Source organism: Tinamus guttatus, unplaced genomic scaffold, assembly GCF_059628265.1.
Source record: "Tinamus guttatus ecotype Peru unplaced genomic scaffold, ASM5962826v1 Tinamus_guttatus_pri_ptg000052l, whole genome shotgun sequence".
NCBI classification, from domain to species: domain Eukaryota; kingdom Metazoa; phylum Chordata; class Aves; order Tinamiformes; family Tinamidae; genus Tinamus; species Tinamus guttatus.
The window spans coordinates 10,571,418-10,859,775 of NW_028288586.1; the positions used below are offsets into that span (position 1 = coordinate 10,571,418).

The window sequence follows — 288,358 nt, forward strand, 5'->3', positions numbered from 1 at the left end:
TTTGTGGGATAAGATTCCAGAGGGAAAAGCATCCTAATAAAATAAACACTATTTAATCTTCTCATCCTCACAGAAGACATCTTGGTAAATGAGTGTAAAACAACAAGATGATACACCAACTAACTTCTCCAGATATGCTGTGCATGTTCCTGTCAAGGTAATTATCCATCCTTTAAGAGAGACTAAAATTCCAAAATATGGAAAAATAAATTGATTGATTTTTGATTTCATAAGTTATAGCTTAGGTATGATACAGCAATTACCTTTTAAATAATTGTTGGAGATCTAAATTTGAGCAGGCAACCCACAGTCCAAGAATTGCCTCTACAACCCAAACCATTTTTTTCCTTTAATAAGCAGGGTATCTCCAGCCTCCAGGAGATCGCATAGGAGGTTGTTAAGGTTGTTTTTTGCTGCTGCCTTCCATGCTGCCTTAAAAGCTCTTATGTTGACTTACACTAGTCCGAACACTTGCCTACAAATGGGAATATAGGTCAGCTACATGCTTCAATTTTAAGTTCTAAACTGTTGTAATTTGAAAATCTATCTTTCACAACGACAGTGAGAGTAAACAGGAATTCTAACTATCCACAGGAGTATCTGTAAGTGGCCCAGCTGGGCCTTTATGAACTTAATACAAAGAATCAATTTTTCTTTTAGGTTGTTTCAAAGAAAAATGATACCAAGAAGTGGTCACTAATTACAAATTATTCCATGGGGTTGTCAGGTTACTTCCTCTTCCATGGATACAGAATCTTTTCTGTCCAGGATAGCAAACAGAGATGGTAGGACTTTTGTTAAAGCACAGAATTATGCAGTTAGTTTGATTTCACAGAAGAATTCTCCATAGCAGAGCAAAATCCCACATGTTTGACAGTATTGCTCAAGGAAGAAGACAGCAATATGTGTAAACATATGACTTACCTGGAAACAGGTGTCTTCAGCATACGTGCAGTCACAAGCATCCAAGTCATGAATCAATTTAGTGCTTTTGCATTTCTTGTGGAGCCTAGAAAATGTAAAGAAGCTGACAACAACTGTCAGAATCTGGAGCAAGTTTATTAATGCTCCCTCAAAACTCCACACAAAGTCTCTGCTATAACTGCGCTCACCATTTGCACCACTGTTGGAGACAATATAGAAAGCAGGAGGATGAAACAAACACTAATAATGATTTGTGACTTTTTGGCTGAAAAAACTTTGGCTCATAAGCCTAAGCATCTTAATGATGGCTGTCACAAAACTGTCAGATTTGATCTGGAGAGATTTACAATAATGAATAATGATTATTGCTTTCACACATCTAGGAGTCAATAGATAAGACGTAATCCTGATGCATAATCTAATTTTAGTTACCATAGTTTAATTACCTTGGTTAAACTAATGAAAGTCTTGGTTGCTCTAGAAGAGGCTTATTATGGGCATATGGAAATATTCTTGCATAAATGCTAAGTTTCTTCACGTAATGACTGCAGCATATTCAAAAGAAGAGAAATATACAAATGGCAGCATTAAATACTTCTTCAGCATATAAACTTCATTGCAATTTTCCTAGCTTTATTTTGTTCCTAAAGTCAGGGCAGACTGCATTTCATAAGAGATAGCTTTGTGTTGGCCACTTATATAATCAGGAGCAAAATCCTCATTAAATAATTTATTTTCTAAATTTCAAAAGTGATTCCTTCTTCAGTTAGCCATCAAAGTCCAATCCAGGGGATCAGTGACTAACATGCTCCACACTGAGGTCTGCAGGATGAACACAGAACCATTAATATCTACATTGCTTTGCAAGTTAATCCAATCTTTAAAAATGCCAATTCCTGTTTGTATTTTGGTGATGATGTTTCCTGCCCTAGCATATAAAAACTCTTTACAAGAGCTGGGAAGTAGTAGAATTAAATAGGGATACTGATCTTGTTAAACATAGACTGGACGTCAGAGGATATATCTTCTCAAATCCTATTTGGATATAACAAGATTGATCTATGTATCTTTTGCATCTCCTTGGCTTTGTAATCACATCTTTATCTCATATGTTACAGAAGTTTTTTCTTGCATTCTTTTTGTTTCTTACAAGAAGCAATGTAAGTTAATGTTTGAATGCACAGAAAACTCATTTTAAATTATAATCAAAATAAAGATTCTTTTGCTGAAAAATTTGTGCGTGCATTTATTCTTGAATATGGGAATGGTACAATTGCACATTTGTAGTTTTACAAAGAAGCAGTCCAGAATGTTTCTTCACATTAAATCGGGCACAACTACGCCACAATCTAGGACTGACTGGTCCTTCAAAAAGCACCGTAATATAAGTAAAAGTATTAAAAGCAGTAATTACAATAGAATGTGGTATATTAAAGAATTTTCCCAGTTCAGTTATATAGATGAAATAAAGCATTTTGTTTTATACCATAAGTGTGAGAAACACAAAATGTGAGAAGACATAATTTCTCATTGAACTCCATTTTTCCCCCTTGCCCAGGACGAGTTATGATTATGGTTGGTGTTAGAGTTCTTATGCTTATGAGCAACCCCAACCAGTAAAACCAAAACATTTAGTCCAGGTCTATTGCTGTAAGTGTATCCGATATATTTATGCCAAGAATTAGAGACCAAATAATCGGGGTATGGCCTTACTGATGCATCTTAGAAGTCTATGGAAGCTGGATCATGAGTGACATCTCCTAGTACTCGACTCCCATCTCCTTTTTTTGCATTTGTTGTTGTGGTCTTTGAAGCCATTCTCAGGTAGACATCACACATTGGTGACATAACAGGACTCTGCTGCCTAAAAATATTTCTAAGCACAAATCTCAGTATAGAAGTGTCTGTCACATCCCTAAACCACAAGAAAAACATGCCAAAAACTCTCCAAGCTCCAAGAGGCTTCAATGAAAAAAGCTTACGTGAGAATGAGCTGCTGAGGCACTAAGTGGGGGACATCAGTAATAGCAGAGTGACTTGGCATATTCTCATTTAATTCCCAAAGGCCCTGGCTCTAGGACAAACCCTGAAGCATCAATGTGAGGTCGAGTCCAAATCTATTCCAGTTTCCTCATCCAAGTATTTGATCTCCAAGGGCTCCTTTCGGACCACGTCTGTCTTTAGGAAGCTGCCAGGGGTGCTCTTCATCACGTGGTAACCTCTGCTCATGGAATTCAGCTAACAAGGCCCGACACAGCTGCAGTGACAGGTGGGCCCATCCTGGCACTTTCTGGGATTCTGAGAGTGAAGAGCAAAGGGGCATAGGCACAAACTGTCTGGAAAAGTCAACACTAGAGGAGCCGTATTTTTTTTTTATTACTGAGACAATTTTTTTTCCATTTCCAGAGAATATGCAGTGTCACCATACATACAGGTTCCTGCTCTATCATTTAAAATGAATGCGCCTAAACTTCACTTCATGACTGAGTCATGTAAGTCTATAAACCCGATCATACCAACCCTTCACCATCAAGGAGATGTGAAACACGGGCATACACATCCTGGTGTAACCTGTCTTACACCATTTCAACTAGAGTGAAATTCAGTTGCACGTTTTACTGAATAGTAACCAATGTACAGCTCTAAATGAGCTTAAATCCTTATATAGAGGTGAAGTGTACAGGTTTAAATCTTGTGTGCACAGTTCTTTTGTTTTTCTGAGGCTGATTTAACAGTGATATATATCTCAGTTTTATCTGGTGAGCTATCACAGTAGGTTAACTTAAAAACAAGAGAAGGCTTGTTTATACCTGTTTGAATAACGTTAACGTTGTGCAAGTTCACATGGACAAGGCTTATGTGTCCATAAAGCATACTGCATGTGAGTTAGTTATGTTGAATGAAAGATAAATTATAGTTAAACCTGTGCGGATAAAATGAGGATCACTGAGAGTATTCTGAAGTAGTTTTAATTAATTTTCTAAATATGTTTACTGTGCAATTCCTACAAGATTGATATTCCTATAGCCTCCCTTAGTGAAGCAAGCCTACTTCAAGCTGTGATAAGTACTCCTCGATATTTAAGTATGTAGCAAATCTTACAGCTTTAACTGTATGCACCAATTCATTTTTTCTTCTTACACTATATAGCAACCCAAAACTTACCACTAAGGTTAAACATGAGATGAGGAATTTAGAATTTTGATTGAAAAGGTTATAGAAAGGTTTAAAAATCTAAATTCAGGCATGTTTGACATTAAAAATTTTAAGAAATAATTGACAAATTTTTAAAACCTTATGAAAGAAGCACATTTTAAGAAAATTAGATTTAAGGAATTAAGAATTTAAAGGGAATAATAAAACTGATTGCAGATGATTGAAGGCAGTTACTTTTGCATAAGGTACTTGTAATTTCTTTAAAAATGTAACTTTAGTGCTGGACAACAGATTTGGATTCCAAGCACACCCTTTATTACATAGCAAATATCACAAGAAGACATAACTTTCAACCAGGATCAAACCCTAATTGTGGTAATTAAGAGCTACAGATAACTGGATTTTGTTCACATTGGTGACTGATATGGTTTTCAAAAAAATATACCTGAAATTAATCAGCCTCATTAGGAATGTGTTTCAACAAAACAGTTTAAAATAATCTGTAGAAAAATGAAAGATTTCCAACCTGAAAAAATATGCATATTATCATAATTTCATCCCCTAAATGGCAATGTGTTTTAAATGTTTCTGTTAAAACACTAAAAAAAGATCAATACAAAAGTTTACAAAAGTTTAATGATGTAGTCTCAAGCTTGCACACACAGGAAGCATGCTACCCATAAAATTAGGGGAAATAGATTAGCAATCTAGAGACCAGATGGTTGTATTTACTTGCTGACATAACACTGCCAAATGTTCCTAAGGTTCTTTTTCAAATTTTTCTTTCACGTTACATTATCAGCATAGGAACTGAGCCTGCAAACATATATGTACGCAGTTCAATAAAATCACGAATTCGAGTAGTCCTATTGACTTTACTGCAAGAGACTTAATTCACAGAACCAGGCTGTCACCTTAGGGTATGTCTACAGGGTTGTAAATACTCTCTGCCTGCCCTGAATTGTGCAGAGTAAATCTGGAAAAACTAAGAATAATAAAAATAATGTGTGTGCGATTTTCTGCTGGTTTTGGTACTTTGCAAGAGAGATGGCCATCTATGGAGCAAATGCTAAAAGACATTCCATGTCCATAAATACATTGCCTGTTTCTGGGTAAAACTTTAATTTGGCATAGCCTAAAGTAAACTGAAATCTTAAAATGATTTGCCAATTGAAAACCAATGAGAAAAAAAAATAAGTTAGTAACACACTATTTTAACCAGAAAATTATTACTGCCAACATAAGTTTATGTTTTATAATTTTAATGAGATTCTCTTATAAATTACTTAATTTCACTGATTTTTGAAAAATGAATTTGCTTCCACGTACTTGTCCAGAGACATTATTCTCTGATGAGAAAAGAAATGTCTGCCTTCTCCTCCCTGTAATTACTAGTTCTCACTGGGGCTAGTTTAGAGCTCCTTTTTCCAACACATTTTTTTCCATCTTTCTTGCCATCACCATTCTCCTCAATTGCTTGCATGTTCCCAAGCATCCCATTTTTTCGGGTTTCTTTTCATTACGTTTTTACATAATTCACAATGTCACCTGCCTCCAGGCACTCTATTTCCTCCCCTATTTTTTTGCACCATCTGTGCGTGTGTGTATATATATAACAGAGGCTCTTAATTTCCTGAAAGTGGTTTCATGCTGGGGTGACCCCGTTCTTGCCCTGCAATTAACCAGTTTGCTTTCCAGGGCTACAGTTTGTTGATCACACTTCCCCAAAGCCACAAGGGAGTTGCTTTAATGTCACAGCTACAGTGATAACCCACGATGTGCTCTCCTTGAATACATATGACACTCTCAGCTCCTTATACAGATACAAAACCAGTGTCCCAGTCTTGCAAAACCAGGAGTCCTACCAAGCACTTGAATTTAAGGCAAGTCTTTCAAGTAATAATTGGTTTGAACATCTCAAATATCCAGGTATCTTTACTTGCAGCTAACTGTCCCAAACAGATGAGATACGTTCCTACCTTCAAAAACAAAACCAGAAAAATTACACAGTTTTTCAAGTAAGTGTCCAAGCATTACCAAAACGAAGTGAACAGCAGCAAAAAGAAACTATGTTTAGGCAGGATTCTTTCAATCTATTGCCAAAAAGATATATAACACATGAAACTGTATTGGTTTACAGATTACTTTGGCATCCCCTGGACAAAAGAAAAGGCTATAACAGATAATCTGGAAGGGTCAAGAGAAAGTCTTTTGATAAAGAGATGAGGTTTAAAAAAAAGCTAAGTACTTAAAAATGGCTCTTTATGTAGAAATAAAATCTCTCAGCCTGCAAACAAACACTACCTCCTTTAATATAGGTACGTAAGACAAAACTCAGAGTCTATGAAATACTATGCCATTCTCATTCATCTTTAAGAAAAATGAACTCAAAAGAGACAACTAGCAAGAGAGGCAGCAGATGAATCCTTGCCTTCTGGCAGAACAGCAGAAGCGTTACTTTTCTGAAGATGGGCTGCATGGGTTCTCAGGGGTAAACACTGGAGAAGCAGCTAGATCACAGTGCTGAATCAAAAACAAATAGATATAAATTAAGCAGAAATAAACTCAGAAATCTTCTAAACTCCAACTTACCATTTGTAGAGCAGCTCTCCTCAGTTCTGGGGACAAAACACTGGACTCTAAGATGCAATTCCATATATTTGCTAAGGGGATTATGTGATGTGGTTGCTTGTAGTAGCAGGCAGGGAACCAGGAGCCTTCTTGCATTCCTGTGTCTATACAACTGTGGAATTATAATCCTCACTGCAATCGAGGAGTGGGGCTACCCACTCTGCTGTGCAAGTTGCCATTGCTATTGCACATTGATTGGATTTAATTACTACAAGATTGAAATAGATGAGTAAATGTTAGTTCCTGGGGAGTCAAGGTAGAGTTTCTTTTTAGATAAATGTCAGGAATCAGTACAGCATGGATAAGTCAGTCTGCCTGAGTCTATAACATCTACATCTGCAATGTGCCAAATGCCAAAAAGAAGAAACCACACAGCACATATTCCCTCCCTCCCCCAGACATGTGTGAGGCTGTCCCTAGAGGCATGCAGATCACCTAGAGGACTTTAGAGACAATCCTGGCTTCAAAACCGTTCTGCAGGCACAGAGGTAACGAGGTCTCATGATTCTCTTTCAGATGCAACTAATTCAACCTGTGTAGAAAAATACTAGAAATATTGGACTTCCACTTTTGCTAAATGTCAACAATATAAATTGAAATTACCTTTGCAAAAATCAGGCCTGATTGCCTTTTTTTTTTTTAAGTGCCAATCACCTTAGTAAAGGTGCAAAGGAAGAATTCTTGCATTTATTCTTAAGCAACCATCATTTCTAACAGCTCCATTTGCATCATGTGGTTATCATGATTTAAACGCTGTAGGAAGGGGCCACATTTACATACAATATTCATTCTTAATGTCACTGTGTCATTCTTAATCTTCATATGTAAAGGATCTTCTAAGGAATATTTTCACATATTATTAATTTGCTTGGTGAAGATAATCTTTATCTTATTGACTAGGTATAATTGCAAGTAAATTGGTCAGGCCTAGGTTTTAAATCACTACCACTAATTTAGATAACAATATGTTAGAGTATAAGGAAAATACAAACAGCTTCAAAGAGTCAAGAGAAGACATTGTTTAACAGAGAGAATGGAAAATCACCTGAGTTCCTACTGCTATTATTAAGTTCTTTACTTCTATATCTGAATCTAATCTTGGGTACTCAATCTTGCAAATACGAGAAATGTTTTTCAAAGAGCAAGCATTAAGAAATAGTGCATATGAAATTCTGCTGATGAATTTCTGAATTTCTGCTAAAGGCGATTTCAATGCCATATTTCATTATGGAATCAAACACTTGCTACTACTTCATCTTAACCACTTCAACATAATCCTTTGTGTCTTCAGCTCCCTCTTGTGGTATATGGTGATCCGCTTTATTGGCCACTCCTTAAAACATCTACTTGCCCACCAAAGTGGTTCTAGCAGCAAATACCAATCACTAGAGTTGAAAGTTCTTCCTAAATTCTTTCTTATATATTTCTATTTAAGTTCTTTGTATATATTTTGGACATGAGGACAGGAAATCTGCAATTAAGATTTTGAAACTTTGTTATCTCTCCCCATATTTTGCAGTGTCCCAAAACATACTGTCTGCCCAGCAATAATAAATACGGTTCTTCTTTTTATTTCATTTGATAGATATATATATATGTATATACACACATTACAATATTTTTCTTTTGTGATAGAGAATAAATGAGAGTTTTCCTTGCTGGTTGTTCATTAATTCAACAGATTCCAGTTAATAATGAAAAAATTATACATTTAATATCAAAAGCAACTTCAAGTATCTTCTATACATTTTAGTATTCAGTATATAGTAAGGTTGGTTCAGAGTTTTCTATTATTATCAAAAGTGTTTTTTTTTTCTTTTTTTTTTTTTTTACTATCATATCTTAAGAGTAATATTCCTATCAGGCATGGAGTTTAAACTGATATATCTCATGGTCCCAAGTAGCTCTTCACAAGAACCGAAGGTCACTTGTACAGTCACTGCATATGTTTCAAAACAGGGTTTACTCTTCTGTAAAGTCAAGATGCATGTTTAGAAATACACTACTCTGTCCTCCTACAGCAGGTCAGGATGCAGTCCTTGATGGGAAGCAACATAAAACACTGCTGTTAGTAAAACACTACCTGGCCTAGGCATAAATAGTACTGAAAAAGTTCCCAGAGCTACTCGTCCCTTAACCCTTCTGTATAAAAATACATCAACTTCGGCAATTATTGCACTCGTTTTCTCATACTGAATAGCTCTCATCTGCATTATCTCTTCTCTTTGCTTAACTAGGATTACACTAAGATTTGAATTGCCATGGAAAACCTGGGAATGGGGCAATAGACACACATAAGGTGTGCAATAAAGGGATGTCTATAATATCAGTTATAATCTCAGAGGCATTCACAAAGGAAACTAAACATTAGATTTGGAGATCATTTTCTCCAGTAGATTCATCATTCTCTCCTGTAGCTGTAAGCTTTGAACCTGAATGATGTTTTGCTGATCCAGAATCCTGCGCACTTCTCTACAGGTTTCTTCCATAGCTCTACTTAACTTCTTCTGTTCTTCCAACATGGCCTCCATTAGTTTTAATTTCTTCTTTTGGAAGCTGCAGCTTTGCATTTTTCTCTTCTTAACTGGTCTTTCTTCAGCTCTGAAAGATAAATATTTGTTATCTGTTAAACTCACATTAAAAAAAAAGTTAGAACTAAAACTCAATCTATAACTAAAGCTTGTTTAAAAAAAAAGAGTAAAAACGTTCCATCTCAATAAATTCCATCCAATAAATTCCATCTCAGCCTCATGTCAAAACTTAAATATTGTATAGAGTTCTTGACAAAAAAAAATAAAAAAAACTAACTTTTAACAAGAATTTTGCCTGCAGGGAGTGAGGCATAGTCTTTTCTTTTTATTTTGCCATTTCTTCCACAGCAAGTTTAAAAGCTGACTGGAAGAGACCTTTAGCTTATCTAGCTATTACATTTACTCCCGTTGTTATATTTTAAAGCATCCCCCAGTGAGGCTGATCCCAGTATGACATACTAGATATTTAGAGGTGGCATTTTAAGAGCTTGTTTTTTCATTGAATGCATTTACCAGAAATACAGTCTATCAGCCTCTCCTTTTCAGAGAAGCTGGCGAGTGCCCTCAAGGTGTGTAGCTCACACGGCTGCCCTAGCTTGGGGTGACAGTGCAAGAGCTCAGGCTTTTTACAGCTGCAGAATCCATTGACACGTCTGCTCCCTGCTTAGCGACACAAAGCATGCAAGGCAGGACACAAGATTTGTAACTCAACCTGTAATTTAAGGAAGAAGTAGCTTGCATGCTACTTCTTGCTTGCCTGTATACTAGGAGTATTGCTTCTATATGCTTGCTTACTAGAAGTGTGCTGGGCTGTGAAGGAGGGGGAACATCAGGTAACAAGCAGACATGCATGTGAACTACACACGTAAAAACGCCTTCGGTTACAGAGAGGCAATTTGCTTTTCAGTCCATGTCACTCTTTACCCATTCATTACTTTAGTGACTCCAAAATGGAGACCCCAAGATCAGGAGTATCCAGTGAGGGGCTGCAAAGCACCTTGAGGCAAACAGTGACCTCAGGCACGTTCTGCCAAACACAGGACCCTCTCTGGAAGAAATGCAGCAATGAGGTAACGCAGCTGCGAGCAGTGTGTCCTGTCAACACCCTGCAGGTGCCAGGGCATCCTTAACCGAGGTCATCAGCATCACCTGAAGAGCTGAGGAGAGTGTTTTTACTAATGTGAAGGGGAGGAATGCCACTCAGCTGTGGTAGACTTATAATTTCATGTACCTTGTCCTACAGGGTTGGCCTCAGCTGCTTTGTGCAACAGTGACGGTGGCATTCCAGTCTCTCAGCAAGAGAAAAAAAGTCAACCTAAGCTCCTGAAGCACTTAATGCTGCAAATATAGTGAAAAGATACAGTCCTTTCGACATTCAAGTGTGCAATAACCTAAAAAAGGGTGAGGTCTATAAAAAGAAACATGTGGATCAAATGAAATGCTCTTAAAATCTTGAAGGAAAAAAAATAAAAGCTTAGAATAGTCACTTGAACAAGATGACCAAACATGACAATCACATTTGATTTGGGGCATCAAAGATATGTGTCAATACATAAATAAATGCTGCTCTTTGCATATACTGTAGCCCAAACAATCCTTCAGCTGGTCACTGGGATTATCGTGGTTGCACATCCTGCAAAAAACCAGGATCTGTTTATTCCAAGGTTCCTGTCGCTGCACTCACACTGGTAGAAGCATGTACGCTTCTGTAGGAAGGACCTGGAATTTACAATCCTCTTTTCAGGCAAGACAGCTCTTGAAGGAGACCTCTTGAGAACAGGTTTACAAAGGAAGGAAAGTAGAATCTAAAGAACTTAACTGACAAGTAAAGAGCCCTCAGGGACATGGAATGATGCTAATGTCCAGTGATTCCTGAAGGAGTCACTTGAATCATGAAGTGTCTCCTAAGATACAGAGCCATTTCCCTCAAGAAATCTGAGGTCTCCTAGGCAGGGCCAGACAGCACTCTCCAGTGCCAGCATCTCTTGACAGCAGAGAGGTTGGAGGGAAGCAAGCACATAAGATTCAGCATTGAGCATCCCAACAGTATAAATACCCTGAAACAGTTTCATTCAGGACTACTTGCAGTTTGGAAGCCTCTAGGAACCAGCATGAATGATCAGTGAATGACAGAGAATGAGCAGTGTCTGCTGTAGCAAACACCCATCAGTTCCTGTTGCTGATTTTCTACATTGTGTTTCTGTGCAGCCAACACATGGGTAATGCTGAGGGGTGCAACAGATCCTGAGAGAATATCCGCACCTTCTGGGAAGGAAGCATTTCCACTCTATGAAAGGTCCAGTCCTGAGGGTAGCTTTTGAGGCCTGGAGATTAGAGAAGTCTGGAAAATGCAGGACCTCTAAGACAATCTACTGGTACTCTTGGGAGTTCACAGCAAATTGTCTCCAAGAGAACCGGCACGGATGTTTTCCTGAGCGCACAAGCATGGAAGAGCTTTGCTTTGGCACCAAGTTCCAAGCAGAATCTTGGAAAGCTAGTCCTAACAAAGGTCCAAACCAGTGAAGAAAAACATAGGATGAAAATGTTCCCCCTCACCTAGCAGGGGGGTGAACAGAACTGATGGTGTGTGCTGGAACCAGGCAGAACACAGCAAACCCACCAGATGCCACGAGGCAAACTGCCTTCAGGCTCAGATGCACGTGAGAGAGATCAGTTTCATTCACTGTTCAGTTAAAAAGTTCCTCAGTCGATTACCGACAACTCACCAGGGACGTGTGTGAACAACTAATGAAGCAGGAGTTAAGGATAACAATAAATAAATATTAGAGATGACACAAATATCTTAAGAGTGTGAGGAATGAGAACAAGAGCAACCTGGATATTTTGGTAAACTAGTTCATCCCAATACAGCCAAACACATTCAGGATTTAATGAGACTCTTCCTTGAAGCGTAGAGAAGAGCCAGAAAAATGGCTCGGAGGACGGGCAAAGCACCTTGCTGTGATAACAAGTCTGCACAACGAGTTACACATTACATAATGTGCACAACCTAAAGCTCAGATTTCTTTGTAGCTGCTGGATTTTGAATAGCCATAGATTAATATTAAAAAGATTAAAGGCCTTGCCAAACTGTTACCTCCTGTATTAGCATTCACACCAAATTTTAATGCACTTCAAGTTCTATTACACAATTCATATCTTGGTTAATTCATATTACCAATTCTTGCTGTTTCTGTGTATATAATCCTTCCGGTACCAAATAACTCAACCTACCTTTTCAAAAACAAAGAATACTGAAACATGATGTGATCATGGTTTACAATTACATCATGACAAAAAGCACAAAATATTGAAAGAACCTCCAATACAGTGAAAACTTAGTTACTTCCATTTATCTCAGCATATTAAAATTAGAAATAAAACACTGGTTTAAGCAAGAGATCAGTCACTAGAACAGATTTCCATAGGGATCTGTAGGGATTCTCTGTAATCTGAGTACATCAGAGCTACTGAATATCTAGTGGAAAATTTCCAACGAACAAATCACAGGAACAAAGAAGTGGAGGACAAGAGACATGGGGTTTGTGAGTGTAGCAGTCCACTACTAAAGGCAGCCACAACACAGGAATAAATTTTCTATACTTCACGTGAAAGTAATTGGATTCAATACATGGATTGTGTTTGAATATATATATGAAGTCTGTATAAAGTTCTGCTACTACTTTGACGATAATAAATAAGATTATAAATTAGTCTACGGTGTGGAAAAAAAGGCTTTAAATTAGATAAAATGTCATGTATATAGTTGCTAGAAATTTGGGGTTAATTTTTTTTTTTAAGCTACAGTCCAAGACTCCACCACATTGCATTACATTACTGACAATAATTCTATTACTGTGACATTTTTTATGGCTATTGCAATACAATGCAAGCTTTGTTGAAGCCCAAGAGCAGTGCTAGGACAAAACTGAACTAATAGCAGATGCCCCATTAAAGGGAAACAAGGATTCCAAATGTTTTTCCCATCTGGAAATTGCAATAAAAATTATTTGATCCTATGGAAATCATATTATCATTAACTAGAAAAATGTAAGCTTTTTTTCCAAGAAGCTCCTAAACTCAAAGTAAAATGCAAGGAAAATTAGTTTCAACTATTTTTAGCTTGATAGTATGTATGTATTGATTGAAGCATAAATCTTGACATCTTCCTCTATCATGAAAATAAACATTAAATCCAGTCATTTATGTTGTAACTTATCTATGTAGCCTCATAGGACATTCCAGGATGCTATGGAAAACACAATGCTTACACTCAAAAGCCCAAGTGCTTTGAAGGGTTGAGGGACAATACGAAGATTTTCAGAAGTTTAAATAAGACTCTAAATATATATGATATAATTTATATACATGTTATTTATATATTAAATATATGTATTCATTATGCATGTGTATATACACACATACATGCACACAAACACAGTTTGAGTTCTTTTCTATCTATTGTTGCCATAACATCATGATATTTACTATGGAGAACAAAACATTGTGTACACTTGACCAATCTGTGTATAATCTTTTTCATTAAGAAAAGGGTTATACAGTTGTAAAATGCACTATACTTCACAGAGATATATGTGCATGTTTTCCAAAATATTTGTTTTATCTATAGCTATAAAAGACAAAAATTGAGGCAGAAATTGGCCACCTGAATTGTTTTTCTCGATTCAAAATCCCAGTATTGTAATTAGGCATTTTTTTTAGCCTATCGGACTATCCAAGCAGTTTCTAGAGACAAGGCACTTAAAAAAATAAGATGTATCTACATTTGGTTTGCCAATTCTTTTCTTGCTGATTCGTTATTACCAAGTGTTTTTGATAGACAGTGCAACACACTAATTGTTTAAGCTGAAAATTGCTCCTTAACTCATGATTCCATTAGTGACCTCTAAAAGAAGCATATTTCCTGTCTTATCATGACAGCTCTAAGTGATTTCAACCCCTCATATCATCACTAGCAAGTGATATTTCAAGTGGTGGCTATAAGACGACCTCTTTTTTTTTCTCAACACAAATACACACCTGCACTTGAACTGATGAATACGACCGTATCTTGCAGTTAAATGAGATGCATGAGATTGAATTGCACAAAATTATAACCCCAGCAAACAACAACATGGTCAGATCACAGTGGCATTAGTAGTTGGGGAGCAGTGAAATACAGAGGCCCTGGTGGGCAGGCAGCCCCAAACCTGGTTTCACAGCCCTCCTCGCCGGACACCGGCATCGCTGCCACCTGGGCTCGTTTCCAAACAGGCTGAGCCAAGCTCAGATACTTTTCCAATACATTTTAGCCTCCAATTTCCAGACTTTTCACTACGGGGAGAATTCACAGAGTGGTTTAAGCCCACTTCACCTGCAAACAAGTGAGGCCAATGGCTACACACTTGTGCTTGATCAGCCTGGCTTGCGTGATGGTTTGTGCACACCCTGTGATGGACCCTGCTGTGGAGACCTCTCTCCTCCCCTCCTGTTCACCAAACCCAGCATCGGCCTGGACCTCTCCCCAAGCTGAGGTAACTTACTTTTTAAAATTACATTATTTATGTTAACATAGTGAATCTATGTGGTCTAGTGAATAAATATACCTCGTGTCTACAGCAAAGTGACCTTTAAGTTAGATATTAAATAATGTTAGCAGAAATGAAATTATGATTTGAGAAAAAAATCCTTGCATAAGAAATGTGACTGTGGAGCTTGCAGATTCTAAATCAAGATAGATGATGTATTAGGAATATCACTACTTAATTTGAACTAGGATTAAAAAAATGTTGCTTGTGAACAAAGAGGCTGCTACAGTTCTACAGTTATTCACAAAAATATATACTAAGGTACCAAGAATATGCAAAATATGCTATTCAAGCACCATTTCTTTGAATCACTGGATTTTTTTTACTCATCCAAAGTAGGCCTGGAAATAAATAATCCAAATTGGTTCTTCTTCTAGCTGAACAGCTTCTCAGTTGCATGACTGACAAACAATTTTATTGTTATAGTAAAAGGCTCATAGACCCATGACAAGGATCTATCTCCAGGATCAACTTTTTTTTTTCCCCCTGACAGAAAACTGTAATCAAGTCTTATTTTCACAGCACTCCGGATGAAAAATGAGACCAGTAAAGTCTAAATTTTGCATCAACTGTATAACCCTGCCTTTTACTAAAATAGTGCTTCCCAGAGAATTCTGATCTTATCAAAAAAGGAAGCACAAATTTGTATTTTCAAAGTTGCATTTGATTTGAAAAAGTGACATTCTCAATTATATTTAAAATGATTGTAATGTTCTTTCAAACTGCTTGAGTACCATAGCTCCAGTGTTCTCAGAAATATTTCGTTTCTATCTTTTTCACCATTTTAATAGCTGAAGTCAGTGAAATTTCATACTCATAAAATTCAATAGCACTAACAAAATCAAGACTAGATCAAGACTAAAGTACATCTAAGCAGTATGTTATATCTCTCATTGCACTGTGACACTAACTAGAGCATGGCCATGTCCATACTCCTATTACAAATATTCTTCCTCACGTGATCAGTGACATCCATGCTGAATTTTGGCAATAATACACGACTTTTTGCCCAGTCTTCCTACTCCCTTCCAGTCTCTCATGAAGGAAGGAAAGAAGTGACCTAGTTTAGTAAAATGGCTAAGACTGGACAATTTATCTCATTGATGATTTACAGAAATGCTACAATAGTCATCAGAGATAAACGTTCTAGGATCTTTAGGATCTTCCTTTTATATAGCACAGCTGGCTCATTCTGTGAAATATAAGAAAGGAAAAAGAATTAGATGGTACCTCAGCTTGTAAGAAAGTAAGCTGGATGAGCTCTCTGAGTGTTCATCTTCAAAGCACTCTTCCCTTCCTTCATATGTAAACTGGTTATATGGCAAGTACAGAGGTGTAGACTTAGCTGATGGAGACTGCGAGGCCTCCGTCTGTGATGTGGAAGGACCTGGCTGCTGATTTTCATGCATTTTCACATCGCTGTGGTCTGTCACTTTGGATAAGATCCTATCAATGGTTTTGTAGTAAGGCCAGTCAGGTGCAACCGTTTCACTGTCAGTCATACATTTTAATTTCCTGTAAGAAAAGGCACACGACATTAATGCTTGTTTTCCTCTAAGAGTCATTATAGTACTTACAGTATTCTCTCAAAACATTTGCTTTCATTGCAATTAGAAGTCAAAATGAAAATTGTTAATGGGACTAATAATTAGATTTTTTTTCTTTAAATCTCCATGCATATTTCCCCAGATGAGATTCAATACAAATAAAGGACACTACAGCTTCAAGTGGGAAGGGAAAAAACAACTACATTAATCATACAGTATATTTTCTTCCCCTTGGACCCTGCCATACTAACCAACCTGACAGTGCTCTAAAACAAGCAGAGCAGGGAGCACATTGCTGCCTTTATCAAACTGAGCAGTTATGGTAAGTCATTTCCTTCCACGTGTCGAAGAACAAATATTTATTTCCATTAAGAATACAAGTGTCTATAATTAGAATTAATATCCTTTTCCTACTATATCCTGAAAGCTCTGCATTGCTCTGGTGATCATCCTCGTGACAGCCATAAGATGTAGATTTCCATATACCTGTTGTGGAGCACAGATCGATGTAGGAAGAGGCATGAATTTCATTCAGTTATTAAAGAAAAGGCAAAAGCAGTTAATAATGCATTATAAACAGCATGTATTAAAACATCATACTGAAAAGAAGCGCATTATCCTTGGGGATAATCCCAAGGACATTACCTTGTCCTGTATGTGCATTTTATTACTTAGGTCTAATAGCATAAAGCTCACTCCAGTCCACTTGACACGCACTGTTGTTTGATTTGTTTTTACTGAGAAATAAAAAACTGAGGCCTATGTTAAGTTATGCATTTCAAAGCCTATGGGTATGGCATATGCATATGGGTAAGTTATGCATCTCAAAGAGACGTGACTGCTGAGACAGTCCCCAACTTTCTCTTCATTTGCCTTTCTCAGTTGGGCTCTTGGTACTCTACATCAAAGTGCAGTAAGGGAACAGAAGAGGAAAGGCCAGACCAATGGCAAATGCTTCATTTTTATAAGCTAGCCATTCAAATCAACAGCTGAACCAAATCCTGATTCTCCTAGCTAGGAAGAGGTTTCTATTCACAGAAAGAAAAAGGGTAAGAGCTATTCTTGGGCACCTGGCCCATCTCTTTTTCTTGAAGTATTTCACACACTTCCTCCTCAGAATCCATCCTGCCCACACCGGCTCTGCAAAGGATAGAATCAAATAACATGTAAACACGCTAAAAATGGATCCAAACTTAAAAGTGAGAACTTGAAGTTCTTCCTTTAAACAGCTCTCAGCCTAGAGGAAGAGAAAAACCATCGCTGAGGAGAGAAAGGAAAAATAGATTTGCTTAGACTTTAAAGCAGTTTAAGGATTCTTCTTTTCCTTTTTGCTTGTATTTGCAAGGTCTGATGAGCTTTTCCAGCTATTTGGAAATGCACATCGTCGTCCTGCATAGCAAAGCCTCCACAACCATCTGTATTTTTAAGCCCTCTATGCATTCCAAATTTTAATTTCATACATGTTTCACAACCTGCTGCTGCAATTTCATAGCCAGAAAATATGTAGTGCAACCTACATATGAATACATATCCATCAAGCACAGATACAAAACAGCTAAATACAAGCTTGACAGCAACTATCATTTAATATTGATTATTTTTACTTTGTTTAAGCCGTTTGCATTAAAAGCCTATCAATTATACCACCATAAACGCCTAACCAAGTCCACATTTCACATTGTTTTGTTCATCTTCCAGCACCCAATCTATCTTTCTTTTACAATGTTATTTTACAGTATTATCATCCTCGGCTGCTGATGACCATTCAGTCATTCCCATGGGGAACACAGCTGTACCAGTGTAAAGACCAGCAGCTACCAACTTCCCCAGATGTTTTTTGAGCCTTGGGAGCCACAGGACACTGTGCCACAGGGCAGGCTGCCTTCTGGGCTGTCAAGCAGGGCATTTAGGTCTTCATTAGCAGAGCTGCTACTCGGCTCAGCCAGTGCCCAGTCTGGGCACTGGACCACCTCAGGTGCAGGACTTTGGATTTTTCCATGTCAAATTTCCTGCCAGCTCATTCCTCCCACCTGCCTAGGCCCCTCTAGATGGCAGTCCTGCCCTCGTGTGCACAGCCTGCACCCTCACGCTGGGAGTCATCCGTAAAACACTGAGCAAGCCCTCCGTGTCTCGTGCTCCTCTGCTTGGAACGAGCCCCTAGGTCGAGTCCAAGCCACCAGCCACTACCCTTTGATCCTGGGATCCAGCCAGTTTTTCACCCCTCTAGCAGGCTATCCATCTGGAAAGTACTACCCCAAACTGCAGAAATGGATGCTCTGTGGAAAATAGCAAAGTACTTTCTACAGTCAAGCTAGATGACACCCCCTGCTCTCCCCTCATCATACACCTCGTCATTTAATCACAGAAGGCAATCAGGTTGGTCAGATACGTATGACTTACTCTTGGTAAATCCCTTCTGGCTATTCCCAGTCACCACCAGGATTACTCACTCTACAACCCTGCCAGGAACTAAAGGGAAGCTGAAGAACCTGTAGTTCCCTGGGGGGTCATTCCTGCCCCTTTGAAGATGGGTGCACCTTTCTTCAGTCTTCAGGGCCCTGCCTCAATCCTTGTGACTTCTCAAAGCTGATCTCTGCCTCTGTCCTTCCACCACTGGTAGTTTCTCTGTTCCTCTAACCCTGTTCCAGGAGCAAAAGCCTGGGGGAGCTGGTCAGTGAAGACCCACACAGAGGCAGCACTGAGTATCCTGAGCCTTATTATTTGCAGCAGAAGTCACTAAATCACCCACCTCATTCAGCAGGCACACATTCAGCACACATTCTCCACATTTATTCTTTTACTGCTAATACAACACCTGAAATACAGCAGTAAGCAACTGCTACTAAAAGAATATGTGGTCTAGGCCCCAAACCAAGGCAGCTCCAAGTATCATGCCTTGCTTTGAGTCACAGATGCTAACGACCATTCCAAACACATTAGCTTTCAGGTGTTAATTTTGCACTGGAACAGCACTCTCCCTTTAGCACGGTATATTAGACCAGTCTGAGCTAAGTGTTGATATCCTGAGCAAATTTGTCAAGAGCAGGATTCTTGTCTGAAGAGGTTAGCACTTTGTGTTCTGGGTTTGAGCTCAGACGTGCACCTGGGCCGCCACTCACGACAAAGCTGTGACGCCCACACAGCTCTAGGGCTGCAGCTACGTAAAGCCAGACATCTCCCTGACCTAAAGGCATCGTATGGGCACCAGTTCTTCCAGCCCTAGGGTGAGAAAAGTGGCCACTGTCACGAGGTGTGCAGGTAAAGTTTGTTAGCTTAGAGGCAGGGCCAGCAGCAACTATCTGCCTGTATCGAGTTGGCTCCTCTGTAAAGAGAAAAGTGTGAAATCACACAGAATCACACAGAAATGGATGGAGAGCAGAAAATAAGGAGACAAGGAGTTGTCAGTACTTTGGAAAAGCAGCAGGAACACCGTCGGTGGAGGGAAGCAGAGGAAATGCACTGGAACAGTGGTGGTGTTTTGTTCCCAGAAGGACAAAACAAACAAACAAAATCAAATAGCTAACCTGGCCACATTGATATCAAGTCTCTGGATTCACAAATTTTACAGTGTTTTCTTCTGAAAATGACAGAGGATTTCAGAAAACCTAGCAGGACAGCTGAGATTTCTTGCCTGTAAACATAAGCCCAGCAGAACCAAACAGAAGTCAGAGACAAGATGAATTAACTCACTTAACTCAGTCCTCATAAATCACAGCAGGTCTTTGGTTACATCCAAAATGCAAAGGTTTTCATAAAGAAAAGGTAAAGCAAAATGAGACATTCGTACAGAAACAGGACAATAGCAAGGTTGGGACACAATAGTTATGAGAGAGGAAGATGAGTTTAACATTCAATATTGGTCAATGCTGAGTGAATGAGTCAGGGAGAGAAGTAAGTAGGAAACAGGTATAGGAAAGAAAAGCTCAGAATCTGCAAAATAAATTCATGATGATTTTATTCGGCATAGCAGTTCTGTTGCTGTATCATGAGACTCCGTTAAACTCTGCCTGGAGAAGAGGCAAATACCCAGGGATCAAAGTTGAGTTTCCAGTGGACATACATCTCAAGTATGAAAAACTGTCACCTGCTTAATCTGAAATGTGGTTGTCCATTTCACTGTGGACACGTGAATGAATAAATGGGCTCTGAGGTCCTCCTGAACTTACTACTGAGTGGACTGAGACACCAGTTCAGCAATTTGTGCTGCCATTGAGCTTTTTTCAAACTATATCTCTGTGCTTATTAATCTGCCTTCTAAATTTAAAACATTAAAATATTATGTTCTAGAGAGATTTTTAAAATCATGATTTAGCCAGTAAAAACATGCAATATATAATTTGCCTTTCCTCTCATTGCTCAACACACGATTGCTTTATTATTATTATTATTACTACTGTATTTGGTATTACTACTTGCCTTAAGGAATGGATACAGGATTCATCTCCTGGGGTTTGTGAGAAAAGCTTTCAAAATAAATAATATATAACAAGTGTTCACGAACCAATCCATGGTGAGGGAAAGAAAGATGTATGAAAGTACAGTACTTAAGTTGTGCATCTGCTATAAATTATTGAAATTGAAGAGAAAGCTGGTAAAATATTCAAATTTAACTTTCTGCTGTAATTTGGCTGCACTTATCTTTGATCATTTGCTGTAGCAAAGGTCAAATATTCCAGTTGCTTAATGTCACAGAACATAGCAATGAATTACACAGGCAACAGTGTTTAATTGCCATCATGTACACATGAAAATAAAAAATTAGACTAATCTTTTATTCAAATCATGAGACTGATTCAAATTTACCAATCATTAACATTAATTGACTGCAATTCAAACCAAAAAGCAACAGCTGCATCCTGCTGCCGAGGCTTTGGGGAGGGCGATGCTTTTGAATATAATAAATTTGCATTTACACAGTTCTTAGTTTTAAACATCAGAAGAAATCAGTCAAAACTGCAGACCACTGTGCAACCTCTGCAAACCCTGTATAATTTTTTTACAAGCCAGTGCCTATTATGTCAGTGGAAATAGAACAACAAGAGATCCACGGCGCCCTCAGACACGCAGATCAGTGTATTAGCAGTGACAGGAAAGTGGTTGCTTTTAGAAGGAGCAATTCCAGGGCTCTGTGCCGAATGCCCCACGTAGCCCACGCGGAGGGAAGGGTCCAGCACGTGCTCTAAGTGATGCTGAACCACAGGAGGGGGCCGCTCAGCGCAGCCAGACTCTGGATGCTGATTTTGATGCCTTCCTCCTCCAAGGAACATAAATAGGGAGTTCATGTAGCTCCCTGCACACGTGTCTTTAAAGCTGGATATTAAATCCTGGCGGGCTGATCTATCCACAGCAGCAATATCAGATTCCTCTGCCATTCCTGAAAGGACAATTTTACCCCAGTGCACCTGCAATTTTTCCTGCCACCTATGGCCCTGTGCGGAGTTTTCCACCCAGTCAAGATAACTATTTTCCACAGTGGATGAAATGGCCCTTCAACGTCCTGCAACCTCACTAAGAGTTATTTTAGTATATATTTTGCCTGAAATAGTCTGCTCCAAATGCACTTGGCCTAGCTATAGTAATGCAGGGGACCTCAGAAAGGGCTACCAGAGCAGCCCGGTGTTCCCCGGTCTCTCTTCAAGAAATGTTTTGATGGGCTGTTCTAAAATAGTTCTCCCTTTTTTGCCAGCCAGTAATAACCTCAAAACCCATTGTCTTTTATAACTATGTCTAATTTGAAGACAAATAATCCTGGCATTTTATTTAATAAATACGTGATCCTTAGTTAAAAAAAAAAAAAAAAAAAAAAAAGCACAATCTACTACTCTCTTGGTCTCAGGATGTTCAGTGGCAATAAGTTGCACATGCTGATGATGCAGTGATCCAAATTTATAGGACTTTGGTTTTACAGTTCTCATCTTGCAATTTCAGTAAATAACTTCCTGAATCACGGCAAGAGAAGCACCTGATTTATAACCTCAAAATCAGTTTTTATGCAGCCCTACACTCATTTCTATTTATCTGCCTTCATCCCAAGCAAGTCACAAACTTTTCTATTTTCTCTTAACAAGGAAAGCTTTCCCCCCTCATCCTAACCATGTTTTCTCAACATCTTCTTTCTCTTGTCACCTCTTTGAAATATAGGGCAAGTCAGAAATAAACACAGGAATCCAAGGAGGAGATAAATGAGGATGACATAAAATAGGTTTATATAATGACATTTTAACATCTGAATAATACAATCATCCTAAAATTACTTTTGAGACAGAAAGAAGCTCACATGGACTAAACTTTGATCTGGCAGCACAGAATTCCAGGCACAAATTAAAAGGTAGCCAAGAGCCAAGGCACGTGCTCGGTCTGCCAGCCCTTGCTGGGCTCTGTGCTGCAATGAGCAGGAGCGTATTTGTATTAACTGCAGCAACTGCAGAAGTACTGGATGAGAAATGCTCCTCCCTCCCTCTGTATAATGCTCCTCTTCTCCTTTTGATTTCTTCTGCACAATGACTAATGGCTTTCATTGTGCAACGTAAGCAAAACACTATTTATAAGATTAGATTTTAAAATGCTATGCAATCCGCAGATTGGAAAGCACCATTATAAATGCATTCACTGTTAAAAACTAGTTTTGTATTTTGGATCTTTTAAAGTTTCAGATCGTTAGTGTCTGTTTCAGGAGATGTCCCAAGATACAGTTTGCCAGTGATAACACTTTCAACAGCAAACTCGGTTAACAGGACGAGCGGAAGTGTTTAAATACTACTTTTTGTTTTATAATATACAAAATGTGTATGGGCACAAAGGTAGGTACGTGCAGCAGTTTGTAGAAAGGATATTTTTACTTTTCTGTATGAAATCAAGGCCTGTTAACATACAGGATTATTACCTGGGCCCAGAGTCTAACCAGATGCCCCTACCAATCCTGCAAGCGGGGCCTCCTTCTTGCACGTCACCTTCAGTGAGTCACCAGCACTACAAAATAGCGCCCAAAACCTGCCCGCCGCAGGATGCCCTTTCCCCAAAACCCGCCCGCCGCAGGACGCCCTTTCCCAGTGCATGGCAGAGCGCAGTGACGACGCACTGAAACGCACCGCAGTGACGAGGCACCTTCTCCAGGCGTCCTCCAGGCACCGAAAAGGGGATTTTTTAGGTGCCTTAAGGCAAAGCGTGGAATTAAGAGCATTTTAAGTGTCACCGTGGTGCTTGCCATCCTCACATCCTAACAAAAACTGCAGACTCTAAGTCAGCGCTTGTGCTTGTGCCCATGCTTTCTACACCACCTCCAAGCCGGCAGCAGCGCCTTTGCATGGGAACAAACAGTAAGAAAGCTGCATTTCCCCACATTTTCGAGCCCACAGAGCAAAGCACCAGCATGACTGTGCAGGGCAGTTTCCTACCTCTCCTAAATTGGCCTCCTCATCAGTGAGCTGCAGTGCCCTTGCAAGATAGGGCAGCAGGACAACGTGCATCAGAGGCCACCTGAGAAGTTCACAGAAGCATCGTGGGAAGAAAAGCAGGAATAAAAAAAGGGCAACGTTTCCGCACACACACGCAGAGCGTGTACGCGAATGATTTTATTTCTTCCCTTCCCCCGATGCAACTTTAAAGCAAAAACACTAATGGGAAAAACGGAGACAGCCAGACTGATGATAAAATTGAAAATTTCAAACAAAGGCTGACTGAAATAACCTACTGCTCTTGGCAATTACGTGACTTAAAACACTGCGCAGCGCCATTCCACACCTGTAAAACCTCGGAGGAAGGAGCCGCGTTTCTCCGTGGGAGGCCAGGGAGGCCGCAGAGTGGAGGCCAGGCCTCAGCGCCGGAGAATCGCGGGCTGAGCCCAAAATACGGGCACGAAATACGCCCTGACTTCCAGCTTTCTCGCCTGCAGTCTTCGTAAGGAAAACTGCACGGATTATGCAGGGTCAGCGTAACATTTTGAAGACATCAGGCTTTGAGGCAAAATATCAAGCTCAATAGTACGGAGAATGATCTTAAAGATTATGCTTGGGGATCCTGCAAACGTAGCAGGAGGACACTCTAAGTTGAGGGGTTTACAGGATTTCCCCTAGTCTCCTGTTTGAAGAGCAGAGGCTGCACTGAGCCCAGTGAGGTGCCTCGCAGGAAAGCCAGCAGTTTTAACATGGTTGCCTGCTGTAATAACCTTTTTTATTATTAATACGAGCTTTGAGGAGCGATTAAATAAAAGAGTCACATATTTGATTTTCTGGCATTACAAGCACATAGCTGCAATCACCGCGCAGGATTTGTGGTGTGAGGCAGTTTGTGTCTCACGGAGATAAGAATTGGAAAAAAAGGGGGGGGGGGGCGGAAAGGAGATATGCAAATATTCCTGTGCATCCCCCCTCGCAAGGACACACGCACAAACGCCTCCCGTTTTCCACAGGCAGCTTCCCCCGCTGCCCGACACCGCCTGCGCCGGGGGCGGCCTCCCAGGCACCTCCGGCCTCCCCCGGCGCGGAGGCAGCACCGGGGGCGCCCGGGCCCGGCTCCCCGGCGGGGGCTGCCGCGAGCGGAGCAGCGAGTGTCACCCCGCAGCGAGCCCGGCCCCGCGCACTGTAACCCTGCACGCTCAGAAAGCACCCCCCCCCCCGCCAAAAAATTCTTTTTTTCGAGGCACGGCATTCCCAAATACATTATTTTGCATTTTTTAACTTTTCCTCCCAAGCCCCATTCTCACTGGCCACTTGGAACTGCAGTAGTTTCTCCTGCAAGGAGCTGCTGCCAAGCTAACACAATCAGTCCCCTCAGCAGAAAGGAGGGAGGAAAAAAACAGAAAAGAAGCGAAAAAATAACCCAAAATAATCAGTTTTTACCACTAAATACATTCCCACCCCTCTATCTCATAGCACGGCAAGTTAATTACAAAGAAGCAAAGTTGTCCCAGAGTTTGAAATCAAAGGGGGTGGGGGGTAAAATTAACAATGACGTAACAGCACTGGCAAGAGAGAATTTTAAAAGCGATACGAACAATCTTTAATCTTTTATCTACAGATTTCCTTCTATAGAAGGCGACTTCTTTCCCAAAGGCAAATAGCACTGCGGTGCCCCCGCTAAAATCTCTTAAAAGAATAAAGGAAAAAAAAAAGAAATAACTGGAGCTTACCTGTACTGGAATGTCATATTTGTAATTTTTATCTTTATTTCCTCTCCGTGGCGAATTTCTCCCGTCATTTCAAAGAGTTTGTTAGCCATTTTCTCATAAACTTTGGCATTCCTTTTAGTTTGTTTCAGTTCATCAAAAAATTCTTCCCAAACCAGCATTAAACCTCTCATTTCTGCATCAGTCCAGTTTCTGGCCCTTCTGTGTTTCTCAGTCTGAGAAGAAACAATGTAACTGGGAATTTCTGCTGCAGCCATTGCTGACTGACCTAAAAGGGTTTTAAAAGAGGACACTTAATATAGATTGAGTTTTTAGTTTAGGTTTTTGTAGTGCAAGACATGCATATGTGGATAAAGAATTTGAATGACAAGAGAACATATGAAACCTTTTTGCAACAGCTTGAAGCTTGAGTGCACAAAATGGGGCCTACATCTGACAGGCAGGAATTTAGTTAAAAGCTTTTAAACAGAGAAACGTCATTTTGATGTCACGTTTCCATAGCAACAGAGCAACTGCATAAGCTACAACAACAAAAACCTTTTAACTGAAAGCCAAAGAATCAGGACAAAGTTGACAGGCCATCAATATTAAAGCTTTTAAACACTTTAGGTTTAACAAAAAAAAGATCTATGCAGCCTTTGAGAAGCTACTTTTAAGTTTCTACTTCTTTTTAGCTCTCCCTTACCTTTTAGGCAGACAATCTGCTGGCGGGGGGTCATGGTCGCCTGAACGAGCTTTTAAGTTGCGCCTTGACAGACTCTCTAGGAGGTTGCAAGGGCTGAGGCCGTGTACACACACAAAAAAAAAAATAAAGCCAAAAAAAAAAAAAGCTTTTTTTGCACCGATATTCTGCAAAAAGCTCCAGCCAGCTTTATGAAAACTCTATCTCTCTAACCTAATAAATGTTTAAGCAGGCAGGCTCATTAAAAAGGTGCCTGCATCTGTTTTTAAGACCATGCACAAAACAGTATTTAAGTGTTTAAATATATATAGAAATGCATATGCAGTTTTAATGTAAAGCCACTTTTTCCTTTTCCCTCCCTGAGATGTTTTGCTGCTGATAAGCACATACTGCAGTCCTGTCAGGATGAATTTGCCTTTGTAGGTATGTATTACTGTATGTGTATTTTCCATTCCCAGTAATTTAGATGCTATTTATGCAGCCCGTGTTCTGCCTTAGGACTGCAGCAGAAGCATTTCACCTGCTTTATGGGGAACCTAAAAGGATTATTCAACGAGTTAAAAAAGGCTGCGAGACGCTTAGAACTGCGAATAAATTGCTTTGCTGTAAAACAAGCATTTGGAGCTGCTTTCTCCACAGGGCTACATCCTGCCCGCAGTCGGAGCGGAGGGGCAGCGCCCGTTCATCCCGTTGGACCGTGCGGCACAACGTGGGCCAGCACGCGCGGCGGCGCCGGGAGCCGGGACCGGACACGCGCCGGCCGCGCGGCGAGACGCTCCTGCCCTGCGTTCCACGGGCAGCCCTGTTACGTAAATATTAATAAATAAAGAAGGCACGGACCTTTATTTGTTATTATCTTTTCTGTTTCAGCATATAACAGCAATAAGGACCTCACTGCAGGGCATTTCCTGAAGATTAATGACAGGCAGGGGTTAATGGCCTGAGGCTCACCCAGTCAGTCGTTAATCCCCAGGAAATGTTCTGTGCCTCAATCCTTAATGCTTAAGTATCCTATAAATTGTAAGTCTTCTCATAACCACATCCTTGATCTTAACAATAGTTTAAAAATGCACAGCTTGGTTTGCATCCTGGAGATGGCAAAGGGAGCACATAATGTTCCTAAAAGGTAGGCTAATAAAATTTGCAGTCTCCTTGCCTTCTTCCCATTTTATTTCTTCTATTGTTTATTACAAATGGCACAAAAATGCACCATAGAATAAGGGGGGGAGGGAGGGAGGCAGGGAGGAATCAGATCTACTGTATATAAGAGCTCCCAGTGGTCTAACCCTGAACATGTCTCTGTTAGAAATATACCTGCTGAGTCACTGGCATCCTTAGGAAAAAAAAAAAAAAGAAAGAAAGAAAAAAACAAAAAGGCTTCCAAACATCTACTTTTAACTACTAATATAACAGCCTAGCAACTATTACCTTTAAAAATGTGTAAATAGCAGCATATGTTGTCATGATGATCTCGCATGGCTTGTCTCTTGGGTGGCCAGCTGGGAGACATCACATGACCAGGGGACAGATGGTGGTCAGAAGAGGATCAGCTGGTGACAGGTTCATTTTATTAATTTATTGTTTTGTTTTGTTTCGAAATACCCATCACTTAACCTTGGGTTCCACACATCTAAATCAATAAAAACCTACCAAATTCCATGGACTCCCTTTGCAGCCAGCGACAGGGGGTCAGCAGGGCAGATTTAAGGAAGAAACACAGTGGTTTAGGAAAAATGACCACCAGCCTCTTGCTGCCATTCCAGTGCCTGATTTGGGACTAAACCAAACACATCTTATTCCAAAGCCTAGCCTGCTTTTCAGACTTGATTCATCCATTACAGCATTGCTTTTCCCCCTCCAGACATTAATCCACCTGAAAACATTGATTAACACTGCTGAAACACATACAACCTATACCTCTGTTACACAGGTAGCAAAAAACAAAAAACAAAGCTAGGTATGATCTCTGCTCTAAAGAATTGCATTGCTGTTTCCAACCTAGCAGCCAGCGCAGGTAAGGACAGGGTGGCCAGCAGCAACGTGGGTCTTTTCCCCCTTTTTTTCTCTTTTTCCCCCTTTTGGCCCACACGTGCCTCACAGACACGCGGCCGCTTCCTCCGCCCCACACACCTCGGCTGCTGCGCTGTGTGTGTTTCCTGTTAGAGTAGCTGACACCCATACAGGGCAGAGTGCTGTTTAACATCTGTTACAAAAATAAATAAAAAGAAAGCCGTGGTTTCAACTATTACCTCGCTTCTTCCCTTCCCCTCAGCAGCAGAAGGGAATGGAAGTCTCCAGGACTCAAGTTTTATCCCCTCCTCTGAGGAACACGTTGATATTGGTTATGGAGTTGCCTCACGGCTCCCTCAGCCCTCCTGGCCCCCTGCGTTGCCTGGCACAGGATCTCGGAGGCCTCCTTCGGAAGAGACGTTAAGGATGTTCCCTTGGATGTGCTCTAGGTTATGCAGGGGGGTTGGATTGGATGATCTCTAGAGATCCTTCCAACCTCAACCATTCTGTGATTCTGTGATGTCTCCTCAGCTCAGTGGCCCGCTCACAGTCACTGTTTGCCCGAGGACAGGCTGGTCACGGACCCGCCAGAGCAACCGGTGCGGAGCCCTGCCAGACCCTCGGCACCGAGGCACTCACACCAGCACCCGCGGCGCTCCCCTGCGCCGCCGCCTCTCGCCATGGGCTCCTCTGGCATCAGGCTGCTTCACACAGAGGGGCAGAACAACTGGAGAAGCTGGTGTTCTGCACAGAGAGGAGGCTGCTTCGCTTGGAAACCGTGGCCTTGGCTCGCTGAAGGCCCCAGGAGAGCTGCCGAGACGTCTTTGCAAAGACACCTTCCCTCTGCAGCAGCGAGCTCCTCTTCTCCGCTCCCCAGTTTAACTGGGCTCTCCAGTCCCTTCCTCTGACCCGCGCTGCAGTGGCAAGTCTGGAAGATATTCCCATGCTCATAAAACTCCAGGGATCTGAGGGTTTCACTCACGCGTCTCCTCTCAATGCCGCGCTGTGCCTGCAAGCGCGGGTGGCGCGAAGGCAACGATCCTCCAGAAGGCTCCTCTGTGCATCCTCCTTCCAGCCAGCTTAACCTTCGTGTGGCCGACATGCACCAGCTGGAAGAGCAGCTGCTCCACCTTTCCTGGACATCTCTACAGATAACACAGCCAGGCCCAGCCCTGAGCTGCGTGAGGGTTTCCCGTGAGCAGAGGTGGATCTAATGCAGTCAGCCTGTAAATGACACTAAGGAGTTTGGAAAACTCAATCATAACGTGTGTGTTGGCTGCACTTCATGTGATTGGCGATCATCGACTGCACATACAGTCTCTGGCTTTGCAAGTGTGGGCTAAAGCTACATTAAACTTCCTTCCACCAACTTTGAAGATTTGTCCCTTGCTTTTGCCTAGAGACAACAGTTATGGTTACTGGGGTTCAACCCCAGTCACTAAAGTGTGTCATTTAAAGTAAGTCATTAAAGTGTGACTACATATGAGCATGTCGGACCCTGTTGTTAGGGACCGGGAGAGAAAAAGTCAGGCAGTGCCTTCTCCACTAATTAGAATTTATGGCATTAAGCCCCAAGAAGTTTCTGCACCTACTTCTAAACATACTTCCATGCTTGAAGTCCAAACAGCTACCCATAGAGGGGCAATGGCTTACAGGTCGCTGTTCATTCAGATTTCAAATACCAAAGTACACTCATTTTGGTTCGTATATGCCCTCCAACAAGACGCTAGGGTCTGATGGCAGTTGGCAGCAAAGACCATTTGAGACACAGAGACTCTGGGCAGTGACCTTGGCAGGAGGAGGTCCCAGCTAGAGATACAGCATCTGCAGCCCTCAAAGACAGAGGTGCAGCTCTCTAAAATATGCTGCCTAAGGCTACTTTGGTCCTATAACATCTCAATTACAAGTCAAAAGAAAGTTGTTTGGGCCCCTATGCCTTGGGCACATTGCTGAAAGGGGGGTATCCAAGGCACAGGCTGAAATCCGCCAACCTGCCCCACCAGGAATGACACACACCCGTGGATAGTGCTGAAAGAGGCAGCCAGTGCTGAGCACATGTTCATCCTCTCTTTTATATCTTTGGCACACACACACATTGATAACTCGGTTCAAAAGACTGCAAGGATGTGTTAAGAACGAAGGCATCTGGGTTTAGCACAGCAGTGGGATGCTATGTTTTAGGCTGGTCTGTTTTAAGCTGCCGTCTTATGTCATTGGTCTGGCTCCTTTCCCGCATTTTACTGTCCCCTAGGCTAAGACGCCCTATTTCTAACCAATTATTAAAGATGCTTTCAGTGTCTCTAATTGCTTCACAATGCAACTTGCAAAGAGTAATAAAAGTAATGAGAGGAGAAATACATTTCCATGGATGCTGAAAAACGTGGCCAGAGGAAGCAGGCAAGGACAGGTGACCAAGGAGAAGAAACCTCCTTCTCACCTCCATTAAAGAGCTAGTTCCCAGCAGGGGAAGGACACAATGCTGCTCACACAGGGAGCAAAGAGACCAACCATGCTGAAAGGTAACAGGGATAACAGCTCCCTCAGGCCGAGTAGGTGTCTCGTAGTGTACAAAAAAATAGAAATCCTTTTGTCAGAAGGTCTACAGTCTAACCTGGACATAGTACAAGGTAAGTGAAACACTGGGACCAGGACAGACCAGGAGGGTCAAGTGACAGCAATATAATTGCTGAGCAAAGTCCATCACACGGCTGAAGAGCTTTGATGTACCCCTAAAATAAACGTTTCACACCTGCAAAGACATCTGACAACAGGAATGGGGACTCTAGAGAAAGCAGGTGCTGAGCAGAGAAAGATAACTCTGCTTTGCAGAGAGCATTTTGATATTTCCACACTTAGAACAAGAGAACAAGAAAAGAACATTTCCCCATGGATTTGCTGCTTCGGGGCTGGCGGGTTTCCCTGCTTGCTGGGCCAGGGCAGCCAAGGAAGTGCACGTGAGCCAGGAGGAACTGCACAAGTTTCCCTGTTCTGGGTTTGCTGGGCAGCGTCCTGCTGGAATTTTGCTGCAATCAAAGCACTTTCCCAAAACATTTTGATCTTGCTGAACTGGCAGATTCTGACCAAAAATATCTCCATTGCCTTTTTTAGTAGTAACCATGGAAGCCGGCTTCACACGGAGCCAGCCTGCGAGAGAAGGATGGAGAGCGGCGGCGAGAGGAGCGGGGAGAACTCGAAGCAGGGCAGCTGGCGGCCACACAGTTTCACCATGGGACCATGCAGGGCACAGGAGGCATCACTGCAAACCCAGCACACAAGTGAAACGACCTAGGCCCTTAGAAGGGGAAATTTCTGGACCAGATAGGGAACCCAGGGAATTCACTGTTTGGAGAAACCAGTGAAGTATAGACTTGTAGTTGATGATAATTAGATTAAAAATTACAGTGCTAACTCTTCTGAAGTTTAGCAGACACATTTATGCTTTAGACCATAACTCATCAGATTAGTGGGAATAAAAATCCATTATATCCAGGCTGTATACCACGAATACCCCCTTCCAAAACATCTGGCACTTACAATATATAGTGACAGACATTGGACCAGATGGACTTTCAGTCACACATGTTCCTAAGCTTTCATTGCTACAGGGAAAGACAGGCGTTATTCTTAAAAATTTAGATAAACAGCAGAGAGAGCATCAATCGTGTGTGTGTCTTGCTCCCTGTTCAATTTATAGTGAGGGAAGCATTTCTGAGCTTTGCCAGCTCTTAGGAAATCATTCACAAGACTGTAGCATATGGAGCCAGCACATAGGACAGAGCATCAACTAAGCAGGCAACAAGATTGCAGTGAAAATCAGACAGCTTCCAACTAAAAGATTCCTCATTCTCACACGAAAGATCCATTTTGAAAGAAAAGATCCCACCTAGTTCAGGGGTTAGTCTGTAAGTCTTCCTGCCCTTGTTTAGTTTTTAGCGTGTTTTCACGTGCCACATGCTGGAAAAGGGACCTAACTCCTTAAAAAACTGCTCCTAAAACACCATGCAAATATTTCTCTTTCAGAAGTAAATTCATTTGAGAATCTGCTCTAAACAGTTTGGTTTAGATTCAGATCATGATCTAAACCAGTCTGAATTTGAGATATTTAAAAAACCAAATCCCCGTTGCCCCAAAGCCTGTCCTTGGTGGCAGGCTGAGCGACACTGCTCCATGTCCCGAAAGGCCCATCAGGGCAGCAGCTTTGCCAAGGGTCTGCTCCATTCGCTCTCCCCTCTGCAGCCGCAATCGCTCGCTCACAGGAGGGCAGAAGGTAGCGACGCCAAATCCTCCAAGGGGGTTATCAGCCCCCTAGGGAGAAGTCACCCCCCAGATTCACACAAGTGATGCGAGGCCAAGGGCAGGGAGAGGGAACTTGTGCGAGGCCTGTGAGGTTCTGCACTGCCTTGGCAGCGAGAACTAGGGCTGCGCTGCGTAAACGGGCCCTTGCGCTTCCTTCGGCGAGGAGGGCGGATCGGGCCCCCTTCCAGCAACCACCGGCCTCGGCGCAAGGGCAGCGCGAGGCGCCGGCGGCTCCCTGCCAGGAGCCGGCCCCTCCGCCGCGAGGCCGCTACTAGCTTGGCAGCCGCGAAACCCACCCCGCAGCTGCGTGCGCCCGCGCGGCGCCTCCCGCCGCGCCGCCAAGGGCCGCCCGGGAAGCGGGGCGCGCGCCGCAGGGCTGCCGGCCTGCTCAGGGCACTGCCATCCCGGCCTGCTCAGGGCACTGCCATCCCGGCTCCCGTGGATAGCGGTGGGATGAGGCCCTGCTGCGCAGCCACAACTCCCTGGATATAGCAAAAATTAAATAAAAATGTTAACAACAAAGTTGTCTGCCGAGCGGAGAAGCTGCTCCCGCTTCAGTTCTTCAGTGGAGAGACCCCAAGTTGCACTCAATGGCAGCCTTCCCCCCCTCACAAAACTATGTTTCACCCTACAAAGGGAAGCTCTCAAGATTACAAACCATCTCTGGTAAAATATTTAGGGCACAGGAGACTCTTGTATTAGTTCATAAAAGATTCAAGAGCCAAAACGTAAATGGTGTTGTGGGTATTTCTGCAGGACAGCTTCAGGAATGGAAACTCGAGGAGAGTGTTTCAGCTTGTAAAGTTCAGACAACGCTAATAAAAGCCTGTCGGGGACAGCAACTGCCAAAGAGATAAGTAAAACCAAATTCACCACCGCAATAGCCAGCCAGCTTATCAGGTGCAGTGGCCACTAATGGTAACTGAGACCGTGCAAGAGGACCTGCCATCTCCAGAAAAGCTCACAAGGGGAACAGGGAGAGCTTTTGCGGGTGCAAGCCAAAGACACCAGTTAGCTTTATCCTTGCGACTCTACTTCCAAAGCCATCTCAAGGCAGAGAAGTTTATTGCAGTGTCCACGTTGCAGCGCCGCACCTTTCAGCCAGGCGGTTTGCCAGGCCAGGTGAGCCGTGCTGTTAGGAGAAGACACTCAAATCCATCACTTTCCCTGGGAGATTCCTCTTCATTCTCCACATGCACAAAGTCCTGTCCCAAGGAGCCAAGGGGGAGCCAGGAGGACCCGCCAGCCTGTGTCCCGCCTGGGGCAGCCACATTGCTTCTCACCGCCAGCCTGTGCTCCCCCTTTGCTCCGGCCTTTCTCCAGCTGCTTTCTCTCTGGGACACTCTGCTGTTTATCACAAGCAGCTACAGCCCGATCCAGCTCCAGGCATCGGGGCCCAGTTTTAACTCCAGCTCCTCCAACCTGGGCATCAGGTCGTGTAGTTTCGGCTGTGGCTGAGCAGAGGCGCGTGTGCTCCCGGCTGCAGGGCAGCGCAGCCAGCGAGCCCGACGCCTGCACTGCAAAGAACCCGGGGCGCAGTTACACACGGGAGGCTCCTGACCAGGCAGCTGAGGAAATCCCTCCGGCTCCTTCCATAAATCCTCCTGAGCTAACGCACAGCCACTGCTGCAGGGAAACACTCCTACATTCGGCAGCAGCCGTCAAACCCCACCAGGGATCTCTACGCTCTCCCTGCTGTCCTTCATTCAGCATAGCATCTGGTCTTGTAAACTATAGATCTGAAAAAGTATAAGTCTGAGCGCATGCACATACACACTGTGCACACACCCAGCTCACTTGTCAAACTGGGTGGAAATACCAAACACAGAATACGCTGTCAATGCTGCAAGTTGGGTGTTCGGGTACGGAGACAAACAAAACTGACACCACCAAAAGCAAGGACAGAAGACTTGCTATCCTTCCTGTGCTGAAAAGATCAAAGTGGAGCACAAGCAGTATTTTAAATTATAGATTAAGGGGATCAGCACTCCCTGAGCCTAGGGAGTGCTCACACAACTCATCGTGGCTGCAAAGCCGGGGAGGCAGCCGCCCAGCAGGCAGGCACGGCTGGTGCCTGGGATGTCCAGGCCACTCAGGGAGGCGGGAAGAGGACGTCTGAACTCAGCGTTGGACAGACCGGTCTGGAGCAGTCAGATGGACAGACACCACTGCTATGGATTCAATTAATATATGTGAGCAGAGGTGGAGCGAGGAACAGGCACAGCTAAAAAGTCATCGGTCAAGTTAACTTATTCTGAACAGTAACAAACCTGCAGACCCCGTGTGCAGCAGCACAGAGGCTCCCCGTTTCCAGCTGAACCCCAGGAAGCTGGGCAGGCTTGGCATAACGAAGAACCTGAACCCAGAGGATTTAAGGGGGGGACCTAAAATATGTGGGACCTGAGAACACCGGGGTAAGAGGCACCAAGACCGCAGATGCGAGTACTGACGAGCTGTGCAAGGGGGGTCTGTGGCAGCTGTGAACGGCACTAGGGAACATTTTGTTTCGTTTCATGCCTGCAAATTCAGCTGACAGATTTCTGTATAGGCACAAGAAGTTCTTTTGGATCCCCATGGTCATAAGCAAATCTTTAGCTGCTCAGAAGGTTGTCGGGTGTTTCTGATTATATAAAATTACTTTTGTGACTGTAGGACCAGGGATTTTTTTTAAACAAAATAACATGGAGCTGCCATCCGACTGCAGAGGCAGAAGACTAAACAGTTTATAAACATAAAACCCCAGAACAAATCCAAGCCAGTTCACATCACAGTATCTCATTCTCTGAGTTACAAAAGTGGCCAGTGTGTTGCATGTGCAGTGCGCAGCGAGCGCAGCAGCGGGGCTCGCCGGGGACACGCTCTCCTGCCATCACCCCGGGCCCCTCTCCCCACACCACCCCCCTCACCTTTCTGTAAAAGGATCTTGTAAGAACTACTTGGCCCAGCTTCAACTTTTATTTTGGAAAGGATTTAGAAAATACTCCACAGCCCGATCCACAAAACTTCTCAGATAAGGGCAGAGTGAGGAGACTAACTGCTTCTTGTCAGGGTCTTGCTAGCAACATAAAGGAAAATATTCTTTTTTTAATATACTCCAACTTTAACCTAACTGCCACGATTTACATGCTTGAACTTACTATTTGCACTGGCTTTTTCCCTATACTTTCTTTATTGCCCCGTGGGAACACTTCAGTGAATGAAGCCACTCAAAGCAGCAGAAAACAGGCAGCTGAGGCAGCAGAAAGTGTGTTCTGAAATACTGCGTCCTAGCCTTGTGATTTGCTCCATTGGCCACAGCTTTCCCTGCACGCAAGGTGCTTCACAGTAACTGGCCAGGCAGATTATATTAAACCTCGTGCACACTTTTTTCAAATGATTTCTCATCAAACCTCAGCAGGAGTTAATTGAAGATTAAACTAATACCTTGAAGCCCCTGCAAGAGCATTTTATTGCTTTTTGTGAACACCTTAGCATTCACAAGCGCAGGTCTGGCAGGAGCACCAGACGTGCACTACAGTGGATGGGCAGCTGGATACACATCTTTGAAACAGGGGCTTGGGGCGCCCCAATAAATAGGACAAGAGAGATGCTTGCCCAGGTCTTCCAGCTGCAAAGCTGGTTTTGGCAAAACCACCAAAGAAAACATTTTCCCAAATAGCCTCCTGCTTTTCTGAACACAAACAGCGAGTCTGGCAAGAGTGGTTCCACGTTACGTGCAATGTTCGTGCCAAGCTCCCTTATCTCTGCCGCCTGAGATGGACAGCGTAGCACTGTCCATCCACACGAGTGCCACCCTCGTCCCTGGGACGACCCTCAACAAACAAATTCTCTGGAGACCAATGTGCCATTCCCTACCCGGCCTCCGAGCCGCCTAGGGCCTCTCTGTGTATTGTCCAAAAGCTATCAGATAATTCCAGCTGACATCCAGACTTCCACCAGCCTCCGGGTAGGAGCTGTGATGTCGGGTCATGGCAGACCCCCATGACTGAAAAATTAACTTTTCTTTCTTTTTCTTTTTTGTTTCTTTGGCAAAGTTTTGCAGGGCTAAGAAGTCATTTACGCAGAGATGAAAGACAAAAGAAAAGTCCAGAGAGGCTTTGAAACAACAGAAAATATTCCCTTGATGCGTCAGAACCAGATGGTTTATCCATTAATAAAATGGCAGGGATTCCTGGGCCTGAAAGCAGAGAGAGTTGCATACATCCTTACTGATGTTTGGTTTGAAAGAAATAATACACATTTTCAGCTTTCTTCAGAACAGTCTTCTGCTATCAGGCTTAAGGAAAACAAGAATCCGGGCCATGGTGACTACTATGAGTATTTGGGGAGTATTTCAATATCTAATTGCTGTATTTTAGAAATATTATTGTATTCTATTCTACTCTGCCCCCCTATATTGTTTTATCTTACAAATGAGAACTCCTTCAGGCAGATATCACATGTAAATTCCTGTCTAAGCATTTAAAATATTATGGGTGCTAGGAGTTATCAGCCTTAAGATTTTTTGAATCACTTTCAATTTTAAGGTGATTTCCAGAAGTGATGTTTCCCACTACTTTTGACATGCTTCAGTATGGGAAAGCAAGATTGGCTTTGTCTTAGAAAATTATTAACATGATGTAATATTTACATTGCACTGCACCCAGAAACGTTCATCAAGATCAACTTTCTATTTTGTTCCCAAACACTGTAGTCTTTATGAAACTGCAGTAACATGGTACATAAATCCTGTAAATAAGGTTTTCATACACATTTGATTAGTGTTAATCATCAGAGAGCCAACATTTGTACCACTATTTTTAATATATATAAATACACACACACATACAGGGTTTTACATATATATACACACACACACACACACACAGGGTTTTACATGGCTGATTTCTAATAAGAACTATTCCACCAGAAGTCCTAGAGGAGGAGGAGAAGGGAATAGGTGAAGGAGAAAGAAGCTATAACCTTACAGAAGAGTCCAGGGAAAGCACTCAACACACAAACCACCCATCAGGGATGGAAAGAGCACCCTGTCTCCAGACATTCAGAAATACATGGCATACCCCTAGACATGGCTAACGTGAAAAGCAGGCCTGGATGCCACCATACATGTTGTTACTGATTCTTATTTAAACCTACAGCACACGCAGAAAATCACCATGCCCTCCTCTAAAGAACGTTCTTGTTAGAAAATCCTCTATGTACATACTTGGGGAGACTGAGACTGTGAGTCCCAGTCGCAAACTGGGTCATAAAAAGGCATGTCCATCAAGAGACAAAATTATGTTTGAAACTCAGGGCAATTTTTAAAATAACAGCTCTCCTAAACTACCAGCTCACATCTCTGGTATCAACCAGGCACCAGGAGCAAAAACACCGAAAGAAAGCAAATGAGTTCAAGGAGAAAATATCAACTAGTTAAACCCTATAAAAACGCAAATCATAAACCACTGGTCAAGAGCAGACGTTTTAATATGGACTTCTCCATCCACAAGGAACAAACCTGTTTAGTGGCTCCTCACAGGAATGGGAACAGGGGTGACTCTACCTCCTTGAGCGGAGCAGAAGGCACCGCAGCGACGTCTCTGCACGCTGATAGTGCTGCACTGGAGCTCCCTTCCCTGCTCTCTCCCACTGCTCTTCAAAGGTGGAGCAGAACTGAGAGAACTCGGCGCACAGAAACACATGCAGCTGCACATCTTAACTTTAAGGCCTCTGCGTTGTGGGGGAAAAGCAAAACAAAACAAAAAAAACCTTTGGTACCTGCTGTCCTAGGAACAGAAGATCCTCCATGAGCCTTGAAGTCAACGCAGGAATCTTCACAGCAGATCACTGGCCCCGAGCAGAATTTCGTATCTGGGAGAGAGAGAATTTGGCAGAACCTTGCAGTGTGTGGGGAGGGGAGAGGGGAAAAAATTCCCCAGCAATCGAGGAGGAAGGTCAGCAGTGCTTAGTGAGTTTATCTTTTAAAGGTCTAAATGAGAGTTTAGTTTGCCAAGTAGCTTAGTCTCCCAAACAGGGTGGACAAACATATTCCCCAGGCTATGCAGTCCTACCATAAATGACTTGAGTTGGCCCATAAACCTTAAATACTAATCTTAAATACTTAAAACCTAAATCTCCTTCGTCCAGCCGCTATTCACCTTACACCAAAAGAGTATGTCAGACACCCTCATCGAAACATCTTACTAGTGCAAAGGTATCTCTTTAAAAAGGATGCCAGCCTTGCCTGCTCCTTGAATTACCGAATACCCACTAACAGACATAAATTTTGCCCAACTGTTCTCTCATCTGCCAAACTCTTCCAGGGCTCAAAACAATGTTGTTTTCTGGAGGATCATAGATCTTTCTAAATTGTGGTGGGTCCTGAAGGTACTGTAATCTCTTATTTTATGCAGAGATAGTACAATTTTCAGAAGCTTCCAAGTGACTGGGAACCTGAAGTCAATTTTCAAAAGAGAACTGGTCATTTAGGGCTTCAGACACCCTTACACACCCTTCAGTCGCTTCTCCAAGTGAAACACGCTCTTAATTCACTTAGGGCTAGGGCCTCAAAACTAGAGAGGTACCTAGAGAGCATCATAACTGGAAATGATTTCTGAGCCTGAGAACTAAATGATCTGTGACTTCTCCCCTCCTCCAAGAAACCAATTGCGTGCCTAAAAGTCCGCTCATTTTTTCACCAAAAGAAGGTATTTAGGTACCTCAAGTTTTGCTTCCTCTGTGCGGAGATGCTACCACCATTTTGACCGAGCTGAACCTCTTAGTACATAGTCACTTGGGATTAGGAAGAGGCAAACCCAAGCTCATGCTCCCTGAAACAGCCCTGGCACAACAGCAGCTGCGCCGACTTTCATTTAAAGATATGGCTGGAGGAAGAGGTGCGGTTGGGGTGGCATGAAAATAACACCTGCTGCGAGGGCAAGGTGGTTGGGACCTCTCCCTGCACGGAGAGGGCTGCCGGGCTAGGACTCTGCCTCCAGGGCTGCGTTTGATTTTTATCCAATGATTTTTTTTTTAAATGTGAATTGTGGAGTAAGCAGCACTGGGAATGAAGCCAGCTACCTGCTGCTGCCTCCGGTCAAGGGAGTTCCCTGCCGTAGGCCGCAGTCAGGCTCCCACTTGCTCCTGCGCTCGGGCTCTGCGAATCCTCTCTGCAGGGTGGCATGACTTCAAGAGGCAGCGCCAAGCGGTTGCCTACAGCCTGGGAAGGGACAGGGAAATTTGAATATCCCCTAGGAGGAGGAGGACTTCAGCCCAAGTTTGACCACTTCTGAGGAAAGCTTTACGACCACTAAGGCATTTGCATGCAAACCGCCGCGCCGATCATTTGTATCTCAAACAGGGCGGGCAAGGCTGCGAGCCGAGGCCTCGGCAACGGGGCAGGTTTGGCTCCCTCAGCCGGGCCTGCAGCCGGCGGAGCGTGGGAGCGCTTGCAGGGTGCAGGTGCCGCCGTCCAGAGAGGGGAAGGAGTTCATTACCGATGGGGGTAGTTAGACAAAAAGTGAAAGTGCTGATTCAGCTGTCCATGGCCTGCGGTGGGTAACCCGTGGCCTGGAAGCTGCTCTCAGCCCTGCCAGCGTCTCTGGCAGGGCCAAGGCCTGGCGCTTGTGGCGCCGGAGCAAGGCAGAGCTGGCAGCCTTGAGGAGACCAGGCTGCGTCTTGGCCAAAGGGTGGGAGAGCTGCAATGCAGGACGCGAGAAGAAGGCTGGGGCTTTGCAGGGCATGTCAGGCGCTAAGACCATGAGATTCAGCCAGATGGCTGGGCTGGTCACCTCCTCACAACATGCTGAATTCGCCTCCAGCTTTCTTCTCACACAAAGCTTGTGGGGCAGATTCTTGCTGGCAGAGCCAACGTTGCATGGCAGAGTCTTGACACCAACAGCTCCCATCTCTTATTCTAGAGTTAACATGTCAGACTAAAACCTCTATCACCACCAGAGCGCTTTTACCTTGAGTTAACTTTTGTTTAAACAGAGATTAAAATAGTGCAGGCTCCTTGATAGTGAATCAGATCATAAAATCCTCTGTAGTCCAACTAGCTACAGAAAGTTCCTAAAGTTTTACAAACTATTGTGTCTGTAATCTAATTATGTCTTTAATTCCTGCAGTCACTTCAACTAAGGGGGCTTCTGACAAATTTTTGAACTAGCTATTCGCCTATTTGTTTTTAATCACAAATCAATGCAATGAAGTAGGCAGTTGCTACATTTAGTTACTATATATCAATATACTTGTGATTAAAGAACACGTGTATGCATGTGTTTTGAAATACTGCAAGCCTGACTTTCTTCAGTTTTATTATTTTTTCTACGCCTTCAAATCAATATATGAAAGAAATGGAGTTAAGCAGCACTGTTTGGAAGCTGAAAAGAAAGTCATTTGAGAGAAGAAGCACATTTTAATCCTGCTGAAAGATTTTAACTACAAAATAGAAGGTATTCAGCAGAAAAGTGATGTTTTTGACAGAATAGGAGATATTTTACTGAAAGTTAGGATGGATGAGCAGGCTGAATAAAATGGAAATATTTGCAATCCATTTGAGACATTTGTCAAGATACTTTTATAGTGTAGAGGTGTGTAAAAGCTGCAGAATTTTATTTCAGGCCCATTTGGAAACAAAAGTTTGCTGCAAGATTGCAAATTAGATTTCAGATTAGTCTCCGTCACATACAGCCATTAGTTTCATCTAAAAACATTAAAAGATAAAATTCTGCAACAGTCTGTGCTAAAAGTGATTTTTAGAAAGGATTTCCCACTCACTTCAACAAAGGGATAATTTAAAATCCCTCCCAAAGTTTAGACAACCTCATAACCGGACTCTCAAAATTCCGAAGACACCTGCTGGTGGAATTTGATATAATCTATCTAGAGCATTAAAAAGTACCCTTTGGGACTTCTGTTAAAAGAAGTAGAGGCTTTAATTCCTTCTTTAATTCCTGCTATCAAAACATTTGCCTCATACCAGTTTTGCAACACCTGCAAGGAATGACCCAGAGGCTCTGTAAGCATTACCCTTCTACTCGTGGCACATGCAACAGTATATTCCCTACATTCCCTCCAGCAGACAGCACAGAGGTGTCGGTACTGCTCAGGTGGGGAGAAGATCCATGTAATTTCCAAAGTCTGTACACCATGGAAAAAGAGAAAATGAGGTATTAATTGTGTGGGGGTGTTTTTTTTTTTTTCCCCCTCTAAAACATTTTAGAATCCAGCTCAGTTTTCCATGAGCACGGCACTGCTGAACACAGGGAAAAGACAGGATGGATGAGTGGATGGAAAGCTACTTATGGAGATGCAAGCAAAGCTGATGAAGTTTCATTAATTCACATTAGAGACACCAGATAATTCTGATAGAAATTAGAAAAAAATCTCAAATATATGATAAATATGTAACCATATGAAAAGACTATAAGACACAGTGTCAGCAGTAGTAAGATGACCCAAGAGGTCCTTCCCGATCCTAAGTGCAAATTCTCTTGACACGGAAACCCTTCTGAATCTTTTTCGCAGTTTTTTTCTGCACTATTTCTTCCGTTTACTGCACCTTACAACACTTGGGCACATTATGGATTTACACATATGTATTTTCTTTTTCTGTGAAGTTTCTAACATCTTATTTGTCTTCTTGATGACTACTAAGGGCTGAATGGGTATTTTCCAAAAACTACTCACAGACACCAAGATACTTTTCCTGAGGGTTACAGCCAATTTAGAGCCCATCACCACAGATGCAGAAGCAAGGCTTGTTTCCCCTTACACATCCCTTTGCAGTCATCCAGGTTGAGTGAGAAAATGCTAAGAATATGCAGTTGTTTTTAATGACTGAGTATCCACATCGACAGTTGTAATTTTGACTACTAAGATAATTTTCCAGAAGTAAAATTTGTCTTCTGTCCATTTTTCTAAAACATTAGTAGATGATTTAACAACAGAACTGCCAACAGAGACTTTTGTGGTCAGGTAATTCTCCTTCGCTAGGAAAGCTCATGATTCAATTCCTACCCTCTGTGGGGTTTTTTGTTTGTTTGCTTTTTAATATTTAACCAATTAGAACTTTAATCTGCACAAAACTATAAGAAGGTTTTCCCACTTATTCTTTGAGGGCTTAGATCTCTGTTGGGCATTGGCAAAGGACTGGACAAAACCAACAATACCAGATCAACAGAAATACCTTTTCCTACCAGCTCCTGTGCTTCCAAGCATACAGCTTTGAGGCAGATTTCTTCTCCAAAATTTATTTTGATGACTACACAGTGTATTGTAAGTACCTTAGTAATTCTATTTTTCAGTTTAGTTTCCAAAAATTAATCTAAATAAAATCTAATGTGCCGGAGGAAGGTTAGATTTACCAGTATAACTTCCTAGGTGAGTCTGCCTTTATTTAAAAAAAAAAATCACTTTCCACAACAGTTATTTAATTCATATCAAACAAAACAATTAAACAACACTGCACTTGGGACTCTTGGGAGGCTACCACATATTTTTATCAATGGTACTATGCTTTCTTATCAATTTGTCTTGAATCTGCTTTGCTGACACTTGAGTTTAAAACAGTTCTTCAGACACTCACACATCAAAATGCTCCAGGAAAGAAAACTCCCTGAGATCCATTAAATGAACACCAAAGCAAAGATTTATTTAGCCTTTCTGAGAGAGTCTCATGTTCCTGAAATGCTCTTGTTACACTGCAATCGCTTATCAACTCTCCTGATTGACAGGCTTCCTACTCTTTCCGTATTTGAAGGGGTTTTATTATGGTTTCTGCAAGTTTAGAAAGTTGTTCCTCAAAATTGATTTTACCTGCCTGTTCAGCTTTCCTTATTTAACTTGCCTGAATGTGTGCTCTCTGCTATTTTCTCTGTTCAAACATGACCTCTGCTTTCCGAAAGACATCTTTTCACTCCCAACATCTCTCTGCTCTTCGTTTTAAAAATACCAGCTTTTCAGAGGGCTCTACCCAAGCCTTATAGCAGACAGACCCATGCCTTCCTGAGCTTCCCTTACCATCTTTGGTAAAAATACCCTCTTTGCACTCGTTTTGTTCCTTGCAGCTGCCTTACTCATTTAGCTGTTCCTTTTAATCTTCTTTTAGCCCCAAAATTATAACAAGCCTTCTGATGTTTATGCAATGAATTCCTTAAAGTTAAATTTTATTGATTGGATTTTTTTGTATCCCCCAGGATAGGAATTTTCCGTTTCTCCTGGTCACCACACATTGCTCATGGTTAAATAAGTGCTTCTTTTTTTTTTTCCTATTGCAATATTCCGTTTCCTTCTCATGATCACGCTGCTTTCCCTCATCCTTCACATCAAGTTCTTTCTTTCTCATTCTTTTCTGTGTCTACCTTTACTTTTGTTTCTGTTCCTGTTTCTGATCCAGGCACGGCCATTTCTTCCCTTGTGCTTTGCTGAATACGCTCTTGACAACAAGAGTCTCAAACAAATACAGTTCTACCTTCCAAAGAAGATTTCTCCATTTGCCAAGACAAATAGGAGCCCTGTATTTCTCAAATACATTCCTCCAATTATCTCAGTCAGCATTCCAATAGGGAGAATTTTATAGGCAGTTTTAGGACTGTGTTTCAGTCATCACTATGCAATAATACTAATTAGGAACTCATTTGTCATCCCCAGTGTGGCACCTCAGCTCCACATCTCTAATAAAGAAAGAACAAGGTTGGGGGGATATAGTTCTTTCCTGCAAGACTACAGAAGTTCCCTCAATGTACAGTTTCTTGACACCTCCAGTGTAGTTTACTGAGATAAATTTCTATAATGTGCTTTGTAAAAACAAGTAAGGAGAATCACTGACACAGATGACTGATTTTTATTGAGGAGAACTTTCAATCCAGCTGTGCTGCTCCACTATCTCGTGCATTTATTAGGATCTCATTTCCTTCTGGAGCCCTCAAGGGAGATTTCACAATCAGCACACCTGGTATGTGCAGTGTAAATAATTAAGGGGATACCCTCTCTAACAAGCTATGCAGAAAGGCTGTTCTACTGGAAGAAATGGCCTGGATCAGAGAGTTGTCTTTATCTTACAAGAAGAAAGGATTAGGATTGAGATCCTCTGAAGTTTCATCTTCAAACAACTCAAGAACATCAACTGAACTAGATGGAGTCAAGACTCTTCCTGATCTATAGAGGAAGCTACTCAATGAATATGTCTATGAGTTAAATCAGCATTATTCTTTCTACACTGTCAGGATAGATGGTACTTTATCACCAATCTTCTATTCTAGAATATAACTTATGACTTGCTTTAACAAGAAATCATGACTCCAATTTAACTTACAGTCACATTAAGAGAAATAATTTCTACAAAAAGCTTGGAAATATGCCAGTAGTTTACAAACTTCTCTGAATGGCAGAAATTCTTGAGGCAAAGACAACAGACACCGAGAGAAGCTCCCCATACATGTTTTTATTTATTTTAACAATTTTCAAGGGCAGGGTAGCTGTCATAACCCAAGCTCAGGTTGTTTTTGTGGGTTCTTTCACAGACACTAAGTGCACTAAAGTCTTCCGAGCTTGGGCTTCCAAGACGTATAGCATAGCATATACTGTATACCAAGTGGATAAAATGCCTCGCAGGACATGTAAGTTTATGCCTGATGACTCTTAGTAATATTTTGGTAATACTTGCACAGTTTTGATCTGAAAGGTTTCTTATGGGGTTTTGGGGGGCTTTTTAACTGTCCTCCAGTTGCTGGGCAAGGATTGCCTATCTGCTAGCTCTCATTCAGGTGTTTTGCATCTGGCTCTGTCTTAGCATCAGAAAACTTTATTCTGCAGTCTTCTTTCTATGACCATTGATTAATTCCCTGCCATAATCTGCATCTAAAACTAAACAGCAAACACCTTACTTGCCACCTTTTTTTTTTTTTTTTTCCAAAACCAAGCTCAATTTTTACATTAAAAGTTCCAAATAAGTTACGTGATGCAAGTACATGTTGCTTGCGGATAAAACCTCTTAATAGTTCGTAACTGAATTAATTTCTAATGCCCAGATTTGCTCACCACTGATTTTTCTGTTTCCCAAGTATATACATACTCGGATGTATGCAATCAAACCAAAAAAAAAAAAAATCTTCTCCTGAGGGGATCAGTTCCAAATCCTGATTCTTTTCAGCCAAAAAAACTGACAAATAATTTACGGCCAGAAGATTAAATCTTAAATGAACAAAACAGATAAATGTGCAAAACATTATGTAAGCATAGTTCCACGGTTCCAACTCGCCCAGTTAACTTAGGTCCATCTAAGCACTTACACGTTAAGGTAATTGCATTTAAAAGATCTGGACACAATCAAGCAATTTCTATTGCTGTTCACATAAGCATGATATATTTAAATCCCTTTTTCACTGCAGAATGCTCCTGCCTGGGTCTTCTGGAATGAGAGCCTTCAGTTCTAGTATGATGAAATAATTCCTGATTTGTCACAACTCTCAGTTAGTTTTCCAAAGAGGAGGATGACCCATCTTTATCTTCAAAGTGTTAATCTGTAGTGTTAATATCATGACCTCACCCCTCACTTCAGAAAAAGAAAAGCAAGAGTCAAGATGGAGAGATCTGAGCATCCCTAGATCAAGACTGGCCATTGGTTTCAGTGCAGCTGTTTCCTTTGCCTACCCAGAGCACTGGAGCACATGGAGTCCGATGACGGAACCGGAGTCCCAGAGCCCAAGCAAAAAGTGGATTTCCAATAGATGTGGCAACAGGAGGCCTCTGGGCACCTCTAGAGAAGCCCATCAGAAAGCCTTCATGAGTAGCAGCATCTTTTCCCTCTCTGAGAAGCAAATGCCCCGCTTGAAAGCCTGCACAGAGCAGATCTAGGTCTGTGGGACCGGCTCACAACAGCTCAAGGTATCTGTTAGAGGCGTACGACTTACCGCTCTGCTCCTGCATGCTGCCTTTTGGTCTAGCGGGCGCGTGTGTAACTGCAGCCGCTCCGCAGGGTTTTCCCACCGCGTTACTCAGCCTCTGCTGCGGGGTCCCGGCTGCCGGGCTCGGCTCGGCGCACGCACGCGTGCCTGCCGCCAGGAAGCCCGCCCAGGCCCTGGGCGCGAGGGGGTTAATCCGGCTCGCCGGCATACGTTAAACCACGCTAAGAGCATTCCACCCAAATACCGCGCGCACGCCGGCGGCGGACGGCTAACCCCGCGCGTGCCCTGCCCCGGCAGCGCGAGCGGCCACGAGGAGACGCGCCGCCGGCCAGCCAGACCCCGGCACCAAAGTTGTACGTATATATATGTATGTGCGGACACACAGTAACGGTCGCAAAGCGGTGCAGCCGGGGAAGTTGTGCTTTGCGTTAAGTAGCCTGGCTCCAGAGTCTCACCACCTGTTTAAAAGGCAAAATATTTCCTCCTCTGGCTGCAAGGCTGGAGCTCTGTCCCCCACTCCTCGCAGGAGAGCTGGGAGCCTCCAGGCATGAGGAGCTCGGGTGCTGCTCTGCACCACGCTGGTGCCCACCGTGAAACCCGACCGTAAAAGCGGTCGGCTCCGCAATTAGCAGCCACACAGTCTGGGATAGGAAGGAGGGAGGGAGCTCTAACTAGGAGCTAATTAGGAGGGCAAACACTGGAGCTCGTTAGCGGCAATGCTAATGAGAATTAGTCTTGAGTGGCAGCAGACTAGCTATTCAGAGCTAATTAGAAACCCCAGCTGACACTACGTGGCTCTTAAGAGCTTTCAAAACAAACAACTTGGGGAGAAAAGTGTCCTGAAGCAAAGGCTGCAGCGGCGCAGGGCGTCGGGCAGCGCGCGGGCACCGCGAGCGGCGGGCAGTGGCAGGAAGCGGCGCGCGGGGGCGGCCGGAGGGCACGTGCCCACGGCGGCGGCGCGGAGGCTGGCGGGAGACGCGCGAGGCCCGGGCAGGGCGGCGCGAGGCCTGCGCGCGCATGGAGCGCCTGGCGGGGCCTTACCTGGGCTGAGCTGCATGGCCGGCCGCAGCGCGGAGCGGAGCCGGGCGGACCACAGGCCGTGTGTTTAAATGTTTCCTCCGTGCCTGATTGGAAGCGCGAGAGCCAGTCAGGGCCAGCGCAGAGAAGCCGGACGCCTGAGGAGCTCATTGTTCCAGGGAAGGACCGGGGACGGGACCCGCCGGTGGGGGCTGCGGCGGCGCCTTGGGACACATGAAAATGCTCGAGCGTCACAGGGCCAAGGAGCCTGGAGAGGCGAGGGGATTTTCATCTCCTCTTGATATAAAACTCGCAGCAACTTAAGCAAAAGCCGCTTTTAACTGTGCTCGTCAAAGCCAGTGCACAGGCAGGTAGAGCTCCTGGAAGGGACCTGGCTTTCGGGGCCGAGCCCTGGAGGAGACCCGTGCCGGCCGCGGCCTCCGGTTTCAGTGCAAGCGTGTAGAGGAGCCACCACAAGCAGGTTCACCCCAGTGTAGTTATGAGGATTTAAACTTTTAACTTTAGCAGAACAACAGCTTCTCACACAATTTCTGTGCCTGCATGGGAGAAGCGTGGACCAACAGGGAAGATGAGAGCAGAGACAGGGATCGTGGCAGCTACAACCGGTAAATGCGCTGGCCCCTCAAGGCAGAGCGCCGTGCGCAGGTACGCGGCACTCGGGGAGACCACTTGATCTTGCTGAGGCTTTGGGAAGTACCGCTTTCCCCTGGTGTTTTGGAAGCCGGATTGCGGTTATTCTGGTTTAACAGGACTTGCAAACGCTGCCTGAAGCCAGAGGCCGAATTCCCCAGACACCAAGGCCATGCAGGTTTCCCTGCTCTGAGATGTCCCAACCTCCGGCAGTGTGCCATGGCGGCCTGGGACACGGCACAGGGCTGGAAAGGGCGCTTCTCTGCTCACACATATCCAGACAGGGGGGACTCGCTTGGAGCTGGTGCCCGTGGTGCCAGCGGTGCCCTGGCACCAGCTGAGGGCTCCCAGCTCCAGTAGCTCCTCCAGCACGGTTGCCAGTGTGAGTGAGGTGCCCGACAGCTCAGAGCAGCCTAAATGAAAGAAGAGACAGAGACTGAGGAAGGAAGAGACTGTCCCAGGGCACTGAGTCCATGTGGGGTACTCATTTGGGGCACAGGATCGTGTGTGCGAGCACTGAACGGTAGTGACAGAAGCTGAGCTGTCTATGACAAGCAGGTACCTGCACATGCTGTGAGGATTTTGCTCACCAAACCAAGCGAAAGCTTGGGAAAGATTTTTGCAATTTGCAAAATTTGCAAAATCTGGAGCTAAAACAGAAAAGGATCTTCTGGTGGGGCACAGCGGGGCAGAAAGGGGAAGGCGGCGCCAGCCCCGCTCCCACACTTGAAGGCCAGTTTAGCTAGGACGGAGCCTTCCTCATGGTGAGCAGCCGGAGTGGCTTTGTCTGCTCGAGCACGTGAACGCTTAGCTCTTTTTGCACCAGCGGTCTGGCTTTACTGCTGTCAGAGGACAGTGCCAGCACCCACATCTCAAACTCTCATTTCTCATCAAAAATGTTGGACCAAAGCTTTTCTTTTCCACACTTGTCTGTCTTTTCAGGCTGGTCACAGAAGCCTTGGCCCCCTCCATGCCATCCAAAACTGTTGGTGAAACGACAGGCTCCCCGTTCTTCCCAGCCACCCCAATCCCAGCACGCGTTTTGCTTCTCTGTCCCTTCAGGAGGGTCTAATACAATGTCTTAACATCCTAATAATAGAAATAGTGTCTTTTCCAATTCATACACGTTTAGTTTGCTTGTTCCCTCCACAAAGACAAGTTTACGGCTCTAACCTCTGTGTTTAAACCATTTACCTTCTCCCAGCTTGGATTTGCTTCCAGCGTTTGCAGCAGCTTGCACACCACATCCAGCTCCTCCGGCTCCCTGAGAGGTGTCTTCGCCCCCTGCCCGGCCGCTCCACACTCCTACGTGGGAGACAGCAGAACCACTGGCACATTTTACCCCTCTTCCCACCTCCAGGCTGTGGCCAAACGCACACGGCAGCTCCCATCCTCCTGCAGTGGAGCAGCCTGCCCCACTCTCCACCTTTTCTGTTTGTTCCATGCTCGGAGCACTGGAGGGTGCACAGGCACCAGGGAAGGTCCTTTGCAGCACCCGGGATCTCCATTTCCCTCTGCTACTCGTGTGCCTCTGTATTTCTAAGATAGCCAGCTATCTCAGGCCTAAAGGAACTGGGGAATCCCCAATTCCCTATTCTGCAAGCTACTTGGATTTGGTTGAACATCTGTTATCCATGGTTTAATCCAGGTAGGTTTCTGCCCGTGCTTGTGCTAAGAATGTGTACGTTACTCCTGCATTTTCCGTACAGCCCAACATCTCGGGGCACTCGCTTCCCCACCACCTCCTGCGCGACGCTCGCCTTCCCCTGCAGCCCCCAGCTGCACCGTCACCCCGGTCCCTCTGGGCTCGCTCTCCCCTCCCTGCCATGCTGAGGGGGCTCTGCGGCCTCCCGTGCCTGTCGCTGCCCATTTCTGTTTGCTCGAGTACCGCTGCCTTCCCCTCGGCTTTGCGTGTGCACATAGGGGCACGTCCCAAGCTGCTCCTGCAGAACCAGCTGATGCACTTTCTTGGCTGTGCATACCCCCTTTCCAAAAGCTTTGTGTGTGTCAGGCTTTGGGAGATGGATGGGAGCATCTCTATGTTATACTTTATGCCTGTGCCCAACCAAAGTAGCAGAGAGCTGCGTTAGTTCAGGTCAAAGCAGGTCTAAAGCAGCTGCCGCCCACATCAGGTCATTTTAGCATGGATTTAACGCTCCTGCAGAGGTAGCCTTTGCAACTTTCGCTGAGGCTCACATTTGCCTGGGTTTCTATCTACGTAAACACAGGCCAAACCCCTGGGCAAGTACCACACCAGCTAGGGAGCCAGCAAGTTCATGTTCCCTTCTGCATTTTCACTCGAGCTCTTTTCATTCCTAACTCCCAGTGAATCCATCTTTCAGGAACTGCACACATCCACCATCTTCACAGTTGGGCCATGAGCTGACCTCTTATTTTCCCTACTTCTTGTACGGTGCTTGTCAATACTTTTCCCATCAAACATTGTCAAAAGAGTCTTTTCCTTTCTCTTCCTTTTTCTAAAGTAGGGTTTTACTTTAGCTTTAGAAGTCTATTCCCAGTCTCGCCCTACCGTGCAAATCCTGGTAAAGAACATGCCTTGCTCATTACCCTTAAGAACGTGTCTAACTCTCACTCTCCTTTCCATTTGTCTGCAGCAGATCTGTAGCTTTCCTCCTGTGCAGCAAATCAAGTCCAGTTTCTCCACTGTCTGCTCTTCATATGGATCCAGCCCAGGCAGGGAATTGAAGAGGCCCCACTGTCCTCTCTGTTTGAAGATTATTCTTAATTTCAGATTACATTTGCCTGCCATAGGATGCAAGCATAAACAGGCATCTGGTGCAGAGAGCTTATTCCTAAAGAGACTGAATAAAACTAAGTCAGTTTATTCCTATGACCGAACGTGCCTCAACCATGCCCTGAAATGAGAGCTCTCACTTCCCACTATGCGTATAACCCCGTTGCAGCAATCCCTGTCAGAATATTATCGTAGCAGTTGCTTTCTCCTGCAAGGCATCACGTACAAGTGAAGGATGCACTCGGGGAGCCAGAACGAAAGGCCCTGTGTGCTTTTAATAACGAAAACCCCGTTTCACAGATAGGCCTAGAGCAAACAGCAGATCACAGCCCCCTGATGACAGCTCAGGCATTGCTGCTTCAGCCCCTTAAGACTGAGGGTGCCTTTTTCCTTCTATTCTACATATAAATCTAAATTTAAAATAAATAAAAAGAAACCAGAGAGAGTGCTGTAATTATTTGGAAAGCTTTCGTGTCCCAGCTGAAAGGCATCTTGAAACACTGAAAAAAGAAAACATCAAGGAAGACACTAGGATGGTTCCTCGCTATTCATCCCTGGCCGCAGAACAGAGCACAGCTCTGGTGCCGGGGAGCTGCTGTGCGAGGTGAGAGCGAGGTCCCTGTGAAGGGGACAGTTACTCAGACAGTCACTGAGAGGCTGAACGCTGCAAGGGGACAGGCAGGAGTGCCCAGAGCTGCCTGGAAAAGCCACCAAAGCCGGCATGGCGCGACGGTGCCGCCTCGGAGCTGGCTGGGAGCTCGGGACTCTAGCTGCCAGCAGCCTGTCTTCAGACCCTTGCTGGGCATGAATAAAAGCTGGTTTTGAAAGGTAAATAAGAACCAAAGTGCCCTTCCAGCCCCAGGCTGCACCTGGAGGAAGGGGGATCCCGCCGGAAAGTTGTTCTGCTAGTGCTGAAATGAGTGTTGTTCGAGGCTCCTCATAGTCGCGCTTCTATTTGCTTCGGATGATATATCCTGCTTTGCATTTCAGTTGGTCTCCTGAGTCTTTCTACAGACCTAACAGCAAATACATGAGGAAAAAAAAAGAAAAAGAAAAAGGAAATGATTATGTATTTGTCTCACATTGCATTGCCCAAGACAAAAGCAAAGGCTTCATGGGGCTACTACAGCCGTGAAAACCTTAAGACAAACAACAGAATTTTCAGCGTAGGCACAAATATAGACATAGCCATAAAACTTCCACATGTAGCCCTTCATGTGCATAGGAAAAAAGCCCTGTGCCACAACATACTCCTGGGAAATCATTCTTTAAATTCCTCGTTGGTAACAGCATAGCCTCACGTCGCTCTTTGTCCACAGTAAAGTGCTGGCACATCCGGAGGTGCAAACTCACATTTCCTCCTAGACACAAGCGTGTCCCCAGAGTTCAGCATTTATATCTGCTTCTCAAAGGAAAGCTAAATCAGCAAAAAGCCACTTGACATCTACAGAGAAATCTTTTTAGTGGGCACAGCTACACATTGATTAGCTGCGTGATTTTCCCAACTTCTTGCTGACAAAGCAGGACTGGCCAAACTTGAGCCCTGCTCCGTGTTTTTGAGTGATGTATATGGACAGTCCTGGGGCACCCTTGACATCACCAGTATGGCTGCTCGCTTCTCTGATCAGGATACTCTTGCTAGAGAGGAGAAATAAAAGCAAAATACTAAGGAAATGGGATTATTTCTCTTCTGAAATTAAAGAAGGGCCTTCACATTCGCTTTCGGCCAGAGGCGCGCGGGAGGCGGGTGTCTGGGGCCAGAGCAGCCTGTCCAAGCCCAGGGCCCGTCCCTGGCGGGCTGCCCGTGGCCGCCTCAGGTGCATCAGCAGCACACGGGGCAGTTTCCTGAAGCCACCTCTCACCTTCAGCTCGGGGACCTCCCAGGACAGATGTGCTGCTTGTCTGTTTGGTAGCCCTTAGTGCTGCTGTTCTGGGAAGTTGTCTGCTCCTCTTCTGAAGCTGCCTGAGCTCTTCGCATCCAGCCGTCCTCGACGCAGGCGTGGATCTCCTGGACCTGGACGCAGGCGTGGATCTCCTGGACCTGAGCAGCTTGAAGGAAGGGCAAAGAGATACTGCCACGTGGAGAAAACATCTCACAGGGCTTTAGGCAGCCCTCATCAGGCTACATTTACAAAGGGCTGAGATATAAATGCTCAAGAATTGGAGCTTTATTGGGCCGGATCATACCACAGAAGAAGAAACCATCCCTTTTCTAAAAGGATCGCATGAACCGTACTTTGGACAGGAGCCATTTTCCTCCTACCCTGGCAGCAGAGCTGCTAAGCACCCGCAGCCATTTCAATCTCAAATACTTATTTTTTACAACTGATACCCAGCCAAGTTTGTTTTTTTAAGCATTGATATCAAGGTTGGTGTACCAGGCCAGAAACAGCAAGTCTCTGATAAATTTTAATATTTTTACAAGTTCAACTTTGGTATACCACAATTTTATAACTTTAAAATTACGTCTTTTCAGAGAAAGAGCTTTTTGAAACAGAATAATGCAGAAAAATAGTAAAAATAGTACCTCTGAGAATTGGAAAAAAAAATCAGATTGTCACTAGGGATGCAACTTTACCTAGAAAAAGCAGAAAAAGTTTACCTTTATGACTGGCTGGAAAACAAGCAAAAGCCCTCATACTTGCTCTACTTAGATGAAAGGCAGCAGTGTAGAAGAAAGATAGTTCTGCCTCACCCTAGAGTAGTAATTTAGAGGGAAACTGGCAGTTCAAAGGACAAATAAAGTATTTATTCTTTTTACAACCCAGTATAAAGCAACATTCAAGTTAAATGTCTCAAGTTATATGGGTAAAAAAGACTACCTGGAAGCTGTTTCAAGCTCTGCAACCGTCCTTCATTTGCCATCACGTCTTGTTAATTTAAAAATCCGTTTCCCTCGCAGCCCTCGCAAGCGAAACGCAGCAGCCGGGGGCCAACTGCAAAAACTCCTTCGAGCCTGTGACAAGAGGCAGGAACCTCTCTGGGCTCAGTGTGGTGAATGGACACGGGATGAATGAACCTCCCGGTTTTCCAGGCATCTGACTTTTTCCTCATCTAATTGCCTTTTAGTCAAAAATTGCTTGGGGGGCAGTGGGGATTTTATTATTTTTTTAATATACATTGATACTTTTCTCTACACATCCACAACTAGGGCAACAGCAGACCTTGCCATTGCCTCCTGTACCACAGCTTTTAGCCCAAAAAGTATAAGAAAATGTGCATACAGAAAGCTTTTATCATGACCCCTTTCTAAAGCATTGCTAAAATATCTACTCTTGATCATTTTCTCATTTAAAGGGATGCCCATGATTCTTGGCAGGCTTTGAAACTGCTAAAATATTTGGGGGTAGATTCTTCTCTAACATCACTCACCTTCCAAAATTTTTATACCTACGTCAGATTTTATAGTCAATAAAGCGTGATGGACTGTCTGCAAAATAATCAAACTTGTTCTTGGTTTCTGAGATTATTCTCGTGTAATCAACCTCCACAGGACAACAGAATTCATCATCATTAATTTAGGCCTGGCCTTTTTGCTTCATCTAGAATTAATGCAGGCAGACTGAGAACAAAAGCAGCATGCACAAAGGGGAGCCAGGCCTTGCTAAGAAGTTAATAATTAATAACCACTTTGATGACATTTAACCCATCAGCAGAAATGCAAAATAACCTTAAGCACTGCAAATCTCACTGCAGCAAATCGAGTTCCTCCTATTTTCACTGGCACCTACGGCCTGGCAGCCACAGCTCCCCTTCCCAGGCGCAGCGCGAGCGCGCGGCGTCATTGCTCACCGCATTCCAGCTTCACGGCTAGTTCCAGAATGAATTCCAAAGACACGGTCTGCGCTCTGGATTCCTACGTCATCTAAGAAACCTGGGTTGACGCTACTGTGGCACCTGGGACAATTCCACTCAAACCGTTCACGCGTTCGTCTTCCTCCCGCGAGGGGAGGCTCCGGGTGAGCGGGGAGCTGGAGCAGCGGCTCCTCGGCACGACGCCGGCCCCGGCCGATCCAGCGCCTGGGCCCAGGTAGCGCCTCCCGCCCCGCAGGTCCCTTGGCCTTGGCTGCTGCCCCCCGGCAGCTTTCCCAGCCGCCACGTCGTCTTTCTCACGTTTCTTAACTCTCCGGATGGCGCTGGAATGGAAACAGGTAATTTCCAGGAGCCCACACGTAAGCAACGCCGTGGTGTATAAAGATGCTCCTTTAGTGAGGGTAGGCAGAACCCAAAACCAGCGAGGAGACAAAAACACAGATGGAAATGTCACCTCGGAAACCCTTTCATACGGTTACTGATGAAGGGTAAACGTATGAATAATCCTTTAAGATTACTACATTAAAACTTAAAAAAGTTTATATTGTTTTAACTCTCTTCTAAAGCTTCTTCGTCAGAGCCCACATTTCATTCATAAACTCCAAGTGGTTTGGATGAGTTGATCATTTTTTTTTCTATTCTTTAAGCCATGCACCAGTCTGTTGGTGACATAAAATTTTTGTTTCAAGCATTAGCCCAAGTAAAATACTTAATCTAGGGGTCACAATGCAGAGAAAATGAATAGCGGGGGAAAGGAGGAACAAACCTGAGCCATATTGTAAGAATCAGATGCTTTAAAAGTTCTTAAAAATACCCCCCAGTGTGAGCTTTCATTTGAAACAAAAGAATTAGTTTGAAGCAGTTACCAAGGCAGAGAAAATATTTGAGTACGAACAAAGCATAATTAAAAGAATATCTGCCCAAACTTGCCTGAAATAAACGTTAAAAGATGAGCTGTGTTATTTTCATAGATGGTAACTGGAATGCCAAAGATGGTATTTGAAATGTCAACATTAACAAGATGCATCAAGAACAGAAGGATTGTCGGGGCGCTTTGTGCGCGCTGCCCCCCGGATCCCGAGGCAGATCCACGCTCCATCCTAGAGCGACGCAGCGGGAACCCAGCCCTGGGCCCCCTCCCGGGGAAGGAAGGGCCCATGCATGGAATGGGGGTTCTCACTTAGAGGCCTTGTTCCAGGCTAGGGAAACGCTGAGCCGAAGCAGATTTATGGTGCGTACAATTCGAGCTGAGCTACATCTGCGAAAACACCCCACGTAAATGGTCCAACCTCACCTGGTTCCCAGCCCTGCCAGCTGGCACCGCGGCACGGCCTGAGCCAGCCCTCGGGGCGGCGCTTGCTGGAGGCCAAACGCTGCGGCCTGGCTGCAGGAACCGGCTTGGAAACGGGGAAGCAAAACCACCAGGCTGCACGGGATCGAAATCTGCCCGCGACATTCGCGATTTGAGAGATATGAAAACAGCACCTGGGGTGAGGATTACTCTAGCACACTTGGATGTAAATGCCATGGGAAAGAACAGAAACAAACCTGAGCCAGGATTAAGGCTGCGATGGAAAAACAGGAGGTTTGGCTAAAAAAAACATACTGTTTTATACCTATCTGTATATCATCTAAACTTTTTCCCCACATTTCTACTTCCAACATTTCAACAAATGTAGAAGTTACTCTGCAAACAGTCACTGAAAAATTGTGGTAAGATACTACGAGAAATCAAAGCTTTTTGACTTTTAACTAGAGGAAGTTGAGCCAATTTGAAAACGAGGTCTGCAACACTCTAATAGCTGCACCAGTCAAAACAAAGAAACAAACCAATGCTTATGAAGGACAGGAAGAGTTACAATAAGTGAAATAATCCCCATCTTTTCAAAATGGTAAAGCTTCATTTCCTAGTATCTGGTAATTCATCTTTATGGCTAATCTTTCCAAAGATTTCTCCTCCGAATGACAAGAAAGACCTCCAGAAACAGCAACAAAAAAGGGAAGACTTCATTTTTCACAGCGGTCTACGGCTTCTGAGATGAAGTTTTCCAATTCTGCTCGATCCCATGGCTGAGCTACAAGGTGGCGGAGCAGCCGATCGGTTACTACCGGTGCTGAGGAGGGAACAGACCTCGCGCGCCGAGCTCCCTCAGAGCTTCGCGCACGCTCTGCAGCAAACAGCCGAGCTCCGTTAATCACAACAAGGTGCCGGGGAAGGGACAAGCCCTGGGGGGATCCCTTCCGCCGCGGGACCTCCCGGCTCTTTCCGCTGAGGGGCAGATCCAGCAGGCGGCCGCGAGGCCGAGCGGGGCTGCCCAAACCTCCTCTCCTCCTGCTGAAACTATCCGCCCCAGGGGCGGCTGCAGCCAGGAGCGTCCACATTCCCAAATACAGATGGGCACCTGTATCCCGCGTTTCCGGATCCCGGCTGCAGCCCGAGGGGCTGGCGTCTGGGCAAGCGTGGCTGCCAGATGCAGGTACAGGCTTCGCGGTGAGGCTGCCCTGCTCGGCACAGCAGGCCTGCGAGCGCGCGGCGCGACTGCGGCTGCAGAGCGCAGACAACCCCGCGCGCTTTCAGAACGCTCCGTCACAGGGACTGCTGCTGAGAAGCAAAGACGTTGGGAAAGGCTTTAACAGCAATGCGTCGAGGCCTTCTTTAAATAACGAGAGGAGAACCACTTACAGCAATAGTAATATTTTATTTTCTCTTTAGTGTGCAGTATTTTCAGCATTTTAACTTAAACATACATCTGAAGTTACACGCTCTCCTGCCACGCGCAGTACAGCCGCTCCAGGCGTCGGGGCTCCAAGCTGCTGCTTGTCACTGCCCTCGCGCTCCGGAGGCGGCAGCCCCGGAGCCGCCTGCCCGCCCGGGCAGCTCCGGCCCCTGCTTGGGGACACCCCTGGGCCCCTGCTTGGGGACACCCCCGGACGGGGACAAAGCCGCGCGCTCCGCAGCGCCCGCCCCGGCTGCCCCGCAGCGCCCGCGCCCAGCGCACCGCACGCAGCCGCGACGCTCCCTGCTGCCGCTCGGGGGCTCCCGAGCTTGTCGGCGGACGCTTGAGGGTCCCACGCACTAAAAACTTCACCTGAAATCTCAATGTTGGATAAACCGGCATACTGGGCTTCCCTGTAATTTCACTACGTTTCTTGCTTTGCTTTAGATTTTAAAGAAGGAAACTACCTAAAAACTACCCAAGTGCTTTGCTCTTTAATAACTTCCAGCAATTGTATTCTCATAACTGAAGCCCAAGAGCAAAGCACTTACTGTTGTCACGGAGCAGATTCCGTCCTTCGGTGCAAGGCTGGGCCTGCGTGTGGAAAAGCCTCTTGAATGCGACGGAGCTGCTGAAACCGCTCCCGCTCCCACACCAGCCCTCTCGGCCTCGGGGGAAGGTCCTGAATGACCAAATTTAACAGGCTGCTTATTGCTATAGTTATTGCTCAAGACATCCTAGTACTTCTTTTATTCAGGATGTGTAAAAGCTTCCTGACAGCTCCGCAAAGCCGCAGGACAAAATGCGTCTGCTGCTCTTGGAGAACTGTCTTTGCAGCAGTTTGGACACAGCCTCCTTATCAGCTATATAGAATTAACCCCCATTTAAAATAGAGAAGGGCAAGACAGAAGGCTCTTAAGGCAAATCTACTAAATATCAGAAAAAAAATCACCTTTAACCCCAAAGGTTGCACATGTTTCGCCTGCTCTGTTTGATCTAAACTGGTTGTTATTGGGAGCTTTAGGAAGGATACACTTGAGAGAAGATCCAAACAAAGTTACATTCAGTTTCAACTGGCAAGGAGCACAAACAGTAAGTACAATACGTTGAACCTCCTTCATAAGAACCGTTTTGGAGCACATTGCAGGATGTGCTGACACGGAAGGGCTCGGGGGCCCGAGCACTATTTATTAATGGGGGTAGTATAAAATGTCCCTAAAGCAGGGCCGCGTTACAGAGCGAGTAAAGTTCTTTAGCAACTAAATTGTAAATGAATTTTTAAACATCGATCTGCCCTTTCGCTTATGCCTCTTCCCAAGTTTGCTGCACATTAATGCCTGCCTTTATCCCATAAGGTTGTGAAGAACCCAGTTTCACTGCAGAGAAATTAAAGAAAGGATCTTTTTTGGTCAGCCAAGACACCAAATGCAAAGCACCTGTACCCTGCTCTCAATGAAACACTGAGCCCCTTGATTTTCAAATATTGGTAATGATCTATTTTGCTTTAAGTCCAACATGGGAGTTTTGCAATGGCCACTTTAATGGCCAGTTTTGCTGGTCTGCTTTGCAGTTGCCCTCCCCTACACACACCTGCAGTGGCTCGTGTCGCTGGGTGCAGGCAGGAGTGACGCTGAGCAAAGGTGAGTAAAGCGAGCGCAAGGAGCAGATGGAAAAGCCATGTTAGATTGTTAGATTTTAAGCATTACTTGTGTGTGTTTCCACACTAGGAAGACCCTCGACTTACGCTCCCTTCTGGTCACTGCGAGTTTCCAAAGGAGGAGCTGGATGTCTTATGTCTTAGATGCCTTGGAAGCACGGCCTGGGAAGCTGACTAGGAGAGAGCTCCAAGAAAAGTTAAAGCACATGGAGCTGCCAGGTGGTCTGCGTGAGGCCAGACCTCGTCATCCGGGGCAATGACAAGGAGCAGCTCGTGCAAATACCTGCTTCAATCCCGGCCACGGGCACTCGAGGAGAGGGAGTTTGTCCCACGAGCCGCTGTTCAGCTGCCCGTGCCGACTGCCTCGTTCAGCGCACGCTCCTCCCGCGGCCTGGAAGGATTCCTGGCACGTACCGAATGGCTTTGTCTGGAAAGTTTCCTAAGGAAAGGGGCTAGTTCCCGTTAGCTCGAGGCAAACTCATCAACTATCCCGTGTTAATCATGAGGAGCTTAAAATTATGAAGAATTCAACAGTTTACAACAAAACATGTACTATTATATGGTGAGAACATGACTAATCTGATACTTAAAAAATATATTAAAATCTATCTTAAATTTTGGAAAATAGCTTACAAAAATATCTTCACTTAAACTATATATCATACAAAAACTGACTGGTGAGGGGGTTTACAGTAGAAAACAACTATTTGTGGGTACAAAAGGAAAAGTGACCTATACTATCCTTAAAGAAAGCAGAGGACATTTTCTCCCCTGCCTTGGAACTAGTCTCCTATCAGAACTAATTTCCAATATAATTCCAAACTTTAAAACAGTATCTATTTTATTAAACTCTCTTCTAAACTCCTGCTAAATTTCTTCTAAACTCCTGCTACATTTCTTCTAAACTCCTGCTACATTTCTTCTAAACTCCTGCTAAATTTCTTCTAAAAATCACCACAGTGCAGTGGCCCAAGAGAGAAGAGCAACCCAGCTAAACAGCAGAAATAACTGCTCGTAATAGTAAGATCTGTAGAGAGCTAAATACAGCCTTGTCTACAGTTGTTTCTACTGCCCATATTATCAGTTTTATCACCTATCATAAGAGGATGTGACACCAATGGACAATTCCTTTTTAATCAATTTATGGGCAGAAGCAACAATTTTTGGTCTAGATTGGAATTAGTTTAAATACATGGGTTTAATAAATACAAATATACACATTTGTATACATTAAATGTCACATGTGTATAATTTCAACATATACATTATATACAGAAATACATACAGTACATGCTCCTCCTGACAACACTATCTCATTTTTCCAAGTGTCACCAAAAGGTGTGTGGTAAGAAAACGAGGAGGGTTTAGAGACAGGACGTGACCGAGACCCTAGGTATCATTTCCCTGTAATTACAGAATGGGCAGAGACAACCCCAGACGAGCGCCCCGCTGGATTCCCCTCCGCAGCGCCCGGGATCGCGAGGGTTCCCTGGTGGGGAGCGAAGCCAGTTCTGGCCCTACGCAGTGCTCTGCGACCCATGCTGGGTCGCCCCTAAAGCGCACGGAGCCGCTGATAAAAGGGGTCGTGTGAATCCAACGCCTTGGCCATCCCAGCGAAGACCTTGGCAGCCTCCCATCCTCCCCTGCCAGCAACGCCTGCTCCAAGGGAGAGAGGGAGAACCCACGCGACTCCCTGGTCTTAGTGTGACAGGAAGGGTCAGGCAGGCGCTGGCTGCTGGGGAGCTCGCACCAACTGGGCTCTTACAGAGCAGCTCCTGAAGCACAGAGGGCTGATCCAGAGTAACAAGGCCTCTCCTGGACCACTACATCTCCAAATCATGGCATTCAAAAGAAGCTACACAAGGATGCCTCCTTAATACGGTCTCTCAGCACAAATTAATCAATATATTCCAGTTTTAAAGCACTTTAAGAAAAAGTGAGATGCAAAACAAAAGTGTAATCTGTACAGTAAGATGGATTTTCAAAAGGAGTATGAATTTGCGCACAAGGAAACATATGGTGACAATACAGATGTCGACATTCGGTTGCGTGGCTCCTGTTCATCTGGGATTACAAGCACGGCTCATGCACCACACATCTTACAATTTTACATACTGTACATGATATAGAAATATTTAAGTTAAAATTTCTTTTACTGATATACTGTACTCAAATTTTAAATCCTGAGAAGAACAAAGAAAAAAGTGTGGTTTACGTATGTGCACTACATCTCCGAGACCACCAACACATACACCACAGGGTATCAGACAGTCCAGAGAGGAATCACATGCTGGAAGTGCAACCCACGAAAGCCATTTTCTCTTTTCCTTGTTTGGGAGAGACATTAGGAAACAATTTCTATCCCGTACTACACAACAATATATACAGGTACGTAAAACAATGTGATTTTCTAATGACTGCAACTTGCAACAGGAGTGTTTGTGTCCGTTCCTTACCAGCTGCAAAACAGTGACTGGAGCTGAACTGGGAAGAGGAGTAGCATCAGTTACCTGGCATGGAGCACTTGCTCGTGTTTTACTTAGCAAATCGGTCTCCGTTTAGTCCCAAACATCCCTTAGAAGACCGACGCGTTCCTGGTCACCCACAGTTGTCTGAAGTCAGCAACAAGGGCAAAGTTACCCTCGACTTCTGAGGAGAATTTCAGCGAGGCAGAGCACTCCTCCATGCAGTCTTCAAGCAGAACCTGGCAGCTCCAAACCTACCCAGTGCAACCCACGGGCTTTCTTGATCCTGTATTACAACAGCCGCAGAGTCACTCCGCTCTGCACGGGGCCGTTCAGCAGGCTGTGACCTTGTGGACGTTTTGCAGGCAAGTCAGCAGGCGGTGATAGGGGCTTCCTGGAGAGGCCACCACTTCAAACACCGACTGGAAGGCCCTCCGGTCCAACTCTTCATCTATCTGATTGCGGTAGAAGTCTATGGCCACCAAACAGAAGATGTTAACATCCACCTGCTCCGATTTCCCCATTCTGCTGATAACGTGTGGAAGACTGAGATGCAAGTTAAGGTTATAACAGGGTGGCAACAGCACGTTGGGGTTAGTCATCTTTTTATAATGGCTGAGTATTGTTCTCAATAAAATTGTGTATTTTTCAGTTCATTAACAACATTAAAGTGCAAACTATCCTCAAATTAGCAATTACGCTGCCACTAATGAAATCCTATTTCTTCATCAACCGTATGCAATTTTTTATTCCCAGAGACTCATTTTAACCTGGCAGTATTTTTCTTAATTGATCTACTGGAGGAAATAGCAGCATCAACAAAACAGATTGCACCGCTTACGGCCAAAAAGAATTTCTGAAATGAAGAGTCATTAGGAAATTTATAGCCTAATGAGATATGTTTTTTTTTTTTGTCTGTTATGAAATATAAGGCTATTTTATCATGTTTTTGTGTTTGCTTTAAATAAAGCTAGTTCTGGTACTACTATGGCTTTCAGCCGTTCCAGCCTATTTGGCCAATGGCATTTTACTGCCAAAGCTCACTATTACTGCAGTTTACCTCCACGAAAATACTTCCAAAAGACAGTTTTTGCTTCTATGTAGAGGATAATATTTTTATTTATTTTTATTTTTTTAAATTATCTTGCAGAAGGAACATGGCTCAATGTCTTTATACAAAGACATTGCAAAAATGCCTGGTGAAGATCTCAATACAACTTCTAAAATATTAATGTTCTTATGAAAATATATATTTAAATTTGTTTATATTCAACCAAATAAAGCATACTACGTCATGAATGTAAAGTTTTTCCCTAGTTCTACAAGGATTTAGCTTCTTCTAAGCCTTAAAATAGTTTTAATATTGGTTACAGATCTGTAAACAAATACAGATTAGTATCAACTGGTATCTCCTGCTAGGAGTTTCAAAACGGTTCCTAAAGATGAAGCTCACAAAGGAGAGTTAAACCATTTTGCAGAGTGACAAGGATTAGACGGTAGCAGTGGCTAACTGAAATCTCATCATCTGTTTAGAACTTCTCTTTTTGTCAAACCTGAAGCACCACTAGCCTAAAAGTGGTATTTGCATCCCTTGCACATGCTTTTTTGCATACCCTCCACATGCTTTTCATGTTCCAGTTGGGTACTTTTCCCTCCAGAGCTATCGATGTGCTTCCCAGAAAGGGCATGTGTTCCATCTCGTTAGGATACATTGCTGAAATCCACTGGCTGGTGGAAGCACTGACGAAAAAGCAGGACAGACTCCACATGGCCATGGCCACAGGTGTTCTCTGGGTGAAGTTAGACAGGGACAGCATCACCCAGTCACGGACCATTGAGGACTGCCCAGTGGTATGTAGGGTCTGGAACACCTGCAAGAGTTGGAGCAGAAGGTTTTACATCGCAGACGGACACTGCAAAGAGTTTAGTTGCGATGCGTGAGTCCAGGACATAGATGCTGAAGAGTTGGGTACTCTGAAGCCCAAAGGAGTCTGCAGGAGCTTGAGCCCACAGTTCATTAGCCCAAATAACCTGGTCTAGCTCCTTGAGATCTGAAGAGTCTGAGCACTGAATTCCCAATCTTAATTTTCCCATTACCTGGGTGAGACCAGCAGTCCATTTCCCTGGGAAGACACAGCTCTCAGCAAATCAGTCACTGCCAAATGATTTGCTAGATCTATCAAAACTGTTATTTCACCTTCAGATTCCAGTACTGAAGAGCTGCAAACTATGGACAAGTCCCCTGTAACATGTAAGGATAAAACATATAAGCACTACCTTATAAACCACTGTTGCCATGAACTGTGGGTATGGCTGCTGATTAGACAGGAATTCGCCAATAACTTTATTCATCACATCTTGTGGGGGGAAAAAGTCATCAAGGAATTGTGGAAGGATCCGAGCAACTACTCTAGCTTCAAAAGGAAATCCTTTCCTGATCCTAAGGAGAAAAAAAAATAAAGAACATGATGATGTGGTTCAGTGATGAACACTCAAATGTTTCGTTCTTCTATTTAGCTGTCATCAGGAAGAACATTTTAAATTTTTTTTTAGTCTGCAGACAAAGTCTTCAACATTGAGCAATCCAAGTCTTCACTAATCTTAATATAACCAAAAGTTCTACCAAAAGTTCTACCAAAAGTTCTACCAAAAGTTCTACCAAAAGTTCTACCAAAAGTTCTACCAAAAGTTCTACCAAAAGTTCTACCAAAAGTTCTACCAAAAGTTCTACCAAAAGTTCTACCAAAAGTTCTACCAAAAGTTCTACCAAAAGTTCTACCAAAAGTTCTACCAAAAGTTCTACCAAAAGTTCTACCAAAAGTTCTACCAAAAGTTCTACCAAAAGTTCTACCAAAAGTTCTACCAAAAGTTACTTCAACTTAAAAGTTTATTTAAGCAACACTGATTGGAAGCCCTTTCTAATAGAGGTTGCATTTGTTGATGCATCAAGATCAAGCCAGTGTATTGTCATTTCACCCACAGGAGTTATTTTCTGCTGTTAGCATTCACATTTGCTTGCTAACTTTTTAAGAATGGTATTTTCAATAGCACCAGGCACGGCTCTAGCCCTGTTCTCACACAGTGCATTAAGTATGACCTTCACCCAGTTTTATGGCAAAACCACTGAACACTTAAAAATGTAAACCAATATGCCACAAACTACTATGAAAAAGTCGAACATGCTATGCTCATTTAACACAGCTTGAGATTGCCAGATGAAAACAGGAGTTTTGAAATATTTCCATTAAATGAGTTCCAGGTGAATAGAGAAATTTTACTGTGCCCTTCCAGTGCAATTACTTAACAGCCTTGGGAAGAGCAACACTTGGGTGGGGGAAGGAGAAAAAGGTTTATAAACTCCTAAGGGTGTCTTGAAAGATGATTTCCTGTAAACTCAATTTATATCCTTGACTATATCCTTGAGAAGACATCCTGAAAAGCACTTAAGAGTTTGACAAAAGTGAGCTGGAAATACACTTAGAAACTATTATGGTCTTTGCAACACACAGTATCAGTTAGGAGAAGTCTGTTTCCCATTTACATTCCTGTATGTTTTTGCTGGGTTCAGCAATTCCACCAGTGTTACTGTGTATACTACAAGTATCAATTTTAAGCAAAGGTAAGCAGAGAAACAGCATCAATTAAATATCAGAACTGTCAAATAGAGCTGTGATCACACAGTGCCAAAGGGAATTGTCTTTTCTCCTCCTCCTAACATAGGTTTTATTATCTTACCTATCAAAAAGGACAGATACTCGCTCCATAGCTACAATCACAGATTCGCTGTCAGGAGCAGCAGGATTTGCATCTGTGGTGCGACTGGGGCTGATTTTTTCTTTTCCTAAAAAAAAAAAATGCTGCAAGTTTACTGTGAATGCCAACATAAGAGGTTTTTAGCCTTGGTAACAAAAACAACTGAAGAAATTTGGCATTGATAGAAAGCCAGAGGGTTTTTTGAAACAAAATAATCTGTCAGATGATACGAGGCAAAAAAACAGCAAATACCTGTGTACATGCAAGTCAGCATTAACCCAAGTGCTGCCATGGCTCTGTGAGGACTCTGCACATTTACTCTGTCAACGCTCAGTTTAACTAGGGATTCACTATCCAGCCTGGAAAGCTGCTCCGAGAGGAGGAGTCGTTCTAGGCCTCTCAGGACACAATGATAAATATTGGATGGTGTTGCCTCATCACTTCCAGATACCATGACTCCACACATCTGAAATAAAGAAACAAAGCCGACTGCTTGGTCTTGGGATGTATTTAGGTCATATTCTAGCAGCATACCACTGCACCTTACATATATACATATACATATATACACACACATATATATGTGTGCATATATATATATATATATATATATAAACTACAAAGACTGTTGCTTTAAGAAAATCTGACAAAACTAAAATAAAACTAGATACCAGTGTGAAAGGTATCTACGCAGGCTGCCCCTGTGACGAGGGGAATGGCAACATACCTGTATGATGCCTGCAGAGAATTCAGGCCCTACATCAAGCGGGTAGTTCTCTATCAAATAGAAGGCAGTCGCACACATTACTAGGATGTGCTGTTGGTTATGGACATTCACACAGCTGCAGATAAGCAAGAACACCAGTGGTTACATTCATCAAAGCAGTATATGTCACGAATAGAGGCAATACAGTCCTTAAAACATCATTTTTTATCCATGTGAAACTTACACACAAACTAACATCAGTTTTTAAATTACAAAAACTAACACAAAGTGATTTACACAAGCTTACCATATGCCATAAAAGAGCACTGCTTATGGTAATCCAGTGCAATATTCACAAGAAATTTTTGGCAATATAATCACAGTCTTTCATTACCTGAATTGTTTAGGACAAATACGTTTCACTGCTGATCCTGCAGTTCTTACTCAAGCAAAACTTGAATAAGAAAAGAGCAAGCCCTTTAAGTGAAAAATAAGGTAGGGCTTAGGGAACACAATTCAGCAAAGGAACAAAAGACAAAGCTATCAAAGCTTCTTGTTTTAAGATTTCAGTGTAAATGCCAAAAACTTAAGTTGCTTGTTTGATGTAAGAGCCTGCTGTAAAAATGTCCTACAGTAGCAAGCCACAAAGAGCTTTTTTGTTTGCACATAAGCAGGCAAGAGTTCTAGGCAGAAGCAGAAACATTTACAGGGCAAGAAAAGCTACCTCTACACTTTCAACACGGCAACCCGAGATGTCTTGATAAAGTTTCTGTTTGATTTTAAATCAGGTCAAGATAAGACAGACTATTTCCACACGCGTATTCTTTTGCTTAACATAAAAGAAAAATTTCCCACATGAAGAGGACACGGAGAGGGGCAGTCTTACTGTGCTACGCCTCTCAAATTGGAGAGCAGGTACTCGGTGATAACTGGAATGAGCTGCTTTGCTGTTTCATCCAGCAGGTCACACTCGAGAACGTAGAGAATCCCATGCAGGGCTCCGATGCGGCTCGGCATGTGGGTGCTGCGCAAGGTCGACTCCAGCAGCCGACTCACCGGCTCAGCCACCGCTTTGTCCTAGCGCAAACACAAGCAACAGTTGGAAGCCAGTACTAGCTCAGTCTGCCATTCTGCTGCTTCTGACATCTGGAAATACTTGGAACAAAATAAGGAGCAGTAAATTGAGCCTGAACCATGAATCTGGCTCAAAACAGTAGTGTGAATCAGCACGAGGTTAATATAATCAGATATTGAAGACTGGAGGAGACTTGCAGATTAACTGGCAAACTGATGCCACGCGATGTTTGAATTACTTTGTTTTGCCTTTAAAAATAACTATTTGTAACTAACAGAACAAAATAAGCAATAATTCAGTAAGCCACAGGCTACAGTAGCACCCTTCACATCCAGCCCCCAGCCAGTCCATCCTCCTGGCTCGCCAGCTACAAGGGATGCCTCTACATGAGGCCGACTGCTGGCTGCCTGCAGACTGCCCAGGAGAGCAGTGCCACCCCTCAGCTCACAGCCCAGAGACCCGTCTGTCTGTCCTGCAAGGCCACTGGCACTCAGACCTGGACATCTCGCTCACAGGCTCAGTCTTCAGGTATAAAGCTGGTATCAAACACTTCATTTCCCATTATCTAAGTACAATAATCTATTTGGCTACACAAAAACTTTCTAACCTGTGTTAAAATTTAAAACTGAAGCAAAATCTCAAAATATGCATCTAAAAAATACAGATACCTGCAAGAAAATAAGCATTTAAGAATTATTTGCTTTATTGTATTTGTATATTCATTAAGTATATATTACAGCCCAGATTTACAGTGTGCACTCTTTAGTTGTTCTTTTTAAATACATTTTCAATATAACAGCGCAGGACAAGAAACAGCTTTTGCTGGAATAAAGCCTTTATTCCCCCACTAACCTATTTATCCAGGTATTTGCTTCCAAGAAAGTGTTACTAGCTCAAGTGGAAAATTCTCCTTATCTCTAGGTCTGCTTTGATATTTTTGCTATCACTTTCACAGTTACTCCTACAATAACTAATGAAAGTCCAACTCTAAAAGCTTTCAAAATCTTTTTATTATTATTATCTATAGAGTTTTATGCTAGTTTCATACAGAGTTTCTAGAAATGTCGGCTTATTCTAAAGTACTTGTAACATTTTAAAAATAATCCCATTTTGAAATGGCCCTCAGAAAATAACAATTACTGTCTTTAATTCTAACAGCCATGCAGATCAGCTAAGATATTTTCCTAGAGCAGAATCATTCTTACCAAGAAGTCGGATTTTTGTGGCGGAAGGAATGGACTACTTGGACTAAATGCTCACAAATTTGCAACAAATTTCCCTGAAATTTGCAACAAATTTCCCTGAAATTTCTTACCATTCCAAGAACAGCAGCAGCCTTACAAGTGGCTGGTACCAAATACTGTATAAGGATCTCATCTTCTGATGGGTGAACCTTCCGCAGCTCTGTCAGTGTTGTGTACATCATCTCAAACTGATTCCTTTCTGTAAATAAGTCTGACACTGCCAGAAGCTGCACATAAACACAAATTGAACACAGAACATACCATTAGCAAGCAGCACAGTTTTTTTTTAAAAAAAAGAAAAAAAGAATAGCAACTCTCCCCTTCCATGTAAATGTCAACAAAATATTCCTCAATCATGTAAAAAATAATAGTTATTAACCTGTTCAGAATTAACTCCCCCCCGCCCCCAACCACCTCCAAACAGAGCTCTTCAAACCCCCTACAGGGTTCTTTTTTAAAGTTTACAAAACCAAGCCCATTGTAGCATGGCATTCTGGAAACCAAAAGAAGGTCACCATTTACTATGTACTAAAACATCCAAAAATATACAATACACACAATCCGAGAAGGATAGTTTCATTTAAACCTTTACAATAGTGAACAGTGGTTATCAGTACACGTTCTAAACAATTTCTCTTCAGTATTTCTTGTATGTTTCAATAGCCACACAAGTCGATTAAGACAGTGCTTCTTGCATAGTTATTCTCTTCATTTGTTTCATGAACAGATAGGATGGTCTGAAATCTATTTTCACTAAGCAGTCAAGAACTAGTATTACGGAAAAATAATGTATTTGCAGCTTAGCAGCAGAATACAATCCAGCTGCTTAAATAATTCAAAAGATTATAAGGTCCTAGTTGCACAAGCTGTATTTCTATACAGCCCACATAACAGCACTGCCAATAAAATCAAATTTTGCTATATATTGCAAAATATTTTTTTTTTTTTACAAACCCTGGGTAGCTCTAACTGTTCAGTAACATATACTCAATGCTGACTGAAAACTTTTTTTTTTTTTTTTTTTTTTTTACTTACTGATCGCACCACTTCGCTAATCAAAATGACTGGTGTTCTCTTGCTGGGGTTTGATGGCAATATCCACTGACTATATAGCTCCAGCAAGAACTGAGAACAGGAATGTATATCTACACCAGCTCGGTGTTTCCTGCAAAACACAACGAACAAGTGTTAAGATGTATATTCTTATGTCCTGCTAACATAATCAATTTGAAATTGCCCACCCCTCCAATTTATAAAGCCTGTTTTGATTGCTTTATTTAGCTCAGAAGGAAGAGATAGAAGTTTATTGACCAGAGAAAGGACAGAGAAGAAAAAAAAATAAGGCACCTGGTGTTAATAGGAGAGGTTGGTGGTGAAGGAGGAGCAGGCATGTCATTCTCATCTTCTTCATCCTCACCCCACTCTTCTTCTCTCAATGGAGTGATATTATTTCCTAACCATATGGAGTGTATAGAGACCTTGTAACACAGGAAAAGAGAAACAAAAACAGCAAAGCAGCCCATCATTTAACAGTCAGAATAGAAAAAATCTAAGCCATCCAACGCAATTTTCATTTAAATGACATAAGCAATGAACACACAACCTCGAATAACTTTTACATGAACTATACATCACTTAAACTTTTAGCACTTTGTTCATTCTCTGTAGATGAAGGTACTTTAGATTGCATGGCACAGCAAACACAGCAGTACCACACAGCTTGCTGGAGCTACACAGGTGATAGCAACAGTAGCTGCTGGCTGAACCTTCAGCATGCTCTAACTACCTCACATCACCCAAAAGTCAACACGTCAGACCCAAAAATGTAAATATTTACATTTCACATTAAGAAAGAGGCTCAGTAAATTTGAAAAAGCTCAACAGAAAATGCATTTATAAATGTTTTTTAAACTAGAACCCAGTACACCTAATTGCAATTCAACCTTTTCTCTGAAAATGAAAAAGAAAAAAGGAACGAGATTTTAGGTCCCAGATTTCAGGCTAAGTAAGAAATTATCTATAAAGAAAGCTTTTTACGGCTTTTTAAGAGTTTATAATTTCTAATTTATAGACCTTCAGAACAATTGTTCATCTTCAGAAAATTTTCTTCATCAGTAAGACTTAACTGATAAACCTTCATTTTTGTCTTGGTATGTTTACACACCTTCACCTGTTTCTAAACGTGGCGATATTTATTTGTGAAGATCAATTACTTTTCTCCTCACTTGAAAAGACTTTTTATTGTTAACTTTTCTTTTGGCTTGTTCTGTAACAAACACAGGCAATACAAATCTGCACGCTACACCGTGCAGGAAAACTTCCATGTGTTGATCTACAGTATCCAACACCACAGTGCACCAGGAAACGTCCTCTGCAGCATTTTCACTCTACATACACACACACCATTCACTGGGCTTTTATGCTTGGTACAGATAATGGTAAACTGCAGCATTTTTTTTCATTATGAACTTTTATCAAGGCTCAAACTGAGGATAAATTTCAATTTGGGTGAACTCTTGTACAAATTCAACCTGGAAGCTCACTACTTTGTAATTATTATTCTTCAGACAGCTGTGGAAGGCTAAACAAAAGGTGGGACAGGAAGAGAAAGAAAAAAAAAGTATAAATAGAACTCAATTTCTATTTACAAGAATTCTTTCCTAAGTATGATCCATTCGAAAAATATAACTCATGTGAAAATCACACAGATAAGCCATTTATATTCAGATCAACAAATTCAGAATATTCTACATATATTTTTTAGTGTTGTATGCTATGTATTGCAGGGTCAGGATTGTAAATTACTTTTCAGCTGAAAATACCAAAAGGAAAGTGACACTTCCCATGTTTTCAACTTTTTCTGCTAGTTATTAGTTAGTTCCTCACATAGCTCAGGAAGTCTTTCTTAAACAGAAGAACTCAGCTCTAGACAGTATGCTTTCTCTTGCTAAGCAATACACACCACATGCAGAATTATTCAAGGAAAAAGCTAAGGAGTTCAGTATCTCACTGTGTATTTTTTTACTAATACATACTACTGTACTAGTGAAATACATTTGAAGTGTATATATGTAAGTTTATATAAAGAATAATTTTCAAGGAGTTAAATACATAGATAAAAATTGCACTCAGAAGTATTTTTTAACCACTAAATGCATATTTTCAACTAGTACAATTCAGTTAAACTTACGTTCCTAGCCTGGACTTAATATTAAAATAAACAAAAAACCCTCACATATCCTATAGCATGTTCAATGATTTCTCCTAAGGACTACTGCAAGAACACTATAGCAAATTAAAATCCCACAGATGAAGTGGAATAAATCACTGCAAGTGTTCTTTATTTCCCAGAGCCGAGAAGTACAGCTCAGCAGCTGAATCATGGAGTAGATCTTGCCCACAAAAGCAAAAACCCTGGGAGAGGCAGAAGGCTGGCTGAAAAGAATCAACCAATTATCAGCTACCCTGTACGTCAGTTAGAGCCTTTAGTTCAAAACTGATGTTAAGCAAAGCTGTTTAAATGGGATTTTCACAAATTAGGAGAAAGGGTAACAAAAAGCAAGCTAGGAGTAAACAAACCTGTCCCAGTTTATAATCCATATCTCCGATTTCTCGTTCAGTATTGATCTGCAGTAAGAGTTTATCGTGGCTGATAAGAGCACCTGTAGAGAAACAGAAGCATGCATGTCTAAATAGATCTGAAAATCTTTGCATTTCCTGCAGAGCAGGTTTCAAAAAAAACCTTCTAAAATATCTTTTCTACTTCCACATTCAGAAGAAATTCCCTCCCTGCCCGCCCATACAAAGGCATTTACCTGTAGTAGCAGGAGAAAGTGACGGAACAGGGTCCCAAGCTTGATATAAGTGATGAGTAGCAATATTATCTCTCTTTGATACCATTGCTTGGATTTCTTGTTCAACAATTCCCCTGATAACACTTAGCTTCCTCCCAAACCTGAAAGCCCAGGAGAAATCAATGTCAGCAAAGTTTTTTTTAAATCCTTTCATGCAAGTCTGACTAGCTCATTCCACAATGTTACATGATGCTTATTTTCACTTTCAGAGGTGCTAAAATTGAGAAGTGCTTAAACAGATGCACTCTAAACGCTGCTAGATTTTAGTTCATTTTTCAGGTATCTTTTAACTCACCAGGTTCCTAATGCTGAGTCCACACGATGTCTATGCAAACAGATTAATCTACACACCCCCATACTTTAGAAAATTCAGGCTATATACATTTTTGCTATCACCAGTTTAAGTTAACTTATTTTAATTATTAACCACGACTATAACATTTATGCATTTTAACATAAATGGAAAAATACCTTGTGTCCAACGCTTTTAAAGCTTTGTTGCGAGGCTGCTGTTCCAAACAGCTCACTGCTGGATTGCCTGCAACCGGTATCGTCATCGCGCTCAGCACCAAGGAAGTTATGGCTTGTACTGCAAGAACATTAATTTGGGTCCTCTCTGTATCTTCCTGTAAAATGAACTTACTGTAATTTGAATTGGAAAAAAAAAGAGAAGTCTAAAAGCCCTGAATATTAGCATTTATTTCCTTCCATTAAATTTTCATTGACAACCCTGACAACTAGACTTCTTCCTACCTAAAAATCTAGCTGACATGTAAGCAGAGTACAGAGAGCATTACTTGCTCTGGCACCTGCAAATGCTTCCACCTCATCAGCCATTCTGATCATTCTGGACGTACTCTCTATCCTATTAGCATTAAAATCTCAAGGTGCCTGTTATAATTTAAGAGTTTTCAAAGCGTACATTTGCCTTGTTCTCATCTAGCTTATCATTACCCAAGCCAAATTATCAAATGAGACCAAACTGGAGTTGGAAACTGCAGAGAAGAATTGGTGTTAACTATTTTTAATCATTGCTCTTTTAGGAACGAATCTCAAACTCATTATGAGTTACTGAAGTACTTCTCTGGATATCGTTCTCCAGAAAATATTTAAGTATTTAAACTCATTTAACACCACCTCAAAAGTATGATAAATAAGACTCTGCTACACTACTGTGTTACATTCAATTTATTATTCATACTTAGTGCATTGCCAGTTTTTCCCCATAAAAGTATTCAAAACTACATACTGTATGCTTGGTACCTCGCCACTGCAGATGAAGGCAGCTACACTTACTGAAAAATCTCTTAAAATAGACTTCTTACATGGTGCAATGCCAGCCTCATCCTCCCTGCTACTGGCAGTGTATTTTGCTTGCTTACTCTGAACTGTTTAGCAATAGCAGTTTGAGTTAACTGCGTTTTCCAAACTAAAAAGTCAAGGCAACATGCAAAAGCCTGCAGATTCCAAGTATCAGGGTGCTTCTCAGAAGCTTTTGATTTGGTTTTATTGACTGCTTCCTTCTTCAAGGTATCAGACCAAACAAGAATGAATTGTTTGGGGCATACGTCATTAACTCATTTCATCTGGTCCTTTTGAGACAGCTTAAAACGGTAACAAGTTCTATTTTTTTCATAACTTGATATTTCTAGCAATTCTTTAAATGTTTGCAATCTTGAATATATTAATCTTCCTTGAGAGTAAAGGAGCACTATTGCCTCTCTCCTAAAATCCAAGAGCTTTCTACAGAGTAAACGACAAACTACCCAAGACTAGGCAGCCTTCGGTCTGACGCAGAAGGGCTATCACATACTCAGAAACAATTCAGAAATCCTGCAAGCTGCACACCAAGCCATAAAGTCAGTCTAGCAAAGAGTAAATGCTGATGCCAGGGAGATGGATGATAACATACTCCTTGCTGGAGTCTATGTACCTGATCCCTAGGAAGCAGGGGGCACAAGCCCAGAATCCATTGCTTGTAGGCACCTACCCTCTGGATTCTTTAAAATGTTTTAGCAACAGCTCTGCACCAACCAGACCAGATCCATTCACAATTTACAGATGACACCACTGAGTGTCTGGATCTCCGTGGAAAGTATGCAGGAACCATGATGCAGAGCTAATCACAACTGAAGAGCGAAAGTCTCTTTCGCAACAGCGATCAAAGCTCATCCTCGAATTCTCTTTTGGTACAGATATGTTTCTTTGGCTCTGCTCTCCACATTCTGCTGAACTTCGAGCACTTAACTGAGACATGGGATCTAGAAGCCCAGTTATCCAGTACACAGTCCAAAATTTGATGCAAGAGATATGGGTGTGCACCTCCAAGTTGATTCAATCCTAGCCAAGCAGCTTATCAAAACCACAAAGCTGCCACCGATGTTTGACCTCAGATAGCAGTTAATTGCATGGGTCAGCACACACTGGCTATGGTTAACTAGTATATTTCTTAAAAGCATATCTGTCTTTGTGGGTTTTGTCTCAAAGCTTTCTTATGTGTTAAGTGGAGGATATAAAGCTGAAAAAAAAAAAAACTTTGCTAAAATTTCTCCTGACTATTCACATACTTGCAAAAGCTTTAAACCAGAATGTGGACATTTCTAAACTCACAGGCGTATCAGGACAAGGAAGTATAAATGGAAATAATTTCTCATATCACAAATATCTGTTTGCCAGGTTTATTAGACCTAAGAAAATTGTTTCTGTGAAATAAAATGAAAGACGGTGTCATCTCCGTGGATGACTTTACCTCTTGTTGGTTCTCTTCTTGGTCCATTACAATAGGCTGAGTTACAAGCACACCAAGCAAAGTAGCCCAAGTCTCTTCAAACTGGGTCCGGCTAATCCAACCTAAGGAACATTCAAAGCAGCTGGTTATTTATATCTTACTACAAACCTAAGTGTGCAACAGTAAGAAAAGGCTTCCATAGATTTAATTTCATGCTGCTTCCTATTCAATTTGGCATTTTTATAATCAGTACAGATTAAGTTTATACTATTCTATTTTGGAAATTGTTGACCCTGAAGAACATTATTTTTAAATGGTCCTGTATTCCAGTTATTTCTTACATACATTTAAATATTTTGATGGTACAACTTTAAGCAATGCAATCTGTCTAGTTTTAACAGTATAGAAAATTTGGCAGTTTTCACAAGTGAGGTTTGAGGAGAATCCCAAAGCGATCCAAGAAATCTTCATTCCTTGTGTTATCTTAGAAGCAAAAGGATTGAGTTGCATAGAAATTTGCTATTAAATTCAAGCTATTAAATTCAAGCACTTTTCAAAGATGGATGAATGCAAAATGTGAACACTCTACAAGAGTTCACTATCCAAGGCTTTACAGTGGTCAAATACAAAACACTGCCACAAACCACAAGTCAATCAAAAACTAACCTGTACAGCTATAGGAAAAAAAAGTGGACTTCAAGCATGTGGAAAATTTGATACATTATCCTTGATAATCTCATCTGCCAAAGAAACTTGAACTCTTAAGCCTCCCTACTCCCTCTTGCAGCAAACCTGGACACACAGCAGAGGCTTTAAAGTTGCAGCATCTCAGTTCAAGAATGCTTGTGGTACTGACTTCCAGTTACAGAATATATATTAATTAAAAAAAAAAAAAAAAGGGAAGTGGAGAGGAAGGAGAGCGCAAAATACAGTTAGACATGCTGCCAGTTTGTATGTGCCAGAAAAGAGAGGACCATTCTGTAAAGTGTATTAAAAAGACTTCTCCAAGGTAGAACAGGTTTTTGTTTATATTTTTTTTCCTGTCTTGAGCAAAACCTAACAGCTATTGCAGCACAATTACTAATCTGCTTGGAAATCTCTATTCCACCATAAGCAACAGATGTTGATAAATGGTAGCGTATACAGCTTTTCTGGTAACTTTACATTACAGGCAAACATCTAAATAAAGCCAAACATTAGTTTTTAATTCTGTACATACCAAGTGTATTAATACGATAGATGAACTCTTTGAAGATTTCTTTTTCTTGAAGAAACTCTACTGGGATTTCAGGAAAAACTGTACCAAAGTCACCTGCAGGCTTTGGTGACCAGCCTAATTTCCAGACCTGAAGGAACATTCATAATATTAACATGACAGCTATAAAAATATAGGCACCCTACAAAAGCAATGAGACATCAATAGCAAAAGCTACTTTTCAAATACACAAAACCTAGAAAAAGACTAAATACCTAACACAGCTAATGAAAATTTTGCACTGCTATCTTTTTTTTTTTTTTTGAATAACTTATTCCGCATATTTCTCACCATCAGTCCTACTGTCCAAATTTGGACATGAACATGAAAAATATCCTTGCTGTATAATTCAGTTCAAAATTTAAATATACTTAAATTTTGCCAGGTCATTGCTATACAGAGAAGTGCAGTAATGATGCAGATATGCATTTCAGTTATTTGCAATCTTATACAATTTGGGAGACAGTTAAGGCTGTCATCTTACTACTATAAAAGCTAAGATGCAGCATGACTTCTTTTTTTCTTGAGGTTGTTTAACAACAACAAAAACATTGTTCAACAGTTGTTGCATCCTGCAAACAAAAGCAGAGCATACCAAAGGAGGTACTCTCGTGTAGCTGTTCACAAGAGGCAGCCTTGCCAGACTGATGATGATGTTCTTGAGGACAGGAGTCAGAAATGCTGGAATGTTGTTGTTTCTTCTGTGCCCCAGTGCCAGGACGGTCTGCAAACATTCTACCATTTCAGCTATCATTTCACAAGCTGCAGCAATGTGCTTTGTTCCTTTGGCGGAAGAAGAACAAAATCAGTGTTATGGATCTAAAACACACAAATTAAACAGATACAGGAGAAAAACACTAAAAGTGATAAAGCACCTTTCTACTGAAAAATACGTAAGATTGCTGATAAAAATGTATTCTCCAGCAGTTCAGCTAGTGGAAGAGTACTCCTATCACTCTCCCTGCAATTGCTTGCTTTTTTTTTTTTTTTTTTTTTTAGTGCTGGGAATTACCAAAATCCAAGATCTTCTGGCAGACCTGCTCACATTACACTTTCCTAATCCTAATCCCAGCAAAAACAAGCCACATTGTATACAGAACTTCTGCTGAACATCTTAAAATGACCAAACTCATCCCTTTTCTTAGAAGGCATTCTCCTAACTGGCTCCACACTAGATCTGCTAAGCGGATCGTTTCTTAGGCGGATGTGGTATCCACCAGAACAGCTGGAAACAGTGCTTGCCCACTCTCTCGGAGCACACTTGACCTTTACCCCACACAATACCCATGAAGGCAGTAAGACAGATAATGAAGATTACATTCTTCAGAAAAAGTGTTCAGCAGATTGTACCTCTCCACATGAAACTTAAGAATGCCAAAACACTAACACAAATATTCTCTGAACAATACAAACAGTAGTTACTCAGAGAAAGCTCAGACTATAAACAGCTGACAGGAACTCAGTAATACATGAAAAATGCTCTTATGTTCATCTTCTAAAAAAAAATGCTATACATGTTAAAAATAAGCCAACCTATATTTAAAAAGCATTTTTCAAACATGAATATAGTCTCAAGCACACTCTCATTGATATGAAAAAGTAGCAATTGAAAGGAAACCTAGAAAAACCTTCCTCAGTGGATACATGAGCCAAGCTTGGAATTTACTGCTTACTCTGTGCGTTTGAATCAACTTCACCCTCACTTAGGCCTTTTGAAGTATTCTTCTTTCTTTCTGGACTAAGAAGTTGATTTCCAGGTTCAACTGCAACTGAATTAGAAATACATTTTTTTAAAATGCAGCCATTGCATATCTCATAATCAACTTTTCACCTCACAGGCAAATAAATAAATATTAAATTAAATACTTAAATATTTTTATTTCCAAAGTATCTGGCAGCTTCAAAAGTAAAACAGTAAAAATAAAGTTGTCAAATAATTAAAAAAAGACTCACAGGAAAGTTTGCAGACACTTAGCATTTGGTCAGTGATGGCTGACCAACTGTGAAGAAAGCTTTCTCAGAGCTGTTCAAATTAGACTTACCTGCTTCTATTATAAATCTAATGCAATTAATTAAGGAGCAAGCATATGTCACATTAACTGCAGAAGCCAGCAAATTCCAGAGATTAGTCTGCTGCAATGTCAGACAGCAACAATCCAGAGCAGCCTGAAGATCCAAACTTAGTGGAATCCGGTCATTTTTCAAATACCATGATATTGCCTATGCAAAAAAAAATCTCATTAATATCAAATTATCCCAATAGATAACTAAATAGCTTTTTTAATATTCTGCAATATCTAGTTGTTACTAGCAAGTTGTATAAAATATATTCTGTTCTCTCAGAAAAGATATGCATGAAAATTATGAGCATTATAGAGGAGAAACAAAACAGAAAGAACAACCCTCTTCCCCTGCAACCCTCCATACCTCAACACTTTTTCTCTTAATTTTCTCCCAAGTCAGTGCAGGATCATTCTTTCAAATTCCAAAGATCCATTCCATTATTCAGTCACCATCTCACCTGATTTTCTAGCATATACCTTAGAAAATAACCACTGAATAAACCTCTCCAGTAAGACAATAGAGGTGCCCCGCTCAAAAAACACAGCAAAACAAACAAAACAAACACCCTACATGGTGGTCAAAGTTGCTTCTTCTCCCAAAACTTTCTCATACTTTCATAGTGCTGTAATTTCTTACCTCTACTGACATAACCACAAATTTCAGGATGTCACGCTCTTTGTCTGGAGGAACGTGGAGAGCAGCTGGTAGTTTTGAGAGTAACAACAAGTACTGAGCCAGGGCACGACAAAGCGTCATCACAGACTGATATATCACCTCATCTCCTACAAAACAAGACTAGGTGAAAACTAACAGTTTGCATTTCCCCCCACCTCAATAAATCTGAAAAAAAAAAAAAAAAAAAAAAAAGAAAAATTATTGCTTAGGCAGTTTTACACAGGTATCTTTTTTTTTTTTCTTTTTAAACAGGAAGTTCATGTATTGGCAAGCCATCTGTCAAATACATTAGCAGAGAATAAACTTTCCATTACCAAAGATATCATTCAGCTTTTTCCAGTAGGCCGACGGCTCAGGTAGCAACAGGGGCTGGAAAACCTGGTGGATGGCAGGAAGGTTTTGTACGATGGCAGACACACGATCCAGAGTGACCCTCCGGGCTGTTTCAAACAAGCTGCTCTTCTGATCTCTTGAGATTTCAGTCATGCCAAGGCTTAAACAAGGAGCTAACAAGCTTAGGTTGAATTCCTGAAATCAAACAGGTAAATGAAAAGTAAAGAAATGCCTTTTAAAGAGAGCCTAAGCATGGAAGAAATATATTAATTTGCCAGAATAATTTAAGTTTAAAAGTTAGTATTGACCTCTGCTCTTCTGTGGTGTTACAATATCATAATTGTTAGTGTAACTGTGTTTATTCTATATTTAAATTCCAAACACCAAGAGATTAGGGGGTGGGGGAAAGGACACTCCCAATGTGCTCCTTCCAAATTTTGAGAGCAATAGGAATAAAGCTTAAGCATGACTTGTGCATACAAGAAATATTCAAGTATGAAGTTGCTAAACAGAAGTCTGTATTAAAATGGCTAGAGTGTTTTTTCCAAAGGTTTCATCATAAACAAAGTGCAAATTTCTCAATTTGGATATAGAGACACCCTTTGCTTACAAAGCACTTCCAGAAGAACTGCATCACTGGTATGCAAAGCATAAACTAGTGTCTTCTACTTAATGCATCTCCCTTTTTCCTTTCCTCAACCTCGCTCTTGGAAGTTTGAACAGGAAAGTTGCAATTTAGTCAGAAAGTTACTATTGCTTTGGCATTCCAAAGAGTTTCCCTAGTAAAACAGAATTTAAAATTCTAAGGAAATAAAGAAAAAAGTAAAAAAGTAAAGGTATAATTTAGTTTTGCAACTCTACATTTGAATATTAAACTTGTTTTCACAGCTCTAACAGCGTTAAAAACATGTATTTCTGCAGGCCAGCATAAGTAGCATTGCAGAAAAACTGAACAAAACACATTGCAAGAAAACTAACAACTAGCTGTAAGTTGCCCTTTACATCAAATCTATAAAGTGTTGCCTGCTATGAGCGTACCACAAGCAAATCTAGCACAAGGTTATTGAAAAATTATGGAAATACACGGACTTGTAAAATACCATGAAGAGAAATGATAAAATTGTGTATGACTATAAAACTGTGGATTGTTGTGAATGGAAGAAACAGAAAATAATCTACAATTTCTTTCTATGTATCTAATCTGTAGAACTAGAAAGCTAAGACTAGCAGCATGGCTGGACAGAAAAATGAATGATATCCACATTAGTTGTCTAAATGGAAGGAAAGTCAAGTAACACATCAGTATTGCACAAATTTACTGTTTACCTTTATGATTAATCTATTACTGCTACTACTAAGGACGTTGGAAATAATTATCACAATATTTTATGCTCCATGTTTCATCTGTCAAAGAAGTTACCTTGTTGGTCATAAAGGAGTTCAGCTCAGGCTCAGGAATCCTGTTCACCAGCTCTGCACCTTCTAGCAGTGCTGAGTCAGACTTGACATAACACTGTGATCTCACCAGTGACACATACCAGTCCTTTATTAAAAGGAAAAAATAAGTTTATTATATATTTATTTTCAGATAAAAATATATTTCACCGGGGAGAGGGAAGAGCATGGCCCACTGACATTCAATCATGGTGTTCAGCAAAAAAAGCTAGGCCACATTAATGCCATATCTTTTAATGAAAACCACAACAGATACTAAATATTTGTTCAGTTACTGGAGACAGGCCTACAGGAATTAGCCAATATGGCAGGAGAACTTGAAGCAGAATCTTCTGCTTCTTTCCAGCAGAAAATTTGACTAAGAATATAAAGAGCCTCAGTTGCCCCTTTTTTGTGTTTTCCTTGTCGCAAACAGACATCATGAATTAACTGATATCTAAATAGAATAATTTTGAAATTGAATGCAACTGTTCAGCAATTGTGGTAGAAGTAAAATTAACTACTACTTTTATACAAGATTTAGAGTTACAGAAATAGGAGCTTCTTGGCTAATTGGAAGACAGAAGCTCATGGGTAAACGGCTTCTGTGGCCAGTGTTTGCTCCTGCTATTCAAGTAGCTCGCAGTATTTAAGTAGCTCACAGTTTCATCAGTGACTCCTCAGCTGTTTTATCAGTCTCCTCCAAACCAGCAGGCAATCAAAGAACATTTTTGCCATGTTTGCGGAAACGGTTGCCATGCCAGTTATACAGAGGCACACATATATACAGATTAAAAAACAAACAAACCACACGAGCACACACAAAACTTATTCTGTCACTGTAGAGCATAAGGGAATGAAAAGGAGAAGTGATTTACGACATGGGATGAACCAGACAAAAAGGAATAGGTAAACCCCAGGACCCTTCCTCTCAGCCTTCCACCCCTCTTTTGAGATAGATGCATCTAACTACATGAAACACAAAAGTTATTAAGAGGACATGTCTTCTCTGAAGGTAATTTAAAGTCAAGAAGTGGGAACCAAGCGTTTTCACCAACTGTTGGTTTTCACCAACAAACCAACAGTTTTCAACAGACGAATAAAAGGAGCATTCCCAGCAACACATCAAGAATACAAACAAAAGCACCTATCTGCCTCTACAGGGCATTTTATAAATGTTTTCATTAACATTACAGAAAAAAAAAGGATGAGATAGTTTTCATGTCACCACCAAAACATGAATGCACAAGCCAGTTACTGATCTTTAGTCTAACAGTCAGTCAACACACATGAAATTATTCACAGATTTATATTTGAGATTCGCTGATAAGTCTGAGAACATTAACTGTAAATAAGCTGTACTCAAATATTTTGGAACAAACAAGAGCTTATTTTGAGCCAAGACATTTTTAATTAATCTTATTAAACATAACCCTACTTTGTCGAGAATTACGTTCTCCAGAGGTGGTTGGTTTTCCCCATCCAGTGGATGTGAGGTAACCAGGGGTGAAGGACTAGTTGTCTCTGGCGCTACCATAAGACGAAATCTGTCCAAGAGCGAGTAAAGTCTTTGGTGCCTGAAAAAGAAAATATAGTGAAGAGTTAACTTGCTCAGTTGGGAAAATCATTTATAAATAGGAAGACACCTAGTGAGCTAATTACAGTTCTGTGGAGAAAAAAAAAAAAAAAAAAAGGGGGAAGGGGGTCACCATGTTCTTTGTTGGATATGCTGGATGTTTTATGATATAAAAATCCAAATTTAGCACCTACTAGCAGTCAAAACAAATAAGCACCAAGATTAAAATAATAAAATACTTAAAGCTTATACACCCCACAACGCATAAAATAAAAGCTGTTCTACTTGTTTTGTTTTCACCACACAGTAAATCTTTTTAACAAGAAGCATCAAATTTAGTATGAAGATAATTTGATTGAAGATGAACATGTTCTAGTACTTGTCAAAACAATTTATCTCTTTTTTTTTAAAAAAGAGAAAGTTTAAAGTGGAATCTATATTTGAGATTAAGAATTTCAATTTGTGGGTTAAAGTCAATCCAAATCAGGGCTTTGATTCTCTGATTCTACTATTGTAATCAACAACTTGTAGCATAAAGTAGTACTAGGTAACTGATATTGCAGTAAAGACTTTGTGTATTTTATTTTACAGTTCAAATAACAACCAAACATGTCAGCAAAATAGAACTACCACGATTTATCTTGCTTAGTATGACATTTTAACATCTATTTGTATTACTTACCTTGTTGCCAATCCGCTGTTCTGAAGGTATTCCTGAATTCTATCTAGTTCTTCAACTGGTAACTGAGTAATGCTGTTCTATAGGAAAAAGCAACAAGAATTTTACAGGACTAGAATAAGATACCCATATGCATTTGGAACAGATTAGGGAAAAACACATGCAGATGAAATGAAATGCAGTAAGACATGTATTTATACACACCGACACTTTGAGATAAATATGCCCACACACACAGATAAGGATCTTTTAACCAATGCAATCATTTTAAGCATCACTGATAACCAGATGTACTGCAAATTAAATCACTATTTACACTTGATTATGTTGCTAGTACTAACCAGTTTGCTTTGCAAATAAATACATTTACCCTTACCTGTAAATTTGCAGCCAAAAGCATCTCTACCCGACGACACGCCAGTGTGTCTACCATACGAGCCAGCACACGGAACGGAGTAGACAGAAGTTTATCAACATATAGTGTTAGGACAGCCCCAGACTGGCTGAGATGTATCCCCTCTAAGCACTGTAAAGTCTTCTTAAGAATTGTGGGCTGAACATTAAAACAGAACAAAAAAAAGTCACATTGTGTGTTTAGCGTGGAAGATGAGTCAAATAACAAAGGTGCTGGAACAGTAAAAAAGCAATCCATTTCAGTAGAAACTTCTCAGAACTAAAGGGACATGTATTTAGAAAGAACTATCATGGACAACTGCATGACCAATTCAATTATTTATACACGAATAGGTCTGAGTTAATTGGTTAATTAAGTAACTAGCACCAACTTGATTAGTATTTAATTTTGAAAGCAGAAAGCACAAAAATGAAGATAGAGAGTAAACAAAGTAGAGAGCAAATCTCACAGGAAAAAAAGCTAGTTTCAAGTAAATTGCAAAAAGCTTTGAAAACTAAGCAGCTCAACTTTTGTTGGAAAAAGGTAGGAATATCAACAGAGTCAAGACAGTAGAAAAATAAGAAATCTAAATCCGCAGTGGATTTTTGTACAGGAAACAGCCTAAAACAGCAATGCCTATCCAGAATTAAGAGGGGATGCAAGGAAAGACTTTTTTTTTTTTTTTTTCTAACATTAATGACAGTACCAATAACTTAGATCGCCCGAACGGTAAAACAGTCTGACTCATAGATCCAGTCTTGTTTTGCAGCAGTCTGTGAAAATCATCAATCTATTCTTACTGAATTTTCTGGAAATTACCAACAGAATTACCGATTTCACAGAATGACTAAATCTTTCTTTCAAAACTGTCTTGCTTAGATAATTCTACCTGTTCTCAGACATGCACACTACAGCCCAAATTCAGCACACCTAACTTTACAGCATTTTATTAAGATGCTTAGGATACCAGCACAGCTGTCCCAGGCTTCTACACGGACAACTGCAAGACAAGACTGCACTGCCAGGCTCCGTGGACATGGTAGCACCTCCCTCCATTGCCTCCACATGTTTCCAGTAGGTCAAAGGAAGAGATTCTCCCTCTCTGCTCAGCCCTGCTGAGACCATGTCTGGGGGATTGCGCCCAGTTCTGGGCTCCCCACATGGAGCTACAGAGAGGGCTACTAACATGACTAGGGAACAGGAGCATCTCCCCTACGAGGAAAGGCTAAGAGAACTGGGAGACTCTTTGGTCTGAAGAGAAGACTGAGGGGAGATCTTATCAATGCATTAAAACAAACAAACCCAAATATAATATATATATAACTATATATATATAAGTATATATAATATAAAAATATATATAATAAAAACCCCACATACGTATGGAAAGGTGTAAAGAAGATGAGGCCCAAACTCTTTTCAGTATTGCCCAGTGAAAGGGTGAGGGACAATGGGTATAAATTGAAATACATGTAGTTCTTTCAACATGAGGAAAAACTTCCTGACTGTGAGGGTGACAGCCCTGGAACAAGTTGCCCAGAGTGCCTGTGGAGTCTCCTTCTCCAGAGGTGTTCAAAACCCACCTGGACACAAGCCTGTGCTATGTGCTCTAGCTGATCTTACTTGAGCAGGGAGGTTGGACTAGCTGATCTCCAGAGGTCCCTTACAACCTCAACCATTCTATGATTCTTAAAAATATTTGTAAAAATCATCAAAAAATAGACTTACTGCTGCTAGATTCTCACACCGTGATTGAATGGCCTGGATAAAGAGACCACTGGCTGCTGAATTCCTGTGGACAGCACTGATGAAGTCTTGTACTGGAGGCTCATGCGACAGATTAATCAAGTCTTGAACGTGGTTCACAATAAGCCAGGTCAAGTGTTCTGAATCATGCAGGTTTTGACACTAAAAGGGGAGGAAAATGAATATTTGATTCACTTAACACCTGTATGCAATAAAGCTTATCCAGTAAACATCAAGTCTCTCATAATATAATTCTTATAACCACCTTAAAATAGTTGAGTGAAGTGTCTATATTTTTAATATCATCATTATTTACGTGACGGTTTTTTCCAACTGTTTTTGATCTTGTTAAAAATTAAGAGGGTTATGATGAATTTTCAGCCATGTTTTTCAGTACCATTACACTGAACGTTGAGGGTTAGAAAAAAGTGAAATCAGAATGTTAATTCGAACACGCTGCTTTTAAATGAAATGCTGTTAGAAATAAAGATACACATTCAAAGTATTCTTGTAGAGTGTAATTTTCATTAGGCTTCTGTTTAAATTACTTGTAGTAATACCACATGCTTTAAATACACAATAAATAATTTCTGGAGACCAAATCCGAAAAATGATCTGTCAGTAATTATTTCTAAATTTACAGAGACTCTATGTCAACAAGTAGTGCGACATAATATAGGATCTGCAGAGCTAACCAGGTGATGCTGAGAAGTTAACATTCACTTGTGTAGAAGTTTTAGGAGGTTTTCCTTTGCACTTGCTCTAACCTGAACCTGGTGACTGGATGCCCACTAGTCATTGCAGGGCTTTTTAAACACACCTCTTTGTTTAGCTGAATATGAAAGGTATACATTCTACTTGTCCCCTAACTGCCCTGCAATGCAAACCAAACCTTATGGGAAGATTCACTTCAGAAGTATTTTCCCAATGCAAAATAAAATGCTAGTACTAATGCATTGAGAGGCTGAAGCCACAAAAAGGTGCCCTTGATATCAAAATAGAAGTGCAATGGTAAAGTAAAATCTTTCTTCTGAAAGCAGAAAACAAAAATATAAACACACAAACAAAAACTTTTTAAACCTCCAAGACACTGATGCTGAGAAGTGTAAAGCTTCTTAGCATGTTCCTAAGGCCTCACAAGTAAGGGACGTGATGCCCAGTCTATTATCTACCAAATATCCTTTGCAATCATAAGAACCCTAACTTCAGGATAGAAAAAATGCCAGATGGAAAACTGAATAATTTTAGAGGTCATACTTGAGTTTACAGAAGCTACTTAAAATAACAATGCTCACATTTCACTGGTGAACTTGACATAATTCACCCCACATATATCATCAATAAAAGACTGTCAGCCTGATAAAATGCCATAATAATATGGTTATACGATTCATAAATCAAACACTTACAACATAATCACAAAAGAGAATGAGTGCGCCTCTTCTCACTATCTCTCGATTGCACATGCCACGTTTAGACTCCAGATCTGATTCATCACTGTCTCCAGATATTTGAGGGCTAAGCAATTTAGTAGTAGAAAGACTGTGTCTCCTGCAAGAAGCATATTATATTTTATTACTACAGCTACTAAAATACTAATTATTAATTGCTTGGAATATTCTATCCATGCCCTTGGATAGTATCTATTTTCCTAGAAAAACATTATAAACATTATTTCTGCTTTGAAACACCCTCCCTGTTTTGTCATTCGCTCTTCTAAAATTTCCTTTTTTGTTCAGCATTTATTAATTCCTTGGACAGTTATTAAGAGAGAAACATGGGTCACATGTCTCTGCACACAATTTCTATGTCTTCTCCTCAAGACACCAAACCAGCTTTTGAAAATTTCAATCTGGTATCAGTTGGCGCTAATGAATCAGTTTGGTACTAATACTGTTTTGATGGCATCTTATAATAGACCTACTCAGAACGCAGTTACATATCCATAGATTACTGACCAGATTGTATTTTTATAAACACAGTGTCTATCATCTGCACTATCTGGCTGTCAGATAGAAGATGAAATTAAAACTCTTCATTGGAGCATGACATCTGGCATGCTGAATATTTTGTTACAGTTACTTCCATAATCACAGTCAGAACAAGTAGACAGATGGAAGCTTCCCTGGTTTAAAAGTAGGGGGACACCTGACACTATTTTTCAGGAATGACTGAGTATAAAACACATTTCCACAGTTTGAAAGACAGGCTGACCTTGAACACAATACGTATATGCCCGTATATATAAACTAAATGTGAAATAGCTACCAACTTAGAACCCAAATATTCAGCAGCTGAGAAGTTTAGCAGATCAGAAGCTAGATTTTGTAGGAGACAATTATGAGACATTCTACTTCTACTAGGTAGCGAACACAAATCTTACTTTGGAGTTTGGTGCACTTCTGACCACCAGTTGTAGTTGGTGTAATTGACAAGAAGCAGGATTTGACACCAGAGGAGAACTAAAGAAGGATGTGTGGGAATCATGGACTGCACAAGATCACTCAAACTTTCAAGGGTATAAAAACTACCATCAGATCCATCTCCTGTAAAAAGCCTGGTGGCTGCAGCTGTGATTCTTCTAAACATCCCTGAAAAGAATAAGAGCATATTAGAGTATCTATGCTCTAGCTGAAAAGTTTTAAAATTATGCAGGGTATCCTGGAAATACAAAAACTGACTTAAAAGCCAGTACCATTCCTGGAAGAGATTTTTTTTGTTGTTGTTGTTAAAAGGTAGGGAAATCATGCAGTTTGCCAAAGGGCAGTATAAGAACCAGTAAAGGCCAGCTGCCAAACTCAGTGTGCAATGCCTTAGATCAAACTAGAACCATAATGAAGCCTATCTTCTGAGCCTTTCCTCTGTCATCCATCAAAACATTTACCTACCAAATTTAAAATTTCTAACTATGAGACCATTTCTAGATAGAGCTGAACAGAAGAATCCTACTTGACATCACAGCCTTGCTATATTAAATATTCTACATTCCAAAGACGGCTTACAAATCTCATACTTCACATGAAGGTTCCCCAAACACATTTAATTCAAACTAACCTGATACTCTTCAAACAAACTCTGCATCAAATACAAAAAAGTAAATATTTTTAAGTGAAGAAAAATCCGTCCTGCATGCTAAACACATGTACAGAAGCTGAGTTTTGCTTCCTGATTTCGTTTCTGTGTTTATAGGCCAAAACAAAGGCAGAGAAACAAGAAAAGCAGAGAAATTTATACTGAAGGCAGAGGACCTTTGGAGCTCCCAAAAGAAGAGATCAGAGGAAAAGAAAAGAGGAAACTAAAAGCTAATCAGAATAACAGGATCTGCATCGTTGCTCTGCTTTGCACTGCCAGTTGCACAGAACGAAGCTGTAAGCTCCCCCACCTCGTGGAGTGGTTCAAATTCCCTCCAGGACTGCGACGCAAAGATTTGAGAAGAGGAAAATGCAAAGATTTGAGAAGAGGAAAATTGTGCAACGAGAGCACCATCTAGGGACTTTCCAGAATCATGAAAGCTGCTACACGCTACTCTTCCAAAATACCTTACGTACGCCTTTCATTTCTACTAATTTTAATGCATCACGCTGGAAATTGAGAGGAGTAATTAATGCTCGTATTCTGAACGAAACGTAATGAGCAAGACAACAAGACATGCAAGCAGAAGAGAGATTAGGAATGGCAGAAACCACAGAAGTGTGTGTTCCCAGACACAAGTGACATTAAACTGTAGTTATAGTCAGTAGGATATAATTTAAGAAGGAAAAAATACGAAAATAATTATTGCACAACACACAAGTATTACAAAACAAGTCACTTAGTATAAGCCTAAAAGAAAATATAAGGCATGAAAATACAGCTTAGGTGTCTAAACAACTTTCATTTAACTCTATAATAATGTAATCCTATTATCACTAGTACTTAGAGCACATTTGCAGTCCTAAATTATATTTGCTTCTAGCAAACACAAGTAACCTAGTGCTTGGCATGAATACTTTACCCAAGCAATTCTCAACAATTCTTCCATTAATTCAAGAACTGTCTCAGAACTGAAGTTTGCATGCTGCATCACAGGGCATTTTTTCAATTACTACCTGATTTGAAGATATGTATTAAGCACATAAGCAGCGTGCCCAGCTCCTGACAGTAGAAAGTGTGTTGCTGTTCATTCATGTCCACTTTCAGTTGTTTGGTGACAATATCTTCCAGCAGAATGCCAACCAGCTGTAGCAAGAACCTTGAAAAAACAGGCACAAAATCAACAGAAATACTATCACTGCAACACAGTTCAGAACAGCATGAGTTTTGTCTGTGCAACTCAGTAGATTAGGAAAAAAAAAAAAAAAAAAAAAAAGGCAAAATATGAAGTCATTGCCCATTCATCCTAAATAAGATTAAAACCCAAAAGGCACCACCAAAAAAAGCACAACATACAAGATTGATCTAAAATAAGTATGATGATATTGTTATGGACAGATGATCACAAGCAATTGAAAAAATTACACATTGGAACTATGGTTACTGTCTCTTTATAGTGATTTGCAATGAGCTGAGAACACACCCTGACAGCTACCACAGCTCAGCTAAGAGGAGCAACTTAGCAAGCCGCAATGATGCTTCAAGCAGCAAAATTATCTACCCACACTCATGCTACTACATAGATTCCAGACCAACCCTCCAACTGGGAGCAGGACACAGTGTGGGACATCAAAGAAACACCCAAAAAGGGGTTTTTGAGATGAACGGTTCTCACTCCCAGACATAATCATTCTTCAGGTCTCTCCTGCTGGACACAAGGTCTTGTTAAAAGCCTTCAATACTCTCTTCCCTCTACCCTTACAGCAAGCTGAACAATAAAACAAGCTTTCTACCTGAAGTTTTTATCTAAAACTTAATATTTAAAAGGGAAAAAACATTCTTATGTCTATTTCACACTAAAAATGAAGATGCCAACACAATGCCACTGTGCCTCTCCTGGCTTTTTTTTGCCCATGTCTTCCATTCTTGAAAGGCTCTAGGATGGGAAGTTGACTAGAGAGCTCTTTAAAAACAGGAAATAAAGAGCAGGACTAATTTAGGAGATTTGACCCTATTTGTCACCAAGACTCCAATACAGAACATAAAGTTCTGCAAAGAGCTTTCAGGCTCCACAGTGGGAGCATGGAAAGGCTTAACCAGTTAAAACTTTCAGCACCTAACAGCAATAAGGATTTATCCATTTTCCATTCTTTAAATCCTTTATCCATTTTAAGAGTAGGATTTAACTATTCTTTAACTCAAGTAAAATCTTCACTTGACCTGAGAAGAGATATCAGTACAGTCTAAAATCCCCAGTAAAGGGGCTGCTCATCTCCTCCTTTTATTGTCCACTTTACTCCCTGCACACATAGACCCCTCCCTTATGAGGTTAATTCCATCCTTTACTCTTATCAGATAACATTTCTATGCACACATACATATTGCATAGAGTATTTGCAACATCTAAGAAAACTCAGTATTTCCCAGAAGCTGTTCAAAAGACAACATACCTAGAAAATGTTTCTTCAGGCAGGTATTTCACCTGCTTAGCCTCAGTACGATCCTCTGGTGCAGATACATTATTTTCTCCACGCCTCAGTCTATTAATTGCTTGACAGGAAATCAAATATGGGGAGAAGGAAAGCTCCTGAATACGGGACAGAACTATGTCTTCTGTTGATTGTGAAATCAGAACTCTAAGGATAGCTAAAATTCCAGAAATCCATAACTGGACAGTGCTCACTGATGCCTAACAGAAACACAAAAATGCAAAATATCACTAAGAGTGCAAAAAGAAGCTTCACAGATACCATAAAAACTTAAAAGTCTCAGGTTCCAAAGTTGGACTTGGTATAAGGAGAATCATTTAATTATTAACTTACATTGAAAAAATGTAGCACTATGATCCTCCTACACCCCTGATCCCCCAACACAAAAGTAGTAATCCATAAGAAGAATTCTCCTGCTTAAAGTGCTCTCAATTGGCAATTCTTACTATTTCTAGTGATTTCTTTCCAAAGATCTGCTCCAGGTGCTCTAGCAGCACATTGAAAATAAAATACTCACTAGAAGCCCTTCAGCTGCCCCCACAAGCTCCCATTACTTGCCATTGTTTTAGGAGTAACAAACATGCTCCGTAACAGCATGTCCACTGGGCGAAGGGATGAAGGAGCCAAAATTTCAAACAAAGTGTTCAGTACTCCCAACGCATCATGAGAATCTATTTGCATCTGTTGAAAGGCAAAAACAGAAAATTTCTAACTACAACTACAAATAACTGCAACATGACCATTTCATGTTTTAGACTTCTCTATGACAACCTGTGCATAACAAAACTGTCCTTTATAACTTACAACTTAGAGAAACCTAATTCCATGAAAATCAAAGTTTCATTGCAAGTCTTCCTAAACATGATGCGGGTCCACAGATAAAAACTGTATGAAATTCAATACATGTACTATATATTTTATTAGGTGAAATGGACCATATTTAGAGAATGACTGATCTTACCCAGCATCTTCACAGGGAACAACGCTGACACAACAACAACTAAACGCATCTTGGTTATGAATAACCTTAAGCAGAAAACTAGGACAAAATGTCTTCCTTAAAAGAACAATGAGCAGGTACAATGGTACTGCCCTGCAACCATTGAGGTAAAAATTTCACTAAAGGAAGCAGTTGATCAGTTGGCAATTAAGTGTTTTATAATATAGATAATGAAAAAAAGCAAAGAACTGTGTATAAATATCTGATTTTGGCAGGAGTGAAGCAGAAGAACAAATGCACAACCAGGTTCTTCTCAGTGGTGCCCAGTGAAAAAATGGGAGGAAACGGACATAAACTGAAACACAGGAAATTCCATGTATAAACATTTAAAAAGAAAAAAAAAAAAAAGACACTAGAAGAGGGTGCCCAGGGAGGTAAAGTGTCCGTCAGATGAAGGGTCCGTCCTTGGAGATGGTCGAAACTCAGCGGGACAGTCCTGGGCACCTTGCTCTACTGGATTCCCATCTCTGAGCAGAGGGACTGGACTTGGATTATCTCTACAGGTCCCCTCTAAGATGTACAAATCTAGGAGTTACACTTTTAGATTATGCTTTTTCTCCTCATTAGAGAGGAATGGAACTAAACCCACTGCAGTTACAAATAAATCATTTTGACATTCTGTAAATATGGAAGAACTTTTCTATCATTTACTAGGTGCTCTAAGGAAGACAGAATTGTGTACATCAGTGCATAAGCACAGAACAGATTTTATCAGGAAGTAGCCTAGGAAGCTGACACACACTTTATACATTTCAAACATAACTTTCGTCACTTCAAAAACTTTGCTTACCCTACAGTAAATTTTTCTTCCAAATACATTGACACATTCAAGTAAGTTCTTGCAAGTTTTAGTTTTTCGTCTTTATAAAAAAAAAATACCAAAGCTGTAATACATACAATATAATGATTATTTAAAATGTTGAAGATTTAATATATATCTACATATATGTATAATACCTGTTGTTTTGCAAGCATTGGAAGAATAATGTCAGCTATTTGCCGGGACAATCTTTTCCATTTGTCTTCATTTTCCTTATGGCACTGTTGCAATACTAAGATGAACATTTCTAGCACCTAAAGTCCAAAAGAACCCAAGTAAACAACCCCATAGAATCAGGAAACATGTAAGCAATACTTTATTGGGAAAAATATTTTATTAGCTCTATTGTTGCTTCATTCCTCTCCCACAAAACAAGATACAAGATGTCTTAAATTCATTGCCTTAAACTACCAGCATTCACATGCTTTTCCTAGCAATTCAGGAAAAAAGAAAGCATCAACTTTTTTTTTTCCTTTAACTGCACACACTGTATGCACCCAAAAAATAAAAAAACTACATGAGAGTAAAATAATATTCTTAAAATCCTATTCTTAACTTAAAAGATTCTTAGTTATGACAGTATTTTCTTTAAGGAATTTTCCACTTACTCTTATAAGCTAGAAAAAAATGCCTTCATGTTGTTTTTTTAGACTGCAAGACTTTGTGCAAAGACTAGTTAAACAATTGGAAAATGGGTAGTAAACGGTGCCAAACTACCTATGCAACAGAAGAGGGGCCATCATACACACACCTTCTTCATTTGAAGTACAGATTAAGTTTAAGTGCTGGCCCTTTGGCCAGATTAATGTGATGCAGCGCATTTGCCTGGGATGTGTCACCTTCCATGAGAGCAGGTAACTAAACCCCCTGCAGCAAGGATCACGTCCCTAGAAAAAAGTACTGTGGCCTTGAGGGTTACCCAGCCACTGCCCAGAGCTTGTAAACTACATCCAGTGGCATTTCCTATGCATTAGAGCACGGAATGGGAGTTACAAAGTCAGTGGTGTGGGAAGGCAGGCACCAAATGGGTGGTTTTCAGTAGGCTGCAGGTGCCACATGAGGATGTGTTAGCAACTGCAGCACCTTATGTAACACTGAGAATTAGCCACTGCTTTGCACCAAGTGTCTGCTGTGTCATTTCATTTAGTTATATAAGTCATTTTAGGATTATAAAACTACAAATTCAATAGAAATATGTGGAGACATATAATTATCCTAATTTTAACATGTATTTCAGCAAATTATTTTGACTTGTCTTTGACAAGATGCACTGCCTTCCTCTCCCCCACCATTCTCAGAAAAAATATGGCTTGCACTAACATATGCTGGAATTGCATTTTTACAAGATGAAAGGAGAAGAACAGTAAGTTGTTCAATGCCTGATAAGGCAGCAAGATACCTTAATACCTTAAGTTATGTCACTTTTCAAAATTATTTTGCTGCTTTTCTACACAACGAGAAAAGTCATTCTTATACTCCTATATAAGGCATCAGAATCCTTCCAGACCCAAAGGTCCACAGCACAGCGTACTGTGCACTGTACAAATATCAGTCTCCTTATCATATCTATTAACCTACTGTTTATGCAATCTGTATTAAAACCACCATCTTCATCCCACCTGGAGCTTTCCAGTGCTTGTAGCTATGGCTAGGCAATGGCCTATGTTACATGTACCATAGGGATGCTGCTAACTGTAACATCCAAAAAATGTGTAACGTGACTTAAAACAGCAATTCGTACATAGGCCAAAGGTTACATAGAACTGCCCTACCTTTGCTTCCAAAAACATCTATGCTTACCCTCCATACCAGGAAAAGTCCAAGCACAGAGCTCAGCTACTCAAGCTTTGTTTATTAGCACTGATTGAAGTCTATTTTAGTAGTCAAAGCAACAGTACCTTTCAGAAAGCGTAAACTGAGACACTTGTTTGTCCCCTCTCTTACCTGGTGGTATTGAATAAGTCTCAGCAGCATCGACACTACCACCTCCTTCTGCGTTTCCAACTCCTTCCCAGCATCAGCTTTATTTGTTCCTCTCAACACAAAAAGATCATGAACGATGGGCTGCAGAGCTGGTATTGCTAAAATAAAGAGTTTTTGTTTTATTTAAGTATGAGACAAAACATTCTTGAGCAATTTCATCTTGTTCTAACAGTTCAGCTAACAAAGAAAATGATTCTTAAGTTTAGTTGCACTACCAATGCCTGAAGTATACTTACTTTCATAACTACATCTTTACCTTTTTACTTTTAGTGAAACAAAATTTACATTAAGAACACGTTTGCCATTATCACAGAGATAAAAATAGATACTTTTCTAATATGTTTCTTAACAGAACCACTGAAAAGTACATGAAAGAAGCTTCTTCTAGAAAGATGCAAAAGTCCTGAACAAATTGAATCACTAATTTCTTGTATTAAAGGAGAAAACACAAACACACGCGCACACACTAGTGCTTTCTGGGATGATTAGTACAACCCCAGTTTTCTATAGCTTAGCACACTTTTAATTATTGCTCAATTATTGCCAGGTTCCTCACTACAGAGATTCTTTTTTCTTACCATGTGTAACAGCTTTCCTCCCACTGGCCATGATGCCATCACACAGCTGAATGATCTTAGGAATTCCAATTATCTGTTTTGAATGATATCGCTCATAAGACAGCAATACCAGGAAAAAGAAGATATTGGGAATAATAGCTTCAGACTCCCTGAAAACAAAACAAACAAACAAGCAAAAAATCAAGTTTGAACTGCATAGGTCTGTTCAACGAAAAAATATTTGTTTACACTAAGAATTTTAGAAAAATGTTTTCTTCTGACTTTATTACTTTTTTCTTCTCCAAAGATTTTTTTGTTTTATTTGGACCACTGTTCACTACCACTAGAAATATATTATTTAATAACACGACACACAATATAGTATTTCAGTAGAAACATTAAATGTTTTGGGATAAGATGCATGTAAACCCACTGTTCAAAGGATCTTTCTTCCAGTTTCATACCTGAACTGTCCAACTTCAATGTATTCAAATTGTTTTAACACAAATCCAATAAACACCTAGAGAGAAAGTAAAGTGTTAAAGAGGTGTACACAACAGAAACACCACATTAATTTCCATTTAAAAGTATCCTGACACATGGAGTTATAAAAGCGCATGTTTAGAATGGCACTGAAAAGCATATTCACTTATATCTCAATCTAGACTATTATAAAATGTCCTCTCTCTCTCTCTCTATTTATAATAACTTGAGAAACATATTGATTGGGCAGGTTAGTACACTCTGCATGGATTCATGTAAAATTTTAGCTAAAAGCACAGCCTATGCATTTTTAAATGTGATTGTTCCTTATTTGTTTAAATATTTTGTGCTATTTGATGCACATTTAAGAAACCAAAAATTGTTACTCAAGAAACCTAGCCCTGAACCAAGATAAAAGCCATGCACTTGATATTCTCTACAACAATTTACAGGATCTTGTGGTTTGCAACTCATACTATCAAATACTGTACTGAATAAAACACTTATATTTTGGGTTATGTTAAAAATTGGCTGTTTATATAGACATATAGACAACTACAAAGATCACTGCACTTGTCACCAGATTCCACATCACTATTAAAATCATTTAATACTCCTCTATTATGATGGTTCATATTAGTCATACTCAAGTAGTATTTCTATTTGCAAACAAATCTGTAATTTCTACTCGATGATACTGATAGTACTATCCAGACTGACTTTAGGAATAAAATGATATAACTAGCAATCCTTAAAGGGTTGTTGCAGAGCTTATAAATCAATTTATATACAACAATAAAAAGGAGAAATGGAAGTTCTTAAGAGCAGGGTGACAGAGCTTCCTCTGCCTTTAAGTCTTTGTTTTCACTTGCAATATAACGTATAGATAGTGGCAAGCATTTTTTTCATTTTTTTTTGTATCTGACAAGTTTGCAAAAATGATGAATTACCAACCTGATCTGAATCCAGAAGACAGTAGTTAACTCGTAGCTGAACCAGTTGAGCAAGTAAGTCTAGAACTTGTCTTTGCAGCTGTACTGATGTTGTAGTAGTGTATTGTTTTAATGCTTTTATGACAAGGGGTTCAAACAAACGAATGTGATGGTGAATAGCATTCTGTAATAGAGAGATTTTTAAAGTAGTCTAATATCTGAGCAGTTCTCCAGTTCAAAAGCAAACTACTTTTAAAAAGGAGGAAGTGTTTTTAATCTTGTGTATGACTTTCTTCAGTAGTAACAGATGCAAATACCTTATCAGCACGATGTTTTGTTACACTAGTAACACCAGTTTTTATCTGCGCAGAAACTTTTTGCAGCACATCAAACCACCTATCAAGAAAAAGGAAAAAAGAAAAAAACGCGTAAAAGGAGGGATAGGCAGACTCATCTTAAAAGCATATTAAAAGTGCATTGTTTACCAACTCTTCTTCATCAATTACTTTGATAATTTTTGTAGAAGAAAACTAAAAACTACAAATATATTTACTTACTGCACACTGAGAGCAACAGAAACAACCTACCATAACCTTTGGTCAGATCAGGTAGGTCTGTGGACAACAAATATTTAACAGGGAATGAATTTCTGGTGTTTTTGGTTAATCATTTTCTGCCTTTCCTTAAGGCTTTTGACTGCTTGCTATAATTAGCACATTAGTAAAAGAATGTTAAATAGAGGCATTTAAAACTACTACACTTTTTTAAAATGGGATATCCATTTTAATAATTTATCTTTGTTTGAGGAGACACATCAGTGATACAGTAACACAGTGCCTCAGTCAGGATTTCATGACCACAAAAAATGACAAAAAGTACAGAAAAAATAATTGACAATGCAACAATTTCAAGTTTCAAAGCCCTCCCCATGACAGTTGTATTTATGAAAAATAACAACTGAAAAAGACACTTCAAGTCAACATTACATCATATGGGAAGAAAGAGTTACCCTGAAGCATCATGGTCTTGCTCAGCCTGAACCATGTTCCTCAGACTAGCATCAGCAAGTGCCTGTGTAAAATGTGTATATGGTGCCATGAAGCAGTAATGATAGAGGCCAGGTCTCAAATTAGATGAACCTAAGCGCTGAGCTTTGCCTTGGGATTTGCTGGGGTTTGAGGACAAGCCATCGTACTGAGAAGCCAAGTTTGTCCCAAACAACGTCTTCAATAGCTAGACGAAAAATGGAAAGAAAAACAACTGTTTAGAAATATAGACATAAGATTTGAAGAAACATAAGAATTGGCTCCTCATCCCCCACAAAAGACTCGCAAGCGAGGCCATCACAAACTGACAACTACAAACTGGATCAATGTCATGAGAAATAAGACAGCTTAGGGAAGCTAGACGAATTAAAGAAACAAACCACAGCTCATCCCCCAAAAATATGGTCTCAAGAATGACCATTTAACAACTCAAGATGGTCTAATAATGCAAATCTTACACCTGCTCCTCCACCCCAAAATTAGGCTTTGGTGACTTGAAACCAAAGGTTTGACTAGAAATTTGCAAGTCCATCAATGAGGCAGCTCTTTGTTTTCTAGATCTTTTCATCTATTTAACTAGCTACAGGAAACTTGAGAAAGTAGGAAACAAACATTTTCTTAGCATTAAAGCAGCTCCTTGTATTGCAAGCAAGTCAAGAAGAAAAAAGATTATTCAGGTAGTATCAAGTTTCAGAACAAGTCATGAAACTTAGAGAAAAAAACATGCTCTGTTTGCTCCACCTGATGTACCCTAAAGTGTCTTTACCACTGCCCTTCCCTAAAAATGAAAGGCCATTTTCAATGGAGAAGCACAGGGCGTCAGGCTAAACTTCCAACACACAAATATATTAGCTGCTTACCTGCTGCACACAAACTGTTGCCATGGTCGGTTCCCTGTTAAAACACGATTTTAGGTATCCCAAAATTTCTTCTACACACTTCAAAAAAAAAAAAAAAAAACCTCATTTAAGTGCCTTTGTTAGAAACATTACTATAAAAATAGACAACAGCACAGGTTTTGATTACAAATGCTATGATTTTTTTTTCTGCTATAATAAAGACCACAAATATCAGGTAAATTAATACTATTCAAAACAAAAAGAAATACAGTAATTTTATACCTTTCCAATGTCTTGAAGAGTTGCAAATTCCAAAATTTGAGAGAGAACATCTAAAGCAGATCGTAAGAAACATCCAAACTTTTCATTACTGTTCTGGAGATCCAAAGTAACCTTGTCATAAAAGTAAAACAATTTCTTACTTAACAGTTCCCGAAAAGGGAGAGGAAAAAAAAAAGACAAAAGCAAGAAGTGGGTATAGGCACTAAATAATCTGCTGCCTATAATTTCAGGCTAGTTCAGTCAATACCAGTGATATCCTCACCCTAACCCCTCCATTACTGGTGAAAACTTTGGACTTTGACTAGTTAAAAAAAAAAGGGAGCAATAAAAACATGCCACACTCATACAAGTCAGAATATCACATCCCTGTGGAGTACATCTTCTATTACTGGACCTAATGAGGAAAAAGCTCACCCATCCTGGAATAAACTGCGGAGACAACAGACACTGTGACCCATTTGGCATGGCCAGGACGGCGAAGGATCAGTTAGTGTTTGTAATAGCAGCAAAACAAGCTATAGGATGACAGTGTCTATGAGATTGTGGTTGTGTTTTTAAGCAAATACTTGTTTGTCTGTGGAAACAGTATGAGATCCTCAACCCACAAGAAGCCTTGGAGCTTCCTGGAGCTTGAGCTTCACTCAGAGGTTGTTCTTGGGCTGCAGCTGGAATCCATTTTATTTGGCATTTTATTTTCAGTAAAGCAACACATGATGTCAGTGTCTCAGCAGAGGAGTGTTTAAAGAAACATGAAACAAGTGTCTGACATTTTATTTCACCCAAACTATATTATGTGGTACCTTATAATTAGCATGGGTAGCTTTTAAGACATCATATAACTTCAGATACGATGGAAGATGATAAAAGCTTCCTACTGATGATGATTTACTTGTTGGAGCAGGTCCTGCAGCATCAGTTTGCCTAGCAGCTTAAAAAGCAAGTATTTTAAATAGATTAGCACAATATACTTTATTTAAGACACTCATGAATCATAGAATCATAGAATCATAGAATGCTTAGGGTTGGAAGGGACCTCTAGAGATCATCTAGTCCAACCCCCCTGCATACGCAGGGACACCTAAAGCACGTGGCACAGGACTGCATCCAAGCGGGTTTTGAAGATCTCCAGAGAAGGAGACTCCACAACCTCTCTGGTTGTATTTCTCTCTGAAATACAACTATGTATTATGAAAGCATTCAATTTGCCATATCTGAACTATTAGACAAAATATCACAACTAGGATAAGCTTTCAGATCCTTAAATACATATAAAAATGAAAAAAACGGAAAGTCTGTGCAACTAGAAAATGAGTAAGTATTCCAAGAAACTAACTTCCCATGAGTGAAGAAAAGTTAAAACAGAGGGTTTATTACTGACATGCAAACACAATTTCCAAAGCATAAACACCATGTATTTCCTTCACTGATTAGTACGACTTTAAGATTCAAAATCTTATTTTCCAAGAACAGTGCAGGCTACTCCTGTCAAAAGCTCCAAAGCAACTCTAACTTCTCAGTAAAACAGATGCAAACACTGTTTTTTATTTTTAGTGAATGGCTGAGCGGATTCAGAAAACCACTGATGAGAAAGACCCTGACGTACGCTGCTTCTAAGCAGTACGTAAAAAAAAGAAAAGAGCACACACAGCTGGCTTTCCTGCAATGCAAAATTGGTTATAATTTGAGTTTGGTTGACAATAAGCCACTCACACTTCTGAATCAATATTAGAATTCCAGAAAACAAGTTACTCAGACAATTATATCCTCTCTTCATACTGTAAGCATACTCCTTTTACCCCTCCCAGCTCTTATGCCCGTGTAAATAAATATGCCTACCTGGACTAGTTTCAGCACCCTTTTTCGGGCTCATTGGTACAGAAGCCTGTTCTACAGATTCCCTCTCTTTCCCTTTCCTCCGAATTGGACTAAGAGAAGGTGGATTTGTGAGAGAAGGTAACGCTGCCTAGAATTGAAAGAAGCATCAGTAAGTTTTACCCACAAGTATCTCTTCTTCCTCCGCATAAGCACAAGTATGTATATGTTTTGTTTAAAATCACCTTTATTTGACTGTCAGTTAAATCAAGTTATCTCAGCTTTTTGAATAGGACATCAATGCCCCAAGAATTTTAATACAGTCCCTACTTTTCTTCTGAATTTTGGAATAAGCCAGGCAGAGGGCATCAGAACTCAATGACTAACATTTGATTCTAGATAACAGAAATGTAAAAAAAAAAAAAAAAAAAAAAAAATTTATACATCTTGAAAATAAAAAACAAACAAAAACACTAAGCCTAGTAACATTACATTACAGTCATTAAATAAATCTCAAAATTTAGCTACACCCCAAAAAGTACCTCATAGAAGCTATTTCAGAAGTGAAAGTATTTTGCAGAACATTCAAAAGGCAGAATAATTATCTTTAGTCCAAAAAAGTGCTGCTACTGCACTGCAGCCAGCCAGCCAGCTGAATCAAAGTCAGCAAGAGTTTCGCAGAGGACTGAATTCATGTTCCAAGTGAAATTACCAGGAATAAAAGGTTCAAAATTTAAGATAACATTCCAATTTTTGCAGAACAAAACAAAAGCTTGTCTGGGTGCAAAAACACCACACTGAACATCTTTTCATGTTGCTTTTCTACATGTAGCAAAGTCAAAGTATAGCAGATAGTTGCCTGTATAAATTACAGAATGCATAGCTCTGTACTACAACTACACTTATGTGACATTATTTTATTATTTAAATGCTAACCTTTACTGCTGGGCCAGGAGCAACATCATCCATTACATGTGCACAAATATTAATGACCTTCAGCAGATGAGAAAACAGCTGTTCCACTAAAGTAACGAGAGTTCGGTCTGCCAGGGCTGGCCAGGGCTCCTCCTGCTTCACAACACCTTGGTTAGCATCTTCCTCAACACTCCAGGGATTCTTTAAGCACTTGGGAGCACTTGCTGCAATCGGAATCAAATTACGTGAAAAATAAAAAGAATTGAAACTTGCATTGTAGACAGATGTACATTCATCATCTCTATACAAACAGGTAATCGAGTAGAAAAAGAGAAAAGAAATCCTATAGCTTTTTCTTTTTCTTTTTTTTTTTTTTTTTTTTTTTTAAGACAGAGATACATGCAAAACATTAAACAAAAAAAAATCCTAGTTTAATTTAAAAATGTTAATTTTTGTACTGAAGGAGTGACACTCTGAGGCAGAATTTCATGAGGAATAACATACGACATTGTTTCCAAGTTTAAATTTTACTGTGACTGTACTTAAATGAGTGTGCCCATCTTTCCTTCCCATCTCACAATCAAATCGTTTACCAAAAGGGATAGAATCACAGAACAAAATAGAGACAGCACATGCTCTAAATCTTGAAAATGAAGTATAAAAACTATACTGGTTAAATTTGGAGGCTACACTAATGAAATTGTTATCCTCTATCATCCTAGATTCCTAATTGTGGGAGTGAAATTTAGCCAATTATTTCCCATTGTACTTGTTTAGTTGGTAATTCTTCCACAGGGCTAACAGTCATTATATTTCAGAGTCTCTTCATCATTAAGGAACTATATCCCTATTTTCAGAACATTTTCCACTGCTGAGATGCTCTGAAATTGTATCTGGTTCCTTAAAAGGACAGCAACTCCTGCAAGCTGGTCTTATCTGCAGTGTTTATTAAAACGCACACCCTCCAATCACTAATAATGAAGCTAAAGGAAAGAGCAAAGTAGCAGAGATCCCTAGGGAATTCCCAGTAATTTTTATAGAATTATTCTAAACCTAAAAATGAATTAGGCTGTTGCAATGCACTCGCTAGCTAGCAACCTCATGCCTTTGAGAAGATTATGTTGTAGTTTCTAAAAAACAATCACAAAAATTTAAGTTCTAGTACAATCCAAGTACAAAAGGCAACTAATGACTTTCAACTTACAGAAGAGCATAAAGTGAAACTGGAAGAGATGACTATCTCAGTTACAGTACTGGCTCCTGAAGATAACAAAATTCAACCTATGCATCTAGCTAGCAGCTGTGAGTGACCTGTCTAGCTCATCATAGCTTTCTTCTTTCCAGAAGGTACAACTTTCTTCTTCCTTTATTTCTTTTATTTAACCTTGGAAGTATTTTGTTGGGTACAATCAGAATGGGGTAAGATAGAGGCATTCTGATACCACCTTTCTGTTCCCCCACTACCTGCAAGCAAGTTTCCAGTCAAGATCAGTGCATCCTGATGCGCAGAAAGGTCCAGCGGGAACCATGCTGATGAAAGTAGGGAGAGCACCATGCCAGCCATTCCAGTGGAACAGCCCTTCTGAGCTTCATCTGAAGGGCTCGTCTGGGAAACACTGAAAGTTTAATTGCAGAATGTTATGAAATAATTTTAAGTAAGGTTAAAGGTTCAGACAAATAACATTTAAGCAAACTACTAATCTTGAATAAAAAATAACACTATAAATACTATAAAATATTCAATACTATAAAAATATTCAAAATATATTTGCTAACTGATCTAGTCCTAAGCAAACTGCAATTAAGATACTTGCAAATACACAAGGTACAAATAAGTCAAGCAGTAGCACTACAATGCAACAAGATACAAAAAGGTAATTAATCAATTGCAATCAAATCTTTCAGATTTGATTGGACAAACTCTATTAAGGTCCTAGGTTGCTGCTTCACACCATTTCCTTTACAATAATTTTAAAGGATGACACCCTGGCCTTATACCCTTCTGTATGAAGTTTTAAAATATCAGTTAAGATAAGCAGTACAGCAAACACCTAAAGCAGAATTTCTGATACCCAAGTGTCCTCCGTTTTTATAAACGTGAACCCTAGAAGTTGAATATTGGATGAAGGAACGTACCCACAGTTCCATCCCACGCTCCAAGTGCAGATGGGAAATGCTGTGGAGAGAAGACACAAGGCTTCACAGCAGCCAAACTGAAAAGGGAGAACAAAGTCAGGATCACTTAGTTTCACCAGTGGAAGAATTAGTGTGTTCATGTGCGCGCACACACACACAGGGAAATAAACCCTACCGCACTACACCTCAGCACTACACTTTAAATACAGCCCATAGCATAGAAATAAACAGAATCATGATACAAAGCTACAGACAAACATAGCCAGAAAATAATTTTATCTGAAGGGGGAAAAAATATACATAGTTGCTATAACGGTTGACTAAGAAAACTGACCGTAAGCGCCCTGGTAGTGGATGTTGTCAATGCATGGGAAATTTCTGCAACAACCCTTGAGAGATTGTTTTCCATAGTGACATCTGTTGAACTTTGCACCATACTATAACCTCTGTATGTTCTGTAAAAAAACATTTATACTACTCACACATGTTCTTAAAAAACAAAACAATACTTTAATCAGAAGTGAGTATGGCTTAATTTACCATTACATATTTTAGAGAGAACTTGTTACAAAACATAAAAAAGTAGATTCTAAATACCACATAAATATATTTTAATAATTTTGCTTCTCCACTACAGAAAACAAAACAAAAAAAAACACCATTTACTTAACTAATTTATTCAGAAATCCCCACAATTTAGCATTATTTTTTGCTTCCACTTAAGCCCATCTCACTTTTTTGCATGTTCAAAATTGATTACTAAGAGCTATTTTGCATTTGAAAGAACATATTCCCCATAAAGATCTGTTGTGACCATACTGCTGTATATAAATATGACATTATCAAGATCCTGGAAAAAGTGTATATAATTAAAAGTTTACATGACAAACTGACAGAAGGAAAGAGCTGACATAAACATACAAGTCAGTCTGTCTAAAAGACTGATATCTAAATTGGAAAGTTTAACAAACTGTATCTGACAATGAAAAGACAGCACTGAGGTCACACTATTAATATCAGATTTAATTCTGGTACTACAGAAGAGACCTCTGCAGATACAGTCATTAAATAAGGACGTGAAGACTCAGAAATCCTGATAAATACACCTGAAGAACCATAAAGCACACATGATTAGCTTGCAAAGTTGCACTAGTCCAATTTAATGGGTAAACTGGATGGCATAGGATCAAGAGAAGATGTAAGCAATTACCAAAGAAAAATAATTACCTATGACCAACATGTGAGCACATCACTACTGTGTCACATACCAGTTTATGCTTCACTACATCTGCAAGGGCAAGCAAATGCCTTTGGAGGACCCGAGCTGAGATTTGGGTCCACAATACTTTTAAAACTTAGACAAACCACATATTATACCTTGTGATAGTGCTCACTGCAAAGTGAGATGGAGGCTGGGTCTCGTGCATTAGTAGTTTCAGGTAGACACTGCTTTGATCTCTTGCTACTGCCACGACTGGATCAGCCTGTCCTTGATCACAGCTATAAAACAGCTTTGGAACAAGCCTTAACGACAATTGTCAAGAGGGAAAGCATTATTCAGAAGGGATTTTAAATACAGCTCACAGCTACGCATGCCAGCTACATGCATGAAACTGTTAGTAAAACTCACACTGGTCGAACATTATGCAGAACTCACCTTCACATGACTACTCTTTATAATAAACTAAAACGTTCGAACTTGTACAAAAGAATAGTTGTAGGCATGTTAGATCAAAAATATACATATGTCACAATGATCTAAATATATACGATACACACTGTGATACTACAAAAACATGCTACTACCTCTGCAGCATTTCTCTCTCCATCCTCCCCACTACCTCTACAGGAATCTTCCCCACTGACACCCATGTCAACTGAAAACTAGCTTCTACTAAAAATGGTACTTTGACTGATTTTGTCATACTGAAAAATTTAAACGCACAATAAAATTAATTCTGCCTGAAAAAAAAACATTTTCACCTTAAGCAAAACCAAAAAGCTACTGAACACATTTATTTTTAAGCTCAGTGACAGTGGATCCAATTAATGCTCATTTTGGCTGATTCAAGGGGCTTCTGCAAAATTGAAAACTAAATTTTCTTGGAAAGGCAAGTCTCTTCTCTAATTAGAGCACATATTCAATACACCAAATCAGTATGAAGATACAGAAAACTGACCAGTAACCATTCAGTTTAGCAAAGTAACTGCAATTCCAAACCATGTCCCTGAACAAGAGCAATTAATGCTAAACATGACACAGCAGTTATGACTTCTTTACCGAGTTTTATTGTCCTTTATTTGTTATTAGGAACAGCAAGCAATTAATAGTCTGAAGAACTAGGAAGGAGACTCCTCTGCCAATAAGACATTCCACGAATTCAATATTAGGTGCTCCCAACTTACTTATTTAAATCTAAAAGCAAAGTCCTTAAATTCAAGTAAATTAAACTACCAACCAATTATCAGTTTAATGTTTTTATATGGATATTAATTGAAACTCCAATGGGTTACAGCAAAGCCATTCTTTTCAGCAGGATTAGTTACTTTACTATAATTAATGTGAAACACATACTATTTGTAATCATGAGGACATCACAGTGATCAAGCGTGAGTACAACTCGGTAAAACTGCTGAATTTTAAGCTGTTCAACTACTGTCAGGATAAAACTGAACAAATCACCAGACTTGAGGCAGCTGCAATTGAACACGACCCTCAGAATGCAATATGGTTGATTACAATTTTAATGCTATAAAAATAAAGCATGATTGTCTGATATTTAAGAACAACCCATATTCTAGATATCAAAAAGCTAATGCACCTCCTATCCCTCATTTAAATAAAACAAAATACATTAAGTATTTGTTTTTAGTTTTAGATACACAATAACATGCAAATCTCTTTCTAAACTCCTTTGTTTTAATACATACCTCATTAATGAGGCTGCAGCTACATGTCGCACTCTCGGATCTTCATCTCCAAGTAGATGGATTACAACATCATTGAGCACTCTCTCCTGAAGTTTTAGAAGCTAGGAAATAAATTAGCACCACAAAGTTCACTAAACAATTCTTCGTAATTCTGACCACATTGTTAAAAAATTGTTAATAAGTGAGATTTTTTTCTGTCCTACTAGTCAGTAAGGTGATGTTTGCTTCCACATTGATGAATAGACCCATTTTGATATTTTATAAATCTTTTCACATTTCTGGGAAAGGCATCACACCATCCTGCCCCTCCCAGTTCTCTTATGCCAACCATACTTGTAACATAAATCAGTGTTTACAGAATTTAAACATTAAGTGCTGAAACTGCATTTCCACCTTAACCTAGATCCACCAAAAAAGACTAATTATTAATTTACTTACACCAGTATAATGATGAACTCCTCTGTGCAAGCTGTCTGTTTTTCCTTCCAAAAAATTGACTAGTCTATTACAAAAAAGAAGAATTTGAATAATCAGCATGATAAGGGTAAGTAGTAAACACAACTTTGGCTATCATTATAAGACAAGCTATGTGCTAAATATAATCTGGCTAATCTACCAGAACAATTATGTTTAACTAAAAAACATTATTTATACGTGAGGATTTTATTTTCCTCATGCAAGATAAATCAGATACTTTTGAAAAGAAGTTAACACATTCCAAAAGTCACTCCTCAGAGTAATTTGGTCTGAATAATGCAGGAAGACTTTTTCTTTCTGCTTGGAAGAAACTGTAGAGAATGAGGGACACAGCAAAAAACAAGTGGCATTGTATTTTTTCAGTATAAATCATTATTACATGAAACCTGAATTAGGTTTGAAATGTTATGATCTGATTACAGATTTTTAAAAAGCTAAGATAAAACAAACGATCAAACTAAATACAGCATTATTAGAACTGAGCTTGGTAGTGCAGTGAGTGTTAGTTTCCTACCATCCACATCAGGAATCCAAGCTTCTAAATAAGAAGCAGCAGTCCAAATTAATTTTATAAAACCCATTAATTTTTTTAGTAACTTTTCCATTATGCTCCCAGCCACCTATACACATTTGCTTTCATTGTAGTTACAATAAAACTAGAAAAATACGCACACTTACCGAAAATCTACCTCTGCAAGTGTTTCCAGCAGTTCTGTTCTTACTAGCCAGTACGAGCTATTTCTCAGTGTGAGGAGGTCAACAACTAACTGTAAACCAAGTTCACTGTAACTGCTACTACATAAGCTCATGATGCAATGCTAAAAAGGAAAACAAAAAAAAAACACACATGCTCAGTTATACTATAGAACCAAAATGTGTAAGCTACCATAAAAAGCTGTTTTTATTTAAAACACACAAAATGTTGCTGCTTAGAAGCTAGGACAAAGTACTAGAGTTAGGTTCCTTTCCAGGTTAGGTTTATGTAATAAACCTAAAAACTGGGTTTATGTTATAGCTCGTAAGTGTACATTTATGACAAGAAATAGAATGTTTGGAATACTGTAACCAACAATCATTTTCTAATTGTTTCTTTATTTGTCTGCCTGGATTCATGCTTTCTACAATAAAGTTCTTGGACAAGAAGTCATTTTTTGCTCCACATTGATACATTTGAATATAACAGCATCCTATTCCATGACTAATACCCCTATGACGTGTGGCTGTGCAAGACAGTTACTGCTTTTGCTTACCCTCACAGCTGTACAAGCCAGTTTGCATGTAACAGAGGATTCATCTTTCAGTGTCTTCTGTAGCAGAGGTATGCAGTCCACTGGAGAGAAGAGATTTCCTTAAAAAAAGAACAAAATGAAATAAAGTAAAAATTTCGGCTAAATTTTTTTTTAAAAAGGCCTTAAAATAATTTGTTACCTGTTAAGCTTCTAACACTTGTAAGCCATTTTTCGACATCAAAACGGGACTTAATTAGAATAGAGTTGACAATTGTTCCACAGAGAATGGCAGTAGCTCCTCTAATCTGGGGATCTCCATGGTCAATGTAGTTCAGAATATCTGATACATATTGCTCTTCTGAAAAAAACAAGTTACAACTACTTTATTTCAAAAATACTAATCTAGGATTTAACTGCTAATCTCCTTACACTCTAATTCTAGGGAGCTAAGAAGTCCAAAAATCAATCGATGATCAATACTGCAGACAGGTGGTTAACTTACAGGGTGAGACTACGGGAACAACTGAGCTCATTATGTTCAGCATTTCAAGCAGGATGGTGTTTTAGGGAAGAACCTTACCTAGCTCAAACTAAGAACTGCTGAGAGTTCACATGACTTGTATAACATGGACATAATCTGTCTATCTAACCAGCTCTAGCAGTTTACCTTCCCCAAGTCTACAACTATTTTGTTACTTCTGGACCCAGCAGGGCTTTTTATTTTATGTGGTAGTATATACTCGATCTTCAAGATGAGTCTTTCTGCATAGTTACGTATATTACTGTGACAAACTATTGTATTACTGCAATAACTGCAGTAATACAACTGCACTGTTCAGTTGTATTTCTAACTGCACTTTTTTCTAAATAGTTTTAGAATCACTGGGGAATTTCACAGAATCATTGAGGTTGCAAGAGACTCTAGAGATAATCTAGTCCATGTCCTTACTCAAAGTTCAGCTAGAACCGTTGCTAAAGTCTATGTCTGATCTGGTTTTGAGCCTCTCCAAGGAGGAACGTAGCCTCCCTGGGCACTCTCTTCAAGTGCTTGACTACCCTCGCACTATAATGGGGGAAAGAAAAGGTTTTATTTTTATTTAAATGGAATTCCCCGTATTTCAGTTTGTTCCTATTGCCTCTCATCCCTTTGCCACTGAGTTTGCCTCCATCTTTTTTTTCTCTCCCCCATCAGTTATTTAAACAGGTTTCAAGTTGTTTGTTGGGGGAAGAGTGGTTTAGCCCAAGAGATACAGATCACTTTCTTCCTCATTCTTCCAAAACAGTTTTTAAGTAAGGAGTTAGGGCAAGGGCTACAAATAAGCCTAAACCTCAACCTTGCAAAGCCACACTCCTAGACCTTGTGGGACACATTCTCCAAGGACACTTTCTTTAATCTGCCTTTCACAGATCCCTGGCGTGTAATCTACAGCTCACTGACATCATCGAGAGCAAGTGACATACACATGTAAGCCGAATATACTATATACTATAAAATATGTAAGTTTATATATACTTAAGTTTTTAACCTCAAATGCAAAATGCTCTAGGGATGCTGGAACAATCGAAGCGGTTTTGGTCAACCTTCAGTTTAGCCACTATCCATATTCAAAGCTGTTCAATATTTCAAAATCCTCTAGGTTATAATGTATTATTCATAACAATGAACCTAACTGCCTAAAATGCATTTATAAGGTGATCTTCATTAAGTCAGAAGAAATCATTTTTAACAAAAACAAACCACTTTTGTACACTAGTCGTGCTAAAAAACTTTCTTCTCTGAAGCTGATAAAGAGCTTGAGCGCCTGATAAAACAAAACAAAAACCACCGCACACAAGCGAACTCTCACCGACTTGAAAATCCAAGAACATTAAATAAGGTGGTATAAACAGCAAACATACCATACTCTCCTCCCATGGCTTCAAGAGGTGTCTTATACAATTTGCTGAAGAAAGACTCAGGGTGAAGGGCAACAGCTGCTCCAACACAACTTACTGCCAGGGCTTTTACACTGACTCTCACATCCCTGTCAGGAACTAAAGCTTGGGAGGGGAAAAAAAAAAATAAAGCAAATTTAATAATTCCACATGCTGAAATTAGTGTAGCCTTCGAAGGCAAAGCAAGCAAGCCCCACTATTAGAGGCAGTAATTATAGGCAACATTCCTGAAAAAAAAAAAAAAAAAATCTCCTTCAAGTTAAAATATTGCCTGTCCCAAAGTTCTGCATTAGCACTGCATATTAACAATTAACCATTTAGGAATGAAAAAAAAAGGAAAAAGAATAAAAAGATAATTAAAAAAGGAAAAACCACATCAGGCCATACACATACAGACACTATAAAATGTTGGAAGCTAAAATGGCTGAATTTGGAGTTCCAGCTATGTCTTTGGAAATCTTCCATTCTCTGCTTTATTACTGCTAAATCATTTAATTTTTAAGGTCAATCAGTAAAAGAGTATTTCCTCTATCTGTGATATATTCAAAAAATTAGCTCTGAATTAAAACACCAATTGAGTGCTAGAACTAACTAGCCAAATAAAAATATTTTAATTATCACAAGGTTTGGCATTCTAAATATAATAAATTGGTAAAGAACATTAGAATTGGTAAAGAATATAGAGAACTGCATTCTTCTATATCTTTCAAAGAGTTTCTGTAGAGCAGATTGCATCTCAGAACAGGTTTCTTCAGCTTTTAATCACTAGTGGTTGTTATAAAAGAAGCAAACAGAATTCTTCAGTAAAATGAGTTCAAAAACTTGTCAGAATAAACTGATGACATTTACAACATCGCATGTTGAGACACAATTAATCAAAGAGCCTTGAACAGACACTTACCTCCTTTCTCCCCGGTGAGCAGAAAAGAGGCTGACAGAAGCCTAACGCAATGCACTAAGGGCGCAGCGTTTCCATCAGTGTAGTGACCTATGTCTCCCTTTACTCTGGACGGCTATTGCAGGGAAATTACAAGTTTACACAGATAAAAATTGCTCTTCAATTTAAATGACATTAACAACAAAATTTAGAGTACTGCACAAAGCAAAAACTATGAAGTTTAAATTATCAAATGTGTTAAATAGCTATTCAAAAAGAAGGTCCTAAAATTTAATCATATTGAAAAGTTCATCTCCAGTGTCACAGTTTAATTTTAATCAAAACTTCAATAGTTCCAGTGCATTTTCTGAATTACCCAGATTTACTGCTTGTTTGAAGCAGTTTGATAATTTTTGTCACGGAGCAGTGACCTTCAGAAGTGTTGTACCAGAGGCAATTAATCCTTCAGTTGTTTCCAAAAAAGCCTCACAACCTTATGCACTTTTGGACTTTGATTTCCACAGTAGGCCAACTTGATTTAACTTCTGCCTGCTCAAACCCTATTTTCCCTTTCCCCTTGCTAACACACTGTCCAATGTCAAGCTAAAAAACAGAGGAGAATGGATATCTCTGCAGAAAAGGAGACTCAGTAAGATAACAATCTCTGAGGAGTTTTGCCCTCACACATAGCTAGCTTCCAGGACAAAAATACTTCAGATAACAAACTAAAATCTCAATATACCCTGCTAAGGCACAAACATAAGAAATTTGTGTTCTTCATGGCAGTTTTGATGCCTTCAGTTTCACAAATTAAGCATGCATTGTGTTTTGCTTTTGCTGATGGTACACTTGCGTATTTACCTCATTTCAAAAAAAAAAAAAACAAAAAAAAAAACCTGCAAATCGGATTACTAACCTTGGTTGCTTTGTCCTATAATTAAGCATGCTACATGCATACACTTCCTAAGACTATCAACAATTTATTTTTTTCTCCATACTTAGCTGCTTTAACAGAGATTGTTGTGGCCATGACTCACCTTAGTCTCATGATCACCAGGCTCTACTGCATCTTCTTTTGATGTAAATTTATCTACGCTGCTATCAGAAGGCTGCCTACTATGGCTCATGGTTTTCAACAGGTGAGGCTGTTGAAGACCTTTCAAAAAAAAAGTATTTTCATGAAATACCATTTTAGAGGGAAATTAAAAGCAGTTTAACTAAGCTTCATTATAAAAACATGAAAATTGAATTAACACTGATCTAAAAAATTGACTTATTAGAAGAGTTATTTATGCCCACTGAGTTGTCAGGCCTCAGGGCAGGAAGTTTCATAGCACCTGTACCTGCTGTCTTTTCAAGGTGATATCAATTCTGTTTTTTTTTTTTTAAAAAAAAAAAAAAAAAACGCTATTTATTTAACATACCAACTGAAGAATTTCTGAAAGGCTCTGATGAATCGTCTTGGAGAATATTCGCAGGCTCTTCTTCCTCATCCTGCAGCTGCCCAATCTGCATTCCAGAATACTGGCTTTCAGTACCCTCCAAAACCTAAACAGTGCAAGGACAAAACTTAAAATAATTTAGCTTAGCACACACTATTAAATCTCAAACATGCAGTGTTAGTAACCCAGAAACAACTCCAAAGCAGACAGAGTATGGTGCATATTAGCATACAGCTGCATGCAGGCCCCAAAGCAGTTTTTCCTCCCTGTCCAGCATTTGAGTTCTTAGGGCCCATGGTTGCATCAGAGTCTCCCACTTGATTTATGAACCCGGATGCTAAGATTAAGAAGGTAAAATACCTGGAGCATTCACTTCTCTTCAAATTCCACTGTTCCCTTACTCTAAAGACAGTTGCCCCTCATCTCATCAGATTTTAGACATGATGATGACTAACTAAGCAGCTACAAACCACAGCCAGCAGCTTTACTGTCATAACTTGGAATTGGTCCAAGTTACTGTTATGTATTGGTACAAATAGTATGCGAACTGCCCGACATGTAACACTTTTGACAAGAATTTTCAAGAAATGCAACTTGATGGCAAATACCAGCTCCTTTTGGACTCTGCATTGCTTGCATTTTAGTTAGAGCTACAGCACCTACTGTCATCCCTTTAGTTCTTAAATCCTCACGCTTACAAGAGTTTGATTGTTGTAATTTCAGCAATAGTAAAGGACATATAACTCTTCCAGAGTCAAGCAGGCTTCTGTCAAAAATTTGACAATATTTGAAAAGAGAATTGAAGAATAGGTTCTAAATTTTAGTTCTCCTTTGCATTTTCCACTCTTTCACCAATTATACTTTCAATGTTGTTATTACAACCTCACTAGATATTTGCCTAGAAAAGATTAATTTCTTAAAATAGCTATAAGCATATGTTAGATACATTTGTTAGACATTGGTTAGATACAGAACTGCTACATTAGTAAATCATGCAGAATTTGGTCAGTATAGGAGAAATTCATAAGCTGGAACAGGAAGAACAAAAGCAAGTTGTGTTATCGAGTGAGAAAGCACAGGCAGGAAACAACGTGAAATGTTAGGTTTCAGAAGTACTCTTCTACCATTCCAAATTGATTCTTCACCCTTTAACACTTCCATTAGCCCTTCTGTACGTAAAAAAGGAAAAAAGCAATATATCTGTTAAAAAAAAAAAAAAAAAAGTAGAATGTGCTATTAATGGGATATCTATGTAAAGCCTTTGATACTGACATTCTTCCAGAAAGTGACGAAACTCTGGGCATTTGCCTTCAAATGACCTACCCATCAAACAGACTGATTACAGTCCTTTTCTTTTTAATGACTGCTGAAGTGAAAGTGTTAAAAGGAGGTCAAGCTCTCCAGTAAAGGTGTGAGCTGCTGACCTTTCCATTGTTATTAGCTGAGGATGGAAAAGTAGAAGACGAGTAAGTAGATGAATCCAAGTCTGGACCCTCCATGGAAGAGCTCTGAGATATGTCGGGCCCCTCAGTAGAAGAGGATCCCCCCTCTGCCCGTTGCACACTTACAATTTCAGAACTGTCCGAAGGGGTTACAGCAGAGTCTGGACCTTCTGTGGTAGTCTGAGAGCTATCACTAATTGGTGAGGAAGCCTGTGTACCGTCATTCAAGTCCATAGTGGCATCCGACTGCACAGCACTGATTTGGCTGGAGCTTCGGCTAAGCACATCATCTTCCCCCTCAGTAGCTGTACTGGTCAAATCACAGCTCGACAGGTCTACAGAGTCTGATTGCAATGTGTGTTGTGAACGAGGCTGCTCAGTAATGATATCGTGTCCAGTAGGATCAGCACCTGAACTCACTACTGACCCAGTTGTTGATACACCCGATGAAGAAGCCAGTTCACTGCTTATCTCACCCTTCATAGAAGCTGCAAAACAAAAACTCTTATGAGCCGAAAAATTATTTAAACTTGTGTTTAAAGGTATCTGCAAAAAGAAATTAAAAAAACACTCTACCCCATATTAAGTTACTGTAGACAAAGTCTGTAACTACACAGCTAAACTACAGGTAGATAAATAATTTTGGGTTTTGTTACATGCTTCTCAGGGTCCAGCTATTCCAAAGTCATTGTGCAATTTCATTTTACATTTTATATAGCATTAAAAGAGTGAATTTATAACAAAGTAATGCAAGTTGATTTCACTACTGAAAGGTAAAACAGTTACCTGCAAAGGATGCAGAACTGACATCTGATCGAGTTTCAGAATCATCCTCCAAACCTTCTTCTTCACCGAGAAGAATTTTACCTGAAAAGCAACATAACAAAAATATTCAGTTTTCCAACACTACAGCCAACTTTAAATGTTGAATATTTGACATCAATTAGACATGAAAACTATTTCTAAAAAGTTTATCTGAATTATTTTTCAAAGCTATGACAGGCAACAGAAGGAGGAGGGAAAGGAATGAAGACAGACCTTCATACAGGTCAGAATAGAAATGGACTGCAATGACAGAGACACGTAGTTAATTAACATTATTGTAACAATCGGGGAAACTACTTATTTATTACAGTTGATTTTATGGACTATGTTTAAGATGCTGTTAATTTCTTCAAGTATGTCCTGCTACAAAGGGCTAGATGGCTGGCACCTGGATGACTGTCCAAGGGACTGAAAGGAACAATAAGCACCATAAATTATTGAATAACCTATTCCTCCTTAAATCTAAAAAAGGTCCCTGTCAAAGGCTACTGGCACTTTGGGGCCTGGCAGTCCAATGAAAGCAGAATAGAAAATGCTTATAGGAAGAGTAGCACAGACTAGAAGCAAAAGACAAGATGAGCAGGAAAAGATGATGAATTGTGGACAACAGTCATTAAGATTCATGGACCACTAAGCCAAAAATAGCTTTGCACAGACTTTTGCTCCAGGAAAAAAATATTAAGCACCACTGATAAGCTAACACAACCACCTCAGAATTTGCTTACTCACAGTTAAATAACTATTTTAAATAGAAGCAACGGAGAGAGGAAGATATCTGCAAATGTACACTGTCTGGCAGCAAAACAAGAATGCAATTGCACTAAAAAGGCTGTACTTGGAAGAGGATACAGACCAAGCAACCAAGCACAGAGGGAGCAACCGAGCCCATCGTTCTGAATCTCACATGCTGAGACAGAGAGATTCATATCTACTAGTTAGAGATGTGCTTTCTTTACACTTTAAAACAAGCTGTATTGGTGGTCCAAGATCTACCATGCAAGATATCAATGTTTTAACAGCTCTAGGTGAATGTTTTCTTATCTCCAGGTTTCTAAGCTACAAGTGCAGGAAAGCATTAATAGACCTTGGTATTCACTTTATCACAATTGCTTTTATATGTAGAAAAACAATACTGTAGATTTGTCTTCCTCCAGGAAAGCATGTATTTTATGCTATTCAAACCTGTAGGTAAGGCAGAAAAGTAACCAAGACATTTCAATGCACCTTCTATGTAAAATAAATGTATTGCAGAACTACATATGCCCACAAAAGAAAGAGTAAACTCCTGCTACGAGTTCCCAACCAAGAGCAAAAAAGACAGTATTTTCTTTTATATTCTTAGATACATTTCACTGAAATAAGCCAGGATATTCTTCTGTTTTCCACAGCTGACCACCTTTAAAAGTAAGAAATAGGAAGCATGCTGAAGAACACTTCAGTAACTATACTATACTAGACTTTAATTGTTCACATAATCATATAAAACATGTCACAAAATAGTTTTCCTTTATTTTTAAAAGATTTCACAGTTAAGATGCAGACACAGGCTTTCATTCAGAAAATGAATTTTCAGTCTTTTATTGTAAAGAATTTTCTGAAGCTAGAACATAAGTAAACCAACATAGGTCACTCCTCAAAATTTAAGTCTGTTTGAAGCAGAATGACAGAAAAGTTGAAATTGTTACATTTTGTCCCACCTTTGAATATTATACCAATAAATTCCTCTTTTCGGAGCACCCTTTCCTTCACTCTATTGTTTCTAAATTAGAAGTGACCACTGCAGCATTAAGCACCGTTTCATTCAACACAACCACCATTCCACAGTGAGGATAACTTTTAAGAGCAAAAAAAAGCAGAAGACTGCTTGCATACACAAAAGATACATAGGAATACATATATATATATTTTTTTAAAAAAAGCATAAGTTAGGTTCTGCATAATAAGTGTGTATAATCTTAGCCTCGTCCAACCTTTTTTGAAAAAAATTCTTTAGCAGTGCTGCATTTTTCTGCCTACTGACTTATACTGACTGCATTACATTCATGCTTTCCCCTGCAGTGGCAAGATTTCAGTTACCTAAACCAAGTAATTCATCTATTACACTGCAGTATCTTGAGCAATTCCTCTAGTGTTTTTTTTTTTCTTTAAGTGAAGTTTAAATCTGTAACTAGATGTTATTCTTTTTTCCAGTCTGTGCATGAAAGTACATTTCACAGTAAAATCTATTTTTTAAAATTTTTACTTATGAATTACCAACTGAAGAAATTAATATATATATTAAGACACAAAATGAGCAGTGTTAGTCATCAAGGACAGGAAAGTAACAAGACATCATATCAAAGCATGCGAACATACACATGCACTAGTGAAAGAAGAGGAAAAAGAAACAGACCTAAAAGAACCATGGAGGTTAACTATTTTGAGAGTTACATTCAAGAATAAATATAGCCAAGAGGAAGAAAACCCTGTTCAGAGACTTTTAGATGTGCTTAGAAATGAAAATTTGACCAGGGAATATTGACGAATATTCGTCAGCATAGCTTTGCCAGTAAACTATATATATATAAAAAAAAAAAATGCTTTGAATAGTTTCAGTGCATCCTGGTTGCAACATCAGAAATTGAGAGAATTCTTTTAAGATTTATACTGATCAAGTTCAGCTGATAACAAGGCATTTGTGAATGAAGACCAGAGTTCAGCAAGACAATGAAGTGTGTGGGGGAAGTCAGAAAAGAATGCAATTAAAAATTTGGATTTGAAAATAATCACCTTTATGCTTTCTCGCAAGAACAGGGCTGCATGAAGACCCCCCTCCAGCTGCAAATCACAGAAAGTAAAACATCAGGGCAAGGACAGAGCTGCTGAAATCATGAAGGAATTCTAATAGCCACAAATGTGATTAAAAAAAAGAAAACCATAAAGTCAGGAATAAATAGAAAACTTGTTCCTTTTGAAGTTCACATTCTTTTGGATCAGAATTCTCAACAGGCTGCTGTGAATTGACTATTATTCCTCGCAGCTCATGTAAAATTAAAACAAAAAAGAAAAAAGAAAGTTTCACTGCTATGATTGCTTCTGGCTAATGAATTACCTTCCAAAAGCAGCAATATTAGAATGATCCATTAGTGCATTACAGCAGTTCTTACAGCAATCCAATCAGAGGTTGATTCTTATGAAACAGTTAAATAGCAGTTAAGAGACAATATTTTAAGAGCATGCACTTCACAGACAAGAACATTACTGAAAACCAATTTTAAAAGTTATGGATAAACTTAGCAGTTGTGTTTTAATTTCATGCTGGCTTTGCTTTTCGGCAAGGAGCTCTTGGCTAACAAGTTCTCATTAGATCAGCCTTCTATAAATTGATAGTTGCCAAATTTCTGGTAAGAAGAGCATGAATTTTGTGGAAAAAAAAAAAAAAAAAGTGGTCAGTCAACACTGTATAATGGAAAAATCCACCAGTACAAAACACAAACAGCAAGAAATACACTGGGATTTGCCATTACACAATATATGTGTATCCAGTTAAAGCAAAGAAAAAAGTCTTTTACTATACCTGGAAAAATTTTCATTCATGACTTTACACATTTCGTTTTATTCCTCATACTTTTAGCTAGCATTAAGAAACAGAGGCTGTGTCGTACATTCATGTTCATTTTTACTAAGGTGATGAAAACCACAGCTTACCTATGAGTTCCACTATGCTTCCACTGCGGCTCCTGAGGGCAGATTCATCTGTGGCCACGCTGACCTGCGCGACGCCCCCGCGGGCCGTCAGCGCGTGCAGGAGGTCGGGCGGCGGCGTTCGAAAGAGCTGCTGCAGCAGTTCTAAAGCTCCAGTCACTACGTTGTGGTCCTGATGCTGAGTGTAATGCAGAGTCAATTCGTAAACCTGAAACGCCAACCAAGTGCCAGTTTAAGTGCCTCTCAAGATAGAAGATGCTATATATACTCCCGTATACCACACTACATTTTAACAGTGCATTACATGACAGACGCATGCTTTGTCTGCATCATCCTTTCCCAAGAGAAAAATGTAATTTAACTGAAGTCAATTAACTGCTTTTTTGGTAAAAGTTTCTTTATTATTCTTTTTATTTATTTTTGTAAAAGGAGAATAGGATCAAAAAATGTGATAATGTTTACACAATTCTTTAGCTCCTTTGGGAGCACCTAATGCGTATCACTTTCATGGTATTTCTGATTATTAAAATATATCAAGCATTCTGATCACTGGGAAAAAGGTTGATTAACAGTGAAGAGGGATTTGGGAAAAGAATTCAGTATATCCAGAATACCATATGCAAGGATGTATATTTTTTTTCTCAAATAGTTCTCTTCAGCTTAGCATTACTGTTCTTTTACCTGTATAAGCTGTTCCGGGGAAGGTGAAATCTCCGTTTCCTTCCTTGTTACACCAAAGCTGCCTTTCAGGCTGGTGTCCTTCACTTGTTGTTGCAATAAAGGTATGAGATATCTTAATGTAAGCAACACACCAAGAATTAAGAGAGTAGGATGATCGTCCTCTACAGGAACCAACAAGCCTGGAGGTTGAGGAAACAAGCCAAACCACTTATCAATAATGGCCAATTTCAACACAAGTATGAGATGTAGTTCACATAACTGCTTCTTTAAAAATAAAAAAAAAATAAAAATAAAAATAAAAAACAACACCTAGCTGTAACTAGAGGATACTTTCTGAATGCAGATATCCTTTAAATTATGTTATTTAATACACACAACAAGGATCTAAATAATGTGAGAGAATGGTCAAAGCCCCCTGGCTTCTCCTCTATTCCCTACCACTCTTTGCCCAATAAAAATACAAGATATTTACCTTTTACAATCCCTGCTACTCCCCAAAAGATCTGGACTTTCTTGCTCCTGATTCTCCCCCTCCATTCTCCACTTGGCAAGTTAACAGAGGCTACAAATACTTTCCCCTCCTGCTCCCACCCACCGCTTCCATCCTAGTGTCATCAGAATGACATAGATGCTATTCTCTCTTTCCTGAAATATTGGAAACCTTGTCAATATATCTACTTGCTAATCACAAGGAATAAAACCCCAAATATATTAAGAATTATAAGTTACATAACAAATCAACAACATTCTAACTGAAAAGCAGAATCAATTCATGAAGTTCCTGGTAGTGCAACTGTTCAAGGGCAGGACCACAGCCAGGACATGAAAATATTACCTTTGAAACAGTACACAGGAAAATGAGTGAGCAGAAGCACACCATTTTCAAGTCACAGAGTGAAGACATGACAGCTATATTTTTTATCCACTCTGAAAAGAAACAAGCTCAGGAGATCATGCTTTAGGCATCTACCTATCTGTTCTCCTTACCCATAATTTACTAATACAGTCTATATATGAAAGAATTTCTTATCAGTGCCACAGCTGAGGCAAAAGTTTCCACGGAAATTAGCACAAGTGTCTTGTCATCAGTTCTACAACTACCCAAAGCTGCCTCCTTAGTGCTGGCTATTTCTTTAAAACACTATGAATCAATATTTCAGTACAGAGATACAAACATCTTTACCACCTTATCTCATTTAACACACAAAAGAGAAAGTAGTAGCAATATTTAACCTAGAGCCAGCACCTTTGCCTTACCCGAGAACCTCTCACATATGAAAGGTCTTAGATGAACAGATTATATTACTTAAGTAAATTCAGAGTTTTCCCCTGAATCTTACCTAAAAGTACATTCAATAACCAGGCATAAAAATACTGGGTTCTTCGTGAATGCTGACAGATGCTTACTGCTGATCCTGCTGCAGTTCGACGGATAGTTGGAGAGCTGGATTTCAGATTAGCTATGAAAGCCTTCAACAAGACCTGAAAACAAAAACATTTTATTTTTTAGAAGAAAAGCATAGAGAATTAAGTGTTCTTTTCACCCATTCAAAACACGAAGCAATGTACATAAAGCGATGGCAACTTTTGTCTTAATTCAAACATACAGCTACAACACAGATTTCCTATACATCTGACTGATGGCACTGATAGTTTGCTGTGCTTTGATTCAAAGCAGGGAGCCTTCATAGGTTAAAGATACCTTAATCTCATTGTCATTTGCAAAGTTGCCAAACGCTGCCATGATTTTTGGTATCGCTGCAGCTAGTGTCTCCTGTACTGATTCTTCAGGCCTCTTACTTATTCGTGTTAGACAGGGCAACAGGTTCACCAGGTAGGGCCTAAAGTATAATAAAGGAGAAACAAATAATTTGAAATCAAAACAATTTTATTCATCCAAACCACATAAGTCGTTATTAACTCATGCTCATATTCTGCACTATTATTACGGAATTCTGTATATTCTGAAGTATTACTACAGCTTATAATATGTATATACAATATGTATATGTATATACAATAGCTATATATAGGTAATAAAAGATACTTTCTGCAAACTGTAGTCAGAAGAATATTAAATAGAAAAAAATTAAAGAGAAAAATATACATTTAGAAAATTACAAGTCATTGTCTTCACAGGCTCTTTTTGGACTTCTCCCTGTCCACCTCAAGTCAAGTACAGTAGGACTAAAATTCTGTTACAGAAAACTAATCCAATAAAACTATTTCAGAGAGGACAGTGAGATGTGAGTAATTATGCAAAGTTTGAAAACAATAACATTTTGTTAATATCTAGACTGTGTTAAATGTATCTGAGAAAGTTCATTCTCAGGGTAAGTTTACCTGCACTTTTGTGGACGAACTAGATGGGCAAGCTCAGCAAATCTCCAGAGTGCAGCGCGTAGGCTTCGGGAAGCACCATTCTAGACAAAGTATGGAACATTTACGTTTCAGAAAGCAAACAGTTTTTACTCTCTTAAAAAAAAAAACTGCTTATTTTTGCTATTTTTTTCTTTAATTAAACACAGAAGCTTAAGATGCCTGCAAGTTCTAAATTTCCTTTTGTCAAAAGGAAGCCGTCAGCTCCACAGCTGCCTTCATTTTTCTAGTTGCTATCAAAAATTCCCCAAGTGACCCAAAATGGGTTTCAAAGAATGCCCAGCTAGAAAAGGAAATGACCCTTCCTTTACCCTGCTGAAAGAAGCACCCAGCAAGAAAGAGTGATGACAGAGGAGCCTAAGACAAATCACAGGAACATTTACACAGATGTAAACACAGTTAACAGCTCCCAAAAGCACCAAAGGACAATATTTATACTAATGCTACATTTCAATATACTAAAACACTTACTGTTTACCATATTCAAAAGGATGTGAAACATAGCAAAACTCACCTTTTTAATCTCTTTATACAGTTCTAATTGTAACCTAGGAAGATTTGAATCCATCAAAGCCTGCAACAAAACGTGTTGAGAATATACCATATCAGAGCAGAGGCACTCATACAATGTTACACATACAGCAAAACAGCATTAAAAAATATGGAACTATATAACCTTCCTTTATATATGACATATAGGGAGGAAAGTGTTAGATACAGGACAAGGTGAATACTAAAAAGGGACACCTTTATCTTCTGCTTAAAGAAAAGAAATGAAAAAGCAGACAACTCCACAAACTCTACTGGATACTTTCAGGTAATACTGAGTACAGCACCCATTCAGTCTGCCTAGGAACAGCCATATGAGACCAGACCACAGGTATAGCAGCTTAAAATGCTTTCAGGCAATGGCAGGGGGTTCAAACTTACATTAAATCATAATACTACTATTCACAAGCAATAAATGAGAGTTATTCTCTACAATACACCCACAGCTTCCAAATACTTACAAAATATTTTCTAAACGTACCACTAACCTTTTCCTCTTTTTTCCTACATAGCACATGCTATTATCACAGAATAACAGAATGCAGAATCACAGAATGCCTAAGGTTGGAAGGGACCTCTCGAGATCATCTAGTCCAATCCCCTGCTCCAGCAGGGACACCTAGAGCACATGGCACAGGGTGGTGCCCAGGCAGGTTTGGAAGATCTCCAGAGAAGAGGACTCCACAACCTCTCTGGGCAGCCTGTACCAGGGCCCTGTCACCCTCACAGGAAAGAGGTTCTTCCTCATATGGAGGTGGAACTGCCTGTGTTTCAACTTATACCCGTTAACCCTCATCCTGTCACCAGCCACCATGGAAAAGAGCCTGGCCCCATCCTCCCTACAGTTACCCCTCAGGCACTTGAACATGTTAATCAAATCTCCTCTCAGCCTTCTCTTCTCCAGACTAAACAGGCTCAGCTAGCGTAGTCTTTCCTCATATGATAGATGCTCCAATCCCCTAATCATCTTTGTGGCTCTCCACTGGACCCTCTCTAGAAATTCAATGTCCTCCTTGTACTGGCGAGCCCAGAACTAATGCATACATTAGAACACTATCTAAAAAAGATTTCTACCACTCCCCCAGATGGAATGAGATCTTCATGCAATGGCCAAGTGCACACACTATGGGATTTATGGAGTAACATAACACTGTTTTTAATTTCAACCCTTACAACTTGCCTACAACCATCTAGTTTCTGCCTTTTGAACATAAACAGTTCACATATTTATAAAATTACCTATGCTGACATAATGGTCTTTATGCAGAGGCCCAAACTGCTTAAGCAGAGTCACTGCAGTAACCTGGGATGATTCCCCTATCCTAAATCTGTAGCCCCAAGAATTTCACTTCTTCCTTACCATTTTACCAGGCAGTTTAATAAAAAAATATTACCTTGGCCAGAAAAATCTCACCTCAGTTACAACCTTTCACTATTGTACATACCACAACTATTAATTGTGGGTTCCAAGACTATGCAAGATATGGATCAATCTCACTTACCTTATGAAAACTAGATTTACATGTAAAATTCAATAGTGCTGTAGATAAGGATATCAAGCACCAGCAAAAGAGCACCAGTTGCAACTTGGCTTCAAAGTTGGGTAGCCCTTACATTACACACAATCTTAGCAATTCTTTTTATAAATGTAAACCTTTAGCAACTAAAAATCCATCCTAACCAGAAAAAAAAAAATGGGAGTATAGTCAACTCTAAATTATTACATTTAGTGAAACTAAATTACCGAGACTAACTCTACTAGCACACTCGCCACACACGCAGTACTAAAAGTGTTTACATCAGCTGCAGAAACAATTTAACATTACATCTCATCTACAAATATCTGATGACACTCATTTTGATTTTCTTTTTTTTTTAACATAAAGGTATTACCAGTGCTATTGAACCTTGAGCCCGTTATGCTAGCTACAAAATTCTGACAAGTAACAGCAACCATATTTAAAGATAACATACAGTGGTTTAGCTAAATGTATTTGTTGCTTCAGTCTATAGCCTTGATCACACAAAAGTGTTAGTGCCTTAATTCCACTAACCATAGTTTCCAGACAAATACACAGTTAACAAGTTAAACTTATTTCTATATTCTTGTATGTAAAAAGAAAAAATAAAAACCATCTTTCAGCAACAAAATTAGCCTAACACATCTGATAAAGCTATTTCTCCCTCTAAAGTCACGGAAGTATTAAAAAAAAAAAAAAAAGAGTGCTGACCCATATGCAAGTTTAAGGGCCTGATTCCTCCATTCCATTTATAACAAGCATGTTATTTGCATGATCAAAAATAAATCTATACATCTTTTTGTTTCAGCATTTATACACCAGGATATATTCCAGTGAAAGTCCAAGTTGGTTCTATGTAGTATAAAACATGGAATACAAATCATGATCAGCTTAGATTACACTCAGCAACTAATCTATCAATGTGGTTGGAATATCACAACCACAATTTCACAGCTGTGACCAAAGAGCGACTGAAAAAGGCTGTCATTTAAAATCCTCTTAACTAATACAAAACAAACTACTACATCAAGATCTGAATAAATAAATAAATAGTTGTTCAAGTTCCCCAGCTTACCTAGAAACATGCCAGAAAGGAGCAACAATTATTGAATAGATTAGTAGACTAAATTTGTGGCTCTATACAATTAAACATTTATGTAACTAAAGTGGTTAAATTGAGATTAAGCCTACAGAGGAGTTTCGTGGGAAAAAAAAAGAAAATTGAAGTTAGCATTCTTTAAGTCTGTTTCACAGCACCATAAAAAACAAATTAATAGTTATACAACAGTGCACACATTTCAGATCACTGAACTCCTATAAATGGAAAAAAAATATATCAGAATGAACCAGGTAGGGTAGTAGAGCAAAACAAGAAAGGCAAAAAAATGGCACTTGCTTATTCCCTCCCATTATAAGGTAACACTACACAAGCAGCCATACTTCTCCATGAACTTAATAAATAACTGTGGGAAAAAAAAATAGATTAGAACATCTTAATACAGAACAGAAGCTAAAATATCTAATTAAATGAGATGCCTCCTCTGCACATAAAAATCTTTCCTTAAAAGACATACAGAATTCCCTAAACAAGCTTACTTGGCCTCTCAAACATATTAAGAGAAATTTATCAAGAATGAGAAAAGCAATGAAAAGAACTTCAGTTTGACTTTGACATTGCATCCAGAAGAGGTCAGACCTTAAAATACAATACATAAAATTCTTACTTTAATAACTTTATTAAGGCATTCATCAGCAACCATCCGGACATCGGATTCTGCGTCCTCGCTGCAGAGGAGGAAGAGTTCCATAGCAATCCCCAACAGTTTCTGAAATTCTGGAGAATTTCTAAAGAAAGAAGCATTAGAATATCAGAGAATATACTGCAAAAAGTAAACATCTATGCTATTTCATGGAAAGGAGGGTTCATAATCTGACCACACATATTCAGTACAAAATTATTAAAGACAAGAAAAGGCTAGTGGATAAGGTGCTGGTGTTGGAGTAGGGAGTCTAGATGATTTGCTCTCCCCAAGCAAACAAACTTACAAGATATTCGACCACTCTATTCATTGAGGAACAGGACAAAGCCTACTCTGCCAACACTTAAAACAATGACCTCTTGGACTTTGGGTTGGGAAAAAAAAAAAACAAAAAACAAACAAAAACAAACAAAAAAAAACCTCACCACATTACACACTTTTAAATTTGAATTTTCAACAGAAGCTTGCCAATTTAAAACCAGCAACTAAACTATCAGGAAGCTTCTAAATGGATAATTCTCCAAAAATAGCTATTCATACTAACACAATGAATTACAGACAAACATCACCTTACCTTAAAGACTGAGCAACTATGTTTTCACATATTGTCAGGCAGTGATTCACTCTATCTTTCTTGGTAGTTGAAAGTTCTTTCTTTCTAAAAGAAGACAACAGAATTATCTAAGATTTCAAAAATGAGTAGCAACTATTTAAATACACTTGCCAGAGTAGTGTCTAACAATTATACAGGAAAAAAAGAGATGCATTCTTTCAGCTATCATATAAACTGTTTTTCAACTACCCTTAGACTCAGGAACTCCTATACTAGAACTGTGGGGAACACAGGCACTAGAGCAGACAAGCACTGCAAAGGGAAGGGTATAAATTTGAAAAAAAAAAAATGAACCATTTGACAAGAAATGTCATATTAATCCCATATCTGGGAAAATATTTGGGAAATAAAACTAAAGAATGAAGAGGACAGGGAAGGGGAGAAAAAAATCAGACAGAGGCTACAATAAAAACATTAATAAAACGGTAGGTGACAGGAGGCAATGGGAACACGGAAGAGTCAAAAACAGCACTTTTAAAAGACCTTCCTCACTTGTGCTATCACCTTAGCCTTTTTTTGGATTGAAGAGATATCAACCATTCTGTATCTGCACTGAAAATGATACTGAAGTAATTCTATCATGCATTATATTCTTCCAAATGCTTTTGTACTAAAAGAACAAAAAGCAAAATTCTAGCACAGTCTATGCATGTCAAGAGCAAGTCCCTAAGGAAACACCTGTATAGTCCAGGCAAGGCCAAGCTCAGTCAACTTTCAACAAACAGGTAAAAGGGAAGACAATTCACAAGGTCAAAGAATGGTTACAAAGACAATCTTAAGCATTTTATTGTTCCAAGAGGATTTAATAGGCCAAGCAGGTATCTACTTCCTTCACTAGGATCAGAACCTTGAACTCTTATCTCCAGGGGTGGAGAGAATGAGAAAGCGAGAAAAATGGGTAGTGAAGCAGCTGGTGGGGAAAAGAAAGGAGTGCACGATGGCTCTCCTTCAAGCACAAACATACGTTGGATTGATAGACTGATTTAGGCTTTGGTTCCAATCCTAGCCTAAATCAGTAGAAGAAAGGGCAATTTTCCCCAGACTAACTGTGCAAAAGGCACTACTGTTGATCAACAGCCCCATCAACCACAAAGCCCTTTCCTCAAAGGCGCAGCAGTGTGGAACACTCCTCAGAAGAGCCCCTTTGTGGTCAGTAACAGAGCTTCTGCACTCAGGGTTACAGAGACACTGCTACTTTCATGTTGTTAAGCAACCCTCCACAAAGCTGCAATGGGGCGACAGCAATCAAAGTTCTAGGAAAGCAGTTTCTGAACTCGATGGTCATGGCCAAATACACAGCTACAAACCTTGCAGAAAGATCTGAACCATGATTTGGACTCATGAGCCCAACTGAGGTGGGGACACAGCCATGGAGATTTGGGAATAGCTCGTCAGCCTGATCCACTATCACCAAGGACACATGAGAAGCTGCAGTTTCGGAACCCCTCAGCTAAAGGACGAGTAACCCAGATCACTGCCATTCCAACGATAAATGGCCTACAAGGCAAGTACCCCGTAGCCCCTTAAGTTAAGGCATTTCCATGCACACAAACAGGGGAAAAAAAAAAAAACACGAGATTTAAAAAATAATAGAGAACATTGTGATAATAGTGAGGTGCATGACTCCCCTATTTCCTCAACTTGAGGTGATCCTTTCTTAAAAGCCACTAAAAGTTTTATGGTTAAGAATGCATTTTTAAATAAACTGGGTATAGAGGGAAAAAAATCAGTTTCAGATTTATAAAAGTCAAACAAACCACATGTTCATGGCCTGAGGAAAACTGAAATATAGCACAAGATGCTAGTGCTGAAATACACAGATCAAAGAGAATTCAATTTATAATGGTCTCAAATGATGGCTGAGCTTTTTCAAGATGCATTCTCACCTTGCAAAACTTTTAATCATTCACTTAATCATAGTATAAACTCCTCTAAACCTTCATACCCAGAGGAAGTTTCCTCCCTTCTCCATTCCCTAAAAATGATTGTAGCTATGGTAGTTGTGAACATAAGTTTTATTTCATTGCACTCTGTCACCTACTCTTAAATTTATTGACACAGCAGCACTTGAAAGAAAGAGAAATGGTTTTAAATAATTAACCAGTAATAACACTGGAGCTGAACTCCACAGCCCTAAGTACCTCTTTGTTATGATACAAACACAGCAGAGAAGAGAGAATCTTCCTTTTTGTTCTCAAGCGAAAATTAAATCATGTGCATTTTTAACATATAGAGTTATTCTGTCTTAAAGATCTAAAGTAGTAGGGAAGCTGGAAAACGAACAAGGCAGCCTTGGGCAGTAACATTAATACAGTTAACAGAACACTGCGGTGCAGGAGGAATTAATGAATAAGAATTCTAACAGTTTCAACATAATGCTCTAATAATACTAAAGTTTCTGAAATGAGTTATTCTTTTTAAGTACCCTCAAGATCTTTCTTCCACCAGATGGAAAGAAAGGGGTTTAAAAGAGTTCGTTATAGACATTTCAGATTTTCTCCAGAAATTCTCTCATCTCACTTCAGAAATATCTTCCCTTTTAAATGTTTAAATAATAGTCTGGAATAAAAATATTTTTTCCATTACTTGTTAGAGACCATTTTATGTACACCAGCTTCAGTGTTCCTCCTTAAAGATGATCTCTTTTTTGGCTCATGTTCTTCTCTCTCCTCTGCCTTCACACACAAAACACAGAAGGAAAAAATAATGAAAAATTTTGGGGGGGCTGATCTATAACAAAAATTCTAACTATAATTGAAAATCATCTTCCATCTTCAAAAAAACCTGGAAAAATCTGGATAAATTTAAATGTCTATTTCCTTAACTAGAAAGGCATTTAAGCACCATTAAACTAGAGTTTAACAATCAATAAACAAAAAGGTGTTGAAAACAGAAAATGATAAAGTCATACCCAACAATTAGCAACTGGCAAAATATGAGTAACCAATCCAGTAATACACAATACCAGCCACCGTAGTAGAGATAAACTTCTTACGAAGATTTCTGCAAATGAACAACACATCTATCACTGAATTTATGGCTGAAACGAGTAACTCAAGCTTTCTGTTCCAGGCTATGCTTTTTGTTTTTAATGCAAAAAATAAGAAAGAATGCAGATAGTGCTCAGGTTACCATTTAAACTGAAAGAATAGAAGCTAAGGGTGAAAACTAAGCAGTCACTATCAATCAAGGGGAAGCACAGAAAACACAGAACTGAACTGGCAGTTCTGAGACCTTCATCTGCCATTTCCTAAGTGAGCTTCCAAGAAAATAGCTTTTGAAGGAAAGAGAGAAAGGGCTGAAGAAACAAACCCCCTAACAGGACAATATTTTGTGCATCTCGAGAGAGAACTCATGACTAAAAAGAAGAAAAAAAGCCCTATTCGGAATCTTCCTCTGGCTTCTACAGACACTCTAGGCAATAAGATTAACAAGCAATGCAAGAAAACCAGCAAGCCCAGAGGATTCTGCACCCCAAGTCCTGGAATAGTGGGTTAATAAGAGTTCCCACTCACTGGTGTTGATTTCTACTAAGCCTCGGAATTAAGAAAGTGTAAAAAAGACTGCAAAAAAATTAAGAATGCTGACACAGCATTAGCAGTCAAGTTAAATAGCTTTACATCAGAGAAAACTCAAAGAAGGTCCTGTAAGTGAAGAACAAAAACTTAAGTTCATCAAGAAATAAATGAAAAATAACAAAGCCCCAATATAAGCAACACTAAAAAAGCAAGGATTAGCAGGCTGAACAGCAGTCATCCAAACAGACTAGAAGCCCATACCCTAGAAACAGTATATCCAAAACCTGTCTAGGAATTGCCATTGGCAAGAAACTCACTGGGAATTACCCATGTTCACCCAGTCCTCGCCTAGGCAGCAGAAAACTAATGATAACAACATAAACAGCATCAACACCACCAATCTCTGAGCATGGCTGCAGTCAACCAAAATGCCCTAGAAAAACTGCTTGAGTACAGAAAATACCTATATTGAAGTTCTTTTGTTCTTGCAGAATCTCTTGCTGCAAAGCTAATGGTTAGAACCACGTCAAAAAATGTCAAATGGAAAACAGAACACAGTTCAGAGCAATTACAGTAACAAACTGTGAGATCGATTTAACAAGAGAAAAGATGAATTCTTTACCTTTGGAACAATCGAATTGAAGCTGGATACTCTTCCAGAAGAAACATGAGCCAATCATTCTGCTCCACTCACTGACAAGTTGTAAAAATGAACACGCTGTAGAAAATACCACGTGGTCTAACAGCTCATCTACTCTTCAGTTTCACTGATAAAACTCTGAATTTTTACATCAAACATATCAAAATGTGAGTCAGTGGGAGCTTTATGTCCCACCACCCTCCAAAAAAAAAAAAAAGAAAAAAAAAAAGAAAAGAAAAAGAAAGGTCTGAAAAAAAGTAAAAAATATCTATAGGAGAAAGTAAAGTGCCTTGGCTGGTGTAATGAGCGCTCAACCTGTTTTCATAGAGATGAACAAGAGAAACTAGAGAGGAGGCCATAAATTATCTTGTGTCTGTAACACATAGAAGGGTACCATACATACTTTTGCATATTAAAACCTCTCAAAATAGAAAAAGCTCTTCCCTCCCTGGCAAAAGCTTAAAAGCTTGAATTCAGTTAATATTGTAATAAAGCTGGAATGTTCATTTTGTATGAATAAAGTCATTTATAAGAAGTAAAAGAATAAGGAAAATAAAACTTCAACACATTGTGCAAATAACTATGTCTTACTGTGTTCCAGTTTCTCTGATTGATCTTAAAACACTTTAACAGCTGCAAACGGCCCTCAGAAGGACTCATTCACTAACCAGATGCAGAGTGCACCGTTTTTAACAGAATTACCTTTTAAAGGCAGCTTTGCCTATTCTAATAAGAAGATTTTGTTCAGTTTGCTTGATTGTTTTAATCTTATAGGATTAATATTGCAATGACAGAGTTTAAAGTAGTTTAGTTTAAAGTAAGAGAGTAGAGATCTGTCTTAACTTTTGTGATAGTAATAAAATATAGTTGCTGCAAAAGAGGACTTACATTCCAAGCATTTCTTTTTCACATGGACATTCACTGCAACACTATTTAACAATGGACTGTCCTCAAGTTTGCAAGTTATGTTTGCCCTGAAAGTTATTTCCATCCTCTTGCTGTCTTTTTAATTGCAGCTTAAACACTTGAAAATGTGAGATTCCCCGTGGTCCCTCAGCATCTTTTCAACTACAATACATTTTACCATTTAAACTTCAAAAAACAACAAAAAAATCCATCCACTTACTTGCACCACATAGTAACTCTGGCTAACAAAATCTCCAATAATGAGATTACTCTACAGCTGAGGGAATGACAGCCTGTCACTCATCTAATTTAAGCAACACGACAACTCTGATCTAACAAATAGTGTTAAACAGATATTAAATGAAACAATTAAGAGAACAAAATATCGGCACTGTTCCTGTGTCCTTCACCAGTGCATTTATTTGAGTACATCCTCAAACAACCCTTTTACAACAGACGGTGCACAAAAAATAGGACGTTACCATAAAGGACAAGAAAAGATTTAAGTGCAGCTTGTAAACAAACACAGTTAAGAGGAAAATGCAAGGAAAGTCTGTCAGAGTTTTACCTTTCAGGTCTATTATCAAAAAGACACAGAAGCACAAGAGGATGTCGCTGGGTATTTAAGTAAAAGTTTGGGAAATTTCTTCAGCAAAGATTGCCACAAGATCCTGTGTGGGGTTTTGGAGCTAGTGCTGTTACTGACCGTGTGCAGCCTAGCCCCAGGAGGCAGGCAACGCTATCAGCTTTCTGAAAACACACAGCCTATTTTTAAACACGAAGCAAAGTCAACAAGAACAAGTCTCGCTTTTTAATAGCTTGGGCATAGCAGGCCCTCAAAGCGGAAGCATCACATCCCTCCGCAAGCATCACAAATCATTAACAAGGCCTCGCTTTTTTAAGAACATGATTGTACCAATGACTTTCTGGATAGACTTTTTTTGTCGTATAAGAGAGATTAGAAACAGATATGCACTCAGCCGCACAAAGCACTAGCACAAAAGCACATAACAGAGCAGAAAGACCCTTCAAAACATGAAAACATCTAAAATGAACAGGCTCAAGGAGGAGAGATGCGCCAACTTCTTCAATCACTATACTCTGAAAGCACGAAAATGCATCGTGATTGTTTGGGACAACGCTCTCCGAAGAGAATGAACCATGATAATTTAGCTGGCAAACACATCAGTGCGTGCTGTGGGAGCAGGTGGCCAAGAGCCTAGCTCTACAGCTGTCAAAACACTTGGAAACTGCCAGTTTCCAAGTTACCTGCTCCTCAGCCCTTCTGCTTCTCCTGTTTCATCAATATCTAGAGCAAAGGCAATAATGGCATTCGCATACTTATCTAGTAAAAATCTCAGTGCCTTTTCACTGGGCAATAGAAGTTATTTTTAGAAGAAGCTAATGCAATGGGCAGCAATCTGGTACTGCACAGCTCCTTGCCTTTGTCCTCCAACAAAGCATTAGGATGAGCAGCCCAAACATCACAAGGGTGCAAAAAGCTGTCTCTTCAGTACATTTGTCCCTAATGTTTTAAGAAAGGAAAAGGTATAGGAAACTTTAAATTCTTTTTGGATCTCAGCACAGGATAAGACTTAAAGTTTGCCAGAAATGGTCATCCACATCAACTATTTTCAAATGTATCAGATGTTAGATTCCAAGTCATGCTGTTTTTTTTAGACATGTTTTCAGCAATACGTTAGCTGGAAAAATAGTATTTTGCTTTCGAGAAAGGGGCCTATGAAAGCGACAGGGCACTGCTGCAGTTCCTGTCCACTGTCCCTACCGCTGTGCAAACACGTTTACTCGACAAGTTATCCCTGCTCTAAACTTTGTAAACGAGAACCCGGCCGTGCCGCAGCCCCCGCCGGGCGCAGCGGAGCACCGAAGCGGCTCTCCCGGGCAGGGAAACCTGTAGCGGCTGCCGCTCGGTCCGCGGCGGCCCCCCAAGTCAAGGGGCCGGTGAGGACGCTTCTCTCGCAGGGGGAATAGGATCACGGGGAGCCGCCCATGCCCGGCGCCGCTCACTCACGGTCTCTGCAGCGGCTCCTCGGGGATGGTGGCTGGGCCTTGCTGCTGCTGGAAGGAGCGCAGCGACTCGAAGGCCTTCATGAGCTTCTCCATAGTGGCCATGTCCGCGCCGGCAGCCCCGCGCGCTTCCCCGCCCTCTCGCAGCGCCCTGCTCCGCCTCTCCTCCCCTCCGCGCGGGCCCGGGGTGTCCGGGCGCGCCCGGGGCAGCCGCGGCGCCGCTCAACGCCGCAATGAATGAGGGCGGCGCCGCAGGGCGCCGCCAGCGTCGCCCAGCCACCCCGCCGCCATCTTGCGCGCGTCCCGTCACCCCCCGCGCCGCCGGGCTCCAACGGCGGGCACGGCGCCGCGCATGCGCAGCCTCTCCCGCGCCCTCGCCCCGCCCACAGTCACGTGCGCACAAGGGACAAAAGCGCTGACCAATCAAAGAGTACCCCGCCCCCTCTCCACGGGGCCCCGCGGCCTTGACCAATGGCGCTCACGCGCCCCCGCCCCCCGGGCGCAGCGCCGCGGCCCCGCCCCCGTAGCGCAGGCGGCCCCGCCCTGGCGGGAGGCGGCGGGGGAGGAGCGCGCGGAGCGGCGCGGAGCGGCGCGGAGCGGCCGGCCCTGCCTCCGCGGGGGGCGGGGAGGAGGCCCGGACACGCCCGCGGTGACGGCGGCCGGGCCCGCGCTGGGGCTGCGGGAACGGCCCTGCAAAGGAAAATAACATCACGAATTGAAAAATGTCCCCCAAAGCCCTGTCCACTGCTGTGGCAGGGCAGGGGTTGAGCTTGCCCCTCTGCACAAATTGCCTGCCCCCACACAACTCGCACTCTAGCCTTGATGTAAATGCTGGGAAAGCCATAAACTGCCCAAGAATGAGCGTTGTTGCCAAATAGTCCATAAAGGAGCTCCCTGGCAGTTTTATTAATATGTTAATAAGATAAGCACCATTTAAAATGTCCAAGGCAATTGTGTCTCTATAGTGCTGAAAGCACTCTGAATTACAGCAAAGCTCCTGTTGCATTATAAAAGTGTGACAAAATATGCATACTCATTCAAACTGAGAACTTTTAAGGCAGAAATAATCAGGAATCATCTCACACTCTACCTTACGATGCAGCTTGCAGTCCTCCAGACTCTAGGGATGATTATTATTTTTTTTATTCAGCAAATGGTACATGAAAAAAGAACTTAAAAGAGACCAGAAGGTTGCATTCAGCAGGCAGTAATTTCATGTACCACTGCACACTTTGAAATAAGTTTAAGCATGTTGAAAAGAGCCTAAGTGCTTACAAAGACTAAACAAGCTGCCTCTCAAGTTGGGCTTTGCACAACTGTTTTGAAGCTTCAGATAAAAATCTGCACCAGGCCCCTACGGGCTGCTGACTCACCAGCCAAAACGCTAAGGTGACGCACACCCCTAGAGCGGCTCCGTGCTTGCTTTCCCAGGCTGTCTTGGCACTATCAGCCCCCTGAGCTGGGATAACTGGAAAAAAAGCAGCCACATATATCTTCCATTGGGGCTGTTTGGAAACTGTGATATTAATAGGTTTCTCCCAATTCAGATTTCCTGACAGGCAAAGACATGGACTATGTCACATTGAAGCTGTTCAAATAGCAGCCCCACAAAATAGGAACCAGAGAAACTACTAGAGCCTACAGAAATAAAGGCATCTAAGACAAGCAGACAGGCAGGGGAGAGCGGAAAAGGCGGACGGAGGAAAATAGTCACACTCTCAATGGAGTAACAACCCATACATAAACATTATATATAATTTAGTGAACAACAATAAATTTGTATCCACCTGCAGAAGGAAAGGCAGAAGAAACATGATTTAACTCTATCTAAAAGGAAGGCCCTTTAGATCGTGACCCATGATTTAAGTCATGAATGTGGAAAGGTTTCGCCAAGCATAAGCTTGTGGAACACTTTTAACAGGCTACTTCTCCAGTGTGTTCAAGAACAAGTTAAACAAGCATGTCAGGAATACTCCTGGCCCTATCACAGTACGAATGCCTCTTCTGAAGTCACTCTTGACTCTGCATTTCTCCATTTCGGTGGTTCCACATGCACAAGAAGGTACTGAGCATCACTATGCGAAATAGCCAGGAAATAGATAACCCTGAGACTACTGGCACAGTAGTATATTACAAGGTTACATTATTAAAGTCACTTAAATATATGCTCTTTTGTATAGTAAGAGTGCTTAGCCCTTCCATTTCTCAATTAACAAAAATCTAGAAAAAGTATTGCATAAAAAGAAAAGTTTTAAAAATGTAGATACACTAAGAGCATTCAAAGAAAAATCCCACCAACATGAAGCTATAAAATCTCAGTGACACCTGGGTGACTTCCTTTGATTACAGACACCTTTGCATCTATAAGACCAATCAAAAGCAGAGCTACAGCTACTACTGAGTAGCTTTGCATTTACATTTGTAGTGTTAGCACAATAAATGTATTAACAAAAAGTAGACAATCACCATCGTTCTCTTTTCACAGCAAAATGTATGCAGAAACTAGAAATTAAACCGATAATTCAGGTAACTGAGCAAATATGACAGAGCTGGATGTGACAGCCTTACACTGGCAAAGAACTTCAGACAGAAAATACACATCTTCTATTTCAAAAAATTGTACATTAAAAAAAATCCATTACCTATTCTCAGTTGCCATGAGAGACATGGTGACTAAATCATGTTAGACAATAATACATGTGATTTAGACATGCGGCAGTGTTTTGCTTTTATTTCAGGAATAACAAGTGCTAGCACATCTGGGAAAACAGCTCATACAAGAACAATTCAGTGGTTTGGAAATACTGGAAGCAACACATCACATTTAGCCGTCAAAATGGTTATACTTGGAAAGAATTCTGGTGCTCTCAACACATTTAGAAGGTGTGAGAAATTACCTATATGTCATGTGCAAAACAAGTAACTAACACCATATGGACAATTACAGAATTTAAAAAAAATACATACAGCAGAAAAGACGTCATTAACATCAAACACTGATGGTTAAAAAAATATATTAAAAATAACACAAAAATACCCACCCCCCTCCCAAAACACAAAAAGAAGCACATAAATTTAGCTTTAAGATGTTCTCCATTATCTCCTTCAAACTTTTACATTAATTCCAATGTGTTACTACTTGGAAGTACTTTCTGGACACAAACACTAAAACTGAGGTGATAAATCCAATGTTAAGTTATTATAATACTAAATAGCAAACCATAGTGAAATAGTACTACTTCTATTGACTTATTTTCAATAACTTCAATATTTTGGATTTTATAAATGATGATAAGAAACACCTTCCATTTATATTGTTTAAAAATAATTGAATTGCATTCTAAAAATGAATTTTGCCTTCAGATCTATAGTTTTAAGATCAATTTTAAAAAGACAATGTTATAATTATAACTTAGGTTTAACAATAGCCGTCTCCTTGTTATCGAGATACCACAGACTTTCCTATTTCTATTGTGCAGTAATTATTTAATTGCTCATTTTTCAACCCTGAGGCATGAAAATTTAATTCTGTTGGTCACAACATTAAAAAGTAAATAAGGTACTGTTGTGCTGCTTCACAGTTTCTGAATTTTGAGCTAATACATAGATTCATGAGGTATGCACAAGCAAATGCTAAGATTTACACACAAAAATACTTGGAAATATAAGTCACAGACAATAATAATGGATCTCATACAAGTAACTCCACAGAATTTCTAATTTTCTTCCTATCTTGTACCAAGAGAAAAAAGCAGTCGGGCTGTTCGATTGCCACATTATTATTAAACTGTTGTAACACTGGGGTCATGAATCTGAATTCATGGAGGTATAATGAAGTAACACTTCATGATAAAAGTTTGTCTTTTGTCTTTTTTTTTTCTTTTTTGCATTAAAAGGCAATTTTTCATGAACATAAAAGGCTATGCAATCAAGTAAACCTAACTGCTGCCTTCTCTGTCTTCTTTGTCCCAGTTATGTATCCTCCAAAAATAAAGGGCAAAGTCCTTTTTACATTTATCACACAACAGTATTTTGCTTTCAAGTGCTCTCCCCTCTCCTTCCTAATTTCAAAATTCATCTCCAAGCTGCTACTACCCTATTAAAGGTATTTAACCAGTATCATGTGCCCTAGATTAAACAGCATAACATTTTAATCTCTGTGTACCATATAAAGAGAGTTATGTTGATTCTTCCAGCTTCTTGCCTTTTCTAAATCACTAAGGAATTTATATTAGATACCTTATAGTCATTATTCTGTGGTTGTATTTCTTTTCTTACCAACAGTACTGTTTATACACCTGCACTGGTTGCAACAGATTTAATGCATTTATTTCTTATCTGTGCAATAAAATTAGTAAATTGTACAAGGAGTTAAGTCATACTCATCAGACGGAGATAAACGGGACAAATTTATAGGGGAAAAATGCCAACTTAAACCTCCTGAAAACAAACGAACAAAAAAAAAATGCAGAATTTCGATCCTAATCCTGTAAACATGTAGTAGAAAAAAAAAAAAAAAAAAAAAAAAAACAGAACATCAGTAACAACCTGGGGACTGAACCTAAATAAAGCTCCATCAAAAAGCAAAAACAACCTGGGGACTGAACCTAAATAAAGCTCCATCAAAAAGCAAACCAACTTTCTTGCATGGTCCAAGTTTGTTGGCAAAATAAGTAGAGATAAAAATAATTTAAAGAACAACCTCTTACAAGCAACTGCTCCTTTCTCTTCATCTAATCCATTTTCTTCACAGGGCCCTGGAGAAACAGTGTTAAATTGCAGCACCGCAAAATGAAGGTAGGGTGGAGGGAGGGTGAATTTTACCTTTTTCTCATTCAAATCCCTCCTACCTCCAATGTAGGAAGAATATTTTGAAAAACATGATAAACATTATTTAATGTCCTTTATTTGTCAATAATTCATTCATGTACTTTCTTCATAAAAATACTCAGCTTGTGTCCATGGTATTCTTGTCCAAATTTCAAGTTGCTCTGAGCAGGAATTAAATCCAGGAACTCTGAATTCCTGTGTCTAGTGCTATCATCTTTGTCTCAACACAGAAAACCTAGAAGTCTTACAAAAATACAGCACTGAAAAACATGATTGCTTTTCCAAGAAAGTATTTTAAAACACTTCTGCTCCTTTTCTATGCCTCCTTGCATCATTTTAGAGTTCTTCTATTACTGTGGTACAAAATAAAGATGGTCAGGTCAGGCCACGCCCCCTCATGTCAACATCCTTCCTCCAGGTATTTTCCAATTTTATCTCCCATCACTTGACTGCTGCATCAGACTTTTCATAATCTAGTAATGTATTGAAATTTACACTTTCTTATTTCTCCCTTTGTATTTTCTATAATAGCCACTGTCCTGTCTTCTGTACTACCTTCAACCTTGAGAAAAATATGAGAAATCAGTCTCGTTCCTCTTTGCTGTGGTACAGTAGCCAAAAGGAACAATTTCAGAGCAAAATCAACTCGGGCCCCGAGCATTCCGTAGAGTTCCGTTTTTTTCAACCTCCTTCCCACCCCCAGTTCCAGTCCAATTTAAAACACTAGAAACACAATATTGTGAAATTAAACCTGACAATAAGGCTCAACTATCTTATGAGATTCCCCAAAGTAGGGTAGGTTTCTCCCGAGGGCTGTGTGGATCACAAGCAGGAAGCTACTGAGGTAGAGGGATATTCAGTTGTCCCATGCATATAATACATATGTGGTCTGGTTGGTGCCCTGAAGATTTGGAAAAAAAAAAAAATGCCCATAGGAGAATCTTCAGAATGTAGAACAAAATCTAAAACAAAAGGCATGTCTCCAAGAACATCTCACTATATTTTTGAAGTCCCTAGTTCAAAATTTTAAAACAGAAGAGGCTCTTAACAGCTACAGCTATTTATAACATCAAATGAAAGGTGTTTCCTAAATTTACTCTCATACACAGATTAGTTTTACCGGAAGTTTTACAAAATAACAAAGAAAGTATTTGACGTACTTTGAGTCCAGAAGTCTGGAAATCTGACAAGTTTCTGAGGAACTGGAAACAGTCTTTTACCAATTATTATCAAGTAATTGTAACTAAAACCATCAATATCAGCTCCACATCTGCATTAAGCAATCATTAAAAGCAGGTTAATGTTTAATTTTTTAGAAGTTATAAAGAAAGACTATTTACTAAATTAGTTTGAAACCTAGCTCTATATTGTCCTTCCCTCAGTGGCCATGATCACTGTCAACCCTGTAACAGAAGCTATTACAGCATTATAAGGAGAGGCAGGTAGTAAATAGTAAGATGAGACGATGCTTCTTAATTTTAAAAGTATAAAACTGTTACCTGTAACAGCATGAAGTTGTAAACAATTTTGTTTGCAGAAAAAAAATAAAGGGAAGTACTCACAGATAAAATAAACCTTTTTAGTAAAAGCAGCAAAATATTCAAAATATAGTTCCTTATAAAACTGGCATGACTATTGGCATGGTCCATTCCCAGAAACTGTATGGAGATGTGTGGATGGATAGGTGAGAGAAGAATGAAGCAATATAACCTGTTGCAAAATCAAGCTAAATGTCCAGAATCCTATATATTAGTAGATACAGATGTAAGACAGATAAAAACAATAAAGAACATTTTACAATAACAGGTCACAGTGCATTTAATTCCTTTTCCCTCCCCCGCTCCCTGCTTACTAATATGAGAGATAGTAGATACTTCTACTATTATCTGGCACCACAGCAGTACTGTTATGAAATTCATCAGTCCGGCAATTCTGCTGTTAAGAACACTGCAAATAAAGATCCTAACAAACAAGAAACAGTTCTTGTGAAGAGACTTACCAGGAACATATAAAGTCAGGTGATACAGATGCCACAGTTTTCTCTGTGCTTTAAAATCCTTTTAAGAATATCTAGTTTCATTTAACTAGGAAAAAGGCAGTAAAAAAAAAAAATAGAACACAAGATACAAATGCGTACAGAAACACACATTCACTCAAATGGCACTCATTGCTTTTTGTACAGTTAAGCTTTAGTGAAAATATACATCTTAAAACAAATGAAGTACAAATGTACAAAAATCCTTAAACTCAGATAAAAAATATATATAATACACTTTGCTACAGAGATATAAAACATTCAAAGTTCGCTCATCCTTTCTGATGAAGTAAAATGTTTTAAAGTCTGGAGGACTCCTGGTCATCATCACTGCAATCAGATTTAAAACAGACCTGCAAGAGAAGACAAAGTGACAATTTAGCTGCAGAACTGGCACTTTCATTGGTCTAGGTGTTTTGTGGGACAGGGAGGTGTTTGGGGTTTTGGCTCCTTTCCAGTACTTTTTGATCCATGCCAACTAAATGCTTTAGGAATATCAAAGGAAACCACAACTCAAACCTCAACTCCCTAAAACTCTGTTTAACCTTAGGTTCTTACTAGGTTCTAATGACTTCATAGGGCAATTAACTGCAATCTTAATATTTCAAAAGCAACTGAGGGCTCTTCAGCCATATTAAACTTTTAAAAGACATTTTCTGAATAAAAAAACGCTGCATCTCAGAACAGTATTGGACCAAACTCTGATGATACAGCATGACGGGACTACAATAAGACAGTTTTAACCGTAGCTGTGCACGTTATTAGTACCTATTCCATTTCTGTAAATGGGAAAAAGTGAAATCAGAAAGGCAAACTAAAAATGGCAGTATTGTTATTCATTCCATTAGCAACATAACATTTTTCATGGAGGGACTACCAGCTGATAACAAAAATTACCATCATGCAATTTTAATACATGGCTCTGCTTGGCTACTTAAGGATATACTCCTAGCAATTTTAAATAATTACATTTCTACTTCTAAAGAAAAGTAATTTATTTACTGGAATATAATTATGCATCTCAAGATAATTCCACTAAGTGCAGGCATATAGAGCAAGAACAACTGTGTATGACATCTCAGCTGGAACAAAAAAGAAGAACCCTAATGAACAGCATATTTCTCATTGTCTCTAAGTATGCTGTCTCTCATGCCTTTTAGATAGCTTTTTTTTTTTTCCCTCCTCCTCTTTTTTTTTTTTTTGCATTCAGTTCTTAGACCTCTAAATGTTTATCAAGAAATACAAGCTATGCACGTATGAGAAGGCTGTGCATTAACAAAAAAACCCTATGTCTTTCCCTCCAGATAACAACTAGGTGATAGAAAAGCAAGACAGAATGCTGAGTAAGGAAAAAGTGACTATGGGAATGTACAGGTGGGCTACAGACTCCTGCAAATGTAGGAACTGGCAGTTTCTGAAAAGGCAAAGGCAGAATAAAGCAGATGCCATTCGTTTCAGTAATCAGAAAACAACTTTCCTCCCCATGATAATTTTTTTAAATGTTAAAATTGGTGTTAAACTTTTATGGGTAATTTTCTTGGAAGAGAAGTATCCTTACCTCCCCACTGAAAAGTCTGTGAAAGAAGCCTCTCTTGGGTTTAGGAGACCTCTCTCTGTCTGGTGACACAGTACCATCAGTTTCATATGCATTGATATCTTCAAAGCATCCTGTTTCAATCATCTGTGAAAAGATACAAAATACAAATGAAGGAAAACACAAGCCCCTCAGATACGTTCCATTTATCATCCATTCACTCCGTCTGGGTACTCCTAACAACTTACAAATATATATGTTACATCTTTATGCTTCTCAAACTATACCCCTCACAGACCTACACTGAGGAAGGCTGAAAGTTTGTACTAAACCTTCTCATGCACATCCAAAAAAATGAAGAGCACTATCATGAAAACAAGCACTAAGATGGCCCTTCGCTTTAGTAAGGCATTTCTACAGCTCATGGTGCAATAAGCAGAAGCTTTTTAGAACCAGAATTGAATTTAGTATGTGCCCTGATAAATATTAGATTCTCCTCTCATATTCTGTTGATTTCAGAACGATCTCATATAATAAATATGAATATGGTTATTTATAAACTGGACTGAACTTTATTAATAAACATGACATTGAGCAAGAAGAATGATTATCTATGCAGAATCCTAGATTGCTCATTCATTATTCACATGAAAAAGTCTTAAGACAGAGTTTGATTTAACCGATGTTGAAGAGAATAGTCTGGTAATCTTAGAAAAGGTGAATCTTCAGTTCTGTACTACATACCATGCAGATATTCTGTTAGTACCCCAGGATTAAACACTAAAGCAGCAGCTAGCTATTGGCTTTTGCATTTATCCACCTCCTATGAACAACAATACTCAGTATCATGACACAAGGAAAATACGGTCATACGGCATACAGAATGCATCTGTATGAGGCTGCCACATTCCATTTTGTGCATTTTCAGGGTAGTCCTATTTTTTAGCTAGCTGTTAATAGTTTTGTTCCCTTCCTTGGCTTTTTTTTTTTTTTTTTTTTTTCTTTTTCTCCTCTCAAGTTCCTTGGCATAGACATCTAAAGCAGAAACTTCTTCAGGTGTCTTTCTGAGAAAGAGAACACTGTAATTATATCCCTCATTAACTCTTATTGTTGTGCAAAAAAATGAATAACGTTTGAAATACACAATACCTCATTTTGCCAAGGGATTGAGACACAACCCGTAACAAATTTGGAGTAGAAGTCATCATCTGTAGTATCCAGGTTCACTCCTTTTACTGTTGAGAACTGTTCTATGTCCAGCACATCTTTACAATACACCGCACGTGGCTGCAGTACAATACAAGATGGCTTCATTAAGTCCCCACCCTGCAAACCCACAGATGAGCATTCATCCAGATGGGCAAGATTTCTGCAATTTTATATTTCACATTGCTTGCTGATCACTAAATTAAACGATTGTACAGAGCATTAATGCAAAAGCTTAAAGTACCTTGTGGTAAGGCACCTGAGAAATTAAAAGCATCCTGCAGATGTAGAAAAAGCATAAAGTTTACTCTCCAGACATCTTAGTGGATGTCCAATTTCATTTGTCCTTCGTCATCCTTCTTTCAACTCCACAGCGACGTGTTCAAGGCTAATTTTCATCAGCATCTGAGCTGGGGAAGTAGAGTTCTAAAGGCTAAGAAAACACCTAAAATGCCCTATAAAGCAATATCACTACTGCGAACTGTTTTTCTTGGGCTTTCTCAGACAAAAGGGCACAAATCACCTAGCCTTCATGGGCTTACATGGCATTCTGCTGCCAGTTAGCTATCTTCTAAGGTTTCTCTGGAGTTCCTGAGATTACTAATACAACATTCTTACAGTTCACGCCATTGTAGATACTAATCAAATCTGTCTCACCTACTTACATCTGGCAAGAACGGAGGTTCTAACATGTTAGCTTCCAGCCTCTTGAAGTTAATGTTCTTGAAAATAGGATGTTGTTTTACAATAGCAGCTCCACCTTCAGTGCAACCCAGCCTATCCCCTGGATTTTTGGCAAGTAACTGCAAAGATGAGAATAAAAAGGCTATGATACCATCCCACAGTCCAAAAAGATAAATCTATATACAGACTCTTTCAATATAAAAAAGTTTATGTTGTTACTTGGCCTTTTGTAAGATTAATTTTATCATGCTATCAAAATGAACTGAAAATCCAAACTATAACAGTCTGGGAGCATAAGGATTTTCAGTATCCACACAAACAAAAACCTGGTATGAGTCAGGGGAGAAATATCCCCCCTGAGCAGCAGACCATTACTTATACAGGAATTAAAGATTATATCCAAAGATATGTGAGAACATTTTAAATGCCAGACTGAACAGATTTTGCAGTATATTAAACTTTGTTTTCGTGAAATACAGATTTATGTTTATTTTGATGGGCTTAAATAATCTACATATTTTTCATAAAATAATAATAAAAAATATACCCTTTTGGTAGAGGTGTGTTACCTATAACAAGCTGCTGTCTTGTACAGTCTTTAAGACAAGAGAACTATTAGACTACTCTGCCCTGTCTCTTTATGCAGTATCAAAGTTGAGTTCTATTGTGTTATGATCCTGTGTGGTACAAATCATTATTGCATGTAAAACACGGCATTTTTCACATGAGAAAATATACAGCCTTTCTTCAACTTGAAAAAAGGTCTAGATTCCCCAAGTTTGTTAACATAACTGAACAATTAATGGCTTCTCACAAATTCCCATCTGAAATAGGGAAACATTTAAGAACTCTTACTCTACATCGCCCCAGCTTTTTCAACAGAAGATGTTAAAATAAAACAGTTCAGCTCTTAGAAAGGACTAGAAATTTAATTTTCAAACCTCTACGGCTCTTCACCCACCATCCTGCAGATGGATTTTGCCTCCTCTGAGAACTTGTCTGAATATGTTTCCTGGTCTTCCTTTACTCTCCGGTCAATTTCATCCCGTTTGACCCTTTCCTTATGCTTCCTGAATGGAGACTGTCCTTCAATCATTTCATAAATCAAGCACCCAAGACCCCACCAATCAGGGCTGAAGGTATACTTCTCATTTTTGAGCACTTCTGGAGCTAAAAACAAACAAACAAAAATCCCATGATGATTTATTTTCAATTGATTAATGTTGAAAAATTCCCACATACTCTTTTGGCACTGTGCAAAGATTTTGTATCCTGTGGAAGTGCTAATTTCTACAGTGCCATGTACTATAGTAGTACAGCAGAAGCAATGAAGTTCTTCAGGGTTCAAGATCCATATTGCTTACAAACTGAGAATGGAACTTTTCCAAAGTATCAAGAAAAATCCAAGCGTCAGCATCATACGAAATATGCTGCTTATCTGTGACACCAAGTTTCCCTGAATTCCAACAGAAATTAAGTGCTTTCTTAAATTTCTAACTAAAGTGAACTTTTCCAAAGTTAATTTAGAGTTTAAACAGAATGTTGTCAAATCACAGCTATCAGCACATAGCACAACTTTTCTTCACACGGAAGGTCTAACAACTAATCCAGATCCAACAGAGTTCTTTGCAGAAGCCATTCACACATTCATAGCAGTTTGCTGGTGAAACCCAAATAAAGATATTTTACATACCCATGTAACCAACAGTCCCGACCCGCCCTCGGACCGTTTCTCCTTCTGGAATCTGCACAGCTAATCCAAGATCTGAAATTCTGATATGTCCTATTTATGTTAAAACAAATTATAGATAGTCAGAAAATAATAAAACATCATCACTTTTTAAATAATTTCTCTAGCATGCCTCATCAAAAATAACCCAATGCATTAAAACTTTCAGACACTACAGAAGACTAAATTAACTTAACTAGAAAGGAGAGATTTAACAGTACTTCCCCCATGTTTTTTGTTTGTTTTAAAGAAGGAAGGGAAGATAAGCACAGATCTATCAACTGATTTTCTGAAGGTCACAGAAAGATTCACTCTCAAACATTCTATTCCTAGCTATGCCATAGGCTGTGATTCTAGGTCGAATAGGAATTACGACTGCTCATTTCAAGTTCTGTATTTAAGCACCAGGTAGTTGTGGTTTTTTTTTTTCATTCTGTATTCCTCTAAACCCAAACATTCAGCTTTCTGAGATCCTAAAAGAACATCAGCAGTTATTCCATGTATTCCTCACAGGAGGAAACTGGAGTCTGTTCCAAGTCTCTTTTTTGCAGAACCTCTAATAATGATGAATGCAAGTTAGAACTGTTATCCCCAAGCCTCTCAAAAAGAACCTATTTAGATTTATTTATTTGTGAGCTATCAGTTCCATATTAGGATTTTTGCTTCTCATGAACCACTGAGGTAGATAACCTCAACTTTTATTTCACTTTCTAAGTGGTAACTTCCCAGCTTGACTACTTCTCCTATTACACACACGTTTTCAGTAGCTCCTGTAATGCAGGAGCAGTCTGGTAGAAGACTCAGTGTGAACTTGTGTGTGAATTGGTTCAGTGTGAACATTAATGGTGACACAGGAAGAACCCATGAAGAGCAATGACAACAGGCGCTATAGCTTCCCACCAACACTTATATTGCCATACACAGATACAGCTTATTGCTCAACAGACTCAAAAGAATTTAAAGCAGTAATTTAATCTTATATGAGTCTAATGCAAAAATACGTAAACCTACTACTGGATTTTAAAACTGAAAACCTACCAATCAGCTCTAGCAACAAGACTCAGGGGAAAAATGCATACTTCTCATAATGAGTATGAGGACAGGGATACCGGTGTTGACAGAATCCTCATGAGTCACAGAATAGTTTAGGCTGGGAGGGACCTCAGGAGGGCTCAGTCAAACCTCCTGATCAAGCAGGGTCAGCTATGAGATCAACCCAAAGTGCTTAGGAGTTGGTTTTTTGTTTTTTTGTTTTTTTTTTCTCTCTCTCCTCCTTTTAGGTCTAGAAAGCATTGAAGGATGGAGACTGCACAGCTATGGTGGTGGGTAGCCTGTTCCACTGCTGGACTGTTCTTAGCACATACTGCCTCTTTATTTCAGAAGGCTTTGCAAGATGCTGCCGGGTAACAGTATATTGATTCCTACTTCATAGGAATTGCAGAACCATAGGGCTGGGAAGCAGGGAGAGATAAGATAAAGCTACGTGCCACTCTGTATGCTGTTTGGAAATAACTAAATACTCGAGTGCCAAATGCATTAAATGCATTTGGATGCTCTTCTATTCTCTGACATCTGATGAACCCCTCTCAAGTGCAGGATCTGAGCTCCTGAAGTGATTTTCCAATTAGCCCCCTCTGCTCTCTGGAACAAGATCAGAATGTCCCTGGCAGGAAGAAGGCATTCTAGTGCAATTGTGTAAGCCTACATTTCTTCCTCAAAAAAAGCCCTCAACATTTTTTGAGACATTATTGGGAAAATAAAGATTGCATTTAATATCTAGCAAGTTACATAGAAGTTTTAGTCATGTTAAATCAGGGGCGCAGTAGAAGGGGGAAGGAAGGAGCCTTTTTAAAGAAGGAAATCAACCCCCTCAGTACCTCTTTTTCCGTCTTTCATCTTTCCTGTTCCCTCCTCTCCCCCTTCCCTCAAAAATGTTTTCTACTACTCTCTTTGAGAAGAAGCAAGAGATTTTCCCCTTTCCTAATTCAAATACACTAAAATGTTAGTATTTGCAATAAAATAAAAGTTTACCTACCACAGTCATCAAGGAGTATATTTTCAGGTTTCAAGTCTCTACAAATAAAACAGAACCAAAAAAGCCCATTATCCCAAGGCCAAATTACCAGCCATCATCCATCTTCCATCAATAAGAGGTGCAGCATTTGTAAAATCGAGAATCAATCTACAGTTGATCCATGAAACTCTCCAAATGTAATTTTCCCAACTCTCTATCCTCTTTCCATTATATTTAGGATGGCAATTCGTATTCCACAGATAATAAACCTCCTCTACACAACGTAGAAATTTGATGGGAAGAACAGCCAGCTTATGCCCACACGTGTCCTACACGCGCAGAGAGAGGACGTGAAAGTCCACGCCAGTCAGCACTTGCTGCGGTTTAATGATGACCTCCTGCATGCTGAGGTATCATTTATTTAAACCTAGCCCTCGCCTTGAACATTCACCTTCTAATGGTTATTAAGCCATTGTTTCCGGTTAGAATTATTTGCAGTCAACTTTTGGTTAAGAACATCTAGAATTTTCCTGCTTTCGGTCTTGGGTGGAATATTCTTTTTTTATTAAAAACTAGCAAGACTCAGGAAACAGTCAAAATTCAATACTGCAGTGCTGAATTTTGTAAATTAAAAATATTTGAGATTATTTTTAAGAAAAAATGAAACAAAAAAAGAACAAATATGTTAGGACAGGATCAGAATTCCTCTCACTACGGTAATTTGGGTACCCACTGAAGCTGACCAAGAAGTTCTTCAGAAGTCACTTCTAGGATTTACCCTCAGACTTTATTCAGAACATACAATGAATAATTTTTTTTATATGTTTTAGGAAACTGTGACATGCATTACAGTGTATGGGCTGCGATTACAATCTCTAAGATTTTTCTACCATTTATAACGAGGTCAGACAAACCATACTTTTCTCATCTCTCTGCCTTATTTACATTATATTTCCTAAGCAATGCATATTTCATATGTAGAAGACTTCTACATATAATAATATACATTTTAAAAAGCAGTATTTGAGCATATTTACATTTAAAAATAATTCATATAAAAGCATAAAACACTAAGTAGCAGAAGCAGCAGTTTTAGGAAGAATGACTCTAGGGTTTACACATTAACAATGGGAAGGAAATATATACATATTTTCAATACATACCATTATTACCAATACATACAGATTTTTTGTTCACAAACATATGCATGTGTATGTTTGCCTCCCCACAACTGATAATTGATAAATCCATATATTGTACTATGAGTAAGCATGTGGAAGTTTTATTTCTTCATGAGATTAACTGTACAAAGAAGTCAACAAAATGCTTTCTTCCAAATACTTTTAGAGGCTAAAAAGTATGCATATTATTATTTGCTTAAGTTTAGATGTAAGATTACAATATCATGAAAGACAAGAGAAATTAAAATCAAAAAAGCGTCCAAGAGAAAGTTAAGAAAATTTAACTCAATTTACTGAAAGCTTAGGCAGAAATTTATATACTCAGGTTAAATCAAGTAAAAAATAAAAATTAAAAAAATTAAAAAAAATAAAGGCAGACTGCCAACTCCAACATAACTGACTGAAACCTAGCATGACACTTTATAGCAATAACTGCTCCTTAACGGAAGCTAAATTCCATTCTGGTAAGATTTTAGGCAATCAACAATCTGTCATAATCTGTCTGTTAAAGACATTGTAGCCAAAATTCCAGCTGTTGAATGTAATGAGTTTTGAGGCCTAGTGGTTCGCAAGATGTCAGCTTTGGGAACAGGCAAGAGTCTGGCTCTAGCTGAACTTTCGGATGGTGATTTGGCCTTCTCCCCACCTGCCACCAAGCCGTGGCCAGAGGCAGAATTCCTTCTGGGACACATGCACTCCAGCCCTGGGCTCTGCAAGTCGGCAACAGGTAACAAACTACAGCTACTAACCTAGTCCTAGCCAGGGTGATTTGGTTTTCCTTCTTGAAGGAGAAAACAGGAAGGGATTACAGAGGGCACAAAACTAAGAGCTTATTAAAATAAATAGATTTAAATATATACATTAAAATAAGTAATTTAAATATATATATACTTTATTTAAAATTAATATAAAATAAACGCACTGTGTGTTTCATTCATTTTTTCCGTATAGCTTACACCAGCTATTCTACACAGAAAGCTTCTGGATAAAAAGTTCTGCAATAAGCAACAGCTTTTGGATTAACCAAAAGTATTACTGCGGTTTACACATTTATTGGAGACTACCTCTTCAAATAGCTTAACTGAAAAATGTCATCTTCCTTCAGAAGTCAAGCCTCTGAATTCCAGTAGAAAAGCTTTGGCATTAAGAGACGTTTTCTGAAGCCAGGCATCTGTTCCCTGCTCTGTCCCTCCCATCCAAATCCTGCTTTTGCTCTACGGGTGAGCAGACTCAGGATGCAATAGATGGATGGACAGCTCCACCATTCTCCGCTCCTGGCTGCCTGTGCATGCAGCTGCCAGTGGCATGTGGCAAAACTACGGATCGTTTCACAGGGTGCTCTGGCCACGTGAACCAGCTCTTTGCCCACAGCGGCAGCACGGGGCTCTCGGCCCAGCTCCGTGCCCGACCCTGCACAGCCACCTTGCCTCAAGTCCCATGCTCAAAATGACCGCCACGCTCCTATGGCCTCCTCGAAATAGCAGGAACACTGACACTTGGAACGCATGATAAAAGCTGGAGTTAAAGGTGAGGAAAACTAGGCCTAGCTTTTCCTCTTTGAGCGACTTGTTTCCATGTCCTAAATATATCCATTAACACGACTGACTCGCACTGCCCTTCCAGAACCTCTAGCTCCCGCTACCCTCTGCACTGAGGGCTTCTGCTGCAGGAGACCCCAGAGCCCCTTCCTCCACTGCCCTTAGAATATGCTTATGCTTTGAATACATACATGGATAGTCACAAAACATGTTTCATTAGGGAAATTTATAATGGCTTCCTATACGCAAAGTCATTTGAGTAGAGAGAATTCAAACAATTCTTGAGCAATGGCAACAAGAACCAGTTTCAATTTCAGAAATTCTGTGAGTCTGCAAGAACTAAGTGTGTTCAAGCTGACAGCAACAGGAGACAAACATTCTGTGAAGAAGAAAAATACAAAAGGAATGAAAAATAAATCTTACTTACTGTAGTTAGGGAAAACAAAACAACAACAACAACAAAAAAAACACACAAAAACAAAACTCTCCAGTAGCAGGAAAGGTACTTCAGATTTCTCCCCCTCAGACAACCACCAGCATTAATGACCTCAGATTACCATAACTATGTTAGTATGCATAAAAGGATTATGGCCAATTTCCCAAGTTTTCTGGCTCACATATGCACTCCATTGCTCGCTAGGTACACCTGCATTAAATGCATTAAGGTACTTAAAATAGAATTTGGACCGTGTAACATATAACTTATTAATGATATTCCAAAGACTCCTATAACGACTCGCTTAGGCTTCCTGATAGTAGAACTCTACAGTTTGACAAGTACATTACGAAAGGTGTTATACAGAAAACATGCGTATGGAAAAAACAAATCTCACAGAAAAACAGTCTCACCAAAGCAAGAGACAGTAGAAGATTGCTTTGCAAAGAGTTGCTTATTCTATATTAAAAAGAGAGCAAGGTCAAAAGTGAGGACGAAATTATCCAAACATATTCTAGTTTTATTCCTCAAGTATAGATGACCTGCCACTATGATTACAAGTCTCATTTTTCAATTTTTCATCTATTTACATATTAAGCCGTCCTAGTAAGTCTTCTTTGGTACTATTTAAATATTGATGTAATTCCTTCGGGTATTACAATTAAATTCAAGCCTTTCCTCCCTAAGCACACAAATTATTTGATTATTAGTATATGTAACTGTCTCTCTCACTCCTTCATTTCATTATGAACAGAAACTATAATTTCCATTTATTTCATTAAGATGCCATTTATTCAGAGTTACCTGTGAAACTACTTATTGTTTTGCTTGCTCCTAACACTACTTGTTTAAGATCACCCAGAAGCTGGAGACCTATTAAAAAAATCCTAATAGAGAAGACCACGTAAATTAGACAATACAAAGTGACACCCCAGAAGATACCAACACTACTCCAGACTGTGGAATTCTGGATAGAAACTGCTAGGATTCAATACATATGTTTGAATGTCTTGTAGGATGCAAGCTGTGTTTAAACACAAAGGCTATTTACTGCAATCACTTTTGCTTTCACTTGGGCCAAAGTGAAACAACTTACAATATAAGTAATATAAGAATTAGAATAGGTGGCGTCAGAAAAGGAAGGTATTAGAAAAGAGGACGAGTCCATGTGATTATTAATAGGATGATTTTTTTTAGATAAGCTAGAGATGTCTAGTCCATGTCCGTGACTTTCTGCGAGATTAATGTGTGTATCTGTGCCTTTTCCCCTCACCAATATAGAGGGCTAAGCCTCATTAAAGTTATGCAAAATGTTATTTGACATCTACTTTAACTATAATTGATGAGTAGTACTTTGTACCATAAATACAGAGAGACAGCATTCCTGATCTACCACTAAGTTTGTTTTATCATTTTAATATTTAATATTGTAAATAGTGTATGACCAAAAATAATATATAACAACAATAGAGAGCAATAAGGATTACCAGAAAGATTTTACTCTCCTAAGAGTAACAAGCAATGCAGCAAGGGATGTCCATAGCCTTCTGTGAACTTCTTCAGACAGAAAGGAGTGGAATCCTATGTGTTCATTTGTTTGCTAATTAGTTTGCTTTGTAAATCATATTTTTCTATTGCTTCTCAAACAAACTTTGAATCATCTCAATAACATTTTAAAATAAAGGAAGTATCTACACCTAAATTAACTCTAAGATAAGTAAAAGCAGTGTTTCCAAAAGAGATGTCAGGAAGAGGAATACTGAAAGGCTTTGTGCATTTTAAAACCAAGTCTATCAGATAACTCTATTTATATTAAATAGAAGATAATTCACACTTAATAGGTTGAAAAGACATGGAAATTTTAAAGCATGTTACAGCAGATAGTACCCACCTGTAAACAATTCTTTCCCTTTGCAAATCCTCCAGACCACAGCACAACTCCGCAGCATAGAAAATAGCCCTTTCTTCATCAAATCCGGGATTCCCCATGTTATATATGTGAAACTTCAGATCTCCTCCATTCATTATGGTTAATACTAAACACAGGGCATCTTTTGTCTCATAGGTGTAGGACAAACTAACCTAAAAAGGGGCAGGGGGAAAGATAGCCACTTTTCACTCACACACCAAATAAAATGCAACACTCAAACCACAGTACAATTCACAGTTCCTTATCCAGTACAACAATATATTAACTTTCTTATAAAGCCAGTGAAGAATCACTGCTGTGCACTGAGACTTTGCTTTGAATTACTTGCCTTCCAAAGGAGAATTGTGAGCTCAAAGCAAAATATTTTTACTACAGTAGATTAAAATACAAAATTTAACATGTTGACTAAATTATAAAATCATTTTTAATTTAAGAAGTTATATTGTTGAATATATACTAGAATCTTAAAAATTACCTGAACAGTCTAACTTGTACTGAAAGCAATGGGATTTAAACACACACTTAACTTCCATTTCTTAAGTAAGAACCAAACCACCATGATTTTTTCTTATGACTTAGCAGATGTATTTAAATGCAGCATAAGAACATAGAGGCCATAACTCATTAATAATGCCAAGCTTTTCCTTCAGAAGTATAAATGCCATAACAAATAAACAAACAGTTACTTTCAGCAAGGTTTCCCATTTAGTGATTCAAACCAGTTGGGTTTTATATTGATTCGTCCAGCTATTAATGAATTCAGTTGTGCCACATGTGAAAAATAATCTATGCGCTTCCAGACCAGTTTTACTGCAGATCTTAGATCTAGATCTTCTGTTGCATTGATAGAAGACTGAACAGCTAAGGAAAAGACTTATGTACACCACTGTGAAGTTATAGTGAATTAAAGGTTGCTGAATTATTATAGTACTTATGTAAGTTAAAAGAATATTACTAAGAACTGAACTTCCACTTATGAGTATCTCATATCTCTCAACAGCTAGTAATTTCTGGAAAGAAATTCAAGCCTCATGAAAAAAGAGCAGTAGCATACTTGTATAAAAATATTATTTATGTCTGCTTAATATATTAATGCATGTGGACAACAGGTATTTCATTCTTCTTTTTAGCCGGCAACATTCTGAAGCTTTTGTACTTTTTTTTTTTTTAAATACATAAAGTTTAAACAATTTTAGTTTTTAAACTAGCCTCTAATAACCTCCCAACCATATACTTTAGGTTTTCTGTTACCATTCAGAAAAATTTTAAAAATTCATTTACAATTGACTTTTAATCGACAACAATCCAGTGCAGGAGATAAACGTTTCTCCAGATAATGTCTACATGGTATACATACTCTTTGATCTTTCTAAGCTATTACATTTGCTGCTTAGCAATTAGAGTTATTAACAGAGTATAAAATATGTGATAGTATCAGACAAAACTGTTAAGACTAAAATTTTAAGTCTGTTGGATTTCTGTTAAAAGATATGGTAATTGTTTCATACCCAATATACCTCTTTCAAGCCTAGTTCACAGCAAAGCAGTGTAACTAACCTAAATTGAAACAGTAGTCACTTTTCATGTTTATCTTGACATGCATAAGCACTACAGCAATGAATGATATCAAAATACCTAAAGAGATAAAAGACTTAATATTAGAAAAAGTCAAAGAAACTCAGGATAGTAACTTCTAATGGCAATTATATTGCAGACCTCCCATGAAGTCAGTCCTTTAGAAGTTCATTTATGAATTCTTTCAAAGATGAAGTTCGAAATCAGTGTTTACTGTAAGAAAGTAAGTACATTGAAGTGGAGTAGGAAGTAAGAGGAGAAAACAGAGTAAGGGACTAGAAGAAGAGATAAAGAAAAATCTGAAGAAGAGGAAGAAAAAAAAAAACAGGATAGAATGAGATATATAGAATACCCTCTTTACTAAGCTTAAGCAAACATACTCATTCATAGGCTGGGGTAGAATTCAAGTTATTATTCGAGTCTGAGTAGTGTAGAATAATCTATCCACCTTTAAACAGATGAAAAGATTCAGCGGTATCTGCATCCTGAAATAGAATCTAACAATTTGGTTAAAAGAAAGAAATAAAAACTGTCGGGCTAGAACCAATTCAACAGAGGACGTAAAAACCCTCTGCTAAGAGCTGTTTGAATTCGCATACAGGATATACTATTCTTTACTTTCATCATTTCTCCTAGCAGTCACATACTCTTTTAATCCAACCACAAAATGTCTTTTGCCCATGAGCTCCTGGAAGAAACTGAAATGAAGCAAACGATGGGGAACGAACTTCACCAAACAAGATCAGGAGGAGATACTTACTACAAACCTACTATTCACTTTTTCTAGAATTCTTTTTTCATTTAAAGCCATTGATTCTCCTTTCCTCTTCTTTATTCTCTTTTTTTCTAGCTTTTTACAAGCATACATTTTTCCTGTTGCCCGCACTTGACAGGCACACACCTAGAAAAGGAAAGGCGTGTCAGAGGCTTTTTTTTTTTTTAAAAAAAAAAAAAAAAGAAGATAAAATCTTATTTTCCTTTTTTTTTTTCCCTTCTTCAAACTCTTAAATGCTCTCAGAAAAAAATGAGTCTAGAAGAACCAATACACAGCATTCAACCCAAAACAACTTAAGAGGGCCACAAAAGCTAAAATAGAAAAAACGATTACACAGGAGGAAACCCATTTTTGCTAGGGTTGAATGGTTTTAGTAAAACTGTGTACCTTGCACTGGTGAAATATCTGCAGTGTGTATGTCTAAACAAACAAGGCAGAGGACAAACATCCACATTATAATGAAGTTGGATAATGATAACAATGTTTTAACCTCTATACAGCTTCAGTACAGGCATGCAATTAAAATAGTTTGTTTAAATAAACAGTGAACCATAAGCACAATGAAATAAATCAAAGATTTTCATATCAAGTTCGTGAATATTCTACATATTAAGTAAAAATAAAAATACATTCTCATAGGCAAATAACAAATCTCAGCAGAATGCTATGTAATTGTTGTTGTGTTCAGTCTAAGTTTCTCCATCTTTCTTCAATACTTCCAGTATTGAGACTAGCATATAAGGAGAAAATGGTTTGAACTGATGACATTTTTCCAGTTGATATGGCAAAAAAGTAGATCTTTAACAGAACCAAAGGATAAAAATCGTCTTTTTTCTTGTATTAACATATAATGATTGTCTCATACAAAGATGGCTCAGTACTCACCTCTCCAAATCCACCTTTTCCTAGCACTCGGTAATGCCTAAATGTGTGTTTGGTTACCGGTTGCCTGATTAACCAAAAGAAAAAAAACAAAAACAAACAAACAAACAAACAAACACAGTTACTGTAACAGGAATTACAGAAGTCTGTAATTCCCTCCCACCCCAAACTGCATCTTGATCTTTACTTTCCTGTTCTGAACAGCATATGGCATCTGAACAAATATTGCATTGACCATTACAACAAATTGAAAGAGGTCAAATAAAAGGCAGAACAAATGGAAACACTCGTTCCCTCATGTGATCATTAAAAAAACAAAGAAAAGAAAACACCCAAACACACACACCAATTAGGTCCCAGGTTGTTTAAAGATTAGAGCAGTAAGGCTCTAAATGATGTAGTGTAGGGATGCTCAGGTTACCACTTCTAGTTGCTTCCCTCAGCTGTGCTATGCTGACACTTAGGCTGCTTTTTAATCAGATACTGCTTACAATGCAGTGTTTGAAAGGTAAACAATTTCTGATTTTGCTTGGCTTAAAAAAAAAAAGAAAGAATGTGGTAGTGCACAAGAGCAGTTCAGAGCTGATTGACCAAACTGGTCAGGTACTGATGTACCTGACAGAGATTCCCAGCCATTCTATGCACATGACTGCAGAATTATGTTTCCTTAAAGAGCGTTCAGTGTTAATGGACATGAATGGAACTTTTACTAGGTTAATTTAGTAAAGAAGTTGATTTGAGTTACATCCTTTGTTCTCTTCCTGTTTTTTTCTCCCAATTCAGTCAAGCAAAGGCACTGCGTAATAGGAATTTACCATAAAACTAACATTCAAACACCTTTATGTTGTATGATACCAAGAAATACTGAAGAAATATCTTGTTATCAACTTCAGACTTCTGAAAAAGTTTGGACATTGGTTCCATGTTGGTTTAGAAGCCCCCAAACAGATGCTGATATAAAGCTCTTGCTGACTTTCAATTATGGGAATCTTTGTCTCAGCCACCCTGAAAAACTGATTAGTTTCCCAATCACATAATGGGTTACGAAACCCATTAACCTGCTCCCTGCTCACTAATTAGACCATGTTTGAAACCAAATGCTGATGGAAATTCCAAAAGGCCTGATATCCCACTACATACTTGACAGCGAAACATATGGGTATTATAATAAATGTGCATTTAAAATAAAAACAAAAACCCGCACAAATTTACTACCTAAAGGACTCCTGGACAGTAATGGTTACTGTAACAGGAATTCAGCCAGAATTCCTTCAGCCAGAGTATTAGCTCTAGCTATTCTGTCAATATCATCCTTTACACCATGTCTTTAAGATCAGAAAGTGTCATTCATTGGGGCACTACAGCGCTTATAGCACAACAAGCACAGTTGTCCACAAAACAAAATATAAACCTTATAAATGAACTTACTTTTCCAGCCATTTCCACTGTAAAAAACGGGAAAAATACACACTTTCTTGGTAAGCTTCAAAAGGTCTTCTGCTTAGGTATTCATGGACAACTCTAGGGATATGAAAATAAAAATCATATACAGACATTCTGATAAAGTAGATGCTATCAGCATTTTTAAATCAAACATCAGCAAAGCAGTAGGCAGAACATTATAACTCTGCTACCCAGTGGTTTCAACTTAGGTATCTCAAGGTGATAGGCTGTCACATAGAGGTATTCCTGTAAAAACACCTGTGAATGACAAGCTACTCCGACTTATTATAGTGACTAGAGGATTGACACACACATATATATATAAGTGTGTATATATATATATAGTATGGATAATATATATATAATGAGAATATAAATATATTTTCTCATTAACTGTCTTCAAACCCATCTAGCAGAATCATCTGAGAGTACTTCCTGGTCCTGGCACATTCAAATCTGAGTGCCATGTATCTTTATCATTCCCCGTAAGCTGAACAGGGAGGTGAAAAAGAAATTGAGAAAACATCATCACTCAAAAGGTATTCAGACATTTACTGGACAGAGGGAAGGGAATGATCTACAAGACAGAATACCCATTTAAGATAACTTTTATTTGACACTTTCACGTGTTCCTTTTGATCTTCTAGTCTCAGGTTGTTGTACTTTGTGTTGCCTGGGAGATGACCCAAGCAGTGAGAAGACAAGCTGCAAACCTACAGATGAACATGATCGAGCATGCCTTGAAGAACCAGTCATATCAGGAACATAAAAGCTCTAGAAAGACTTGGAACACTAGTAAACATGCACAGTCCCTCCAAGAAAGCCTTCCCTGCTGCAGCTGTGTGAAATATCACTACACGACTTCAGAGCAAAATCAAGTTGTGCTACTTTGTTAACTCTTTCAAACAATTCTTTAATCAAACAATCCTTTAATCATCCATCCTAACAATATAACTGTTGGGCTGTGTGCCACCCAGTTTCAAGAGACAAGGTTTATAACATTTCTATTTTCAGGCTTCCATTTATAACTTCATATTTTCATATTCATATTCATTTATAACTTCATTTTTCACTTTCATATTTTCCAAGCACCATCATCAGGAAAGAGCATTCACCACCCAAAGGTAAAGAGAAATACTATTTTAAATTATCTGATAACAGATAAACCATTTTTGGACAATAGTATGATTATGCAATAGTATTATTTTATTCTTTAACGATTACACATCTTAGCATAAAAAAAAAAAAAAACCCACCACACACACCTCTGCAGAAGTCAGGCATTTAAACTTCAAGGGAATCTAATCTTTCCTAGTTTCTTAGCTATCAAGTCAAAGACCAAACACTGTTGCTTGCAATAACATACTTTCATTTGTCTCAGACTCACATGAAGCTCTCCAGCAGTATTTTAGTATCATTCATTGTTAACATACCTGGTACAGTCCATAAAAAGATCTTTACATGGGTTCTTCTCCAGTCTTGCTTTACATTCATTTACTGTTTCCTGAGGTATTTCTGGCAAGTGCGCTGCAGACTTTTTATAATGAAGAGGAAAAAAGGAAAAAAAAAAAAAAAAAAAAAGAATTTTGCTGAGTCTTTTAAAGTAAAATAAAATCTGCTAATATGGGAAAAGAAAAAGATTTATCTAAGTAAAGGAGAACACTAGAAAAGACAGATTTAGGCAAAACTTATGTTTGCTCCCCATTACAAAGAACTGCATTGAAAATTATTGCATTTCATCTACAGTATTTTAGGGAATAAATTTGGCAACAACTAGACTCTTCTGCCTTCAATAGGCCTGCCACCACAAACACAAGTATCTCTTTGGCTTGGCAGAAAGGGAAGGAAGTGTGTGCGTGTGCAGGGGCGGGGGAACGCATTTGGGAAAACTGTTTCCAACCAGTTCAAAGAAATCTGCTCTTCACCAAAACTGCATTTTACCTTTGGGAGTCCCAAAGAAAGTATCAGCGGAGATGTAATCAACTTAGAGCATATCTCCTTTTATGGCATCTGGAAGGTATTCATTTGAAGTAAAGCTTTATGAATTTGACAAGAGTAAGAGAAACTGAGGATACTGATGCATAGAGAGTGTGTAATCCTACACACACGCGAACTGCTATCAGATGCCAAAGAACAGATTCTTAAAAATCAATCAGGGTGATCTAATATATGCCAAAAGAGCAGATATTATTGACCTCCATGGAAAAGGCAGAAAAACAACACGATCCAGAACAAAACACCAGTTCATTTTGTGAACGCCTGTAGCAATGTTAAATTTACAGCTAAGTCATCAAGGCCACATAGGAGTAAACAAAAAACCCCAGTCTGACTTTCAGGAATTCCTCATTCTTAGGTACAGAGACTGCAAAACACTGAGTTCCTTTGTTATTGAGCTTCTTTAGATGCAAAATGATAGCTTTTTACTTTCGACCAGTACTTTTAATTTAAAAAAGTGAATAAGTTGTCATACTATTAATTTGCAAATCAGAGAGCAAGCAATGTTTCTGCCAAAGCTGTCAGTTTCAAAATTTTAGAAGGCAGGAAATGTTTCCAGAAAGTCAAAAATAGAACTAAAGCTTTGAAAGTCCATTTACTAAAGGTGATGCAACCACTTATTCTTTAGGTCTCTTCTTATCTGACATTTACACCAAATTTGACAAAATATCTTACAATATATTTACCCCATTAGTGAAGTAGGTTTCTAAAACTTTCAGGCCACAGTCTATACGCTTTTCATCTGAAGATACCTCATATTCTGCCTAGGGGGATGAAGTTGAAAAATAAGTGTCATTTAGTAGTTTATACAGTGTTATTTGGCATTTTAACACATTCTTTAATGTGATGATAGGCATATTTTAACAACAAATACCAAGATACTCCTAAGAGAAAAAGAACTAAATGTTGTCATTGTCTTAAATCTATAAAAATTTTTAGGCTACAAAATGAAAAGCAGTCTAAAAAAAAAAGGCACATGGAATTTAACTTTCAGCAAATGCATTGATCCTAGCAATTTGAATAGTTTCAGTTGTAGAAGCTACATCTTAGAGATTAAAGTAGACATAAAAATTACAGTGGAATATTTATGTAGCTTTGTAGGGCAGAATGATACAGATTGTTTTTTTCTTTACTGTCACCTTGGTACATGTGGCATAAAACCATGAAGATTATTGTATTCTCATTCTTTAATTATTACTATTTCCTACAAGGCCATGTTGATTGAAAATTGATATCTCAATTTTCCTACTTCATTCTTTGAGGAAAACAAAACTGATTAATTACAACGTTTTGTGAAGTTTTTGACGTAGTGATTTATGACAATTATACAACACAGAAACTACTGTGAAATAAAGTATATTGGGAAGCTTGACAGAGCTCCAGAGGTAAATACTTGGAAAAAAAAACAAAACAAACAAAAAAAACAACAGGCAAATTGAATTAAAAAACTCCAAGGACTGGTTACCCATAACAATTTTAAGGAACACTCCAGATGCAGATTTCAGAAGTCTTGACTTTTACAGGAAAACATAGAATCTGGGGGAAGGATGAACTAGAAAAGACCAATCTCAAACAGCAATCTTTATTAGTTTCTTAAGCTGGGCCAAGTCAACCAAAACTTTCATTTTGTATCTCAAAACGTACATGCATGCATCTAGGAACAGAGAATATAGGGCAGACCTCCAGAATAGAGGACTATTTGATATAAAACAACATTTTGGCATCTTGGGACCAAAAAAAAAAAAAAAAAAAAAAAGTAAGAACCTCAATAGAAGCTCCACTTGACTGTTCTAATCAGTAGAAGTTATATAAAGAAAACTACACAACTAAAAACACTCCAAGAACAGGAAACACAGAATTCCAGAGTTTCATTTCTATGACTTACCAGCTAACATACACTCTCTCACTACTAACTCATCTACACCAACTTCTGGTGAAATATTATGGTATCAACCACTTCAAAGCAACACTGAAATCCATCAGTAATTGAAAGCAATCAGTCCAATAGTGAGGAATTCATCAGCACCTTGTGTGCAATCTCAGCAGGCCAGAACACAGATCGACCTCAGCAATGCCATTATCTGTAAGTGTTTTGACTACGCCAAAGCAGTCACTAACTTAAGTTTGGCATTCTGTTTTAAGCAGATATTGCAATTTAAAATGAAGTTTAAGTGTCGTTTTTGTCAACTAATTTCTATTACTCATGAAATTTAAGAAAGAAGTTTGAGTTGCCACCCATTCTCTTTCATTCTTGAGTAACCTTCTCCCCATCTACTGAAATGAGTCAGTAGATAGTTGGACTAAATTAACTCTTCCCTTTAAATTTCTGACCCTTGTATTCAAGTATTTCATAACTCTTTTTCTGTAAGCCACAAGCTGACTATGCAGACTGCAAGGCCACATCTCCTCAAGAATTAAAGCTTATGAGACTTTGTACTCAAATTATGAAGACAGTGTAGCATTATACTGCCCTGTACGCGTCAGTTTGCCCTTCTGAAATAATCGTGCTGGTTCAACAGGTGAACCAGAACACTTTAAATTAAGACAAGTTCTTATGACTCCATATAGGAATTTTATGTCAGAAAGTTTATTCACAGAAACATTAAGCCTAAAATTAATTTTAAAAAATCTGACCAATAATCAAAAATAAGGAAACCCACAACCTTCCCCTTTATATGAATATCATGAATGGTCCCTCACAAACAAACAAAAAATAAAACACAACAGGCTTGCTGATGAGGAAGAGAAAAGCAGATCATCTGAGACGCATGCTAGGTATTATAACTCACTTCCTTCATCATGAGAGCATGCAAGCCTGCAGATCAGGAGAGACTCAGATTAGAGAATATGTTAGCTCTTAAGAGACTGCTTTTTTTTTTTTTTTCATGATTTCCAAGTATACTTTTTAATCACAATTTCTCAAAAGCAGGATTTAAAAAGTAAATTGTGAAATTGCCCCGAGATCAACTATCACAACTATGAAAAAATTTGTTGCAAACCACATAACAATGTAGGTTGTGTATTTCAAAACAATTAAAAATATGCAGTTAGTGTAAAACAACTGTTTTATTCTTAAATTCTTAATGCTTAACTAGAGACAATTCCATCGGAAAAAGGACATCTGCAGAGCAGAGACACATGCCTTACAGTTATGCCTAAGATTTTCTCCCTTTGTGCTAAGAGTCCATCTTCCTTATTTAAACTTTTAAGGATTGAACATGCATGCAAGAGTTGTGACCATGAAGGGTACATCCAGATTTGTCAGTGGTCTCTTCACTGTGTGCTGCTTAAACACTTGGGTGTATATTCAACCCGAGATATTTAGCTTATCTATTTGGATTTTCATTAAGTCCATTTTGTGCCTCCAACTGACCTCTGGAATTTCATGGTAGAAACAGCTCTTGAGAGTCAAAAAAAAAAAAAAAAAAAAAAAAAAAAAAAACCCAAGCCTAACTGCACAAAGATTCATTGACAACAGCAGCTCACTGCTGCTAAAATTCTTTTTCATTCTATGCAGTGATGAATCTCTGAAGATGAGACATGTATTTCAACAAAGTGCTGTTCTTGATTCTAAAGATTGGAAAAAAAAAAAAAAAACCCAAACACAAGGCAACAACACACCAACAGCAGGCAACACTGATGTTTATTTCACACAGAACAATTCCTTTTTACCTGATCAAATGTCTCTGTTTATCCTCTTGCAGAGGGAAGGTGAGGGGGAAGGACAGAGCAATAAATCAGTATTGTATCCTGCACCTTTCAGGGCCATTTTGCATTCTGAGGCTTTACATAAGCATGTAAACAGACATACTATCCTACTTGCATTCTCTGATCATTTGTTTCTTGCTCATAAATAATAATGAGAGTGGGTGGGACAGGGAAAAATGTTCTTTTGGCAGCAATCTCAGCCTAAAACTATATACTCTTTGATGAGTTGTGAAAGAAAAGGATGGAGGAAAAAGCTCCAAGCTACCATTCTGTTAAGTAAGGAAAAATTTCACCCATCTGCCATATCCGCCCTCTTCCTCTCACTGCCTCTCCCTTCCCGGTAAAGTTTTGCCTTTGGATTTTTACGAAACATAGCTGTGCGCATGCTTCCCCCTCCTATGCAATTTAAAAAAGAAATGAGTGAGATACCAAGATGTAAACATATGAAGACAAACACTTCCTTTTCCCTTGTCCTCTGGAATCTGGTTTCTCTCCTTTCCCCAGGAGGTTCTTTAAATTTTCCATCTCCATTGTGTTTTTTTTAATTAGCACATTCTGTCTAGCCTAGGGCTTCCTTGCAAGTTGCAACATTTTCAAGTCTGTGTTCACATCATAACTAACACTCACTGCACATACATCTTATTAGGCTCAAAGTCAAACACAGCCTGGTCTTTCCAAAATTCATTTTCATTCCCATCAGGACCATTTCTGTAGTTTTGACCACACCAAGATGGCAGAGATTTTATAGTAAACACTAAACATATTCCTTTAATTAACAGAGTCAGAGTTTGTTGACACTCATGAAAATGTTACAGCTTTATAGCTGGCGAAGAGTCAATTTCACTGTATTTTCATCTACGAATGTATTTTATAAAATGATTTTTTTTCTAACTTCCTAGAAAACTATTGCCTCCTGATATTCACACTTCCCAATTTCTCACTGCTTACCACTGCATCCAGGAATTCAATGCACCTTTTCAAGTCTGGTCTGGAATCACAGAACTGCCTGAAGAGAAGTCTTCCTATAGGCTGTTTGTCACAAAGTTGGTTATAATCTTTTTCTGAGTAAGAGATCAGAAGAAATAAATATTTTTATTATTTATTTTTAATTATTTTTATTACTTATATTACTCCCATTTGAGAAAGGGTCAGAAAACATCAGGCAGAACATCAAGACTTCATGTTAACATATTTAATAATGACATAAACAATGGATGCAGTGATCACAAAGAACGACAAAGGACTTTCAACCACAGTCGCCTCTTATATCTTATCACATTTATTATAAAAATAAAAAGTTTTCTAAATATTTAAGTTCCAGGTGGTGAGGGGAGAAAGGCAGCAAGAAAGAGAGGAAGTCAGATCAAGGAGGCTATGAAATAGCAGTCTCAAAGCAAACAAGATTGGTTTGGAAAGAAGGATTATAAGATAAGAAGACATTAAAATTATTAAAAGTAGTAAAGAAAGAAAGTGAAATATATTTCTCTTTCACTCAAGTTAAGACATGATTTCTTTTTCTAATTCATGGCTTTGTGAATTTTTCTTTTAGGATTAATTTAACACCAAAGAAGCTGCAATGCAACTTTTATCTTTTCATAAATTCTGTATTACATTAAAGGTTTAACAGTTTTTTTGATAATTAGCACTGAGAAGCAAGATAAAATAATTTTGGCTGACACCACCAAACTTTTCCCCACATGGACTATTTATAGCATACCTACCTATCGATTGCCTGATATCTTCGCAATAACTAATAGGTGGCAACTTCAGCATCTCTTTCCATTTTTTACTACGTCCACTCCGCTTTCCTAGAAGAAAAATAAGTGCAATGTAATTTAATATACCGTGTCAGAATATATCCTGAACTGTGTAAAATTAGGTCACTTCTGCACAGATCTGCGTAGATTCTGGCTGATCCTGGCCACAAAGAAATGTAGCTACAAGTATATCCCAACCAGTAACAAACAGTGACAAAGAAAAACTCTCATATGAAACACTTGAAGAAAAATATGCCAAAAGCCTTTTGCAAAACAAATATTTTGGACTTCTGCTGTGCACACAAATATCTAGTTATTCTGCAAATTATGTACAAAACTACTACCAATAATATGAGAAACCAAAAGAGTCATATCTCAACAATGGTCAAGTACAGAAGACACTGAAGCTGAAAAACACACAGAACAAAGCTTTGAAGGCATTTTTGGGTAATCAAGAGTTTTGCTTGTTTGTTTTTTAAAGACAGAGGTAATAACAATAGATCACCACTGATGAATGAGTGGGCAGTACACAAATATATATCATTTATTCTAGACCACAGGAGGCATACATAAAATCAAACAAAATTTAACTGATTCAGAATCCAGATATTTTCATTGTTTGAGATTTCACAGCAGTAGTATTAAACTTATTAAAAGAAACTACTACAGTATTATCCCCATTGGTTCCCTCAAAAAATATTTGTGCTCCATTTTCTATGTTAAAATTACGATTTTATTACATTTACTTAGACCTGAAGAAGCCAATTCTCTTAGCACAGAACCTGTACACTTATCAGAAAAGAAGGACAGATACGGCACTGCATTTTTATATTATTATTTTAAACTGCAAAACATTTTAGCAGAAAGGTAATTTGGTGCCATAAAATATTTTAAAAGACGATTTTACTACATGATATAGCCAGATGTGTTTCCACCTGACGGAACAGTAGCAGAGCACACAGAGACTTCTAAGTGCAGCCCAGCACTACCTACTGTTAACCACAATGGGGGAGAAAGGAAGGGAGTTACCCTAAGTAACCTGAATAGAAACTAAGCAGCAACCTTTATTCTCATCTCTTTCAGAATTAAATCATTAAGGGAAAATGAACTAACAGGTTCAGAATTCTAAAACATGTATATTTTCTCTTCACTCAGACATACAGCCCCTTAAGGAGCAGCACCACTGCAGTCAGAGCACTTCCAGCTGCGTGTACCTTAGAAAAGAGCATGTAAATTTTCATATGAGCTAACAGGAACATTGATGTCTTACTGTGCTGCTGCAAAAAACACTCAGCTCAGCTATGACTAGAAAAGTAAACAAGTACAGAATATAAAAACCTTAACACTTTGGTTTTCAGATTATTTGAACTATCATCTGCTCTCTGAAAATGCACTTCACCTTTGTTTCCTAGTGTTACTTGATAAGTCATTTGCCTTCCAAAGTGTTTTAGATTACAGACACTTTAATTTACTTCCTCCCTTACTTAGTCTCAAAATTTATCATGAGGTCTCAATACTTCCACATAATTAAAACCAACTCCTCCCATTTTAACAAAATGCTGTGATTCTTCCAACAGAATTGACAGCAATTGACAACACTTTCCATACATAACCCGGCAGCATTTTAAGTGAAAAAAGACAAGATATAGATTTATGACTAGAACAAGATATATGACTAAGAAAAACACTGGAAAGAAGCCTCCACTTTTATTTTGGTCCCTAAACTGTGCAACTAAAAAATCATGCCAAGCTGTAAGGGGCACAGAAGGTAAATTTCATTATTTGAAACTGCTCATAAAAGACTTATTTCTGCATGACACAGTACAATATTCACCAGTAATGATCAACCAATCCAAGTTGATATTGCTTTTTGGAGGGAAGAAATAAGAGTGAACTGTAACACAGGGTCTTCGTCACCTTCTGAAGCACAAAGAATGAAATACTAAGAGGCTCAGTAATACTTTGACTCCTGTACAAGATAGATTGCTGTATTTTGCCCAAAATAACTCACAAATTACTTGCTACATCACTATTATAAACTTAGTTTTACAAAAGAGACTTTTCACATACCATAACACAGTTGAATTTGCTATGTTACAGAAATTCAATAAAGACTACATAATTGTAATGATACACAAGAATCAAGCAACAAATCACGCTTTTTCTCCAAATTGACTGTTTAGATTTACAGTGGGGGAGGGAAAAAAAAAAAAAACCCACACACACAAAAAAACACCCATCAATTTATCCCAGTAACGTAAAGCAAACATATGACCACTTCATTTACAGATACATTTCCTGTTTCTGGTAAAAGTTAGTGAGCAATACAATTTGTTTTTCAAATTATTCCCTAATTGCAAAATTCTTTTCCATTTTTGAGGTGGTTCAAAACAAGTAGCAAATCAAATTACAGTAAGTGTGGTTTGTAAGAGTGTCTTGATATTGATTTTGGGGCTTCTACTCTGGATCTCCTTATAAAACACTTCAGATAAAATTCTTCCAGAGAGACCAATAGGTCCCTTTCCAGCACAGCGGCGGCAAAGCCATTAGGTGAGTCTGCTTTATAGATGCCCTGTGTGTTTCAGATTAATTACCACTTTTGCTATTTTCAGATGTAATTGACCAGAACAAGGTCCAATTTGAAGAGACTCATCTTTTCTAAAAAGAAGGGTGAATGTAGTTACACACCATTATGATGAGGGAACGCTGCAATTACTTTCTTGAGCACATACAAGAATGTTACCTTCTTCTCTTACCCAAATTATGCCTTGGAGGCATTTACCTCTTGATATGTTTTTCCTTAAGAAAAACAGATCATTCATTGGAATATGGTATGCAAAAGTTTAAATACTTTTTTTTTTTCATCCTTTTAAGCTTAAAAGCAGTGTTTGAACAGCTGAGGTAAGAACAGAAACAAATTTAGACAGCTGAGAATATTTTTCAAAGCATCATGTGGACAGCCCACAACCAACAATTATCTTCCTTATAAGTAGCATTTGAACATTATTACTCAGTCTCCCCTCAGATAAATAGAGATTGAAAAATCGGATTCTTGTCCTACACAATGAAAGCCCTTTCACTGAAAGTATCTTTTTTTTTTTTTGGCTAATAAAAGTACACAGACTGTAAGTGCTAAGCTTCACTGGATACAAACTGCCACTGAGGTGCTTGGTGGCTTCCATGCTTCAGCTTTCCTGCCTATCAACTGCTAAAACTGCAGCATCTATCGTTATGCTTCAGAAATACACAGCTGCGTAGCACTAGGAGCGCAGGATTGCTACATCACTCTTGCAAAACTGATTCCACAAACCAGACTGTCAGATACCAGCTGAGAAATTCACACCAGACCCCACCCAGAGGAGCTCTGAAAGCACTCGGCCACATCAAGAGAAGCTACAGCCTGACTGTAACTGCACCATCAGTCAAGAGGTTCAGCGAAAAACCTTAAAGAATTGACACAAAAGCCTATCATCTGCACTGAACTCTGCAAGAATAATCCAGGTATAAACTCCATCTCATAACATATGTGTCCCCATAAACCTGGAAAAGTTGCAAGTGAGCTTCCTATAGAGTTTTAAACATACATGAATTAAAATCTCTTCCTTCCACGCACAGCCACACTTCCCTTCAAGCCATTCATGGTAAGGATTAACACCCTCTGAACTGCGTCTTTCTGCTAGAAAGATATTTAGAAATACTCTCCACTGAGTAACAAGCTTTCCTGGTATGCTTTCACTGTGTAAGATGCACCTTCAAGACGCAACATGCTGCAGAATTAATACCTCAGCGCCTCAAATCAGAAAGGCAACAACAACCCAGTGCTAATTTCAGACTAGAAGACAAGTTCACATGTAACATTACTTTAGGATGGTTGCCTTGTTTCCAGTCCTAGACACAGCTTATACGGTTTTGATTTTGGCATCTCTGCATCCTTCTCCCTTGCACAGACCAATGCATTTTTTAACACCATGGTTCCTTGAAAAGCATGCATAAGCACAGCTTAACAACTATGTTTAAGCAAAGTGGCATCTCTTTTTAAGTATTACATAAAACAACCTTTTACAGAAATTTGATACATGCTGGCTGGCTCTCAACAACCTACTGGAATTACCTAGCTTAAAATTCAGTTTTCAGTGTGAGGTAGATATATATTTTTTGGTGTCATAAAGGCCAAAGCACTTCTGACCACAAACAGATATAAAAATGCAAATAGTTCAGTAAGTAAAACCAATAAAACTAGGACAGCTAGAGCTTTATAACATTTTTAAGAGAGTATTCATTATATTCTGAAAGTTCCTGAAGTGAGACTGAGGCAGAGTAATGTTCGAGTTCTCTTGACTCATCTGACTGTTACAGCAGTGATACCATAAGCAGTGTTAAACACTCCACATATTTATGTGCACATTTGGGCAGACTGTTTACATGCACAAACACTTAGTGTTTCCACAGCTAGAACCACTTGAACAACTGGTTTTTCACATGAATTCTATACAATACTATACTCAAGTAATCATTTGCACATTTTCACTGTGCAGACATGCTGCAGCTTATGTGTCTCTTCAGAAATTATGTATGAAAATTTTGTTTCACTCAAGGAAATGTAACTAATCTGAAGCAGAATTTATTACTCAAGTCTTGCAGTCGAACAAGATAACACCTGTATGCATTTTGTTTTGATATGGTCATAATCACAACCTGGTTTTACTAGAACATGCTTTACTAGAACAAAACAGCAAGAAAACTCCAATTCTACAGCCAATTCTTTGATGAGTAAAGGTTGTTTTATTCTTATGGTATGCACTGACCTCAGGACTGCAGCAACTAGAAGTAAAGTTCCTTTAATAGATTGTGAAACCCTCAGTTACAATTGCCACATTTGAGGTAACTGAGGCAGCAGCTTGTATCAATAACTAGACTTCTCAAGCTGTGTTTATTTATTAAAGCTAATTATTTAGATTCCAGCATGCCCACATGTATTCTTATTACAGTTTGTTAAATAAAGGACGAAAAAGCAGACATTGTCCATAATTCTGTACAAACACAGGAAGACACGTTTCCTGCCACAATGAGTTTACATTAATTTAAAACACAATGCAATAGAAGTGCAATAGAACATAGGCAAATAAGGGAAGAATAGACAAAAATAACAGCAGTTGCAAGGACTCATCGCACTTGTACACAACAGAATTCATATTTGCTGCTGATGAAAGGACTTTGAAGACTATGTCTGGGTATGAGCAGGTCTTGGTGTTACACTTGTCCAGAAATAATTAAAGATTTCAGTTTAATAGTCAAATTGCAGTATTCTAAGTAATTGCCTTAAAATTTTCCTTTGAGTTACAGATACACATAGATTATCTGCCCCAACTATTTTGGATTATTACCTTATGTTGCAAATAAAATTGGGATTTTTTTCTTCTCTTGAAGGTTATTTCGGTTGTTTTAAAATACAAACAGATCAAACATATAATCTGGGTGGTCTGGTTATCTTCTGAGGGAAGTGCTAAACCAGTCCGGTTTCAGTTCTTAAACAAGTACCTTTGTACACCAGCACTGACGTTTCAGATTATTTTAAAGCAGACCTAGGAACCTAGGAACAATTAAATCAGTGAGGACTTGCTGATCCACCTGAAAACTGATTTTGAAAACAAACAATCGAACAAACAAGTCGAACAATCAAACTCTAAATTGTTTCCAGTTGGACCCATGAATCAATCGGATCCATTATGTGGCTATGTGCTAAAGTCAATACAAGTAAGAGCTTGAAGGCACCCCCAGCTTTTGACAAAGCCTTGATCTTAATTCAACTTAGGGTGATTCTGATAAACATATATTATTCCTAACAGTAGATCCCATTTCCATTTACAAATTGCTCACGCCAGAACAGGATAAATACATTTTTAAAGGGGATGCAAATGGACCAAGTATGTTTAAAATGTACTCTTGGCATAGCTCCTCAACAGGGGGGGAAAGCAGCTATTGACTTCAAAGGAAGTATAGACCTATCCTTCAGAAGTATTTTGGGGGCCTACTACTTTAAGCAATGAAATAATAAAATAAAATAAAATGCTCTTAAGCAATTTAAAACATACACTGAAGAATTTCTTTCCTTCAAATCACGGACTATGTGTTCTGAACTTTTAGGTTTATTTCAGAATATCCTGGTTTACATTTGTCCCAGTTTGTAGAAGAAATGCTTCAACTTCTTTGAAGAGATACTAATTTCACAGATATTTCTGCGAGGGAAAAAATGTTATAGTCATAACACTATACATTATTAACACACAAAAAGCCCTATACATGAAAATTTGAGTAAAGAGATGATGAATTTGCAAATTTTTATGCATCTATCTCGCAGGCCAGTTCACAAACTTCTACAGGTTTTCTATCTCAATTGCTACACTGCCATGCTCATAACAAGATCAACTTCCATTTTGCTTTATATATAATCTCATGGTTTTCCACTCAGCTATTCACACTGTAATACCACAGAGTTCAGGTTAATAAACCCTCTCTTTTTGTTAGAAAAGACATCCATCAATAATAAAGCCTCCTATTAGCTATTCTTTCACATATACAGATTTACCTTAGAAAGACAGGGATGCACAAGAGAGCTAGATTGGCCCAGAAAGCCACACATCCCAGCAAAACAGGCATGAGGATCCCAGAATACTTTTCTTAACAACCTTCACCTGCAGGCACCCCAGGACCCAGAGATAGGTTAACAAGGTTAGATCTCAGCATGAGCAGGTCAACTGGAAAAAAATAAAAAAAGGGGGCGGGGGGGCAGAGAGAGGAGAAAAAAAGCCAACTCCTACAAAGCTCCTAACTCCTTTGTCTTTGGGCCATAAAGCATAACAGGGTATTTTGTGATAACACAATATTTTTTAATATTAGGCACATACAAGAGTCATAGCAGGAACCAACACAAAAACCTCACACACAGAGAGTTGACATTTGATTATTCCCAAAGTCACCTTAGAAAGATAAGGAATCCTCACAGCCTTCCTTCTTCACACAAACTGCTGTAGTTACTACAGAGATATTACAAGCCATTATTGGAAAGAGACAGGTTTTTTCTTTAAAAAAAAAAAAAAAAAAAAAAGTCTACAGAAAGGTTTGAAAAAAATCCTCTTGGGGAATAACAGCATAAAATAAAATTAAAAGTTTCAAGGCTGTGGGAGGCAAGATTTGAATTGACCTGAAAAAACAGACTAGCGAACTCCAATAAATCAGTATTATTCTCGTGCAAACTGAATTAGAAGATTCAAGTAAGATTATACATAGATCTGTAGCTGATTTTTTCAAAATAAGGGCTAAAAGCACCATTGAAGCACGACTTGCAAAGAAGGAATTTTGAAGTTTATATTGTACTGCCAAAGCTATTACCTGTTGACTAAGGTACCTGTACAGGAAGTGGGGTTTTGAACCCTCATTGAAAAAGGGCTTCAAGTCTCTAATAAAATGAATTAACTGTAAGATTATCAGTTCAAAGGTAGATAGAAGCTTTTCATTCACATTCCATATTAGGAGAAACAAATAAATAATAGAAAGGTTCTACTCTGTCCAAGCACATAACTTAGGTCCTGAATAATTATGTAGATTAAACTTACTTTTTAGATATCAAATCAGAATTACACCTAGATGTTCAAGCTACACTAATCCTGCATATCTGCCTACCTACAAATGTAAAACTCAAATGGTATTCACATCCAAAATTAATCCAATCAGCAGAAGTGGATGCCCAAAATTAGAAAACACTACTGGGTACAAGTTTGGGCTAATAATTTGAATTTCAGGTCTGTTGTACGTGCTCAAGTTTCATTTGTTTCCATCTGGTCCTATATGCTAGGAATTCTTCAATTCTAATTATGCCTCTGCCATACACTTTCTCCAGACAAGAGCAAGTACATCTGAAATTTAGTTTTCATGTTTGTAAAATGAAGATAACATATCTCTAAGGTTGAGAGAGTTAGTGTTGATAAGGTGCTTTCAAGACTATGATTTTTTTTCCTACTCCTGCTTCCATCATGAAGGACTCTCAGGTCAGACTGAGACACATGCAACCCATGATTAAGTTAACACTAATCTGTCTTTCAATACACCCTGAAAACTATAAAATGAGAGCACAGTAGTTTCTGTTGTATTACTTTTGCTTACAAAATTTAAATATTTATAGTTTATATATATTATCATATTCATAAAATTTATAGAATACATTCTCTTAACCATTCACTCAAAAAAAATTAGAAGAGGTACTATTAATTTAGCTTGAGCTTAATTATTAATTAATGGGGGGGAGGAGGAAAGAAGGAGGAGGAAATCACTCAACTAAACTCTTTGATACATATTTAAGGATTTCAACTTTTTCACAAGAAACGGTAACTCTTAACTTTTCTTGGTCTCACCTCTCCATACTCTGTGAGAAATGAGAAAGTTGAAAAAGAAAAAAAGACACTTTAAAGAGTCTTTTTTGTGCCAGTTTTGAGGTCCTTTTTGCCAACAATACATTTAGTAAAATAACTACATCTTAAGTAGTATCTGTGCAAATAGAGGCATAAGAACAGAGGTGGGACAGAGTTTTTATGAAAAAGCCCTGACAGAAGGGGCAAACCAGACAATCCCAGATGTGCCAGACTGTGCATCAGAAAGAAAATCTTTTCATTTCATGGAGCATTTTGATAAATGTGATATGTGAACAAGAGCTCCAAGTAAAGGGGCTCAGACGTACTGAAAAGTTAAAAGACCTCTACCAGTTCACCAAATCATTTTAAAGCCAGCAAACACTTTTGTGTGTGTGTGTAAACTTAAAAAAAAAAAAAAAAAAAAAAAAAAAAGGAGTTCAGGTCAACAAAAGGTCCAAAAAAAGAGCAGCTTATTGCCATGACTTCTATACATTTCTCACTAGGTATAAGTGATCATATCCACATCAGCTGCTGTCAGACTTTTGTTTGGTTCATTAAAATATCTTGTTTGGTCAGTCCTACCACTATATTTATTTTAAATATAGTGAAACCTTAACTGAAGGGGCAAACTGACATTAAGCAGCCACTTAAAAGCCTTTCCAGATTACCACTGCACTCTTTGCGGTAAGGATTTGGGTACCGTAAAGTTTGGAGCCAAACTCCACTTTCCCTTCATTTCTCAGATCGCCTCAATATAAACTCCAAATCCAGGCAGTACCACCACAGACGTGTACTGCCAGTGAAACCAGCCAAAACTTGTCCTTTAGTCTGAGGTGGTCTTTTCAGCAAACTTTGGGAAAGGGCCCAAAACTGCAATCACTGTTCTGCTTTTTAAACCCCACTTCAAAGTCAAAAAGCTGATTTTCCTCTCTTGCTGCTTAAGGCAAATTTAACTGGATACACAAATGGCGTAAGCGCCAAGCCCATTTAGAGTCGGAGAAACTTGCAAAACATACACGGGCAGATTCTGTTGTTCTTACTCACTTTAAATAACTCCAACTAAACTAGTGGGACTTCTCGACACAATTAAGAAAAGCAGAATCCAATGCAAGAAGAGAAAATACACACATTTTGCAGTAAGAATCCAGGCTTCAATGCAATCATTTAATGGACAGTTATGCAAGTCAAAAAGCAACAGCACAGTCTTAAATCCGAGCTTGCTTTAAGCAGTAATCACACTTCAGACTAAAATTCATATCTGCTGAGATGTGTTTGTGAATTGCGGGGGTTGAATTTCCAACTCAAGATGCTAGTGCATCAGTCAGTATTGACCTAATAGGAAAGGGCACACTTAATATTAGGTTAATGCAAAGCACTCAACTGCAGGACGCTGGGGGCATTCATCTGCTTTGGGGAAAAAAAAAAAAAAAGCAGGCAGGAATTTTGGCAAGATAGAGCGCAAGTTTCTTTCAGAGAAGACTGAGAAGATTTAGGTCCCTTCTTCCCGCTATTACTCAGCCTCTCGTATATATGCATATATGCATGCATACATACATACATATGTAGCATATATACACACATATATATTAATAAACGCATATTAAAAAATAATAAAGATAAATAAAAAGGACAATTTAAGACGAACGATCGCCTCAAAACACCCGGAAAGAAAACACGGTTTGGATCGAGCGCCGGAGGGGGCAGGAGCGAGGGGCTCCTCGGCGGCCTCGGCCCGCGGCGGTAGCGGGGCAGGTGCCTCGGGGCAGAACCGCCGGTGGAGCGGGAAGCGGCCGCCCGCCCGCCCGGCCCCTCTCGCCTCCCCTCCTCTCCCCCTCCGCCATTTCCTCTCGCCCCTCACCTCGGCGCCGAGCCCCCGCTCCCTCCTCGCCTTCCCGCTCTCACCCTCACGGGCTTTCAGCAGCACCGTATTGGCCACGATGTTCTCGATCTCCATGGCGGGGGGGTTCCTTCCCCTCAGGGCAGCCGGCGCCGAGGCCGCCGCCGCCGCGGGGCGGCTCTTACCGCCTCCTTCGCCCCCTCCTCGGGCCCCGCTGGCGCCGAGCCTCCGCTCATCCGGCCCCGCAGGAGCTCAGCGCCGCGCTCGCCGCTTCCCCATCACCCGCTGCTCGCCCCGGCACCGGCCGCCCCCTCCCCGAGGGCGGAGGCAAGCGGCAGGCGGCGACCGCCCGCCCCGGCCATGGCTCAGCCGCCCTCCTCCGCCCACGGCAGCCGGCGCCGCCTCAGAGCGCCGGCCCCGCCTAGCGCCCCTCCCCTTTGGGACTACAACTCCCAGCAGCGCCCGCGCCACGGCAACGCCCCCAGCGGCTGGGCGCGCCCGCGCAATGCGCGCTGGGATACGTAGTGCTTTGGCCCTGAGGCTGCACAAAGTCTCGCGAGAGGGGAGCGCAGCTCTAGCGAGAGGCGGGGTAGTGGCGGTGTGAGTGCGGTGGTTGCTCGTGGGCAGTGTGGCCACGCGGGACGTTCCCCGCTTTCCCTGCACCTTCCCCCGCTCTCGCGAGCTTTGGGCGTGGAAATATCGCGCGATCCGGCAGCTGGCGGCGGCGGGACGGTCCGGGAGCTCGTGCAGGGTCTTGGGGCCCTGGGCGCCATTTTAGTCTGCTCGTGGCCCTTGCGGTTGCGGCGTGCCGATGGGCGAGTGCTGACCCTGTCCTTCCCCACGCGCTGATAGGCGAGTGCTGACCTTGTCCTTCCCCACGCGCTGATAGGCGAGTGCTGACCTTGTCCTTCCCCACGCGCGAGCCCCAGCATGGGCAAGGCAGGGAAGCGGAGGCGAAAGGCCTCGGCGCCCAGCGGATCCAAGGGCCCCACAAAGTCCACTGTGGATGTAATCAAGAGCAACCCCTTCGAGGTGAAGGTCAACAAGCAGAAGTTTAACATCTTGGGGAGGAAAACCAAGAATGACGTGGGCCTGCCCGGTGTCTCACGCTCCAAAGCCATCAAGAAGGTAAGAGGCCTTCAAAATACAGAGGCTGTAAGTGCATATTTGAGGGTGGAGGGGTGGTGAGGCTGGAGCCAACTCAGATGGGATTAGAGGTTTTCTCTGTCATGTGTGGGAAAAACTGCTGTGGACTTCACGTTGTGCAGATGATGGTGGGGCGCCTGTTGCAGTGTCTCCAGTGCCATCCACAGGGCTTGCTTGTATAAATCTGTGTGGGAAAGGTTCTGTTCTCATATTACCCAGAGTACAACAGCACATACATTGCTGGAAAGCAAACATAGGAGTAGTCATTGTTTTGGAAAACTTGAAGATCACTTCTGATGCGCTGGTTAAATCGTTGTTTTGTAGAAGTATGTTGGGAGGCAGAATGTGTCCTCCTTTTTCTTGTAAGAGTATTCATACAGATTATGAGGAGTAACTTTCTTATCCTCCGCTCATTAATTTCTGTACTAACATTAGAGTCAGAGCTCTCTACATTTTTGTGCTGTTTGGCCACTGATATCCTATTTATATGAGACGAATAGTAACAATATGTGTGCCTTGTCTTTTTTTAATCATTTTAAGTCAACACGTGTTAAATAGAGAAAAAACTAATACATGTGCTCTTTCAGGGTTACTTATGGTCTATGAGGGAGATATAGTCCTCATGTGAAAGCCACAAATTTAAACAGATTTTTTCAGGAATAGGTCTGAACTACTTAGTTTTATCAACATTTATGACATCGTTTTTCTTGTAATTCTGACATAAACTTAGATGTTTGCGGTGTCGAACTACAGATATGTGATTGTACTAGAAATGGTTAGGCAATAGCAAGTAAAGACTTTTTATTTTTTTCTGTTAAACTCTCAGCCTTCTTTTGTTACTGTATCTGTCCAAAGTCCTGATACTCCCTTTTTTTTTTTTTTTTTATTCCATTCACCCATTTCTGTCTTGAGAATATGAACCTGTTCCCGAAAAGCCGGCTTCTCACTCTTTAGTCACTTTGTAGATATCCTAGGTTGCAAGTTTTTATGGAAACAACTTTGTACAGTTGTTTCAATATTTGTTTCCTTTTTTTTTTCTTAATTGAGCACATTGTTGCCACTGCAATAGAGTGCAGAATAGACCATCAGAATGGCAACCAGCTTCACAAGCAAGCTGACCCAAAACTGTATTGTATCAAGGAAAATGTTGTTCCATGCTGTGCCTCTGGGATTCCAGCAGTGCACCTCATCCTTCACTGAAGCGCTGAGCTTGGTTTCTTTGCCCCTGTAAGCAGTACAAAAAATAGAAAAAAAAAACAGTAAAAACTTAAGGTACTGTAAAACAGGAAAGGTACAATTGAAGTGTTTGTCCCTGAGATTCTCACTGACACATGCAATCTGTCATCAAACAGAATTTGTAGCATTTACTGAAAAGAGCAGGGCTTTTTAAAAGAAATAATATAGCAAAAATAAAAGGATCATTTGTCATTTTGCATGTAGATACACCATGTATTAGAATTGTGTAAGTAAAATAATCAGTGAGAGATTAATAATTGGCAAACAAAAGTGTTCTTACCTATCAAGTGTTTAGATTTGTGTAAAGTTCTTGCATGATAGCTTAGATTGCATGATCCTTTGCATAGTGTGTGCAAGAGGTAAATAGAGGGTAGAACTGCAACAGTGGTGGATGAAGCCTGACTTTGGTGTTCGTTTTGGTGGCATCTACAAGTTATTCTTCTATTTTTTTAATTTTATCTCACTTTTTTTCTTCTAGCGCACCCAAACATTACTGAAAGAATATAAAGAAAAGGAAAAGTCAAATGTATTTAAAGATAAACGTTTCGGTGAATATAACACCAAAATAAGTCCAGAAGAAAAGATGATAAAACGATTCACTTTGGAAAGACAGGTAGAGTATTTGAATGAAAAGTTAATGAAACCATCACCAGTACAATTTGCAATTGCACTGCAGCTGTTGGAGAACAAATATGTGATTTGCTGGTTAGGGGAACCTGGCAACATGCTGTCATTCCGTAGTGTGAAATGATATGAAATGTATGTGCAGCATGATTCTTTCTACCTCAGTTTGTTAAGTCAATGGTGTTAAGTGGAGTTATAAGTGGAGTTTATAGTTTGCTTAGTCATACTAGAAGTATAGCTGGCAGAAAGTGTGATAATTAAGAATCAATGCTACAAATACAAGGGAAGCTTCCTCAGATTTTCTGAGTTACTGCTATGTTAAATGGAGAAATGCAGTAACAGAGATGAATGAAAGGGTTGATCTGTTAGTGCTGTAAAAATGGCAGAGAACGGGAATAAGAATCTCCTCAACTAGTGCTAAAAAAAAGTTCAGTTTTTAACTTGTTGCCTGAGAACTAAAAATCTTCTGTTATTTAATTGCTAATTTTCCTATTCTTCTCAGCAAAATTTTGGGAAGAATAATATTTATAATCTTAATGAGGATGAAGAATTGACTCATTATGGCCAGTCTTTGGCAGAAATTGAAAAACTAAATGATATTGTTGATAGTGGTAGCGATACAGAGGAAGGAGGCACATTGTCAGGTAAGACTCACAGCTAATATCCCACTGCTCTGTTTTGCTTTTATTCATGGTTGCTTTTATTATTGGTATTTTTATTCACAGTTGCTTTTATTATTGGTATGTTTATACCATTTATTCTGCACCGTCTTTCACTGAAAAGGGGCGTTTAATCCATTTTTGGTTCTCTCTTATCTATACCCAGAAAAGCTCTCTGGATTTCATCAAATGTTAAGCTGGAATTACCTCCCTGGCAGCTTTTTTTACAATTTTTGTTTTATTTTTCTTTCAGCTTTCCAATAGAAAGGATCAATTAAATGTTTTAGTTACTCTCATTTTCAAGTAATAAGGAGGTATTCCCCAACAGCATCATCACTAATGTATGAATTTGAAAAGAATTCCTAATCTCTTGTTTTCTCTTGTAGCTGAGTTGACTGCAGCTCACTTTGGAGGGGGTGGAGGCCTCCTTCGTAAAAAAGTGTCAGGTGATCAGGAAGCTGAAGAGGAGGAAAAACCTAAATCTAGGAAAGAACTCATAGAGGAATTGATAGCCAAATCTAAGCAGGAAAAGGTAAGTTTGGAGCACTGAACTATAAATAAGCTGGATTGCAAAGACAGAAATTGTTTTAACTTTTTACAATAAAATAGTGACATAGAGAGCAACAGATCTCTGTATGTCTGCAGATAAAGAGTCCAAGAGCCTTGAATAAAGTCCTTTTGACCTTGTTGACATTAAGAAATGCACAGAGGATCTACCATTCTTTTGTATCCCCATGTCTCCCTTTTTATTTTCTTTAAGACTTGTTTTGCCTATGCAGCTCTTATGCCCTTTCAGGTAACTTTGTACTGCTTCTTCCATAAAGAGTGTTTAAACCTGTAAAATGTTAAATAATTAGATTTATTCATTTGTTAAAGAATGCATTTCATTGTGATATAAATTTTCTGTCTTGTACATTTGAATATAGCTGCTGTATTTGTGTTTTATTTTCTTAGCAAGAGAGACAAACTCAGAGAGAAAGTGCATTAGAACTCACAGAAAAGCTTGACAACGACTGGAAGGAAATCCAAACCCTTTTGGTCCGCAAAACCCCCAAATCAGAGAAAAAAGACAAAGAAGAAAAACCAAAGGTAAGGTTTTGGCTACATTACCTTCTTGTTCTAAAACCTCATCATTTTCACTGTCTCAGTGCCTGAAGCACGAGACAAAGTTCATTATTTGTAAAATAAAACGTTGCCTCCCATTCACTCTGAAGCAATGCTATAGGTTGAATAAAGAGAGAGCAGACAGTATTTTATCACAGATTCTTATTTTGATATATGGATTTTTGTTTTGAGATAGTGCATAGCTTGCTGAGTATTTCAGTGTGTTGTTATTGCAATATCTTAGTTCAGAAATATGTCACTGCTGAAAAAGAAGTGGATCTCGGTTTGAAAATTCTCAGGGAAGAGAATTGCATTCTCAGGATGAATTTGTATTGCTCAGTAAAAAAAATATGTTGAACATTCAGTTTTCTCTTGAAACAGTCTTCACTGTATTTCTTAGCAATTTTATTTCTTCTGCTATGCCAAGCAGAAGGGTGGCTGCAGTGCAGAATAATGACCTAAGATAATAATCATTTTAATAAATATTTCTTTAGCCTGATGAATATGATATGATTGTTCGAGAACTTGGGTTCGAGATGAAAGCAAAACCTTCAGATAGGATGAAGACAGAAGAAGAACTGGCAAAAGAGGAGCAGGCACGGCTCCAGAAGCTGGAGGTACCATTTATAGTTTGTTTTGTAGCCTGTCTTTTGGGAGTGATTGTTTACATTCACTGCTTGACCTCAGACTGAAAGTGGCTATACTAAACTACAGTTCTTCAGAGGGTGAATTCAGGAAATCTTCTGTTTTAGTTTCATTTGCAATGTGATATAAATGAAAAAAGTCACAGGCTTAGTACATGGCTGGTGAGGTTTATGAAACTAATTGCTGTTTTTTGTTGTTTTTTATTAAAAATATAGTATAACTTTGACATACCTTTAAATGTGTTAAATTATTCAGAGTTAAGATGTGCTTCAAATGCAGTGTAGGAGAGGCCTGTTGCACAGGCAAGTCCTTCCCTATTTTCTTCTGGTGATGCAAGAATCCTTCAGCAGTGTGTACATACAGATTTGTTTTGCAGAAAATTTTATTTGGGATAGCTTTTATTTCGGAATAGGTTTTATTTTGGAAAAAAAAATCATGTTCTTTCCACTATATGGGCAGTGCTAAGATTTAGCACTTAAACAATTGGATTAGCTTATCAGATTCCACTCCTCATCCGAAATAAGATATCATCAATTTTGGCTGCAATTTGTCAAGTTAGTTTTTATTCTTTAATTCAGTAATCCTTGTTAACATTTTTTCCCCCTTTGATTTATTTAGCAGTATTTGTAGGAGCTTTGGTTTTGGTATAGTTACCAAATTGCTCACACAATGTATGGTTTTTCTTTCAAAACACAGGCAGATCGTCTGCGACGCATGCGTGGAATAGATGAAAAGGAGGAGGCTAAAAAGAAACCCAAGCATATATCAGCTGATGATCTGGCTGATGGCTTTATCCTAGATGAAGATGACAGACGTATGCTCTCTTACAAGGTAAGGTTAAAAATTTCAGAACTGTCAGAGTTCTGAAATGAAGATAGGGTCCAGGACAAATGAGTGACCTCTGGAGACCTCTGGTATAACTTCCTGCTCAAAGAGAGCTCAGCAGATCACTCAGGGTTTTCCCCAGTCTGGGCTCTAATACCTCCAAGATCAGAGGCAGCACTTGGGTGCTCTTTTCTGGAGAGCTTGTTCTACTGACTGCCCTTAAAAAATTTCTCTTCATATCCAGTCCAAATCTTTCCTGTTTCAACATATGCTTGTTGCCTCCTGTTTTTCCATCATCTACCTCTGCAAAGATGCTTACTCTGTCTTCTCTTAGCTTCCTCAGCCTGTCCTCACAGGGCTGCCCCTCCAGCTCTTGGCTCTTTTGTTGACCCTCAGCTGAACTTGCTTATTGATGTCTCTCTTGTATTGAGAAGCCCCAAACTGGATAGCCTAAGAGCTGGATAGTTCTGTGTGGTCTAAGAAGCACTAAGAAAAGGGAATTAGTTGCTTTCCTTGATCAACTCACTCTTCCTGTCAATATAGCCTGGTATGTCTTTAGCCTACTGGCTAAAGCTCTCTCCTTAGCCCTTCTGGACACTTCATTTTTTATTATTTGTGCTGTATTTGCTGCAGTTTCCACCTTCAGCCTGAGGGTGTGTGAGGTTCCTGAGAACTTTTCCCCTGTGAAGTATCTTTGGTTAATGTGACATAGTAACACAAACTTAAAGTTAATGCAGTGAGTCAGCCTGACTGTGATATGTGTCAATACTGATTATGTCATCCTCCTGCCTGTAGGCAGTGGGGGGATTGCTGCTGTCCTCAGAGGGCCGAATGCAAAAGGGTTGTAAAACTTCAGCTGCAGTAAAGGATAAGAGCTCTTATGAGTTTGTCCTCTGATAACATTAAATGAAAGAATTTCACATTTTTTAACAACTTTATGTTAGAAAAATAGCTATTATTTCTGAAAACTGTTACTGTAAAATATTATTGTTGAATTGCATGATGGTTTTGTTTTATGCCATGTAAACTGAGTAAGAAATTTTAACACTACCACTGCTGCAAAGTCAGCAAAGTATATGGCAAATTGCCATGACCAGTAATACTAATTCTGGTACTAGTTTAGCAATCCTCTTACTGATTTATGAAGCATACTATCTAATTTTCCAGATCTTATGCAAACGTGTGCTTAATACATTAAGAATAGGAACAATAATTTATCTGATATGCTATTTTAATATATAAAATGAACTTTTTTTAAAAAAAATGTGTTTAATCAAGAATGCTTCTCCAAATGATTTGAAATTATGGTTGAATATTCTCTGCATCATCAACTAGTGTTCTCTGCTTTCCTCCTGATCCTTTTAGTCTTCATATAGTACCTCCTACTCTTCCAGTTTCTTGCAGCTCCATAGAGAGACCCCACTATTTTTATATCTGTATGTGTATTCTCTCCTTAAAGTCAATTGGCTGGTGCTGCTGCCCTTTCCTGCTTGTCGTGATAGCAGGGCTCGGAACCTATTCATGTGCCTTTAACAATAGCTTTGCATAATGGTTCTGGTAAGATGCTATAACTTTCTTATCACTGTTTTAACTGGTTTATTATTGATAGGATGGAAAAATTAATATTGAAAACGAAGAAGAGGAGGAAGAAGAAGCAGATGGAAATGAAGAAATTAATGATAATGAAGAAGAAGGTGAGGAAGAAGATAATGACCATGAAGAAGACAGTGATGAAGAATCTGATGCTGAAAATGAGGAAGGTGTTGATGAAGATAATCACTCTGATCTTGAATCTGACCTTGGAAGTGAAGAGGAGGGCACAGGGAATAAAGAACAGAATCAAGAGAGTTGTGAAAATAAATCACAGAATATGGAGGAACAAGATCAAAAAATGGAAGCTGCAAAATCAGAGCTTCCATATACATTTGCAGGTAAGCAAAGGACTGATCCAGAGTTCCCCGTGTCTTCAGGGGGTTTATAATCGGTCTGTTTCTCTCTGCTGTAGAATCCTACCTATTCCTGCTCATCCATGAATTTTACTGCTTCTTTGTATCCTCTGCTGTTCCTAGAGTAGCTAGTAACCGCTGTGTGATCATCTCTGGTCATGCTTTGAACTTCCCCTGTTCTACCACAGAGCTGTTTCTGCTGCTTCTAACCACTCTGAGGAGAAAATGAAAAATGACTGTAGGTTTCTGCCTTCAGAAGGCCACAGCACATCCAGTCCAGGGTGCCTAGTGCTTTACATAAGGGAAACCAGAATAATATTCTATTATCTGTGAGAAAAGATTACTTTCTCTGCTGCTCCGACTGACCTTTTTTGTCAGAGAAGATGCTTAGAGGCAAGATTCTGAGGTCTAGCCCCCATAATGTAATATCTCAGTGTTTTACATAAAGAACCACTCAAAGAATGAGACTTTTCAGCTCTGTGCCTATGATGAAAGAGGATGCATGATTCAAGAAATTCACAAATTGTTTATTGATATTAAATACATAGTGGACTCTATACTAGAGTCCTAGTATAGGGGTTTTTTTAACAAAATATGCAGTTCTGAGACCAAACATCTTTCCAGTGAGTTTCCTTGAGTGCTTGCAGTTTTTCTTTGAAAAAAAATAATGTACTTTGCACAAGGCCTTTTAAGTTGCATTGGGGTTTTGTTTTAATCAGAAGGCGATGTCACTAATCTAACTCTTAAGAAATAGAACAGGTTAGGCTGTTATATAAGCTATTGATTTGCACATAAGACTAAATATATGCAAGGCTTTATTTTTGCAAAATTATTTTCCATTAGTTGTAAGATTTTTACTTTTCTTAAGTCATTTATATGGAAGGTAGTGAAGGGTGAATTAAAAATAGAGTTTTAAGTGTGAATTAAACAAAGTTAATTGTGTTATGGTAAAGCTGTGATTGAAGTAAGTTTAATTCAGAAGTTATGTTTAATTTTACCTCTTATGTATGTGTCAATGTAGTTATGCTCAGCACAGATTAAAATATAGGATGAATCTTAATTTTTCAAAGACATTTACCTTATGTCTCAGACCTATTTGTTTTTATATATATGTGTGTATATATATTTCCTTAAATATCTGCTCATGTAATACAGCATTTTGTTAGTGCTTAGAAAATGATGATGTGAAGGCCACAAGGGATCTTCTTGCTTTTTCCTGAAATACAACACTTTCAAACTGGAAATTTGTTAGATGTCGCTTGAATTAAATGTGTTAAGTTTTACATATGTTTGGGACAATCTTTGTTTTTAATTTGTAGTTCCCGAGTCCTATGAGAAATTTAAATCTTTATTGACTGGAAGAACAATAGAACAGCAGCTTATTATACTGGAGAGGATTCAGAAATGCAATCACCCAAGCCTTGCAGTGGGAAACAAAGCAAAGTTGGAAGTATGTTGTTTTTGTGTGTGTGTGTGTGTGTGTGTGTGTGTGTGTGTGGTTTTTTTTTTTTTTTTTTTTTTTTTTTCTCCTAAAGGTTTAAAATTAACTTTGAATTCTTAAGTAAGTTTTAGCAAGTATTCAGGAAGCATTATAAAATATACATGCTTCCACGTTATTGAAGAACAATAGACTCAACATACCGCTGTTCATTTGCTGACTTCTATATCATTGTTCTTCTGTGCTGCTTAAAAGTACAGAAGAAAAAATGAATCATTTATGCTTCTCATAGAAACTGTTTGGCTTCCTTTTGGAGTATATTGGGGAGTTGGCAACGCTGGATTTACCAGAACTCAAAACGATCGACAGGCTGGTTCTGTAAGTAATAAAACGTACTGACTGTGACTCTTTATGGTCTTAAGAGAAAAGCATGCTATTTGTTCTGAATCATTTCTGGGCAGATTGTAAACAACTGGTGTTTCTCCAGCTTTGTGCTGTTTTAACATTGTTTCATATGTTGCTTGAGCTGTAAATCATACCAGAACTTTTTTGTAACTTCAGAATATAAGTTTTGATCTGCAAGATGGTTTCTGTGGGTAATGGATAAATAATATCATGTGCGCGTGCAAGCTTCTATCTGTGAAGGTGTTCAGATTGCTGATGGAGGCTTTAAGCTGTGCAATGACAGGTGTGTAGTTATCTCTGCAACCTTAATCTTTTTCTCGTGTGTTACTGTTCTACAAATTCACTTAGGGAATTAAAAGAAATAGGATTTAAGGGCAGTTACAAATATCTCATACAAAAGTTCCAAATAAAGTCTTTGCAGGGAACTTTGTTTGGCACTTCTGTCTTCAAATGGGCAGTTTCAGGGATGACAGAGGCACTTTTTGCTCAAGAGGAGCACAGCAAGGTTCAAGGGGCTAAGGACACATGTTGTAACAAGAGAAGTTTCAAGGAAAAAATCTTAACAGTGGGGTGGTCGAAGGCTGGAACAACTTGCCCTGAATCTCTGTCTTCAAAATTTCACAAAGCACATGGAGCAACCTGATGTACCTTTAAAGTTTGTCATGCTTTGAGCAGTTGGTTGCTCCAGATGATACCCAAAGGTCTCCTCCAAGGTAACTTAGTCTGTGATTCCGGTTTTGATTTTGCAAGTTAGACAACTTTCAGTGAATTATTTGTACACAGTTTTTTTAGTCTGTTTTTTATTTCATGAGAATAAAAGTAGTTTTTAAAAATCTGTTTCTGCAACTTTAACTTTCATTACTGTTTTGCATTCATCAACAGGAGCATTGACCTGCCCCTGTATTGTAAGATATGCTGGAACTTCATCAAAATATATAAATGCATTTTGATCGTTTGGCAGAGCTGTATTTTATTAATATAATTACAAAGCATTTTAACTGAAAATAATTGAAAAAATCTGACTTATCTCCTGACTGCATCTCCTCTCCTAGACAGAAAACATAGCGCAAGAACTGGCCTAATTTGGTGTACGTTTTTTTCTCAAATATTGATTTCACTAACCACATTCCTGTTTTACATGTTGTTTAACACCACCCAGGAGTAATGTGAGTAGTGGTTTACCTAGTATGTGCCAGAATGCCCTAATAGAGTAAAATGAAGTAATCTGGAAATTCAGATTATTTGATAGTGTATTTTAAAGGTGTGTGTTTGTTTGTTTGTTCACTTTAAGGATTTAGAAACCACCAAGTTAAAGATCCTTTCACAAAACATAATGAAAAAGGCTATTTTTTTACACACACATCTCAGTTAAACAAAAATATTACAATAATATTTTATTTAGTGTATTTTATACTGGGTGGCTATTTCTAAAAAAAAGTGTGATTCGTATCAGGGAATTTGTTATTGTACAGATGGAACACCAGATATCTTCTTACAGGTGCTTAAATGTCATTTTTTTATTAACATCAATGGCGTAACTCGATCATGACTTAAATTTCTTGTTAATAGGCCATTGTACAATCTCTGCCAGATGTTTCCTGAGTCAGCTAGTGACAGTATGAAGTTTGTCCTTCGAGACGCTGCGCATGACATGGAAGAAATGATTGAAGTCAAAGGCCGTGCAACATTTCCAGGTTTAGACACGGTAACAAATACATACTGTGAAGAAAATCTCATGCTCTTTACACTAGTACAGAAATGCCAGGATGACAATAAACTTACATTTGCATTTCAAAGGATAATGGAAAGGATATAACAAATTATTAGTATCTCTGACTTTTATAGTTCCCTTGCACTTTAAATTGCCTGTCTGGAGAACATTCTTCAGAACAGAACTGCGAAACTGCAATATTAATACAGAGAAAAAGAACTTAAAATTACCACCTCACCTTACATAGTTTGTCGTTATTTTTCTGGCAAAGTTTAAATTGGTGGTTCTAGGAAAAATGATGCTGACAGTTAAGTACCAATTTCTTTAACTGCATTAGCTGCAAACGTTGAAATAGTAGAAATAGTATGTCAGAAGGCAACAAAAATATTATTTAGGATATTATGGGTGTAAGAATACCCAAAAATGTTACTGTAGATATGGCATTAATAGCTCATAATGAAAGGACTTATTTTTCCTTGTATTACTAATATTTCAAAAATTATTTGGCTGTACTAAATCTGAACAGACTTCTCTTCAGATGTCTAGGTAAGTGGCTATTGGGGAATTCAAGAAGGGGACATGTAGAAAATTAATATTTGTTTGTTGGAGTAAAATGTTCCAAAGACAAACTTTAAGTGGGTAATACAAAGGAAGCTACTTGCCCTTTGTCTTGCAGCTTAATGAAGTAGTGCGACCTAGTGGAATAACTACGGTATTGAAGGAGAAGAGGCTGAATTATTTGCTCACAAGATTTGCATCTTACAGTTTAGAAAATATTTCTGTTGAGTTCTTTTGAAAAGTCTTTTTTCAGGATGTTTAGGATTTTGCAGGAAATGCAGGGGCTTTTTTCACCCCTGCAAGGTCTTCCAAGTTTGTACCAGGTTGTTATGCAGCACATGAAGTTTTGTTTTGCCTTCATGTTTGTTCATCCGTCTCTGATTTCAAGTGATGCAGACAAATGATGGCTATTTCATCCTCTAAAGCTACTTAAACAGTCATCTCAATAAATAGCTTATATGTAATCAAATCTCTGAAAAAGATTTATGTCTTAGTGTTTTTAGACTACTATATGGCAGTCGCTCATCCATTATAGTCACGTATGTATAAAATCTATCAAGAACCTGGGAATAGTGTCTTAGTATATTTGCTTTCTTACTCTTTTATCCAGCTTATTTATTTGAAAATTACATCTCTACTATTTCCAACTTCTGACTTCTGGCATCCAGTGGTAACGCCTACTTTTGTATACATGAGCCTGTTACTTACAAAGGTATGTCTGTGAAGGTGTATCTCAGCATAAAACTTCCCTTCTTTGTTCCTTCCCAGGACTCCATCCTTGTATATGTTAGTATGTGTATTGGAAATGTACTGAAAAGGTAGATTTCTGTTCAGAGTAGTCATAATTAGTCATTAGGAGGAAAACTGAAGACAAACTCCTTTCAGAATACAGCAAAATCATATGCGATCAACTTTTAAGCAGTCATACCAGATTATTATTTTTTTAATACTAAAAATTATGTAGGACTAATGGAACAGACTGAAGAAAGTATGAAGTAATTCATTGGTAATTTCTCTTCCATATATTGCTATTTTCCATATATTCCACTTATTCCTATTTTAAAAAGGTGTTTATTTAAAGATTGGCATTTTTTTCCTTGAAAATTTACCTTGTGCAATGCATTGCTCTACAGTAAAAATTCATACTTTTTTTTTGTCTATATATCCCGTTTATGTGTTTGGAAAGTCCTGAGCTGATTATTTTGTTATTGTCAGAGATCCAAGTTGCTTTGAGTTTGGTGTTTCCTTGGTTCATTTCTGAAAGTAGATATGGGGCACTGCAAGGGAAAAATACTGAAAGTTAAGAGCAGGTCAGATGGAGCAAGCATGCAGAAAAAAAAGCGTGTGTGATCTAGTGCCTTCTGGTAGCCACAAGCTCTACAGACTTTTTGTTCAATTCTGCATATTCTCTTTAGTGAGGTATCAAATTAAGCAGAGAAAGATGGTATATTTTTCACATAAACCCTGAGAGTATCATTTGTATGTGTTTTGAATATGTACAGCTTGTTAAAGATTTCTACTTTTGGGGAGATGCTACAGTTTGTGACATAGACATTTATTTATTGATTTGTTCCATTTCTTTTTTTTTTTTTTTTTTTTTTAGTGTCGCATCACAACATTACAAGATGTTGTTAAAGGATTATTCATATGCTGTTTGTTCCTGGAATATGTATCTCTTTCTAGAAGATTTGTACCAGAACTCATCAATTTTCTTCTCGGAATACTTCACATATCTCTACCCAAAAAGCAAGCCCAAGGTGAGTTTCTTCCAAGTGAACAAGTAATAAGAATTTCTTTTGGGTCTTTCTTTCTCTTTTTTCTTTTTTCTTTTTTCTTTTTTTTTTAATGTTTCAATAGCATAAGCTTTCACCTTGAATTTTCTGTTTTCAACAAAAAGCTACATCATCCGCTAGGCTGATCTTTTTATGAACTAGATCCTCTAATGGCTTTGGCAGGAAAGAAAGAACTTACGCAATAAAGGGGAATGTAATAGTGTTGCAGTGCAGTATTTTTTGCAGTTTTGTTCCAAGTAGACCTAATTGGACTACGCTCAGAAATTCACAGTTCCTAAGGGATTTCTGATGATTACCGTGTTTCTCCACAGTGAGACAGCTGCTGATGCTGCGAATCACTTTCCTTCTCACCTAATAACCTTATCACTGAGTCTTGGAGGGATTTCTGTAGGATGAAGATAAAAACTTTGCCATTAAGGTGATTTTTTTTTTTTTCCTTTTTATTTGCTTGCCTGGACTCATCGCAGTTCAGAAGAGGCCAGAATCAGAGGATTGGTTTTTAATCCTTAAGCTCCTAATGATCCCTTTTTTCGTCTACCACAGCAGTGCAGTTTCATTGTTCTTACTTTGTGTAGCTCTACCCTACAGACCTTCCTCCAGCTTCTCATAGCCAAGCAGCTTCCACTGAGGTGTGAGACATGATTGCACAGCTGGACTGCATCAGAGCTAAGCCTTTGATTTTCTAAAAAGTCAAAGGAGGAGCTGGTTAGAGGTTACAGAGTTAGGTGGGTTAAGCAACACTTAAAAGTATTCTCTCCTTTATGTACTCCTTTAAAATAGTTTCTTATCTAGTTTTGCAAAAGCCTGTATTTTAACTGAACCAGAAACCTTTGTAGATTGTATATTCTTGAAGTATTGAATGGTAGCAGAAAAACTTATTTTAACCATTTTTAAACTTCTCTTGAACTTTTGTTAGTCATTTTGCACTAACTAAATTTGTATGGTGTTAGTTTCACAGTGAGAAGCTTGATAAAAGATAGATTAGAGGCATGGCATCATTGGTCAAATCAGAAATTCTATCTGAGAATTTCTTAGTCAATATTGTTATTTTGAATTGTGTATCAAAATATCCAGTCATGTTTTAAAATGTTCACAATGAAGTTGTTGCTGAGAAATGTGGTGGTTTGGCTGTCAACACAGGATATTTTAAAATGAGCTCACACCTAATTCTGTGGTATTTTGATACACTCTTACACCAAAAAAAGTTCTTGGGTTCAATTTTGACAATCAGTGGCATCAGCTAATAGAGCTCCATTATTTCAGTTTTAAGAGCTTGATCCGTTAATTCTCACAGCAAGAGATGATATGGAACAGAACCTCATAAATGCTAAAATGCAGCTTCTGATTGACTTCGGTCTTCAAAAAATTGCTCCCTTAAAAATGAAAAAGAGAAAACATGAAAAGATGGAGATGGAGGGAGTGGGAAAGGATTGTCATTGTTGATAGGCTTTCCTGATAGATTTGGAAACGAGCTCTGCTAATCCCTTAGAAGTAAAGCAGTTAAAACTTACATGTCTTAGTTTCTGGTGTTGCGTATGTCTTCCTGTGTCATAATCTCTTGCAGCATTGCATCCTAAAACTGAAACCTTATGCCTCTTTGTTGGAACATACTGTTTTCTGGCCTATCTGTACAGTCACATGTAAGTTCTAGGTTATGTAACAAAAAAAGAGGAGTCCAGCACACAGATTATAAATTATTTTCTCCCTTAGCCATGAAATTCCAGTGATGCTCTGATTCCTGCTTCTGCAAGTCCTTTTTCTGAGACTTCTCTGCTTGTTTAACCCAGTGATTCTCATGTGTTTTCTGTATGCCCTGCCCTGGTCTGTATTTTGTGTTTCCTACTTGTCCTGCTTTAAAACTGCTTAGCTGGAGCAGGAGAGGATTTTCAGAGTGCACCTGAGGGCCTCTGGTAGAGATTGCTGGAGAGGCTCAGTCATGCGCAGCAGCTGTGGGCTCTCCCTGCTCCAAAATGCTTTACTTTTTGCCCTCTTGCTGGTCAAAGCCTTTTACCCTTAAATCCGATCTCTTTTTCTGTCCTTTCCTCCTCATATCCAGGACACCATTTTCACTAACAGTTCAACTAAGCATCCTGTTTGCTCCAGGACAGATTGTACCTGCTCTAGGAGCTGCTGCTGGCTCTCCTTGAGCTCCTTTCTCCCTTCTCTCCATACATATTGTTGACTGTACCCATTCTCCACTGTTTTCTATTATTTCAGAAAAGCCTAATTCTGATAAAATGTTTTTCCGGAGCAGTATGATTAAAAAGATAAGTATGTTTTGTTTGGCTTCGTTTTTTGGTGTTTTTGGTTGTTTGTTTTCTTTAGAAATAATGTTGCAAATTGACCTGTTTACAAATACTGTTCCTGTCTTTCAGGCTATACTGTAGTGCATCCCTTTACACCAGTGGGAAAGAATTTAGAATTGCTTTTGGTCAGTGATAAGAAGGATCTGGAAACCTGGCAAAAGCAAAATCTGCCATTGAGTATTGTGACGAGGTTAAAGGAAATGAGCAGAACAGAAATGAATCATATCAGGTGTGTATGGAATGTGAAGAGAAGAAATCCCAGGTTATATCTGGGGTAATTTCAGTGACAACGTTTTTGACAGGCATGATAAAAATAAGGAATAAGGATAAAAACGGTGGTCTGTTCTACTTTACTTTCATGGTACTACTCTAGCATATAAAATTAGGAATCTACTGTCAGAACCTTGTGAAAAGCACTTGATGGAGAGCTCCAGTCCTCTGGAATATAGCTGTGGACTAATGAGGATAACGCAGAGCTAGAGGAAGTGCTCAGTACTTTGCACTGCCAAGCTCCTCAGTTGCAAATACTGCATTTAGAAGCAAATGCCATGTTAGAAGAGCATGACTGAGGTGATCAAACGCTCAATGCTGGAAACACCAGAATTAAGCCTGGCTCTTCAGCCTTGTTTCTGACCTTGCGTATGTTCTGTGGTATAGTTTAGTTCAGGGATGAGTAAGCTTTTTATTGCTGAGTTTAAAGAAAATATATTACTACTCCTGTTTGGAAGATATGTGATACCTTTAGAAACAGTATAGAAACTTCTTATTCACCCTAAGTGGCAAAGACAAGGCAGTAGCTTAGGTTCTGTACTTGGGTGTAAAGCACAGCTTTGTTCCGAATTGATTTCTCAGTATTTGCTAATAGAAGAGAGTGAATTATTTTGTCTGAATTAACAACTATAAACAGCTTCATAAGTGATTGAGTTAGGCAATCTTAGTTATAGACACTGCTACTACTCCCTAAATTAATTATTTTGGATAATTTTAATAAAGATCTACTATAGTTTTTGCAAACAAAGTTGTTAAATGCTTTCATACCTTCACAGGTTATCATGTCTAGCCCTGTGTTTTGATCTAATTAAGAAATGTGCAGTTCTGTATGAATCTCTATCATCGTTTCATGAAATAATGCATCCTGTTAGAATACTTCTCACACAACACGTACCAGTGAGTGAGTATCCTGAACAAATGCAGGTATGTTTTCCTGAAGAATAAAATAATTAGTATAAATGTTTTATTTTGAAAAATGTTGTTTTCATCTGTGCTTAAGAAAACAAAAAGCAAATATAACCCATTTACTTTTTGTGCTCTTCAAAAATTACTGTGATGGTGCTAGGGAGAAACCAGAGAGGAATGGAAAATGTTTAGAAAAAAAAATGTTTTCATTGTGTGTCTTATCCTGCCCCTCTAATTGAAGAGAATGGCAGCTCATTGGTAAATCTGACATGTCAAAAGTGACTTAATTTACAGCAATAGCCGTCTGGGCATCCAGTTGCTTCTATACTTTCTTAATGAGGCTGTTAGATTTTTTGCAATCAAATACGTGTACCAAATTGATGGAGTAGTAATTATAGCAGTCTTAAAACCAATATAAATTACTTTATCAACTTCATTGCTTAAAACAAGTCAGACGTTTATTTTTTTCAGCGTTGAGGTTCAAATCAGCTTTTTCATCCGTCTTTTTTCTAAGGCAGAATTGTCCTCTCAAGAGGCATCATGAAATATCCCTAGAGAGTAAGATTTTGTAGCAAAGTGGCCTATTTTAAAAAACAAATCGGTCATCCTTAGAATGACTTTCTGTACGGCAGTCTCGGAGCTAAGCTAACTGTAGCATTAATTCATCCTCTGTTAGGTGAAATTATCTGCAGATCTTTCTTAGTGTTCTCTACTCAGATACCATCTTAATAAACTTCTGAAAAGATTTTAAAATTATCCAGTGTGGAAGGCTTACAGAACAGCAGTACCATAATGAGTAGCAGTGATTTTTACCAAGCAGAAGAACTTTATTTATTTACTTAGGAGGATGCTTCAGCCAGAGGCTAACATTACTGTTAATTTAATTTACAGTACTTTGTGAATTATGATACATTTGATAAACTCTTGAAGTCTATTTTTTTTTGGCAATTTGATTTGCTTTTGTAGGAATGGTATAACAGCGCTCTGGGAGAGCTAGAGAATAAAGTAAAGCACTATACCCCACTGGTGTGCGAGAAGAAGAAGCCAGAGCCTTTGAAGCAGTATACACCTAAAATTGTGAAAGTGTAAGTAAAGCAATGCCTGGTGCAAAAGAAGTGCACTTAAACCTTAAGATTATCAGTAAGCTAAAAGTATTTGGAATGTAGGATATATAGGAGAAACCATTATTTGTTTTACTTCATAGAAATGTGTTCTGATGCTGACAATGGCTTATGACCTTTCTGCCTTATATTAGCTCATGATTCATTTAGACATGTTACAATATAAATTGTCTTACTTATTCTAAGTAATATTAAGAAGCTAACATTTCTACAGTGTATGCAGTTATACTCAAATAATTCACAATCACAGAATGGTTGCGATTAGAAGGAACCTCTCGAGATCATCTAGTCCAACCCTCCTGTTCCAGCAGGGACACCTAGAGCACGTGGCACAGGGTGGCATCCAGGTGGATTTGGAAGATCTCCGGAGAAGGAGACTCCACAACCTCTCTGGGCAGCCTGTTCCAGGGCTCTGTCAGCCTCACAGGAAAGAAATTCCTCCTCATATGGAGGTGGAACTTCCTGTTTGTAGCCATTACCCCTCATCCTGTCGCTGGCCACTACTGAGAAGAGTTTAGCCCCATCCTCTTTACATTCGTTCCTCAGGTATTTGTACATATTGATCAGATCTCAGTTTTCTCCAGGCTAAAAAGACCCAGCTCGCATAGCCTTTCCTCATTAGATAGATGTTCCAGTCCCTTAATCATCTTTGTGCTCCACGCTGGATCCTTTCAAGAAGTTCCCATCCCTCTTTTTCTGGGGATCCCAGAACTGGACACAATACTCCAGATGTGGCCTCACCAAAGCTGAGTAGAGGGGCAGGATCGCCTCTGTCGACCTGCTGGCAATGCTCTTCTTAATGCAGGCCAGGACCCCATTGGCCTTCTTGGCCACGAGGGCACAGTGCTGACTCATGGTCAACTTACTGTCAACCAGGACTCCCAAATCCCTCCCCAGAGAGCTGCTTTCCAGCAGGTCAACCCCTCGTCTGTACTGGTGCTTGGGGTTATTCCTCCCCAGGTTAATAAATGAAATGGCAAACCAGGCCTTTTCTTTAGAAGTCTTTCTTAATGAGGATGTTAGATTTTTTGCCATCAAATACGTGTACCAAATTGATGAAGTAGTATTTCTAACTGTATAACAGCTGAGGAAGCCTGCAGAAACTCAAAATACTGTATTCCTTCAGGCATATCTTCAACTAGCATTGACAATTTTGTATTTTACTCTTCTGCTCTAAATTTCTCACTCTCTTTCAAAAAAAAAATGTAGGCAATATTTGGGGATTTACAGTTTAACTGTTTTCTAGAGAATGTTATCTGCTTGTCATCCACATGATAATGAAATGCAGTTAGAAGTTCTGGTTTTCCAGTATGTGCCCTGCGGTGACCCCTTGTTTTGAAACTTAATCACATAGTATACAGGAAGTAAAATACTGAGTTTAGTATTCATGCAAAAACTCACTATTATTGAGCATAAAAAGTTGTTTTTGTTAAAGTGTTTAAATGTTAAAGTGTTTTGTGCTCACAAATGCTTTCTCATTTCAGTTTAGAGTTTGGAAGAAAGCTGGGAGGCAGCAAGAAAGAGCAAGAAAGAAAGCGGTTGATTCACAAGCATAAGCGGGAGCTTAAAGGAGCTATTCGGGAGATTCGGAAAGACAACCAATTTCTGGCTAGACTGCAACTCGAAGAAATCATGGAGAGGTGATGTAGTCTTCTCTGCACCAGTTTGGGGCTTATCCTGTTGTTCATTTCTTTGCTCCATGTAAAGATTAACAATGATGATCAACCATACTAAGCTTTAAAAATACATATTTTGACAATTTGAGGAAAAGGTATGTTCAATAGACGACCTTTTAAGTGCTTTCAACTTTGCAGTTTCATTTCTCTAGTCTAAGAATATCCCGAAGATTTATACTTAAAGTGTGTGTGAGTGAAATTTAAGGATTTAAATTTAAGAATTATTTTCCCTAATACAGTGTTTTTGAAATGCTTAAATATGTTGATTTTTTGATTTTTTTTTTGTTTTACAGAGATGCAGCCAGAAAGAGAAAAGTGAAAGAACTTCTTGGTAGTCTTGCTACACAGGAAGGTGAATGGAAGGCAATGAAAAGAAAAAAAAGGAAAAATTAAAAATTAACTAGGACTGTCTGCAAAAGGAAACTTTGGTTTTGTTGCCATAAAAATATCCTGATCATCTGGCTTTTGAATAGACTTACCTACGTCTTTTTGGATGTATTTTTTGCATCCTTTTGAGGAAATACCATCAAATCTGTCTAAAGAAGGTAACCTGTTTGTTAGAAAAATCTTGCTTTCATATGAAAAATAAAAATGAACATTTTTGTATGTGGTATATTCCATTTATTTTAGTAACAGAGAACATTTGCATGAATAATCAGAATTCTCAGGAATGTGTGGCCCGGCCTTAGTCCATCTTGAAATACACAAACGAGACTGTGCAGCATTTAGTATCTTTTAATAACTGCAAGCAGCTCTCGCAGTTACAGCCTACTTGCGCAGTAGGCAGTAACATTTTAATTAGTTTGTAGCATTGGGGCAGTCTGAGGCATGATCAGTGGACTAAGGGAACTGGTTTATTAAAACTGTCTATTCATTCATCTCTTCAGTATTTGTTGGATTGAGCTGAGGTCTGAAATTCTTAGTAACGTTAGAACTCTGGCAGTAACAATATAACTGTTGATCTCTGTTGTTTTACACTGACCAGGAATGTTTCCTTTATGCTGTTTTTTTCCTTCAGAAGAGATTTATAATGGAAGCATGAATAAAACTAGGAGGGCATGATTTTAAAGAATTGGTGTTTACATTTAAACTCCAATTACTTTTTGTGGGAGGTAAGATAAGCCATATTATGTTTTTTTAAAAAAAATCTTTATTTGGAGAAAATATGCTTTTATTGAGTCTCAGTGTTACTGAGTAACACTGTAATGCCTATAAGTATTTCATGGACATCATCAGCACTTTTTGCTTTTAAAAAGAGTTTAAAGTATTAGAAAACATTAGAAGTACGTGTAGGGGAGATACTTTGGTCACATGAAAATTAGCAAGATTTTCATGTTTTAAATCTATTCAGACTTCTGAAAACAAAATACAAAGGTTTCTACTTAACCTTCCAAAGTCAGTGAACTGTCTTCAGAGCCTTCAAAGAGATTTCAGAAGATTAGTGTACCTGCTGTTTTATTTCCATTTGGCGCAGCATAGGATTTTTTTTTTCCTCCATTGCAAAAAAAGTGATTACTTTGATCTTCAAAAACAAAACCTTTTATGCAGTTCAAGTCAAACGGTTATAACTGAAGCAATGAGGAAAGAAATAACTTCCCATTTTGTGATGTAAATCAGCATTTTCAGAGGAAGTGAACCAGAGGAATAGTTCCAATTTATTTCTCCTTTGTACAATTAAACTGTCAAAAGGTACTGTTTTTTATTTATCTGTCTTTATTTTTCCAACAGCAAGTAGCTTCAGAAGATCAACTCAACAGGGTATTAGAATCACAGAAAGTTGACAGCTGCACTTTAATCTTGGGACAGTGATTTTTGATACCACTTGCACCTGCTGTTTGGTTACTTTGTTTTCATTTCTTTTTTTTTTTCCAGTAACTTAGTGATGAGAAGGAATACTAAAATTTTCTATGTAATCTGAACACTTGAGTGGGTATAAAATATTGACTAAGATGAAGACCTAATTTTTGAAAGACTAATAGTTGTGTGTCATTAAATCTCTCAATTTATTAATGTTTGGGTTCACATGGAATACTGTTGCTCTTTTGACACAGAACAGGAAAGAAAAATCCAGAGAGAAGCATTACTTAAGAAAAAAAATCAGCAATGTAAGAAAAAAAAATAACATTAATAAATACAATCCAGAACCCAACTTCAAATTTTTAAGTATCAGAAGATAATTATGAGAAGATTGGGAGCTGGATTTCCCCTGGAACAGGGTAGGCAGTGACTTACCTAGTTCTAAGAAGAGGTTGTGTTTACATGTGGGATTCTATAATGTGTCTGACTGCAGTAATGCAACAGGACTCAATGACCTACCCAAGTTTTAGGTTGGTAGCTTTAATAACAGGAACACCTGGCTTTCTCTGAAATGCTAAAAGGTTTAATTGGTCTGGTGCTTAACCACTTATATACAATGATTCAGGACCAGGGGTGTGCATCTGCATAGGTTTTACAGGTGCTAGAAGTTTATTCATGGCCCTTGCTCTGGAGTACCTTACAGTAGATTCTTTTCCCCAAGTCAGCAGTGGTCCTTACATAACCATTCGGTTCTCAGAAGAGGTTTTGCAGGAGTATTTTATGCGATTTTAATATGTGTTCTGAGTTAGGCCCAGTTACTAAGAGAGGTCCTAGCATGGTAAGTCTTTGCTTTTTTGAAATTTCATAGCTGATTGACTTGCTTCCACTGCAGCCTTGCCTATAGTTTTATATCTGCTCACTTCTAAGAATCTTCTGTTTGATTTGATACCTACTTCGGATTTTCCTCTACAAGCATAATTTGATTTCCTTCATCTCAGTTGTAGATAAGCTTCAAGTGAAAGTTTCAAGTCTCAGGGGCTCTTCAGATTTCTTTCCCTACAAGACAGGGATTTAAAGGAGGGCCAGATCTGTTGTAGATGCAGAAGCAGCCCAGAAGTTGCTTGATGGCTAGATGGGTCTCAGGAGTTATGGGATGTTGTTACTGGACTAAGCTAAAAAGGACATTAAACATCTGGGAATGAGATTGGATTTGGAAATTCATAAATGCAGTAGTGGAGATGATAGGCAGACTTCTTATCTCCTCAGCTATCACATATCTAGAGGGATTGGTAGAGTCTGTATCAAGGGGGTTGATCTCTGATAGACTTCTGTGCAAACTCAGTTGGCTGGATGGGCCTATTCAAACCGAGTTGCAAATTCTCTGGAGCTGATACCTTCCTCTTAGGCCTGTATATTCTGTATTTTGTCCGTTTTCTTGTGCCATGGAGCTCTGGTTTGTGAGTAGGAGAGTGCAGAAGTGTGTGTGGTTATTATATATAACCCCATGTTCCCAGTGTGTGCCACGTCGGTACCCAGTGTGACTGAAGTGCCCCTCTCCGCTGCGCTGTGTGCAGAGATGCTGAGCTGAACAGGGCACAGCAGCCAAGCGCTGGGCCTCCTTGGCAGGCTGCCCCGCGGTCTGGAGGAGCTCCTGCACGTCTGCTGGGGGAACCCACCACGGACACTCCTGCTGAGAGTGTGAGGGCCTGGTCGGAGTATCCACAAGCTTAAATGCAGACCACTGACAGGACTGCAATACAGGTTTTGAAAGGTAATAATTCGCGTTGAAGTCTTGTTTGTTCTTGTAGATTGTAATGTTTTTAAGATGGTGAGGATGTGCTTTTAGTCCCCTTGCAGCCACGCGCTCCTGCTTGAATTGCATGGGCTGAGGAGCCGTCTTGGCAGGGCTGCAGAGCCCTGTGGGACAGCAGCAGTGGCACCAAATCCATTCCCTGGTTCTGTGTTCACAGACAGGCTCTCCCAAACAACAGTTTGTGCTATGGCCAGAGTTACCCTTCTGCGAGTACTTCTTTCCATTTGCCAAAAACCAGAATGTTTTGGGTTACCAAAACCACTGCTAACAGCTGCTGGTAACATTATGTTGCAACCAACAGCAGCGGTGCCTTTATTTCTGGCACAAGTAAGTTCTCGTTGAGAAATTCTTCGCTGTGAACCCGAGGAGGAATGGCTGCAGTTTGAGGGAAGACAGGATTAGCGGCTAAATTGTTAATCCCCTAGGGCAGGGGCTGCCTGTTACTCTGTGTCTGCCTCCGAGCCAGCCCCCGGGCGCTTGGTTAAGGCACCCTCCTGCCATCTGTGGCAAAAGCAGAACACAAGAAGCCAGAGCGGCTTTTTCCCCTCAGGAAACTGCACCTCGGGGCGTGCAAAAGCCCAAACACGCGGGGAAAAACGAAGCTGGCGCCGACTCGGCTGCAGCCCCGCCCGGAGTGAAGCGGCCCCGGCGGGTCTCGAACCCGGTCCCTCGGCACCGAGCGGCGGCTCCACGCGGGGCGGCCCTGGCGGCGGCGGCGGCTTCCCCCGGTGCGGCGCGGCCGCCGCCTCCTCCCCGGCGCGGAGGGCGAGGGCGGGAGCGGCTCCTTCCCCGCCGGAAGAGGAAGGGCGCGCGGGGAGGAGCCGCTGCCGGCCCGCAGCATCCCCGGGGACGGCGCCCGGCCGATGCTCCCCGCGGGCCCGGCCCCTCCGAGCGCCGGCGGGTGCCCGGGGCTGGGGCTTCCCGTGAGCTTCCGCCCCGCTTTCCTTGGGAAATCGCCTCTCCTTTTTTAATCATTCTTTTTAGTTGAAACTCCTGCTTTTGGCCCAAATCAAGACTTTACCAAGGAGCCGGAGCAGCCTTCCCACGGCTTAGCAGGTAAAGCCAGGCCCGGGAGACTTGGGAGAGCAGGGGGGTGGCAGGGAGACGCCAGGGGGATGAAGTTGTCCGCGGTGATGGATGTGCCCGGGCAGCTTTCCCGGGAATCACCACCAGGCTGGCTCAGCAAGCATGGAGCGTGCGGGGAAGACCCCGGGGAAGGAACCCAAGGGGATCCCTAGGGAAAGGGAGAGGGGACAGAGTGTCACTGGTCACGAACACTTAGCATCTGAAGAAGCAACTTCCCTAAGCAGAAAATCTGCCTCTGGTTAAGAGCACTTCTTGCAGAAATCAAACGTCACGGCAGAGCTGAAGTGCTGTTTTTACCACCGGGTTGCCAAGGTTTTCAAAATGCACGGTAGCATCCTTCCCAGCAGAAAACACGGAGAGGTTTGGACAACAAAAGCTCTGGAGCGCAAAGGCAGGAGCATGTGGTGCTTGGGATATTGCGTCAGGGAAGTTGCACATGAGCAAAACTTGTGCCAAGGAAAAGGTCAGTGCTAGCATCAACCGGTTCAAGCCACACGCTAGTTGGAAGAGCAGTGGGAATAAGGTATAAAGGATGTTACACTGTATACAAATTTCCCAAATGGTCTGAGAGTTCAGCTCAGGGATACAGTTCACTGGATGATTAAACAGTTTTGTGGGAAAACCAAGGTAGAACCGGCCATAAAGAACACATCTGTCAACTGTTGGCTAGAGAAAGAGCCAGGGCCAGGGACTTCTTGTCTAAACAAATGGTTGTTTGGAGCTCCAGCTACTTCCATGTCATTTGGATAAACAAAAAAATGCTAAATATTTGTAGTGGTGATGACCAGATAAAAGGATCCGGTCCATAACCAAACTGTTGTGGTCAGTAGCAGATGTAAGAGCATTATCCCAACAGTTCACTAAATGCATTGCAGGTGGCCCCCTTCCATGTTTACCTCACGATTTCTGAACTTTAGTAATGGTTTGGCTATAGTAAGCTGAAACTACAGAAATGTCACAAAGAAAGAATTTACTGGTGAACATAACAAAACACTGTGTTCTTCAGTTAATGTAGTTATGTTATATTACAGTGCCTTCCATGTAATACAACTGGTCTTGTCTCATATATAGAATTTGTATTAAAATATTGCTCAGTATTTTCAACCCTGACACATAAAAGTCAATGGATATTTTGGCATTGACTAACTTTCAGTTGGATTAAATTTACTCTTTTTTGTTTTGTTTTGTTTTGTTTTACTGTTTTAATGCAATGAGCATTCAGGATTTGTTTTGTTTCCAGGGGAGGGATTTCGCTGTTTTATGGCAATATAAAGACATAATGTAGAGTTCAATAAATCTTTTTATTTGCAGCTTCCTTGTTTTTGTTATCTGTTGAAATCAGGTTTTTCAGGATGGGGATGGGATAGGGACTTCCTTATTTGTTGAATGCTGAATGTAATATAACCTCCATCCTTGTTTAAGTCTTCAGGGCAATTTAGAATATTGACAAAGAATCTCTATGTCTGCTGATAGTCTTGGTGTTTCTGACAAATAAAAATGCTGCATCTGTTATTTTATGCCTCAGCTCAAAGCCTATCAGTGACTTTGAGCCAGAAATTAATACATATATAGACAGATATAGATTTATATGTTTCAGAACTTTTTTTGTGGCTCTCCTGGATTTATCTTGACGAGATCACTCTGCAATAATTAGAAAATTTGCCTTTTTTGTTGTTAGTGACATTACTCCAGTCATTATAGCATACATTGAAGGCATAATCTAACAGTTACTTGCACACAGATACTCAAAACTAAGAGTGCCCTTTTTAATCTATTTTGTTGTAATACCTGATTGAAAAATTTTGGGAAAGTTGTATGAACATTGCTCACATGTTAAAAAAGCTTTTAACTCACTGTATTTTATTTGGAATTCTTCTATTATAGAGTTTTTAGTCTTAGTGTTCTTGTAGCCTGTTTTTTATGAAAGCAAACGTGGTTCTGACTGAAGGACTAAGATTGGAGAATTGAAGTCCTGTTCCCTGTGAAAACCAGGCGGCTTAATAAAGCCATGTTTTATTATTGTGACATGTATAGAAAGTAGGAGTGGGTCAGCAGGATACTATGATAAAGACCTGCAAAGAGCATCATATTGACTGGATAAAAATGTAACATTTTAGAAACAGAACACCTGGGAAAATGGCCCAGAAAGAAAGAGAAACCAGCGGGAGCTCTATCAATGACGAGCAAGAACAGAGCAGCAATCATGTTATTACAATTGTCTTCCTGGCTCTCCTCATTGACTTGTTGGGATTCGCTCTCATCTTGCCACTGTTTCCTTCCATCCTTGATTATTACAACAAGACAGAGGTAAGTAAAAGAAAGCCTGCTGGAAATGCTGGTCATATAGGGAAAGATGGGAGAAAAATCCCTTTTCATGGGCAAACCAAATAGGTGTGGGCAGAATAACAATACCCAGCACATTTAAATTGTTCATGGACTTAATTTGTTTGAGAACTTACATGAGACTCTTCTGTCTTGCTGCTTCATTAAAATGAGGAATTTGGGAGAGGGAGGAAATCCAGATATTTCATAGTCCTTGTAATAATTACTGCCCCTGTCTCTTCCTTTGCATTTGGTCAAATGTTGCAGTGATTTTTGTCTCATAAAGATGGTGATTCCATATAACTAAGGTGAATTGCTGTTGTGAAGCTGAGTTTCAGTTCTGAAAAGTGGGATAGAGGAGTTCTGGCTGAGGGAATTACATTCCCCCACACTCATTGAGCCAAGAAGTAGAATTTAGTTCTTTGTGGGTTTCTCTGCTGCTGCTGCTACATGTGAATTGCTGCGACGCAGAGAGAAGGGCAGGAGTAAAGCCAGCATCTTGGTGACTTGTGCTGATGCCATGGGCAAAATGGACTAAACAAGAGTCCATAGTAGATCTGGATACTGGAGTTTATTTAAGAACTAGTAAGATAAAAGTTGTAATTCTTCTTGATTATTTCACCTACTCACTAACTGGCTCCCACCCACAGCATCTCATTCACTAAGCCTACCTTTCCCAGCAGAGAACGACTGCAGATCTAGGAAGGTTCTCCAGAAATTCATGCTGGTTTCCTGCCGTTCAGCTGCTCACAGCTACCAGCCTCTCAGGTGCTACTGAAGAAGATTAATTTGTCAGGAGGAAATTATTTCTGCAGTTCACACCTCCCTCACACTCTTTTCCAGCCCTACTCTGCCTTCTCTACCTACTCCAAAGAATCACAGAATGGTTGAGGTTGGAAAGGACCTCTGGAGATCATCTAGTCCAACCCCTCCCTGCTAAATCAGGGTCACCTAGACACAGTGCCTAGTTCACTAGAGTCTAATTCTTTTTTATTTTCAAAAGCATAGCAAAACTGTCCTCCTACTTCTATTTAGCAGCTATCTCTTTTGCAGGATGGATTCTATTTGTCATTGCAACGTGGTGTGGATTGGTTTGCCGTGATGGTTGGGATGCCTCCAGAGCGGAAATACAACAGTGTCTTGTTTGGAGGTATGGAGAGTAAACAAAGAAACAAACTGTTTGGGGAAAAATCCTCAAATTCTGTTTTTTTCCAGTTATTTGCTATGTTGATATGAAGAATGATGTTCTATCACGAGGAACAAGGCTAGGAGGAATTTGACAAATATAAAAATGACCTAATTAGGCTAGAAGGAACAGGCCCACAGGAACCTTGTGAAGTTCAGCAGGAGCAAATTCTGCCCTTTGGAAGGAATAACAACCCTTTGCAGTGATGCAGCCTGGGCATGTGGCTCAGGAGCAGCTCTGCCATAAAGGCCCTGGTGAGCAGCACGAGCCAGCAGTGTGCTCTGCTAGCAGGGGTGGCCAGGGGCACCCTGGCCTGTTCGAGCAGTCACTAGGGCAAGGGAAGTGATCATCCTCCTCGTTAGACCTTGTTTGCACTTTTTAGACCACATCCAGAGCAACTGCATCCAGTTTTGGCTCCCCAGTACAAGAAAAGCCTTGATAAACTGGATTGAGTTCAGCAGGGCCACCAAAATGAAGAAGGGTGCTGAAATAGCCACTCTTTTAGGCGAGGAGGCTACAGGAGCTAGGCTTGTTCAGCCCGAACCTAAGAGCAGATGCCTATAGGGAGAGCAAGACTCTACACCAGGGTTTCTGGTGGGTGAATAAAAGGTAGCAAAGTTGAAACGAGACGTTCAGATAAGAAGAAATGAGAAACTTTTCATGGCAAGGACAGTCAGTGGAACAGGCTGCCCAAAGAGCTTTTGCATCTCGATCATAGGAGGTTTTGGAACGCAACTGAGCAAAGCTCAGACCTCACCCCTGGTCTCCTTGCATTGCTGACCCTCTGAACAGCAGGTTGGAGCAGGTGACTTCCAAAGGTGCTGTTCAACTGGAATTACCTTGTGGTCTTGCACTAACTTGTTCTTCAGATTGCCTCAGAAATACAAGGCCTGCTGTCAAACCATCGGGTTTGGAAGCCTGCTAGACCACGCGCAGTCCCAGAGGTTACTGTCCCTTTCATTGTGATTGGAGATCAATCAGTAGGAAACACCGGAGTTGGAAGCTTGTGAGGTCAAGTCCCACCTTCCCACTAGGCAGCTATAGTGCAATGCTGCTTATAAATGTTATCAGCTGAAAGAGGCACAGCTTCTGGCTTGCAGTGTCCAGTAGCATCTGCCATTGTCAGGACTGCTGATGTGGCTGAGCTCCACCAGGAGTAATGCAGAAAATCCAGGTCACGGGAAAGGATAACAGATTTTAAGTCTTTGGGGAAGGATAAGAGGCTTGTGTTAGGGTGGACCTTTAAGTAGACCGCAACAAGAACATGCCATTTTAATCAAGTGTAGCATATATAGCATGATACACATCAGAAAAGCCCTTTTGGTTTCCTGTGCTCTACAAATTTGTAAGAAATTCTGGGATTCCAGTTTATGATATGAAGGTGTCAGGAATTGTTTAATCTGGAACAGTCTAGATCTTCTTCTAGTGAGCTGAGGATTCCCCCAATATGAGCAAAAGGCTTTTAATTAAAAATAGGAAACCTTTATTATTGTATTTCTATAATATATATAATTGTGAGTTCATTTTAAGTCATTTCTTCGGGTATTACAAATTTTAAAAAGCTTCTCAATTATTTTTCTATATCCCTGCTGTGTGATTTTTGTTTCTATGCTCGTTTTCAGTGAGCTTACTGGCTTTGAATGGTAGGAGAATAGTTGCCCTTAGTGCTTCAGGAGTGACTGTCTCTCTCCTCTGAGGCCTGGCTGCCTCCTCCTTGCCCCTTCTCACAGACTGTTTAAGGAAGGGGCTGGTAGTTGTGTCCAGCTTGCTGCCTCTCCTTTCACCTGCTGGGTCCTCTGCTCTTGGAAAGAGTGTATCCATCGACCTGGCTCAGCTGCTTTCAAGGGAAAGGAGAAATCTGCTTGTTCCTCCCAGACAGGTCTGCCTGAAGCTTGAAGAAAATACAGCATGTACCTGAGAACATACAAATAAAACAGATACCGTTTGCCTCAGAAGGGAAGCCAGTATTCCTTGCTGCTTTCTCTCAGGAGGCAGAAGCATTGAGCAATGATGGGAAGGATCGTTAATTACCAGGCAACAAGGGTGCAAACAGGATGGCTGAGCTGACATAATATACACTGTGTTTGGCTTCTGAAGATTCCTGCCAGACTGAGTTGAATTAGCTAACCTGAGAGCTGAACAAAGCTGAAGAAGCTGGGGGAAATGGACTAACCATTTTAGAGATCGTCAGCTGTTGTTTCAGCCCATCTTGTCTGATTGCACCTTAAATTGTTATAGTAGAAGAGTTTTGTTGTACTTGTGAGGTTAAGCAGAGGCTGCCACTGTTGTCTTCCTGTCTGTGTTCCCTTGTTGCTTTTGTTGGCAGTGTGGAGGATGGGATGCGAGTTCATGTTGTTGCTTTCCCCACTGTGGGATCTGTCTGTTCTCTTTCTTTCATCTTCTGCTTAGATTGCAACTTCTTCAAGACAGAAAGGTTCCCTGTCAATGTCAAGGCCCTGAGGGCACCTTGATTGCCCTGACCAGCCTCTACCCACACACCTGCCCAGGAGCTCCATGTAAGTTCAGGCCTGGGCTTTGCCTGAGCTGCACTGTAGATAGTCTTGTCTCCAGTTCTGTCTCTGGCCCTGTATCCTGGGTGGGCTGCAGACCTGCACTGCAGGTAACTTGTCTCCTGGACAGCCCTAGGTTGTGGCCTTGTTTCCTTTCTCTGGCCCTGTATCCTGCTGGTCTTGGCTGGTCGCCCTGCATGGACCAGTTTGTCTCCTTGCTTTAGCTGGGACTGCCAGGGGACCCTGCTGTCAGCACAGTCCTTTGCTCGCCCTGTCCAGGCTGTGTGTGACCTTGTGGAGCAACCCCCTTACTGCTGCTCCCTGAGAGTGAAGTGCTTGGCATGTCTGGTGTTGTTGCAGTGCTGGAAATGCAAGGAAGAAAACTTAGTCTCTCACTAACATGAACTGCCACTGTATCTGGAAATTTTTACACAGTTTTCTGAGCTTTTGAGCAACTGTTCTCCCCTAGGTATTCAGTGTCAGTATCCTGCCACCCTTGAAGCTGGTGGGAGCAGAACTTCTGGTCTGCTTTAATTAGCACTGATTGCTGAGTGATCTGTATCGTATAACCCAATTTTCTTAAAAGTGACAGCAAGGCTTGTTTGACAGTGTAATGTGAACTAGCAAATGCATGAAGCTAGAAATTCCAAGAGAAAAGAAGAATTAAAGATCACAGAAGTAGGAGGCAGATTTCAAAAAATTCTGCAGTCTGTTAAGTTACTCCTACCTCCTAGTGTGTCTTAGTAACAGCAGCCCTTGTGTTCTTCCTCCCATGACAAGAAAGAAAGAATAGCTAAATAAATGTGACAGAATCAGGGTCAAACAATCAAAATTTTTTAAAATAACTGTGACTTTAGAAAACTGTATTATTTCCATATCGGGAGCAGAAAACCTATGTTGTCAGTGAGAGAAACATTGGAGAACCTCCATTATAACCAGTGAGTTTGAAATTCCTTTCTCACCAAAGAAGAAATCAATGAATTATTCAGCTTATCCGTATTATTCTGGTCTATCCAGGTATTTGTCCCCTCAGTTAAATAACAAGATGTGTTTTGAGGGCAGGTGGTTTCAGAGACAAAACTGTTCTTTTGTAGCAGTTCTTTAATTGTGTGTGTGTTTTAGGGACATGAGGGAGAGCAGTATATCTAGAACATCTTGACCGTCTTTGCTTTTAAGATATACATCGAAAGTCTAATTTTATTTATTTATTTATTTATTTTAAGGTCTGATTGGCTCCATCTTTTCCATCCTGCAGTTTTTCTCCTCTCCTCTCACTGGGGCTGTGTCAGACTGCCTGGGGAGAAGACCTGTCATCTTGGTGACAGTGGTACGTGTTTTGTGCTGATTCTAGTCCCACCATCTCACTGTGGCCTTGTCAGTAGCAAAAGGGATTGGGAAATTTAAATTCTAGATGTCATGGTTGCTGGCTTTTTCTTGACAAGTCACTTGACTGCGTTTCCAATTTTGAGTGCTTAAATTTAGGTCCCAGGTCCATAATTGTACTTTAAAGGCACAAACATTCCTATATATATGTATATATTTCTCTCTAAAGCCCTTACCACAAGATACAGGAGCCCTGTCTTCAGACATGCTGTTTGCAAATGTTAAACTTAATCCTTGTATATTTTAGTTCTTCAGGTGCCTAATGATTGTTGGTTAGAAAGTGCTGTATAGCAGTGCAAGTATTTGTTATGAGAATGAGCGTTTTTCAAGCAGTTTCCCGTGTTGTTAGGCAGAAGAGGGAGTTGCAGAAGCAGTGCAGAGCAGGTATGCACATACAAGGTGGATCTTGGCAACATTAGACATAAAAATCTTGTGTAGTGCTTCAGAATGAATTACATAAGGACATGTGCTTATAACTTATTATGGAAAAAAGCACAGTATCCTCCGTCACAAATGTATAGCTGGGAAATGTGGAAAAATAAGATGAAATTTGCTATGCTTTATAAAAGAACCCTTTCTTGCTTCTGCAGATGGGTTTAATAGCATCGTATGCACTGTGGGCTGCCTCTAGGACTTTCGGCATTTTTCTTCTCTCCAGGATCATAGGTGGAATAAGCAAAGGGAATGTCAGCCTTTCCACAGCTATCATTGCTGACCTGCGCTCCCCGAAGGCGCGGAGCAAGGGCATGGTGAGTGCACGCGGCGGGTATGTGCTTGGGTTACTGCCCAGCTTTTAATTGATTTCAGGTGCTCAGGCTGTCATCCCTGATCCAGGGAAAACATGACTTCCTGCAGTACGTTGCTTTTGGAAAGGTGCCAGGTCGTTTTGCTGGTCAGCTCTCAGACTTCATATCCTTATGACTTCTGCTTATAAACAAAATGCAGATGCCCCAAAGATGGAAAACTACTTGTAGAACTCTTGTAACTCTTACTCCTGATGATAACTGTGTTCCCGATCGTAACAGCTGAAGAAACTGATAGGTCTTTTACCTCAGAAAGGCCCAATTTTGCTCTGGCACCCAGTTATAGGCACCTTCCCAGCTGGGAAGTGCAGCAGGTTTGTGAGGTGCCTGCTGCCCTCCCGGGCAGAAGGGGCCTCTGCCCTTGCCCCCTCCAAAGGGCAGCGGGGCGAATGGAGGCACCCACAGGCTGAGCTTGGCCTGTGGGGTGCAGTTTGGTTTTAGTTATATATTTATTTTTATTCTATAAAACTTCTGCGGCCCAAAACTCTCTTGCCAAATTGTTATAAACCATTTGGTGGATCAGCTGCTTCTAGGGAGAGGAAAGCTTTAGATTTTAAAGTAATAGTTAATGAGTTTTCCAGGCAATTAGCCTGGAAAAATATAGCCCTGGATTTTTATTTATGGTAGACATACCATGTTAGTAAATAAAATGGGTCATGGCCTGTTTTTAGGGCTGGAGAACAAGCAGCTTATTACAGCATGGCTCACATTGATATGGCTGAGCTCCTCCTTCCCTCTGTTTACTTCCTGGCAAAGCAGGCTGAGCGTGTCCATTCCTCCTCCTGGGAAGAGTCCCGAGCAATGCGATTCCCAAACTGTGCTGGAGCATTCCTTCAGAGAGAGCTAACTGGGGCAAGCAGAAAGAGGGCTGGACACTATGGTGTGAGCATGCCCTGCTCTTGTTCAGTTTAGCATCCTAGGGTTAGTAAAATAGACTCTGGGAATCAGGATGATCCTGTCCTGGGATGGCACATGTTTGGGCCTGCATGGGTGAATAGACATCGCTGAATGTCTCCTATAGAAAATGAGCCAGATCCTGCACTGTTGTCGTCTTAAGCAAGCTCACAGAGGAAGAGTCGAGTCAAATCAGTGTTCTTTTTAGCTCCCATCCAGTGCGTGCAAATTGTGCCTCATACAGGCTGGTTTCAGAGTGAGTTAAGGAATTCTCTTTATCATCTGCACTAGCTTTGGGCTGTCTCTTCTGTCAGACACATATTACTAGATACTGATATTGCTAAAGCATTTTAGGAGCTATAGACATCACTGTGAATTCCTTCTGTGGTCCTGTCCACTCTTCTCCAAACAGCTTTACACTGTAAAAGTTTATCGTATGGCTGAAGGATTTTTAGAATAACTGGCTGAGTAATCCCTGAGGTAAAAGAATCATTATTCCCCTCCCCAACTTCCTTTTGCTCATAATCACACAGATTAAAGGAGGATCCCTGGATATCCCTTCACCATGTTTCAGTTTGGCACTGGCGCTTTCCTGCGTAGTCAGTAATTAAAACGGGATAGTTATACATTATTTTTTTTCATATTTAAAGCCCTTTGTGTGCTCTCCTTGCTTCCTTGGGGTGGCTACATATTTTGCTTTGGTTGCATTTCCGTAGGCAAATACCAGGAGATCCAAATTGTTTTAGAACTGAGCAGCCTGAACAAACCCACGTCAATGTTCACTTCGTCCCCGCAGGCGATGATCGGCGTTGCCTTCTCCCTCGGTTTTACCTTGGGTCCCATGGTTGGAGCGTTCCTCGCCATGGAGGCAGAGAAAGGAGAAGTTTTCTTCCTTCGTTCAGCGCTGTTGGCACTCACGTTTGCTGTGGCTGACTTCATTTTCATCTTCTTCCTGCTTCCAGAGACACTCCCCAAAGAAAAACGGGTAAATGGAACAATCTGGAGGTCTGTGTTTCCTGCAAGCAGGGCCAGGATTTAAGAAATGTTAAAGAACTGGAAGAACTGGCCAATATCCCAGACATTTAGCTTATTCTTGGGGCTGGGGTTTAGTACTCTGTATGGTGGTGGCAATAAAATGCAGTGATTTTATGACAATCCTACCTTCTAGCCCAGCGTAACTTAAGAAACATATGTAGTTAACACAGCTACCTAATTGCTGCTTTTGATGTATTGGATTTGAATTTCTCAAAAGCTAATGAGAACCAGGGAGGAGAAAGTGAATTTTGAGCTATGATCATAATGGCTCCCTAGAGAGGAATCCAAGAAGTGCTTCCATCAGAGAGCATGGATTTTTCATCCAATTATCCAGTATACCTTAGCAATGTTCTTAATCATTATTGTATTTATGCTTGACTCGTTTGAACACTAATGTAGAAAATGCCTCCAGTCTCCAAACTGCACTGTTGTCCAAATATACAAAATACTTCCTTCTGCTATGATTCAGTGACTTTCTGGATCTGGGGGAAATCCATTCACTAGCACTGTGGTTTTTCTTTTCCCCGAGTGTTCAGGAAGCCTCTGTCTGTGGTGGCCTGCCCAGGCAGAGCTCCAGACCTGCCCCGAGTGTTTCCCAGTGGCTCCTGTGAAACTGGTTGCTCATGGCTCTTCCCAAGCACTACAATTATTTTTACAGCCTTTTCATTCACCATCTGTTCCCCTTTCCTGTTTGGCTGTTTCTAAACATTCCAAATAAAACTAAATCTTGTCTTTGGTTAGAGCTGCTCACTCTGATGGTGACAACCTTCTGATGTAAGGTGGTAATGCAGAGTGGATTTATATGCTAAAATTCTATCTTTGCTGTACAGGTCCTAGAAAGATGAGAAGGCTTCAGGAATCTTTTGGGAATGTGCAAGGAACTCTTGAGAGTTCTTCTGATAAACTAGTCCATGTTACTCAGGATGTTTGGGTCTTCACAAGAAAGCGAGAGAGCTCTGTCCCTGCTGTCTTGGGCTCTGTCTGCACAGCAGTAGGTATTTTATGGGGTGGATTTATGACTCTCAGAGTTATGCAGCCAGGTCCCAGTCATGTAAAACACACAGGTCCTTAGTTGCTGATGAGACAGTGGATTTTTTTTTTCTGGCCTCAGAGCTTCCTCTGATTAGTATCAGTGTTTAGTGCCTCTGTGCTGTTTCCTGCCCTTTCGCATCTGGGGACTCGTCCCTTGTGATTTATGTGCTCTAAGGTGTTTGCAGTCAGCTGCCAGGCATCCCAGGCTGCTCTGCTTTTTCCTTGGGTGCTTCCTCACCGTTCCTGAGGGGGCAGGGGGCAGTTTTCGTGGTGTCTGGATGACAGGACAAAGGCAGATATGGTGGCTGCCTTTCCGGAACTTGGCTGGGCTGAGCTGGAGCAGGTGTTCCCGAAGTGGGAATGGATGTGACAGAAGGACAAAGCTGTAAAACGAGGGCAAATGGTAATGATAACCGGTAGAAGGACGTGCCAGTGGGATCAGACATCTGTTTCCCTGAGATATGTTGTGTTCTCATGATATCCTTGGTATCACTCCTCTTTCCACAGCAGGGAAGTGTTTCACGTTCGTTTGGGCTGGAGTTAACCTGTACAAAGGGGAAGATGAAGGGGGGCAGGAGGAGCAGGGCTGGGGTTTCATCCAAAGAGGACAGACTTCTTTGTTGTCCTTGTTCGCCCTTTTTAGTAATTCCCAAAGTTTCTCAGATGGAAAGTGACCGGAGACCTGTACTTTGACACTGTGAGACACACTGGTTTTATGTGCGAGAGGGCTGAAAAAGCCCCTTGAGCAAAGGCAGGAGCAGTACTCAAAGGTCCTGTGAGGGTAGGACTGTTGTTTGAGGTGCTTGAAGTGATCACAAAGTAAAACTAAGCAACTTCTGACTATTAAATTAGAAGCATAGAGATTAAATACAGGTGAGAGATTGGTGATGTGGAATCTGCAAAGAAACTAAGCTCCATATAATTAATGACATTCATGAAAGTTGGCCATTTAACGTTATTGTTTGGGAGTATTGAAAAACTTTGGTCAGTTTAAAAAGAAAGTTGGCAGTCAGTGGCTGAAGTTATTTCTAGATAGCAGTAGAAGATAATATAAATATTGATGGAAGACAAATTCTACAGACCACCCTACAATCAGCCTTGTCTGCAGCTCGGCACCTTGACATGGAGGGTTATTCAAAACACGTACACACTCAATAGCATTTTTGTTACTGACAAACATTCCTGAAGAAATGGGAGCACCAGGAGCTGGAGATGGCTGGAGTCACCTTCATCCTGCTGCAGACCTCCTCAAAAGAGAGGAAGCGGCTGGGGGAGCCTCTCTGCTCTCTGCAGTAGGTGGGGTAGGAGAGGGAATAAATTCCCTGCCACATCCCTTTGATCTGTGCAGCAGCAGCTGGAGGCCTTTCCTAAAGGGCACAGGGGGTCGCTCCCCCTCTCCCTCCCTTCTTCACTGGGGTGAGAGGGAAGTTCCTCTGCTAAATCTGTGCAGCTCTTTGAAGACGTGAAATGCTGGGTATGGTTCTTCAGGATTCTTGAGTCTGTTTTATCTCTTTCTGTGACTATCATGAAGTGTCAGCCTAAACTCTCCCACTGCAAAATGAATTGTTTCCTTAAGACATTAGATACTATTTCTGCTTCTGTATTTTCTTTATTTTTCCTACTTTGGACTGAAAAAAATAAGTAAATTAAACAAATTAATTTAGTATAGGTGAAAGAATAAACATCTGCTAAGCACTATTTTTGTGAGGACTGGGAAGAATGTCACTAGAATAACTAAGCTGAGATGCAGGAAGCACAAAGATCAGGAGTGCTATAAAATATTTTTTCCCTTTAAAAGGCTGCACGTAGTAAAGCTGAGCAAAATCTCTAAAAATGCTGTTTTCCTTTGCTTCCCCAGTAGTTGTCACTGGCTGGGAAAGGAAGCATGAGCGCCAAAGCAGGCGGTTTCTTGAGATGCTGTGGGTGCTGTTCAGACCTGTGACACAAGCAAATCCTCAGCTTCCCTTCACGTTGCAGGCAGATGTGCCATTATTTATCCAGTAAATATTCTTTGGACAGAAGGGATGATGCTTAAAGTTAACCAAATAAAGCCACCTTCAACCTATTTCTGTGGAGAACGAACATCCTCCCTTTTTCAGGACAATTTAATGACAGGGAAGAGCCTATTTTTTCTCCTTGCTGCAAGCTGTTAGGGATAGTGCTGGCACCCATTCTGTATTCAGAAAGCCTGGGATATTATTGGGAGTGATTCAGACCCTAGTACCAGTTAGCTTGTTTCATCCTGGATGATTTGCTTAGGTATGGGATTTTTTTTTGGCTGTTGCTGCAGTATTTATTACACCAGCTTTGAAACACACACGTTTCTTCCTGTGATTAGGTCTCCTCCGTGACGTCCGGATTTCAGGCCACCGTTGACTTGCTCAGTCCTTTGGCCTTGTTCCAGTTCTCTGCAGTCACCCGAGGAAAGGATTCCCCTTCAGCAAAGAGTAAGTGTCATTGGGGCTTTCTGTTTGGAGCTGCACATCTGCCTTGTAGCTGGGAGGGTCTCTGAGGGCAGTCAGTGTGAGCCCTTGAGAAGCAGCGCTCTGTTCACCATCCTTACACCCACGTCCCTAGCACAAATTCCTGAGAACACTGGCTCTGTTATTCCCAGAAGTTGGTTTTAGACTGTAGTGTCCTGAGGAAAGGAGGGAAGGGAGTATTAACCCCTTGGGATAAATCCTGGTAAGCACTGCATTAGCAGAAAACTGAGCAAAATCATCTGTCACAGACCGTATGTGGCCCTGCGTGGTACAGCTCTGGAAGTGGCGTTCAGGGCGTTGAAGAGAGTACAGATGTTCATTTTAAATGTTTCCAATATATACACACATGCATCCTGAGACAGGTGACAGGGGGAGGCAGAGGGCCTGGATGGGGTGAGTGGGAGGAGGGTGTCACAGGGACAAAGATCAGTGTTTTTGGCCCTTCTCTTGCCATAAGAGGGAATCTATCAGAATCTATTTTGTGTTTTGTGTGTGTGTGTTTTAAATTGAGCATCTGAAGTAAGACTTTTTCCTTATATATATTCTTCTTTGCTGTTACATATTTTAGTGATGCTTGGAAAATATCACTTTTTTATTTTCTTTCTTAAATAGACCTTCAGAATCTCAAAATCCTGGGCCTGGCTTATTTCCTGTACCTCTTCCTGTTTTCTGGTCTGGAGTACACCCTGAGTTTTCTAACTCACCAGAGGTTCCAGTTCAGCAGGTACAGCGCGCGTGGAAGAGAAACGTTTTATCCTTTCTCTAGGATGTTTTCCAAAAGATTAATTTAAGGCCTCTTCATTTATTTTCAAGAGTAGCTTTAAGAGATTAGTAATAATCAGCTAAAAAACTAAGAAAGCAATATTTTATTCAATTAGAGATGGGCTTCATAGGAAGAATTTAAGGAAAAAAAATATGCACACTTTCTATCACAAAATGAGATGTTCATTGAATATACAGCTCCAAGCACCCAGAGAGAAAATCACTGCGCAGGGATTAAAGAACCTGAAAATGTTACTGCTGGGCTGGTGGTACCTATTAGAGAGAAACCCTTTTCTCCTCTTCCCTAGAAGTCCTTCATGTCTGGACAAATCTGGAAGCTGGAAAAAGGCAAAGGGCTGGGGGAGCCGCTGCGGCTGCCCCGTGTCCTGCAGCTGCGTTGCCTTTAGCCAAGCGCCAGCGGAGACGCAGGGCAGCAGCCACCTCAGTGGCTCTGCTGGAGGTATTTTTCCTGCTAGATTTCCAGCTGGGAACATGGCCTTGCAGTTCAGTTCCCTATGTGCATCCTTCCCCTTGAGAAATTCTTGGGATTTTGTCTCCTGTCTCCCTGTCTTTGGTTACAGGGAGTTAAGCCATGCTAGCAGCTTAACTAGTGTGTGTGCATCAGGGCACCAGCTTCCTCCGGGAGAGGCAGGCAGGGAGATGTGCAGACTTTGTGACCAACACGCTGGTCGTGGAGGAGCCAGAGCTGAGAATGTCCACACGGCTGGGCAGCTGGAGCTGAGGGAGGCAGGAATGCTGAAGGGAAGGTGCATTTATGTGGGGAGTGACGGTGCTTCCCACGGCCCCCATCTCCACCAGCCAGGGCCCCAGCCACGCTTGGCCCTGGTGCCCTTGATCCAGCTCTGCATGAGTGGTGGCAATTTGCTTTTACTTCTCCTTTTCCATAATGCAAAGCACTTGTTCCTCGGAAGGCGCCGGCCCCGCGCGCGGCAGGACGGCTGCAGCACCGGGCAGAGCTGCCCTGGGGGCAGCCCAACGCCCCGGGCAGCCTCTGCAGCCCTCCTGCTGCCACCAGGGCAGAGCCCCCGGGGCTGCCTCCTCGCTGCCCACCTGCCCCAGAAACTAGGGTCTGCACAGGGGGAATTTTGCACTGCTCCTGTGAGGACTTACGAGCATTTTATCTCTGTTGTTCAGGAACGGGTCTAGGCTGGACCTGCAAATCCAGGCTGGAATGCTTTGTGCGTGACTCTGATTTGTGCTTTGCCTCCCCTCCAGCATGCAGCAGGGCAAGATGTTTTTCTTCATTGGAATAACAATGGCTGTGGTCCAGGGAGGCTACGCTCGCCGCATCAAGCCAGGAAATGAAATCAGAGCTGTAAAAAGGGTAAAAATAATTTTAAATTGCTTTCTTCTTTTCTTTTTCCCCCTGGATGTGGCATGTTAATTTCAGCCCAAAGAGTTATGAAGGGTGCTTGGAGGCTACAGCTGTACTTGTCAAATCTAAAGAAACTTCTAGCTCATACAGTTAAATGGCTTCAAGATATTAGTGAAACTCTGAGAAGTTCTTCATAGATATCTGTGCTGCAGGGTCACTGTCTGTGCAAGTAAAAGGGGTGCCAAGTGCTGCAAAGATTGTATTTTTGTTCTTATAATTTCTCTTGCAATATAGATACTGAAACTGTTTTTTTTTTAAAAAAAAAAATAGAATTTATTGCAGGTACTTTTCAGGCCAGTGTGGTTTCACCGCGAGAGAGCAGGGCCGTGGACAGGCTCCCCCGCGTCCCCCGGGCCGCGCTCTGCGCGTGCTGCGGCGCGGGCGGCCGTGGCGGGGGCCGTCCGCACAAACGGGCTCCCCGGCAGCTCCCAGCGCCCCGGCCACGGCCGGCCCTGCCGCAGGGGCTTCCAGGACGGGCCCTGCAGAGAGGGGAGGTGCAGGACCCTTCTTTCCTGTGGGAGCTGCGTGTGACAGGGGGTCCCAGGGCAACTGGAGTTCAGGCACTTGGAATGAGAGACAGAATCTTGTTCTTCTTGCCCTCTCTCCCTTCCATTCTATCCTCTTGGCTCCAGAACTACAGCCTGGGAAAGCTCCAGAGGGGCTGACGTAGCCCTTGGAATCCATCAAGGCTGGGGAGGAAAAGCAGGGCCTGCTGCTCTGCTGCCCTTCAGCTTTCGATCCCTTTTACTAGCTCAGGAGATGGAGGAGCCCAGCGGTAGCTCCTTAACTGCACTTCACCACTGAAAGAGAAAAAACAGAGCGTGGGTGATGCAGGACGAGCTGCAGAAAGCAGTTCCCCGTCTGAACCCGCTGTGGCTGCTGCTCCCCACGTAGGAGGTGACGTGGCAGGAGCGCAGCAGCGCGCGCCGTGCTGCTGTGGGCAGCCCCTGTCGGTCCCTGGGCAGCAGCAGTGCCAGGTCCCAGAGGTGGGTGCACAAGTGTGACTGGGATAACCGGGCCCTCTGTCACCTGCAGGCCATACTGCTGCTGATCCCGGCCTTCCTGCTCATCGGCTGGGCTGCCAGCATGACCGTGCTGGGCGCTGGGCTGCTGCTGTACTCTTTTGGTGAGCACTGAAATATAAGCTACGTGTAAATACATTTTCTTCATAATTTAACTCACTCCATTTAGGAGGATCTACTTTAATTTCAAATTGTAAGTAACAGAGGGTGACTTCTCTTTTTATAAGATCTGGAAGAAGCAGTATCAGCTTGTGTTTTCCCTGGTGCTGTTTGCAGCAGGGAGTTGCCATGATGAGATATTTGGATTTTATTTCTTCCCTCCCATCCTCCGATCAGACCCAGGGGCAAAGTTTCCCCTGCCGACTCCCTTCCCTCGCTGCTCCTCAGCGCGGAGGCCGGTGAGCGCCGCGGGGCCGCGGCCTCGTCCCGGCCTGCAGCGCGGGCAGCGGCTCCAGCAGAGCTCCTGCTCCATGTGCGCAAAGCGCCTCCTCCCTGGCACAGCAGCTCCCTGGCACCGGGAGGGAGCGGCTATTGCTGGCAGCTCTTGGCTTTTGCTATCAGAAATTCTTGTAACCGCCCCTCGGAGCTGTCCTGGTTCCTGTCCCAGGGTCCTGGGCAGCCTTAGCCTGGAGCGCGGTGAGGGCCCCTCTCCTGCTCGGCGCCCTGGAGCCCTCCCCGCACGGGGCCAGGCCCAGCGGGGCCCTGGGGCTCCCGGGACGAGCGTGGGGAGAGGAATGGCCACTTGGAGCCGTTGTGGCGCCCTGTGCAGGGCACCTCAGGGGGGCATTGAACAGGGCTAACGCCCCTGAGCCGGGGCTGGCCCCACGCTCCAGAGCTCAGCACCTTTCTGTGCACTGGTCCCGAGCTGGCGCTGCGTGTTTCTCCCTGTTGCTCTCGTAACCATTTCGAGTTTGCGGGTGGTCGCTGACGGTCTCTTTGGGTTTTTCCAGCTGCCGCCGTCGTTATCCCGTGTTTGTCAGCAGTGGTGTCGGGCTACGGTGAGTGGCGCCTGCCTTGGTGCGGGGGCAGCGCTGGGGTCCGTGTCGCCGACTCTGCAGAGGTCGGGCAGCGAGCGGGGTGGCTGCAGGGCTGCGAGTGGCACCAGGCGCCTGCCCCTCCGGCAGCTCAACAAGGAGGGCAGGAGCTGCCGCTCGGCGTGGGCAGAGCTGCCCTGACCCTCCAGTGACAGGCAGGGCTGCAGGAGCAGAGCCTGGAAAAGAGGCTCCCCTTCAGGGACCTTGTCCCCCGTCCCGTTCTCAGCGGCGCCGGGGAGCCCTGAGGCTGCTTCCGCTCAGCGGGAGCTGGAGAAGAGAGGGCAGGAGTGGGAGCCATGGGGAGGAGCTGTCAGTGCTCGAGCCTGTGCGCTCCTTTCACAGCCAGGAAGGGAGCAGGGGCTCCTGCGGGGTGGAGAGGTGGGAAGACACTATTCCAACCCTGGGAACTCCGGGAGAATCCCATAAGGAAGACTAGAAAAAAAGCAAAATTACTAGTGCCTGTGTCTGAAAATTGTCAGTGCTTTGTAACCGATGATACCGCATCTCCTGGCATCAGTCTGACAAAGGAGCTGGTGACAGTGACCAGCAGCCTCATGCGACATGTCTGGTGCCCCAGCTGCTACCGCTGTGGGTGCGCGTACGCGTACGCGTGTGTGTGTGTGTGTGTGTGCATGCAGGTGTGTGTGTGTCTGCACCCGCCTCAGGCAGGCTCCAAACCCGCTCTCTGCCTGCACAGGTGCTGCCAGCCAGAAGGGGAGGGTCATGGGGATCCTGCGGAGCCTGGGGGCCCTGGCCAGGGCGCTGGGGCCCGTCCTGGCTGCAACAGGTGAGTGAGGCCACGGGGTGGGAAGCATCGGTGCAGAGCCGTGACCCCGCTCTGCAGGCGCCCCGCAGTGCTGCAACGGCCGGCAGCACCCGTCCCTGCTCAGTTACATGAAAACCCCCCACGGCCACCCGGTGCTGGAGCGCAGGGCAGGGCCCTGGGTACGGCCCAGGCCAGGCGCTGCTCCGTGCGGGGCCAGCTGTGGGCAGCAGCAGGAGGGCAGGGGCAGCAGCCGAGGGGGCTGCAGCGCGGCCCTAATGCAGCACTTCGGGCAAAGGCAGGACGGGGGGTCTTGGCTGGGCCCAGCCCCGCGCTGCTGCGAACAGCAGAAGCAGCCTGCCTTGCTTTCTGAGAAAAGAAAAACACGTGTGCCAAGACGAAACACACATTTTATTGCAAAACCACAGGGCCAAAGCACCTGTCAGGCGCTTCCCTGACCTCCGGGCACCAGGTTCCTGTGCTCCCCGAGGAGCCCGAGCCCAAGGGGAGCCTGTGGAGCAGCCATGCAGGGAGGGCCGGGAGCCACAAACCGGGGCTGCCCGGCGGTTAAAGCTGAATAAGGGAAACAGCAACTGCTCCTCTTTCAATATGGGCAAGAACGCCAACATCTGATTTAAAATAACCCTTTTTAACATGCAGTTTCCTTGGCAGCCTGGCGCTGCCATGCAAGCAAGGAAGTACAGGTGCCGAGGAGTCCGGAGTTCTGGTGTCCTGACACCTCTCTTTCTTTTTATTTGTACCAGGAAGCTGCTGCGAGAGCATTGGCTGCCTGTCTAAACGTGTGCAAGGACGAGAGATTACATAATTAATCGTGTTTCCTTTCCAGTTTACTGGCTGGCAGGGGCGCAGATTTGCTTCACCATCTGCGGCGCCTTCTTCCTGCTCCCCTTCCTGTTACTGGGCGCTGTGGAAGAGCAGAGCAAGGCGGAGTAGAGGCCAGGACGGCTCCTGCCGGCCCCGCAGAGCTCCGGCCACCACCGCATCCCGGCCCTGTTCCCGTCGGCTCCGTTACCCCCTCCGCATGGAGCCGCTGCCTGGGCCCAGGGTGGGCTCTGCCCCCCGGGGCTGCGGGCGGCACTGCCTGGAGGGGGAGCAGCCGAAAGCTTTAAGCAACTGCCTTAGGCCATGACGCTCCAGGGACCGCAGCCTGCTGGCGCTGCTGGCTCCTCGGGCGCAGGGGGCCTGCTTTTAATGCACAAATAAACTTGGAGAGATGTTTTACATTCCTGATACTCTCCTGTAGTTCCTTGATGCCCAAGCACTGTTTTCTGCGTTACAAATAAACTGTTCTGCTGTGAGGGGCCTGGTAAGGTAAGTGCAGGTGGGAACGCAATGAGCCGAAGGGCTGAGCTCTGGCCCCAGGCGGTGCCAAGAGCCCTGGGCCAGGAGCCCCCCTGGAGCCGCGGGCCCTGTTCCCTCCCTCACCCCAGCTCAGGCTGCTCTAGGAAGTGCCCGACGCTCAGTTACTCAGTGTGCCTAGAATCTACTGTTGATCACTCAATACAGTCATTGATCCTTAAAAGAAAAATGGAGCTAATTCAGGGTTCATAACTAGCATAAACGTGTGCATGAGTTTTGAAAGCAGGAGGGGAAAAGAGATCTTTTTTAAAGAGTTTTATTTGTGAGTAGAACGTAATGATACAAGAAAAAAAGAAAAATGCAGGACTTGATTTTGCCCCGAAGTGTGTAACCATACCATACATAACTACATTTTTAATTCTTTGTATTACAATATGAAAGAACAAACTACAAAATTAGAAATTAAAAATCATTGCATATGTGGTCAAGATAAATGGAAGGATCCCATTAATGAACTGAAACAGAGAGCAGTTAGTAACTGAATTACGACCGTGGCAGTCAAACACACTTGAGCAGCGGAAGGGCCGGCGCTGCCCAGCGCAGGGGGGACGCAGCGGGGACGAGGGAAGCTGGAAGCTGCGGGTGCCCCGGCCGGGCCTGCGTGGGGCCGGGGCCGCCCTGGCGCTCCCAGCGCTGCCCCACAGCGGCCCAGGCCCCACGGCGCTTCCCGGCTCCACAGCGGGAGCGGCGGGGCGCAGAGCGCAGGGGGGCTCAGCCGCCTCCTGCTGCGCCGGAGACGCTGAGCGCGAGGCCGAGGCGGCGCCGGGCGCAGGACGGGGAGCGCTGCCCGCTGCCGCCCGCAGCGCAGCGCAGCGCCCGGGCCGACCTCGCCGCCTCCGCCCGCCCCGAGCGCGCTGCGGAGCTGCAGGAGCCCTGCAGGCTTTTCCTATCGGAGCCCGAAACTACTGTTAGGATTAGTGCTAGACAAAAGCATGGCAGCAACGCAGTAACAGCCGAGTCGGGGTGAAAGCAATTTTCTTTACCATGCTACATGTTAAACACACACTTAGAGCAAACTGGAACTACACCTTGAACTTCAGCTGGGGTTTTAGTACTTCACTGCTAGCAACAAAAATTAAGAAATGCCAGTTTCGGTAAATGAAAACAATTCATTAAAAAAAGTGTTAAGTATTCTGTGTCATACACTTAAATTTTTAATCACAGGAAGGAATAAACTGCATAAGCACCCAGGGGATTTTTGTTTTTAAGAAAAGGGTGAAGCCCATGCTTGGGCCCTAAGGTGACTGCCCATGCTCTACCTCGCCAGCTGGAAAGCTGCTCAAACACTTTTACCCAGTTACTTTTTAACCTCTACACTTTTCCAACAGCCCAATTCAGCAGTGACCGGCAAGGTCGCAAGACACATTACACTGCATTCCAGGAAAACAAGAAATAAAAGGAGGGGGCTCTGTCGCTGCCACGCCAAGCAGCGCAGCCCCTCGCTAAGGGCCCTGCTGGACAAAGCTGATCTCGAGTGCAGGCCAAAACTTAAAATAAAACGCAGTTAAGAAGCACTTCCATTTTGTGACACTGGTGGGAGGGGGCAGAGAGGAAGGTGACGCCTGGCCAGCCCCAAGCTTTGCCGTATCCCGCTCCCGCAGCGCAGATCCCGGCTCAAGAACGCGTCCGCTCTGAAATTCACTGTTGATAAAAAAGAAACATTGCGCGGCAGAACACCCCAACAGAACACTTCTCGTGGCAAGCCAGTGCTGTGGTATCTTTAATTGTGAGAACTATTTGCATTTCTACCTAAAGCAGCGTGGGCTTTAAATTAAAAATTGTGATCCCATGCCTTCTAAATGGGGGTCATTTACACTTGTTTACAAAGTGGGGATCGGATCAGTGGCGGCTGCTGAGCACACAGGATTAGCACCTCTTCGCACATTGATTTCCGGTTATAATCTTAAACAATCAAGCCATAACTCGAGGGGCTGCTTGGATTACTTGCTGCATTCATTTACATAATAGGACAAAACACTCAGTACAATCTGGTACATTCTAGTGGTTAATGCATTTTAAAACATGACAGTGTTTCTGCAGTGTGTTTAGCCTTTAGGAGTCACTCTTCTTTTTGTTTTTCTTCAGGAAGGAAGGAGTGCGAAACTTCTTTTTCTTTTTCGAGGGGGACTTCCCTGGGGACTCGTCGCTGCCTGCGTCGGCGGCTGTCCCTTCCTCAGCCGCTGGCGTGAGCGGCTCGGGGGCGGCTCCGGCCGGGGCTTCCTCCTTCTCCGGGGCAGGGGATTCGGGGTGGCTCTGGGGCAGGTCCTCCTCGCACCTCCCCTGCTCCCCTCCCGCGGGAGGGAAGCCGAGCGCGTCGGAGGGCTCGTCGGGGGTGAGGTCCGGGAGGGTCTGCTTGAACGTGGCGGCGTCACTGTCGTCTGCGCACGGCGGCTCCGGCTGCGGCTCTGCTGGGCGGACAGACAGCGACAGGGTCAGCGGGGGCTGCGGCGCCGCGGCGCGGAGCGGAGCGCGGCCACGGCCGGTGCTCTCCGTGAGCACAGACCTGGTTACTGGGCAGAAGCCTTTGGAATAGGTCTAGTCCCCTCTTGCTTTGGGCGCAGAGATATTAACAGCATATTCCAAAGTTTTGTTGGTTTTTAACCTTCTTACTAGAGATCAGATAAAGCTGCATTTGCCCATGTGGGCATAAATCAGAAATAAAATAACTACTGACACTTCTCTCGTGCTTTAGCTGTAACAGTTGGTGATAACATGAGATTTTAGTACAGTATGAACGAATTAAACTTAGTATTTGTTAGCACTGGAGAGAATGCTGAATTTCCTCACTCTTTTTTTTTTTTTAAACTTAGTTGGTAAAGCCAGTTGCTGGTTTTTGGTCTTCTGAGACACGGAGATCCATTAACATCCAGGCTGTTGGCCTGCCAGTTCTAATAGCAATATTTGGATTAATTATTTTCTTCCATGAGATACAGCAGATGTAGCTTCAGAATGTGATTTCCTATGGCAAAGGCTTCACTTCATTTTGCAAGATACACGGGAATACAGCACAGAATCTTATAAGTAGCATCTATGTAGTTTAACAAATTAAGTGAGCTCAGCAAGTTAGGCAAGAAGGAGTTTTTGTTGGTTTTTAAGCCATATATGCAGTGTCCAACACCTACCGTGGTAGCAGCAGGGTCACTAAGGCAAAGGCATCTTGCAACCGCTTTATGTCCAGAGGTGAATTTCACCATTGCTCTCTAAATAGCACCACTTCTCTCACTCTCCACTAAGCTTTAGAGACCACCTGCTTAGAGCTCTCCTGGGTGCACTGGGTATTTAACAAGAGCTTTTAAAAGAAAACCTTGCTTTTCATCACTGCACTCAAGTTGGAAATACCCCATCAAATACAATTCTGCTGCTGTTATGTAAGCAGGAATCTGGAACAAAATCCAGGCCAGACTCCTTTGCAAGGCAGAGAAGAGAGGTAACATCCTTTTCTTTTGAAAGATAAAAACTTGTTAGAGGAGGCTGGGCAGCATTTATGTCAACTTCAACAATACTGGAAGTTTCAAAAGAATTTACAGAAAATGCTTGATATATTCCCATTTTTTTTTCTTATGGAAAAGACACTTAGCATCCTTTTCATTTCTGCCAGGTGGGATTAGTAATCTCCTAATATGTCTCGCAGGACTGTTCTGTGAATATGTGCTAGTTTCGCTCGGAGCACCATGGGTTAAAGCAGCAGCGCACACGAGTCCCCAGCGCACGGGTGGGCAGCTCAGGAGGCACAACGCGGCAGGACGGACACCAGGGACAGCCAGCGCAGCCCCCGTGGGCCCCGCAGCGCTGCCTCCCCCGGGCACGAGCGCGGCCCGCGGAGGCTCCTGCGCCGCCGGCTGCAGCGGCCCCTGCAGCTCCTCATGCCCGCTCCTAGCAGCTTTGCTTCCTCGGGAAGCAGCTCCAAGCTCTGCGTGATGCTTGAGCACACGCACTGTATTTGTTGATCGTTTTTGATTTTTTTCCCTCCTTCCTTTAAACTTTGTCTAAAAAGGGAAGGGAGAGTTGAAAATTCGTAAAGATTAGGAAGCTACTGAAATTTAGATATAATTTGCCAGCTGGCCTAGGTATTACATAAAGTATTTAAAATCTCATTTATCTAGAGCAGCTATCGTCCCCATCTAACAAAAAAAATCAACTTTACGAAACACATTATCATTAACCTGGACCTGAACAAATAGCTTCTTTAGCTCATTACAGGTGACATTCCACCAGAATTGGGAAGCTCTACACATCCCACGTTGAATAAAACACACAATGCGCATGAGGTTTCCTATTTTGCTTGATGGATCCCACTAACCAAGCCAGGAAGGTCTGAGAACAGGGCACAGAGTGCTCCCTCAGCAAGTTTGCTGATGATACCAAACTGGGAGGAGTAGCCGATACCCCAGAGGGCTGCGCTGCCATCCAGAGGGACCTGGACAGACTGGACAACTGGGCGGTGAAAAACCTCATGCAATTCAACAAGGCCAAGTGCAAGGTCCTGCACCTGGGGAGGAATAACCCCAGACACCAGTACAGGCTGGGGACCGACCTTCTGGAGAGCAGCTCTGCGGAGAAAGACCTGGGTGTCATGGTGGGCGACAAGTTGACCATGAGGCAGCAGTGTGCCCTCGTGGCCAAGAAGGCCAATGGGATCCTGGGCTGCATTAAGAAGAGCATCTCCAGCAGGTCGAGGGAGGTGATCCTGCCCCTCTACTCAGCCCTGGTGAGGCCACATCTGGAGTATTGTGTCCAGTTCTGGGCTCCACAGTACAAGAGGGATGTGGAGCTGCTGGAGAGAGTCCAGTGCAGGGCTACGAGGATGATCAGGGGCCTGGAACATCTGCTCTATGAGGAGAGGCTGAGGGAGCTGGGCCTGTTCAGCCTGGAGAAGAGAAGGCTGAGAGGGGATCTGATCAGTGTCTATAAGTACCTCAAGGGAGGCAGTGACGAGGATGGGGCTGGCCTCTTTTCAGTGGTGGCCACCAACAGGACTAAACGGCCACAAACTGAAACACCAAAAGTTCCTCAGGAACTTAAGGAAAAATTTCTTTCCTGTGAGGGCGACAGAGCCCTGGAACAGGCTGCCCAGAGAGGTTGTGGAGTCTCCTTCTCTGGAGATCATCAAAACCCGGCTGGATGCCACCCTGTGCCACGTGCTCTAGGTGACCCTGCTTGAGCAGGGGGGTTGGACTGGATGACCTCTAGAGTCCCTTCCAACCTCAACCATTCTGTGGTTCTATGAAAAGAGACTGTGCTGCAAAACCTACACACATTTTCAGAACTCAACCCCACTGCGAGTTGCAGAAGGATTTGGGACAGAAATTGTGTCTACATCCGGGCTTCCCCTTTGCAAACATCCACAATGGCAGAAGGGAGTTTTGAAAATATCACTGATGTTCATATTTACAATTCAGAGTATTTTTGAAAACAAAAGGTGATTTTTGTACCCAACATGAACAAATGTAGACACACACATACGAGCTATGCCCTGAGTTAACACAAAACATTTCTGATTCCAGCAGCTCTAAAATAAGAAAAGTTTGAGTGGAGTCTCCCTGCAGAGAGCACCATCATCCCACAAAACTCCTGCCCACAGGAGCTGTTGGGGCATTAGCTCCTCGGTACTCTAGTGTGGAAATAAAGTTCATTTGTTTGTCCTCAAAACTTACATATCTTGAAGACTCAGAGAGCACAGTTCTCTGAATTTTCAATTCAACACATTTTAGAAATTTATTAGCAATGTCACAGTTGTCGAGGACGCAGTTTTGACTTTCGTATCCTGGACAACTACAAAACACTGACTTTCAGACAGAACAGGACACGAAAACAGAGGGAGCCAAACAGATTACTCGGCAGCCTAGTTAAGAACACAGTCTGGCGCAGTCCCGCAGCGCTCGCTGAAGCAGCTGGGGGAGTTCCTGCCACCAACTACCGACTGTGACTCCTCAGCTGAGAGTGGGATCCCCCTCCAGCTCACACGTATGTAACGTGTACCTGGAGCAGTTCCATCCCCCATCCACGCAGAAGGCAGCTGGATGAGCTGAACACAGCAGCGGGAGCACTTCTGCACTGAAATGGGTTGGGAACTCTGAAACATTTCATTATCAGGTCTAAGCTCTGCGGGCAGCAGCCAACTGGTGGGGTAGAAACTCCCAAAGCTGTTTTAGCTATGTCTGAAAGACAGCTCCAGACTATTCCCTTCCAAACTATGAGGAGTCAAAGACACAAATATGGAGACACACAATGTCACTTCTGCAGTTCCCTTTAAAAGGGGAGTGCATTTTAATGTGAACATCTGTGACTAACTAGGATTTCAGGATATTAACAACTAAAGAAATCAGGGTCTCATCTGAGAAGAGTCTGCTTTTGAATGCAAAACAAAAGCAAAACCAAAAAGTAAAAACACTCAGCAAACAAAAACACAAGAGCAAAGCAAAGCACAAAAGCAGGTCAGAGTATGGAATGATACTTACTATGGTAACAGGTACTCTTTAGCATATCCATCTCCTGTTTGTAACGCAGCCACAAGAAGAAAAAAGCACAAGTAGAGAATCTATGCATTCATCACAGCCATCGTGTTAAATCAGAAGAATGGTTGCAACCATTCTTATAGGAAATGGAATGAGATGGAGTAGTGAATGGAAGACTTCAACAGACAAGTGATACACCCAATGTACAAGGGAAAGGAAACGAGACAAGAATTAGATTACACCCGTTCAAGATATTTTTTGTTTTCTTCTTTTGAGGCAATTGCAGCCAGCCCTGCTTTCATTTTAGTTAGAACTAATATATAAGGTTAGCGACTAATAATGCTGAGATTCAAATTGAGTTAGAAAAATATTTACTGAGGTGTAATCCAAGTACAATAACACTTAAGAAATGTGCAGTCAGCAAAGGAGAGTTATGAAACGGTCTAATTTATGACTGACTGATTCAGACATTGTTTTACTTTTAAAGAGCACTTCTCTCTTGCAGAAAATGTACAAATGGGGCTTTCATTTGAGAAAGACCAGGACAGGACAAGGCAATTTGGAAACGGTGATAATTTGTTGTTATGTTAATGCACACTTCTTTATTATTGTAAACATAACCCCTATTGTACTTCGAGTCTACAGAAGTAAAACACAGGTAGTAATGTACCTTTATTAGTTACTAGCTCGTACACTGTCATGCGTCAGTCGCTAATGATGCGGTTACTGGTTTCCCCTGCCCCAAGGAAAGGGCCTCCCCCACGTTACCTTCCTCTGCTTTGATGGGCGTGCTGGGAGGAGTGCGGGCGGCAGCGGGGTCTGCGGGGCTCCTCTCCTGCTGGGCTCGGCCCTCTTCTGAGGCTTCTGCGCGCGCACAACAGCAGCAGGTAGCAGAAAAAAGAAATGGAAAAGTATTTTAGCATGTTGTAAGTAAAGGGCCATTCTCACCCCCCTCCTCAAATGAATATTTGTTTTTTTAATCAAAATTCTGTTACGATATTTAATAACACCAAAACAAGCAAAAGAAAAGTGATGCTTTTTTAACAAAAGTGTTGAGGTTAGAGTTTGGATTTGTTTTTGTGTCTCCTGCCCCCCACCACAGAATGGCCCAACAACATAATTGTTTGTAAACTAGTATAGCAGACTCTTTGAGAAGTATTAAGGCAAAAATAAGCAAAATATAAACAAATACATTGTTAAAAATGCTACTGGACTTGCACAAAACAGTGTTCTTTTGCTTGCTTTGAACCATTTGCTGGATCTCAGAGAAAACAAAATTGCATACCAAACGAAAAGAATGAGAGACTGAGTAGATAATCAGAAAAACATGCAGTAATTAAATGATTCAAAACAGATTTTGCAGTGGTTTGCACATATATTATTAGTAAGGAGGATACCCCTTGCTTTCAGGTTTTAATAGCCCTAGAGGCGAAAGAAAACATTAGCAGAGGAGACCTCGCCTCAGGAACAAACCAAACCATCGCTCCATACAGTTCACCTGCACAATTACATAGGGAAATCAGTCCCACAGGTAACGGAGTCAACGGACACAATCTCCAAATGGGGCAAATAAAGATTTTGTTCCTCAGATTGCAAGCACAACTATACCATATTCATAATACCTGAGGCCTCAGCCAAGAGGTCAGGATTAGACCTTAATGCTTTGATCACTGCAGTGTGAAATTCCTTATGAGGTGACTTCTGCACATCTGGCTCTTCTTGGTTAAGATGTGTGGTGACTTGCTGCGTGGTCTGACAAGCAACCCATGCAGCAGCAAACTGAGTGTTATCTAAAGACTTAGACAGTGATGACACTTCACGATCCTGCACAGTCTTCGTATCTGCTCCTTGAAAGGTTTTGGATCTGCCTTTCAAATCCAGAGACTTATTTGAAGTATTTTGCTCACTGATGTTCTGATTTCTAAGCAAAGTACTCTGTTCCCCAGCTGGTGTCTGTCTCAGTAACACAGTCTCTCCATATTTTGAAACCTTATCTAAGAAGGATGCAGCAATGTTACTGAGAGAATAAAGGTAGGCAGTTACACAGGCACAACAGCACAGCATCCCCGTCCCTCACACGGCCCAAAACTTGTGTAATTGAACATACACAATCTACGACGAGTTATCCAAAAGGGAGCACACACTGCAAGGTAGGTCCTGCATCATTCCGATTCAAACCATAACACACTGGTAGAAACATCATGAGTGGAACCCCATAAAGCTTAAAAGCAAATAAAATGGTGTAATTACATCAGATGTAGCACTGATCTCTTTACAGCATGATCCACAATTTTATCAGCATTTGGGAAGTCTGTGTTTCTGGGGAGCCCGCAGGATGGGCCAGCTCCAAGGCGCAATCGAGTTTTGTTCTGCACCTCCCAATTCAGAATTTTTGGGTCTACTAATTCCAGCAAGATAGAGAATGGTAGTTTTGCGGCAAAAAACCAACAGCGCTAGCCCCGGGGCTAAGGGAAACAGAGCAACCTGCAGTACTTGACAGGACCTGAACATTTTCATGAGTAAAGTTTCACAATTTCCAGAACTCAGCAGCAGCAGTAACTGGCCATGCTAAACACCCACTTTTGGCTACCAGGAAAAATTTCCTAATAAAAATTTCTATACATTTTACAGAATATCCCATAACACTTAAATTGCACTTTCTGCAATCAGCATGCTTTGTAAGTTCATAGCTTCCCCTGGAAAGACAGCGAAATACAAGAGCTGCCCAACTTTCCCATGACCTCGGCAGGTAACCCCCAACCCGAGCTGGTGATGAACGGTGCTGCTGTCACCACCGCAGAACAGGACGCACGGGCAACCAACCTTCCGGGCCCTTCTGCTTCCTCTCCACTTCCTTGCGATACTCCTCCAGCTCTCGGTCGGTGAGCTTATTGAAGGGATTTGGTCCTGTTGTGCTCACGATGACTCGGGGCTGATACTCCTTCTCAATTATTGCCTTCGACGCAGTCACCAGCTCTCCCTGGCAAGAAATAATTAAGATACATCTGCAATACAGCAGCAACTTGCAGAGAGCTGGAAAATACATTAGTTACAAAGCAGCCAAAACCAAAACAAAAGTTATTTTTAAAAAATGCTGTATTACTTTCTTTTTGCATTTAAAGAATACAATTCTCTATTCCAGGATTTTATAAAGTTTACAACAGGTTAATAAGGAGAAAGCAGGTCTCATCAATTATTCTCAAAGACATCAGTGTTTTCACTGGGCAATATCCACGTTAAGCAGCAAATCAAATAGCAGCCAACAGCCTAGCCACAGAAGTCACAGAAGTATCAGGTTTCTTTTACTCCCCACAGGAGAAAGAGGATACTCGGCCCAAAGGCACATCGCGGGACTCCTGCAGGAATCCGCAGGATTGGCGGCCAATGCTCAGGGGTTCAAAGAGAATCTGAATAAGGGAAAAGCCATTTCTGGTAGCTTTTATGTAATATCTAACAGATCTTGCAGTAAAAACCATCTTGTACATAATCTGTGTGCACCAGATCAACTGTTTAAGCGGTTTGTAAGTAATTCAGGTTAACATAAAATTAATGTCAGTTAGCTGGTTTATTTCTGCAACATCTGTTATACAAGATAGACTAAAAATTATACAAATAAAGTATTAGTAATTCAAAATACAAGCAGTCCCAAGGGACAGAAGCAGCTGCATCAGAGATTCCCTCTCTAAGGGTAAGTTTTTTTTGTTTTTTTCTTCTCCAAGTGCATAGTGAAGACTAAAGCCACTGGTTTCACATCACCTTGGGCACAAAAGATTAGTCAGCGGATTAGCTCAGACGACTTGTCTAAGAATTTGTGATATTCAGGACTCTGGTGACCTAAGGTGGAAAATGACGTGTGTGACCTGGGCTTCTGCTCATTGCAATTCCCAGATTGTCTTCGTTGCCAACAAGGGCATCACTGGACTTCATTATCGAAGTAATGCAGGATATTGACTGGTCTAAATCATCTTCATGTTGGTATCAATATTTTAAAAAAAACGTATAAAAATGTGAAGAGTTTAAGAATAAAGAGAACCTTCCTGACAGATGAGCAGTCCATGCCATGTCCATGCTTGATGGACAGGAGACCCTCACCATAGAGCTGAAGATGAAACAAGCTCAAGTGTTGTTTCAGATGCAAAGAGCTGCTTAGGCCAAAACATCAGCACCAAAGAGGTGCCAGACAAGAATGTCTAGGTGGAATGAGGCAAAGAGCAGTTAGGTATTTCTTAAAGTCTCACAAGAGACCTCCAGAAATCTGCACTCTATTGGAGAAATCCAGGGAGATAGGAAGAGAGGTTGTTAGAATCTGCTTCTATCTGGGATGCTAACGGCAGTCTGAAGTACTGAAGAACAAGCACCATTTCCACAGCTCTCTAAGATCCTGACAGGAAACATTTAGAAAACATTATAAATGCCTCTGTTTCTCCCTAAAGCAAGAGGGACTCATCTTAGATGCAGGCTGTCAGCAAACATCAAAAGTCTGTTCTGAGCTATTTTCACTAAGCACCTGCTGTCTTAATCCTAGAAATCCTCAAATTTGAGTTACAGCTTTTCTTACAGAATCATGCATTAAAATATGCCAAAAACCATGAGCCTTTATACCAACTATATTTGTTTTTGTAAAGTAACATAAAAACTTGTTCCCCCAAACTACAGGCTCCAGCTTTTAATAATGGCAGAAACTGGTACCCATTGCAACTTTAGATGTCCCTCTATTTCTGCCTTCTCTCCAAACTAAATAGGTGGCCTTTAACTGAAATATTGGCAGTAAGTAACAGGGTCTTATCAAGCATATGGGCAAGTATATAGACAAAGTATTCCAGGTTTACAGAAACCAGCGGAGAAGTTGATATTTATAAAACATACAGTGCCCATTGGTGACCCTGAAACATTTAGGAGTCTTATAAACTTGTCTGCAGGATAAATCCACAATGATTGAGTACAATAACTTCCCCATGAAATCAAATTTTACTGAATGTCTATTAAGCAGCAGCAACAGACAGCAATGCAGGCAGCAAGGTGAGTGGTACCCTGGCATTCTAAATGCTTCTCCTTAAGAGAAGACCTTAGTTAACTATTGGGAAGTCAAACCAGCACTTCAGGACCACCACTTAAGAAATTCAATGCCAAAGACAGGAAAAAAACACAAAAGAATCTAAAAAGTTGAATATGAAATAAAGATTCATCACCACAGAAAAATATCTATGTAAGTGTACTGATGTACTAAATTTTAAACAGAATTTATACCAGCGGAATATCTTGGACTCAAATAATGCTGAGAAAGACCACAGACAATAAATAATAAGATCACAGCAGATAAACAAACACACTTGTGTTTTGGGACTGTAAAAGCAGAATTACATGACAGTCAAGAAAGGGAAACTTTGCATGTGCTAAAGATGCTTCCAGAAAAACATGTCTGGCTTTGGTCAGTACCAGTAGCACAGAGGCAGCTCAAAGAACACCAGTGAAAAAATTATGACGATGGAGGGACAATTTCTGAGGGGAAAACAAATAAAAATTTTAATTAATTTAATAAATTCTGTAACACAATTACAATTACTTTAAGTTAGATGAAATCAAAGATAGAGAGATGTGCTACTTAACAGAACAAGCCATAGAGCAGCCTTCACAGAACATTAGTAAAATTATACAACAGCAGAGTAATATGGGACAGAAGGAGAGAGAATATAACAGACTCAAAGGACAGGACATATTTTATACCATTTAGACCGAAACTGAAATATACTGAAGCTGAAAGATGTTGTAAAGCTGTCAAACTGGCCAGGCAGCTTGGGGATTCCTACGAACAATGAAGGGAAAAATTTAAGCAGAAAATTGTTTGGAGCAGCCTTCAGTAACAGAGACCCTGTAGAGAGGGAATAAATTCCTCTAGAACAGACTGGCGCTCAGTTCTTTCAAACAGCACAGCACCAATGCAAGGGATTTCAGCTGGATGGTGACGATTCTGGCCTAATTTAGGTCAGACTAAATTGCAGTCCCAACTGCCTGCATAAATGCTTGAAAAACAACAGTGGTTTCTCCCTCATCAGAAATTATGCATAAATTCACCTATAAATACACTGAATGTATATTCACTCTTGAGAAGTTTGTGGCAGCTAACCTTCCAGAAAGACCTTCCAGATATGTTCATGCTAAGTTTGGGACTTCACACATCCTACATGAAAATTCCAGACTATCAAGTCAGTTGAAACTTTTCTGCCATATCTTGCTTTCAAAAAAAAAAAAAAAAAAAAAAAAAAAAAAAAGCAGCTAAGCTGAGAAATACAAGACGACCAACATTTAACAAGCAAGTGCTGGACCTTATTCTTAGGGACAGAGATGAACAGAAATGGTACCTTGTACATGCCAATTTCTCCATTAATCGAACAGTTTATTCGTAGTACTGATTAACCTCAAACTTTACAATCATTCTAAATACCCTCATACGTTTATGTAGTGCCTGTACCTCCAGAAAGCCAAGATCCTTAAAGCAGTATTGAACTTGGAATCACCATTAAAATGCAGTACCACCTCTGGAGCCAGTACAAAGAGGCTATTCATTAAGCCATAGAATTTTCATTTTAAAAGGCAAGAAATAGGCTGTTCCCTTGTGCTCAAAATTCTCATGTACTTAAAATTCATGCAAATTTTATTAGATTGCAGAAAGTCAGTGGAAAGAATAATCAAGATTCTCTCTCTCAGGCAGCAGAAGCTCAGTTACCCAAGTCTGTCACGTTAATAAAATGGAGTATGCAAGAAGCTGGTATTGCAACGTGGCCAGAGCTCCTCGGGACACTGAGACAGAGCATGACAAGGCAAAATGGAGCATTTACCAGTGCAGCTGTAGGCAGACAAGACTCAAAAGCATTACATGCATACTGTACAAAAGGTAGGAGTTTTTTTCACCCTATAGTAGTGTGCTTTAGTAGTTGATACTGATTTCATTGTTAAGCACAATATACTTTTAAGTCTTACTGAAATCTGAGATAGAATATTTAATTAAACTGTAAATGAATGCCTAATATTTTTTCAACTGAAAATATCTAATTATTGGGTATGTAAGTGTACATAAGGAGCTTAACATTTAGGTTTCTTTCTTAAAGCTTCATTTATTGTGAGATTTAGGTGGGTGTCATAAGATTGTGGAACAGGAACTCTAAGAAATATGGCATTGATCTTGAGGATAATCTTTCTGAAAAACTTGCGTGGCATTTTTTGCAACAAAAATCTCTTCAAGTGTTCTGGTCTCAATATTTAAGATGATATGAAATTCGCTACTCCTACTCTAGCCGATATTCTGAACAATCCAATTTTACTCAGTATGGCAGGAAAAAAGCACTTTCACAACATCAAAGAGGGAATGCATCACTTGGACATCTGAACTCGAACACTGTATTATTAGCTAAATCATGTAGCCAGCTAACCTCGTTTTTCGGTTCCTTGTTGTCCTTAAAAATCCTTATAAGCTATTTGAGTAATTTTATGGAAAGTATTTTCATGTAATTGCTCAAACAGAATACTTAAGAGATACTTTGAACATTACTGGTGAAAGAATTTGCTTGTGTTACCATAACCAATGGATGCTTAGGTACTGTTACAGAGAAGCCACTAGAACAAAGGGCAGGTTGCTTTGGGGGATTTGCCTTTTTTTTTTTTTTTTTAAAGGCTTAAAACTAGAAAGAAGATGTTACAATTCTTCTCTTCAGGTATGGATAAAAGAACTCATACTCCAAAATACTTTTATCAAACCATGAGTATGGTAAAGACTGTAATACAAACTGGTTGTTTACCCCAGAAAGTGTTGGAAAGTCACAAAGTTCGCAGCTATAACGCAAGTCAAATTATTTTGCTTTTTGATGGGAAAGCTATTTTGATAGTGAGACCAGCTTAGAGGAAGATTTAAAACACTCAGAGGAAAATGCTGAAGCAGAACAGAGACCCTGATGCATAGCTACACCCTGTGCTTTTGCATGTTACATCACCTCTGCTCAACTCCTAAAAAAAACTTGGGATAACACAGCTCTGGACAGACTATTTCCAGTATGGAAACTGTTCCTATTTACTTAGCCTCAAGAGACTTCATTCCCCCTCCAACTATGTAACTATTGGGTTTACTCTGTATTTAAACTGTAATATATAAGCCAAAATATGATTATATTAAGAGTTTGAAAGCCAATATATGCTGAAGGTGTGGGGCACTATCCAGCATCTTTTGCTGAGCTCAGCAACTCGAACTGCAGGAGGCTTTAAGGAAACATGAGGCATCTAGCAACATAGGATTAAGAGCTGGCAGTGTTTGTCAGCATGACACATCCTGAACATGTGGATATCTTTGGAATTACACTGATGTAATCAGGCTGAGACTAACTTAGCTCCAAATGGATCTCAAATTCAAATAATTCAAAATTAACAACATGCTCAAAAATACCACTACATGCACAACCTAATTGAGCACTTTTACATCAAAAATATTTCCTCCACAGCTTTTTTACACACATAAATATATGAAATCAAAATCCTTACAGGATACTTTTATAGGATAACTTAACTGCTTGTATTATTGCATATCCATAATTTGGAGATCCATGTATTTTATTCTTTTATTGCCAAATCATTAGCTAACAAAGGGAAGAGGTCAAGGGTAAGGAAGAGGTAAATGAAGGGTGAACAACAGTATCGAGAGCAGTATGACAGGGCAGTACCTTTCTAACAGACAGAGATTTAGCGGGACTAAAGGCCTGCTCTTTGAGATCGAGCCCTTCAATAGTTTCCGTACAGTCTGAGAGGGGAGCATCCTGCAACAGTAAATCGAGTAAACAGAGCAAACCGAGCCCGGGCTTTAAAACATCAACCAAGAGCATTATGATGCTTGCTAAAAAACATGCAAAGAAACAAGAACAACTGGTAGACAAAATTGCAGTGACAGTGAATTGACATGCACATAACATGACACCCAAATGAATAATGCTATTGTCATGGTAAGAACAGTCAAACTCTTTAAAGCAGATCAGAAAATATTGTCTGATGCACTTAAAGCACTCAGATACACAGAGCTTAAAAGTCATTCAGGGGTGCTTAACAGAATAACTGTGCAGCTCTAACTCTTATTTGGAGCTATGATTCATAGATAATGTCTTTAGTATATCCAGATATATTGCTTTTAAGTTTTATTGATGCACAATAGCTCTTTTATTTTAATTGCTCCTCAAATAAAGTATTGTGAGACATAACAATATATTCAACACACAACACTACTGCCCCAAAATGAGACTGGTGTGTCTAGCATTTAGTACTTCAAGATACATAAACTTGGAAGAAAAACAAACCAACCAACCAAATCAAAAAAAACCTACAAGTTGTCACAAGGCCTGACTAGGTTTGAACAAGAATCTAACCCATATCAATAAGCCTTTTGAATTTCATGCATTACATTCAGCCAAATAAACAAGGAGCATCCTCCACACACATGCTTGAACTACATGACTGAAGCCTCTTAAGTTTCTCATCCTGAGCACTCTTGCAAAGATAACGGTGTTACCGCTAACACTTACCTTACAAACAGTTACTTTCTGCCAATTAAAGAATTTTACAGGGACATATTAGGTGAAAGTAGAGGATATTAGCGATTAACTTGAATATTTTTAGGCATCTTGTGCTCTCACCTGTACGAGACTCCTGTCCACAACTACCCCAGAAAGAACCTGTGACTGAGGGCCTGCAGTTTTAATATCTTGTAAGTTTTGCTCCCGGATCTGTAAAGGAAAGCAGAACAACACAGAAAAGTGAACCGTGTTCTTTTCATTTAGAAAAGGGATGGGTGAACATGCTGACAGGCTGCGCCTGTAAATATTTAAGGCCCTGTACATAAAAATAAAGCTGTGGTTATAAGCCCCAGTTGAAGATGTGTGACCAAGCTTCCTAAAATTCTCAGAAACTGGCATTTGAGTACCACAGCACATACAGTCCTTGCCTTTTTAGTACTGGCTTGTGGTGAAATGAGAGAGATTGGGTAGCAGACAAATCCACTTTGCAGAGAAGGGTGAGGATGGATGAGAATCACAAAGGAATGATTAACATTCAATTTTTGTAACTTCAGAGGTTTCAAAAATTAATTTTGTTGCACTCTAAATATGTCCCAGTTCTTCCCATATAGAAGGGCAAGAACAGAAATACAGTGTTTAAATGGGAGTATTATCTACTTAAATTAGATATCCTTTTACAGTAAAGATCACAGCAGAGGTGAAATGTATTTCAAAATATCCTGTTTCTTGTTCAGAAAGAGATGAAAGATTCCAAAAGACCTCTTACAACTGTAAACTTAAAAAGAGCATATAATTTATATAAAAATACATACACACAAGTATAAACGCAAACAGTATTATTAATGCTGGATATTTTAGGAAGTTAAGAAGTACAGAATTCCTGTATTAACTGAATTTCCTTCTGGTTTACTGCACTTCTTGTCATCAAGAGGAGGAAAAGTTGTGAAGCAAGCTTTCCTTCTCTCCTTTTAGACCCTTTAGGTTTTTAATAGGGTAGCATTTTGGGTCTTAAACACAAACTAGTGAGCAATTTCCTTGGGCTTCTCATTTAAATAATGATTATTTGACAAGGCCGAGACAGGAAAAACAGAAGCAAATCTCAACCTCATGCAAATACTTCTAGCAGTAGCCAGTTTCCTGCCACGTGCATAGCCTTTCCTGTGCCAGCTTCCACTGTTACATAGCAAAAATAGCAAGAACAAGCTAAGAATTAACAAAAACTAGTAAATATTAAGTATTAAGAAAAAATAAATAAGTATAAATCCTACACACTGAAAGCTTTCCTGTCAGAAGATTGTTGCCAGGAATATCTGAAATTTGAAGACTGGAAGATTAGCTCCTTAGACCTTTTCAAAAAATAACAACTTTCAGGCCCAAATGAGCCCAAATTCCTGCAACAACCACAGCACATTATAATATAATAATATAAGAGATCAGTAGACTACTACAACTGCTACAGAATATGCTATGACTGCAAGTGGTAAAATAGAAACAGAAAAACAAGTCACTAATGTGAAAGTATATTATTTCAGGGAATAAAATTAATATCATAAATCCCATGGTCTTTTTTTCAGAAATATCCAGCAACGGTCAAAAAGAAAACATTAACATTAATGACTTGGCTGCAATACTGAATATCTTTTCTTTGAAACTGGTCTTAATATAACAAAATCTAAAACAATGGAAGTCTTAATATATTGGATAGTTATAGTGTTTTTGTTTTTTTCCCCCCACGCGAGGAATTTCCTCTGTGTCTAGTTATAAAGGATAAGCACAACTGGGAAGCTGTGTTTTTGAACCCCCAGATTGTATTATAGCAAAATAAATTAGTTCATGTCAAGTATACAACTTAAAGATGGTTAAAAAGAGAAAAAAAAAAAAAACACTTTACTGCTGTTACAAACCTTGTTTCTCATTTCTTGGACCTCCTTTGGATTAGTGTTCAACGGAACAAATAGGCTAGGGACAGCAGAGGTGGCAGTTCTATGTCCATCCTCTTTAGTCCACTGTAATATCAAAAATAGTTGGAAAGTCAGAGTTGCTGTAATGGCTAGGGACACTCAGAGCAGCAAATTCACATAACAGTAGATCATGCATTATACATAACAGAGAACTGAACCAATGATTCTATTCTATTTTTTAAGTTGCTTCTTGCTTTAGAAATATAAACTAACTTCAAATACATTTGTAAACATGAAAATCATTCAATTAAGTCAAGCTAATAGGAAAAAAAAAAAAAAAAAAACCTAAGTACCTAAAGAGCCAGCCAACTCACAAATAACTTCTGCCTAAAACTATAGTGCTCACAGCTATATGCAATTCAGAGATTACGAACACTGCAGGATTTAAGCCATTAAACTGTTTTCAAGCTGTGTGGTTGACCACAGCACTGTTTCACTTTTCTAAAAATCAGTATTTCTCCCTTGATGAAGGAAATTTGCATTAATTCAGGAGTAAGAAAACTCCAATATAATTATCGAAAAAGTACATGAGTATTTTTAAAGACATTTAATCAGCAATGGATAAATTAAAATGGACTGGTTTCAAAATGAATTCAAATTCATTTAAAAGGAATACTATACCTGACACGAAGGGAAATATGACAAAATCTAAGAAAAGAGTTTTAAGACCCCAGCACAGCCATTTTCATTTGCTGCATTTTGTACATTTGCAAACTACCACAAGAGAGATCATTGATTCAATCCTCCGATACTCAACAAACATCAAAGCAAACTTAAAGCATAAGATGACAGGAGTATGGAAAGCGATGTGATGCCACCAACCCGGCTCAATGAGTGATTCTGTACTGCGAGGCAAGAGTGGGCATCACCAAAGTTTTGCTTTAAAACAAGCTATTTCAGCAAAAGGTACTGTTTCCAGAATTAGTTTCTTGCACAGATAAATAGCTGTAGCAGCACAGCAACCTAAAGGAACAGTTTGGTGATGTCGAGTATTTTATAACTTATAGCTGAAAGGGTTACCAAAATATCCCAAACACAAACTTGAAGCGCTTCATGAGTTCTCCACAGAAGGTTGTTTTATTGGGTCAGTGCATTTAGTATGGGTCCCTGTTCAATTTTCCACATAACTTGGTTTTATCTCGTATGTCTATCACGTGTGCTGTCATAATTCCCCATTACTGTTGCATAGAAAATGCACTGAACAATAAAGCAAACCTGTTTTATAGAGCAAATGCTGTGCATTTTTTCCTGAGTAATTTCAAGAAACAATAAGATAGCCAGAAATTGTCAAACTTCAAAAAGCAACATAATTTTAAAATGTTTTGCAACCGTAAAGTAAAAAATGGAATGAACATGGAGCTGTGAAATACTCACTGATGATTATCTTCTTAGACAAAAACTACTCCAGCTTTTTATTAAAGATAATTTTTAGTCAAAACAAATATAGAAACAACCTCGATATAACAAACTCTCTTAAGGTTAAAAGCAAGCATTAAAAAGTTAAATACACAAACCTGTGACAGTGTATGAAGTTTTCTATTGCTTCAGCATAACATTAAACAAGATTAGTTACTCAGTAAGAATTTCTTTCATTTTTTCACTGCTAATTTCAAGTGTGAAATAAATACTAGCTACTTTGTGAACTAAGGTTAAGAAGCAAGAGAACTGCTCCGAATGTATCTGTAATTTTCAGCTTTCTTCCAATCAAAGCAAAGCTGCAGCTAGTTAGTGAAAGGCTGATGGTACGAACAACGTATAAAAATATGCTAACTTCTTTAACCAAAAAGAACAAAACAAACATATATGTATATATTTATATAAAAAAAGAGAGATTCCCTGTTTCTTTTGGGGCTCACAACATGATGCACTATATAGTGCATCTGTATCTCAGTACATAAGTCGCCTGAGTAATCAATCCATATAAGAAAAGATTTAAAGTATTCAGAAGGGGAGCAGACCCCCAGAGCAAGGGCAAATAAAAATGAAGTAGGTGTACAGGAAAAAAAAAAAGTTAAAACGGGAAGTACCAGCTTTTAAGACTCATCTGTTGCCAAACTGCTGCACATAGCGTCACTACTGAAGTCATGCTGAACTAAATCTTGCCTAGCTTCAAGTCAGCTGTTACAAAAGCTTGTTACACGTGCAAGCTCCTGTCTTCATTTCAGATGCTTTGCATATTCCCCAGAAATTACCAAAGCCACAGTTACGCACCAACAGCTCCCGAAGTCCATCTGAAAGCATTTGAGGCTTTTGCTTCTCAATTAACATCTCTTTCAGTGCAAAATTTAACTGTAAGCAGCATTGATAAACAAAAAAGCACCGGTGGCAGAATCTATCGATTAGTGCCTGCTGATGGCCTGAGCTGCACTTTAGTCATGCCGCACCCAGCTTACACTGGAGGAAAGACTTTCCACTTATGGCCATCTACTTCCATGCAACACTCCATGCAGAAGGCAGCTGGTTGTGGACACTCAGAGGCTTTGGGGTAGACGGAAGCATAGTAAGAGGGCAGAAGGAGGAGCTGAGAAGCTAGACGAGAAAAACTGCTTAAGGGATAAAACACGAAAATACTTGCAAATAATTCTGCCCTCACACACTTACAGAAATCTACTCAAATCTACTTGAAAACAAAGTTGGCATAGGCAACAGAAGGTAGATTTTCATTTATATATATATATATGCATATATAAATATATATACACATATATATATGCATGCATATATATACACATACATATATATACACACACACTTTTATACAAAGTATATTAGTTTCCATTTTTTTTAATTTGAAAAGCTTTCATGCAGACAAAATTAGTAACTCCCTAACAAAGTTGTCCTTTAATTTATTTAAATGCAAAACCTACCCAACCAAAACCGTGATTCAATCTGATTGCTCGTTAGCTTGAAAAGAAAAGAAAACCAGAATTGCTCCAGTCTTAAGCAGTTTTAAGTATTAATAACTGATAAGATTTTTGTAACTTGTACCTAAACAAGGCCAAATTAAGCAGTTAGTAAGACACATTTAGGGTTTTATATAAGAAAGCAGAAAGGAATCCGGAGTGTTATCTTTTTCTTCCCAAAGCCTCTAAGTGCCAGCCACCCCAAGTTGCTCTACATCATCTAACTATGAACAGTAAGGTAGGCACAGACCAAGCAGTTGGTAATACAGCTTGGCACGCAGACACCGGACGAGAGAGACTGCAGCAAGGGTTTCACGTGATCGTGTGTAATGTTCGTCCACACCTTAGTCTTCGACTTGGGGCTGCTGCCATTCTGCCCTTCTTCAGAAGCATCGTCCCCTCGGCCAGAGTTCAGCCACCTTGTCTTCTCCCGCTGCTGTTTCTGAAAACTGTGTCTGAGAGGGGAGCAAGTGCCTGATTCACCATCGCTAGTGAAGGAGTAACCTGTGACACTAGCTGGAATCTCAACATCGCTGAACTTTTTAGTTTTCTCTCTCAGAGCGGGGCATCGATATGGATAGCCGGTTCTGTAACCCTAAAGGAGCAGAGCAGAGAATTAGCTTTCTACAGCTTCAAGATTCTCAGCAGATAAGGGTATTAAAGCAAAATTCAGTTAATTATACAAACAGTTCTATAGCATTATCTTTACTTTATCTGCTCTTCACCAGCTGTAGTAAGTAAAGACACAAAGTTGGATGACACATTAATGAGGCTACCCTATCTAATCTCATTAGATAGGCCCTATTTAATCTAAAAGAATTAGGTAAACCACAAATCTAAATGAGTCACCCCTTTTTGGAAGATCAAATTGCAAAACTTTGACACAAACTCTGTGACAAATTTACACTAGTTCTGCAAAGAAACCATTGAGTTGAAATCAAGGGCAGTGTGTGGGTCTATCTCTCCTAGTAATACACACTATTCTGGGGCCCATTCTAAAAACAACACAATATCCCTAGCAGCTTGTCAAACCTCTCCTCTCAATCCCTGTATCTTAAAATGGAGGATTCCTGCATGAAAATTTGGATTTCCTACAGGATGGAAGGACCTATTCAAATAGGTATAATTCCATCACTAAGCAGAGAGATACTTGCCAACATGCACTTCACCAATTTGCTGTGTTATAAGAAGTTAATGAGAAATCTAATTTTGTGCTCTGGCATGCTGACACAGAAGGTATAATCATAACTTTATGCACTGTAAAGATATTCAGAATGTACTTTTTTTGGAAGCTCTTAAAGTAGGAAGAGCTGTCAAAAAGGAAGGCAAAGACTGGCAGTTTAACCAGTAGCTATCACACTCTGACAGTTCTTTCCATGGACAGTAGTATATCATTAAATTGCAATAAGGTAGGCTAAACTGGAATTTGTAGGACATCTAAAGTACAGGGAGGAGAAAAAAAAAAAAAAAAAAAAAACACACAGTAAAGTAATAATCAGTGGTTCCTGATAGTTCTCATTGAATTCTTGTGCAATTGTTTGAGTCTTGGGAACTTAATTTAAGTCCAAGTGCAGAATCCTGACTTTCCTTTACACCATGTTCCAGTTTCTCATTTATATTTTTATTTTACTTCACTCAAATGTATTATTTGCTGTTTCTCACAATTTTAAAGCAAAGAGAAAGGGGAGGAAAAACAAACAAAAACAAATAAACAAACAAAAACCCAAACAAACAACAACAAGAATTGTGTGATACAAAATGCAGGGTAGATAAAAAGGTTTCTTCTGTTTTCCAGCAGTTCCAAATCCAGCATATTCTATGTTGGAATATTCTATTCCAACATTCTATACAAAGGATTTGTTTTTTAAACAGCCGCACTACTATATCCACATTCTCTCCCCTCCTTAATCTTTTCCTACGTTGTTTTTCTTTTCTACTTCCTCTAAATTATCTTTTGTTTCCTTTTTTACCCTAACACTACTGTCACATTTTCCTTTTGTTTTGTTCATCATTTTACATATAAAAAGTATATTTAATAGTTTCTTTAGGACACTTCCAAACACAAAATATTTGCTGTTTGGCTCAAAGATAAACAGTGCAAATAGCCTATTTCCCAACGCAGTAAAATTCTTTATAAACAAAACCTGTTGTAAAGAAACTTTAGTCGAGTACGTGGCCTTAGTTTGCTTTGCAAAAGGTCTATGCATTAAACACTGCTGAAGTACACTGCTGAGGTGCTATCTGATCTGAGGTGGAAAGAAACCCTAATTATTTAGTATACAAGAGATGTGGTAGTAAGTGTTCTAGGTATCATTATCAGGGACACATGCATCACATCACTGAGAAGCCCACATTTTACCCCATGCTGAGAAATAAAAAGCATTAAATCACAAACCGGATACTCTGAATCTAATTATGACTGTGCCCATATGTTACATGAGCTGTTCAGTACTGCTCAACACCCTGAGGGGGAGTACAGCCACCCCTGGGGTATTCTGACAGCAAAGGTATCATCTTCCTCAGGCAGCAAATGTCAACAGCTGGTCATTCATTATACATGAGGCTTTACTGAAACACTTTTATCTGAAGATGACTTAAGTTTAACAATTTTACTAATTTTATTAGTATTAACATTTAATTAAAAATAATCAAACTTACTGGAAATCAAATCACAATCGTCCCAGCTTTACACATTTTGGGAGAGGGGAATGGGAACAGAATGGAAAAAAGCTCAAACACCAGAATAATTCTTACTTGGAAGTGCCAATTCACATGAAATAAACACCCCTTCTGATGTCACCAACAGCTACCAGATTATGAATACAGAAGAAAATCAACTATCTTCACAAAGGACACCTGAAACATTCTTTTCATGTTACCTCCTCTTCTTCCTTTCCTAAGATCTGGGAAGAAGCTGGCTACAGGTTGCATAAACTATTGCAATTACCCATGCCCATTTTTAACTCATGTCCCTCTTCTCGGCTTTTAAAATACTTCATGCATTATCATATAAAACAATTAGACACCAATGCCTGTCTTACCAGATTATCAAGCATTCGCATAAGAGCTTCAAATTCCTGTTCGCCAATCTGCCATTTTGGATGGGACACAGTCCCCTCACCTGCTGGAGACTCAGGGGAACGAGACTTGGCTTTATACTTTCCAGGATCTAATAGTACTAAATTGTCAGGTCCACCTGCGCTGGCCAAGGTACGTACCTTAAAGACAATTAAGCCATCTTTTAGTTTTTTTTTTTTTCCAGTAAGAATCATCAAGAAATTAGAATAATTTACTCTATTTTAACATTAAGCCAAAATACTTGTATGAAAATTGTTTTAATTCTTTGACAGCATGTCTGTTTTGAGGCAGGTTATATCAAAGCAGTGGTTCCAGTTCACCTGTTCACAAGTTTCCACATAATACAATGATTTCACAAATCACTGGGTTAGTTTAGATGGAGAGTTCAACCACTAACGTGCACAACTATTCATCTGTTTGCAAAGTTAAGGCAATTAATGTAACAGACTACGTGATTATATAACATACTAAACTTCTTACTTGAATCTCACAGGCAAGCACTAGATTATGAATATAGTAGAACGCCTCTTCGACAGTCTCTCCAACTGATACTAAGCCGTGGTTTCGGAGAATAAGAACCTAGAGAAACATTGCAAATAAAGTAAGTGCAATAGGGCAAGTATTCACAATGAATTATATAGGTACCCATCCCACCCTGCCACTGATTGAAGAATGCTCTCCCCTCCACCTACACACAGTTCTCAGATTGTGTCTGCAACTACAGACCTTGCTTTTAGGTCCCAAATTCTTCTGAATGAGCACTTTTTCTTCATCATCCACTAAGATACCATGGTAGTCATGATAAGCTACTTCTCCTAGGGAAAGTGCTTCAGGTGAGATTGGCAACAGACCACACTTCATTGCAGACACCTGAGAAATAAAATATTAAAACAACTCTGTCTTTTTTTTTTTTTCTCAAAAGTAACAAATCAAAATAAGGGCACATCCTGAAAAATAACTGCTATATGCTTTGCTGTTTTTACACTTTTCACAGCTTTTGGATAGGATACAAAAGTTAAATTGATCTTGGGTCTGACTTAACATGACTGCTTTGACCTGACACCAACATAGACATGAAAAGCCTCTGACAAAAAGAACTAAATCCTTCGTTCCTTTCACATCCATTCTTTCCCCTACCCCGCCCCCTCCAAATACAAGGAACTGAGTGACCGACTTTTAAACAGGTAATTCCACACAGCACTGCAGGTGAAGATCAAGAATTACAGATGTGAACTTTCAGACATTATAATTTTAGGAATCATGTAATTATCTTTGAAATGGTTGAAATTGCTGCTGTAATTCAGTTAAAACAAAAACAAACAACATCTCCTCTCGCCCTCCCCCCAAAAAAAAAAAAAAAAAAAGAAAAAAAAACCCCACACCCTCAACAAACAGAAGCAGAACTACTCTGAAGAATACAAGAAATTTGGTCACAAAATGATTCTGGAAAAAAATCCAAAGGGCTACGGCTAATTTATATCCAGCTGTTCTTATGAGACACATAAAACCAGATATCTATTAAAACCAGACATGTGTTCATCCATGGCATTTTTCAGATGAGTATTATAGCCTGTCTCGGTTGATTTTGGCTGTGCTGCCGCTGCCTTTTATACTCAGGCCACAGCAAGTTTTCAAATCTTTAAGAGAAACTTGCCAAATTGTGTCACACTACACCACTAGAAAAACTAGTAAAGCTCTTATGACTTACTGTCAAAAGATAGTATCTTTTGTGGTAACGATCAAGCAGATCTGAATACTTGTCTTCCAACAGGGAAGCAATTCAGTGATTACAGAGGACCACTTATTTTTCAGTTGTGGCTAGGAAATAAAAAGTGTGCTTACCGCTGCCCCCGCTGGCGTATGGATATGCACAATGCACTTAACATCAGGCCGAGCCGCATAAATTGCAGAGTGCAAAGTAAAGCCAGCTTGGTTTACTCCCAAATTAGTGCTTCCACGATCGACCACATCTCCTTGAATATTGATTTTAACCTGGCAAAGAAAAGAAACAGTTCCATAATTAATTCAAACTGCCAGAAATCTGGTTTAATTCACCATCTACCACTAAAGCTCTCAAAATCATACTTTTTTTTTTTCTACTTTAATAAGTGTAAAAACATGTATGATAATGGCTGGATTTCACAGATCTTTCATAGAAAAAAAAAAGTGAACCAAAACTAATTAAGGGAAAACACAAGCATGAGAAGAACAGGTAGAGGGAGGGGAATCAAAAGGGACAGTGGTGTAAGCGTGTTGCTGCTCAGTATGCTTATCCAGCTAAGACCTACTCCTTGTCATTGTAGTCCATTTTCTTATGAAACCCTCCTGCAAGGGCTTGCTGTGTGAGCACGCTCTCCATTCTGCTGGTGTATATTCTAAGCAAGTCATACTAGTTGTTGAGTTTTGACAGGCCAGATCCAGAAAGATCCAAGCTCTGAGGTAGAGACTGGATAAGAGTTGGCTGGATGGGCTTAAATGACTGGGCCAAAGTCTCAGATACCTGTGACTGTGAGGATGCACAAGTTAAATAAACACGGCTTTGTGTATGTTCCACCAACGAGCTCTAGAGCCTAATTAGCTGGAGAGCAGTAACAGGATCAGGCTGCTCATGTTGTTCACGTTTATGCAAAAGCTGTTTGTGGTTTTTGGGGCTATCCTGGGCTCCTGTCTGAGCTGTCTGTTAATGGCCACTGTGTCCGCACCAGGTGTGTGTCTGCACATGCCTCTGCCGATTAGATTCACCCTCAGCCTGGCTGCTGGCTGGACTTGGGAAGAACGAAAAAGCAGAAGCCTTTCATCTAGTGGACTGAGATAGAAAGCAGCAGCTGGGCCCTTTGGCACACTGCATTCAGCTAGCTTTAACCTTGTACCTTGTCAGGCAATAACAAACCCCACACAAGATGATTGAGATACTATTTTAGCAACTGAATTGGCGGTGCTCCATAAAAAAATTATACTACTTTCTGTTTAAAAAAAAAAAATCATTAGCTAGCCATACAAACAAGTCATTCGCTTGGTATACTGTGCTCTCTATCTCACTCTCTCAATCCTTGTTAAAACAATCCCACTAAATTATCAATAAACTCACAGCCCAAAAAAAAAAGCCAGCACCCTTCAAAATAATTTATCATATTCAACAAAACTATCCTACACATGTAAAAAGCAGAAAATAAAATATGCTTTAGGATAGAATTTAAACAACTACAGACATTCAGACAGAGAAGATCCAGCTACTCATTTTTAACAGCTGTGAAAAATAAGTGCTTACCAGACTGGATGCAGTAACCTCGCTATAGAGAAGTCCAAAAGGTACAATGAGGAAGTGTTCCTGCTCAGAATTTACTCTGGCCTAAGGATAAAATGAGAGTAAAATATAAGTTAAAAACATTTTATTTAGGCATACAATACAAGGCTCCAAAACCAAACCACGTGGTGACACGGAAGTTATTTTTATGTCTGGAGTATGAAATGAGCAGGTCTTCCTATAGCATACACAATGTGACTTTTATGTACACTGTAACAGAAAATCAATATACAGCTCATAATTGATAATAATTAATCCATGTCAAATAGAACCAGATGGTAGGTGCAAAACAAAGTCCTTCAGGTCTGTGGACAAGGGTAATCTTTACATTCTGTGATAACAACAACTAGATTACTGCAGATAAAGGAAATAATTCTCTCTGATGCATGAAAAAGTTCCTCTATTTTAGAAAAACAAATTTATACTCCAGTGTATTTATATCTACATAAAATATGAGGAATGACATAGAAAAGGCGGCAAAAATTTAAGAATTCAGCTAACAGATTTAAGAGATATTGATGTTGAGTTGTGTTCCATCCCCAATGTTGACACCATGTTGACACACATTTGTGAAACTACAGCCTACTTGCCTATTTTCTACCAAGTACCCCACTCCTCACTTAAGATTTTTCTCTATAGTCTAATTCACACCTGCAGGAATTTAGATTATACGAATAACTCTGACTTCATTCATAGCTTCGGATACATCTGGTTCAAGTTCATACAGTGGTAAGTACAGGATGGCTACATCATTTAGGCAGCTCTTAATGGAGAGTTAAAACATTTCAAGTATCTTACATGTGAAAAATCTACAATAAATAAGTGATTAGCAATCTAAAATGCAATACTGCCAACATTTGTTTGTCAATCTCTGAACAGTACTAGTAAATTTTTCTCTCTCTGGTGTACAAGGTATATCCTTCTTCGACATCAATATGTAATTTGCTTAAAGCACCCAATTGGTAGGGAGTCTTCATTGTTTCACAACTCTATTTAAGGAAACAGCAGTTACTATAATCTTATGTAAGTAACATATAGCAAAGGGCAAAAGTTTTAAAAAGGAGATCTGATCCAAAATTATCAGGCATGGCCTTTTTTACTGAAAGCAAAACTACTGTTGGTCTCCTGCAGCAAATACATTTCAACTTTTTAGGCTTCGGCCTGCAGATAGATGGTTTCAGTTTCAGTCCTAGTCATTTCAAAATTAACAGCTCACTATTATGACAAACAGTTTTTGCTTTTAACAATATAATTTAGTGGGAGTAAGAGATAAGTACATTCGTATGATAAAGGAGAAATAAAAGACAGGACAACACACTTATTTTTTTAGTAGTTTAACTTCAGCATGTTCTTAAAGTCTTTTTCCCCACTTGTCAAAATACGGATGTTGAAGGTAACATTTTCTAAATACCCAGATACATAAAAGGTTTCCATAGCACTCCTATTCTTAAAACTATCAGTTGAATGGTCTGCTCTAAAGTCCATTTTCGGTAAAGGATAATGAACCGTATCTTACTGTTAACAACTGCTTTTTCTAGAGTCTTCCAAAGAGGACACTAGAAGAAACAGAGAACTCTTTCAACTCAGTGGGTGAGGCATAGGCCTATCTTACGCCATGTTTGATGCCACCTCCATCTCTTCTGATGTTGCATCTTAAATTCTCCACTACAAAGTGCAATGCATGAGAATTGCACATTCCTATCAGTTGTACAACCAGCACAGCCTCTCTTATGCAGGGCTCCAACTCCAACAAACCCCTACAATTCAGAATATCAATTACCAAAAGAGGTGATTAGGTTTAAGCTGTGTCACTGGATTCAGAGAGCAATATCCTAGAGATGTGAGCACCCAACAGTGAAAACCAGGAATTAAAACCCAGTTCTGCAAGAAGCCATATACATTTGCCATGTCCAAAGGCATGCCCTTCTACCACAAGGCTACACAACATATGGGCATATGGAACACAAAGATAAAACTGTTTTGTAAAGCTATACATACCCTTTGAAAGTGGCTGAATTATGGCTTGTGACTACCTGGTAACAAATTATTAACCACAAACCTTCCAATACTACTTCGCCCTTCAAAAGCTGTCTAAAATACAGTCCAAATCTCATACTCCAGGTGCTTTGACTGTGTCATCCACCTTGACATTAATACTTAATCTTCCTGTGCTTTCCCCCATCACCCCTAGAAGAAAGTCGACTTGATAAATCTCTTCCTAATCACATGGCATTGTCCTAACTACTGCTCTAGGCAACACCACTATATAGGGAAAAAACAATTCAGCTCTGTTGGGAAAACAATAGACTGGGTTTTACACCACAGCTGTGACTTTACTCATGAGACGCATGTTGATCATTCTCCTTGCATATAAAACCTCCTTGATTTGACCTCCTTGTCATTATTATTATGGATGCCAGTGATTACTCAGTCATAAGGAAAATAGCTGGCACGCTGCACTATGCTAAGCAGCGCACTCATGTTCAGAAGTACTATGGCGTTTTTTTTTAAAAAAAAGGGTAGAGAATTTTCAATAAAATTCAACTGAATGGCTAATAAGAAGGAATTTAGTACTTGGAAAGCAAGCTAAGATATTCCCTTACATACTAGAGACACCATTTAAAATACTAGAAGACTGAGTCTTTCAGTAACCTTAATTTCATCTCGAGAACTTTATGTACGCTCTTAAGACTCTATTCAGACTGCAGTGGCTGACATCCAAGCTGTTCAGCTCTTACGCTTGAGATGCAATGACAAATCTCTTCACTATTAACCTGCTTTCAATGCTCTTGCTCTTCTTCCACACAATGAGAAAGTGACAGACAGGGGAAGGGGGTGATTCTCTTGGATGGTAAAACAATTGGTTCAGTTATCTGTTGTTAAGACAGTACTCACTGTTATGTGATTGTAAATAAGCTGAGACCAGCCAAAGAGATCTGCTAATCTGTAGAAAGCTGCCAGTTTACATCGTAACAACTTCTCCCCTTTTTCATAAGCAATTGAATCTGATCCTCTCAGATCATTCACTGGTGTCACCATGCCAAGACCTGAAAAGGGTAGAGGTGGGGGGGGGGGAACACACAAGTGTTATGTACTCAGCATCTGCATCTGTTAAGACCTAACAACATGTGTCAGTGTTGCAGGCCGCATACTATTACTAACCTACTAACCCAAGAAATAGACAGCAAATTTTAATTACCATAGCATTATAATCTATATTGCAGAAATGTATCTGTGATTACTGACATCATTTAATGTGGATATAATCAGAATTGTTTTCCTTCCTTATTATTCATTAATGCCAAGGTAAAAGGGGGTTCCTTACTAAAATATTTTTTATTCCTCTCTCAAACTTGGCACTACCCTTAAAATAAAGCTATTGATTGATATTAAAAAAAATGCAAACCTAATTATTTCATTTTTTAAATAAGTAATACCGTATTCCTGAAAAGTATCTAGTAAGACAGAATCACAAATTCATATACACTCAATTAGAATGAAAAAAAAAAGCAGAGTCTACAGAAAATAGGATTATGGTAATGATTAGAAATACCATATATAAAACAACAGTGCAATTAGAAACATGATTTGGGGAAACTGTGGTAGAGTAGAACTACACCATGTTACAGTCTAAGTACAGCTGCATTTTGGAGCACAGACAGGGATTTGTGCTCTCTGAAGCACACCAACACCTGTGTGTGCACGTGTGCGCATTTCCTTTTTCCGCTTTGCTTCATGATGTTTCTTTTCTATGTGCCTTTCTTCTGTGAAGCAAAGCTAAGGAGTACTGCAAAGGCAAAAATAACTAGTTTCTAAAAGGCCTCTACTGTTACTAGATAATTAATGAGTATTGTATTTACCAGCAGACAATCCATCCAATAAACTTTAGCCGTATTTAAATGTTTAGACTTTCAACTATTGCTCACTTATCAGACTTATTTTTAAGATTAAACAGCCATTGATAAGAAAGGCAATTTGTGTGCATAATTTGTATCATTGGCATTTAGCAATTGAATTGATTCATTTTATGCTAACAGTCTTCCAGTGAGCAGGACAGGAAACAAAACCCAAACTGCTAGTTCTATGTTACAAAGCACTCACTCATGTTTAAGGCAGCCATTCCTCCTTGTGGTGCTGCTGGGTAGACATTGGGTACATTTGTTGTCATGAAATCTGCAATCTGCTGCAAGGCCAATAAGCCTGTTGGGTTCTTCCCTTTCTTAAATTGTTCTTGGATCATAGACTCCAGTTCTTCACAAAAAGCCTAGAAACAGGAGATCGAATATTGTTAAACACGATTGAATACTGTTAAGCACTTTTTAGCATTTTGATGGAAACATCTCTTCTACAAAACAGCTCAGGACTAATTCATGAATGCATACTATTACTTGCAACTTCAAAGTGCAACATTTTCAATATGAGTACTTCCCCCTCCTCCCTCCTTAAACAAAAGTTCAGCAAGTAATACCAAAACTCAGAGCCTATCAATAGGGATTTGGGGAAGCAGGAAGTACAACCAATTTGAATGAGCATGAAGTCTGAAGGTAAAAGTAGCAGAACCAGAAAAGAGAAGGAAAGTTATTACCAGCAAGGAAACAAGAACTAATAGAGTGCTCGGGAACAGAGAAAGGAACAACCAGCAGCATTTAATACCATGCTTGTATTAGGCATTTGTTTACCTTTTTTTTTTTTTTTTTTGAAAAAAGGAAAACAAAAAGATTTTTTACTATTACTAGTTGCTTTTTTGACAAGAACACTAGAATTGTGTAATAAAAATTTAATCAATCATTAAATAAATCAAAATAAAATGGGTTATTACCTGAAAAACAGTTAGCTATACCACTACATCCCTATTCACAACGAAGGCATGTCACAAAATGGCTCAAGCCACCCACCAGTTATACAAAGGGAACAAATGTTATGAAAACAGTTTTGTTTTGCTTCTTTCATCCCTCAGGGAAACTTCTTTAATATCAAACTGCAATCACTCTCAGTTTATTAAAGTTCCCTGGTTAAACAGAGAATTCAGGAAAACGAGACTGAGGAGACAACAAAAATTTAACCAGGCAACATGAGAAAATCATGCCACAAAGGAATACTTGAACAGAAAGACCAACTAGGCAAATCACATGGGTTTAAGATGTAATATAATTCTTCAGTTTTATAGAGATAGTTATATAGAGATATGGAAAAGAGAGAGAATATTTAATACTGAAGAAGCAGACGTTTCTTCTCTTACTGGGCTTTGAAGAATCATGGAGACTCTCTTCTTCTGTTCCATCATGTTAAAATCCTGGCGAAGGTCAGGTGCCATATTTCTCTCTCTCAAATAATCTGGGTTATTTTCATCAACTCGATCAAAGTATCTCTCCTTATGAGGGGCTGTCGGAGGTGGTGAAGTCACCACCGCTGCACCAGAATCACCGTTCATAGCACAGCTTTAAGGATCCTGTGGAGTTGAGGGGGAACAAATGAGGACAAAATTAAAGAACTTCATTTGTGTCTCTTATTTCAAGAGTGACGCCCAAGCACAGAAAACACATTTGTGTAGAGCTTTTTCTTTCTTTTTTTTTTTTAAGGAGAAATATGAGATTTTTAAAAAATACAAGTTTAAAATGTAGGTAAGTATATATGCATAAACATATATATGCAAATATATACTACATTCATGCTATCCAAATCTGTTATAAAAGTATTCATTTAAACCACTTGGAGGTCTTCAAGTTGTATACACAGTTACAGAATTCCCATGTAGTTGTCAAGCGCTAACTGCAGTAATAAGAATCACCCAAACAAGCTCACCCTACAACAAATTTCTGGGAAGATACTCAAAAGAAAACAAAACCAAAAAAAAAAAAAAAAGGCCTTTTCACAAACAGATTTTTATTTTAGCTTCATTCTACCACGTGTCCATCAATGCACAATTTTTGATATTGTAACAAAACCACCAACAATGAAGCCTAAAAATTCAGCTTGCATTGCTCACATGCAGTTTCCTTTTTTCATCCCCAAGAATCCCTCTATATAACATTATCCCTACTGTCTGGATACATTATGTCTACTTGAAAATATTAATTTCTATAATAGAAAATCAGATAGCAAATAATATTTATCTGCACTAGTAAACTGAACACGTGCTGGGAAAATGGTTGATGGCTCCACAAACCAGAAAGACACAGAAAACCACAACAGGCTGCCCTGCCATTATGGAACAAATAAGGCTCTGCTCACATCCACAAAGCTTCAGTGTAGCAACAGTTCTCTTCTGGTGTAGTTCACTATCATTCCCAAGTGAGATAAACTCTAATGTCAAAAGCCTTTTTTCCATGATAACTGTTTTTATGCAAGAGCCTTGTCTAGCACAACTGTGTCAGCAAAAAAAAAACCACCACACCCTTAACTGAAAAAGCTGTAGCTGGAAACCTAAGTGGAGAAAAAGCCCTTCTCTTGGAAATATTTATTCTCAAATATAGACAGACAGAGGAATAAAATTATTAGGGGGAAATATTCATAAATGCAAGTCACAATTTATAATGACTGAAGTTTTTAAACCAATCCTTTTAATACATATGTACATATAAATACTACAAAATCTGATAACCAGCTGCAACCAATGAGAAACACTTCACCAGTTCAAAGCAAACACTATTTATCACATGCTGCATATGTGTGTCCATATATGTATGTATATACACATACATAGAGGTTGTTTGTAACATAGATTTTTGTCAGGAAATATGCTTTATAAAGTTTAATATATATATAGAAAAAGAATACTTCTTTATGAAAAAAATTCTGAAATTAGTATTAATATTTAGAGTTGCTTTTATCCTTCAAAATCCCCTTCCTCCCTATCTTCTTCTGCCTCTGGAGCTAGTTAATCCCCTTCCTCCCTATCTTCTTCTGCCTCTGGAGCTAGTTTTAGCACAGTGTTAATTTAAAAGGGAGCAGCATTACAGAGTTAAATTTTTTAAAAGCAAAAAGATTTGGAACAGGAATGCTGTAAAACTGTCTGCATTGACATCCGGAACATCGAAATCCGGAAACAAGAAAAAAAATCATCCTTTTAACAGGTCACATTCCTCTGAACCCAGTCTCGAGAGTATGGAGATGCACATATATTTAAATAAGTTTTTAAAATGGGCAAGACAGTAAATAATAGCCAATAAAACCCTACATAACTTAAGGAAGAAATAAAAAAAGCTTTAAATCCCCCCCCCCCAAAAAAAGGGGGGGGAGTACTATGCACATTTATAACTTTAACGTTTAACAACTCTTAATTCTCAGAAGTTGGACTAGATCTATTATGCCTCAAGTAATTTATAAGCCCATGCTTCTTAACCTGTACATTATAAGCACTATGGGAACCTTGAGAGGATTAAAAACAGCTCACAAATGCACACTAGGCAGAGCTCAGCTAACTACATTTAGTGAAGGAATCAAGTTGCTGCAAGATAATGCTGTAATGCCTTTTTACAGTAATTAGCTTTTTTTTTTTTTTTTTCTCCTTCTCCACACCCTGAGGAAAATGATTTCTACTAGGCTGCTGTCCCGGCGGCCCTGGAACTAATCTAATGGCTCCCTGCCACCAACGGGACGGACCGCACCTCTTCAGCCAGCGTGACTTCAAATCCACTCCTTCGGATCCATAAAGCCAACACCCAGAGAAGCAGGAAGGAGGATCTGCAAAAGGCCTTGAGGACCTTTGGAAAACACTGCCAGCTCCAAGGAGCACAAACATAAGTTGGAAGTATTGCTATTTCTTCCCCTCATTTAGCAGGGTTTGAGGAAAATCTTGGAGGGTTATGGCATAAAACTAAAAATGTTGCCATGGGGGAAACTAGGAGGTGCCAGGTGGGAGCAAGGGAAAGGGCTGAGGGAATTTGTGGGTTTTACTCCATGGGAGCATTGAGGGCTGAGGAACTGAGAATTGACTTAAGAGTTTATGGGCAATGTAAAAATGGAAGTCAGTGAGCAGATGAAGAATATCCATCCATAGATAATAAGGTTGCATTTTCATTTGGTACCCGACTTAATTGGAAATTTGCACTGTTACATTTACTCAATATTTTTGAACTTTCTGTATTTTCCTGTTCTTTAGGATAACATTCACCGACTTTGCTCCTTTAAAAGTTAACACAGGTATATAATAGGGAACCAGACTATATACTCTGCATTAGTTTCTGTCACTTTCAGCAAGAACGCTTTGGCACCAATGACCCTGGATTTGTTCTTGCCATTTCAGAAGTTTCCTCTTGAACCTCTGAAAGGAAAAGTTGGCACCATCCTCCAAGTCCAAGAACAAAGTGAGTAAATTCATGACTGTACTATTCAGTAGACAATGTACTTAACATCAAGAACAACCATGCTCTTTTTTAGCAAAAGTTCCTAGCTCAGGCATCTTCAAAATTTCCTCTGCTCTTTGTTTTCAGAACAGGAAGAGGCTATTTCAAAAACAAGGACACTGATTTAGCTCGTACTGAATGCAGCCTTCAGTGTCTTGCTCATTAGTAGCAGAAACACTACAAGTTAAATAGTGGATTCTTCAAAATTACAGCACTCCAACTACAAGGTTATCTCAAAGTAATGCATTTATATCTGTAATAATGTGCTTTAGTATCTGTGATACTAAGCTGGATTGGAGAACAAGAAAAAAAGGAGGAGAAAAAGCAAACAAACAAGTGAACATGCTATGAGATAGGGTCACAAAAACTTACTACAAATGCATATACTGTGTCATCAACTAGTTCATATTTTTGCTTTATCCAAAGCATTAAAGTCAGAGGACTTAACACAGGCAGACTTATGAGGAGCCAGAAGACTACATTACAGAAATGGCAAAAATTAATTTGGGCAGACCTGAGTCCTCAAACCATACAAAATGGTGAACATCTATAACAGTTTTTTTTAAAGATGGCATTATTTTCTCTACTGAAGGTCATCAATGTTTCTCATCTGTTACTAGCATTTGCATTTAAAATACTCTCTTAAAATGGTCAAGAACAAGCAATAAAGCTAGAAGTCTGCTTCAGATTAGGCACATGATTGCAATTAGACAGATTCTTGCCACTCATATGTAACAGATAGCTGCAGTGGATTGCTGTAACCTATAATAAATTAGAAGAAAAAAAAAGCCACATCTTGGAAATATGTTTTGAGGGAAAACATCAGAATCTACTTGTGTCTTCCTACTAAACAGGTTAATTAGGTCAGGTTATTAAACATTTTAAACTCTAAGTTTACTCAAGTGGCATAAACCCATTAAAAATTTATGCCAGAGTTTAGCTGGATAGATTTAGCTGCTATATTGCTTAAATATAGCTGTCTGAATTTGGTAGAACACACACACACACACATATATATACACACACACATATGTATACGTAATTAAGGCCTTCCAAGACAAAGAGGGTAGAAAACACTATAAAAAAATCTAAGAGGTGCAAAGGTAACTTTTCTTATTCTACACCCCCATGATTTGGGCAACCACTGTACCCCAAAGACCACTCTATAGAAAGCAGGCAAGGATGTATGGGAAGAAACACTGTACTGGCCTGACTCAGAATAGCCATTTTTAACTTAAACACTTTTTTTCATAGTTTATGTTAAAACCTGGATTCTCTGGAGGGAAATCTGGAAGGGAAGAGGATAATCTCTGCAGGATATTTCACTCCACTTTGCAGCAACTGATGAAGCAAAACTGCTCCCAGAAGTAATGACAGATCGAATTTTCAAAGTGCCTTTTACAATGAAGAAGATTCAGTCCCAAATCCAAATCTCTCCTTGGGAGATGAGCAGAGAAAACTCAGGTATCTTCCAAATGCATCACTCCAAGCTAATTAGAAAAGGAAAGAAAATGGATGGAAGATGGAAGATAACCTGGACACACATGCTGACCATGGGAAAAGAGGTAATGTCAAAGCAGCACCTGAAGGGCAGGCTCACAATCTTGCTCCAACAGAGCTTCCCTATGCAAGCTGGAAAATCTGTCAGACCATTACAATGATGATAGAGCTCAGCACCACTGCACCAGTAGAATAAATTTCTTCCTCAGACTTAGTTCAATTGTTATACTAGTGCAGGCATTAATTATAATAAACATGTTTCATAACCTTAATTCTATCTTCTTAGAATCAGCTTCCAATTCACTAAGGCTCAGGACCTTACACAGCATCATATTAGATCTTGCACATCCTGCAAGAAAGCAGGACTAATTTAGAGGAAAAAACTGCTTGGAGGTGGAGAGGAAAGGGAAAAGATAAAGACAGTCTCACTGCTAAAAACTGTAGCTACACTACCAAAACCTCTACTCACAAGTTAGGCTAAAGACCAGTCTGATCACCTATTCCTAAAACGTGTGTTGTGTGTGCACGCGCGCGTAAATGATCCACAGCCCAAGGTAAATGACATGTTGCTGAATAACCATTTGCGACTATTAACAAAGACATAAGAAATAAGTTTTATTAAAACAAAATTAAGTTCTTTATAACAGACAAAACTCCTCATGTAGGATTTTTTTTTCCTCCCCCTGAGCCTAGTTTCTGATTTACAGCCTATGTCTTTATCTGATCATCCTCTGACTACACCCAGATTGGGGAAAAGGCACAAAGTCTCTCCTTATTACCTGATCACAGCTAGAGATTTGTTTTTTCTGTTAAACAGCTGTGTGCTTCTAATGGAGAATTTCTTAATGCACAGAACACCGAGCTAGCTTAGCTGTGAGTAAAGGATAATACTTCAAAAAACCAAAAATGTTACAAATTTCTTTTCTTCTGAAAGACCCAAAGAATCCTTGATAAGAGCAAAAAGTGTTGATTAGAAGACATCAAAAAAGAAAAAAACATCTCAGCAGCAAGGTGGTGGGAGATAAGTAAGAAAAGGCGGGAAGAAGCGTTTGCAACAATCTGAGAATGGGAATAGAGAAGATTCAAAAAAAAAAAAAAAAAAAAAAAAAAAAACTGCAACTGTTAGCTCCCATCTCCTATTTACCAAGTCCCTTGTTCCTTCCCAATCGCAGCCTTATAACTTATAACTTTCAGATCATTTCCTTCTCCAGTTTTCTTCCTAAGCAGATTCCTTATGTTTGCAACACAAACAACAAAATAGGCCTTCTTAGCCTCCAAGGCACTGTTAAAGACAAAGTTTCAAAGCAATTAACTAATTGAACATCCCAATTACCTAGCTTTTGCTTTTTAGATCCGGTAATTTACTTTTTCCAAGTGATTCTTGTATTGCATTTCTGGCAATTCTCATGAAAGATTAAGAGCAGCAATGGCATAAATCATAATATACAACATTACACTGTTTTTGTAATGGGTGATAGAAAAATATTCTCTGAACAAATATCCTAAGCCATATACACCTTCGGCTGCCTGAAAAGCTTTGTATACAAACGAGAAATCAGGAATTTCATCAGTCTTTTGCATTTCCTCAGGCACAATGTGACAGTAGGAAGCATGTATTATTCACTGACTGCCTCTTACCAGTGGTCACAGGTGGGAAAGGCAGAGGAGAAACATCCCGTCTTTACTAGTTTTCTGGCTAATTAGCCACATAATTAGCCCCCTGCAGCTCACTGAGTAACATGGACTTGGGTGTTATGGTTCAGAGCAGGATCCTGGTTTTAAAATAAACTGCTTTGCTGAAATTGCTGCCACATTGAGACTGAATTTTCTGTGTGCTGAGCCTGCACTTTAGACACTCCAAAATGAATCCTCACTACTGCAATGCCAAATAAAATCTGCCAAATTCTGCAGAAACTGGCTTGACTGCCATTTTATTTTGTATACTCCACTCCCAGTTCAAAAAAGCTTTTAAAGTAAAAGCAGAGAGAATTACCTAATGAGCAGCCTAATTCCATAAAATTCAATTTGGCAAAGCAGTACATTTGGAGACAGAAACTTAAGTCAGAATTTCTCAGAGCTGATGAAGCCAGAGCAGAACTCAATTCAGGAGCTACCATGAATCAGTAACATAACCTGCAGAAACAAAGCTGTGGCCAAGTGGTCTACTGCAAAGTCAAACTGTATCAAGTAGCAAAATTAGCTTGAAAAAAAATGCTATTGCAATATTGTCCACTTAAAAGTATATGAAATACTGGAGTTCACGGAAGGGCTGCAGAAAGGATCCAGAGATTAATAAGGAATTTTAGGAGTTAGGAGCTAAACCTGTTCAATTAACAAGAAATTAGGATGAGGAGTGAGCTGATCATGCTATACAGGTACACAGGCATGCAAATGAAAAAAAAAAAAAAAAAGGCACAGGGGGCTTTTCAGTCCTGTCATTAAAAGTATTAAGAGATTTAACATTTCAGAGTGAATAGCAGATAAATTTATTTAGCCTTGGAGTGAGAGGGAAGTCTCCTAATCATATATACCATACCACTATATCACAGCTTTAATCCAGCTTCCAGAATATCTCATGCTATCCATCTGGGTTGAGACCATATCCCTTCTGTTTCTGAAATCTATGAATCCCTCTGCTTTCTTAGGCTTCAAGAAAAAAGAAAAAAAAAATAGTAGTTTCCATATTCACAGGATTCTTGTGTATTTGTAGCCTCCAAAGCCCTTCTAGCACCTTTGCCTCTCTCCCCTCACAGCGTTTTTCAGTAACACCTTCCTCCATTGCTAAATTGGTGACAGCTGGAGATTGAATGTCAGACAGAAAGCACAAGTACTCGGAAACAGTACCAAAAATCCACCTCAGTCCTTGCTCTTGTGCGCAGGTCAAACTGATCAGATTTGCAATTAGAAAAGAATTTCCCTCTGGTCATGCACAGCAACCCCAATTATTCTTTTATCATGTTCTGCAACACGAAGCATGAACATCAGAATCATTCTGGCATAACTTACCTAACAAATTTCAGCAACAAAAACTGCATGCATTCCTGAGTACGTTAGCTGTCTTGCTGCTTTGAAGCATTACGCAGTTTAGCTGTCCAAACCTTAGTTGCTTCCGTTATTTTATTTCTATTTTCATCTCTAGTTTTGCAGAAAATACCCATGACCAAAGCAATGCAGGCTCAAATATTTTTTCGGTACCAATAGTCATGGATTGTGGCAAGAGCAGAAAATTACTAAAAAAAAATCATTTTAGCCATCAAGGTCATGAGTCTATGTAAATAAAGAGGTTTAACCCAAATACTGCTTATTTTTAGTTTTCGGTGAACTCGCATGCACTTCCCAAGCTTCGTGTCCAACACGCCAGTAAAGCCAGCGCCTTCAGATGCCTGAGCACAGGTCAGATCAGAGCACTGGCCTTCTCAAGGGCAGGGCCCTGGCTTGATTTAGTCAGTGTTTAAAAAGCTCAAGAGAAACTGATAAGCATGTCTGACCCCAAAATGAACACTAGCCCCACAATGAAATTATAAAAGGTGCCAAGCTTTGAATTCCAGTTCTTTATTTGTCAAAAACACATATTCATACATCTAGTTCTCAAAGAAAGAGCCAAAACCATCTGAAGCAAAACCAGATGATTAATTTGCCAATGTAACAAATCAAGCAATCCTCCCCCGGCCCAACTAACAGAGACACATTTGAAAGCAGATTGCATGAGGAAACAAAACATTTAAAACCCATTAAATTCTTAGCAATATTCCACTTCCTTCTTAGGAAGGAGAGCCATCTGTCTATGCAGAGGCAGCACTTACCTGAGTACAACCTACTATTGCTCCACAGAACAGCAAGCTGAGGAAGATGCACAGTGGTTCCACCAGTGATTTTAGAGAGAAACGAGATGTAGGGCTGGAACTACTGTCAAAAACACGGGTTTATTTCTGCCCATCACAAACTCGGAGATACTTTTAAAACATCAGGTCAAGAGAAAACAGCACACGGCACAGCTTCCTTCCTGCAGCAGCAAAGAAGCTGTTGCACTGTATGAGACCTGGTGCTGATTATCAACAGCTTTATCAGAAGACAGGAGACTTAAGAGCTCATCTGACAGTCCAAGCTGCACGTTGTCTAAGGAAAAAACACACACCTTATCTAGATGCAAAGACAAGAGGAAAGAGAAATTTCACTCCTCCCTCAGGAGATTCTTCTGATCTTAAAGGTCAGCACAGCGTGCCAAATGAGTAGGGGTCTCCACCACAAAGAACAGAGCAGTGTTGTCTCTCTTTTGCCTATGTGGTTTTTACATGCAATACTTTCTAAAAAGGTGGGCCACATTCTGGAGTTAGACAAAGAAATTTAACAACACATTTGTTAGGTTTTGAATAGGGATAAGATTCTGAAAAAAAAGTAACTGTTCTCAAATATATTTTAAAGAGCGAAGCCTTATTTTTAATGTTTAAATTATTCTGAACTTCCATCACTGCCACAGACACTCAGAATGTGCAGTTTCTGTTAAGTATAAAAGCCTTAGTAGATAACAGAAATTAAACTCCAAAGCACATTTCTGAGAAGGAACGTAGATGCATTCCTGGCGTTTTAAAAATACAAGAAACATAAGTGATCTGAAATATTAATGTTAAAACGCTGAAGTTATAATGCAGAAAGGATCAACTGAAATGAAGCAGCACATATAGGATATCCGATCGGCCCCAATTTGGCCAAGATCCAGCTATTTCCATATAGACTGAATAGCAAGGGATGAGATTGCTGAAATGTTTTGGCAATGAATAAAAGAATCGTTTAGTCTTCTGAACTCTTCTACAAAAATAACTTTTACCAGAGCAGTCGGAATATATTCTATATTTTTACTCATTTGCAGGACAGGTAACAGGGGGTATAGAGTCTTCCCTCAAGTACATGAATGCAGAGAAATGCTTTACAGTTTATTCTACTCCTTCTGTAGATGGAAGGAATGTAGAGATTATAAGAGAGATTAAAAAAGTCAAAATATTCTAGCTCAAATTCTTTACTCATGAGAGACATTTATTAAATGTCATAATAAAATAACTCTTACATAACCTTGATTTGAATACAGGAGACTTACTGAAGCAAAGGCAGACTAAAAGCCCACAATTGTATCAGCTTTGCTTTCTGGTCTCACATAAACTATCAACGTGCTCCTTATTACAACAAGAAATAGAGCCACTAAGGTTAGATTGCTCTAAATGATACCTATTTTTATTATGCTATGACATCTCCCATTCATTAAATTCTCCTCGTGTTGTTCTGGACTCCAGTTCTGTGTCACAGACTGTCTTGAAAGATTTAACTTGTGTATCCATCAACACTATCAATTAGTGGTCAGAGAATATGGCTTTCTTCTTCTCCCCCCCCCCCCTTTTTTTTTTAGTGCAGTTGCTTCTACTCCACTATGCAATTCTTACCTGAATTAAAGGTACACTAACATAATGCTTTTTTATACAAAATCCCATTTTTTTGTTGCTGGATTTCCTAAGCAGCAGCACCATAAGTCTGCATGCTCTGGCAGCATTTTCTGCTACTTGGAATGATGCAACAACACCCCCAATAAGGGGGTCAAGAATGACATGAATCTCTTCATGCTCGTCAGGAAACGTTAGCAAAGTTATAAGCAGCTTGTGTAGCTACTCCAAGAGGTTATAAAACCAAAAACAGAAGGATAAAAAGACTAAGTAACAGAAACCACCACCCACTTGGCATCTGAGCCAGGTGGTTTTTTTGGACTTACTGTTCCTTGATGAATTCATGATTAATATAGCCATAATGCTGGAGATCCTACAACAAATTCACCCAGGAAAATAACCTTCATTATGAGACTGGCCGATTCAAGTTTTTGAGATACAACTACCAAATACTGATGATTAAATGCACCAATTCTACCATGATTTTGAGTCAGAAAATCCCCAAAACTAAGAATTGCTTCCGGGATTAGAGAGCATGTGCAGATTATGTGCAGTTTGATATAAACCAGCAAGTTTGATGTATAAGAAGCGCAAATGCTGTTGATAGTTGTGCTTCAGTTAAAGTTAAAAGAGGGTCAAATCACATTACCAAAATGAGTAAAGGCTAACATAAAGACTGGAGATTTCAAGCAGGCTAAAAGCAGGCAGTAGAGACATTGAATTTCTCATTAATTACTCTTTCACATCGAATTGAGGCATTTCTAGGTGAAACTCCCCAGTTCTTTTATAGAATTTCAAAGTATTGAAGGGAGAAAGGGAAGAAGAAAAATCTTGACAAATTTTGAAACTGATTTTTAGTCTCCTGACACACTAGAATTCAATAGACTTTTAAATACTTACATGCAAAAGGAAACATATCTGCAACATTTCATGCAATCTGAAATTCATTTATGGTGAACTTATGTGAATACAACGTGACATACCTAAATATTCATACTCTGGCTGGCATTCAAGAATTTAACTATCTTGCTGTACTAAGCTCTCTAATAGATTTAAATTTAGGAGAATGCAGGCCTGAGTATGAATTTTGAAGTCAGCCCTCCATATGAGATGTAATAGAACACTTGCTCATGAAAACAGCTCCAAGATGTGAGCATCAGGTCCACATCATCACCCTATTTCCAAATTAGACAGCTCACAGTAAACCTCCAAGCTTATTTAAATTCAGAAGACTCCTTTACTAATGCCTGATTCACCACCATGCAGAAGTTTAAGAAAGACAAAGTGGTTGGCACCATTCTCCATCCGCCCTACACTGAGAGTTTCTAAACTCTGCCCAAAACGCCAGTATCTTCACAAAATCTTGGAAGGGACATTAAGAGAAAGGCAGCCCATTACACAGTTTCTACATTCAAGATCTTATTGTTTTCCCTGTCTCAGAATGGTTGCGGCAACTTTAACCTTCACATTAAAGACAGACACAAGAGCCCTTATTGGAACTCATGTTCCTACATTAGGTTGTAGCTTGTTCCGCATTAGTAAATAGGTCAGGAATCAATACTCCCACTCCCATGAATCTGGCTTTAAGAGCAACTCATTTCAGTTTATTTTTTTCTAGCACATCTGCACTCCCCACTCCAAAATCAGGCAACTTTGCTTCCTACTTTTGAGCAAACTTCAAGAGTCAGGCACATTCAGACTGAAAAAACATCTTCCTGGTCACTCTCTCTCCCTTGTCAGGCAAGTACTGTGCAATGAGCACAGCTGCATGCATGAAAATCGTACAGCCCCAGAACTCTCAGGTGACATTAGCACTGCAATGTGGAAACGCACCTGAGAAGGGGGTTCTATTCACTTTGCACCATAGGATTTCAGTGTTAACATAGTTATTTTATTTTAAACTTTTTTCTTTGTTTTCTTCTTTGACTTCCCAAATCAAAACAGTATTGTCTATAAAACCTCTAGATTTTAAGACTTCAGGAAACATGGCCACTCCCACATTTTCTACTTGCATTACTTCCTAGCAGAAACTATTCTGGTCTCCAGATGGCTACATTAATCAGCTGAAGATTCAACTAAAAATAAAGAGAACACGCAAAATACAGAAGCCCACACATAAAATGTGGCAGGAGGATTGTGTTTCCATTGCAGGAGGGTGAGGTCTAACTCCAAAACTGATCTCACTATTACTTACAGGGCAGTGGAGCTTTACATACCAGCGTTGAGTTGATTGACACCAGGGTACTCTGCTCTACTGCCTCCAGAGTAGGCCCATTCACAAAGTGAATCCACTTCCAGACTGAGAAAACATGGAAGGGAGAAGCTCTCCCTTCCTGCCTTCCTAGACATCCAGTTGTTAAGGAGAACCAAGCCCAAGCCCATAGGAAATGGTCTCTCCAGGTTCAGCCCAATATTAGGCTAAGACAGAGAGGCTGCAGAACCGGTGGCACATGCCTGCTCTGAACAGTCCTAGTACTTGAAGGTCTCAGTAACTCTGTGTGGTTAATGTTTTAGAAAAACAAATTGAAGTTCTCGTTAAAAGAAATAGAACAAAACCAAAATCATGGCATGCCACTCTTGCTGAATTCAAGTCCCGATATAAGGCACAAGAGGTTCCTATTCTACATTTAAGCAAAGAAACAAATTAAGCAAACAAATCTTGGAAAGGATATATACTCTTGTTTGGGGGGAAACAAAAGCAAAGAGTAGAAGATTTTTCTGATTTATCTTCCAAAAGATCAAGTTGTATTTTAACACACATGTTCCTTTTGTAAGAGAGTTAACATTTTATACTAGCAGTGTCTAATGCACATTCTCTATGAAATATAGTGCAAATAATAGTATCTCAGAATACTTAACTCAGAAAACAAAGCTCACAGGTTTCCAGTCTGTTATCAGTTAACTAATAAAAATCTAAATTTGCCTACTTGCAATGCTAATAAGACTCAAAGAAAAAAAAAGATATAAATCAATCTTTGCACTTTTACATGGTCTAGTTTAAAAGTGTATTTTAAGTATAAAAATTCAATAAAATTAACTTTCATAACCTTCTTAGCATCCTAAGTACATAGTAATGCATATTTTCAAACATAAATGTTCCTAAGCATATTCTCTACATTGAAAAAGCTATAATACATCTTGCTAAGTCCTCCACTCTTGAGACTAGAGTTGCCAAACAGTTTCAGGTATGGATTGTTTTCTTTCATTACACAGCCCATTTCTAGCACACAACATTCAACAGCAAACCACGAGGCAGAAAGTCTAAACAATAAAGCAGGTTAAATACAGTTTTGCCAGTATTCAAATGAGAGTGAATACTTCCACACACGCAGTAAGCATTTAAATACTAATTATTCTTCACCAGCTTCCCAAGTTATAACTACCAAGCATTACTGCCTGGGAGTTCAGCAACAGCTCATCAGTTGATATGCAACTTTGCTGACACTAAACATGTGCAAAGTAACATTTAAATCCTTGATGCTGTGACCCTATAATTAATTTTCCATTAATTAAATCATTACGTGTGAGTAGAGGAATTTGAAGAAATAAAATGTAGAAATCAGTCTTATACATTTGTTCTGAAAACATTAAAATAGAGTTATCCTTGTGAATAAAGAAAATGCTGCCCAATTAAAGCACACAGATAGGGCAAACACTAGACAATTAACCGTACTTAAAATCAACAGGAAATTCAACCCACAGTTGAAGGGAAGTCAATAATACACATTATACACAGTCAGGAAGGAACCTTTCAAACATCATTAAATTTCTATTCAATCCTAACCAAACTACTTACTTTGTTTGAGCTTCCTTCCAAAGCCTTCAAGACGCACGCAGACAGAAAAAAAGAATAATGTAATTTAGCGTACAAAGGATAGAAACAGAGGTGTTTGCTATGTATCTGTATAAAGGCATATCCAATAACTTCCACTACTGCTATAGACAAAACTATTGCACAAATAAGCATTTACAAGTTGTCCTAGGTCTGAAATACATCCACAGGAATTAAAGTAAGATCTAACATGTCATAACAACTGAATAGATTAGAAAAATACTATAACCTTAGGCAGCATTAATTCCCCAATTTTCCCAATTACTGTCTTTCAGCCAAAGCGAGAAGGTAGCTTTTTATTTATTTTTTTCTTTTTCTTTTTTTTTTTTTTTTTTTTGGTCAAGTCTCTTTTCAAGCCACCATTTTTTTTTTATTATTGTGCAGATATACACGAGTCTTCCTTGTTAGTTCAACCACAAGTATGACACTTCCTCAAAAACAATTTAACGCCAAGCTTACCAAGATGGGCAGAATCTTGGGACATCAAACAATTAACAGATTGAATGAATGCAAACATATTACATAGTAGATTTACAATGTAGGGTATTACAAAAAAAAAAAAAAAAAAAAAGACTATTTTAAACATCCTACTCTGTTCTTTAGTATCCCCTTAATGTAAGCATTTATATATTTCAGGATGCAAGCATTCTGTTTCTTTACGAAACGGACCACCCGTGTTCCCCCTGTGGGACCCTATGTGGTCGAGTAACTGTATCGCCTCTGGGTCAATCCCCAGGCACTGTAGGGAACAACATGTTACAGCCCTTGTAACCAACCCCTTCTTAAAAACAGTTTCCCCCCACGCCTTCTACGGGAAGGATGTTGCAGATTCCTGTGCCTCTGTTGCTTAGGAACCATCTTTTTCTAATTTCCAGACTAGGTTTATTCTTGGCCAGATTATGCACATTGTTTCTTATGTTTTAAATTTATAAAGACATTCTCAATCTTCCTTAAGAACCCCATGGCATCCCACGAATCCTTCTCTGTACCTCTTCCAGTCCACATTTCTCTTTTCTTGAAGGTGGGTGACAGGAATTACACACAATATTCCAGATGAACTGGTACACCACAGAACATCAGAACCGTGTTATAAATTTAATGCAAGTGTTAGTAGGGTAACAACTTCTCATACTTTCCATAGTTGCTAACTTTGATGGGTTGGTCATCCTAGAATGGGCTAGCTTGGGTGAAAGCTTCATAAGGGAACAAATATTCTATATAGCTGCCACAACTAGCTGTATTTTCTGCCATATCAGAAGTTCAACATTCCCTAGTGCCAGAAGTAATAGCCAAAAATGTAACATCAATTAAGTCCTGAGCACTGCAGTAAAACTGAAATGGCAGGAATATAAGGATGCTAAAGCAAGGAATAGCCTTTGCACTTCAAATGTTCACTGCTGTAATTGTAAGTATTAATAGTTTGCCGTGACTCTCACAGAAGTGAGTTTTTCTTTCTTTTTTATTTATTTATTTATTTTTATTCAGTTGCATCTTCTTTTATTTTTATTTGACTTATGCACAAGAGGGAAAAAATAATGTCCCAAAGTCTGCACAGGGCTAGAAAAAGAAGGCAAGTTATGGCTGCTTAATTTCACCTTCACCTCAGATGTTACATACCAAATTCAGAAATACTGCACAATCACTACTTCGGTTTGAGAACATATTGCACTGCAGCTATCACAAGGTTCACTTGAAAAAAATCAGCATTTTCAAAAATTAGTTTTGAGTTTAGAATTACTATAGCAACAGAAGGAAGGGGAGAGGGAAATTATCAGATTATTCTCTCAGTTCATCGAACTCTTGATGGAATAAATTTAGATCTGAGTGCCAATCAAACAAAACAAACCTGAATTTATCTCATTCATTAATGATTACCACATTAAATTAGGATTAATTTAAACAAACAGAAATTGTTGTACCAGAAGTAAATTAGCAAAATACAAACAGTCACAGCGCACAACACTACTTCATCCTTCTACCATTAAATACTTGATATCACAAGTCTTCAACGCAGTAATCAATGAACCAAAATTTACAGTATCTTTGACAAGAAGTGTCATTTGGGAAGGTATCTAATCTCAATTAAAGGTCTGCAAAACAAAGGAGGCAATGGAATTCTGTACCATTCCTAACTAAGTGCCTCCAATAATTACACTATCAAAAACGTGAGGTGGTATTCCCCATATGACTTGGGGGATTTAGTTTGTCATAGAACTAACAAATATTTCAACAACATATGTGAGCACACAAATTATTTAATGCCCTGAAAACCACGGAACACAGAAATTAGCTTAAACTCTTTAAAAAGGTGACCTTATGAAAGAACAGATCCAGGATATCCTGAGTAATTAATGTGTACATCTGCTTTCTAGTTTTCCTTGTATTTTGGAGTTACTTTCATCAATGCCTAAAAATAATCAGCATAATGCATACTAATGCAGTATCAACGTTCGTTAGTGACTCTTTAGAAAAAGGGGGCTGGGAGATACAGTACTTTCACACTTTGGGGGAAGACTACCTGTTTGAGTAAGACATCCAGCCCCTTTATATTACATAGGACTCTAAACCCATTAAACATGAAGCCAAAACATCAAAAATAAGCCTTTTAGCTGCATTTGTTATTGTGAGCTTGTTTGTGGGGTGGAGGGATGTCTCCCCGCTTTAGTGGTACCACGCAGATGCTGCTAAACCTCAGGAGACTTTTCTATCAGCCAGATGTTGTAAGGCTGCCCTGATAAACTGCAAGGCAGGGGCATTTAAATTTTAACCAGGCTTCTTAGCCTTGTGCTCACCATTTCTGGCTTTCACTGACCAGCTGCCAAATTGCTCTTTATTTTCTGGTTGTTGCACAGACCAGAGGACAAGGCAAGAGATTCTTTTCCTCTCATTTGTGCAGCAAACTATTTTGTTCTCTGCTCTTGGATCATCCCCAAACTGCTACAGTGAGGGGGAAAAACTGGAGGCTCGCGGAAGGAGTATCAAGACACTACAGTGAAGCAAGGGTACAGGCAACTTCTGATTGGGGTTTTCTTGCCATTAGATGATCATGTCCATCAGCAAAACGGAAATGGAGTCAAGGAAGGAGTTTGATCTTAGATTAACACTAAAGCCTACAGCATATCCAGAAGTAGAAATCCCAGTAGTCAAAAATTACTATCTTGCACTATAATCATAGAAGCATCCTTGCTTTCAGGGACAGAGGCGAGCAGCTCCACGGGGGATGACTCACATAACTCCATAGTGTCAAGATTAGCACAGGTTCTAGAGTAGATGAGCAGGAAAGACAGACAGGCAGACATTCAGCTGCAAGTAGTAGCAATCAAAGAAAAACAGTATCATCCTGTCTGAATCCAGGGCACAGAAGTCCAGTGCCTTCCCTGACATGCAGAAGATACATTAGCTGTATATATAAACAACTCCCCATCCCTCCATACCATGTTTGAATCTAGACCTAAACTAGCATTACACATTAAGCCTACCCAAATGCCTTCCACTTGATCAACTGAAGGACATTCACGTCCTTTTGGAAAGCTCCAAAGGATGTATTACTGCCAAATAAACTGATTTTTCACCTAAATGAAATCAATCAGTAAAGGTTCATTTCATACACACAGTTGAAATGTAAGCACAATCTAAGACATTTTGTAATACTGTACTGTAAATATGCTACATATTCTTACACTATACTTGTGGCTATCACCACGTTATGAAAAATAGCTAACAAAAAAGAACATTTTCCTGAGGTCTCCATCATCACTTTCCCTAAATACTGCTCTAATTCTTAAGTTGCTCATGAAATGCACTACATTTTTCTGAAATGCTTAGATTAGCATTTATTTCCTGTATAAAACATTTGAAAAGCCACCATCTAACACATGCTAATACATATTATTTTTAAGTCGGAGTGGGAAGGGGAGAGGGAGCACAGATACCTTGATACACAAATAATAGCCTTGAAAATTATATCAATGGTAAGGAGAAAATTAAGAAGAAAATTTAAGCTGGAATCAAAACAGAATCTTACATATAGACTAAACCTGTACTTCAAATCAACCAGAAACACTTAACGATGTTCAATACTTTGCAGTAACCAAGGTGTCTAGAGAAAGATGGCAGACCCAATGCTCATGATCTCCTCTGAACTGAGGTATCCTATGCTGCCCTAATAACTTAGCCATTTTTCCCTAAGTTCTCGTGCTCCTTCTACACTCCAAGCATGCCAAGTCATGCTCCTCCTTCACATGAGCGCTGCTCCACTCCCTTTGCCTGTGTCAGAGACAATGTACTTGATGGCTGTTTCTGAGCTACCTGCTTGATGAGTGGCCAGCAAGTGCATAAAGGGTAATGAAAAGCCAGATGTTCCTGCAGCCAGATGCCTCTGCCTCTCAAGACAAATTAGGACATGTGAACCTCTTAGTAGGGCGGGCATAGGTTTGGGGCTTACATTGCCATGTAACAAGTAGAAAGCTTTTGTGTTTGAAGTCACCACATCCCTATTAAATATAGGGCAACATAGCAAACAGAAAAAGAAAAGAAAACTTAGCTAAAGTATGCTCTACCTTTCACTTGAAAAGTCAGAATGCAGTAACACTAACTTTACACTCTCTACGTTCTCGAAAAAGAAGACAATCTTTATGTATCTAGTTTTGCCCTGATCCTGACTGGTTTAAGTTGGCAAAATGTCACTAGCTATATCAAAATTGAAATGACAGTGAATCAAATCTCTCGATATGCAAGAAATAAGCAAGTCATGGCCTCCACAAAAACACCACAACATGAATTTGAAAATTTGTATGTACAAACAGAAAAGAACACCTCTCAAAAGCTCTAACATGTTTCCTCTATAGCTGTAAGTCAAGTTAGAGGTTTAGTCCAGATTTGTTTTTAATGTTTACTGATTCAAAAAAAAAAAAAATAGAAGAGTTTAGGTAGAAAATCATTTGACTTTCACCTGTACAGTACATGAATAGATATGTTCCATGATTTAACACTATCTACTCCTTTGATGAGGAAGTATCAAAGATATCATAAAGTGTTACTGATTAACTGCACTTACTACTTGCTCTTTACATGATCTTACTTAGCAACTTCGGTCAGCAAAGGGAAGAAAAATATCTCTTCAGAATATTTCAGAGTTTTGAGTAGTTCTGACAATCCCAGTTTTAAAACTGAACTAAAAAAATTCCTTTCATGAAAGTTGTTTTTTAAATTAGTCTGCCAAAAGCTACTAGCAGTTGATATTGAAAATTTCTTTGATGTCCCACTGCAACCCATCTGAGGCTGAAAGGCAAATCTCTCACTAAATAATAATTGTACCCAGCAGAGCAGGCGGGGACCATTTCTCAAAATTCGATCTAATAAAGGAGGAAGTTAGCCAGGTGCTGAAGAAGCTGTTACTCCTGTTTAGCTACGCTTTCAAGGATACCATTTTAAGCCACCTCTTAGGGGTCAAAGAGAAAAGTCACCAAAGCCAGCAGGGATTTGTTCAGCTACTTTTATTAACTCTGGCCAAAAGAAGTGTATTTGAAGAAACATGCCAAATAAGCATCAGGACAAGGTAATGTTTTCCTGTTGGTCAGGAAGGCCAATTAAACCATACAGATGAATACTGCAAAACTCCAGTAGTGCAGAAACCTCTATCACTTTCAAAGGCATCTGCTTTTGCCACTGCTGATACAGAAGTGCTACGAGTTACCTGACAACTTTCAGATAGATTCTTCAGCAGATGCTGAGTGACCTGCAGGATGGAATCAGTGCTTTGGACTTGCACCCTTATCTACTCACAGTCAATTTTTAAATGTAAAGTTCCAATTGTTTTAGAAATTTTTAAGAAAAAAAAATTATATTACAAATTATTAATATGATGCTATTTGAGAGATTATTTTTTGCCATGTAGCATGGTCCATGAGTAATCCTAAATTAAAAACCATGAAAAAGAATTTAGCATTAATTTTGACTTTATTTCCTCATGTTTCAGAAGTACTCAGCACACAATGAAGAACTTGGCTAATATGCTAACCTTCATATTTACAGTGGGTGAGTTTGGCTAACATGAGTTTGCCCGGCAAAGCAAGACTGGACCATTTGCCCAGCAACTGTTTGGGATTTGCAAAGGGCTCGCTGTTCATCTCTGTTACAATTCTTAAGTAATTAAAAAAAAAAAAAACTACCACTTAAAAAAGCAGCAACTTACTGCCTAACCTCTTCTAAGTTAGAAATACTTATCACTTAGAAATCATAGGCTTACAAACATCCAATCTGCTGAGAATTTTTTAATTTAAATCCTCCAGTTATAATATTTTATTCTTATTGACAATATTAGCTACTTCAAAATTCAGCTTTTTTTTCCCCACAGCTTTTCAAGGAACGTTGGGTGAGGAGATATGTCAAAAGCATTTCATGCTGTGAAGCTACTCTTCAAAAACTGCGACTTGAATGGGGCCAAAGTAGCTTAATCCTTACTCCTATGAAAGTCTTTCAATACCCAAATGGATTTGCCCACATAATCTCATTACGTGATCTGATTCCATACATGCAAAATATCATCCAACTTCTATGGTGAAACTCAGAGAATGAGAGCAGAGTTAAGTCGTTTTCTGTTGAAAATATTTGAAAAGAACTGTCAGACAAATGATTCAATAAATGACCTTCGGTATAAAGATTTAGTGAACCATACTCTAATGACCTTATTGGCACAACATGCTAGCAAAAGCACGAGCATGATTCAGTTGGAATGCTAGCTACGTTCAAATGAAGCATGTTTTCAGATTTCTCAAACCATATTTATTAACCTAACGTAAAAAGAAAACACACAGTCTACAACAGTTTTTGGTTAAAAAGTACTATACCAAAAAGAATCCTCGGATAACTATCAGTGATCCAGTAAAACCACAGAGTATTTAAACGTGTGCATTAATGCACATATCCTCGTCCTGCTACAGTGAAGATGTAAAAACTTCATTGCCTCTTCCCAAAACTCAAAGAAATCCACAGATTTTAAAACCTACCATTGAGACAAATGCCAAAAGACATTATGTTAACTTAAGGTTATTCTCACACTATCATGTCAGATCCGCTTATTGAACGTAACCAAGAAGCGCCAGAGCGACCTGCTCCAGAAGTAAGGAGCCAGTCACACAATTGCGTATTTTTCTAATTTCTTATTGTACAACACTGCCAAGAAGATTACTACCTTGCTGAAGCACATATTCTACAATCTGACTGTTATATCAATCAACAGAAGTCTGTTTTAGAAATAAAGTTTGTATTTCTTTATTCTACTACTAAGAGCAAATTTGTTACAGTTAAGAGTTGATACCTATTCTGTAAGATATTCAACTACCTTACAAAAATGCAGAGCTGTAAACAGCCTGTGTCCATGGAGATACCTGTAGCTTTCAGCAAAACACATTTAAATCATCTAGTAGTAGCCACAGCTTGAAAATTCAGGAACATTCATACGCAAAAGGTCAATAGCAGCTTTTAGAAAAGCAAAGAAGAAAACAAAATCAGCAATGAGCCTACACCATTAATGTACAGCACTATTTCATTAAAGATTTAAACCCAGCACTATTCACAGCCCCCTATCTCAACACAACGCTGGGTATTTTTCCAGCCTGACTGGATTTTTTCCCCTCCCTAATTAGTAGCTTTACTTAAAGCCAGCCTAGATTACCAATCAACCTTTAAAACGCCACAGAGGCCATATAGTAGTTACACGCAGAAGGAAATGTGACGTTTTCTGTCAAAATCAAGACACTAGAAATGCTAAATAACAGTCCCTCCAGCGCAGAAAACACCACAACCGCCTGCGCGCTGCTGCTGCTGCTGGTATCCTGCCAATCGATACCAGCGCGCAAAAGCACCACGCTCCCATCCCCTTTTCCAACGCCGTTTTCCGCAGACTATTACTGGGGCCTTCCAAAGCCCACATGCTGGCGAGGCTCGGCTGCAGCAGCAGGTCACCGCGGAGGCAGAAGGGCTGCACTAGCAGAGGCTCCGCGGAGCGTGCGACGGGGGTGGAAGCGGCCGCATCGCCACACACCGCCCAGAGCGGCGCACGGGGACCCCGGGATGCAGCAACCTCCTCCCCGCCTCATCCCGCTCTGCGGCCGGGAGCCGCCGCAGGACCCCGCGGGCAGCTATTTATTTGTTTGTTTGTTTATTTATTTATTTTTGCTAGGCTGCCTCTCCCTCGTCCGCCGCCTGTTTTCAACCCAGGGACGACACCCCCCTCCCTTCCTTCCTTCCTTCCTTCCCCTGCCTTCCCTCCCCGCCGCCTCAGGCGAGGCGGCTGCGCCCCAGCTTCTCCTCCCCCTCCTCCGCTCGGCAGCGCGCGCCTCCCCCCCGCGCCCCGCCAACGGCAGCGTCCCCCGCGCGCGGCCGTTAACGGCTGCGCGCCCCCCCCGCCCCGCGCGCGCGCGCACGGCCGTTAACGGCTGCGCCCCTCCGGGCCCGCGCCCCGCAGGCGCCCGCTCACCCGCGCGGCGAGGAGAAGCAGGGAGCGCGCGGGCGGGGAGGGGAGGGCAGGCGGCGCCGCTGCAGCAGCCTCGCCGGCGAGCCCGTCTGCTCCGCGCTGGCCGCGGCGCCGGCTCCGCCTCCCCCACAGGCGGCCCCAGCCCCCACCCGCCAGGGCGCGGCCTCCCCAAGGCCGCAGGCCAACAACGGCGCCGCCCATTGGCGCGCGCGAGCGGCGCCAGTAAGCGGCTCTCCCATTGGCGCGGGCGCGCGCGGGCGGCCGTTGCGGGCCGCCTCGGGCGGGAGGCGCGCGGGGCTCTGAGGCCGCCCCGCGCGAGGCGGGCGGAGCAGCCGCCGCCGCCTTCCCCGCGTCCCCGAGCGCAGCGGGGCCGCCGCCTTCCCCGCGTCCCCGAGCGCAGCGGGGCCGCCGCCGCCGCCGGCTGGAAGCTGCTGCGCGTCGGGAGCTGCCCAGAAGCGCAGTGACCTGTGAGGGCAGCCGGGGCGGGAGCAGCGCTCGGGGCGGTTAGAGAAGCGCCCGAGAGCTGGAGGTGCTCAGGGAGCCGAGTCCCCGCTGTGCGGTAGGTGACCTCCCGCCTGCGCCCTGGAGGCGCCCCGAGGGCCCTGCCGCGTATGGAGGGAATCATTTGAGCTCTAGAAATGAGCCTTCTAGGGTTTTTGTTTTGTTTTAAGGAATCTTTGAATATCACTATTTGTAATATAATCTCGCTGTTTATCCTCATGACAGGAAGCAGTGTGCAAATTTTAACATTAACTTGTTTTCCACCATATTCATGTGCTGTTACATTCTCACTATTGTGTAATTTTAAAACTTGCTTTACACTTCTTCCAAACATGGCATTTTATCAAATAGTGTCTACCCCAAGCAGTCAAAGTTGTGGGTCTGGAAATGCGTTTTCAGAACCACTGAACTTCTCGTAGCTGTTATTCATGCCCCTCGCTCTCAGGTTATCCACATGACCACAAGAAAAATGAGACAAATAGAAACCTGCCCGCAGAGGCTGAGGTGTTTGCAGTAGCTACAGACATCCACATGCTTCAGTTTGGAGAATCCAGCCTGTTCCCCCTCCCCTGAGGAAACCCACCCCACTTACACGGCTGGCGCTTTCTGGAAATCAATCTTTATTTGCTCATTGTTTAGATTAAAATATAATTTAAAAATAAATAAATACGATGGCCGTGGGAACTTGGCTTCCTGCATAGCTTTAAGAGCAGCAATGCCGAGAAAGAAGGTGCTGTTGAAGTCAGAAGAAGTTTCTAGAGGCTGCGGAAGGCAGCACCAGTTGTTTCACTGGCAGCACTGGCTTAAGGTGCTTGTGTAGCAAGGTGGCTTGGGCTGATCTTTATATCCACTTTGGAGTCACTTTGAACCACTGGAGAAGGGGGACGCTGCCTTTCTCCCCCTCACCGCAGAGCTGCCCAATGTCACAGGTTCCTGCTGCCCCCTTCACACCTCTGTTCTGCTCCTATCTGGCATCACGTCCAGTATCATGAGGCCAGAGAGTAAATTCAATCAACTAACTGGAAAAAAAATAATGATGGCAAGCTCAAGGGAAAGATGTGCAAAGGCAGTTTCCTGCCCTGGTGGCCCAGGATTGCTAAAGCTGCTGCATGCAAACATCCATCCTGACAATTCAGATTTTGGCACGAGCAGCTTCCTGAAACGCCTCCTCCCCGGCTGCACCATCGTCGACGCTGGTGTAAAAGCTAAGTAGGAGCACGAGGGTAGAAGTATGAGGGAGGGTAGCACTGTGGCAGCCGTAAACAGTCTGAACTACCATGGAATATATGCATAGTAGAAAAAATACAGGCATTCTCTGCCTTTCACACATGCTGAAAAAATGCACAATACTACAAAAATAAAGCAGAAACTATCAAGAAGCACTTTTACACTGTCTGTATTTTAGACAAAAAGCTTTTTTTTCTCCCTAACTTTTACTAGTTATCTTACAACATTGCAGCTACAACAAAAGGTACAATATGTTACAATACACCATTTTTCAGTCTGTGGTATCTCTCTCCTCATTGAGGTGGTTATATGGCTTGTAAGGGCTCTAGGAAAAGAGCCAGGAAACGCAAACCTGTTACCAACAGACTAGCACTTGCCCTGTACATCGCTGTGTGCAGCCTGGAGAATGCTTACTGGTCCATAAATAAGAAGAAGAAGAAAAAAAACACTATAAAATATTTAGGGGTAGTTCAGTGTTCTTGCAAAGAGGAATAAGCTCAGTTCTTAAGGTGGTAGAGATGTTGCAGGTGCTGAGTCATCAGCAGTAAGTTGCTTTCTCTGCAGGCTCAGCAAGCAGCTGGATTCAGTTCAGGTTGTACCCTCTAAAATAAAATCAGTGTGAATGTGTTTGTTTACAGTTTATTTTCACTTGGATTTAGTAAGTATCATAAAAATAATTTTCTGTGGTTATTTTTACGCACTAGACCTCCTTACCTGACACAAACACTTCTCTTTTTTTTTGACCAACGCTGTAGAGCTATCTGTGAGAAGCAAACTAAATGCATGTTACAGATCTGATATTAAGACATTTACCTTTCCCTTTAGGGAGGGTGCACCTACTCCAGGCAAACAGCTACAGGCCAGTTTTTTCATCTATTAGGTGGGAATGGGAATATCCAAAAAGGTCTTATCCTCTTGACTGACTGTTGCCTTTCATCTCACCCAGACCTTTCTGACCACTTCTATGTCTGACAAAGCACAGGTTTCTCCTGATAAAAAAAAAATCCCTGTATATGAATTCTTCACTATGTTTTCCATGGGCCTTGAAATGGAAGTCTAAGCCTTGAAACTTCTTTTTCAGATACCAGCAAAGTAAAAGCTCTCTGCAAGGAGGTGCTGATTATTCAGAGCTTGTGGAAAAGGAAAAGTAGATGTAGGTAAATATAAATCTTTTATAAAACAAAAAGGAAAGAAAACAAGAAAAGAATTTCTAATAGTCTGATATCACTCTCCTGGTGTTGGTAAATGATTTAGCTATGTGTAACATTACTACTGGAAAGTTTGAGAGAGATTTTCCCTTGAAACTATTAAAACTAAGGACATTTGCTTTTTGTATATGATGTAGGGAGTTATCTTAATTTCAAATGCATATAACAACTTTACTATCTCATAATTTATGCAGAGCATTACAAAAGTTGGTGAGTGCACTTAAGATTATGCCCCAAATACTACTAAAAAGTTTATTTTTGGCTCAGCTGCATTCAGATTCTTTGTTAGATAGAAAATAGAATTACTTTTAAATGTTATTGATTTATGTAATAAAGCAGAATCTTTCTGATTATTTGAAGATAATATACAAAGACAATTGTTCAGGTCCAAGAAACCTGTTTGGTAAAACAACTATGTAGAGAAAAAACACATTCTGATCTCCTTTCACAATCAAAAACACATTTGAGATTATTTGGGCTGAACTGAAGCAGCAGGTGGTGAAGGGCAGGACAGCTGGAACAGACTGATAATAAATGTTTCCAGATTTTAAGATGAGAGGCCATTTTGGCTTTAAGCATAAAAAAATATTGACTTTATGCTCAGAGAAGGAAAAAGGCATAGGAAGATTATTGCATGCTACTGAGATAAAATACAAATCTAGCTTCATGGCTTAGGCTGGTTAATAAAAGGGAGTGAGGTACAGTGACTGCTTTAGCCCAAATTAAAGTAACCCATGGACTTTTAATATTGTTAAGACACTGCTCATGGGAGGCTTGTGGTTTGTTTTCCAAAATCCTTTTTCAAGCAAAGCTGGTTCCTTTAATTGAAGCATTAATGACCCAACAAACCACCATGTCCTTCCAGATGCGTGTTCTGTATAAGCTGCTTGTAGGCTAATTATGGTGTTACCAGAACAGCTGAGATACAAAAAGAGAAACTAAAACTGTCTTCATCATTTAGAAAAAGTGCCATTAATGTAAGTTATACCTTTTGAAGAGACTAATTTGAGCAGCTTTTGGACTTAAAACAAACCCAGGTGAGAAAAAAAAAAAAAAAACAGGGCAAGTTCAAAGCAATCAAGAAAGGGCTGAAAAACATCTGAGAGAGGTACGAAGCTTTGTAGTGTTAGAATATCAACCTTTGAAGTATTTAAATAGCATTTATTTTAAAAAGACTCCTTTCTAGTAGGTTTTCTGTGGCTAGGGCGTGGCTGGTATTTATTTGGAAAAATAAACTAATCTGAATGTTAGCACAGTGCAAGTTGTGCTTGCACAAAGCACAACTAAATCACTGAAGCCTTGGACAGTTTTCGAGACCACACCTGGAACAGCTTTCATTATTTGTCCTGTAGTTTCCATACAGTAGACTCTTCTTTTTTTTTCTTTTTTCCCTCTGTTCAGGTGGGTACCATTCCCATTGGTGGCCACCAGTTCAGCTGTGTATCTCCATCCATGCAGAAAGATGCGTGGAAGTTGCATGGAAGAGCAGAAAGCTTTCAAGGTCAGAATTCAAGTGCATATCGAGTTTCCAATAAAAGAATCAACCGCGCTGAGATTTGTACACAAGGAAGTTGATGCAAAGTGGCTGTTAAAAAGGTAGAAAAGGTCATTATTCCAAGGGCCCTGCTTTTTGTGCACACAGTTATTGTTGTCATTTCTGTACAAAATACACCAACTTTAATATGATCATGCAGGAGCTGCATTGAAATGGATTCTTTAATAGTTCTAAGATTATCTGCTCATTAGGGCCATGTTGTGACCCAAGGGTTGGAGTACCTGCTTTCAGGATAACTAGATATTCCAGTAATGGAATAGAAGTGATAAATTGTAACCAATGTGATTTCTGATTTATTCAAGATAAAGGGAAGGAAGTCTGGAGGGAGCATTTTTTAGAGTGACTATGCAACAAAACCAGCTTGGTATCCTAAGCTCACTGAACTTCAGTCTGTCAGTGAGATCAAGTGCCATCTACTCTGCAAAAAGTTCCAGTAGCATTTTAAATTGTGCAACATTTCAGTAACATCTTAATATTATCCTATAACGTAGTAGCATTGCAATATTCAGCATTTAGTATGCACTTTGCATTGTTACAATAGAAGAACTAGGAGCTCTCCCACTTAACAAGCTGCAACCTCTGTCCCAAGCACCTGTATTGCTTAGAAAAAAAATAAAAAAAACACTTAACCTCAAGGACTTGAATATTTAGTAAGATGAAAAATCTTACCTCACAAGATCTGCTTGCTGCCAAGTGAAGTATTTAATACTCAGAACAATCAGTAACAACTTTTTATTGTGTTATGATGTAGTAAATATAATTTAGGTAGTATTCAAATGCATGTAAATTCTCTCTCAAATTATTTTAATTTAGATGAATGTAAACATAAGTCATAAAAAAGTTCAATTCATTTAGTTGTCATCTGGGTTAAAAGACATTCAGCTGAGAAACTTTCCTAGGGAACATTGCTGCTCATGTGAGAAACAAGAGCAAAAGATGTCCTAAGCTTCTGAGACTTCTCCCATCGAGTTTTCACCTGAAGTTGAGCTTTACTCTCTAGCTTCTCTAGGGAGACAGGGCGGAATGATTTCCACTCAAAATTCAGCACTGTTGGTATTCCTGGTGCATAGAAGAGGTTGACCAGCAGATGTCACCAAATCCAAAATCATCACAGTCAAACCTTCAGAAATAAATGAAAAGGTCACTTTGAACTTTTCAAAGCATGACAGACCAGAGGCCATGAATATTCTCACTGCTTACTTGCACTGATGTAAAAATTGTTAAGTTCTCATCTAGACAACAGTGCACACATTTCTGACACGCTCAGACACACACAAAAAAAAGTGCACAGCACCCTCATTGTCACTGAAGACTAGCTTTTCTGGTCAACAGATCACCTTTCAAGATCTATTAATTGACAAACCCTTTTTGAAACCCCTATTTTCAAAACAACATTTTTCCCCTAAAAGAGCAAATTTCCCACAAATATCACTGATATCAGCTGACCTTTTGAATAAGTTCAGCTAGAAAAGAAACTGAAAGAAAACAGGCAGCCCTTACCCCACACTCACACAACACCTCTACCTTTTTTTTAAAATTGGTACCAATTATTTTGATTTGCATCTTCCCAAAATGCCTTTTTTTTTTTTTTTGATATGGCAAATAACGTTTTTACACTTTGCTTAAGCTATTTTAAAGATGAGGAGCTTGCAATAGGTTGTATGTGTAAAAGAGTGAGCGCTGATGAAGGAGAGGCCCATTGGAGACGGACTAGGCCTTCCTTCCCTCCACGGTCAGGAGCTGAGCTCCACCTGATTTTGCATACAACAGGCTACAACAGTTTGTAGGAACAAGCGCGACTGCAGAATGGTTGGGAACCTTCCTGCCTCCCCGCAGGGGTAAGTGACTTAACTACCTACCCTCCTGCTGTGGGTTCTGGAAATCTTGGGGAAAGCAACTAAGCTTCCTCCGAGGGAAGGGGCTGCCGGGTGCTGGGGACTGGAAAGGTCCTTTTTTCTTCTTGCAGAAGTCTGGAGACTGGGCTTCCTTGCTCAAAACATACAACCCTCTTCCTCCGAGATGCTCTCTTATTATGGTCATACTTGGATTTAGTGTTTGTAGATAAATAAGCCTCAACTCTACATCCAAGGCACATTGAAGTGAACGGAAAATGGGCAATTTCTACACCCATAGTTGTCCAGTAACTGGTACGTCCAATTTCTGGAAGTGTTACCAGCTTGTTAACAAGGTTGACAGTCACAGACAGAAGAATCAAGCACTGCTTGACACAACTACACATAAAAGCACTAACACCCACACTCAGGAACTGCACAAGTTAGATGAACTGGGATTGAAAGTTTATCAGTTTCAGAAATACATATGTATTTATAAAAAAAAGGAAATTAACACAACAATCTACATATTCACAAATTTTGTATTACAAAGGTAAAGAGTGTTATGTTTTGAATGTTGGAATTGGATTACATACATATTTTTACTGTTTAAAAATCTTAAGAGTATATTGCTGCAAAACAAACAAAAAAGCTATTACAATCCTGTATCTGAATAGGACCCCAAAGATAGTATATTTTCATTATGATTGTCCTGACACAATGAAGTCAGTTATTTTCAGAAAGAGCAGAATTTCCTCTGCAAACAGTAAATATAAATACTGTGTGAGGCCAGAACTTGCTCCACATAATAACTGTCTCATTGGCTGAACCCTGACACAGAAATTCATCTCAGAGAGGTAACGAGCAACAGGGATGCTCATTTAGAATATCAAATTTCCCATTCTGCTGGAGATCAAAGTACTGCATATGTTTTAACTTACACTCACAAGAACTTTTAAGAGGCAGAGGTCGAGCGACTGGTATCGTGCCTGTGCGTCTCTCTCTCACAGAAGAGATGAGAAAAGGCAAGAAATTCTGTCTCTATGCGCAGCCCAACATTACATCCCCTTGCTAGGGAGAATCCCTATATGTTAGAAAACCTACTTTATTGTTTCCATAACCAAATTAAAATTTTATTCTTTGCTCAGGTTTTTACAGTTGTGGCCATTTAACTGTAACAAGATTCAATGCGATATAAACTTTATATAAACTTTAAAAGATAAGAAATCTGCTGTATGGGTTCAATCTCAGAAACTAGATAACCTCTACTCCTGTTTTAGGAATTATAGCAAAATCATTACAAGTCTTGTAAACATTATTAGAGATAAAATAATTATGACAGTACTTTCGATTTGAGAAAAATTGTTTAAAAGGGCATTAAAATAAATTTTCCTCTTTATGAAAATTCATGACTAGTGTAATTCCAACATAACCATTAAGTTCATTGTTTTAGGAAAGCTAGCCCCAAAATATCTGGGAACAAAGCTTGAAAGCACCCTCAATGCATATCATTAATAGTACAGTTTGCTTGGTGCTGATAGTACACTAAAAACAGTTTTTATTTTGTACACAACTACAAACTGAGTAGCGATTTTAATAATGAAATAATTATTAGAGATGTACAGAACATGGCAAGATGCTTTGCTGTCCTGCAGAGCGTGCTGAGAACCTGATCCAAAAGACTGACCAGGAGGTTTTCTGGGCTACATTCAATAGTGATTGTAATACGACATTTGGTGCTACATACAAGTTCTTAGATTTCTTCTTTTTATGTATTTGATTTTATATCTTTTATGAAGCAGTGTGAAAGAAAACTGCTAGTCAGGGGAGTTTCGTGACTTTCCCCTGCTCCCTCCCATTAACCTCACACACTCCTTTTTCTTATATCCATTATAATGTTAGTGGCTCCTCCCACCCAGTTCTGGGCTAGCAAACGGGGCTCCCATGGAAGGCAAATTGCCATTACTGAGGCCCGTGTGATCCACTGTTCCCTAGGGAGCATGGGAGTCACTGTGGGATGCCATATCCGAGTCAGCTGCACGGTCCCTGATCGCCATCAGGGCGGACACCGGAATCAGAAGTTACATATGGGATGGCTTAAAAAAAAGCCACATTTCTTGATCATCTTTACCTATAGTAAACCAAGTTATTTGCATAAAAGTCCCCATTATTTACATATCAACAAGTAAAAAACACCAAACCTCTCGGTTAAGCACCAGTGCTGGCTGAAGGAGCAATGCCTTTGAGTCAGAGTATTAGTATTCCCTGTCACAAGTGAATTCTGATATTCTTTTAGAAGTTCCCCTTTTCTGCATAGGTTGTATCCTTAACACTTCTTCATTCACATCCGTCCGAGGAGATTGGTAATAGCAGCAGTTTAATAAAGGTGCAGGCATCACGGACAGCTTTCACAGCATAATCAGTTCAGATCTTTTTAGAAGAAAGAGCCATAAAAATTCACCACTCTGGATTGCAAAGTTCACCAGTTCAATAAACAGTTCGATAAAAGTTCAATAAGCAAAGTCTCATCCAGCCCAAGTGAGAACAAGTGGTTGGAGCAGACTCAGTCTGTGTGTGCAAACAGCAGGTAACCCAGCAGCGCCATCCAAGGGCACCTTCGATTCCGGGACAGCGGGGAGCCCGGTTCTCCCCGGCATCAGGGGGTCACACCAGCCACGTCATCTCGGCTTCGAGTACCCGTAAGGACACCGGAGAATTAGGCACTCGTGACTAGGCAAGACATGAGTGCTGTAGTATTCAACCAAACTCCCCATGTTCAAAAACATGATCTCTGCATCCAGGTAGAACTTGCAATCCTGTTGTAGAACAAAAACATATGTAATCATTAGCAGTAATTTTTCCTAGTCATGGTGTTAGAAAAAAATAAAAATAAAAAAAATCAGCCATCATCAGTGGAACGAAGGAGAGCCTTCAAGCCAGCAACCGCTTCACAAGCTGTTCTCTCAGGCAAATGTCAATCTATAGAGGACTCAGGTTTTTAATCTTCCCACCTTTGGGATTTGATTGGATTTTAACTTTTAGTTCTGATTTACGCATACACACACACAGTCATCATATCTAGTACAGCTACTGACCTTTTCAAAGATTCTGTAGTTTCGCACTTTTTCTGCGGATTCATCCCACACAACCAAAACCTGCAAAAAGAAAATGCAACATAGTTATTCTATGATAACAGGCATATGCATCAATGCATTGTTAAGGAATTAGTTACAATCAGTTGACCAACCTAGAAAGTTTTTACTGAAGTTACAACAGTCATTGCCTCAGATTTCCTTTAAGGAAAGAGCCCATCGAAATTGTTAAGTACTTTACCACACGTGGGATACAATATCTCTAAACCAAGACTGTTAGTTATGGTAGTTTCTGTGTAGGTTCAGCTATTGCAAATTACCTTTCCAGGCTTTGTAGATGAGTTCCTAATACAGTATAATCCATTTTGTGGTTGTCCTCTTGGGCTATGAGCTTTAAATGCCCTAAAAAATACAGCAGTTAAATGTGTTAGCATTTTCTGAATCAGAAAATAGGATGCATATGTTCCTAAAATCCTTAAAACTACCTCTTCATCTGTCCTAATAATTCATGGTATATGTTATCCGATAGAATTGGACTGTTCTAGCCTCTGCCATGCAGTACTGAACATCTGGTTTTTCTGCCCATTTAGCATCCTAGCAGGACAACGTTTTCCAGATAGAGCAAAATCACATACTCTGCATTCTCAACCGATACAGGAACACTGAACTCACTCTCCTAAAAAGCAATTTTCATATTAAAGGGTTTAAAATACTAGTCTTTTGTTTTTAAACAAAAGTTACACCTCTCACAAAATTATTTTTCTGCACTACTGCTCAGCAGTGTTTTTATAGGATTTCTAAGCAACCATTGTTAAATTGTATCTACCTTTCAACTTCAAAGGATTCAGAAGTATTAAAAAATACTGAATTCGGCAGCTCAACCTGTAAGAAAACATAAAAAAAAATCACTATATAAGGGAAATTCAAAATCCTAGCAACTTGTTAGGCAAATATGCTACAGGAAGTTATTATGGTGTATAAATATTTACTTTTTGCTTATTTCTTCTAATAAGAATATTATAATCTAGTTTTTTCAAGGCATTCCTTAAACCTGAAAATAATCACACAGCAGTATTTTTTCATAAAGTTTCCTTTTCCGAAAGGAGGCACCTGAGAAGCTCCCCAAAGTATCCGTAATTAAGAAAAATAATTATCTTTGAGGCTGGATCATCTGCTTGATCTTACTTTTTCATACTCTTCATCCGAATCATCAGCAGGTTTGTTTGGCTTGGCAGGTAGTGCTGGTTTTTCAAATGAGAAGCTTCTGAAACTCTGCCCATCTGGTGGCGATCTCCTGGCAGAAACAGAACAAAAACTGAAGGACGTGTCCTCAGGAAACAAAACAAATATACACAAAGCACTGAAGGTAACTGAAGAGCAAAGTTCAGTTTAGGGCTTATCCAGGAATAACAATATTTCAGGTTGAAAGGAACCTCAGGAGGTTGGAACCTCTTATTCAGTCCACCCTCACGTACAAAGCACGTCCCCTTGGATTGGGTAGCTCAGGGCTGCGTCCTGTCAAGTTTTGAGCATCTCCAAGGTGGAAGATTCCCAGCTTCTCTGAGGCAGCTTGTGATACTTAACCAGCCTCGTGGTGAAAAGTTTTTCTTAGTTTTCAGCTGTAATTTCACTGATTGTGCCTTGTCTGTTGATTCTCATCCTATCACTGTGCACCTCTGAGAAGAGTTTCATTTTATTTTCTTCATACCCTCCCAATGAGGAGCTGTAGACAGCAACAAGGTCTTCCAGTAACCTTCCTTAAGGTTGGGCAAACCCGTTTCTCGGTATCTCCTCCCGTGTCATGTGCTGCAGCCTGTCCAAACACTGACGTGACCTCCACTGGGCTCACTTCAGTACATAAATGTCTTCCTTGTACTGACTTTAACAGGGTTTATTATTCATTCTTCAGAACTGCTAAGCAATGTGATGGGTAAAATTATCTTCGTCTGCCTCTGTTGCAACCAGTGTTGCTAGTGCTAAGTCCTTTACTAAAGGAGAACTTAATATAGAATGAAACACACATCTGTGTCCACAGGACGCTAAAATTCTTTTTGCAGTTGACTTAAGTTTTGTCAGGAAGGCTTCTTACTTGCTTACCAAGACTTACTAAGTCTTGGAGAGACACCCTCCCAAACACACAAACTACTGATTTTTTATTATTATTAGTATGACTCCTTTTCAGAACTATTTCAGAAGCCAAGTTTGTTGTAAAGTTTTCAAAAACCAAATACCAAGCAAAGAGCACACTGCAGCAGGGCAGGGGGGGATGCTGCAGGGAAGAGAGACCGTCACCGCTGCAGATGTGACAAACAGCAGGTCCATCACACAGGCATGCAAGGGAAAACCTGATGCGGGACGGCCGTCTCATACTTACTGTAGCTGGGGACATAAAGACTTCTCCGGTCTAGGCTTGAATCCTGGCCCAGGGGGCTGGTGGCCCGGCACGGGGGGCTTGGGAAGCACTGGCGGGACGAACAGCCCGGGTTTGCCGTGTTCTTTTGGCACTCTGGTGTCTGCCGGCTTCTCGGGGACCTGGGGCAGCTTGGGTTTGCTGCCTGGGAGCGGAGGAGGCGTTCGAGGCGAAAGGTTTAAGTTCTTCAGCTTCTCGCATCCTTCCGGGGTAGTGAGAACTTGGGGGAGAGGCTCTGAGGGCACCGAGCACAACTCCTTGTTGCAGACAGGCTTCTTGAAGAGCGGCAGAGGGGGCACGGGAGGCGGCTGGTCGCTCACTCTCCAGTTTGGTTGCTGGCTCTTCAGGTTGGCGTCAGCGCGGCAGTGGATCTGGTGTTCTCTCACATTTAAGAGATCCTCTGCTTTGATATCAGGGAGGCTTCTTTTAGGAGGCGGCGGGGGCAAAGGCCCGGCCGGTTTGCCGAGGAAGGAGAGGGCCCTGGATTCTGCAAAGGCGGCTTTCCTCACGTGCGGAACGGGCGGAGGGGGGTAGGCCGGCGGCAGGACCAGGATATCTGCACAAAGATCACACCCCAGGAAGAAAGGCACGAGGAAGAGAAATGAAATACATCAAGAAACAAGACTTTTACATTTTCATTTTCCATGTGATTTAAGATATTTCATTGGCATTTGTTCTGACAGTACCTACAATGATGGGCAAACACTTAGCTTTCAGCACAATTCTTAATATTGTAGGCAGTAAAATCCTGCAACCTTTATTCAGGCATGGCTTGTCCTGACTTAGCAAAGAATTTTATCTTTGATAAAAATAAAGAGACCACATCAAAAGCATTATCCCTCCTCCCGGCCAGTGATTAGACACAGATCGCTCTGGGACAGGAGGCCTTCCAGAAAACATGCCCTTCAAGCACTCTCTGTGATTTTTTACTTGTATTGCCAAACTCTAAATACCTCGCAAGATGAGATACTTCTGCATTACTTAATTATTTTAACCTCTTGCAAAGCTTTAGACATGGCTAAGCCTAGGGATGATTTGGCATTCTACACGAAGATGACCATCCATTAATGGTCATTTGGGGGAGGATTAAAATAAATCACATACCATCTTTCCCTAGGTCAGGAGTATCTGGTTGCAAGTAAGATTCATCCTCTTCCTCCTGGTCATAATCTGCAGATAAAAATAAATGTGTCAGACACTGATAAGTATTTCTGGAACCATGGAAGAATGTCAAGCATTTACTGCCTTTTAATAAATATTTTTCAGTTGAAGTTAAACATTTCGGACTTTGTGGTGACGCTTGGTAGTATCATAGCCTGTCTGAGAAAAATCCAGATTAGTTGCAGAGATGCAATTACACTGTAAGAAATAAGTTGGAAAAAAGAAAAGCCCCATTACAGAAGCATTTATGAATTTGCAATATTGAATCCTAAGCAAGCTTAAGTGACTTAGAAGACGATTCCTTTGCCTAGCTCTGGCAACACAGAAGTGCATCACAGCAAACACCTTTAATGGTTTTAATGTTGCCTCTAACTGTATGTCAGAATAAGCCTCTTCAGGCATAACTTCTCATCATTGACTATGTCAGGAGTGGCAAGGACGGTGTGTAGCATTTCCTCATTCAAATTCATCAGAAATCATAAAAAATGAGAAAGTTGTTCTCGTTTTTCTAATTTAAACTCCTAGACCTCTTCTGACATAATTCACATGGTCTCGGGTAGTGGTCAGGACGCCTGTGATTCCGAGTGGGATAGTCACATGCAAAGTGCTGCTGAATCCGTTTTCTTCTTCTACTTTGCAACAATTGAACCGGATTTCCTCAAAAGCTTCACTCGCACCGGTTTTGTCCTAGTCAGGAAAAATAGCCAGGAATTTCCTTTCAGGAAATGAGAGTACTTGGCTCCACACCACCCTACCCCTGGAAATCTGAAAGAGTGGATGGGAAGCTGCCTAAGAAGGGGACTGTGTTGAACCTTAGGGCAACGTTTCTCATGGAATTGAATTTCGCTAACGTGCTCTTGCCTAGGAAGCAGGTTGCTGCAGTGTGCGGCGCACGCCTGCCCGACAGGCTTTGCGACGACTCGCTCCTGACCGAAAACGTACGCGCTCAGCCAGAGCGGCTCCTTGGGAAGCGGCCGCAGCAAGGGGCGGACGTCAAGGGCTGGCTACAGGAGACACTGCCTGAGCTTCCTCAGGCAGCGACTCCGAGCGGGAGCCGCCGGGAGGGCTGCCCTGCCCCATCTCCCAGGCCCAGCTCCCACGGCCCACGGGAGACCTCACAGAGCCGCCAGCACAACCGAACCTCCAAGCGGCTTTCGCTGAAATAAGGGCAGCTGAATCCTCTTGTTATCAAGTCAAATCAAACCCACT

The 288,358-nt window shown here is 40.1% G+C and overlaps 7 protein-coding genes across 20 annotated transcripts in view; 2 read left to right on the top strand and 5 right to left on the bottom strand.

Moving 5' to 3' along the window:
* Positions 1 to 8,433: 8,433 nt before the first annotated feature.
* MSANTD1 (Myb/SANT DNA binding domain containing 1) lies at positions 8,434 to 38,337 on the bottom strand. Of its 2 annotated transcripts, none has more exons than XM_088540032.1 (4): positions 38,250 to 38,337; positions 25,505 to 25,769; positions 16,061 to 16,345; positions 8,434 to 9,312 (listed from the first exon to the last, which is right to left on the bottom strand). In XM_088540032.1, exons 2-4 carry the CDS (start codon positions 25,756 to 25,758, stop codon positions 9,072 to 9,074), a joined length of 780 nt encoding a protein of 259 aa, XP_088396158.1. In that variant the 5' UTR covers positions 25,759 to 25,769; positions 38,250 to 38,337; the 3' UTR covers positions 8,434 to 9,071. The 2 variants fall into 2 exon arrangements, with proteins under 2 accessions (XP_088396158.1, XP_010210828.1); XM_010212526.2 differs by lacking the exon at positions 38,250 to 38,337 and adding an exon at positions 25,887 to 25,901.
* Positions 38,338 to 61,770: 23,433 nt separating this feature from the next.
* HTT (huntingtin) lies at positions 61,771 to 132,905 on the bottom strand. Of its 2 annotated transcripts, none has more exons than XM_088540034.1 (67): positions 132,776 to 132,905; positions 125,641 to 125,724; positions 125,031 to 125,151; positions 121,752 to 121,811; positions 121,202 to 121,281; positions 120,561 to 120,699; positions 120,199 to 120,340; positions 118,859 to 119,037; positions 118,181 to 118,385; positions 117,263 to 117,310; positions 114,455 to 114,535; positions 113,795 to 114,156; positions 112,209 to 112,332; positions 111,822 to 111,940; positions 110,809 to 110,920; positions 109,872 to 110,012; positions 108,172 to 108,330; positions 107,994 to 108,091; positions 107,422 to 107,561; positions 106,705 to 106,768; positions 106,267 to 106,367; positions 104,713 to 104,859; positions 103,670 to 103,790; positions 103,336 to 103,412; positions 102,664 to 102,815; positions 101,221 to 101,423; positions 100,309 to 100,435; positions 99,273 to 99,400; positions 98,473 to 98,583; positions 98,212 to 98,289; positions 97,315 to 97,538; positions 96,623 to 96,701; positions 96,328 to 96,489; positions 95,355 to 95,410; positions 94,912 to 95,060; positions 94,295 to 94,431; positions 92,488 to 92,604; positions 91,089 to 91,211; positions 90,492 to 90,730; positions 89,058 to 89,200; positions 87,353 to 87,560; positions 86,379 to 86,520; positions 84,952 to 85,131; positions 83,206 to 83,382; positions 82,833 to 82,909; positions 82,013 to 82,151; positions 80,561 to 80,683; positions 79,122 to 79,335; positions 78,769 to 78,914; positions 78,111 to 78,288; positions 77,742 to 77,837; positions 76,664 to 76,851; positions 76,033 to 76,159; positions 74,835 to 74,935; positions 72,557 to 72,711; positions 72,047 to 72,186; positions 71,811 to 71,893; positions 69,579 to 69,709; positions 69,267 to 69,396; positions 68,303 to 68,458; positions 66,799 to 66,989; positions 65,934 to 66,048; positions 65,459 to 65,672; positions 65,189 to 65,294; positions 63,731 to 63,893; positions 63,164 to 63,324; positions 61,771 to 61,999 (listed from the first exon to the last, which is right to left on the bottom strand). In XM_088540034.1, the coding sequence occupies exons 1-67, from the start codon at positions 132,874 to 132,876 to the stop codon at positions 61,786 to 61,788; spliced, it is 9,288 nt and encodes a 3,095-aa protein (XP_088396160.1). In that variant the 5' UTR covers positions 132,877 to 132,905; the 3' UTR covers positions 61,771 to 61,785. The 2 variants fall into 2 exon arrangements, with proteins under 2 accessions (XP_088396160.1, XP_088396159.1); XM_088540033.1 differs by having other exon boundaries at positions 113,651 to 114,156.
* Positions 132,906 to 139,722: 6,817 nt separating this feature from the next.
* Positions 139,723 to 174,654, bottom strand: GRK4 (G protein-coupled receptor kinase 4). Of its 2 annotated transcripts, XM_088540031.1 has the most exons (16): positions 174,331 to 174,654; positions 163,988 to 164,074; positions 163,215 to 163,327; positions 159,245 to 159,322; positions 157,997 to 158,097; positions 156,549 to 156,641; positions 155,124 to 155,187; positions 154,224 to 154,364; positions 151,850 to 152,040; positions 146,825 to 146,862; positions 144,754 to 144,843; positions 144,022 to 144,230; positions 143,042 to 143,179; positions 142,320 to 142,457; positions 141,195 to 141,317; positions 139,723 to 139,989 (listed from the first exon to the last, which is right to left on the bottom strand). In XM_088540031.1, exons 1-16 carry the CDS (start codon positions 174,380 to 174,382, stop codon positions 139,936 to 139,938), a joined length of 1,710 nt encoding a protein of 569 aa, XP_088396157.1. In that variant the 5' UTR covers positions 174,383 to 174,654; the 3' UTR covers positions 139,723 to 139,935. The 2 variants fall into 2 exon arrangements, 1 of the variants encoding a protein (XP_088396157.1); XR_015914405.1 differs by lacking the exon at positions 139,723 to 139,989 and having other exon boundaries at positions 141,225 to 141,317; positions 143,034 to 143,179.
* Positions 174,655 to 175,153: 499 nt separating this feature from the next.
* Positions 175,154 to 195,516, top strand: NOP14 (NOP14 nucleolar protein). The gene is made up of 18 exons (XM_010212523.2): positions 175,154 to 175,393; positions 177,126 to 177,260; positions 177,774 to 177,915; positions 178,317 to 178,462; positions 178,885 to 179,019; positions 179,529 to 179,651; positions 180,376 to 180,510; positions 182,114 to 182,435; positions 183,770 to 183,900; positions 184,181 to 184,266; positions 185,863 to 185,998; positions 187,173 to 187,274; positions 188,166 to 188,319; positions 190,731 to 190,890; positions 191,708 to 191,855; positions 192,804 to 192,922; positions 194,443 to 194,598; positions 194,928 to 195,516. Exons 1-18 carry the CDS (start codon positions 175,196 to 175,198, stop codon positions 195,025 to 195,027), a joined length of 2,628 nt encoding a protein of 875 aa, XP_010210825.2. The 5' UTR covers positions 175,154 to 175,195; the 3' UTR covers positions 195,028 to 195,516.
* A 3,684-nt stretch (positions 195,517 to 199,200) lies between these two features.
* On the top strand, positions 199,201 to 218,918 carry SLC75A1 (solute carrier family 75 member 1). Of its 2 annotated transcripts, XM_088540051.1 has the most exons (13): positions 199,201 to 199,300; positions 201,448 to 201,637; positions 202,706 to 202,802; positions 206,572 to 206,675; positions 207,322 to 207,480; positions 209,225 to 209,413; positions 212,834 to 212,942; positions 213,591 to 213,702; positions 214,977 to 215,085; positions 216,172 to 216,262; positions 217,109 to 217,156; positions 217,890 to 217,979; positions 218,803 to 218,918. In XM_088540051.1, the coding sequence occupies exons 2-13, from the start codon at positions 201,467 to 201,469 to the stop codon at positions 218,907 to 218,909; spliced, it is 1,386 nt and encodes a 461-aa protein (XP_088396177.1). In that variant the 5' UTR covers positions 199,201 to 199,300; positions 201,448 to 201,466; the 3' UTR covers positions 218,910 to 218,918. The 2 variants fall into 2 exon arrangements, with proteins under 2 accessions (XP_088396177.1, XP_088396178.1); XM_088540052.1 differs by lacking the exon at positions 209,225 to 209,413.
* A 2,256-nt stretch (positions 218,919 to 221,174) lies between these two features.
* On the bottom strand, positions 221,175 to 274,212 carry ADD1 (adducin 1). 10 transcript variants are annotated; one of them, XM_088540038.1, is made up of 18 exons: positions 274,167 to 274,212; positions 251,821 to 252,030; positions 250,683 to 250,845; positions 249,477 to 249,628; positions 246,546 to 246,626; positions 245,120 to 245,269; positions 244,004 to 244,147; positions 243,758 to 243,856; positions 243,241 to 243,417; positions 240,450 to 240,794; positions 237,240 to 237,341; positions 235,456 to 235,545; positions 235,345 to 235,362; positions 234,496 to 234,588; positions 228,614 to 228,770; positions 227,413 to 227,784; positions 226,559 to 226,654; positions 221,175 to 221,740 (listed from the first exon to the last, which is right to left on the bottom strand). In XM_088540038.1, the coding sequence occupies exons 2-18, from the start codon at positions 252,010 to 252,012 to the stop codon at positions 221,388 to 221,390; spliced, it is 2,784 nt and encodes a 927-aa protein (XP_088396164.1). In that variant the 5' UTR covers positions 252,013 to 252,030; positions 274,167 to 274,212; the 3' UTR covers positions 221,175 to 221,387. The 10 variants fall into 10 exon arrangements, with proteins under 10 accessions (XP_088396164.1, XP_088396165.1, XP_088396168.1 ...); XM_088540039.1 differs by lacking the exon at positions 227,413 to 227,784; XM_088540042.1 differs by lacking the exons at positions 227,413 to 227,784; positions 235,345 to 235,362 and having other exon boundaries at positions 240,543 to 240,794.
* Positions 274,213 to 283,164: 8,952 nt separating this feature from the next.
* Positions 283,165 to 288,358, bottom strand: part of SH3BP2 (SH3 domain binding protein 2) — a 10,419-nt gene continuing 5,225 nt past the window's right edge. The window contains exons 6-12 of the mRNA XM_088539925.1: positions 287,093 to 287,158; positions 285,953 to 286,544; positions 284,764 to 284,872; positions 284,405 to 284,460; positions 283,899 to 283,980; positions 283,582 to 283,641; positions 283,165 to 283,302 (exon numbers count right to left, since the gene is read on the bottom strand). Coding sequence (XP_088396051.1) covers positions 283,165 to 283,302; positions 283,582 to 283,641; positions 283,899 to 283,980; positions 284,405 to 284,460; positions 284,764 to 284,872; positions 285,953 to 286,544; positions 287,093 to 287,158 — 1,103 coding nt within the window. The remainder of the gene's footprint in view (positions 283,303 to 283,581; positions 283,642 to 283,898; positions 283,981 to 284,404; positions 284,461 to 284,763; positions 284,873 to 285,952; positions 286,545 to 287,092; positions 287,159 to 288,358) is intronic.

Bases quoted from the DNA above. Each gene is read 5' to 3' on its own strand.
- GRK4 (XM_088540031.1), bottom strand. From the start codon at position 174,382: ATGGAGATCGAGAACATCGTGGCCAATACGGTGCTGCTGAAAGCCCGT. The intron at 154,365-155,123 runs GTGAGTACTGAG...TTCCTTTTCTAG, and splicing joins GAAAAGGTGGATTTGGAGAG to GTGTGTGCCTGTCAAGTGCG. The intron at 142,458-143,041 runs GTAAGTAGGTGA...ATTGTACTGCAG, and splicing joins AACCTCCGTTCTTGCCAGAT to CCACGTGCGGTGTATTGTAA.
- HTT (XM_088540033.1), bottom strand. From the start codon at position 132,876: ATGGCCACTATGGAGAAGCTCATGAAGGCCTTCGAGTCGCTGCGCTCC. The intron at 112,333-113,650 runs GTCAGCAGCTCA...TGCACTGTTTAG, and splicing joins CAGCTAATAACAATGGAAAG to GTTTTGGAGGGTACTGAAAG. The intron at 62,000-63,163 runs GTATCCTAACGA...CTTGCATCTCAG, and splicing joins AGCCAGTGGATTTCAGCAAT to TCTTCCACACGTTATCAGCA.
- SLC75A1 (XM_088540051.1), top strand. From the start codon at position 201,467: ATGGCCCAGAAAGAAAGAGAAACCAGCGGGAGCTCTATCAATGACGAG. The intron at 206,676-207,321 runs GTACGTGTTTTG...TTGCTTCTGCAG, and splicing joins CTGTCATCTTGGTGACAGTG to ATGGGTTTAATAGCATCGTA. The intron at 217,157-217,889 runs GTGAGTGGCGCC...CTGCCTGCACAG, and splicing joins AGCAGTGGTGTCGGGCTACG to GTGCTGCCAGCCAGAAGGGG.
- NOP14 (XM_010212523.2), top strand. From the start codon at position 175,196: ATGGGCAAGGCAGGGAAGCGGAGGCGAAAGGCCTCGGCGCCCAGCGGA. The intron at 185,999-187,172 runs GTAACAAATACA...TCTTTTATCCAG, and splicing joins CATTTCCAGGTTTAGACACG to CTTATTTATTTGAAAATTAC. The intron at 192,923-194,442 runs GTAAGTAAAGCA...TTCTCATTTCAG, and splicing joins ACACCTAAAATTGTGAAAGT to TTTAGAGTTTGGAAGAAAGC.
- ADD1 (XM_088540038.1), bottom strand. From the start codon at position 252,012: ATGAACGGTGATTCTGGTGCAGCGGTGGTGACTTCACCACCTCCGACA. The intron at 249,629-250,682 runs GTGAGTGCTTTG...TACCCTTTTCAG, and splicing joins AATGGCTGCCTTAAACATGA to GTCTTGGCATGGTGACACCA. The intron at 245,270-246,545 runs GTAAGCACTTAT...TTTCTTTGCCAG, and splicing joins AGGTTACTGCATCCAGTCTG to GTTAAAATCAATATTCAAGG.
- MSANTD1 (XM_088540032.1), bottom strand. From the start codon at position 25,758: ATGGCTGCAGCAGAAATTCCCAGTTACATTGTTTCTTCTCAGACTGAG. The intron at 16,346-25,504 runs GTAAGCTCCAGT...CTTTTCTTACAG, and splicing joins AATATGACATTCCAGTACAG to GAAATTAAAATGTATGACTG. The intron at 9,313-16,060 runs GTACCATCTAAT...TTTATCTTTCAG, and splicing joins TTACTTTCTTACAAGCTGAG to AGCTGAAGAAAGACCAGTTA.